This window comes from Salvia hispanica, chromosome 2 (assembly GCF_029641045.1).
Source record: "Salvia hispanica isolate PSC_SH4W2 chromosome 2, Shi_PSC_v1, whole genome shotgun sequence".
NCBI classification, from domain to species: domain Eukaryota; kingdom Viridiplantae; phylum Streptophyta; class Magnoliopsida; order Lamiales; family Lamiaceae; genus Salvia; species Salvia hispanica.
Window position 1 is genome coordinate 17,042,071 of NC_142693.1, and position 276,476 is coordinate 17,318,546.

At 35.9% G+C, this 276,476-nt stretch overlaps 24 protein-coding genes, 2 long non-coding RNA genes, 6 other non-coding genes and 8 pseudogenes across 43 annotated transcripts; 15 read left to right on the forward strand and 25 right to left on the reverse strand.

Annotated features, from left to right (window-relative positions):
* Positions 1-279: 279 nt before the first annotated feature.
* On the reverse strand, positions 280-386 carry LOC125202955 (small nucleolar RNA R71). The gene has a single exon (XR_007173280.2). It is a non-coding gene; the product is annotated as a small nucleolar RNA R71 (small nucleolar RNA).
* An 11,802-nt stretch (positions 387-12,188) lies between these two features.
* On the forward strand, positions 12,189-15,171 carry LOC125187886 (E3 ubiquitin-protein ligase UPL5 pseudogene; annotated as a pseudogene).
* A 2,749-nt stretch (positions 15,172-17,920) lies between these two features.
* On the forward strand, positions 17,921-19,258 carry LOC125203874 (putative long-chain-alcohol O-fatty-acyltransferase 5 pseudogene; annotated as a pseudogene).
* Positions 19,259-23,339: 4,081 nt separating this feature from the next.
* On the reverse strand, positions 23,340-24,776 carry LOC125203864 (long-chain-alcohol O-fatty-acyltransferase pseudogene; annotated as a pseudogene).
* A 6,387-nt stretch (positions 24,777-31,163) lies between these two features.
* Positions 31,164-32,728, reverse strand: LOC148931668 (uncharacterized). The gene is made up of 2 exons (XM_089064856.1): positions 31,708-32,728; positions 31,164-31,201 (listed from the first exon to the last, which is right to left on the reverse strand). Exons 1-2 carry the CDS (start codon positions 32,726-32,728, stop codon positions 31,164-31,166), a joined length of 1,059 nt encoding a protein of 352 aa, XP_088920982.1.
* A 1,452-nt stretch (positions 32,729-34,180) lies between these two features.
* Positions 34,181-37,885, forward strand: LOC125203889 (uncharacterized). Of its 2 annotated transcripts, none has more exons than XR_007173458.2 (4): positions 34,181-34,339; positions 36,840-36,992; positions 37,098-37,243; positions 37,313-37,885. It is a non-coding gene; the product is annotated as an uncharacterized LOC125203889 (long non-coding RNA). The 2 variants fall into 2 exon arrangements; XR_007173454.2 differs by lacking the exon at positions 34,181-34,339 and adding an exon at positions 35,952-36,256.
* LOC148931669 (long-chain-alcohol O-fatty-acyltransferase-like) lies at positions 37,609-38,810 on the reverse strand (annotated as a pseudogene).
* An 828-nt stretch (positions 38,811-39,638) lies between these two features.
* Positions 39,639-44,678, reverse strand: LOC148931670 (uncharacterized). Of its 2 annotated transcripts, XM_048102330.2 has the most exons (8): positions 44,032-44,678; positions 43,378-43,449; positions 43,060-43,203; positions 42,776-42,919; positions 42,177-42,323; positions 41,472-41,543; positions 41,219-41,362; positions 39,639-41,124 (listed from the first exon to the last, which is right to left on the reverse strand). In XM_048102330.2, the coding sequence occupies exons 1-8, from the start codon at positions 44,663-44,665 to the stop codon at positions 39,860-39,862; spliced, it is 2,622 nt and encodes an 873-aa protein (XP_047958287.1). In that variant the 5' UTR covers positions 44,666-44,678; the 3' UTR covers positions 39,639-39,859. The 2 variants fall into 2 exon arrangements, with proteins under 2 accessions (XP_047958287.1, XP_047958294.1); XM_048102337.2 differs by lacking the exon at positions 43,060-43,203.
* Positions 44,679-50,211: 5,533 nt separating this feature from the next.
* On the forward strand, positions 50,212-53,604 carry LOC125203856 (uncharacterized). The gene is made up of 10 exons (XM_048102359.2): positions 50,212-50,411; positions 50,512-50,697; positions 51,263-51,392; positions 51,476-51,556; positions 51,680-51,879; positions 52,090-52,185; positions 52,330-52,423; positions 52,596-52,712; positions 53,051-53,180; positions 53,398-53,604. Exons 1-9 carry the CDS (start codon positions 50,283-50,285, stop codon positions 53,152-53,154), a joined length of 1,137 nt encoding a protein of 378 aa, XP_047958316.1. The 5' UTR covers positions 50,212-50,282; the 3' UTR covers positions 53,155-53,180; positions 53,398-53,604.
* A 1,059-nt stretch (positions 53,605-54,663) lies between these two features.
* Positions 54,664-56,751, forward strand: LOC125203884 (uncharacterized). The gene is made up of 3 exons (XR_016135650.1): positions 54,664-55,153; positions 55,265-55,397; positions 56,512-56,751. It is a non-coding gene; the product is annotated as an uncharacterized LOC125203884 (long non-coding RNA).
* Positions 56,752-56,874: 123 nt separating this feature from the next.
* On the reverse strand, positions 56,875-57,978 carry LOC148931671 (long-chain-alcohol O-fatty-acyltransferase pseudogene; annotated as a pseudogene).
* A 388-nt stretch (positions 57,979-58,366) lies between these two features.
* On the reverse strand, positions 58,367-65,635 carry LOC125203832 (uncharacterized). Its single transcript, XM_048102312.2, has 10 exons — positions 64,993-65,635; positions 64,111-64,182; positions 62,813-62,884; positions 62,184-62,327; positions 61,496-61,711; positions 61,259-61,402; positions 60,747-60,893; positions 60,222-60,293; positions 59,969-60,112; positions 58,367-59,884 (listed from the first exon to the last, which is right to left on the reverse strand). The coding sequence occupies exons 1-10, from the start codon at positions 65,612-65,614 to the stop codon at positions 58,614-58,616; spliced, it is 2,904 nt and encodes a 967-aa protein (XP_047958269.2). The 5' UTR covers positions 65,615-65,635; the 3' UTR covers positions 58,367-58,613.
* A 14,593-nt stretch (positions 65,636-80,228) lies between these two features.
* LOC148931672 (uncharacterized) lies at positions 80,229-83,623 on the forward strand. Its single transcript, XM_089064029.1, has 10 exons — positions 80,229-80,430; positions 80,531-80,716; positions 81,282-81,411; positions 81,495-81,575; positions 81,699-81,898; positions 82,109-82,204; positions 82,349-82,442; positions 82,615-82,731; positions 83,070-83,199; positions 83,417-83,623. Exons 1-9 carry the CDS (start codon positions 80,302-80,304, stop codon positions 83,171-83,173), a joined length of 1,137 nt encoding a protein of 378 aa, XP_088920155.1. The 5' UTR covers positions 80,229-80,301; the 3' UTR covers positions 83,174-83,199; positions 83,417-83,623.
* A 962-nt stretch (positions 83,624-84,585) lies between these two features.
* On the reverse strand, positions 84,586-85,954 carry LOC148931673 (early nodulin-like protein 19). Its single transcript, XM_089064292.1, has 2 exons — positions 85,620-85,954; positions 84,586-85,195 (listed from the first exon to the last, which is right to left on the reverse strand). The coding sequence occupies exons 1-2, from the start codon at positions 85,783-85,785 to the stop codon at positions 84,765-84,767; spliced, it is 597 nt and encodes a 198-aa protein (XP_088920418.1). The 5' UTR covers positions 85,786-85,954; the 3' UTR covers positions 84,586-84,764.
* Positions 85,955-104,555: 18,601 nt separating this feature from the next.
* Positions 104,556-108,220, reverse strand: LOC148931674 (disease resistance protein RPP13-like). The gene is made up of 2 exons (XM_089064545.1): positions 107,896-108,220; positions 104,556-107,784 (listed from the first exon to the last, which is right to left on the reverse strand). The coding sequence occupies exons 1-2, from the start codon at positions 108,203-108,205 to the stop codon at positions 107,324-107,326; spliced, it is 771 nt and encodes a 256-aa protein (XP_088920671.1). The 5' UTR covers positions 108,206-108,220; the 3' UTR covers positions 104,556-107,323.
* On the reverse strand, positions 105,379-107,322 carry LOC148931675 (putative late blight resistance protein homolog R1A-3). The gene is made up of 4 exons (XM_089064857.1): positions 107,033-107,322; positions 106,656-106,879; positions 105,486-106,222; positions 105,379-105,396 (listed from the first exon to the last, which is right to left on the reverse strand). The coding sequence occupies exons 1-4, from the start codon at positions 107,320-107,322 to the stop codon at positions 105,379-105,381; spliced, it is 1,269 nt and encodes a 422-aa protein (XP_088920983.1).
* Positions 108,221-112,888: 4,668 nt separating the features above from the next.
* LOC148931676 (uncharacterized) lies at positions 112,889-114,473 on the forward strand (annotated as a pseudogene). Its single transcript, XR_016136014.1, has 2 exons — positions 112,889-113,450; positions 113,786-114,473. The product of XR_016136014.1 is annotated as an uncharacterized LOC148931676 (transcript).
* Positions 114,474-115,284: 811 nt separating this feature from the next.
* LOC148931677 (U1 spliceosomal RNA) lies at positions 115,285-115,445 on the reverse strand. Its single transcript, XR_016136135.1, has one exon. It is a non-coding gene; the product is annotated as a U1 spliceosomal RNA (small nuclear RNA).
* A 1,269-nt stretch (positions 115,446-116,714) lies between these two features.
* Positions 116,715-116,862, reverse strand: LOC125202871 (U1 spliceosomal RNA; annotated as a pseudogene).
* A 4,315-nt stretch (positions 116,863-121,177) lies between these two features.
* On the reverse strand, positions 121,178-121,262 carry LOC148931678 (small nucleolar RNA snoR109). Its single transcript, XR_016136126.1, has one exon. It is a non-coding gene; the product is annotated as a small nucleolar RNA snoR109 (small nucleolar RNA).
* Positions 121,263-124,923: 3,661 nt separating this feature from the next.
* On the reverse strand, positions 124,924-127,021 carry LOC148931679 (mitochondrial pyruvate carrier 4-like). The gene is made up of 5 exons (XM_089066016.1): positions 126,865-127,021; positions 126,318-126,416; positions 126,126-126,178; positions 125,223-125,296; positions 124,924-125,124 (listed from the first exon to the last, which is right to left on the reverse strand). Exons 1-5 carry the CDS (start codon positions 126,914-126,916, stop codon positions 125,079-125,081), a joined length of 324 nt encoding a protein of 107 aa, XP_088922142.1. The 5' UTR covers positions 126,917-127,021; the 3' UTR covers positions 124,924-125,078.
* LOC148931680 (mediator of RNA polymerase II transcription subunit 11) lies at positions 127,010-127,924 on the forward strand. Of its 3 annotated transcripts, none has more exons than XM_089066015.1 (3): positions 127,010-127,211; positions 127,284-127,400; positions 127,526-127,924. In XM_089066015.1, the coding sequence occupies exons 1-3, from the start codon at positions 127,158-127,160 to the stop codon at positions 127,694-127,696; spliced, it is 342 nt and encodes a 113-aa protein (XP_088922141.1). In that variant the 5' UTR covers positions 127,010-127,157; the 3' UTR covers positions 127,697-127,924. The 3 variants fall into 3 exon arrangements, with proteins under 3 accessions (XP_088922141.1, XP_088922139.1, XP_088922140.1); XM_089066014.1 differs by having other exon boundaries at positions 127,052-127,211; positions 127,517-127,924; XM_089066013.1 differs by having other exon boundaries at positions 127,043-127,400; positions 127,517-127,924.
* An 871-nt stretch (positions 127,925-128,795) lies between these two features.
* On the reverse strand, positions 128,796-129,098 carry LOC148931681 (signal recognition particle RNA). The gene has a single exon (XR_016136136.1).
* Positions 129,099-129,909: 811 nt separating this feature from the next.
* Positions 129,910-132,972, forward strand: LOC148931682 (putative carboxylesterase SOBER1-like). Its single transcript, XM_089064142.1, has 6 exons — positions 129,910-130,248; positions 131,101-131,153; positions 131,551-131,674; positions 131,755-131,876; positions 132,395-132,502; positions 132,668-132,972. The coding sequence occupies exons 1-6, from the start codon at positions 129,990-129,992 to the stop codon at positions 132,755-132,757; spliced, it is 756 nt and encodes a 251-aa protein (XP_088920268.1). The 5' UTR covers positions 129,910-129,989; the 3' UTR covers positions 132,758-132,972.
* Positions 132,973-133,925: 953 nt separating this feature from the next.
* LOC148931683 (uncharacterized) lies at positions 133,926-134,684 on the forward strand. The gene has a single exon (XM_089064440.1). The coding sequence runs from the start codon at positions 134,013-134,015 to the stop codon at positions 134,559-134,561; it is 549 nt and encodes a 182-aa protein (XP_088920566.1). The 5' UTR covers positions 133,926-134,012; the 3' UTR covers positions 134,562-134,684.
* A 22,016-nt stretch (positions 134,685-156,700) lies between these two features.
* LOC148931684 (protein SHOU4-like) lies at positions 156,701-159,862 on the forward strand. Its single transcript, XM_089066136.1, has 4 exons — positions 156,701-157,490; positions 158,473-158,628; positions 158,921-159,132; positions 159,233-159,862. The coding sequence occupies exons 1-4, from the start codon at positions 156,765-156,767 to the stop codon at positions 159,423-159,425; spliced, it is 1,287 nt and encodes a 428-aa protein (XP_088922262.1). The 5' UTR covers positions 156,701-156,764; the 3' UTR covers positions 159,426-159,862.
* Positions 159,863-160,787: 925 nt separating this feature from the next.
* Positions 160,788-164,815, reverse strand: LOC148931685 (glycosyltransferase BC10-like). Of its 2 annotated transcripts, none has more exons than XM_089063860.1 (11): positions 164,738-164,815; positions 164,183-164,510; positions 163,924-164,040; positions 163,565-163,665; positions 162,632-162,703; positions 162,410-162,491; positions 161,945-162,025; positions 161,823-161,864; positions 161,577-161,636; positions 161,332-161,478; positions 160,788-161,252 (listed from the first exon to the last, which is right to left on the reverse strand). In XM_089063860.1, exons 2-11 carry the CDS (start codon positions 164,447-164,449, stop codon positions 161,073-161,075), a joined length of 1,149 nt encoding a protein of 382 aa, XP_088919986.1. In that variant the 5' UTR covers positions 164,450-164,510; positions 164,738-164,815; the 3' UTR covers positions 160,788-161,072. The 2 variants fall into 2 exon arrangements, with proteins under 2 accessions (XP_088919986.1, XP_088919985.1); XM_089063859.1 differs by having other exon boundaries at positions 164,609-164,745.
* Positions 164,816-166,768: 1,953 nt separating this feature from the next.
* On the reverse strand, positions 166,769-173,324 carry EMB2369 (tRNA synthetase class I (I, L, M and V) family protein). The gene is made up of 20 exons (XM_089065914.1): positions 172,926-173,324; positions 172,505-172,649; positions 172,352-172,408; positions 172,040-172,159; positions 171,853-171,957; positions 171,499-171,722; positions 171,346-171,412; positions 171,115-171,269; positions 170,686-170,950; positions 170,359-170,553; positions 170,082-170,161; positions 169,799-169,861; positions 169,612-169,693; positions 169,070-169,147; positions 168,895-168,996; positions 168,548-168,720; positions 168,234-168,411; positions 167,834-167,911; positions 167,410-167,541; positions 166,769-167,208 (listed from the first exon to the last, which is right to left on the reverse strand). Exons 1-20 carry the CDS (start codon positions 173,279-173,281, stop codon positions 166,966-166,968), a joined length of 2,898 nt encoding a protein of 965 aa, XP_088922040.1. The 5' UTR covers positions 173,282-173,324; the 3' UTR covers positions 166,769-166,965.
* Positions 173,325-177,296: 3,972 nt separating this feature from the next.
* LOC148931687 (lysine-specific demethylase JMJ26-like) lies at positions 177,297-182,720 on the reverse strand. 2 transcript variants are annotated; one of them, XM_089065731.1, is made up of 13 exons: positions 182,500-182,719; positions 180,715-181,777; positions 180,505-180,620; positions 180,320-180,419; positions 180,114-180,246; positions 179,971-180,034; positions 179,183-179,879; positions 178,666-178,995; positions 178,098-178,424; positions 177,943-178,015; positions 177,773-177,858; positions 177,576-177,695; positions 177,297-177,500 (listed from the first exon to the last, which is right to left on the reverse strand). In XM_089065731.1, the coding sequence occupies exons 2-13, from the start codon at positions 181,771-181,773 to the stop codon at positions 177,417-177,419; spliced, it is 3,189 nt and encodes a 1,062-aa protein (XP_088921857.1). In that variant the 5' UTR covers positions 181,774-181,777; positions 182,500-182,719; the 3' UTR covers positions 177,297-177,416. The 2 variants fall into 2 exon arrangements, 1 of the variants encoding a protein (XP_088921857.1); XR_016135809.1 differs by lacking the exons at positions 177,297-177,500; positions 177,943-178,015 and having other exon boundaries at positions 177,643-177,695; positions 182,500-182,720.
* A 2,286-nt stretch (positions 182,721-185,006) lies between these two features.
* LOC148931688 (hyperosmolality-gated Ca2+ permeable channel 1.2-like) lies at positions 185,007-191,925 on the reverse strand. Of its 2 annotated transcripts, XM_089065801.1 has the most exons (13): positions 191,545-191,925; positions 191,158-191,233; positions 190,643-190,985; positions 190,245-190,406; positions 189,485-189,620; positions 189,078-189,179; positions 188,443-188,562; positions 188,239-188,319; positions 187,640-187,980; positions 186,700-186,945; positions 186,071-186,395; positions 185,752-185,985; positions 185,007-185,674 (listed from the first exon to the last, which is right to left on the reverse strand). In XM_089065801.1, the coding sequence occupies exons 3-13, from the start codon at positions 190,954-190,956 to the stop codon at positions 185,339-185,341; spliced, it is 2,397 nt and encodes a 798-aa protein (XP_088921927.1). In that variant the 5' UTR covers positions 190,957-190,985; positions 191,158-191,233; positions 191,545-191,925; the 3' UTR covers positions 185,007-185,338. The 2 variants fall into 2 exon arrangements, with proteins under 2 accessions (XP_088921927.1, XP_088921926.1); XM_089065800.1 differs by lacking the exon at positions 191,158-191,233.
* A 10,148-nt stretch (positions 191,926-202,073) lies between these two features.
* ALE1 (PA-domain containing subtilase family protein) lies at positions 202,074-206,771 on the reverse strand. Its single transcript, XM_048084561.2, has 9 exons — positions 206,608-206,771; positions 205,353-205,892; positions 205,056-205,151; positions 204,456-204,525; positions 204,075-204,357; positions 203,587-203,927; positions 203,256-203,523; positions 202,841-203,113; positions 202,074-202,649 (listed from the first exon to the last, which is right to left on the reverse strand). The coding sequence occupies exons 1-9, from the start codon at positions 206,769-206,771 to the stop codon at positions 202,240-202,242; spliced, it is 2,445 nt and encodes an 814-aa protein (XP_047940518.2). The 3' UTR covers positions 202,074-202,239.
* A 715-nt stretch (positions 206,772-207,486) lies between these two features.
* Positions 207,487-209,311, reverse strand: LOC125217264 (chromatin remodeling protein EBS-like; annotated as a pseudogene). Its single transcript, XR_016136053.1, has 5 exons — positions 209,107-209,311; positions 208,495-208,837; positions 208,207-208,275; positions 208,003-208,117; positions 207,487-207,681 (listed from the first exon to the last, which is right to left on the reverse strand). The product of XR_016136053.1 is annotated as a chromatin remodeling protein EBS-like (transcript).
* Positions 209,312-211,498: 2,187 nt separating this feature from the next.
* LOC125202579 (plant UBX domain-containing protein 4-like) lies at positions 211,499-213,835 on the reverse strand. Its single transcript, XM_048101000.2, has 4 exons — positions 213,580-213,835; positions 212,565-212,853; positions 212,155-212,250; positions 211,499-212,065 (listed from the first exon to the last, which is right to left on the reverse strand). The coding sequence occupies exons 1-4, from the start codon at positions 213,726-213,728 to the stop codon at positions 211,682-211,684; spliced, it is 918 nt and encodes a 305-aa protein (XP_047956957.1). The 5' UTR covers positions 213,729-213,835; the 3' UTR covers positions 211,499-211,681.
* Positions 213,836-215,553: 1,718 nt separating this feature from the next.
* Positions 215,554-221,359, reverse strand: LOC125201124 (P-loop containing nucleoside triphosphate hydrolases superfamily protein). Its single transcript, XM_048099062.2, has 14 exons — positions 221,098-221,359; positions 220,392-220,528; positions 219,562-219,777; positions 219,242-219,372; positions 218,934-219,087; positions 218,525-218,784; positions 217,789-217,913; positions 217,233-217,276; positions 216,931-217,062; positions 216,787-216,864; positions 216,352-216,434; positions 216,139-216,261; positions 215,965-216,025; positions 215,554-215,879 (listed from the first exon to the last, which is right to left on the reverse strand). The coding sequence occupies exons 1-14, from the start codon at positions 221,222-221,224 to the stop codon at positions 215,715-215,717; spliced, it is 1,836 nt and encodes a 611-aa protein (XP_047955019.2). The 5' UTR covers positions 221,225-221,359; the 3' UTR covers positions 215,554-215,714.
* A 1,150-nt stretch (positions 221,360-222,509) lies between these two features.
* LOC148931689 (U1 spliceosomal RNA) lies at positions 222,510-222,669 on the forward strand. Its single transcript, XR_016136064.1, has one exon. It is a non-coding gene; the product is annotated as a U1 spliceosomal RNA (small nuclear RNA).
* Positions 222,670-223,529: 860 nt separating this feature from the next.
* LOC148931690 (U1 spliceosomal RNA) lies at positions 223,530-223,690 on the forward strand. The gene has a single exon (XR_016136069.1). It is a non-coding gene; the product is annotated as a U1 spliceosomal RNA (small nuclear RNA).
* A 6,177-nt stretch (positions 223,691-229,867) lies between these two features.
* Positions 229,868-231,003, reverse strand: LOC125187897 (serine/arginine repetitive matrix-like protein). Its single transcript, XM_048084927.2, has one exon. It carries the CDS (start codon positions 230,914-230,916, stop codon positions 230,026-230,028), a length of 891 nt encoding a protein of 296 aa, XP_047940884.1. The 5' UTR covers positions 230,917-231,003; the 3' UTR covers positions 229,868-230,025.
* Positions 231,004-241,431: 10,428 nt separating this feature from the next.
* LOC125201532 (pyrophosphate--fructose 6-phosphate 1-phosphotransferase subunit beta) lies at positions 241,432-246,723 on the reverse strand. The gene is made up of 16 exons (XM_048099688.2): positions 246,434-246,723; positions 245,739-245,900; positions 245,535-245,656; positions 245,182-245,235; positions 244,981-245,087; positions 244,752-244,857; positions 244,231-244,294; positions 243,583-243,671; positions 243,020-243,151; positions 242,710-242,880; positions 242,504-242,619; positions 242,271-242,382; positions 242,100-242,184; positions 241,985-242,029; positions 241,809-241,877; positions 241,432-241,683 (listed from the first exon to the last, which is right to left on the reverse strand). The coding sequence occupies exons 1-16, from the start codon at positions 246,621-246,623 to the stop codon at positions 241,607-241,609; spliced, it is 1,701 nt and encodes a 566-aa protein (XP_047955645.1). The 5' UTR covers positions 246,624-246,723; the 3' UTR covers positions 241,432-241,606.
* Positions 246,724-251,211: 4,488 nt separating this feature from the next.
* Positions 251,212-252,267, forward strand: LOC125201951 (uncharacterized). 3 transcript variants are annotated; one of them, XM_048100250.2, is made up of 2 exons: positions 251,212-251,525; positions 251,634-252,267. In XM_048100250.2, exon 2 carries the CDS (start codon positions 251,667-251,669, stop codon positions 252,186-252,188), a length of 522 nt encoding a protein of 173 aa, XP_047956207.1. In that variant the 5' UTR covers positions 251,212-251,525; positions 251,634-251,666; the 3' UTR covers positions 252,189-252,267. The 3 variants fall into 3 exon arrangements, with proteins under 3 accessions (XP_047956207.1, XP_047956206.1, XP_088920565.1); XM_048100249.2 differs by having other exon boundaries at positions 251,218-251,521; XM_089064439.1 differs by lacking the exon at positions 251,212-251,525 and having other exon boundaries at positions 251,610-252,267.
* A 14,436-nt stretch (positions 252,268-266,703) lies between these two features.
* Positions 266,704-268,141, forward strand: LOC125201891 (1-aminocyclopropane-1-carboxylate oxidase-like). Its single transcript, XM_048100182.2, has 2 exons — positions 266,704-266,872; positions 267,097-268,141. Exons 1-2 carry the CDS (start codon positions 266,768-266,770, stop codon positions 267,943-267,945), a joined length of 954 nt encoding a protein of 317 aa, XP_047956139.1. The 5' UTR covers positions 266,704-266,767; the 3' UTR covers positions 267,946-268,141.
* Positions 268,142-276,476: the final 8,335 nt, after the last annotated feature.

A 276,476-nucleotide genomic window follows, 5' to 3' on the forward strand; every position in this document is an offset into this window, starting at 1 on the left:
GAGTTACGCATGCCCCTTATCCAAAGGGTCGAGCAAACTCCTTTCGCAGGTAGGGCGACTGAAGATGCTAACCGCCATCTCTCCAAATTCGTGGAAATCGCAAACACTCTGAAATTAAATGGTGTCGACGACGATGCCATACGGGTAAGACTTTTTCCATTCTCCTTGATTGATTCTGCTAAAGAGTGGTTTGAGTGTATGCCACCAGAAAAGGTCTCCACATGGAAGGACATCGTAGCCACCTTCCTCGACAAATACTACCCGCCAGGCACTATTTTGAATCTCAAAAGTGAGATCTTTCAGTTCACACAAGGCCATGACGAGCCCCTCTATGAGGCATTTGCTCGTTTCAAAGCTCTTCTTCGAAAATGCCCAAACCATGGTTTTTCCATAGACCATCAGGTAGGAATCCTCTATAATGGATTTAACGAGAAAATATGTGCTATGCTTGATTCAGGGGCAAATGGAGAATTTCTAAGAAAGACAGGAGAGGATGCCATGGCGGTGATCGAGGAGTTCGCCACCAACAGTCGGGGGTGGTCTAAGGAAAGGCATGCCACGAGAAGAGTAGCAGCCATAGAAGAGGCCGAAGAAAGTTCTTTTGCTAAGGAGTTAGCAGAACTTAGAGTCAGGATTGATCAAATGGACATCTCGAGGAAGGAAGATCCAATTCCGGCAACTTCCATAGTAGCGGTCAATGCACCCGAAACTGCCATATCAACTGTGGAAGAAATCAACTACGTGCAAGGAGGCGGTCCCAGAAACTACAATAACAATTATCGCCCTAATCAGGGGGGCGGTAATTTCAATAATTATAATGGGAACCGTCCGCACCCAAATCTTTCTTATTCTAACAATAATTACTTGCAACCCCCTGCAGGATTTAATGTTAGCAAAGGAGGAGTGGTTGAGCCGATGAAGAAGGAAGACAAGTATGAACAAGGAATCACAAAGATTTTGGAGGTAATTACGCAAGATAGGAAGATTAATGACACCAAGATTGGAGTGGTCGAAGCAAGGATAAACAACCTCGAGCAAGGAATGAACACAATCTCGGCAGCTGTAACCAATATTACCACTCAAATGGAGCAAATTCAGAAGAAGTTAGATGAGGATAGAGCAAGGGCAGCAGCAAGAGTGGATGATATTAACAAGAAGTGGGTGGCAAAGCAGAAATTTGGGGACTGCCCAGTCGCCGGCGGACCGCCGCAGACCCCGCAGCGGCCCGCCACTGAGACGGCAGAGACACCAACCAGGCAGGACTGCCCAGTCGCCGGCGGACCGCCGCACACCCCGCAGCGGCCCGCCACTGTGACGGCAGAATCGTCCACTAAGCAGGAGCTTGTGCGGCACATCGGGATTGTACTCCCTTTTCAGCCAAAGAGGAAGTTCAAGATTGAAGAGCAGTTCAAGCAATTCCTTAACATGTTTTGCAAAGTCCATACTAACATTCCACTTGTTGAATCGTTGCAGGAGATACCAAAGTATGCAAAGCTACTAAGGGAGGCGGTAATGAGGAAGAAAAAGCCGACTAAAGCCGACCTTAAGCTACCGCATCATTGCAGCGAGATCATCCAAAAGGAACGGGCAGTGAAGCAAAGAGATCCGGGCCAGTTCATCATTAGGTGCCGAATTGGAGAAGGGAAGGTTGACAAAGCACTGCGCGACTTAGGATCGTCCATCAATCTCATGCCACTGAAGTACTACGAAAAGCTCAACATCGGGCCACTCAAATCTTCAGATGTAACACTCAGATTGGCCGATAACTCGTCCATCAAGACTGTAGGTATGATTGAGGATGTCTTAGTTAAAGTCGATGATTTTATTTTTCCTGCCGACTTTATTGTGCTCGACATGAAAGTAGACAAGAACGTCCCTCTAATCTTAGGGAGAGATTTTCTTGCCACTTGCAAAGCTTTGATTGATGTAGGTCGTGGCGAGATCACAATCAGTGATAATCATGGTCAATCCACCTATAAGATCGAGAGCGAAATGCTAAAGTTTGAGGAGGCAAAGCGGGCAAAAATGGAACAACAGTGCAGAGCAGTCATGGCTACCGACTTGACCAAGCCCAAAGATCCCTTTGAAGCGGAGGATCCTTCTACCTCCACTATCTACATTATCAAAGAGGTAAGACACTCTTCTAAAAAGGGTGATGCTAATTCTTCTACATCTGCTCCACAGAAGAAGAAACAGAAGAGAAAGAAAACACCCAAAGAGGACCCCGAGATATACGTCATCAAAACGAAAGAGGGGAAGTACAAGTGGTGGAAGAAGCTAGGGACCAAATTGCTCCCTATGCCAATTTTCAACACTAGAGTTATTGATCCGCCCAACTAGTGGGCCACTTCAAGTCGAGCTAACGACTTTAACAAAAGCGCTTATTGGGAGGCAACCCAATTTTCTTTTATTTTATTTATTTATTTTCTCATTTTTTTTTTATGAAAAAAAAAAAAAAAAATTTGGTGGCGGTCGCCGCACTTAAAGCACGGCGGTCGCCACACGTGTGTTAACATGTGCAGGAAGGATCGGGCTTAGGGCGGGCCAGAGTAACCGCTGCACGGGCCGCGGCGGCCCGCCAGGATTGCTGTTTACGAAGGCCCGTGTGGCGGCCCGCCACGAGAGACGCGGCGGTCGCCACACGCAGTCCAGAGACGGGATTTCCACCATAAAAGGTATGTTTTCCATTCCTTTTCACATTCCTTCTCAAATTCCTTCCTTGCACACAACCCCCACCTATATAAATCACCAAATTCACACACCCACACTATCATTCTCTCAATTCTCTCAAAGTCTAGAGCTCTTCTTCTACAAATTCTCTCCACAAAAAGGTATGAATCCTAACTCAATTTCTGGGTTTTTCTTTACTTCTTCCATGGATTGTGCTTTATTTTGGTGAATTGTTCGGTAGAATCTCTTAATTCATGATGGGGGATGATTATGTGTATGAATTTTGAATTCTATGGTTTAAAATTTGCTTGATTGGTGATTATTAAGTTGTGAATGATGATTCTCTCTTGGTTTATAGTGTTTAAAAGTTGCAATCATGTTCATAGCATTGTGAGGCTATTATTACTTCCATGAATTGCAATATTTGTGATTTTGTAGAGATTGTTGGTTTTTATGGATATTTGGTTGATACGTCTCTGCATGGGGGATGAATTCACGTTGGGGGATGATTTGTTGTGTCCTAATTTTGTTGATTTTGCTTAACATGTTATTATGCTAAAAATTAGGATGCTATTGTACCCAAGCTTGCATATAAGTTCTTTTCTCTTCATTTTTACTTGGTTGAATGCAAGTTTGAGGGAACTTTTGATCTCCCACTTGTTGATGCTCTTTTAAGAGTGTAATTTCTTTTGTAGGATAATGGGATCAAAAGGAAACCGGAGAATGCGAAGAACTATGGCATTAGCCTTGCCACGGAAGAGCAAAAGGCTATGTGGAAGAAAGTGTCGGCCCGAGAAACGGCACCTTCTAGATATCCCCACGATTTCCCTCTCCAAACTTTGGGGATCATAGAGGATTTTTGGAAGTTGTGCGACGTGGGTGATGGGAATGGCCTCGTCTACATGTTCCAAAGGAAGTGGCCATCGTTTCGAAAGTATACTCTCGAGTTCCTAAGCTCGCTAAGGGTTACTAAGGATCGCCGCCAAAATTTTCCACTTAGCATCGATTTCCGCCTAGGGAACCGTTGGCACTCGCTCACCATGGAAGAGCTTAGTGGGATCTTCCATTGCTTCGACCCCAACCCCGAAGAGGACAATGAATATGAATTTTCAGAGGTTTGGGGGGCGATGACAAATGAGCAAGAGCATGCAGCGGGCTATGCCAAGTCTTCATCAATTCGCAACCCCGTCTTGAGGTACCTCCATCGTGCTATGACTCAGCTTATGTTTGCTCGTATCGATGGGGGAAGTGTCTCCCAAACGGAGCTCAACGTGATGTGGTGCCTACTCAACAAGAAGGGAATCGATTATGGGACCCTCTTTACTTACTATGTGGATAGGATCACGAAGAAAGACGGGGGCGTCATTTGTTGTGGGGGATTGATTACGGCAATTGGCGAACATTTAGGGGTCTCTTTTGCCGGTATGACGGAGGATGGTGGAGAAAGGTTTATCACTTATGAGGTGCTATTTTCGGTGGGGCTTTTGAAGACCGATCAGTGGGGTCAAGGGTATTTTATGCAAGTAGCGGGGGATCACTTTCCCGTTCCACTCCCGCAATTGACCAAGGTCGATGTTTGGGCAAACCAAGCCAATTGGAAGCTCGACACACCCGCCCACCGGAGAGCTATCGAGGCTAACCCCGTCAATGGGGAATTTAGAAAGAGGAACATTCCCTCTCGCATTCCTCAATTTGAGCCCGATGAGGATTCCGCATTTGATGCCATTGATAACTATGAAGAAGGCGCGGAGCATTCACAAGCTCAAAGGAGTGAAGCACCGCCACCACCGCAATCCCAACCACAACGAGAAGAAGAAGAAGAAGAAGAGGAAGTGGAAGGACATCGCCGCCGGACACGAGCGAACCGCCGCCGCGGGAGGCCAAATCCGGAAGAGGAGTTTCAAGTCAACACCTCCGCCCAATTAGGAGAAATTTTCTCCTATATGCAAAACATGTCCAACGCTTGGGACAATCGATGGGCGGAGCAACAAGCGGAGAATGCCTACAACCGCCAAGGGTGGACGGCTCAAGGCGATTGGCGCACGGCGGAACAAGAATTTTGGGAGCAACAACGTTTGGAAGACGCTCATCGGCGTCAACAATATGAAGAGCTCCGAAGGATGGCCGCCGAAGCTAGAGAGGAACGAGAGACAATGAGGAGTGATATCACGTACCTCGTTGGAGCTTTCGAGGATCTTAGCACCCGTTTCCCTCCACCTCCTCAAGATTGAAGAAGTCAAGCTCGATGACTTTAAATGAGCATTTGTACCATGTTTTTGGATGTTTTTAAGACGATTTATTTCCTTGATTCAACAATTTTTGCTTTAATTTTAAGTATTTTTGGTTTTGGTTTAATTTTGTGCTTTGCAAAAATTTTCGCAGGTTCTGACCTCTCCGTGGCGACCGCCGCAAGCTCTGCGGCGGTCCGCCACCTGAACGCTGGAAAGCATCTTTGACGTGCGGCGACCGCCGAACAGCTGCGGCGGACCGCCACCTGGGCAAAATTTTCCAGCGCGATTTTTTGAAATTCTTCGAATTTTCGCCCTGCTCAACCTCTACGCGAAATTTTTCAGGGTACGTTTTTTTCAGTAGTATACTCACGTCCCTACCGACTCTACAAACTTATTTTACACTTTGTTGTAAATAAGTTTGGGGGGATGAAGTGGTGGACCGTGAGTTTAGGGTTTTCTTTTTATTTGTTTTTGCTTTAATTTTCCAAAATCCCGTAGGAGATTTTTGTGTTCTAAAAATGTTTTCTTGAATCCATGTCATGAACATAACATGAAGAACTTAGAAACACGCATGCTTAGGGACACATTAGACCGAGTTGCCAATGATATTATATTCCATCCATGTTTAAGTGTGGTTTAACGTTTTGATATGATGGTTGGGTGAAAAGGTGCATAATTAGTGAATTGCTTGTTCGCCTTGAATCGTGCTTCTACCTTGTGAGATTTGAGCCTTAAATTCTTTCTTGTGTGATTTATCTGTATGCATGTATATGTTTCTAGAACTTGCTCCTAGTCTGCCTAAGTTTACATAGTGTTTAAGTTGATTTAGGAGGATGTTAGGCCGTCTTTTCTTAGCTACTTTTATATCCAAAATTTTCGACCCTCTCAATTTTTTTCCTTTGGAGCCAATTTTGAGCCTTTAAGCCGGAAGCCAAAATAAATGGGGGAACAATTCCTTGGGTTAGTATAGTTTTTGTTATCTTCTTTTGTAAAGGAATTGGAGAGATAAGGAGGAAAGTATAAAAAGTAGTGTGCTTAATATTAAGAAAGTACAAGTTGTGAAATTGAGAAAAATTCCAAATATGTGCTTGATCTAAGAAAAAAAAAGAGAAAGGATGTAAAAAAAAAAAAAATGTGTGAAAGGTTGTGAAAAGAAAATAAAATCAAAGGATTGAAAGTAAATTGAAGGAGAAAAATAAAGTGTTAGAAGTGCCTTAAGTTTTAGAAAAGTGGAGTCATCTTAACTCTACTTGGGATATTTTTATATTTGAGTCACTTTTTAGCCAAATATTCCTCATCTACCAAAGAGCCTACGTTACAACCGAAAAGAAAGACCTTTCGGACTTTTGATGCTTAATCACATTGAGTAGAGGAGGGATTAGACTTTGAGCAAGCCTATGGTAAACTTTGCATGATGCATGATTTTAGTGATTTACACTTTACCTTTATACACTTTAAGAGTGAGAGAAAGAACACTTCCCATCTTTGGAAGTTTGCCACATGTGAGTGCTTGAATTCAAGGTATTCCACGAGTTAGTAATGAAAGTGCACTATTAAGCCTTGCTTGATTTGATTGTGTTAATCCATGCTTAATCTATTCTTTCATCTTTTGAGGCAATTATGACGTCTAGTCCTTATGCATTCCGTGCGTCTATTCTTGTGTCTTTAGTGTTTTGTTCGAGGACAAACAAAAATGTAAGTTTGGGGGAGTTGATACGCCCGGATTTTGCACTGTTTCAAGGCCATTATTTGGTCCGTTTTTGTTATCAAAATCACTCTACATGTCCATTATTTGCATATTCTATACATTTTGGTATTTTGACGTGTTTTGTGAGAAATGTGCATATTTGAGCCGAAAGGGGAGTAAAAACGCATAGTCTGGAAATCTGGAGTCAGACGGCGACCAGCGACCGCCGCGAAGATGTACGGCGACCGCCGGCGCCCGGCGGGCAGAGCTATGTGGCGGCCCGCCTCAGAAATTTACGCTAGGAGAAGAGTCTCGCCCGGCGACCGCCGGAGGACATGTGGCGGTCCGCCACCGAAGGGTCAGAATCTCTGGACTCCAACACGGCGACCGCCGGCCAAGGTGCGGCGGCCCGCCGGAGAAAGGCGGCGAATCCGACCAGCCCTAGATTTGCTCCAAGATTTACCAAATTTTGAAGATCTTTTCCTTCTATGATGAGGAATAATCTTCCCCTATAAATAGGACCTCAAGCTTCATCAAAAGGGTTTTTTTGGTTTTTTTTTTTGGACACACAACAAGAACACATTCATAGAGATCAAAAGCTAGAGTACTTCAATTGTGCAAGGAGTTGAAGAAGGATTTCAAGAACATCAAGAACGACAAGGATTCAACCTACGGGTTTTATTTGTTTTAGTTTTATGTTCAAATTGCTTTCCCTTCAATCTATGTTTTTAGTTTATTCAGTCATGTGTAACTAAACTCATAGGATTCTAGGGATGTGTTAGTAGCAACTTTGGTTATACAATTCCGTTTTCTATTTAATATCCGTTTTGTTTTTACTTTGTTTCTTCCCTAAGTTAATCATGATGCTTCATAATTGAGTGACACAATTATGTATGATTCAATACAATTTGCTTCATAACTGTGACAGAGTTCTAGCGAGTTAGATCCACTTAGTAGACACTACAGTTAGCTTCCTTTAAAACGGCACTGTTAATTGAGAGTGAGGACTTTTCAAGGGTCTTAGGAGCTTTTTGGAGTTACGTGTTAGGATTGACAACCCTAATGTTAGTAATCAACGTTTGTATCGCATGAGCATAAGCTAGGTGACTCGTCCTTTCAAAGTATTAACTGTGCTAGGGTATTGTAGTTTGGAATTTGTATAACCATAAAAGCGAAAGCACATCCCTGGAATTCCCCTTATCTCTATACTTTTCTCTCCGTGATTTGCTTGCATTTAATTGTTTACTGTTTTTAATATTTACTGTTTTCAAAAAGTTTCCAACAATTCTTGTTTCTCCAGATAGTAATTGAGTTCTAGTAGAAGATAGACACTTTGTGTACATCTTCCCCGTGTTCGATACCCGGTACTAACCTTTTGCTATACTATACCTACTCTGTATACTTGCAGGTATTTATAGTGCAAACAAAAAGTGCATCAGTTGACAATGGAGGTGAAGCAAGAGTTGCATAAGGAGAAGATGTCCTATACCAATTTTATTGCAAGTTTGCTATTTAAGACTATGTTGATTTCTGCTTTCAAAAGCAGTAATCATCCTTCACTGAAGTGGCTGTCCATTTGGGTTACTAAACTTATGGGAAGGATGAAGCTCATTACTGTTTTCTTTGTAAGTTGTTTGGTCTTTAAGGGATGGGGCATGACTAGAGCTACTCATATGCAGGAAAATGTTTTGGAAGTGCTTAGGGCTAAGAAGGCCTGCAGAGGGAATGGGGGTAGTGAGGAAATAAGCTCTGCCAAAAGTGAGGAGGGTGAATATACTTACTCTTTCTATTCAGATTCACTTGATGGAAATTTGGAAGGGAAACTTAATGAAGCAAATGAGGACTGGATTTATGAGGTTATATCAGAGGAGTTTAAGGATGAAGCTTCAGAAAATGTCATGGGAAATTCTTCTCCTTTGATGTTTACACAGCTGATCGACAACACTTGGAAGGCAAAGAGGGAAGAATTAGTTACGAAATTTGAGGAGTTGTGCAGGGTGATCAGAAATGTACTTGTCAGCAATGTTGAGAAGGTTGCTGTCTTCGACCTTGTTGTGGACTATTCTTGTTGTTTGGTTACTAGAAAATGTGGATGGACTATCAAGAAGATAGTGGAGATCAGCTCTAGTAAACCCAAGGAGGAGCTCAGGAAGAGGAAGAAGAGGGTCGACTATATGACCAAATTGAGAGAATTGTGGACTAACTGTAGGAAGTTTGCAGGCTTAATGACAGAGGAAAAAGAGGATTCCGGTGAAATTTCAGTGAGAGTTATCAATGAGAGTCACGGGATCAATCGAAAGTATGTTCATATGGGTGAGAAGCCTGCTACATCCGTGCTTACGGAGTTGGTTATGGTGCCACTAGCTGGTAATATGAAGTTAGGAAAGATGAGACACAAGAAGCTTGGTTCCATGATTCCTTGCGGACAAGGAATCTTAGGGGGAAGGGATTGTTGCAATCACAAATTCATCGTCGTCATACAAGTTGAGGTGGAGAGGAATAAGCCACGTCAACATGAGAGTTATAATGAAATCAGCAAAGCCAAACAGAAAAGAAGAGAAGGAGTCCTTGTGTGCTTGAGAGATGCAGCCATGATAAAGAAGAAGGTCAATAGGCTTGTCTCCATGATTCCTTGAGGACAAGGAATCTTAAGGGGGATGGATTGTTACGATCACAAAACTTATGTGCCAGCTGGAGTGCCACGTCAGCTGCTAAAACAGAAATGAGATAAGGCAAAAATGAGGGAGGCCATCTTCTTCAATTGCAGTCATGAAAATAGTGTGTTAGCTTGCAAGCTAGGGTCATCGTGAGAATCCGGTGATTCTCCGTTGAGCTCGGGCTGAGGATCGTGGATCCGAAGCACTTCTATCTTAGTTTAGTTCGCATTTCATTATCGTTCAATTCCTTTGTTCTTATTTGATCATCTGAATCTATCAAATCATCCGTATTACATTATGCAATTGGTGTTATTAGTTGATTACTTGAGTTGGTGTTGATCTTGTTGATTTGGCATTGATTGGTGGTGTTGTGGTGTGGATTGTGGAGTTGTTGTGTCGATTACGCTGTGGATCGTGCGTAGGTGTGATTGAGCTTGCGATTTCAGTTCTTCCATAACTAAAATCGCAACATCGACTAGAACCCTAAATCGATTTCCATAAAAGTAGAATCAATGCAATTCGAAATAAACCCTAACTCGAACCTGGCTTTCAAGAAATCTAACCTCGTTTTTGTCGAAATTGTCTGGATTAGGATGGATTAGGATGTGAAATCGATTTAGTTCGAATGGTGATGTTCTCCAACCAGTTATTTTCTCCAATCGATTTCCTCCAAGTGGGATGCAACGATTTTTTTTTCTTCCTCCAGCGAGCGGGATGCAGCGAATTTTGATGAAATCTGATTTTAGATGAAATCTAGTTTTACACAAAAGCGTATTAGGACTATTTTTGATGAAAATCTGATATTTTTTTAATTTTTTACTTTTTTTTGCAAAACACAAAACGACATAGTTTTGTGTTCCGGCTGCCTAGTCACGCTTCCGGCTGCCATATAAGATAAGTTTACGCCGGAAAACTACAGGGTCGGGTCGTTCGGGAAATTTGCACAACCCAGCAAAGTTCATGATTTTTCACGCAACTTTTAAAGTTCACGGGAAATTCCAGCCTTTTGTGAAAGTTGACGATTTTAGAAACAGTTTACCCTATTATAAACGCTACACAATAATATTATAAACGTTACAAAACAATCTATAGCGTGTCGGATATTGCTGGCCAAGAAAAATTGATGTATAGTGTACTGTACACCATATTGTTGGCCGTCTTTTTCAGAATTTTAATTTATTTTTTTTTGCAACGTGACAACTTATTATTCATCGACGTGTATAAATGATTGGCTAAGAATGGTGATATAATGTTATTTTAAGAGGCGGTGACACCCTAAGACTCCAAAACCTATATACATTATACTCCTATGTAAACAAACATCGATTTAATTTCTGCCTTTTTTTATTCGATTCCAGTCATATTTTATACTCATATAATACATCAATTTATTTCTTTTACAATTTTGTGACAATAGACAAAAACGTCCGACAACTTATAATTTCTAAAATTATTTCTATTCATTTCAATTACAATTCTTAATTCTCACATTTCTAGTCTTATAAAATATAGTAATTGTTATTATTATTTTCAATATCAAATTATTCACCGATATTTAATTCTCTGCTTTTGAATTCGGAATAGCATTTCTGTCTAGGCCCATTTTTGGGGTGTTACATTAAAACTCGTGTCCAACCAAAAGTGCATATTCTTGTGGAACGATGAAGTATAAAATAAAATAAAATATTATATATAAATATATTTTTCTTTGGTTTTTTGATTTTTTAAAATTTTCATAAAATTTTGGTTTTTCGGTTTAGTTTGGTTTTTTATTTTTCGGATTCGATTCAGTTTGAATTTTGAACTAAATTCGATTTTTCAGATTTAATTCGGCTTGGGAAAAAATTGAACCGAAACTGAAATGCTCACTCTAAACTTCATTATAAAATGTTTTACTTCATTTTTTCTAGAACGAAATGAAACAATCTTAAAGCATCTCCGGTGGCGTCTTTCCCACTAGGACTTCCCACTAGGACTTTCCATCCCACTGCACAATGTAAGACTTCCACTAGGACTTCCGGCAATAAAATAAAATCACAATTATTCAATTTATACGTTTCAAATTTACGAAATTTAACGAGCCATATATATAGAGCCGTATTTATAGAGTTTTTTTTTTAAATTAAATTTTAACTCGAACGTCCGACCGGGACGTCCGACCCCCGCAGGTAGGACGTCGCGAGGATATCCGAGGACATCCGACGGGCTAATGGGACGGGCGTGTCCGACCTTTCGCTCCACAATGGCGGACGTCGGGTAGGACTTCGGCGACGTCCTACCGCGACGTCCGCCGTTGGAGATGCTTTTAAAATGAAGTAAAATGAAGTATTATGATTCAATAATGAACTATATTTATTAGTGTCACCTTCCTTGTAATTGCTTTAATTATGAGTTAGTGTCATTTCTAGACATACGACCATCCAATTTGGATACCGGATATATCACATGTATCCATGCTTTGGATTTATTGACAAAATTAGTAAACTTATTATTTTCCTATATTATATACATAAAAATTTTATTATGCACGTCCATGCATATTTTAATTTAATGTTTTAATTTAAATTCTAAATTTATTTCCAGAAACGTATATAGATGCACATAATATGATCAAACTTATTAGATTTGTAAGTTAATTTTTCTGTACTAAAATTTTGTTATACACGTAATTATTAGCATCTGTATAATGAATAAATTTTGTTCACATAATTATTATTTGTATAACAAAATTATTTTGTAAATTAAATTGAGTCATTGAGATCCAATTTAATCAGCGGACTTTCACATATAAAAATTATTTGAATAATAAAATGATTTTATCAAATTAAGGTTCAAAACTTCATGCACTCATAATCGATATAGTTCTTCATTTATTCAAAATCCTAGCTAGTAACCTCAAGCCATAATTCGGTGATCATGACATCGATGAAACGCCCTGTGGAAATGTGGTCATTTCTCTCCAAGCGGCGGAGAAAGGTCGACGACTTTTATATTCTCCCCATAAATCCTATCAGAATGGAAAAGGAGCACTCCGTCTCCGCCGTGCCTCCCTCCTCCCGCCTCTGTATCCACGTCAGCATAAGTGACGTATTTTGGGACCACCGCCTAGACTTGTACGCCGCCCCCTCCGACACTATCAAATCCATCCACCACAAGATCCACCTCATCACTGGAATTCCAGTTACCGAGCGGAGGCTTTTCTACCGCGGGGTACAGCTGCATTGGGAGCAGACTTTAGATGAATTTGGAGTGCACGACTACGTATTCTTCTATCTCATTGGCCGTATGCGCAGCACCAAATACCCGAGGTCCTGTGAGCTCATCAACGAGGCCGTTTCGTTTATTTTCATTATGTGCAAGGAAAATCCTCCGATCAAAGTTCACACTACACCCAAGTTAATGCTCCAGGAGTTCTTGTCGATGATTCCACGGGCGGACATTGAACAAGCGTGTGGGCATTTGAAGATGTTCAGTGCTTCCTCGGCCCCAACAGCCCTAGTCATGCTCTACATGTCGCCTTTTAGAACGGATAAGAGTGCGGCTGATGAGGCCATAAGATATTTCCTCACCTCGATTAAGAGCATCCTGCCTAAGCATATGCATCATGAGTGTGTGCCTATAATTTTTGAATTCTGCAAATTGTTGAAGGAGGCAGCTGGAGTTGATGATCCATTGTATCGTTTATGCCGAAGTAGTTTAGGGTTAATGATGGAGTATACTGAGGTTGGAAAGAAGGCTAAAATTGAGATTCCAGATATATTTCCATTTGTTGAGGAGTTAGCAGCTAAACTCTCTCATGATTTGGTCGTAAGCATGGAGTCGGCACATTTTCGTGGGATTACATTGATTGATATAAGTGATTTCTCTTCATTTGTGGCACCACTGGTGAAGGAGATTAAGGGATGTGATCCTATTGTTGTTCCCTTGACTGAGGACCTTCGTGGCGTATCTCATGTTTACAGAGATGAGCTTAGAATTTTGTATGGGATTTTCCATGATTTATTAAGTATATTAGAGTCGTGTTTGGGGAAACTTGAGGACCGTATTGGCGGTGATTTGGAACAGGATAAGGATAACCTTTGTATTGGATTTTCTTACTACCTTGAATTTATGAAGGAACTTAATAGTATCTCAAAGATTTACAATGGTTGTGAAGCTTTATTTTGGGAAGCCATGAAGAAAAGAAAAGGAGCTTTCTGTAAACTTGTTGTCAAGTGTGCAAAGAGGGGTGAGGACCATAGTTGGATTTTTGACTGTAAGGAAGTGACCAACTTTGAGGCAAGGGCACATTTAGCAATGATGATGTTTCTCAGGGTGAAGGATGAAAATGACATTTTTGATCAAGTTGACCGTGACGATGAGGAACAACATGAGATGCTTATTGACCGCTCACATTTGTTGACTGAATCATCAGAGTATATGAAGCATGCAGATATTGCTTCCTTACGTGCTGGTTTATTTATTCAGTTTAAGAATGAGGAAGCCACTGGCCCTGGTGTTTTAAGGGAGTGGCTTTTCTTAGTATGCCAAGAAATCTTCAACCCTCAAAGTGCCCTCTTTGTAGCTTCCTCTAATGATCGCAGAAGGTTCTATCCAAATCCGGCATCTAAAGTGGATCCAATGCACCTCGAGTATTTTGGCTTCACTGGAAAGGTGATTGCCTTGGCCTTGATGCATAATATACAAGTTGGTGTTTTATTTGATCGTCTATTCTTTATGCAATTGGCTGGGCGTAGAATTGCCTTAGAAGATATAAGAGATGCAGATCCCTTGTTATATAACAGTTGCAAGCAAATCTTAGAGATGGGCCCTGAGGCTATTGATCAAGATGTCTTAGGTCTAACATTTGTTCATGAAGTTGTGGAGTTGGGAACAAGGAAGACCGTTGATCTTTGCACTAATGGAAAAAGTATTGCTGTAAATAGTGAAAATAGGAGGAAATATGTTGATTCTCTTATACAACATCGGTTTGTAGTATCTATTGCTGAACAGGTAGAGCGTTTTGCTAAAGGTTTTGTTGACATTATGGGTTGTCGTCTACAAAAATCATTCTTCAAATGCTTGGAACCAGAAGATCTGGACTGGATGCTTCATGGCAGTGAAAGTGCAATCTCTGTAGATGATTGGAAATCACACACAAAGTATGATGGCTTTAATGAAACAGATGATCAGATATCTTGGTTTTGGAAGGTATGTTAATGAAAATTTTATTTTATTTATTCTTAATTTGCCTTGTAAACAGATGATATGATAAAACTCATGTATAAACATTATAGTACTATATAGTAGCTAGTTGTTTAATTGAGAACTTGAGAAGTTTTTAGTTATCAATACAAAATAGATTAGTTGGCGGTATAAAACATATCAGCTTGTCCAACTGATATGGTTAGTGCTATCAAATGATATCAATTGGAAAATGATATAATTTGTTAATATGTTTTGTGCTTCCAATTGATAAATTATATTATCATTTTAAGATGGTTATCAATTCAACAACTCTCTTATGATATATCTATATTTATATTCATTATGGCAAGTATTTAGAGAGAGATGTGGCATGTGATACTGCAAATATGTACTGTGCAAGCTTATTTTCATTGACTATCCATGTTTAATGTCTTCTTGACACATCCATCTTTTGGTGTTTTGTCGGAGCCCATAGATTGTTGGAGATATGACCGCGGAGCAAAAAAAGATTTTACTCTTCTTTTGGACCTCGATTAAATACTTACCAATTGAAGGTTTCAGTGGTTTAGCTTCTCAGCTATGCATCTCCAAGTCTTCTGAATCCTGTGCAAGGCTTCCTTCGTCTCACACATGCTTTTACCGGTTGAGTTTCCCAGCGTACTCTACCATTGATTTGTTGCACGATTATCTTAGCATTATCACTCAGGAGCATGTAGGGTGTAGCTTTGGGATAGGGTGAAAATATGTGGATTTTAGGTGGTTGTGAAGAAAATAGAATTTTTCATAGTTTGTACTCTCTACGTTCACTAATAGATTTCCTATTTTTGATCGAGTTTTAATTGTTTGACTTTGTAATACAAGAAAGTGGTAGAGAATTTAGTAAAATATGGGTCATACTTTTATATATTAATTTTGTAATAAAATATAAGTGAAGTAAGTTAATGGAATGTGATGTCCATCTGTCAAAAATAGTACAAGAAAAATGAGACACTTATTGACGGAAAAATGAAAAAAGAAAATAAAACATTTAATGGGAATGGAGAGAGCTGAGAGTACATAGATGAAAATGAGGAATTGCTACATGTCATGAGTAACTTATTAAGGGCCCGTTTAGAGCTCTCCCCTCCTCGGCCCTTTACTGTGTCCGCCCATGGTTGTTCCTAGTCTTCATTGCTCGTATTGTTCTTCAAACATACCTACGCATAACTAAAGTAAAAAATTGTAGTGTTACAATTACAGAAGCCTACCTCAACTGCAAACAACTACTCCTCTATCCTTCAAAATTTGTCACCATTTGATCAGACACGGGTTTTAAAAAATATAATAGACAGTGGATAGAAAAAGTTAGTGAAATGTGAGTCCTATTTTTATATATTAGTTTTAAAATAAAATGTGACTGAGTGGAATATGAGTTCCACTACAAAAAATGGTAAAAATGAAAGGTGACAAATTTTTAGGGATGGACGAAAAAGAAAATAATTGACAAATTTTTAGGAACGACGGAGGGGTAACATGTAACATTAATTGTAATCCCACCAACCAGAAACTAATATTGACTGTTATTTCTTCCCCCAAAAAATATATGCATTGATATTTGAGTTAATACATAAAACTATTCATTTTCGTACAAAAAAATCCTAGCCATAAGATGGAAAACATATTCTATATTTTCTAAAAATAGAAATTCTTCTTTTTTTTTTTGTCAGTTTCTTAAAGTTATAAACTTTTCATTTTATAAAATGAATTTCATAATCCATTAACTCTAATTCTACGTATTTTTTCCTCCTTTTCTCTCTTACTTTAACTATATTTTTTTTTCGTCTCTTTTTTTTTATACTAATTTCGCATTAAAAGCACTGTGTCTAAAGTTTTAAAGGGATTATAAAAAAGTAGCTAAACAACGTTGTACTAGTATAAAATTACTTGACTTTTTTCATTTTTTGGTCAATTATTTTTACTTCTCCTCCGCCCCTCACATTAAATTAGGGCTGACAATTTTTGACACGACACGATAACACGACACGAACCATCACGAAATTAATGGGTTTGGGTCAGAACTTATTGGGTTCGTGTCTTTATCGGGTCGACCCATTAAGGACACGAAAATTTCGTGTCGTGTTCGTGTCGTGTTCGTATTATCCGTTAACAATGCGTGTCCGTGTCGTGTTCGTGTCGTGTTCGTGTTATCCGTTAACAAATAATATTTTAATATTATTAATTCTTATTATTTTCCTTTTTCAATACTTATTAAATGACTCTTACAATCTCATTTTTCAATACGTGTTGTTATCGTGTCGTGTTGACCCGAAGTGGTTCATGTCGTTAATGGGTTCGTGTCGTGTTCGTGTTTGAGGGTAGCGGGTCGTGTTCGTGTTTGAGATTTTCTTAACGGATCGTGTTCGTGTTTGTTGTTATCGTGTTCGTGTCGTTATCGTGTCGACAGGATAACGACCCGACACGCACGATTTGCCAGCCCTACATTAAATGCACAACCAATTTTAAATTCGCCATCAAATCACAAGGTGTAGGTAGTGAATTTAAGTGAAAATCACCCAATCAAAACCAAGCTAGTGTTTTAGATGTGAATTATGACAAATATAAAGTCAATTTCAAAACCCAGGCATAACTTACTTAGTTCTAGTTAGTAATCCTTATTTTTCACAATTCACAGTCAAAATCATTCATCGCTGTAGATTATAACTGTAACCAAATTTAAACTAAGAACTACTCCAAAAAGACATGGAATTGTGATTGTGCACAAATTTAGGAATTCATAACTGAAAGTTGGCATTCACTGTTGTTAATTAGTTTTAGCAAATAATCAATAATTCTCGGCTAGTTAATGTGTTTAGAATTGTAAAACATGGGAATTACAAATTTGCAACAACTTCTTGTTTTTTCATTTTGTTCTTTCTACTCATTAGTCTCCACATATTTATGGTATAATTAGTTTTTCATTATAATGAGATAGTCTCATTTTCTACCTTGTCTATTACTAATACTTCAACTATTTTCTTTTACCTCAATCCCTCTTACTTTAACAATTTTAATTAAAACTCCAAACTTAAAGGATATCAATTTTTTGTTCATACACGGAAATGACTATTCGATTCATTTTTACTATAAATGGTATTACTACAAAAAAAAAAACAATTATACTGACGGAAACTTTTGTCGGTAATTCTTATTTTTTTGTCGGTAATTTTATTTAGCTACAGGCGTCAATAATCCATCAAATACATCGGTATCACCGTTTTCCGTCGGTAATTACCGAGAGATTGGCCATCGTCGGTAATTCGGTCGGTAATCCAACTTTCTTTCTTTGCATAATATAGTCCCGCATTTCACTCATATTTCCTAACATTTCTTAAAATTAGTGGCAGAAAAAAAATCAGACTCCTAAAGGCAAACATGGCAAACATGGCGAGTATAATAGTTGGCCGATGAAATTAAGTAGATGCATGTTAGTCATGGACTTGAACTTTAATACACAGTCCCTTTCGATACTTTATAACTAGTTAGTCACCGTACCATACACAATCAAACCACATAAATACAATAACAACCACCACACCAACACACACACAAACAATGGAAGGAGAAATCAAGAACTTCATTCTGGTATGGACCACAGTAGTCGCATCCCTCTGCTACTGCCACACCGTATCCAAACACCTCCCCAAAACCGCCACCGCCCTCCGCCGCCTCGCCATCCTCCCGATCGCCCCCCTCTTCTGGCTCCTCCCCCTCAACCTCACCTCCATCCACCTCGGCGCCGTCACCTCCTTCTTCATCGCCTGGCTCGCCAGCTTCAAGCTCATCCTCTTCGCCTCCGCCTCCGGCCCCCTCCACTCCACCCCTCCCCTCCCCCTCTCCCTCTTCCTCCCCTTAGCCTGCTTCCCAATCAAACCCCAACACCCCAACACCAAACCCTCCCCACAACAACCATCCCACATCAACCTCCCCACCAAAATTACCATTTTAGCCCTCCTAATCCAAGTCTACACCTACAAAAACCACCTCCACCCCAAGCTCATCTGGTGCTGCTATTGCATTCATATTTACTTCATGCTCGAGATCCTCCTCTCTTTAGCCGGTGCCGTCGCCAGAGCCTTCACTAGAATCGAACTGGAGCCACAGTTCAACGAGCCTTACCTGGCCACGTCGCTGCAGGATTTCTGGGGGAGGCGGTGGAACCTCATGGTCCCCAAGATCTTGCACCCGACGGTGTACCTGCCAGTGAGGCGGGCCGCGGCCCGCCTCACTGGCAGCGGAAGGTGGGCTGCCGTCCCCGCGGTCCTGGCCACCTTCCTGGTCTCGGGCGTCATGCACGAGCTGGTGGTGTACAACTTCGGGAGGGTGGGGCCCACGGGGGAGATGCTGGGGTTCTTCGTGCTGCACGGGGTGTCGCTGTCGGCGGAGATCGCGGTGAAGAGGGCGGTGCCGGAGAGGTTTTGGGTGGGGCGGGCGGTGTCCGGGCCGGCGACGGTGGCGTATGTGGTGTGGAGCAGTTTTTGGCTGTTTTTTCCGCCGTTTCTTCGGGCAGGGGCGGATGTCAAGGGCTGCACCGAGTCGTTGGCGTTTGTGGAGTTTCTGAAGACTCGGCGGCTGGTCAGCCCGGCCGAGCTTACGTGTCCGTTTCTTTAATTTCAGGTCTTTAATTTGTAACTAATTTGTAGCTCAACTCACGGCTGTAATTAATCGGCTAGCGTTAGCGACGTCCGTGTATAATTCATCGGCTGCCATATTATTACGCATAATTTCTCCCATTTTCTTTGGCATGTAGTAATAATTGCGAACAATTCCAATCTTTACGTTTTTTCTAATTAATTTTCGAAATTACTAAAGGGATCTTAATTTACGCGTATTTCATAGTTTTATTCGACAATTTCTCCAAGAAACATTTCTTTTAAGCACGAAAATTAAGTACTAATTTTTTTAAAATGAAGGAAAATAAAATAAGAAAATAAAAGAGAATAAATACGAAACTAAATAAAATAAAAACAATTGAATGTTTGTTTGCCAAATGACTTAAATTAATTGTGATATCCTGAAAACTAAACCGTTGAAACAGAAGGAGTATAAATTATGAGTGTTGTGGTCTTGACCTCATAATAATGTAATGTCGGCTAATAGTATCATGTGAATAGTAAGAGCATCTCCAATAGTATCATGTGAAACGGCCAGCCGCGAATCGGCGAAGAAATCGGCCAGCCCATTCCGATTTGAGGGCGCTGGCCGATGCGACGGCCGCCATTGTGGCGTGCCGATCGGCCAGCGCCCAATTTTCGTTGTTTTTTTTTTTAAATTTTGAAAACCTATATATACGCGATTTTAGTTTCATTTTCATTTGCACCACTTGTTTTAACGAGTTTTCTCTCTCTCTAAATTTCTGTACAAGAGCAATATCGAGCGATGGACAACAACAACGAGTCCAGTCCGGCGACGAGCGGATCTCAGACTCCCACGGTACCCGTGGGATCTGGATGGGGCCAGATGGGCGGGCAGATGGGCCCAGGGTCTAACGTCCCTTGTCAACAGTTGATGGGGATGATGGCGGGAGCGCAGGGGGGGTGCCGGGAGGGGGGCAGGCCAGCGGCGGGCAGGCAACGCCGGGGTGGGGAGCTATGCCCCAGATGCAGCAGCAGATGATGGAGATGATGCCGGTATGGCAGGGAGGGATGCAGGGGTCACGGGGGAGGGGGGGCACGGTCTATCGTCCCTCTCTTGATTTTTTGACGGCTTCGTCTCACACGTTGACCCAAGTGAAGACGCAGTTCACTGGCGATGACCTTTTGTCATTGCATGAGATGGGGATCGATCTCGGGGAGCCGGACACTCCCGTTCCAGCGGGTCGGGGCGCGCCGAAGAAGAAGAAGAAGAAGACCAAGGGGAAGGGCAAGGTGGTCGGCGAGTCGTCGCAGCCCGCTGTTCACGAAACCCCCACGCGGAGGAAGTGGACGGAGGATGAGTACGTCGGCGTGGCCAAGGCGTGGTTGTCGATTTGCGACAATCCGCTGGTTGCGAACAACCAGCGGATCGTCAACATGTGGGCTAAGATTAGAGCTGCCTACAGGAGGAACTGCCCGTACGGAAAGGACTATAGCGGGGAGGAGTGCCGGAAGGGGTGGGAACGCGTCAGGGCCGCGGTCGGCCGATTTCCGGAGTTGTACACCAACGCCCTCCGCATGCTGACTAGTGGGCAGCCAAAGGAGGACGCCCGGAGGATAGCGGAGAGTCAGTTCCCCTTGCCGGGGACTTATAAGGAGTTCACCTTCCGGGAATGCTATCTGGTGCTGAAGGACTCCGTGAAGTTCCGGGCGGGGTGCGACGTTAGGTGGCCGAAGAAGCAGAGACTGAACTATTCCGGCGATTATAGCGGCAGCAGCGGCGGATCTCACGACCTCCCCCCGGATGCTGAGGATTTTCCGTCCCCTCCATCCTTTGCTCGTCGCCCTCGCCCGGTTGGCCAAAAGCGGGCGCAACAGGTAGCGAGGGGATCCTCCCCCCATCGCCCTAGGAGGTCATCTCGGCACCCCCCCCCCCCCCCCGCACGTACACCTTATTCTCGCGTGCAAAAACGGAGGAACGGATGTACAAGGTCTTCCAAGAGTGGAATGCCGCAACTGACCCCACGGAGAAGAGGTTTCTCCATTCGATGCTCGAGAACATGCAGGTGGATTTGGATGCCATGAGGGCACTGGTGGGGGGCTCAGACGCGGGCTCAGATACCCCGGGTGGCGGCGGAGAGGACGGCGAGGACGGCGGCGGCGACGACGAGGAGTAGAGAGCGACGGGGCTCGTGTGTGGAAGCCCGTTTTTTTTAAAAAAAAATCATGTATTTTTTTTATCTATGTACCTTTTTTTTAATGAAATGAATGAATTTTCCCGTATATGTCTCGTAAATTTAATTCCGTAATTTAATCGTAAATTTTATTCCGTAAATGTAGTTGTTTTTGAATTATTTTTATTGCGGCTAGCCTAAGGCTAGACTATTTGCTTAAAATGATGATGTGACAGATGAATTTTTAGTGCTGCTTACGTAGTAGAGAGAGAGTGGCTAGCCTATTGCTATTGGAGATGCATCCATGCTAGTCTTCTTACTTTTGTAGTTATATAATAGAGTTCTCCATTCTCTTTGATATTATGGCTCTATGAGAAAAAAATTCAAAGACGATGTGCCATCGCATAAAGACATAGACTTTTTCGTTTTACTTTTTTGAGTTATTTATTTTTGTGTAATGTTCTATCTAAAATAGGGTTGGTTAAGGAATGGTTGATCGATCAGTTCGATTTGAGGTCTTTATAATCGATCAGCCCGGCTGAGCTCACGTGTCCGTTTCTTTAATTTGAGGTGTCTTTAATTTGTAAGTAGCTAATTTGTAGCTCAACTCACGGCTGTAATTCGTTTGGTTTAAAGATTGTTTTATAATTAATTGACGAAAAAATTGAGAATAAAATTTATTCCCTCCGTACATCACTAGGAGTCTCATTTCTTAGCAGCACGAATTTTAAAAAATGTTAAGAAAAATTGATAGAAAAAAGTTAGTGAAATATAGGTCCCACTTGTATATATTAGTTTTAAATGAAATGTGAGCAGAATGAGTTAGTAGAATGTGAGACTCTATTAACATTTATAGTAAAAGTGAGCTGAGACTCATTCGCGGACCGACTAAAATGAAAAAATGAAACTCCTATTCGCAGATAGAGGAAGTACTATTTTAGTCAAATTTTGATTTGTGTTGCAGTTTTAAAATCAGTCAAAAAAACTACGAAGCTTGGCTTTTTTTCTTAATTATTTCACGATGAAAGAATTAGGTCACTTACATGTAACACATTATTGATGTTTGTTAACAGAAAAAAAAATGTTATTTTCTTTGTGAATGAATGATATTGTTTACTCATGATCTGTGAGTCCATGTCCATGTAGGATTCATCGGCTGCTATATCAATCCTAATTTCACCAATTTTCTTAGGCATGGTATAATTATGAACACATTCAAACTATATGAATTTTCAGACAGCTTTTTTACCAAATCACTAAAAGGTATAGCTTTTTTCAGACAGTATTCTATTAGTTGTCACTAGTTGGCCTGATTCAAAATACAAAAATATAGATAGAAAGAATTAATGAAATGTGAATTTACAGGAGAATTATGTAGGAGTCTTGGTCTAATAATAATGTCGGCTAAGAGTAACGTGTGAAGTAATGGTTTATAGATTTGTTAGTTGTATAATTGAGGTCTCGATTCTTTTTTATACTATGGCCTAACGTGCAGCCAATCATGTTATTAGTCTATGAAAAAAATCATCGAGGTCCCGTCCCATAAAGAGGGAGACTTTTCTTTTTTACTATTATTTAGTTATTTATTTTTGTGTGGTGTTTAATCTGAAATATAGGTTCTACTCAAAGTCTTTTTTTTATGGTGCTACTCAAAGTCGAACAATAGTTCGATGCTTACAATGCTAAATGTGCTTCAGAAAAAAATACGTGCAAAATGATCCGGGCTAAATTCAAATTAGATTAATCTAATCTATAATAATTTTTGCGATTTAATTATCATCAAAATCAGAACCAATACCGGGTTATGTTTCGGTGAATAAAAATGGTTTTGTAAAATGAACCCGAATAAATAGACTTATAAGTTTCATTTTACATTTGCCTCAATCAAAATTGAAAATTTTCTAGAGAGTATAAAATTCATTTTACACCCCATGTATGATTAAATGAATAACTAAATAATCGGTTGAATGGATATTCTAGTGATATGATTTTATTTTTGTTAGAAAGATCTAAATTATCTAATTATATACTCCATATATTATTATTACATTTTTTTAATAGATTGTGAAGATTTTGTAGACTATATGTAACGTAGAATCTGAATGCTGGACAAGAAAAGTAGAAAGAAGAAGACCTTTCTTTATTAATTATCCACATTCGTTTCTACAACATTTCTCTGACTATATTTATTGCTATTTATTCACATTAATTTCTGCAACAATTTTCATTGACTATTTTTGACCACTGATTTTGTTTTATTTATTTAATATTTTGAATTTGCACTCTGAGAATTATCTTCCACATAATAACATGTGTGGGCATGTCTATTTACATAAGGTCGGCCCATTCCAAGCCCAGTAGGCCCAAGTCCTTATATACTCTGCCAAAGCTACATATTCCCCAAGAACTCTATCATCAACTCTATGCTCCAACAACTCTGGCAGGATCAACCACATAAATGAAATAACATTAAATACAAATATTAAAGGCCCAATTACTCTTTGGGGCAATCTCCATTTAGCTTTTATTTTCTTCTTGATTGTGCTCTCTATCACAACACAAATTCCTTGGAAAATGAAGAGAGTTGGCAAGCCCCATCCAAACCTCACACGGTCCATATAGTAAAAAATGATCTCATGCATGACGTCCGACACAACAAATGTCACCACCAAGGCTACAACTGCGGCCCACTTTCGGCCCAATATCCGGCTTGCACGGTCTAGAATGGGATAAAATATGGTTGATTTTAAACAACTCGAGGCCACACGGTTCCACCTACGGCCCCAAAAGTCTTGGAATGACGTCGAGAGGTAAGGATGATCGAAAGGGTGGTCGGTGTCGATCCCTAGTAAGATTCGAGCGATGACCGCGAACACCACTAGTGATATTTCTAGTGCTAGATAACAATAGATGCATATCAAGAATGACTTTAGCATTTGGGGAACAATGTGCTTGAAATACCCCAATATTGTTAAGAACAAGAAAATAAATCCTTTTATAGCATAGTGTTTGAGGAAAGGTATGTTAATGGTGAGGGTGTGATTGGGCCCATTGGGCTTTTTTGGGCTGGTGGGCTTTTGGTGGATCTTGATGGGAAAACAAGAAATGATGACAAAGTGTAGGAAAGAAAGAGATGGGTCGGAAAGTGGGCCAGTGTCAAAGACCAATTGTAGAAGCTTGAATGGGGTTAGCCATATTACAAAAAAAGCAATTGGAACATTAAAAATCAGAGCTTTTAAATAGAGAGGAAGATTGTAGAGAAGGTATAGCACAGGAAAAAACAACAAGAATCTGATTATACCTTTTCTAACCAATTTAGTTGTGACATAGCAGTAGCATGATGATATAACAATTGTGAAACATACCATGATGAAATTGTTTACCTCTTCCTTCATATCTATCTCCATCTCTCTTTGATATATCTATGTTTTTAAGAAGCAAAATGAAGTAAAAATGAGCTATTTGTGATCTAAAATAGAGTTAATGTAAAACAAGTCATGCAATGTTTTTGAGTCCTTATTTTCTGTAGGTTGATTTGTATGCTACCTAATTAGTACTTACAATTGCGTGAATTGCACCCCAAATATTATATAAAAATATTTTCGATTTCAATCATGTTTTGTATTTAAACCAAAAAGTAGGAAAAGTTAGGGAGTTATAATCAACCAAACAAAACGTGACACTATAATATCATTTTCCCATGGAGAGATGCAAAGTGTGTGGTGAGATAATGTAGCAGATTGTAGTTGGTAGATAGTAGTTGGCAAGACGTTTTTTTTTTTACTAATAGATTAGGAGTTTGAATCATCACGGAGTAGATTGAAAATAATTATTGATTTTTTTTTTAAATGCAAAGAATATGGTGACCGAGAATGTTCAAGATATTAGATTATTAGAAGAGTTCTTAGATCTGTTTTAACTCACCCAAGGATTAAAATACATATACTGTAAAACATATTTTTTGTTGTTTCATACTCCTTCCGTTCCATAGAAATAAGCCATATTTCTTTTTTAGTCCGTCTTATACAAATTTCTTCTTCTTCTCTTTTACTTTATCATTTATGGTCCCACCACCCACTACACACTTTCAACTACTTTTTCTCTTTCTCTTTTACTTTACCAATTACGTATTAAAACTCGTGTCAATCCTAAATGGCCTATTTCTATGGAACAAAAGGAGTAAGTATTTTATAATTTTAAATTTTCAAATTAATAAAAATAAATTATTTTATTATAAAATTTGACTTAGGCATTTCCAATCATTTATATCAAACTCAAACCCATTTTTTAAGTATATGTCACACAAAAAAGGAATTTTACATCAACCATTTACACTAAACTCAAAATTTACACCATTTTTAAGTATATGTCACACAAAATTTTTGCAATTGACCCATATTTTGGTATTGTACCGTAGCAAAATGCAAAAATGAGTTTGGATTTGCAGTATATGGTTGGAGATGACCTTATAAAATTTTTGTTTCATTTCATATAAATAATAATCCTTCCTTCCCTAAAAAGTAGACAACATTTGAAACGGCACATGTTTTAATACACAATTGATAAAGTAAGAGGAGAGATAGAAAGAAAATGTGATTGTAGTATTGTTAGTGGAGAAAAAAAATTCTTAAATAAAATTGGGCTATTTTTAAGGGATATCCCAAAATGATGTGGTCTATTATTAAGGGGACTGATAAGGCTAATTTGATGCATTGGTTATGGGATAAAATTCTGTGATTTCATGGGTCTAACAAGGTTTTATAAGCCAGGTGTGTAGAGAAATCGTTAGCCTCGGGAAGAAGATGAAGATTGTCGGGGAGAAGAAGCTAGCGGGAAAATTAAGCAGAAAAAGAAGAGCCAATAGACTGAGGAGCATCAAATCAGAGGGCAAAATGGAGATTATAGGAACAGTCTAGAAGCTCTGTCCACTATAAATAAGAGCATGCAGCTTAACATGAGGATCATCACTTTTCGGCTCTTAGCTTAGTTTTCACTTCTCTACACACACTTTCACAGGGAATTGGTGCGGGGGTTCACGTTTCAGCTGCTTTGTGTCGCAACACCGTCTCTACGTAGGCGAAGAAACAATCATCTTTTGCTTTCCTGTTTACTTTCGTATTTTCCGAGTCCTCGCTGTTCGGGGCTCGGCTCTGTTTTGTTATTATCGTTGGATACTTACTTTGCAATGGATATCGCTACTTTTGTTTTCGTTTATCTTATCGTGGTGCTTTTGGTTTGATTGCTGATTATTGTTGGTTGATGTGAGTTTGGAGTTGGATTGTAAGAAATTTGTTGTTGATCGGTTGAATCTACGTAAACTTGTGAGGATCGGAGATGGAAATGATGCTTGATTGTTGTGGATGGCTTGGATCCGGAGTGGATTAAGCGTCCCGTGGATGGATCTGCTTGTTTTTGCTTGATTTTGTTGTTTAAATTCTGCATTCTTGTTTGCCTCGTCTGGTAGTCGTAGATCTACTTTAGTTTTATCTGTTCTTCGTTTCTATCGGTTTAATTTCGTTCACTTGCTTCGATCTTCGTTTTGCTCTATTTTAACTGGTTGTTCTGAGATAAAAGTTGGAGAAGATGATGCCGTTGTTAGTTAGTCCTTTAGTTAGTTATTTTGCAGCTTTTCAGTCGTACTATGTTGTTTTGGTGAATGGTCCCCACGTTTAGTTTTTCCCAGATCTATGTTAGTTTAGGAAACTGTTCGCTCGGTCTAGTAATTGTCTTGCCTTATTCTGGTTTATGCATGCCTTAAAGATCCCGTCTAGATCTAGCTGATAGGATAAGTTCTTTAAATTCCCAAGTCTAGGAAGTAAATCTCAACCCCAAAAATTGCGTGGTAGCAGCCAAAAATAGTTTCCGCATCTTTGAACATGTTTACTTACGCATTCATCTCTGTGATTCGATCCCTACTTCCCTGTACTAGTTTTCTTAACTAAAGTGGGTTGAGGGTTTTGAAGGGGGAGTTAAGGTAGTGATTGTGTGTCCAACGACAGGTAGCTCAAGGTTCTCTGAGTTCCTAGACCCAGTGTCTAGAGGATTTTCTGGACCGAGGGTTTTCTTTATTAATTTTTGAACACTCTTTTGCTGGCCATTAACTTTTCAGAGCACTTCAGGGACGGATGGAGTATATAAATTGCACAAATAATTTCTTTTTCTACATTATAACTTAATTGATAGACTCATTTTTACATAAATCTTTCGACCGATACATTATAGAAGAGAGTCAATATTTACAACATAGATTGATCTAGATATTGTATCGTGAATGGTTGTTGTATTGAATCTGAATTCACTTTCTATCGAGGATGGCTAATGATGTCGGCAACAATTGATTTTAATTTATTGATTACTAAAAATTGTTTCATGTCCACACAAAACACATTAAAATACAAAATCATTTTTGTCAAAAAAAAGCTTTTGAATCAAGAGATTGATTAGAAAATATAAAAGTGAAAAGTCAAGTTGCTGATACATTCACAATGACACATGACAAATCTAAACTTCGAATTATTATTGGTGTTGTTGGCCTCAAGTCTTCATTGAGGGGGATTGATGTCGGATGAGCTTCAAAATGTGGAAACTTGATGTTAATGCAACTAAGTATTCTTAAAGATGGTAATCGAGAGAGGTAGAGCAAGAAGGGCTAAACATTGTATGTAGAGAAGAAGATTGCTATTTTTCTCTTATTTCAGTATATAAATTTGTGTACAAGTATTCTTCTTTTATAGAGGAAGAATACGGCTAAGTGAGGAATAAATCAATCTATTCTAAATTACATATTATCATATCAATCACCATATCAATTAGGTGATATTCCCTGATTTCCTTCCTTGATTTCTTGACATGATTTCTTCCCTTGTATATTTTGACACTCCCCCTCAAGTTGAACGATGGTATGTCCGATGTTTAACTTGCCAAGCACTTCCTTGAGCACCTTGGGATTCACCGCCTTAGTGAGTATGTCTGCAAGTTGTTCTTCTGATCTGACAAATGGAAATTCAATCACTCCTGCTTCAAGCTTCTCTTTGATGAAGTGTCGATCCACTTCCACATGTTTGGTCCTGTCGTGTTGGACCGGATTTTCAGAGATGCTAATCGTTGCTTTGTTATCGCAAAATAGTCGACCCTCCCGCATGGGAGGAAAGCCTATTTCGGTTAGAAGTCTCCTTAGCCACATGATTTCCATTAACCCACTTTTCATCCCACGAAACTCGGCTTCTGCACTTGATAAGGCAACCACATTTTGTTTCTTACTCCTCCGGGTGACTAAGTTACCTCCTACAAAGGTGAAGTACCCTCCAGTAGATCGTCTGTCGACTGGGTTACTTGCCCAATCAGCATCAGTAAACCCATCGACCTCAAGGTCTTCTTTCCTTTCTATAAATACTCCATGGCATGTGGTTCCTTTCAAATACCTCACAATTCTCAAAGCGGCTTCCATATGATCTTCTTGAGGTTGGTGCATAAATTGGCTAACTACCCCAACAGCATATGTAATATCAGGCCTTGTATGAGAAAGGTAGATTAGCTTGCCTACTAACCTCTGATATTGCTCTCTGTCTGATGCTCTTGCTCCTTCTACTACCCTTAGTCCATGATTGACTACCATCGGGGTTTCCGCGGGCTTGCAATCTAGTAGGCCTGTTTCTGCTAACAAGTCTAGCACATATTTCTTTTGCCTTAGGAAAATTCCTCGGTCTGATCTCAGCACTTCGATTCCCAAAAAATACTTCAGCACTCCTAGATCCTTCATTTCGAATTCTTTAAAAAGATTCAGCTTTAGCTCTTCAATCTCTTCCACATCATCTCCTGTAATGATCATATCATCAACGTAGATAATCAGACACGTCATCTTGCCTTCTCTTCTTTTCAGGAATAGTGTGTGGTCAGAATGACTTTGCTTAAAGCCATATTTAACCATCGCCTGGCAGAACCTTCCAAACCATACTCTTGGAGATTGTTTTAGTCCATACAAGGTCTTTCTGAGTCGACATACTTCTCCATTTCCAAATTCTCCCGCATATCCTGGTGGAACCTCCATATACACTTCCTTATTCTTTTCAAGCTCTCCATGAAGAAATGCGTTTGTAACATCGAATTGGTAGAGCGGCCAATCTTTACTCGCTGCTACCGATAGTAGAGTTCTGACTGTGTTCAATTTTGCTATTGGAGAGAAGGTCTCTGCATAATCAACCCCATACACTTGAGTGTATCCTTTAGCCACCAATCTTGCCTTATATCTCTCGATTGAACCATCTACTCGCCTTTTGATAGTGAATACCCAACGATACCCCACGGGTTTCTTCCCTTCTGGTAACAAATATTTCTCCCATGTTTGATTCTTCATGAGTGCATCCATCTCCTTCCTCATGGCTGCTCTCCAATGTTTGTGACGCATTGCCTCCTGGACTGATTGAGGTATGTCCTCCTCTTCATAGAGTGCAGTCTCGAATGCTCGAGCCATCTCTGACAGTTGCTCTTAGGCCATGTTAACAACTGAGTATCTGGTTTTTCTTCCCTTCCAATCTGGGAAGTATCTTTTTGGAGGAATCCCTCGTGAACTCCTTGAGGGCAGTAAGTACTGTCCGGTATCTCCGTCATTTCCTCTTTCTTCACTGTTTCGGATAATCTCCTATTCCTGCCTCATATTAGTTACAATAATCATACTATCTTGAGGAATACTATCAGAACCTGTTACCTCAGGATCCAAGAGCGGGTCTGGCAGATGTTGAATGTCACTGAGCGCCTCGTTCTGTATAGTAGGAATTGGTGTCTCGTTGTTATCATCATTCTGTTCAGGAGTATCGACTTCAATGGTCTGGCTTGGGCTTGGACTAGGCAGTTGATTTTCCTCACAAGAGTCCCGACAGGCTTCTCCCCCTGAGTTGATTTCCCTTAGGCTCGAAGTGTGGTTTGGTGTATAGGAAGGCAACCAATCAAGCGAGTCATCTGTTGGTTTGTCTAATTGGATTTCCCCCTGACTCTCGGATTGGTTGTAAAAATATTCTCCTTCAACGAAATCACAATTCATGGTAGTGTATAAGGTTCTGGTTTTTGGGTCATAGCACCTATACCCTTTCTGACTTTTCCTATATCCCAAGAAGACGCACTTAATGGCGCATGGTGAAAACTTGGATCGTTCTTGTTTTGGAATATGAACAAAAGCTGTACATCCAAACACTTTGGGTTCCAAGATAAGAGATGATGGTATTGATGTTTGTGTAGCTAGGATTTCGAGAGGAGTTTTGAAGTTGAGGATTTTGGTTGGAAGACGATTAATGAGGTAGACAGAGGTGGCAATGGCTTCGGGCCAGAAGGATATAGGGATTTTTGATTCGATGAGAAAAGCTCGTGTTATTTCTAGGATATATCTATTTTTCCTCTCAGCTACCCTATTCTGTTCAGGTATATGTGGACAAGTGGTCTGATGGACTAACCCTTTTTCCCGAAAGAAGTTCTGCATTGCAGAGTTAACAAACTCCCCCCCATTATCAGATCTAAGGATTTGGATGGTTTTTTTATATTGAGTTTGTATAAGTGTATAAAATTGAATAAATTTTTCAAAAACCTCTGATTTTGTTTTTAAAAAATAAACCCAAGTCATACGTGAATAATCATCTACAAACAACAAGAAATAACGAATACCCAAACCCCCGGTAACGGGTGCAGGACCCCAAACATCATAATGAAATAAAGAAAAAGGAGTGTCCACTCGAGTATTATTTGAAGGAAATGGATGTCTGTGGCTCTTGGCCAAAAAACAAGTCTCACAGTTCATAGCAAAAGATGAATTAATCTTAGGAAAAATCATACGCATATATCCTATAGATGGGTGCCCTAACCGGCGATGCCAAAGCCAGGCTTGTCTTTCAGTCAGCCCATGAGATAACAATGCAGTACTTTGTTGAGTCACCTCATCTACATAATACAGCCCGCGCCGCTCAGTGCCACGCCCAACTGTCATCCCCGTCCGGGTATCCTGTAATAAACAAAAGTGAGGTTGCATCAGTAATTTACAATTGAGTTCCCGAGTTGCATGGCTCACTGATAGCAATTTATGAGATAATGACGGGACATAGAGGCAATTGGACAAGCGAAGTGTAGAAGAGATATTAATGGTGCCGGACCCTTGGACCGACGCTAATTCCCCATTGGCTGTTTGAACAAAGGATTTTCTGGATTCTGTGATATTTAAAAAATCAGATCGGTCGAAAGACATAGTATCTGTCGCCCCACGGTCAAAAATCCAATCATGATCTCGTTCCCCAATCTCGGAGGTTGATGAATTAGCTAAGGCCTTGAAGGAATTGTGACAGGGTATGGATGAGTTGAGAATGTGAGGTTCTTCTAAGCATATAACAGAACTCGAGGGACCAAAAGGCAATAAATAATCATGTTTGGGTGATGGATTGGAATTATTAATAAAATGGGGTAAAATATTGGAATCCAGAATATTAGAGGGATTCAAATTGAATCCCCCTTTACCTTTCGCCCAAACTCTAGTCATTTCATTTTGGGCCGCCGCCTTCTCTGAGCTCTCAGCCCTAGCCGCCTCGCCTCCTGTCGCCTCCGTTCCGGAGCTCCACACCCTAGCCACTGTTGCCACTGCCTTGTCCTCATCTCGGACGATATTTGGGTTTGGAGCACCATTGCTGCCCGTCGTGAAATCGACGTGGATAGCTCGGTCTCCGACTACAGTGGCTATCGCCGCCCGTCCTCCGCCGCGACTCCGTTGCTGGCGTGCCTTCTTCATCTCCTCCCACCACTCCGGATATCCGTGAATCAAGAAGCATGTCTCTCGGGTATGCTTCTTTCCGCCACAGTGACTACAAGAAAGTTTGCTCTTGTCGTCGTCTCCTTTTCGGTTGGCCGGAAGGCGATGCGGTGGGTTGGTTGCTGGACGATTACGGTCAAAAGCTCCGAGACCAATTCCGACTCCGGACTCCTTCGGCTCACTGGTCTTCATGACCTTCTCGTTCGCCGATTCTCTTCTGATAATCCCGTAAGCCTCCCTTACAGTTGGTAAGGGATCTTTATTCAATAGTTCTCTCTTCACTGTATCATAATTTTCATCCAATGCCCATAAAAATTGGTATAGTCTATGCCTTTGTGTGTTTCTATTGTATTTCTCAATTGTACTAGGAGTATCCATAGGATTTGGATCCTTTGCATCAATTGAGATCCAGAGGTCCTGGAATTTGGTCCAGAGAGCCTTTAATGACATATTTCCTTGCTTCATTCCATATGCCTGTTTGTGTAGGTCACTGACTTGGAAGGGATCGGCGCCACTCCCGTATGTGATAGCTAGTCCCTCCCATAGGTCTCGGGCTGTCGCATACTGAGATACCTCGCTCATCAAGTTGGCTCCGATGTTGTTGATGATCCAGTTGAAGCAGCAGTGATCCCTTTGCTGCCATCTTGGATAATTTGGGTCATCGGTTGTGGGAGGGCTTGAAACTCCAGAGATGTGAGAAGTTAGGCCCTTCCCTCCAATCGCCCTTTCCATTAAATTTGCCCAGAAGGAGTAATTATCTCCATCCAATTTAGCCGAGAGGTGGATTTCCCCAAATGATTCCGGCTGGGCAGTGGATTGGGTTGATGTTTGGGTTGGTTGTGGAGTTGGTATTGATGGTGTTTTTGGTGGTTGGCTGAAGCCTAGCCTTAAGAGTTCTATAAGTTGTGCAGCAATCTCTGCAGGAAAAGTTGTGTTTGATATTTGGGTGGTTTCTGTGGATTCATTTTTGGGCTCGTCGGAATCTGACATATTTGTTGGTTTTTGTAGGTTAACAAAGGTCGGGAAAGGTATGCCCGGGACGGTGATGAATTTTTTTCTGAGTCCCACACCTGCTCTGATACCATCTTAACGATGGTAATCGAGAGAGGTAGAGCAAGAAGGGCTAAACATTGTATGCAGAGAAGAAGATTGCTATTTTTCTCTTATTTCAGTATATAAATTTGTGTACAAGTATTCTTCTTTTATAGAGGAAGAATACGGCTAAGTGAGGAATAAATCAATCTATTCTAAATTACATATTATCATATTAATCACCATATCAATTAGGTGATATTCCCTGATTTCTTCCCTTGATTTCTTGACATGATTTCTTCCCTTGTATATTTTGACAAGTATAGCACTCACTTGATGATATGCTTAAGTTGTGGAAAATTGAAGCACTCACATCTCCAAGTTAATTAAGGTTCTTGGTGATTAGTTTTTTACTTAAATTTGACATAGTAAGATATGTTAAATAAGATACTTGAATAAAGGTTCTCGGTGATTAGTTTTTTACTGAAATTTGACATCATAAGATATGTTAACTAAGATACTTGAATAAAAAAAAAATATAGGAAGTGATAATTTTAATGAAAGAAGAAAGTGGGCAATTGACTATATCCTATACATATTAATTGGATATTATTAAGTAGAAAAATTATTTGATTAAAAGAGAAGAGGTGTATTTGAAGACAAATCATGAAAATGAGAAAAATATTATATTTTTCATTCTTAATTATAATAAAAAAAATATTATATTTTTCATTCTTAATTATAATAAAAAAACTGTACACATATTTATAATATATAGGGATACAACATGAGAGGTGTGATCAAATACAAACCCCTATCTATAATACAAACTACAAACTTTAATCCTACACACTCCTTGTAAGTAATCAACGGTAAGTAATGGGCTTCATATGTCGATGTCAACGTCTAATACAATTTCTGTCACTGGGGATGTATATGGAATTCGTTTCTTGCTTTAGTTAATTCATCCCTCGTTTCACTCCAACCTTGCCATAGTATTAATAACAAAATTATGTAACTGCTTATTGACGTGAATGGTCAAAGATGAGTCCCTAATTTATCTCCAATCTACCAAACTACCAATATTTTCATTATTGGAAATAGATTTCATTCAGCCGGAAGCATCTATCTCTTATTCAAACATATAATATAAGCAGTTTATGAGGAATCAACATTTCAATATCGACGTCGTTTTCCCGTGGAAATTGATCTCATAAATCTTCTCTGGCGTTCTTCTACGGAGTATATTTGTCCGGCGTAAGCTCAACGTCCACATTTGTTTTGAAATGGAGATGTTTGACAAAGCTCGAGGTATTTTTCATGCTAATTTGAACTGGAGGTGTATCAATATGTTTGATCGTTCTCAATTTCTGCTTATTACAATGGTGGATTCATTTATGTGGCAGAGATCGATGTGTAAACGAATGATTAAGTTTCATTTTTGGAAAAATGGTAGATGAAATGAATGAAAAGGAAATACGGGAAATACTGAAACTTGATTATGCTATGTTATTATCTGCTACTCCCTCCGTTCCACTTTAGGAGTCCCAATTGAGTTTGACACAGGTTTTAAGAAATGTAAAGGAAAATTGGTGAAAAAAAATAGTGGAATGTGGGTCCTACTTTTTATATTAGTTTTATAATAAAATGTGGGCGGAAAAAGGTTAATAAATGTGGGGCCTAATACCATTTATGGAATATTACAACCGAGACTCCTAAAATGGGACACCCAGAAATGGTAAACCAGGACTCCTAAAGTGGGACGGATGTAGTATGTGATAACATGACATCACATTTGTTATCATTTACAATTAGGGGATGACAACACCACTAGCTCATCAGCATTAGGCAGCTTGAGACTGCACCGTAGGTGATCAAAGTGCTCTAAAAGCCAATAGGCTAACGTTGTAGGAATAGACGCTACGTCGTAGCTGAGAAGTCCACCAAAGCCGAGCTGCCTGACAGCAGCTTTCTGTCTTTCAGTTAGAGACTTCAGCATGCGCAAGAAAAATCGAGTAGTTCTCTTGATCCTAAGATAAGGTCTCTTGGCTTGTCGAGGGACGACCACCAAAGTCACAGCTGTTGTACTTCGCTTCACACTCCTTTTGCCGTCAACAACAACTTTTCCGTTTCGTTGACGTTTTGCTGATCAAATATAAACAAATCAATAAGTAATGTCCGTGAGAACAGAAACAACACATCCCCCTCCTATGTCAACATACCAACAAAACACAAAACCAAATTTCACACCACATTAGACATTCACAACAATGTCAACACCAACTTTCAGGCTATCCATATAAATAACACATTCCAATCCTACGTCAACTTACCAACAAAACACATCAGCAAACTGACATTTTTTTTTATCACAATATCCAAAACACCAGCTCAGACATATATAACTATGTCAGCAACAAATATCATCAACCAAAGACATAATGATATCTCTTACATGCTTATAACCAGATAAAACCTATGACATCATACATATCAAACCAAGCAATGTCAATAGGATCAACAACAAAATCAAAGCAGAGGAACAGTCTAACATGTTAGTTCCACATCCCAAAGGTACACCAGATCATACATTTATAACAATGTCAACACCAAATATCATCAGCAACACACCATCAATAAATTCAGAATGTCAGCAACTCACCATCAACAATATCAACAACACCTCAAATATCATACATTTATAACAATGTCAACACCAAATATCCATGATTGAAGACGGAGGTTGGGAACACAACCAAAGTTCCAATGAACTTCAAATTTAGTCCCTAAAAATACACTATTCTCATTTTAAGTGCTTGAAATAAGAAAAATATCAGCACAAGTCTCTAAGCTTAAAAAGACATTTTTGATGGAGGGAGGATTGATTAATTATAAGTAATTTAATTATGAATAAATAAATTCCCCGATTAAGGTGAGGCAGTTATCATGTTGGGAAGAAACTGCCTACACTCTACTCCCAAAGCAAGCATCATCCTTCGAGTTTCAATTACTCATTCATGACTTTGGAATTCAGTACTGTAAATTCGCAAGGGGAAAATGATGTCCATAGATTTGATTTTGAAGCCGTCGTGCGGTGCCTGTGGATCGCCGACGGAGCTCTACGGCAGCACCTGCAAGCACCTCCCTCTGCCTTAGCTGCGGTAAATCTATGGCCGAGAAACGTTCCAAGTGCCACGGTGCGGCACCCCTATCACACGCCTCATTAGGGTTCGTCAATTGCAAAAACTCCACTTCAATTTTGCATCAATTTATGTATCCCTACATTAATTCGAGTATGAATATGCGAGACAACTAGTTGGATGTCAGTTTGATTGCAGACTCTTCAAAGTTATTATATCAATTGAATATCTATTGATTTAATGACTAGAAATTTCTCTTACTCAGCCATAGAAGGTTTTCTAGCAATGACCTTCAAACCAACAAAGTGTAAGAGAATGAATATTTGTGATACGAATGCATTCAATATTTGAACTAAACTCTCCAGTTCGTTGGTGTGCTTAAGCAGCTGGGGTCGTAGGATGTTTTTCTGTTAGCTTCTAATCTATAGGTTGCCTGGTTCGAGTTGACAAGAGCATGTTGTATAACCAAAACTGGAACTACTTTTTATGATTTTAAAGTTAAACCATTTTTGGAGATATTTTAAAGATGGTATAACTTCCATTCCTGTTAAGATTTGGCCTAGAGAAGGTGAATATTTGTGATACGAATGCATTCAATATTTTGTGATCGCTCGCATCAGTGAACATTTTCCTTGACATGTTATAAAATGGTTGCTATCTGCTGAATGTAGGAATATATTGTACATGCCAGTGCTAGCAACGACAAAAATTTCTTTATTGCGAGATTTGCCTCGGGATTACCAAATATTAAAAGGAAGAATGAGAATAAATGGTTGTTGCAGAAAGAAGGTTTGCAGGGGCGCCAACTGACTGATAGTTTGAGGGTACTTCTTGGACTCGTGTTTGCTTAGAATAGGATTACTGGCAGCATTAAATGTTTTTCGTCATTCTATAACTGATTTCAATCATCATTCAATTTTGCTTTGTAGGAGAAGTTTAAGAATAAACCTTGGCTACTGGAAGATGAAACTGGCCAGTTTCAGTTCCATGGTCACCTTGAGGGCACACAGACAGCCACATATTATCTTCTAATGCTTCAAGGAAAGGAATTTGTTGCTATTCCTACTGGTTCCTGGTAAGAAATATCGCTTTTCACCAATACTATTACTCGTTTGAATATTCACTTCATACTTCTTTATTATAGGTACAATTTTAACAAAAAGTGGCACAATAAAAGCAACTCACTTTGGAGGAAGCTGACGAAAAGATGAACAATAGAAGGAAAACAGCTGATGGCTACCAGAGATGGATGATGAAAGCAGCAAACAATGGAGCTGCAGCCTTTGGTGAAGTCGAGAAGTTTGACAATTGGGAAGGTGCAGCTGGTGGTGGGAGGGGGCGCAAAAAAACTACAGGGGATAACGATGATGCCAATGCTTCAAATAGAGGAGAAGAAGATGAAGATGAAGCTACAAAATGTCGGCCCATTTCAAGCCCAATCTAGGCCCGAATTCTAAAAAACTTAGTTAAAGCTACATATTCCCCAAGAACTCTATCATCAACTCTGTGCTCCAACAACTCTGGCACGACCAACAACATAAATGTAATCACATTAAATACAAATACCAAAGGCCCAACTACTCTTTGAGGCAGTCTCAATGCAGTACTCCCTTCGTCCCACAGAAGATGTCACACTTTCCTTTTTAGTTTGTTCCACAAAAGATGTCACATTTTTATTTTTGGAAAAAGTTATCTCTCACATGAATATAAAAATTATATTTTCTCTTTCGATTTAACACACAAAACAAAACCTCCTAAAATCTCGTGCCGTCCCACAAGTGTGACATCTTTTGTGGGACGGAGGGAGTAGCTTTTATTTTCTTCTTTATTGTGCTCTCTATCACCACAAATTCCTTGAAAAATGAAGAAAGTTGGCAAGCCCCATCCGAACCTCACACGGTCCATATAGTAAAAGACGATCTCATGTATGACGTCCGACACAATAAACGTGACCACCGAGGCTGAGATTGCAGCCCATTTTCAGCCTAGTATCCGGCTCGTGCCGTTCAGGAAGGGAAAAAATATAGTGGATTTTAAACAACTCGAGGCAACACGGTTCCACCTTCGGCCCCAAAAGTCTTGCAGTGATGTCGAGAGGTAAGTATGATGTCGATCCCTATTAAAGATCGAGCGATGACCGCGAATGCCCCTAGTGTTACTTCTAATGCTAGATAAGAATGAATTTAACATCTGAGGAATCATGTGCTTGGAATACTCCACTTTTGTTAAGAGCAAGAAAAGAAACACCTTTATAGCATAGTGTGTGAGGTCATTGGGCCGATTGGGCTTTGTTGGGCCGGTGGGCTTTTGGTGGAGCTTAATGGGAAAACAAAAAATGGTTACAAAATGGAGGAGAGAGAGGGATGCATTGGATAGTGGGGCAGTGTCAAAGACCAATTGTAGAAGCTTGAATGGGGTTAGCAATGTTACAAAAAATGCAAATGGAATATTAAAAATGAGAGCCTTTAAATAGAGTGGGAGAATGTAGAGAAGGTATAGCACAGGTAAGAACAACAAGAATCTTATTATACCTTTTCTGACCAATATAGTTATGACATAGCAGCAGCATGATGAAATTAAGAAAAATTGTGAACAATACCATGATTAAAACTGGTAATCTCTTCCTTCATATCTATCTCCATCTTTGTTTGTGTGATAGGATCTATGTTTTTAAGAAGGGAGAATGAAGTAAACATGAGCTATTTGGGATCTAAAATATAAGTACAAGTCATGCAATGTTTGAGAGCCCTAATTTTATGTATGTTGATTGGTATGCTACCTAACCATTGGGTAAATACCAAACTAAATATTTCTATATGAATATTTTATATTTCAGTCGTGCTTTATTATAATATTATACCCCCTCTGTTCCGCGGTAGTTGAGTCATTTCATTTTCTGCACCCATTTTGAAAAAATGATACTCCCTCCATCCTGCAAAGATTGTCCCATTTTTTCATTTCGGTCCGTCCCATAAAATTTGTCCCATTTTACTTTTTACCATTTTTGATAGTGGACCTCATATTCCACTAACTCATCTCTATTCACATTTTATTATAAAACTAATATATAAAAATAGGACTCACATTCCATTAACTTTTTCAACTCACTTTTCATTACATTTCTTAAAATTCGTGCTCGGTCAAAGTGAGACAATCTTTGTGGGACGGAGGGAGTAATAAATATAGTTGAAGTGGAGATCAATAAAGTAAGAGAGAATAATATAGATAAGACTCTTATCTACCTTATTTTGTCACTTACTTTACTCTATTTCCATTTTAATTATTTATTATCATTTTTCCAAAATGAGTGCAGAAAATGAAATGGCTCAACTACTGCGGAACGGAAGGAGTACAGTATTAGTAGTTTGTATCAAATTTCTGTAGTTTATACTAGACGAATAAGTAGGAAAAGTTGGGGAGATACAAAGTGTGTGAATTCTTCATTTTTTCAACTTACCCTTCTATAGAGAATAAAAACAATTGTGAAGTTGCGATTCACATGATATGTGTCCCTTAACAGAGACACGTTATTGATGTAAATGCAGTCTCTATAAAGACTGTATTTAAAATGAACCCAACATAGAAATAACACTTTGCAAATTTTCAAAATGCATTATTTACAAAACATCATACATTAATTGCTCCTAACATGCCAAATCTAGCTCAAGAAAACCACAATGCTTATCTTCAATCACCTTCTCCTTGGTGTTGTTTTTCTCTTTCTTCTCTTCATCTCATTATTATATCCAACACCAAGGAAAAATTCCACTAACCATTTTGGCCTTCCATATCTTATAATTATGTAACCAATTCCAATTCCAACTACAAATCCACATCCATACCCCATCATCACACTCCGCCAACCAAATCCATCAATAAATCCATCCTCATCACCATCTTCTTCTTGAGGAAACAAAGGTTTTTCGTCGCTCCCCTCACATGTTTTCGTCAATGGAAATCCACATAATCCTACATTTCCCACATATGACTCATTACCAAATGTGGAAAGTTGAGTAGAATGTGGTATTTGTCCTTCAAGATTATTCATTGAAAGGTTTAACTTCGCAAGAAATGTCAATCTTGCCAATTGACTCGGAATTTCTCCGTTCAGTTTGTTTGAAGACAAGTCCAATGACTCGAGTAAACTCATACCTCCAAGAGATGGCGGTATGTGTCCTGTGAGAGTATTGTGAGACAAATTCAAGTATCTAAGAGAGTTTAGATTCCATAGAGAAGGTGGGATACTACCAGAGAATCTGTTGGAGGACAAATCGATAGTTGTAAACGTTGTCAACAGTCGCTCCAACAATTGATCTAATCCTTTCACCGTGAGCTTCAACTCGATAAATCTTACAAACCAATATTCTTCATCATCGGTCCGATTTTCCTTAGCATCTATCATACCTCGAAAATTCTTGAAATATCTATCAGGCAGAGAACCAACAAACGCATTTTGTGATACATCCAAGACTTGCAACTTTGGAAATGACTGCTCAGTGTTTGAAGCCACCAACATCGTACCATTGAACTTATTTGACGTCAAGATGAGGGTGCGAAGTTGAGGGAGTGTTTCCATCCAAAAGGGAAATGCACCTCGTATTTCATTACCACCAATGTCGATGCCCCGCAGACCGGTGCAATTGCCTAGGGTTTGGGGTAGTGTTCCTTCCAATTTGTTTCCATTCAAATTGAATGACTCTAGACTGCAACCCTTTGTGAATGTTGATGGAATGATGCCAGTAAGTTTATTTGCATTTAAATGGAGGAGTAATAGAGATGTGCTCAAGTTCCCCACACATTTTGGAATTGGTCCTTCAAGATGATTGTTTCCTATATGCAGAGCTACAAGCGATCTCAGGTTGCAAATGGATAATGGGATCTCTTGGGTTAATTTGTTTTGAGAGAGTATTAAATAACTCAGCTTCGACAAATTTCCAATGGTAAAAGGTAATGGACCTAAAAATTGATTATGAATAGGGATCAAAAATAACATATACTGGTAATAGAGGAGTAGATACGAGACACAAAGAAAGTGAGAATATGATAGTACCATTTAACTTGTTGTCAAAAAGCCATATTTCAGTAAGGGCTGTCAGGTTTCCAATTTCCGTGGGCAATGGTCCACTGATATTGTTGGTTGCAATATTGAGAACCTCCAAGTTACTGAGACTGCCAATTTCTTTTGGAATATTACCTATAAAATCGTGACATGCCAATTTTAAAAAGGGAAACACATAAAATCAAATAAGTTAATTAATTTAATTTTGTAATCCAATAATATAGAAAGAGACATGAAATTTTACCGCTGAAATTATTGTTGTTGAGCCATATATGGCGAAGGAGGGGCAAGTTTCCAATCTCTTTTGGAATAGGACCTGCATGAATATGAAATTTGATAATCTAATTGAAATAGTGATACTACTCTAATTGAAATAATTCTTAACAAGCAGCATAAAAAAATTAAACTGAAATAAAGTACTTAATATTTTCTAACATCGACTAATTTACACAGAAATGATCAATGTGTGTTACTAAATATTACTCCCCCTCCCTCTGTCCGCTATTAAATATCACAATTTTTCATTTTCGTCCACCCGTTAATAAATATATCATTGCATTTTTACTTTTTTTTGCTAAGTGGACTCCACATTCCATTAACACAATTTACTCACATTTTATTATAAAATCAATATACAAAAGTAGGACTAACTTTTATCTCCACTTTCTTTCATAAAGGTTAACAACTTCTTAAAACCTGCACCGCTCAAAATTGAGATATTATTGGCGGACAGAGGGACTAATACTCTACCAAATTTCATTAAATCTCATTCACATGTGACAATTATCTGTATATGCAGTAAAACATGTTACATGCATTATGCTCACGGAAAAATTTATGTCGGGTATCAGGTACGCGCTACCTGCTAAGTATCGGGTTAGACCCGCTACCTGTTCTGATACCCCTAGCAGTTCTATTTTGCATGTAGCGATGAAAGATAACATCATACCGCTTAATTCATTGTTGTAAAGCAATAAGTAGGAAAGAGATGTCATGTTCCCAATTTCTTTTGGTATAGGGCCAGTAATTAGAAAGTTTTGTTTCAACTGGAGCTCCCATAAATTAACAAGACGACCCAACTCTATTGGTATAGAACCTGCAAGAAATAAAATTCAAATGTTGAAAGTTCAATTTAGTCATCAAGTAACGATGACATGTGATCTAGAAGAAGAAACTTGTTCGTAAAATTAAAGTATTTTCATAGAGTTCATGAACAATAATTATGTAAAGAAAAATGTGAAACATTCATGTCGACACAAAATTAAAGTTAAATTTGACCCACATCGGCGACCCGCTCTGATACCATGATAGATTTCTATGGGTTTCATCCTAAAACCAATTGGTTATAGGAGGAGGGCCCATGAGACTTGTATACTAGTTTCAGTTTTCTTTTGACACCGATGTGGGATAGTTATATATTATTTTTCTAGTTTCAATTGTCAACAGAGAAGCATTCGTGTTGGCACAAAATTAAACGACCTCGCAACTTCTAGTAGCAATAAACGCAACAAAGTGGGACGATCAACGAAGAAAGGTCTGGATCCTTACCACTTAAAGCGTTATTGCCAAGGTATATACCAATCATATTTGTCAAGTTCCCAAGTTCTCTTGGCACAAAACCAGTAATGTTATTGCAACACATGCTCAATCGCTCGAAAACAGGAAGATCACCTATCTCTTTTGGAATTTTACCTGCAGGGTAACGATGAAGCAAAATTTAATTAATCACCAATAAGGATATTTATATAAGTAGAGTATACACACCGTTTGATGGTTTCATTACATATATCTAGACTACATTTGTTAAAAGAATAAGTTGGAATAACTCATACCGGTTAGACTATTTCCTTCAAGGCCAAATCTTTGAAGGGATGTCATGTTTCTAATATCTCGTGATAATGATCCAGTCAATTTATTCCACCCAAAGTCAAAATACAACAATGAAGTCATGCTGTACAAGGTTTCGGGTATAGGGCCTGAGAAGTCGTTCCTTAATTAATATGGAGGGTGATCAAGGAAATTGAAATTTTTTAATTAAGGACATTATAAAAATGACAAAATTATCCCAACTATATATATACAACATGAAATCAAAGTACTACTACTCATTTAAGCAAACTATTGAAACTGATATAGCCGTAAAATCTCACCACTAAAGTTGTTAACACCAAGGTCCAATATTTGAAGCATTGTTAAGTTCCCAATCTCTTTAGGAATATTACCTGCTTGTAAAATTGAATAAAATCAAATTCCAATTTATACTCTAAATTGTGATAGAATAGGTTAAACTCCTTATTCTAAATTCTGATACAAGTTAAAGTGAAAAGTAAATGTAAGATGGCCAACTAAAGTAGAGTTGGGCTGTATAAGTGAAAGACATAATTTCAAATTCGTATGCATGATCAATATAGGGAGAGAAAGTTCGTATATTTAGGCATAATTACCTCAATACAAATAAACGTATGACAATACAATGAACAAAAGTACTCAGTGAGTGACTCCATTAGGAAAAAAAAAATGTCTCATTTGATATGTCTGCAATTTAAAATTTCATTTACATTTTTTTAATTTTGGAGTGGACCTCACATTCAACTAAATTATTACGCTTGAAGTCTATTATAGAACCAATATATAGAAGTAATGCTCACATTCTACTAACTTTTTTCCTAATTTTATTCACAAAGTTAACAATTTCTAAAATCCATACCAAGTCAAACGGAATTATAAGTGACAAACGGTGGAGTACTAATTATATAAAGAAACAAGTTGAAACTAATCTAGATCAATATGTAAAAAGATTTTACCACTGAAATTGTTGTCACCAAAGCTTAGAAACTGAAGTAGTGTAATATTCCCAATTTGTGTTGGCACGTGCCCACTAAAATTGTTTCCATACAAGGAAAGATACTCAAGTTTCGAACATTGCCCCAAACTCAACGGTAGCTCTCCATACAACTTATTATAAGAAATACGAAGCCTTTTGAGTTTGTGAAGACTCTGTTTACATATATTATTTGGGAGACTACTTGATAGACTATTATTTCGTAATACCAAGACTTGCAAGGGTGAGATATCGAAGATGGAGGGAGGGATAGGGCCATGAAAGGAATTCTCGCTTATATCTAAAGAAACGAGAAAAGAAAGGTTTCCAATTTCTGGTGGAATGGTGCCCACAAGTCCCATGGACGATATATTCAACCGGGTCACCTTGTTATAACGAGAATCACAAGTAACTCCGACCCAAGTGCATACATTGGCTTCAGAGGTCCAATTTTTCATGAGTATATTATGAGGGTTTGGGGTTATGTGGGATTTCAAGGCAAGAAGAGAAGAAAGATCTGTGTTGATATTGGTATTTGTTGTGATAGAAGCTAAAGAGTTTTGCAGAGAAAGAAGTAGTAGGAGTGGAAGAAGGGTATATTGGGTAGATTTCTCCATTAGGCTTGATTAATTGATTTCTATAGAGTGCTAATTTGAAGTTCTGAACTACCACAGATATATAGTACTCCCTCGGTCCCCTAATATTTGTCCTGAATGGTCATTACTTCCTCCGTCCATAATTAATTGAGCCCGTTAAACTCCCTTCGGCCTATTAAAAATAAAATATTTATTTTTCGGCAAAAGATTTTATATAGTGTTCCTTTGTTAGTTAACAAAAAGAGAATAAAATAAGAGGGATGAAAAAAATAGAGATAATATTGTTTCCATAAAATGGGACAGATGGAGTATAATGGAAAGTGTGTTGAAAAAATGAGTATAATATGTGTTCTACTTTTATTTACTATAGTAGTTTTATAATAAAATGTGAGTGATAAGCCAGTGGAATGTGGATCTATTACCAAAAGTAGTAAAAAATTAAGGATGTCAATTAGTTGTGGATGGACAAAAAAGGAAATTGGTGTCAATCAATCGTGGATGGAGAGGGTATAAAAGAAAGTATGTTGAAAAACTTAGTAGAATGTGAATTTTGTATATCCACTAATACAAAGCCAAATTTGACCAGACACAAGTTTTAAGAAATATAGTTGAAAGTGTTTGAAAAGGGTTAGTGGAAGGTGAATCTTACTTTTATATTCTATAATAAAATATGAGTGAAATAAAGTTAATGGAATGTGAGATCAATTACTAAAAGTAATAAGAACAAATAGGACATTTTTCGGTGGATGGTGGAAATGGAAAAATGAGATATTTATTGGTTGAGATATGAAATATTAGTTTTATAATAAAATGTGAGTGAGAATGAGTTAGAGGAACATGAAATCCATTTATAAATATAACCTAAATAAAGTAGGATAATTATTAAGAGAAAAATCAAAATAAAAAGAACAAATATTATAAATATTATGGGGGACAGTGGGAATGTAAGTTTATCATTGTGGGAAACATGCCTAATTTCTCTTTCGAAGTGGGACAGCGGGTATATAAGTTTCAGGATTTGGAATCAAATTATTATGGAAAACAAGCTTATATAATTTCTCTTTCGAAAAGTATATGTGGGATACTTAATAATTACAAATAAAATTGACGATAAAGTTTTCTTGAAATTAAATCGCCATGCAAGCGGCACCTATAGGCGTAGAAGATTTGGTCTTTTTTAAAAAGTATTTTTAAAAAAATTCAAAGAATTTATGAAACTTTCAAGTTCCAAAATCAGTTTACAGATATAATTCCATTATATTTCCTCTTTGATGGTCGAATATTAAAGCCTAACGCGCACTCAATTACTCCAATTACACTTATAAATTAAGGTAAAAGAAATTATTAACTTGCTTTTTATCGTTAGCCGTTAAACTCAAGCCAAAGAAATTAACGTATGGAATGCGGATTATATTCCCATACCACGAAATTGAGACACCAAATTATATTTGTAAAAATATTCTAAAACGAATTTATTATTATTACATTTCCTCAAGACTTCGTAAGTCAAGTGGTGATTGACAAAAAATACCATTAAATTCTACTTGAGCAAAGTCGTGGTTGTGGAATAATTACTTGTTGACAATGTGTGATCGCCATGATTACAAGCGTGGATCGGCACAGGGTCATTTATGTTTTTTTAAAATATAGTGAAGACTTGCTCTTTATTTATCTCTCTGATTTTCTACAATCAGTTTACACTTTACACAAACAAATCCATTAGGCATTAGCAATCAGTCCTTTTTTTATCCCCTTAATCCATACACAAACAAATCCATTATATTTTGTTATTCTTAATAAATACGAGTAGTATATTTTGATTCACAACTCTATCTCTTCAATATTGATTCCAGTCTCTTGAATTCACAAATTTTGTACTCCTATTTTTTATTTATAAACTCAATTATCTAAATATGTCAGTAATATGGAGTATAAGTTATTGGGACATTTTTTTAACATTAGGTCAATAAACATAATATGTCCTGCCTCCTGAGATTAGCCTGATTTGAATTCTAATTCAATTTCGAATTCTTTGGTTTGGGTTACATAATAAAATATTCAATTAATTTCTTCTAGGAAACGAAGAAAAACTCAAGAGCTTCGAGTCAATAAAGATTAAGAAGGTTAACTCAAGAATAAGTTGAATTATAAGCTCCATTGTAAAATTTTGACCTAACCATTCAGCACGAAGTGGTGGAAATGAATGAACATGTGAATACAAAAATATTTATTTAAATAAACGAATCTTAATTGATTCACTACTTAGGATGGTGATATAAACCGGGAATTCAATCCATCTATTTTGAAAAATGACGAACTCGTGCTAGGACGGAAATTTACCAAACATGGAATTTGGAATTATAATACAATTTCATACCAATTCTTTAAATTAACCAAACAAAGGATTCGGAATTGAATTAGAATCCTTTTAATTTGGTTTCATAGGATTCCAATTCCAATTCCAATTCAATTCTAATTCTGTTATACTGAACGGACCCTTAGTTTCAGTCCCAGACCATTTATTCTATGGTATATCAGCATTTTCTATTTTGTCCCAACGCTTGCGATAAGGAGTATCTTATTTTCAGCCACAACTTATTTCATCGATTTTTTTTTATTATTTTTTAAACTGTATTATAATATTAAATTGTATAGATTAATTTACCAATATGATACTGCAAAACACTATAATTTGGGTGCAGTGCCCCGTGATGCGGGGCGTCTTGGGTTACTCCGGAGTTAGATTCAGCTTCATCATCATATTCATCTTCAGACCAATTAGTTGCTACTTCATCGTTTATCCTCAATTTCATACTCCATCCGTCCCATAAAAATATAGACAATGCGTATGACACGAGAATTAAGACAAAATTGATAAAGTAAGAGATATGAGGTTAATAGTATGGTAAAGTAAGAGCGATGATGAGAATAGTAGTTAAAGTAGTGTTGGTGGATAGTGAGACCTACATTATTAAATTGATATAACTTTTCAAAAATTGGAATGCACATATTTTTTTGGGACGGACAAAAATAGAAAGTGCACATATTTTTATGGAACAGGTGGAGTATTATGCATGAGGATACATGCATACATGAAATCAATAATAAAATGTCATCCTCGATTTCATATTATGCATGAGGATACAAATCAACAATAAAATAGAAATGGTAAATAGTGAGAATGAATGATACTAGTAATTATAAATAAAATAATAATAGAATTAAATCAAATATAATTAAAAAAAATTGAAAAAAACCAGTGTGGCCATATGCGGCCCTATTGCATATGCTCTTAGGATTATATCATCAACAAATGGTAAATGATGAGAATGAATGATAATAATAATAATTATAAATAAAATAATAACAAAATTAAATCAAATATAATTTTAAAAATTTGAAAAAAAAATCAATGTGACATTAGGCCGACATTGGGCCTCTAATATATGGAGTAATATAATTAAATCAAATATAATATAGTCTTCTCGATCTTCAAAGTGTACCGTGCAGGCTGACATTGGGCCTCTAATATACTCTTGAACTCGTCTGTAATTCTCATTTCAAAAGCAATCAAATAATACTCCCTCTATACTAATAATTTGTAGTCGATTGATCCGATACTAATTTTAAAAAATATATATAATAGAATGTAGGTTAAAAAGGTTAGTGGTATAATAAAATGTGGGTAATGAATGAGTTAATGAAATGTGAAATCCAATATCAAAAATATAAAAGGAAAATGTGAGATCCAATACCAACAATGGAAATGGAAATGGAAATAAGTGGATAAGTGGTAAATTTTAAGGATGGATTGAGCAACAGAAAAATTTTAATCATGTACATAAAATATTATATGAAAATGCAAAAGAGTATTCATTTATGTAAATAGAATTTCTTTTTGCTGTACTATGAAAACACATGGAATCTCTTCAAATGTTTTAAAAACCGGACTAGTGAATGAACCTGCGAAAAATGAATAATTGGAATTTAATCTTTAATTCAACACTAAAAATTAATTCAATGCACACTAAAATAGTCTAATTAATTCAATTAGGGTGTTTCCATCGCAATAATATTCACACGTTCTAATTAAAAGGATTGATTCGAAACAAACCTATAGTAGCAAGTAGGGAAGCATAAAACTCAAAATGCAAGATAGTACATGAGTCCGAAAACACAGCAACACAAAAACCCCACCGTCCTACTAATTAATACTCCCTCCGTCCCGCTTTAGGAGTCCCGGTTGAGTCGGACACATGTTTTAAGAAAAAAGTGTTTAGTATGTAATAAATAAATGTTTTAGTGGATGTTGGGACCCACTTTTAGTTGAGTGTCCAATAAATAAATGTTTTAGTGGATGTTAGGACCCACTTTTAACACTTTTTTATTAGTTGTAGTGGATGTTGGGACCCACTTTTAACACTTTGTAGGCATTTTTTTATTAATTTATCTCAACCGGGACTCCTAAAGCAGGACGCCCAAAATTGATCAACCGGGACTCCTAAATCGGGACGGAGGGAGTATGACGATAATATCATCAATTATCCCACTAATTTAGCAAATAACAATAACAGCTAACAACAGTTATACTCAGTGGCGGCCAGAAGTTTTACAATGAGACCGAAATTACTGTTAATATTTTATAGGATTTTTTTGTTGTTCGTGAATCGTGACGTTGGAAATTTGAAAAAATCGATATTTTCAATTTTAATGTAAATATTGTATAATGGATGAAAACGAATTTTTTATAATGTTTAAATGTCACGATAGAAAACATCTACAAAAATATAAATGATGGAAGATTGCAATTACAATTTGACAAAGAATTAAAATTAGCATAACTAATTGTGTAAAAGAGAATAAATAGAAATTATGTTCCAAAAATAGAAAGTAAAGAGAAACAAAAATATTACTCAAATAATAAAAGTTGCATAAATAGGAAGAACTTCTTCCTATTAGAAATAGGTAAAACGTGAAAGAAGAATAAAAAAGGTTGCATGAAATAGAAAAAAGAGAAAAAAAATAGGTAAAACGTGAAAGAAGAATACATTTTTATTAGTTTGATAATTCTTTATTTTGAGATCTATTGGTGTTTTTTTTTTCTTCATATATTTGCTATTAAACCTATATGTATATGGAAATAAATTGAAATTATAAATATATAAAGAATTACTATGTTTATTTATATCAATCAGTATAAAAGACCTAAATTTTATGTACAATTTTTGGGTTAAATAAGTTAAAGAGATTAAAACAAAACTATTACTACTACTGTAATAGGAGACCCGATTATAGCTTCAGATCGAGTATCTATCATGTTACGAATTTCAGGATTAGGTATCTACATGTAGTACCTGATTTGAGAATCCTTAAATAGTAGTTGTCGAAAACTTAAACTATTTTATATACCGATAAAAATTATTTAAAATGATGAAAATAATGTGTTTCTTATTGTTTTTTTTTCTTATCACTTTATGAAAATCAAATCAAATACTCTCCATATTCTATATGTATAAGTATTCTCCCCATATTCCATATTCTAAATTTGAAAATTCGAAATAAACATTTTAAATCAAAATCAATATTCTCTGCAAAACCCTGAACCCCTAAACATAAGCGTCTCCTTCCTTCCCTCAATATGGTTTCTGGGAAAAAATCACAGAAAATTCCTGTGTGGGATTTGCCTGATGTTCCCAAAGGAGAGCTGCCGCCGCACATTCAATTGCAGAGGACCCGCGTCTCTTGCACTTTCGATGCCCCAACTCATGTATTCACCTACTCACCTGTTTCTTCCCTAATTTTCATATTAAATTTCTTTTCAATAGTTAATTTGATTCATGTAATTTTTTTTTGTTTTGGCGTCAAAGACCGAGAATATACAATACTCGGGTGCTTATGGGGCGATGGGAGTGGATAACAGTTTGAGACTGCCGGAGTTTCGCAACAATTTTAAGGTTGAAGTGATTAGTCTCTCGGAGGATGACATGGAGTTCGATATCATTGGTTTTGATGCTTCTATTGCGAATGCTTTTCGTAGAATCCTCATAGCTGAGGTGCGAGTTGATTATACTCTTTTCGTGATTGAGCCATTGTTTTCTTTTAATTGAACAAATTATTTGTTGCTCATTGTTTTGGCTTGTTGATATGTAGTGTAAATAATGTGTGAAAAGAGGAGTTTCTGTGATCTTTGCTTTAAAAAATCATAAGTTTTATCATTAAAAATAGTTGAATTGGTTACTGGGATTTATGCAACGTTCACCGTCCGATTTTTTGCTAGTTATCTTGTTCCTGCAGAGAAAAATACTGAATTTGAAGGTGTAATATGAGCTTACTTATCCAAGACTCGGTTTTTAAATTAAGAGTGTGAAATATGGATGGCGGTAAATTTTGTGAATATTGTTAAAATTAATTACGTTTAAAGTGCTAGATATAATTGTCTGGTTCCAAATATTTTATACGTTTTGGGTGTAAAGCTGAACGGTACTAGTTTTCTTACAACTCTTGTGATAATGCATGCTTCTGGATCATTGTTTCTTATATAAACTTCGTCCAATGGGATAAATATATACTTTTAAAAGTTTTGATTGTGCTAATGGCTGATCTCTCTCTCTGGTCTAGCTCCCAACCATGGCTATTGAAAAAGTTTTTATTGCAAACAACACCTCAGTGATTCAAGATGAGGTGCTCTCCCACAGACTGGGTCTTGTCCCACTTAAAGTTGATCCAAGACACTTCAATTATATGTCAGGTTAAAATTTCTTCTTATTCTTTAGTTGATTTCATTTGTCAGTTGGTCAGGCATGATGTCTGATGCTTTTAGGTCTTCTCCAGAAAAGGATGAACCCAATGAGAAAAATACCATTGTATTTAAACTCCATGCACGCGGTGAGAAAGGGGGGGCACGTATTAATGGTACTACTCAATGCCCAATCACTGAAAAATATTTCTCATCTTAGGTTAAACGTTTTTTCTATCTAAAATCATTTACGAGAATGCAATCTTAATGTCTTTCTTCTTGTGTACTAAAAAATACAGTGAAGTCCAATGAACTAAAGTGGTTGCCCAATGGCAGTGAGTTCAAACTAAGTACAGAGAAATCAAATCAAGATTCAACATCAAAGCCAAAAACTTACACTTCTTTCGGTTGTAGTCAGGATTCCATGCCAGAATTTGCAAACAACCCAATTGCCACCAAGCATGGGGATATAATTCTTGCTAAACTTGGACCCAAACAGGTATTGTAGTGTTGATATTTATGATCTTTTGTATTAAGCAAAGATTAAGGTGACTCTCATATTGACCCCTATGTTTGAGTAGTTGGTTAAATAGTCTAATTAGTACTACTGTAAAATCATGACAAATAACTTATCTTAGTTATTATCTGAAATAGCAACACTAAGCAGCCCACATACTCCAGTTTCTAAGAATAATATCCACATGTGCAGGAAATTGAGCTGGAAGCACATGCTGTGAAAGGAATGGGCAAGACACATGCTAAGTGGTCGCCTGTAGCCACTGCTTGGTACAGGATGCTGCCTGAGGTGTATAAGAATTTTCTATATCCCACTAGAGATACTACTTCTAAAATAATTTTAAAAAATTTAATCTCTACCATTTCTTCAAAATATCTTACTTAACAAATAAGAGTAAGAGTATAACACTTCACAAAATTTGTAAATGTGCAGATTGTTTTGTTAGAAGAAATTGTGGATGAAAAGGCTGAAGAACTTGTCAAGAAATGTCCAGTAAAAGTGTTTGACATTGAAGATATTGGTAAAGGTAATGTGACTTCTAACTTGTGAGCTGATGTTCATTATCGTTCATATTTAAATTGTTAGTGAACCGTGTTGGAACTTCTTTGCACTACTAGATTGTTCCAGATGTATGGGTCTTATCCATCAGGTAGAGTTTGTGTAAGTAGTTACTTATTGGCTTATTGTTGACTGATTAGGTCGTAAAAGAGCAACAGTGGCACGCCCTAGATCTTGTACCCTCTGCCGCGAATGCATCAGGGGAGATGATTGGGAAAAGCTTGTGGCAGTTCGGCGAGTAAAAGATCATTTCATTTGTAAGTATAAATTTGAAAATGTTAAAATCCCTCTCATATAGTGGCTGAAGTAGGAGTTTGTAAGATTGGGTTATGCACAATCTCTAATTGCATCAGATAACATCAATCTCTTACTGTAAATACAGTTATACTCTAAGGCCATGTTTGGTAGGGGTGATAACTCATCTAGGGATGGAAATTCATGAACAAAAATGACATTTTTGTTCATGAATTTCCATCCCTAGATGAGTTATCACCCCTACCAAACATACTCTAAGTGTATAAAGCTTGGATAATTTATGTGTTTAGTGTTTTTGTCTGTAGAACCTTATGATTCTTTTTATTTCCTACTTCCGCAGTTACAATTGAATCTACGGGAGCATTGCCCCCTGAAGTATTGTTCACTGAAGCTGTGAAGATTCTGGAAGACAAGTGTGAGCGAGTGATAAGTGAGCTCTCGTGAGGCAACTTGGATGGTCAAAGTATATTGTAAGCATACTCTGATCACTTTAAAGACCAAGTATGAATGGGTTTTCAATTTGAGTTATATTTTGCTATTTTGCTGGCGGATTTGAAAAACCGAGAATTCTCATACATCTATTTAGAAAGGTTTATTTCTGTTATGTAGTAATTTAAAATGTCAAACTTGGAGCAGTCTTCACTAAGAGCCAAATGTCTAACCTCTAATTTGTTTGTTATGTGACAGCCAGGAAAAGGAGTACAGTATGAACTTTAGGGGCTTGTGAATTAAAGAATGTTAAATCCTCAGAAATCACACGTGAAGATATATCCATGTAAATTGCATGAATTTGTTTGGCATTTTACCTTTTTCTCATTTCAGACTCTCTTAGCGGGTTTTGAACAGTTATGTAAATTTAAACGAAATTTGGTACTATTGATTATTCTACATGAACCCCCCTCTCTACATGCAATCCACAACACAGAAAATAGAATTGAAAAAATAATTCCTTTTTTCTGTCCCTTTAATTTCAATAATCAAAATTAGCTGTCTTCTTTTGCAGTCTCAATTCAAAGTATCATAGATTTACATTCCGTACCGATGAATGTGCCTCATCTTGGTCATATTTTTTTTGTATTTACAATAATCTATGCCCCCAAATTCTTTTTCTTGGGATGTTTGTCTAAGAATTAATTAAATAAGAAATAAATACTAGAGGACCTTGACAAATTAAGAAAATAAATACTAGAGGATCTTGACAAATTGAATGTTAAGGTCCTATCAAACTCCAAAATCATGGTGCATCTATACTAATTAAATCCTAATTTACAATTACGAGTTAATAAGCCATTCTTTGACATCCTAAAGACCTATTATTTGAGTTTTAATAAAGCACTATAGTTAATTGCGGTTTTTGCTATCAAATTACAAATGTCGATCGATCAAGTGCACGACTTTAGATTTTTGAGTGAAGATTGATATCAGGTTTGTGTTGTTGTTGATGTTTCTTTAGCTATTTGAGTATTTAGCATTTAGCCCGTTGGCTGTCTATTGGTGTTTGACTGAAATGTTGTTGTATTCATTTGTTTTCAGTTTTGGAAGCTTAACATTTGATCGCTTGTCTTGAACCTTTACTCGCTGCTTGCCGGCTCGAGCCTTTTTCAATTTATAAAATAAAACACACTACAAAAATCTGATTAAGTTCGCGCAAATGGTGGTTGAAATTAATCCTCGTGATAATTATGTAGTACTAGTACATCATTAATAGACACGTATATTTTGAACCTACACTAACGTGTCATATGCTCGGACGCTATTTTATATCTATACACGTAAATATTTGTTCACCTCGGTGCATGAAATTCGCAATTACTAATTCTAGTTACTTTATAGTGGACCCCATTTCACTTTTACCATTTTTGAGAGTGGACCTCATATTCCACTAACTCATTCCTACTCACATTTTATTATAAAACTAATATATAAAAGTAGGACCCACAATCCACTAACTTTTTCTACTCACTTTCCATTACATTTCTTAAAACCCGTGCCCGGTCAAACCGGGACGAATTTTCGTGGACGGAGGTAGTAATCATTACTACCACCTTTTCATGTGGCCTATCGTGCTTTTAGCATGGGAAATTGTCATTACTGTATTGTGGTATTTCTTAAATTTAAATTCCTAATCAGACTTGCAAGTTATAGGAGTCTGAACAAAGAGGTGTTGGACATAAGCCGAGCCATATAGTTACAGATATTTAACGCTTCTTTCGTAGAAGCGTCAGAAACGTCGCTCTTATTGCCTCATTTCTGTACTACTGATGTGATGCAGCCTTGGCTATGATCACCCTATGATTTTCAGCATTTGTTTGAAAATATTAATTCTGGCCAAGTTTGTATGGGTGCAGGAAAAGGATGCGTTTTCAGGTATGATAAAAAGGATATCAAAGATCCAAAAGACCAATGGTGCAACAAAATACGTAGTTCTAAGAGATAATTTGGCGTAAGTCTTAACTAGAGATTCATTTCCAGTTTCTGAACACGAATTTTCCAGGTTCTGTACATGAATTCTAATTCTTGGTTCCTCTGCCAAAAACTTGTCCCATTTCCATAGTATATTCACAAGTAGATCACCAGCGACTGGACCAGTTACTGAAGATGAAATTAGGGCTGTTCTACTACCTAAGACGCTAGTGACCACTAGGGATCTTCTGGCTAAATTCAGATCCAGACTAAAGACGAAAGAGGTCAGTCATCTCGTTTTATGTTTGTTTTTGCAGTTCCTACTTTCTTTCATCACTTTGAAAAGATAAATTGTTGGAAATCGTTGGTTTATTAAATGTTATGCAAGAATCTGCCATTTCCTAGATTTCCAGCTTATCATCAATTCAAATAAAACTCATGTGTATCTTGGTTCTGTTCATGCTTCTCCATGCATAACCAGAACAAATTACCATTCAAAAGTAACAAAGTTGTACGAAAAGTATTAAATACTACTACTTGGTACAACTGTACAAATAGGTTGATGGGAAAAAAAGAAAGTGGAAGATAAAATTTGAATTGAGTATCTTTTGCTTTCTTTGTTAAAAAAACTTTTTTTGAATTCGGTCAAAGTAAACAGAAGAGTTCCATTTCCTATTGATTAATTCACTGGGAAATGGAACCGAACCGGGGTATTATATTTTGAAATGCAAGGGTTTGTTGTTTTGAGAGAAACGAAGCTGCTTTCCTTTCTCTCATGGCCTACCACCTATGAATATATAAGGTCGCAGTTCCCTAATTGAATATAGGCCCTTAATCCCTTGTGAATAGAGAATTCATTCTTCAGTTCAAACTTCGTAATGGATCAATATATAGATAGAAAGCCCTACGACGGCAAACTCCAGATTTTTCTGCTTAGACAGTGAGAGGCCTTGTTAACTACATATTCAAAATTAGCATTAAATAATGTCCTACCTTAGATGATATGCCTCTCTGAGCTCTCTCATGGGCTGTGAATTCATTGGTTCTATGTATTTGCTTCCGTCTCGCCCTTATGTTATAGTCATTGCTACTACCTTTTCATGTGGTCTATCGTGTTTTTAGCATGGGAAATTACTGTATTGTGGTATTCATTAAATTTAAATTCCTGATCAGACTTGCAAGTTATAGGGTGTCTGAACTCTGAACAAAGAGGTGATGGACTTAAGCCGAGCCATATAGTTACAGATATTTAAGCTTCTTTCATAGAAGTGTCAGAAACGTAGCTCTTATCGCCTCATGTCTGTACTACTGATGTGATGCAGCCTTGGCTATGATCACCCTATGTTTTTCAGCATTTGTTTGAAAATATTAATTCTGGCCAAGTTTGTATGGGTGCAGGAAAAGGATGCGTTTTCAAGTATAATAAAAAGGATATCAAAGATCCAAAAGACCAACGGTGCAACAAATTACGTAGTTCTAAGAGAGAATTTGGCGTAACGCCCTAACTAGAGATTCGTTTCCAGTTTCTGAACACGATTTTTCCAGGTTCTGTACATGAATTCTAATTCTTGGTTCACTGTCAAAAACTGGTGTCCCATTTCCATGCTGTTTCTTTATTTCTTGGTTCCGATGCATTTTCCTGATGTTTTGTTGAACCTAATTCTGATAAATATTTCAAATCTATGAATTGAAAATAAATCTTCAAACTTCTTAAGTTAAGCTATAGGTGTATGATTCCAACAAACAGTACATTGATATTGTTTTATTTATTTAATATTTTGAACACAGAATGTGTGCATGTAATTTGTACACAGAATGTCGGCCCATTTGAAGCCCAATCTAGGCCCGAATCCTTAAAAACTTAGCTAAAGCTACATATTCCCCAAGAACTCTATCATCAACTCTGTGCTCCATCATCTCTGGCACGACCAACAACATAAATGTAATCACATTAAATACAAATACTAAAGGCCCAACTACTCTTTGAGGCAGTCTCAATGTAGCTTTTATTTTCTTCTCTTTTGTGCTCTCTATCACGACACAAATTCCTTGAAAAATGAAGAAAGTTGGCAAGCCCCATCCGAACCTCACACGGTCCATATAGTAAAAGACGACCTCATGCATGACGTCCGACACAATAAATGTGACCACCGAGGCTGAGATTGCAGCCCATTTTCGGCCTAATATCCGGCTCGTGCCATTCAGGAAGGGAAAAAATATAGTGGATTTTAAACAACTCGAGGCAACACGGTTCCACCTACGGCCCCAAAAGTCTTGCAGTGATGTAGATTGGTAAGGATGATCGAACGGGTGGTCGGTGTCGATCCCTATTAAAGATCGAGCAATGACCGCGAATGCCCCTAGTGTTATTTCTAATGCTAGATAAGAATAGATGCATATTAAGAATGAATTTAACATCTGAGGAATCATGTGCTTGGAATACTCCACTTTTGTTAAGAGCAAGAAAAGAAACACCTTTATAGCATAGTGTGTGAGGTCATTGGGCCGGTTGGGTTTTGTTGGGCCGGTGGGCTTTTGGTGGAGCTTAATGGGAAAACAAAAAATGGTTACAAAATGGAGGAGAGAGAGGGATGGATTGGAGAGTGGGCCAGTGTCAAAGACCAATTGTAGAAGCTTGAATGGGGTTAGCCATGTCACAAAAAATGCAATTGGAATATTGAAAATGAGAGCCTTTAAATAGAGTGGAAGAATGTAGATAAGGTATAGCACAGGTAAGAACAACAAGAATCTTACTATACCTTTTCTGACCAATTTAGTTATGACATAGCAGTAGCATGATGAAAGAACAATTGTGAACAATACCATGATTAAATTGTTTATCTCTTCCATCATATTTATCTCCATGTGTGTGTGTGTGATGGGATGTAGTATGTTTTTAAGAAGCAGAATGAAAGTAAACATGAGCTATTTGGGATCTAAAATATAAGCACATGTAAAAGAAGTCTTGCAATGTTTGAGAGCCCTAATTTTATGTATGTTGATTGGTATGCTACCTAACCATTGGGTAAATGACAAAATTAAATATTTCTATACGAATATTTTCTATTTCAGTTCTGCTTTAATATAATATTCTATTAGTTTGTGTCAAATTTATGTAGGAAAAGTTGGGGAGATGCAAAGTGTGTGATGAATGGGAATCTTCAAGAATTTAGGGGAATTCTTCGTTTTCAACTTACCCTAATCATTTCAATGTTGTGAAATAGAATATATTAATATAGAAATATTTAGAGAATAAAAACAATTGCAAACTTGCGATTCACATGATACGAGTCCCTTCATAGACACGTTATTTATGTAAATACAGTCCCAATAAAGATCAGATCGAATGTAATGATACAAATATTATCACCCAATAGTAACAGCCAAATAAAACTAGCATGTGCAATGAGCCCAACATAGAAGTAAGACTTTGCAAATTTTCAAAATGCATTATTTACAAAACATCATACATTAATTGCTCCTAACATGCCAAACCAAGCTCAAGAATTTCTCCATGATGCAGTTGTTCTATTTCTTCTCTTCATCTCATTAGTATTATATCCAACACCAAGAAAAAATTCCACTAACCATTTTGGCCTTCCATATCTTATTATTATGTAACCAATTCCAATTCCAACAACAAATCCACACCCATACCCCATCACCACACTTCTCCAACCAAATCCATCAACAAATCCATCCTCATCACCATCTTCTTCTTGAGGAAACAATGGTTTTCCGTCGCTCCCCTCACATGTTTTCGTCAATGGAAATCCACATAATCCTACATTTCCCACATATGACTCATTATCAAATGTGGAAAGTTGAGTAGAATGTGGTATTTGTCCTTCAAGATTATTCATCGAAAGGTTTAACTTCGCAATAAATGTCAATCTTGCCAATTGACTCGGAATTTCTCCATTCAGTTTGTTTGAAGACAAGTCCAATGACTCGAGCAAACTCATACCTCCAAGAGATGGCGGTATATGTCCTGTGAGGGTATTGTGGGACAAATTCAAGTATCTAAGCGAGTTTAGATTCCCAAGAGATGGTGGGATGCTCCCAGAGAATCTGTTGGAGGACAAATCGATAGTTGTAAACGTTGTCAACAATCGCTCCAATAGTTGCTCCAAGCCTTTCACTGTGAGCTTCAATTCTATAAATCTTAGAAGCCAATACGCTTCATCATCGGTCCGATTTTCCTTAGCATCTATCATACCTCGAAAATTCTTGATATATCTATCAGGCAAAGAACCAACGAATGCGTTTTGTGATAAATCCAAGACTTGCAACTTTGGAAATGATTGCCCTGTGTTTGAATCCGCCAACATCGTACCATTGAACTTATTTGACGTCAAGATGAGGGTGCGAAGTTGAGGGAGTGTTTCCATCCAAAAGGGAAATGCACCTCGTATTTCATTACCACCAATGTCGATGCCCCGCAGACCCATGCAATTGCCTAGGGTTTGGGGGAGTGTTCCTTCCAATTTGTTTCCATTCAAATTGATGGACTCTAGACTGCAACCCTTTGTGAATGTTGATGGAATGAGGCCAGTAAGTTTATTTGCATTTAAATGGAGGACTAATAGAGATGTGCTCAAGTTCCCCACACATTTTGGAATTGGCCCTTCAAAATGATTGTTTCCTAATTGTAGAACTAAAAGCGATCTCAGGTTGCAAATGGATGAAGGGATCGCTTCAGTTAATTTGTTTCGAGAGAGTACTAAATAACTCAGCTTCGACAAATTTCCAATGGTAAAAGGTAATGGACCTAAAAATTGATTTTGAACAGGGGTCAAGAATAACATATAGTAGTAGTAGATATTGAGACACAAAGAAAGTGAGAATATGATACCATTTAAATTGTTGTCGAAAAGCCACATTTGATTAAGGGCTGTCAGGTTTCCAATTTCCATGGGCAATGGTCCACTAATATCGTTGGTTGCAATATTGAGTATATCCAAGTTACTGAGACGGCCAATTTCTTTTGGAATATTACCTATAAAATTGTAACATGCCAATTTTAAAAAGGGAAACACATAAGATCAAATAAGGTAATTAATTTAACTTTGTAATGCAATAATATAGAAAGAGACGTGAAATTATACCGCTGAAATTATTGTTGTTGATCCATATATGGCGAAGGAGGGGTAAGTTTCCAATCTCTTTTGGAATAGGACCTGCATGAATATGAAATTTTGATAATCTAATTGGAATAGTGATAACACTCTAATTGAAATAATTCTTAACAAGTATTATAACGCATTTCACTCACATTTTATTATAAAATCAATATACAAAAGTAGGACCACCTTCTACTAACTTTTTTCTCCACTTTCTTTTATAAAGACGAACAATTTCTTAAAACTTGCAATGGTCAAATTGAGACATTTTTTGGCGGACGCAAAGAGTAATACTCTACTAAATTTAATAAATCTCATTCACATGTGACAATTATCTGTATATGCAGTAAAACATGTTACATGCATGCTCACGGAAAATTTTATGTCGGGTATCGGTACCCGCTACCTACGGAGATTCGGGTCAAGTAAGAAACTATCTGATACCCGTTACCTGTTTTGATACCCCTAACAGTTCTATTTTGCATGTAACAATGAAAGAGAATATCATACCGCTTAGTTCATTATTGTAAAGCAATAAGTAGGAAAGAGATGTCATGTTTCCAATTTCCTTTGGTATCGATCCAGTAATTAGAAAGTTTTCTTTCAACTGGAGCTCCCATAAATTAACAAGACGACCCAGCTCTAATGGTATAGTACCTGCAGGAAATTCAAATATTGAAAGTTCAATTTAGTTATCAACCTCTTCCAAATTCACAAGATTGAAGTATTATGCTTTTATTATATTAGTATTAGTATTAGTATTAGTATTAGTATTAGTATAGTATGTTTCCTAGATTTCATGCATGCGAAGGAAAATGTGAAACATTCATGTTGACACAAAATTAAAGTATATATTATGCATGCTTCTACTATTACTATTTATTTACTAGATTCATCCACTGATTATGTAAAGGAAAAAGAGAAGCATTCATTTTGACACAAAATTAAACGACCTAACGAGATCTAGTAGCAATAAACGCAACAAAGTGGGACGATCAACGAAGAAAGGGCTGGATCCGTACCACTTAAAGCGTTATTGCCAAGGTATATACCAATCATATTTGTCAAGTTCCCAAGTTCTCTTGGCACTAAACCTGTAATGTTGTTGCAACACATGCTCAATCGCTCGAAATCAGGAAGATCACCTATCTCTTTTGGAATTTTACCTGCAAGGAAAGGATGAAATCATAAACTTAGCTCAAGTATACATACCGTTTAATAGTTTCATATATCTAGACTATAATTGTTATAACTCATACCGGTTAGACTATTTTCTTCAAGGCCGAATCTTCGAAGGGATGTCATGTTTCTAATATCTCGTGATAACGATCCAGTCAAATTATTCCACCCGAAGTCAAAATACAACAATGAAGTCATGCTGTACAAGGTTCCGGGTATAGGGCCTGAGAACTCGTTCACTCTCAAGCTCAAACCTAGTAATTTAGTAAGATAACCGATTTCTTTTGGAATATTACCTGCAATTTGTAAAGTTGCATTAAATCAAAATGCAATCACACATATTTATTCGACTACGATTAGAAATTGAAAACTCTATTACATGAATATTAAGCATTTATCTACATTTTATTCGGTTCATATCCATTATAGACCTTATGAAAAGAGTTTCAAACATTTCTTACAATATCAACTAAAAGCCTTTAGAGAGTAATGCATAATTAGAAATCCTAAATGCAAAGAATTACTATGTATTAAACTACATTACATTAATACCACCAAAAAAATTAATGTAATGATGTTTTAGCGAGCATTAGCGGCCCTTTTTGGTGTTTAGCGAGCGCCAAAAGTGCTCTCTAAATGCTATTTTTTTGTAACGATAAATATAAATCCTAAATGCAAAGTAAGGAAATAAGAATACCTCTTAAAAATTAATGAAACGATATATAAAAAAACGTACATTTCAACAACAATTAAGCCAAAATAGCTTACCCTCTAACTCGTTGTCACCAAGGTGCAACACTTCAAGCATTGTCAAATTTCCAATTTCTCTCGGCACATGGCCATTAAAGTTGTTGAAACTCATGTTCAAATCTAGTAAATTAGTAAGAGCACCCATCTCTCTTGGAATATTACCTGTCAATTAGTAAAATTGCTTGAAATCAAAAGGCAATCATAAACTTTAATGTTACTAAAAAAAGAATTAGTGAATTGACATCAGGATAGTTTTATAACAAGCCAAAAATTCGTATAAATATGGGCGTACTAAGGATCCAATCAAATTAATTAAGATTTATTATTTAAAATAAGAGTAATTTTATTTCCAAATGTAAAGCATAGAAATGCTCTCAGAATGATCAATTATAGTAGACCAATCAAAGCTCAAAATGAAGTAGGGAAATTAGGAGTAGCGGTTAACAAAATATGAAAATTTAGAATAATTGAAAGGTCGTATATTTGGAGACGTAATTTTAAATTCATGTAAAAAACCATGGTGTAGTGAAAGTGTATAGATTTAGGCACAGTTTTGTCGGCACTAAATACATGTATGACATTGCAATCAAAGTACTAATACTCATTTAAGTAAACAAGTTGAAACTGATATAGTTGTAAACTCTCACCATTTAAGTTATTGGCACTAAGATCCAATGTTTGAAGCATTGTCATGTTCCAAATCTCTTTAGGAATATTACCTGTTTGTAAAATCAAAATTCAATTATAGTGGGTTTTGATCCATCCAAAACTCTTTTTTTAATAAAAAAACGCATAACCAAGCATATAGAAGTTATTTTTAGGTCATTATTAGTGTGTTTTTCAGTCATTAATGTAAGGCTGATCTAAAATGATCTTATCATAACCTCAATCCCGAATTTTACAATAATGACCTAAAATTTGACCCTTCGTAACCTTTTGATGCATTATTGACCATTAGATTGTCAAATCTCATGGTCTGGATTTTGTATTTAGATGCATTTTTGTATATCATTTTCCTTTTAATTATATGTATAAATATATTCAGCTATAAATTTTATACTTTAAATTGTGATTAAATAGGTTAAACTCCTTATTCTAAATTATGGTCTAAGTTAAAGGAAAAAGTTAATGTTATATTAAATGGCTAGACTAACGTAGTATGTTTGGCATAAAATTATTTTAGAAATTACTTTTAGGATATTATTTAATAACTATATCCTTAGTATGTAGTTTTAAATATTTTTCTATACTGCGATTCTAGGAAAATTATTGATAGAAATTATGATTGGTACTATTAATTAACACACTACATGATTAAAATATTGTATTTAATTGTAAAATAATTTTATAACTTAGTAATTAATATAGCTATAATTTTAAAGTAAATTTATATTTAATCAATTTAAAGTTTAATATATCTAGATTTTTTTTGTTTTTTTTATTCTCCCATAATTTCTTATTTTTTGCGATTAAATTTTTTAAAACAAATTATCATGAGGTATATATCACCAATGCAATAGCAATTTTGTCTAAATATATAAAAAAAAATTAAGCATTTTCCTTATTAAAATGTGAATTACATTACTAAAATAATACTATAGCAATAAATAATCAAACATTTATCTTTTGTGTTATTTGTCCGCAACTTCTTTCCTTTTCCATTAAATATCTATACAAATTAAATTTGTGAATATTTTTTGTTTTAATGTATATTTAGAGATGAGTATTTTTTATAATAAGAAAATATTAATCATTATATCTTCCTTAATTAACATGCATGGAGGGTGATTAAGTAAATTGTAAATTTTAATTAAATAAATAATTCCATTAAGGAAATCATAAAAATGACAAAATTGACCCAATTATATATATACAACATGCATGCAACCAAAATACTACTCATTTAAGCAAACAAGTAGAAACTGATCTAGCTGTAAAATCTCACCACTAAAGTTGTTGCCGCCAAGGTCCAATGTTTGAAGCATTGTTAAGTTCCCAATCTCCTTAGGAATATTACCTGCTTGTAATATTGAACAAAATCAAAATCCAATTATATGCATAAATATATCCTGTTATAATTGTTATACTCTCAATTGTGATAGAGAATGGGTTAAACTCCTTATTCTAAATTCTGATCCAAGTTAAAGCGAAAAGTTAATGTCATGTGACTAGCTACAGTAGTGTTTGGCTTAAACATCTTAGGTATCAATCATATGCTTGATCAATATAGGAAGATCATAAAGTTTGTAATTTAGGCACAATCGCCTCAGTACCAAACAAACTTATGCTACTGCAGCAAAAAGTTATTTCATTATATGTGAAATAAAATATTTTATTTTTATCATTTCAGTACATCCATAGTTAAAAGTCTTATTTACATTTTTTTCATTTTGGATAGGTTACCTCACATTCGACTAGTAAATAATTATACCCACATTCAAAAATAAAATCAATATATAAAAGGCGGGACCATATATAACAACTACTCCCTCCGTCCCACTTAAAATGCAACATTTGTGAATCGGCACAGGATTTTATTTAGTGTTGTTTTGTGAGTTGATGAAGAGAGAGTAAAGTAAGAGAGATGAAAAAGTAGAGATAGAGTTGTTTCCATTTTAGGAAACGTTTCATTTTTAATGGGACAACCAAAAAAGGAAAACGTTTCATTTTTAATGGGACAGAGGGAGTATTTTTTTTCACATAGTCAAACAATTTCTAAAATTCATGCCGAGTCTAAACGGAATTATAAATGGCATTCGAAGTAAGTACTCATTATCTAAAGAATCAAATTAAAACTAATCTAGATCAAGATGTAAAAAGATCTTACCACTGAACTTGTTGTCACCAAAGCTTAGAAACTGGAGTAGTGAAATATTCCCAATTTGTGCTGGCACGTGCCCACCAAAATTGTTGCCATACAAGGAAAGATACTCAAGTTTCGAACATTGCCCCAAACTCAACGGTATCTCTCCATACAACTTGTTGTAAGAGATCCGAAGCCTTTTGAGCTCCTGAAGACTCTGTTTGCATATATCATTTGGGAGACTACTTGATAAACTATTATTTCGTAATACTAAAACTTGCAAGGCTGAGATATCAAAGATGGAGGGAGGGATAGGACCATGAAATGAATTCTCGCTTATGTCTAAAGAAACAAGAAAAGAAAGATTTCCAATTTCTGGTGGGATGGTGCCCACAAGTCCCATGGACGATATATTCAACCGTGTCACCCTGTTATAATGAGAATCACAAGTAATTCCAACCCAAGTGCATACATTGGCTTCAGAGGTCCAATTTTTCATGAGTATATTTTGGGGGTTTGGGGTTATATGGGATTTCAAAGCAAGAAGAGAAGAACGGTCTGTGTTGATATTGGTATCTGCTTTGATGGAGGCTAGAGAAAGAAGTAGGAGGAGTGGAAGAAGGGTATATTGGGAAGGTTTATCCATTAGGCTTAATTGTTGTGTAAGTTCTGAACTACTAGTATATTGTAATACTTATACTCCTTATATAGTAGAACTCCCTTCATCCCATACTCCTCGTACTTTTCTTTGTAGGCATTTTCTTTGTAGGCAGTAAATTAAGGATTGAGTAATTAGTGTAATTAAATTAATAATATTTAAATATAAAAAAGGAACATTTAATTAACTTTAATATCTTAATTTTATATCTTAATTCTTACTCAATTCCACAAATAGTTTGACACGAATCTAAATAGAAAAGTGCGAGTAGCATTAGAAGAAGGTAGTAAGTACTATAAGTCTATAAGTTTCAGCTAACTCATTATACAAAACAAGCCTAATTTTCTGGCGAAAAGTAATTGTGGAATATAAATAGTTATAGTAAAATATATGCGGTTCAAATAAAATTGAAGATAAAGTTTTCTTGAAATTAAATCGCCATGGATTGCGAGTGGGGCACGACACCTATAGGCGTAGAAGATTTGGTCTTCTTGAAAAGTAGTACTCTCTTCCGTCCCGCTTTAGCAGTCTCATTGACTTTTCTGTCATCTTTTTGTAAAAATGATAAAAAATAGTTAAAGTGAAGAAATGGTAAAGTAAGAGAGACAATAATGTAGATAAGACTCTTTTCTATATTATTCTTTCTTAATTTACCATTTCTCTTTTTTAACTATTTTTTATTATTTTTACAAAAAGAGAGCAAAAAAGTCAATGGGACTGCTAAAGTGGGACGGAGGGAGTATTTGAAATAATAAATAAAAATTCAAATAATATAATGAGTTTCCTTTCAAGTTCCGAAATCGGTATACAAAAATAATTCAATTATATTTTCTCTTTGATTGGTCGAATATTCAAGCCTAACGCGCACTTAACTGTTACATATAAATTCAGGTAAAAGAAATTATTAACTTACTGTTATTATTAGTCGTCAAACTCTAGCAAAAGAAATTAACACATGGATTATATTCCTATACCACGAAATTGAGACGCCAAATTAAATTTGTAAAAATATTCTAAACACGAATTTATTATTATTACATATCCTCCATTTTTGTACGAAGACTTCGCAAGTCAAGTGGTGATTGATGTAGCATTAATTTCAAGTCGTTGTGCAGTTGATAGTTGTGGAATCATTAATTTGATCGCATGAATACAAGTGTGCATCGGCCCAGGATCATTTATGTCTTTTTAAATAAAAGAAGACTTGGTCTTTTATTTAGCTTCTGAGTTTCTACAACAAACAATTCCATTATATTTTGTTACTCCGTGGGTCCTTCGCACGGTAGATGTTACACTTCCTTTTTAGTTTGTTCCACAAAATATGTCATATTCTTTTAAAAAAATTTCTCTCACATCAGTTATAAAATTATATTTTCTCTCACAACTTAACACACAAAACAACATCTCCTAAAATCTTGTGCCATCTCCCAAGTGTGTCATCTTCTTTGGGACGGATTAATAAATAGGAGTACTATACGTTTCACGTCGTTCTAATTCAGAACTCTATCTCTTCAATTTCGATTCCAGTCTCTTGAATTCACAAATTTTGTAATCCTATTCTTTATTTATGAACTCAATTATCTAAATATGTCAGTACTATGGAGTATAAGTTATTGGGACATTTTTTATAAACATCCGTTGTATTTATGCTTTAAGTTGCTTTCGTCATTAAACATAATATGCCCTGAAAATTAGCCTTAGTTTTAGTCCCAGTCCATTTTATACTTTATTATTTTCTTTTAAATGTTAAATTATAAAATAAATTACATAGATTAATTTACCAATACAATATAAAACACTATAATTTGGGTGGTGCGCTGGGTGTCTTGGGTTAATTTGGAGTTAGATCCGGCTTCATTTTCATCTTCATCTTCAGCCAAATAGTTACTAGTTCATCGTCATCCTCGATTTCATATTATGCATGATGATACAGACATATATGAAATCAACAATAAAATAGAGATTGTAAATGACGAGAATGAATGATACTAATATTTATACATCAAATAATATAATAAAATTAAATCAAATCAAATATAATTATAAAAATTAAAATCAATGTGGCCTGTAATAGGGCCGCATTTATGCGGCCGATTGGCTATGCTCGGATTATGTCTTCTCGGTCTTCAAAGTGCACCGTGCAGGCTTACATTGGACCTCTAATATATTGAACTCGATTTGTTTTGCTCATTTCAAATGTAATCAAATAACAGAAAAATTATAATCATGTACGTAAAATATTATTATCAAAAATTGAAAAGAGTATTCATTTGTGTATTTTTATGTATAACAGTGTATAATTTTCAAAACGATGTACCATTAGTAACTCAAAAAATAAATGGTAAATATTGAGTCATCACACCATGAATAATTTGTTGGAATCAAATTAATGATTCACATAATTCATCACATAAATCACACATGTCGAATACGATTGATAAACATAAAGCGAAAGCGTACATGGATTCAGTTTCATGGTGTTGATGTTCTTGATGATACCGAAGTATGGAAATTAGTCTTCCAAGTGACAACGCTCTCTCACAAATTCTCTGTAATCTGTAGAATCTTGATACGTCTGATCAATAGGAATGTGAATCTATTGACCTATTTATAGGGTTGCACTTGGGGACCATAACCATGTATTTAGAGAATAAGTCCCTAACTTTATTATAACTTTAATTTCACCCATAACAAAATTAAAGTTATCCAAAGTAATATATGCACAATAGTCCTCATACTTTTATAGATAATCGTTTGATCCTATAAATTATACTCCATCCGTCCACGAATAGAAGTCTCGTTCACTTTTTTGCACTTGTTTTATAAAAATGATACTCCCTCCGTCCCGGCTAAGATGACACATTGCTTAGCCGACACGAGATTTTAGGAGTTATTGGTTAAAATGTTTAATTGGAGAGAGAGAAGGTGGGTGTAAGTATTAAAGTAGAGAGATAAATAAAGATAAATATTTTAATAGGAGTGAGAAAAAGTGGTTGAGTGTATTAATTAGAGAGAGAAAGTTACCATAAAAGGAAATGTGTCATCTTAGTTGGGACAAACTAAAAAGGAAAACGTGTCATCTTAAGCGGGACGGAGGGAGTAATAAATAGTTAAAGTGGAGAAATGATAAAGTAAGATAGAGAATAATGTAGACAAGACTCTTATCTACATTATTTTCTATCTTACTTTATCGTTTCTCCACTTTAACTATTTATTACTATCATTTTTACAAAATAAGTGCAAAAAAGTGGACGGGACTCCTATTCGTGGATGGAGGGAGTATAACCTTAGTAGATCATTGTAACATCCCGGAATTTAGAACCCTAATTTTAGAGCCCTAGAATTAATTGTTGATGACGTGGAATCGAGAATGCAGTTATTTCACGAGGTGATATGGTCGAATTAAGTTTAGGGTTTGTGTGAAAGTTTGAAAAGTCAAACTATTTGATTTATTGATGTGGCATGTGATTTATTTAATTGTGTGATTTATGTGATAAATTATTTGTTTAAGGGTGAGTGAGAATATTAGAGAAAAATTTCCATAAATACTTGTCACCCTAATTCTTGTAATTTTCGAACCCTAGACCCCTTTGAAGAGAAATTCTATTTCTTCCGGAATTTATTTAATCCTTGGGATAATTATCCAAATTAATTCCAAGAGCCAATTATTTCCTTGTTTAGAGATGGAAAAATCGAGCCCCCTTACTTTTCTAGTGATTTTCGAAAATCACTATATTTGGGAAGGAAAGAATTATTTTATTTTATTTGACTCCTTACTTGATTTCCTTCCATACCTAGAATTTAATTATTCTACCAAATCTTTCCATACCTCAAAAGATCTTGCCTTACCTTATTCTAGGCAATATTTGAAAATCCATGCCTTATTTAATTAGGCATAGGAGACGCCTATTTCTACTCCAAATTGAGAGAATTCTTATTTTTATTTTGCTCCGTGATATTTTATTCTACTCCGTAAAATATACCAAAAATCAAATCATGGCTATTTAAAAGCCATAGTTTTCGAAAATCTCATGATTGTGCCTTAGGGCTTATTTTGGTAATTCTTCTTCCCTACTTCACAATATTATTTTATTTTATTTAATTGGGAGAATGAGATCTTACCAAATATTCTATTCTAATTACCTAAAGATCTTGTTGAGCACTATAAATAAGAGAAACATCAACCCTAGCCCCCATAATTTTCGGCCCCCTCCATCCCATACACTCTCTCAAATTTTCTTCTTCTACTCTCCAATATTTTGCTATCTTTTGGAGAAGAATTGAAGTTTAATCCAAGAACTTTGAAGAATCAAGGCTAATACTTGTTTTCTACCGATCGTTTTTCTCAAAAAAAGGTATTTTTGTTTAAGAGTTATGCTTATTCTTCTTCTACCTCTTCTTTTTCCTCTTCTAACCGATTAATCGGTCTTCTTGAACCCTCATGCATCTTGGTTGAGTGAAAGAGGGATAAAAAGGGATGTGGGAACATGTGTATGTGTGTGTGGCATGTGTGTGTGTATGCGACGTGTGTGTGTGTGTGTGTAGTGTTTGAATGGTGTGTGTGTGATGGTTAAATAATCTTGTGTGATAAATATGGTCCTGATTAATTGGTAATGATAAGATAAATCGTTGGGAAGAGGGAAAAGTAATGAGACATGCATGAGTAAGACTAGTATTGAACCTAATATGTGATATGTGCCTATGTGATTAAAAGGTGAAACTTTGGTTGCGAAGTCGGATAACGGAAAAGCGAAACTACTTGAAAACTAAGCAATCGAGGTGGACTTTATTCTTAAACTCTTTTACTTCTTGCAAGAATATTGATTGGTGTTATAAGGGTGGTTTAACTGTTATGCCATGCCTATGTCTGTTTTATTTTGATGTTGTGTGCCTGATGCCTAGTTTGTGAGTTCGCTCCATTGGGCTATATGGCTATGGATATGTTTATACAAATTCGGGTCTGAGTATGGGCCGCAAACCCTACCAGGCTGTGTACACGAGGGGATCGGGAGCCGTCCTTGCTAGTCGGCCGGCCTCGTGGGCGAAAAGTGTGGCCACACTTTCGTCGCACCATGGAAAGATTGTGATTGTGGAATTTGATGAGAAAAGTGGGGAGTTATTTGACTGTACAGTCTATGGAAAATATATTTTGTGATACTCGTGATATTCTTTTATAACTGCTTAAAACTCGAGTTCACTTGGTAAGGGTTGTTGGGACTACCGCAGCGGAAGACACGGAAACCAAACAGGTCCTAGAACGGATCTATTTAGTTGATTATGCATTCGACTCCAATTTCATGCAATAAACATAGATCTATAGATATAACATCAAATAAACACATAATCATGCAATTTGATATAGATTCGATTGTTACCTCATAATCCATCATTGGATTTACGTTGGTAGCTGCACCACCCGGAGATCCTTGGTTTATCGACCACGAATCTTCCGTACTATTCCCTCGTCCTTGATTCTCCATCCGTGTGGGCGGATCTTAGAAAACCAATTAAATAACTTTGAATGGATCTAGGGAAACCCAATACCAACACCAAATTGTCCAGATCTAATCCTATGAATTAGGATAGATCAAGAACAATAATCAAAACCCTAATTCTCCCATGTGCTAGGCACGAAAATCGAGACCAAGTGAGAGAGAGAGAAGGCGCCGATTTTGGCGGCTAGGGTTAGGGTTTAGTGTGTCTAGGATTGTGTGCTAGGGTTTCCCTTTCATTCATTATTTATAGTGGACCTTATTGGGCTAGTAAGGGGATCCATGGAATGACTTAAGTGTTGGGCTCACCCATTAGATAAATTACTAATTAAATCAAATGACCCATGATTTAATATATTATCAATGGAATATTATTTTATTCCACTAAAGAATAATATTGCACTCCCACTTAAATCACCAAATTACAAATAACTTGGGTCCATTTTATTTTATAATATTTCCCGCGTTTAAGATTATCTTGATCCATCAATTTAATTCTCTTGTCTGCTATGTGACTAGAATTAAATAATTCTCCAAAGAGTTTTTCTAGTTTGAAACTTTATTTATTATTCGTGGAATAAATTCCAATTGCGCAGTTTTCTGAATAATAAATTCCTCTTTCAAACACCTCATTGGGGATCACCCTTTTAGGGATTTAATCATACCACACTGGGCACGCGAATTCTATGAAATAATATTCCAATACCTTCATGTTATTCAATTACTACCACCCAAGATATCATGAACTTGAGTTACGTACAAACTCTCACATATTGATAAGTCAAAGTGGCGTTTGATTGAATAAACAATATTGATATTAATATCATAGACTAGAAAATACTAAACTTTCTTGAAATATATTCTTTCAGTAGATAGCAATAAAGAATACATTTCGGATTAGATCCTTTCAGTGCTTTACCACACCGGTGTTACTAATCTCATCTTAGGTAAGAGAGAATTATCACAAACACCGCAACCGTTCCAATAGGTAGCCAAAGCCTATCTAGGTTGTGAATACGTTTTTCTTCTTACTAGATCTGGCCAAGTCCCCTACTGGAAAACTCATGAGGAGATTCATCGAATTTCCCTACTTAACCTTCTTAGTAAAAAGCCTTAGACTTGTTTATCATATTTCAATAATAAACCATTTATATTATATTATTTATTCTCATAAAAAGGTAAACAAGTGGATGTGGCGTTTCTCGTATACATGCACAAGCTGACTGTACAAAGGCATGTACGCTCGAAGCATCTTTTAGTATACAAACCCCAACAAGGGTGGCATAACCTACTCAATGTTTTGGCAATGAGCTCACTGAGTATTTCAAAATACTCAGCCCTGCATATGTTTTCCTTATGTGCAGGTTGAATGATGACGGTCGGTGGCGGATGTTGAGCAGCTTAATTAATAAATATGGATGTGTTGAACTCTAAGTGTAGTTGTGTCACCATACATAGCTATGCTTCTCTCTTGGTCGTTTTCCGCTGAATTTGTGATACTCTTTGGAATTTCTTTTGGGATATTTGCATCTTACTTTTGGTTGTGGCCTTAGCCCTTTTCTTGTGATTTTGTCTTGGATACTATGTCGTACTATTAAGGTTTTGATCCTCATTTATGATATCTATCTTCTTTTGAACATCTAGGTTAAGTTGTTGCATTAAATACTCTGATATTCCCTCCTATTCTTTCGGTCAGTACTCTTTAAATGAAACCCTAGCCTATGTTTACTTCTTTCGAGTCGAGTTTTGGGTAGCAACCGCCGCATTTATTGTACCCTAGGAGGGCGGGTTGTTACAATCATATAATCGGGTCAATCAATAAATAGCCATAGATATACAATCTTTAGACTATTATATTGGACCATATTTTTATTAAAATGTTCCAACATAATTGTCACTCATATTGTGTGCTTTGATCCACTAATATTGTTGGTTGCAATATTGAGTACATCCAAGTTAGTAGTACTAATTAAGACGGCAATTTTTTTTTAATATTACCTATAAAATAGTGACAATGCCAATTTTAAAAAGGGACACACATAAGATCACATAAGTTAATTAATGTAACTTCGTAATCCAATAATATAGAAAGAGACATGAAATTAATTATACCGCTGAAATTATTGTTGTTGAGCCATATATGGCGAAGGAGGGGCAAGTTTCCAATCTCTTTTGGAATAGGACCTGCATGAATATGAAATTTAGATAATCTAATTGGAATACTGATAGTACTGATCTAATTGAAATACTAATTCTTAACAAGTAGTATTATAAAAAATAAATAAACTGAAATAAAGTAATATTGTGTAACATCGACTATTTTACACACAGATGATCAATGTGTGTTACTAAATAATATTACTCCTCCGTTCGCTATTAAATCTCTCATTTTTTTTTTTCCGTCAATAAATATATCATTTCGTTTTTACTCTCTTTGCTAAGTGAACCTCATATTCCACTAACACATTTAATTAACATTTTATTATAAAATAAATATACAAAAGTAGGATCACCTTCTATTAACTTTTTTTCTCCACTTTCTTTGATAAAGGAACAATTTCTTATAACTCGTATTGGTCAAAATTGAGACATTTATTGGTGGACGCATGTAGTAAATACTCTACTTAATTTTATAAATCTCATATATTTACATGTGCAATTATCTGTATATGCAGTAAAACATGTTACACGCATGCTCACGGGAAAATTTATGTCGGGTATCGGGTACCCGCTACCTGCGAGTATCGGGTCTAGTCAGAAATTATCTGATACCCGCTACTTGTTCTGATACACCAAAAGTTCTATTTTGCATGTAATAATGTCATACCGCTTAGTTCATTATTGTAAAGCAATAAGTAGTAAAGAGATGTCATGTTTCCAAATTCCTTTGGTATCGATCCAGTAATTAGAAAGTTTTCTTTTAACTGGAGCTCCCATAAATTAACAAGACGACCCAGCTCTATTCGTATAGTACCTGCAAGAAATTCAAATATTGAAAGTTCAATTTAGTTATCAACCTCCAAATTCACGAAATTGAAGTATTCTGCTTTTATTATATTAGTATTAGTACTAGTAATATGTTTCCTAGATTTCATGCATGCGAAGGAAAATGTGAAACATTAATGTTGACACAAAATTAAAGTACTATATTATGCATGCTTCTACTATTGCTACGTTTTCCTAGATTTAATCCATTGATTATGTAAAGGAAAAAGTGAAGCATTCATGTTGACACAAAATTAAACGAACTAAGAGCATTTCCAACCATTCCACTAAACTCAAACCTATTTTAGTATAAATCTCACACTAAATATTAATTTTGCTCCAACCATTTACACTCAAACCCAAAAGAATATTCTTCACCCACTAACTTTTTATACTTTTCAATCATACCTATATATTTTATCTAAATTACACACTTGCCCCATGGCACTTTGTCAATATCTTAAATTAAATTAAATAATATAACATAAGATTTATTAATTAATATAACTAAGTATTAAATCTAGTATTCATTAAATAATAAATTACAAAATTTAGAAATTTTAAATACAATAAAAATACTATAAAAAAATTACAACGTACACATAAAATAACTAAAACTCAAATTAAAATTCATTTAAAAATACCACAAGTACATAAAACATACCACGATAAAATAACTAAAACTCAATGTTCGAAATTTGCATATTGTTCCCACAAATGGTCAACTAGTGCATTTCGAAGTTCAAGATGAATACTTTTATTTTATGTATTGTTTTAATTACTAATGTTTAACTATTTTTGTTATATTTGATAGCATATTTTATTTGAATATATTAATGTCCGTATAGTATGAAAATAACCCTATAGTATTTAATAACTATAAAATAATCATTTTCATACTATATGTACTATATAATAAAAATGGGTTCTGTAGAAAAAAGGGACGGCTCTTAATATAAATAATAGATTATTTTTTTCCAATATATTGAATAATATAATATTAATATGGGCCAGCCCATTTATTAACTAAATCAAATATTAATAAGATTAGATTAGGTCAATTCACAGATTCATCTTCTCCATGCCGCTTTCTACTATCTGTAAGTTTTTCTTTCTTCTGTATTTTAATTTCTCTTCCTTCTCTTCTTCTATTTCAATAAATATAAATTGATAGGTATTTTGGTATACTTTTAGTGCAAACCTAAAGATAGGTATTTTTCTTCAAAAACCTACAATGGAATTGGTTTTGCAGTACTTTTGGAGAGATTATCCTACTACATTTTAGGTTTTGCAGTACTGTTGGTGTAACGACCCGCCCTCCTAGGGTATAATAAATTCGGCGATCGTTACCTAGACGGACTTAAATGCAACAAGAACAAGGCTAGAGTTTCATTTAAAAAGGATTTAACCAAAGTAATCAATGCATAATCAAGGTATTAAAGCAACGGCTTAGCAAAGGAGATAGTATAGAAGTAAATACCACAATTTGTTCTTCAAAGAAAAATAGCAAAGGTTTGACAAAAATCCGAGATGTCTCATGTATCAAAATTCTAGTTCAACAGGGATAAGTTTCAAATCAATCAAAAATTTATGAAGTTTAAGAATTCTGCAGAAGCATCCAAGAGAAAAGTGAAGTCATGTATGAGGACACAACGACACTCAAGTTCCAAAAATCCATGTTATTATCCAATTATTATTATTGCTCAACACCTGCCAACGCTCGTCGCCGTTCAACCTGCACATAAGGAAAACACATGCAGGGCTGAGTATTTTGAAACACTCAGTGGACTCGTGCCAAAACATTTTTATAAGTTATGCCACCCTTACCATAGTGAACTCGAGTTTTTAGCAGTTATAAAAGAATATCACGAGTATCACAAAAATAATTTCTTAGACTGGCCAGTCAAACAACTTCCCCGCTTTTCTCATCAATAATCACAATCACAAAATTTCCATAGTGCGACGAAAGTGTGGCCACACTTTTCGCCCACGAGACCGGCCGACTAGCAAGGACGGCTCCCGATCCCACCATGTACACAGCCTGGTAGGGTTTTCGGACCTTACTCAGACCCGAATTTGTTTATTCATAGCCACTGTAGCCTAATGGAGCGTACTCACAAACTAGGTATCAGGCACATCATATCCCCAAAACAATCACAGGCATGGCATAACGTTTCAAACCACCCTTATAGCACCAATCAATATTTTGACAAAATAAAAGAGTTTAGTGAATAAAGCCCACCTCGACTGCCTAGATTTCAAATATGTTCTTCCCTTTTGTTATCCTGCTTTGCAACCGAGGTTTCACCTTTTTACCACATATGCACATATCATATATCAGTCTCAACATAAATTCCTAAATCATGCATGTCTCACGCTTCCCTTTTCCCATAGATTTATCTTAATATCACCAATCAAAATCAAGTCATGTTCATCATGTCAATTTCATTCGCATCTTAACTCTAGATCTATCATCAACATATGTCACACAATAGTATTTTGCCAACACACACACACACACGGCGCACACACGATTTCACACACACACATGCATCCCAATCATCAATTAATTGTTCTCCACATACGTATTCTCTTTCTATTGATAATTTAGTAATTAAATAATATTATAATTAGATGAATATGTAATTTGCTAATACGATAATTAGATGAATACGTAACTAATTAATACTATTATAAATAGATGTAAAGTTATTAACTATTACTTTTGCATCGTTCAAGTATAATGTTGCATTTGATGTTGTTGTGATTTTTGTTTTCTATGTTTTGCCGAATTTATCTCCTAATTTGCATATTGTTTTATAATTTTTCGCAATAATTTTTGAGGGTTTGTTGGAAAGATTCGTTTATCAATTAACATAGAAAAAATTGTAGTTTTTGTTTGCAAATTATATAATAATATGATTTTGTATTTTTAATACTATAACTGGTAGTATTAATATGAAGTACAGTATGTATAAATATAAATTATTGTACAAAATCATATTAATATCGCGTGTTTTTCTATTGACATTGTTGGTATGATTTATTTTTGGTATTTCTGTATATATTTTGTTTTAGAGTACTGAAGATTGTGAATAATTTAAGGTTTATATTTAATTTTCTTAGAAATAAATATTTGTCATTATTATAAAGATTGAATGTTGTATTTGTAGAGGGATTTTGTTGTTCTTATTGATTTATAAGAAAATATCTATTCATAAATATTGTATTCTCAAAAATTGTACTCTCTTTGTTTTGAATAATTTAGTACTCCCAAATTATGAATACATATTTGGACGTTATATACAAAAGATTTGGCACGGAATATTGTCAGCAGCGCAACGCGCTGGGGATTCACTAGTTTTGACAAAATAAAAGAGTTTAGTGAATAAAGCCCACCTCGACTGCTTAGATTTCAAATATGTTCTTCCCTTTTGTTATCCTGCTTTGCAACCGAGGTTTCACCTTTTTACCACATATGCACATATCATGTATCAGTCTCAACATAAATTCCTAAATCATGCATGTCTCACGCTTCCCTTTTCCCATCGATTTATCTTAATATCACCAATCAAAATCAAGTCATGTTCATCATATCAATTTCATTCGCATCTTAACTCTAGATCTATCATCAACATATGTCAGACAAGAGTATTTTGCCAACACACACACACACAACACACATACACGGCGCACACACACACGACGCGCACACACACACACACGATTTCACACACACATGCATCCCAATCATCAATTAATTTCCCTTTTCACTCGATCTATATGCATGAGGGTTCAAGAGCATCGATTAATCGGTTAGATGGAGAAGATTAATATGAGAATATCTTTTTGAGAAAAACGAACGGTAGAAACAAAGTAGAGACTTGCTTTCTTTAAAATTTCTTGAGACTCAAACTCTAATTCTTCTCAAATGATGAAGGATTATTGGAGAAAAGTAGAAGAAAATTGAGAGAGTGTGGGGAGAGAGAGAGACCGTGAGTTATGGGGTGGGGGGCGATTTTCGTGAATGCTAGGGTTAGGTTTTTGGCTTCTTATTTATAGAGTTAAATAAAATCTTTAGGTAATTAAATAGAATATTTGGGAAGATTTGATTCTACACAATTAAAAAAAATAAATATTGTGAAGTAGAGAGGAAGAATGAAAATGGCGTGAACTAGGGTTGGAGAATATGAAATTTTCAAAAATCTTGGCTATTTATTTAGCCAAGATTTTGTTTTGGTATATTTTTTTTTTCGGAGTAGAATAAAATATCACGGAGCAAAATAAAAATAAAAATCCTCCCATTAAAATAGGAAAATAGGCGTGTAGAATGGCTATTCAATAAGGAATGGATTTTGAATATTAACTAAAATAAGATATGGCAAGATCTCCTTGAGGTATGGTAAGATTTGCTAGAATATTTAATTTTAGGTATGGAAGGAAATCAATAAGGGTTCAATTAAACAAATAAAATAATTCTCCTTCCCAACATATGTGATTTTCGAAAATCACATGGAGTAGGGGGGGGGTGTCGATTTTTTTTTGAAATAAGGAATAATTGGGTTTTGGATTTAATTTGGATAAATATCCCAAGAATTAAATTAAATCCGGAAAAATATGATTTTCTCCAATAAAATGAGGGGGTTCGAAAACTTCAAAAATGAATAAAATGGTTATAGTATTTATGGAAATTTCCTAATATTCTCACTCACCCTTAAACAAATAATTCACCACATAATTCACCTTTAATTCAAATATTCATATGCCACGTCACATACTCAACGAGTTGACTATTCGACCTATTTCAACTCCAAATCGAAATTAGGTCATAAGGAACCATGCATTAAACACTCACAATTAATTCCGCATTTTCCTAGCATTTAAGGCAAAAATTTTAGGTCGCAAAAATTAGGGTTCGAAAAAGTGGGGTGTTACAGTTGGAGGTGCTCTAACAAGATCTAGTAGCAATAAACGCAAAAAAGGGGGACGATCATCGAAGAAAGGGCTGGATCTGTACCACTTAAAGCATTATTGCCAAGGTATATACCAATCATATTTGTCAAGTTCCTAAGTTCTCTTGGCACTAAACCAGTAATGTTATTGCACACATGCTCAATTGCTCGAAATTAGGAAGATCATCTATCTCTTTTGGAATTTTACCGATAGGCCAATCATAAACTTATTCACCAACAAGGATATTTATATTCTATAAGTATTTAAGTACAGTATACACACCGTTTTATGGTTTCATATATCTAGACTATAATTGTTAAAAGAATAAGTTGGGTTAACTCATACCGTTTACAAGAAGAGTACTTAAATATATAAACAATTACAATGTTTATTTACATCAATCAGTATAAAATACCTAAATTTTATGTACAATTTTTGGGTTAAATATGCTAAAGTGATCAAAACAAAACTATTACTAATTCTGTAATAGGATACTCGATTATAGCTTCGGACCATGTATTATGTTGTGAATTTCAGAATCAGGTATCTGCATGTAGTACCTAATTTGACAACCCTTAACTAGTACCCCTTTCGTTCCGCGATAGTTGAGTCATTTCATTTTCTGCATTTATTTTTAAAAAATGATAATAAATAGTTATAGTGTGAAGAAAAAATAAAGTAAGAAAGATAATGACTCTTATCTAAGGGAGTAGTACTTTTCAAGGACTTAAACTATTTTATATACAGATAAAAATTATTTAAAGCGATGAAAATAATGTGTTTCTTATTGTTTCTTTTTTCAGAATTACAATTTATATTTGACTAATATATGACTTTATGAAAATCAAATCAAATACTCTCCCTATTCTATGGGGGTGTTCGGTTTGTAAGATTGTATCCGAGATTAAATTTGTAGTGTGTTTGGTTCATGAGATTCAACCCTACAACTCAATCATAGATTAATAATCATGGGATAATTAGTCATAGCTAACCACCTATGACTAAAATAATCTCACAACTCAATCCTAGATTGTATCATGTATTATTTTATCTTGGAAACCGAACACCATCTATATGTATAAATATTCTCTCCGTACCATATTCCATATTCTAAGCTTGAAAATTCGAAATAAATATTCATATATATTTATTTGCATCTCCTTCCTTCCCTAAAACATTTTAAATCAAAATCAATATTTTCTGCAAAACCCTGAACTAACCTTCGCGCCTCCTTCCTTCCTCAATATGGTTTCTGGGGAAAAATCACAGAAAATTCCTGTGTGGGATTTGCCTGATGTTCCCAAAGGAGAGCTGCCGCCGCACATTCAATTGCAGAGGACCCGCGTCTCTTGCACTTTCGATGCCCCAACTCATGTATTCACCTACTCACCTGTTTCTTCCCTAATTTTCATATTAAATTTCTTTTCAATAGTTAATTTGATTCATGTAATTTTTTTTTGTTTTGGCGTCAAAGACCGAGAATATACAATACTCGGGTGCTTATGGGGCGATGGGAGTGGATAACAGTTTGAGACTGCCGGAGTTTCGCAACAATTTTAAGGTTGAAGTGATTAGTCTCTCGGAGGATGACATGGAGTTCGATATCATTGGTTTTGATGCTTCTATTGCGAATGCTTTTCGTAGAATCCTCATAGCTGAGGTGCGAGTTGATTATACTCTTTTCGTGATTGAGCCATTGTTTTCTTTTAATTGAACAAATTATTTGTTGCTCATTGTTTTGGCTTGTTGATATGTAGTGTAAATAATGTGTGAAAAGAGGAGTTTCTGTGATCTTTGCTTTAAAAAATCATAAGTTTTATCATTAAAAATAGTTGAATTGGTTACTGGGATTTATGCAACGTTCACCGTCCGATTTTTTGCTAGTTATCTTGTTCCTGCAGAGAAAAATACTGAATTTGAAGGTGTAATATGAGCTTACTTATCCAAGACTCGGTTTTTAAATTAAGAGTGTGAAATATGGATGGCGGTAAATTTTGTGAATATTGTTAAAATTAATTACGTTTAAAGTGCTAGATATAATTGTCTGGTTCCAAATATTTTATACGTTTTGGGTGTAAAGCTGAACGGTACTAGTTTTCTTACAACTCTTGTGATAATGCATGCTTCTGGATCATTGTTTCTTATATAAACTTCGTCCAATGGGATAAATATATACTTTTAAAAGTTTTGATTGTGCTAATGGCTGATCTCTCTCTCTGGTCTAGCTCCCAACCATGGCTATTGAAAAAGTTTTTATTGCAAACAACACCTCAGTGATTCAAGATGAGGTGCTCTCCCACAGACTGGGTCTTGTCCCACTTAAAGTTGATCCAAGACACTTCAATTATATGTCAGGTTAAAATTTCTTCTTATTCTTTAGTTGATTTCATTTGTCAGTTGGTCAGGCATGATGTCTGATGCTTTTAGGTCTTCTCCAGAAAAGGATGAACCCAATGAGAAAAATACCATTGTATTTAAACTCCATGCACGCGGTGAGAAAGGGGGGGCACGTATTAATGGTACTACTCAATGCCCAATCACTGAAAAATATTTCTCATCTTAGGTTAAACGTTTTTTCTATCTAAAATCATTTACGAGAATGCAATCTTAATGTCTTTCTTCTTGTGTACTAAAAAATACAGTGAAGTCCAATGAACTAAAGTGGTTGCCCAATGGCAGTGAGTTCAAACTAAGTACAGAGAAATCAAATCAAGATTCAACATCAAAGCCAAAAACTTACACTTCTTTCGGTTGTAGTCAGGATTCCATGCCAGAATTTGCAAACAACCCAATTGCCACCAAGCATGGGGATATAATTCTTGCTAAACTTGGACCCAAACAGGTATTGTAGTGTTGATATTTATGATCTTTTGTATTAAGCAAAGATTAAGGTGACTCTCATATTGACCCCTATGTTTGAGTAGTTGGTTAAATAGTCTAATTAGTACTACTGTAAAATCATGACAAATAACTTATCTTAGTTATTATCTGAAATAGCAACACTAAGCAGCCCACATACTCCAGTTTCTAAGAATAATATCCACATGTGCAGGAAATTGAGCTGGAAGCACATGCTGTGAAAGGAATGGGCAAGACACATGCTAAGTGGTCGCCTGTAGCCACTGCTTGGTACAGGATGCTGCCTGAGGTGTATAAGAATTTTCTATATCCCACTAGAGATACTACTTCTAAAATAATTTTAAAAAATTTAATCTCTACCATTTCTTCAAAATATCTTACTTAACAAATAAGAGTAAGAGTATAACACTTCACAAAATTTGTAAATGTGCAGATTGTTTTGTTAGAAGAAATTGTGGATGAAAAGGCTGAAGAACTTGTCAAGAAATGTCCAGTAAAAGTGTTTGACATTGAAGATATTGGTAAAGGTAATGTGACTTCTAACTTGTGAGCTGATGTTCATTATCGTTCATATTTAAATTGTTAGTGAACCGTGTTGGAACTTCTTTGCACTACTAGATTGTTCCAGATGTATGGGTCTTATCCATCAGGTAGAGTTTGTGTAAGTAGTTACTTATTGGCTTATTGTTGACTGATTAGGTCGTAAAAGAGCAACAGTGGCACGCCCTAGATCTTGTACCCTCTGCCGCGAATGCATCAGGGGAGATGATTGGGAAAAGCTTGTGGCAGTTCGGCGAGTAAAAGATCATTTCATTTGTAAGTATAAATTTGAAAATGTTAAAATCCCTCTCATATAGTGGCTGAAGTAGGAGTTTGTAAGATTGGGTTATGCACAATCTCTAATTGCATCAGATAACATCAATCTCTTACTGTAAATACAGTTATACTCTAAGGCCATGTTTGGTAGGGGTGATAACTCATCTAGGGATGGAAATTCATGAACAAAAATGACATTTTTGTTCATGAATTTCCATCCCTAGATGAGTTATCACCCCTACCAAACATACTCTAAGTGTATAAAGCTTGGATAATTTATGTGTTTAGTGTTTTTGTCTGTAGAACCTTATGATTCTTTTTATTTCCTACTTCCGCAGTTACAATTGAATCTACGGGAGCATTGCCCCCTGAAGTATTGTTCACTGAAGCTGTGAAGATTCTGGAAGACAAGTGTGAGCGAGTGATAAGTGAGCTCTCGTGAGGCAACTTGGATGGTCAAAGTATATTGTAAGCATACTCTGATCACTTTAAAGACCAAGTATGAATGGGTTTTCAATTTGAGTTATATTTTGCTATTTTGCTGGCGGATTTGAAAAACCGAGAATTCTCATACATCTATTTAGAAAGGTTTATTTCTGTTATGTAGTAATTTAAAATGTCAAACTTGGAGCAGTCTTCACTAAGAGCCAAATGTCTAACCTCTAATTTGTTTGTTATGTGACAGCCAGGAAAAGGAGTACAGTATGAACTTTAGGGGCTTGTGAATTAAAGAATGTTAAATCCTCAGAAATCACACGTGAAGATATATCCATGTAAATTGCATGAATTTGTTTGGCATTTTACCTTTTTCTCATTTCAGACTCTCTTAGCGGGTTTTGAACAGTTATGTAAATTTAAACGAAATTTGGTACTATTGATTATTCTACATGAACCCCCCTCTCTACATGCAATCCACAACACAGAAAATAGAATTGAAAAAATAATTCCTTTTTTCTGTCCCTTTAATTTCAATAATCAAAATTAGCTGTCTTCTTTTGCAGTCTCAATTCAAAGTATCATAGATTTACATTCCGTACCGATGAATGTGCCTCATCTTGGTCATATTTTTTTTGTATTTACAATAATCTATGCCCCCAAATTCTTTTTCTTGGGATGTTTGTCTAAGAATTAATTAAATAAGAAATAAATACTAGAGGACCTTGACAAATTAAGAAAATAAATACTAGAGGATCTTGACAAATTGAATGTTAAGGTCCTATCAAACTCCAAAATCATGGTGCATCTATACTAATTAAATCCTAATTTACAATTACGAGTTAATAAGCCATTCTTTGACATCCTAAAGACCTATTATTTGAGTTTTAATAAAGCACTATAGTTAATTGCGGTTTTTGCTATCAAATTACAAATGTCGATCGATCAAGTGCACGACTTTAGATTTTTGAGTGAAGATTGATATCAGGTTTGTGTTGTTGTTGATGTTTCTTTAGCTATTTGAGTATTTAGCATTTAGCCCGTTGGCTGTCTATTGGTGTTTGACTGAAATGTTGTTGTATTCATTTGTTTTCAGTTTTGGAAGCTTAACATTTGATCGCTTGTCTTGAACCTTTATTCGCTGCTTGCCGGCTCGAGCCTTTTTCAATTTATAAAATAAAACACACTACAAAAATCTGATTAAGTTCGCGGTTGAAATTAATCCTCGTGATAATTATGTAGTACTAGTACATCATTAATAGACACGTATATTTTGAACCTACACTAACGTGTCATATGCTCGGACGCTATTTTATATCTATACACGTAAATATTTGTTCACCTCGGTGCATGAAATTCGCAATTACTAATTCTAGTTACTTTATAGTGCATGTATCCATCGCAATAGAAATTCACCTATTCCAATAAAAAAAAAATTGATTCAACTACGAAATTGAAACACCCGAAGTAGGTAGTAGCGAAACATAGAATTCTAAATGCAAACGGGGTTAAGAAAGATAGCACATGATAACATTATCTGACGATAATATCATCGATTATCCCACTAATTTAGCTAATAATAAGCAGTTTATACTCCTCTAGATAGAAATCCAGAAGGCAGCAGCCAAGGCCAAACCGAAGCCGGCGTCGAGAAGGGCGGCGGCAGGCGAGGGAGGAGGCTTGTACGGCTCGTAGGGAGGCGGCGGGACCTTGTGCGGAGGAGACGGCACATCAGGCTCCCACGGCTCGTAGGGAGGGGACGGCACATCATGCTCCGATGGCTCATCGGGCTTCCACGGGTCAAAGTCGTGGTCGTGGTCGTGGGCGCGGTTGATGGTGACAGGAAGCTTGAGGCCCTTGCGGCAGCTCTCGGGGTCTCCGCTGGTGAAGTAGCGGACGCCTTCCTCCTCGAGTGCCACGTGGCTCACGGGATCCGTCAGCATTCGGATCGGGTTCGACAGGTTGCATGTCGCGAAGTCCGCGCCATCCACCTCCACCATCTTCTCGTCGCCTCCGCCGTGCTCGAACCCTGCTCCGAAACCAGTAACCACCAAATTTCTTGAGGCCAATTGTCGAAAATTATCAAGTTTGGTCAAATTTTAAAATTAGTTGACAAATTATGAAATTACAATTTGTTCTTAATTATCTAACGGCAAAAAAAAATTACAAATTTGATGAAACTTTTCATTTTTTTATGGATGAATCAAAGAGGAAACTATATTTTGTTCAACCAAATATTAGTAGTAGTACAATTTATTTTATTTATTAACATTAGTTAAATTACTGACGATAATGCCCATATATAATTTTTTCTTGCTATACATCAGATAGCATTTCATATAAATATTCCATTATAAAATAATTAAGAACAAAATCAAAACAAATACTGTGCAATTTGAGTAAATAAACAAAAAATGAATAAAGAAATGAAGAAGCATGCAAGGGGCACGTACGTAATTTGTCACCAACGGTGAAGAAGCGGCCGAGCAACCAAGCGGTGGCGTTGAAATCAGGTCCCCAGCCGCCGACGATGTGGTGCGTCTCGGCGGAGACACCGAGAGCGAGGGCAGCCAGAATCGCCAGCAAAGCCAAAGCAGCAGCCATGCGTAGTTTAGTCATGGAAGAAAAGAAACGCTAAAACAGAAGGGCTTTGCGGTTGAAAGTTGAAACTTAGGTGGTGGATTTTCTCTCGTCTCATAAATAAGGCGAGCTATCCGTATCCTCTATTTTTTTTTTCTGTTTATTTCTTTTTTAATTTTACTGATGCTAAAATGCGTGATCGTTTTTTTGACTTCACCAACATGTACCCTAGAGATATGTGAAATTTAATTTTGGTAGAAATAAGGGTGGAGATGCTTCCACCTCTCGCTCTAACGCCAAGACACGTGCCTATTTCCCACCAACTACTACGCCAATATTTATTACTGCCTTCGTTTCATGCTTAGTCCCTAGTCCCTTCCCAGTTCCCATGCTCCCAACTCTCAACTAATTTGTTACTCCCTCCTACCTCTGTAGCATAGACATTTTTTTCGATACAGATTTAAGAAATTAGGTTAAAAGTAAGTTAAGTGAAGAAAGAATAAAGTAGCAAATGAAAAAAGTAGAGAGAATAAGATAAGAGAGCGTAAAGTAAAAGAGAAGAAAAGTTGATGTTTTTTATCAAAATAGGAAATGACTCAATTACAATGGGACGACCAAAAAATAAATACGGCTCAGCTCAGAGGGAGTGCAAATTTTTTGACACGATCAAAAAATTGTATTGCATAAATTAAATAAAAGTATTAAAAAATAGAAAATAATTTTTTTTAAAAAAGTAAAGTATGTGATGAAATAAAGTAAAAGTGACGTGATGTTTTTTTTTAAATATGACTCAACTTAGTTGAAACGTCCCACAAAAAAATTACGATTCAATTCAATTGGGATGGAATGAGAGTTAATAAAGTACCGAAAAGAATAAATTATGAAAGTGAAAATATACTCCCTCTGTCCCCCAGTAATTAGTCTCATTTTGGTTCCGATATGGGTTTTAAAAAAGATATTGAAAAGTTATTAGAATATGAGTCTCATTTTTCTATATTAGTTTTACAATAAAATATGAGTGGAAACAACTAGTGGAATATAGGCATATTTATCATTTATGGTAAAAAAAAGTGAAAGTAGACAATTAATGAAGGACAGATGAAAATATCAAAAGTAGACAATTAATGAAAAACGGAGGGAGTAATAATTTTTGCCCAAAGTAAAAACATCTCAAAATACCATGAAATGTCCCAAGATGAAAATATCAAAAGTAGATAATTAATGAAAAACGAAGGAAATAATAATTTTTGCCCAAAGTAAAAACATCTCAAAATACCATGAAATGTCACAAAATGAAAATGACTCTGTTAATGCGGAATGAATGAGATTATTGTAGCGTTGTTGTCACTAGTGCGCCTAAAAACTATCCATTCTGATTGTAAAAAAAGTCGAACCGAAGGAAATCAGCAAATTTCAGTTTTACACTAAAATTGGCATCTGGTTAAAATTTTGGAAAAAAATTTGACACTTTTTTCCCGTTTTAATTTTTCGAATTTTATGATGATAGGTGACGATTTAACCAAAATTTAATGGAATGGTTTATTCTAAATGGAATAACTCTTCATCACTAAATATTATAGTGAAATTGGATCGTCTATATATGGTTCCATTCAACGTGGCAGTTCCTCATTCAACCGCCCTTGTTAGTTTACCTTTTGCCTCGTTACTCATTACCCTCCACAAAAAGAATTAGGTTCAGAACTCAAATTTATTTCGATCTCTCCCTATGACCAATTCATATATAACCAACTTTTACATCCATGAATACAATACAATAATCAGCTTCAAATATTGATGGCTCTGTAATTACATGTACTTTCCTCTCTCTCCGGCCATACTTTTTTATAATGCTAAGTTGCTAACCTCATCAACCGCTAACCCTAATTTAATCTTGTGCTATATGATAAAAAACAGTTAAGGATATTTTTTAATACAAATAAAGATACAATGCTTAAAAAATATCCCAATTCTTAGTGCGAGACATAAACAAAATCATTCTAACAAAATAAAAATTTAAGATAATCTGTTATCAACTTAGAAACATTTTCGTTTGCATTTTAAATTATAATTAATTTTTAAAAAATTTCAACACAAACAGTTGCATCTCTCTTTTTGTGTTCTTAAAAGATTAATTTTTGTATTCTACCAGTTTTATATATGTGATTATTGTATTAATATATGTTATTTTAGTATTTTCATTAAAAAATACATGTAAAATTCCACATACACTGAGACAAAAAAATATTATAATGTTGTATTTATCAACTATGATAAAATGAATATCGATGACACGTGCATGAGTGCTTAATTGCATGTTGATATTTCGTAGGTGTAAGCATCACTCTCTCTAGATACGTGTTGAGAATTTCCCAACGATAGAAGCGACACTTCTGCTTGTCTCATGGAGTACTAAAAAACATGAAATAATAATCACATACTGTATATGTTTTTCTCTTTTCTTTGATTGGGTATAGTACTACTTTAATGCAGTATTTACACACATCAACAGATATTAAGGTAAATAAATTATCTGAAAAGGAGTAATTAAGATGCAAATGAAGCAGATACATTTAGGGTTGCATTTTTTTCTCTCATTAATCTTTAATTAACTAGACTAAAATTCAACTACTCTATATATTATTCATGACTGGTCAATTAATAGCAGGCCAGAGTACATTGTACGATTGAGGGTTAAATTGAAGGATGAGTTTGTAAAGTATAAATCCATCATTAACTAACACAAAAAGAAAGGAAAAGCAACTCAAAACCATTCCTCTTTAAGTAGGATGGTTGCCTAGCAGTTAATCAGTTGTTTCAGAGAGAAGATTCAGATCAGAATCTTGAGTGGAGACGGCTCTTGATAAAAATTTTATAGTTTCCGACCATTAGTTTTCTATCCCAATATCAATCTAGAGTAAAATAAGAATATAATTATGACACTGCAACCAAATAAATTCTAGTGATTTATTTCCAAAAGTAAAGGCTTTATTTCAATTTCACACAATATTCAAGTTTTTGCTATAATGTGATGGTCACGGAGTTTTACCCTTACTCAGCTGGTTTGGTAAAGGCTTTATTTCAATTTCACACAATATTCATGAAGTTTTTGCAATAATGTGTTGCTCACGGAGTTTTACCCTTACTCAGCTGGTTTGTAAGGAAAAAATTTTGTTGATGAATATTGTTGTTATTTGTTAAGAAAAATTCTCAGTACCAAATTATTAAATGTGCTAGGAAATAGGAGTAGTAGAAAATTGTTAAAATATTGAATGTATACCATGATTATTTATATTTAATTAAATAATAATAATAATAATAATAATAATAATAATAATAATAATAATAATGATTATAAATGAAATACAACAACATAAAGTTCTATCAATAATTTTAAAAATTACATTAAGATCTGCTTGATAATTATAATTATAATAATTAAATATTTAAATATGTAAAAAAATCTTAAAACTTGACAATAAAATATCAAGAAAAACTAGAAACTAAAGATACTGAAAATTTGTACTACTACTTTCTTTATTATTATTATTATTATTATTATTATTATTATTATTATTATTGGATAAAAACTCAAACAAACAAGAAATAAAAAAATCTGATCATTTTCACACTTCAGAATCAAGCCGAACAAGTCAGCTCTTTTATTACTGTAATCAGAAAATGACGATAGAGGTGTTAAATGGGCCTATTGGGCTGGACTTTGACCATCAGCCCAGTGCGAGGAGTAGTAAAAAATTGTGATTTGTGATGCAGACTTGTAGTGGATGATTTATGTTACTACTATAAAGTTTTGTTTGGTTTATGATTTTCAACGTTTCTGGGTAAGGCAGTGTTTGGCCAGTCTTCTACTATTGACGAGATTATTAATTTACAATAATTTATCGTGCCACGAGACAGCCTAATCTGTATAAGATAGTGATAAAACGCAAACTCATATATCGTACAAACTCCAAACTTTTCAAAACACAGTATCAACACAATGTCAACACAGTGTAAAATTTCAAGATTTTGATGTCAACATAATTTCAACACGGCATCAACCATTGAAATTTTTTGTTGCTATTATTTTATCATTTGTTGATATTTACTAAAGATCCAAATCATAGTTTGGAATTCTTACAATATTTAGAGTTTGCACTTACTTGATCACATTCCAAGAAACTCAAACTTCATATATTCCATATTGTACAACGTCAAACTTCATATATTCCATATTGTAACAGCAGAGGAATGATGGAATATTCTACGAGTACTGACTGGTGAACATAACTAATTAATGAGTAACAATCTAGTGATTCTGATATTTCTGCGATTGTAATTGATTGGACATACCATGTGGCTTGTGCAGTATATCTGGACCACTAAATTTTTATTCGTGATTACTGGTTAGTAATCAAGATTCATTAATGCAATCAAAGGTGGGAGAATAGAATAAGATCATATCATCTTCCTCCGGCAACCTAAAAGTAACCTTCTTCTTACCCTTCCCACAACGCTGCGCCTCATCATCGGCCTTCGTAGACGACGAAAAACTCATCCTGGGCGTGTGAAACGAATCGGGCGACAACAAAGACGGGTAAACCCTCTTTCTCGGCTGCACCCGCGGATTCACCGCCGGTGAATTCTTGAGACACTCCTCAAGCGTCTTCTTCGTAGATTCATCCATCTTCAACAACTTTCTCTTATCCTCTCTCCGATTCTTCGACACATTTTGTTGTTTTGTTTTGGAGGGCCTAAAGCAACACAACGATTGTCCCATCTTCTAAAACAAGAGATCAATGTTGGCACAAACAAGCTTGGAATTGTTGGTGGTTATAAAGCAAAAAAATTGGACGATGGAATCCATGGAAAAACATAATACGAGTGTCATCATTTGTCTTAGTATATTCGGCTTAATAAACTAATTAATGTTGCTGTCTGCCTTGAATCTTTTATCTTTAAGCAAGACATGATTCTTTGTAACTTTCAAGTGATTAATTGTGTTTAAATTATTTAATAATAGGGTCAAGATGATGTTATGTTGTTTTCTTCTTATCATGTAGCCAATCAATAACGAAAATGAGTTGTATAAACTCAGATTTGAATCAGACAACATGAGGCGATTTTATCTGAGCGAATCATGTTGTTACCTATTTATGAGCTTTAACAATGCTGTAAGAATTGATTCAAGATTCAAGATTCTTGTTAGGTAGCTTCAAAAGAATAAAAGACATCGCTGGTTCATTCGGGTTCAAATAATGATACGTCCTTGGGCTCGGAATGTTAGGCCCAATAACAAGTTTTGGGCTTATTCGTGCCAAACTCACTACTGCTCGAGATTTAATGGGTTTGTAAATAAATAGGTCAATATGGCCCACTACACAATCACAGTTAATATTGAGAAGTACCTCCATCTCATTATGGTTAAAATATTTCTTTTAATCACAAAAATTAAGAAAAGAAGTGGGAATAAAGCAAGAGAAGAAATTATAAATAAATAAAGAGAATAAAATAAATAATTGAATATGTAATAAAGTATTCCATGAGAGATAGATTAAGTGCTATAAAAGGAAATAGCTCAACTAAAAATTGTACAAACTCTAAACTATAATTTGGACCGTTAAAAAATATCAACAAATGACAAAATAATAGCAACAGAAAATATAAACACAACATCAACACGTTGACACTGTGTTGACATTGTGTTGTAACTATGTTGATACTATGTTGAGGAGTTTGAAGTTTGTAAAATATATAGAGATTGCATTTTATCACTATCCTATATACATATACACAGCCACATACACTGATACAAACACACACAACACATACACACACAACAACATACATGCACACACAGATCACATATATACACACAATGATAATATTTAAATAGTATTTGAAATTTAAATAATAATACTTCATTAAATGCTATCCGATTCCCGATTCTTAACTGGTCCATTCCCGGTTAAGACCGGAACCGATACTTTTCAAAAAATAGGAACCGGTATCATAACCGGTTTTCCGGTTCCTAATTCCTCAATTAAGCAACCGATTCTGGTTAACTAAGAGCTGGAGAACCGGTTAAGCACCCCTACCTATACGGTTCGACTTAAACCTAATACGATCGGGAAAGAACCGTCAAGAAAAACGCAAAAGGAGATTAACAACTAGACCAAAAATATTAATCCATACATATATAAAAATCGAGTTTTGGCCTTATTTTAAAATATTTATGAGTTTTATCCTTATTTTAAAATATTTATAAGTTATGCGATCAAATAAAATATTTATGGAATAACTAATTCCTTCCAACAGCCATTAAATATAGAAGCGTATAGTTATCACTTAATATCTACGTTACAATCTTCACGTTAATCACTACGTACGGCTCTTCACAAGTATAAAACCAATAAAAATGCATGTAATCATGCAAATGTAATTTGCTCTAACAATCTAACGTAAACTTAAATACTATTAAGAAGCATTCTTATAAAACATAATCATTCTTGCAAAGTAACGTTTCTTATTCTAACGATGATTGATAATATTGTATTTCAAATCCTAACTTAAAGTTTCAAATCATCGGTTATTTTGGCAATTATTTTGTAAGATTATTAGTCTCACTCAATTTTTGGAGTAACTTTGTTGACTCACAATATTCAAATTAGTTGTTGGTATAATATTTTTCCTATCCAAATATTCAAATTAGTATTTGGTCGAAACATAATTGTTCCTTATTAATTTGTAACCGCTACCTTTATGATTCCTTTTAAATACTTTTCATCTATAACTATGTACTTTCTCCGTTTTTTCATAGTTGAGTCATTTTACCAATTTGGGAAGTTTCTTCATAGTTGAGTCGTTTCCTTATATGGTAACTTTTTCCTCTTTCTTACTTTACCCTCTCTTACTTTATTCTCTCCACTTTACTCACTTTATACTTTATTCACTCTACCTTTTCCTCTCTCTTACTTTTTTATCTATTTATTTAACACACCCAACATTCATTTCTAAAACTTCGTGCCGAAAAGTTCCGCTTCAACTATGAAGAAACGGAGGGAGTATCATTTTCAAGATTCTATTTCACTTCTTCATTGTCTTCGCTCGCTCCATTACAAATTTTTGCAAAAATAAAATTTTGTTCATATCATGGAACTCACATTTCTTAATGATATACAGCCTAGCAGTACTTTGTCAGTGTGTGGTGCGTGCGTGTTTATGAATTCATTAAATATGGATAACCCAATGTAATCTCCCTGGAATGAGTGTTCCACGATCAAATGTGCGTTCCACGATCAGAGTACTATTTTTTAGTTATTTATCTAAGACTAAAATCATTCATTGTTTATTTTTCCATGCAGGGAATAAGGATTCAAGACACGATTCCAAGGAATTTTCAGAATACTTTCAAATTTTTGCCTATATATATGTATCATTTCCTAGCTTATAATTTATCTCTCATTGTTTTGTTCCATTGCATAACGAATTCTCTGCAAAAAGAAGAATTTTTCTTGGTAGGGTTATTACTTTTTACCTATAGTAGCACATTTATGTGAGATTATTTTATTTTAGTGATGTTAGTTCATATTTAAATTTTTTGTTGATGTTAGTTTGTTAGTATTGTTTTAGTTTTTCAATCTAATCTATAATAATTCTTTTGTTTTTACAAATATAGAAATTACCTAAGCCTTTTGACTAGTGATCTATAATCACTACTAGAAAATTGGCATATCTTGATGCTTGAAATTGTAAGCAGGAAATAGTTTATATGGCATTTTCTCTATAATGACGCTTAAACCAAGTGTGAGGTTGAAAAATGTGATTAGAGATTATACAGTATCACATTTGTTTTCATGCAAAGAAAACACCTAAAGCAAGAAAATGACGAAATGAAGCAAAGAAGATAGAATATCATAAAATATCACATTAATTTTCGCGCGTATACATAAATCATTAATTTGGAGATTAAGAAGGAAAATAAGGCCGAAGAAAAAGTCAGCGGGATATTGGAGTCAATGGGGTCCATGTCCTAAAGTAGAACGATTCCAAAAGTTTTTATTTTTAAGGAACGATCCAAAATAGAAATAGTTGTTAATTATATAAAACGGATGGAGTAAGTTTTTTCATTTCTTAAAAACTACTACCTCCGTCACGTAAAAATAGAAACTAATTTTATTTTGGGTCATCCCTTAAAAGTAGAAACTTTCTAATGTTTATTTGTGTGTGTGTGTTTTTATTTGTTTTGTACATCATTTTATCTTTTATGGTGATATCATAGTTCTCGTTATGCTTTTAAGTTGTATATTATTGTTGATAGTATTTTAGTATTGAAGTATGTGTTGTAATGATGATATTTTTATTCGTAGATGTCACACCTCAACTCTTATTACTTATGCACTTAATATAAATAAATTCAAAATTTTCAAAAGCACACATATTATATAATTTCAAAAATCAACATTTATCAAGTACATATTTCAAAACATTCTGAAAAACAGTGGGGCCCTCTCACCACTCTATGTACTACACATTTATCTACATGCAAAAATGATGAGGAGGAGAAGGTTGCCAAAATGCGTCAGCCGCCGACCCTTATAATAACTGTAACTCACATCAACCCACGCATCATTGATATCTTATTCCTGAAAATTATTAGTGGTTTATATGAGCCACAACTCAATGTATATAAACCTTACCTTTAATTTCACACAGAAATATCAAACACATTCTTTCACCAACATATATCACCAGAAGTAATAAATATCATAAACAATTTTATATTCATATGCATATGCCTCTCCGTTCGTTTTATTATTCTGTGACAGATCAAGCCTGGTATCTGCCCGGGATTTCCATTGTATACGACCCGAAGGTCCCTTTTTTATCATTTGACCTTTCCACGAAGGTCCCTCTTTGCATATTTTCTTTGACTCGTAGGTCCATTATCATTGTATATGACCCGTAGGTCTATTGCCATTGATATCAGATCCAGGGCAATACTGTCACATATCCCTTTAATCACATGATTTAAATGATTCAAATATGATACATCAAACATATCCATTGCACCAATTATATATCCATATATTTCATCAATTAACTCCAATACTATAGATCAATATATCTATTGTACAAATCACATATTCACATCATTTACAACATCAATATCAATTACACATAATCATTTTAATCTCGCATCATATAATTCAAATATTCATTCCAATTTAACACATAGCAATCAATCAAATAAAATATGTAAAATTAAAAGTGTGATTTAAACACACCTGATTATAACAGATAATCTAGTGGAACACTTATTCTTGCTTCACGGTCTATGATTCTTGATGCTCTCTCCTAATCCAAGAAATTCGGAGTAATTTATTGGACTACTATTTTGCTTTTTCATTACTGTTTTAGTCCACCGTACTTGTATTTATACTTCATATTATAGAAAATGAGCACTTATTTATCTTAGCCGCCTTAATTTTCTACTACAAAACTAATGGTGAAAAGTGGCGTACTAATATCACTACACGCATACACATATATAGGAAAATATAATACGTGGCATAAAATGAGAATGTATAATTGTTGATAAATATTGTTGTTAGCTCAGCAAGACTCACACACTTAGATTATCTCACACACTCTCAGTATGAACAATCTCTGACACACACACAGAGAATACACACTAGAATCTTGATGAAATGTAGAGAGGGTTTCTTGGAGAAAAGGGATTCTCTTATTGACTGAATTCTGACTTCTACAAGATACAATAATCGAGCTATTTAAAGCTGGCATGAGAGTGGTAACTGCCACTAACTAACTGACAGAAGAAAACAAGAAACTAAGTCTCCAACGGCTATTTCCTAACAAACTAACTAACTCCAACGGCTAGTCTCTGGAACCTGTTTCTTCTCTGTTTTGCATTACCTTTTCTAAGTCTGAGACTAAGTGTGCACTCATTCTTACAATTCTCCACCTGAGTACACACTTCAGTCTTTACAGCAGATCTTGATCAAAGCCTTGCAATGATCAAACTTGTCTCTCCCTAGAGACTTTGTTAGCATATCAGCTGGATTGTGTAAAGTGTCAATCTTGACCACCTTCACTCTTCCCTTCTCTGTTTCATCTCTAATAAAATGTAGTCTCACATCTATGTGTTTGCTCCTCTCATGAAAATACTGATGTTTAGCCAAACACATAGCTGAGCTACTGTCACAATGAACAATCATGGTTCTCTGATTAAAACCAAATTCTGAGATCACACCCTGAATCAAGAAGCTTTCTTGTACTGCTGCAGTTAATGCCATATACTCTGCCTCTGTTGTTGATAGAGCAACAACACTTTGTAACCTTGACTTCCAACTGACCACAGTTCCAAACATAGTGAACAAATAGCCAGTTTGAGACTTCCTATTATCCATATTAGTAGCATAATCTGCATCATAGTAACCCACCACTACTTCCTCAACCACCTTATCACAACCATTAAACACAATAGCACAGCTACTAGTGCTTTTCAAGTACCTCAGAATCCACTTGAGGGCATTCCAGTGCTCCTTTCCTGGATCAGCCATGTATCTTCTAGTAACTGAGATAGCATGAGCCAAGTCTGGCCTAGTACAGATCATGGTGTACATAATACTTCCAACCACACTATCATAAGGAATAGACTCCATCTCCTCTGCCTCTTGCATAGATTTAGGGGCCTGCTCCTTAGATAGCTTGAAACTCTGTGACAAAGGTGTTGAAGCAGCTTTGGCATTCTCCATGTTGAATCTCTTCAGTACCTTCTCAATATAATCTGACTGAAAGAGCCATAACTTCTTACTGCTTCTGTCTCTCTGGATGTTAATACCAAGGATCTTCTTAGCCTCTCGTAGATCCTTCATCTCAAAACTAGACTTCAAATCATCTTTGACCTTTTGTATCTCAGCCAAAAAGGTCCAGCAAGGAGCATATCATCTACATATAACAACAAATAGGCTACTGGAGTGTTGCCTTTCTTCTTAATGTAGATACAGTCATCAAACTTGGATCTTAGAAACCCAATCTTCACCATCTGCTCATCAAACTTTCTATTCCACTGCCTTGGACTTTGCTTTAGTCCATACAAGCTCCTTTTAAGCAAGCAGACCTTACTCTCATTTCCAGGCTTCAGATAGCCCTCAGGCTGATCCACGAAGATTGTTTCCTCAAGATCACCATTGAGAAAAGCAGTCTTAACATCAAGCTGCTGCAATTCCCAATCTAATTGGTTCACCACAGCCAGCAAAATTCTAATAGAGGTGTGCTTCACTACAGGAGCAAACACCTCATTGAAGTCCACACCTTCTTGCTGTGTAAATCCTCTAGCCACCAAACGAGCTTTGAACTTAACTCTATCTTTATCAGTAGTTTCAATCTTTTCTTGAACACCCATTTGCAGCTTACTAACCTCCTTTCCTTCCCATTAGATTTTAGCTGAGACTTATCCACCAAAATCCAGGTTTTGTTTGGAGTAAGGACTCAATTTCTTCATTCATGGCTTCTACCCATTTATCTCTGTCCTTACTTCTCATAGCCTCCTTATAAGTGAGAGGATCTGTGAGCTCAATGTTTTCAGCAGCACACAAAGCATAGTAAACTTCATCAGAAAACTTCTGAGGAGGTCTCACATTTCTCTTGCCTTTATCTTTAGCAATCTGGTACCCTCTAGTAGTCTCTGAGGTACCTCCACCTTGACTAGAAACACCTACATCTTCAGCCTTTGTCTCACTCTCAGAATCACTAACTCCACCTACATCTTGGCCACCTGACTGCACCTTAAAGAAGTCACTATCAGACTCATCAGGAATTGAATCATTCTTCAAGTAGGGCATGTGAGTTTCAGTGAACACCACATCTCTACTGATGATCACCTTTTGCTTACCAGGCTCAATACACCAGAGCCATTAGCCTTTAACCCCCTTCTGATAGCCAAGCATAATACACTTCAGAGCCCTAGCTTCAAGCTTACTTTGTTTAGTATGTGCAAAAGCTGCACATCCAAACACCTTGTACTTTGAGTAATCACTATGAGCTTCATACTACATGTAATCTGGAGTTTCTCATTTTAGAGCTGAAGTGGGGCACTTGTTGATTAGATAGGCAGCAGTATATACTGCCTCTCCCCAGAATTTGCTGCTCAAACCAGAGCTTAGAAGTAGGCACCTCACTCTTTCCAAAATGGTCCTATTCATCCTCTCTGCAACCCCATTTTGTTGTGGGTTGCAGGGGACTGTCCTATGCCTTTTCATACCCTTCTCTTTCCACCACATGTCAAACTCAGTAGAGAGGTATTCTAAACCATTATCTGTCCTAAGGCACTTCACGCTCCTACCTTTCTCTAACTCCACCTCTTTGCACCATATTTTAAATTTCTCAAAAGTTTCTGATTTTTCTCTCAGAATATAAACCCACAGCTTCCTAGTGTAATCATCAATAATAGACAGGTAGTATCTTCCTCTATCAACAGAATTAACATGAGAAGGACCCCATAGGTCACTGTGTATGTAGTCTAGAGGAGCTTTAGATGAGTGTATACCTGTAGGATAAGGGGCTTTCTTTGCTTTCCCCAAAATGCAGTGCTCACAGGGATCCAACTTGATGTTGCTTTCTCCAGGGATTAGACCCTTTTTCACCAACTCTTTCATGCTACCCTCAGCTGGATGGCCTAATCTCATGTGCCATAGCTTCATATTCTCAGTAGATATTGAATGGCTTTCTCCATCAACAGCCTCAGCAGTTAGATAGTAAAGTGTATACTCTCTTTCAGCCACCATAACATCTTGCTTCCCTGATTGCACTAGAATCTTTCCCTGACTCATTAAGATGCTGAAACCTTTCTTCTCGAGAACTCCCAAAGAGATTAGATTCCTTTTGACTTTAGGAATAAACCTTACATCTGTCAAGATCTTGATGGAGCCATCTTGAAGCCTCAGCTTCACATTCCCAACCCCTCTGATCTTACAAATGTGATTATTTCCAAGTAAAACTGTTCCATCTGCCTCCTTGAGATCATGAAACCAGCTCTTGTTGGGGCACATGTGAAAACTGCACCCAGAATCCATAATCCACCTCTGATTCACCCCTTTATCTACTACATTCAGGAGTTGGGCAGGAGGATCTATACCCTCTACACAGTCAGAGGTGTTCTGACCCTTGCCCTCAGATGCCTGCTTCCTCTTCCAAGCAAAGCAATCTTTCTTTAAATGCCCAGGTTTCTTGCACCAGTGGCATGACCTAGTTTCTTTCTGAGTATCAGAGGTGGATCCCTTGGAATTTTCCTCATACTTCTTCTTGAACTTTGGCTTCTTGAATTTCTTGACATTGAGAGCCTCTGGAGCTTCCACATCAGTGACTTTGCTGCTAGTTTTCTGGAGTTCCTTAGCCATGAGAGCTGAATAGACCTCTGTGTAAGTGATAGGCTTATCTCTGCCATAGATAATGGCATCACTCAGTTGATCATAGGAGCTAGGAAGAGCATTGAGTGTCAAGATAGCCTTATCTTCATCTGAAATCTTCACATCCACAGAGCCAAGATCATCAATAATCTTGTTGAACTCTTCTTTAGGTAAAGTCTATTTGCTAGGGACTTAGCCAAATAGACTTCATCTAATTTTTCCAGAATCCCCACTGCAGTCTTGCATTCTTGAACATCTCTGAGCACTTTGTCTCCCAGACACAAGATTACTGCACTGTGGGCCTTAAGTTGCATCTCCTCCATCTTGGCCTGGGATTTGTCATCAAGAACTGGAGCCTTCCCTTTCTCTGCAGGTGCAAGAACCGCAGCCAACCCTTGCTGAATCAGCACAGCCTTCATTTTCATCTTCCATAGGCCATAATCATTTTTGCCCGTGAATTTCTCTGCATCTAGCCTCGCTGCCATCTTGAAAATCGCCTGGATCTTAGCTTCAAGAATTCCCACCGGACAGCGCCACTTGTTAGCTTAGCAAGACTCACACACTTAGATTATCTCACACACTCTCAGTATGAACAATCTCTGACACACACAGAGAGAACACACACTAGAATCTTGATGAAATGTAGAGAGAGTTTCTTGGAGAAAAGGGATTCTCTTATTGACTGAATTCTGACTTCTACAAGATACAATAACCGAGCTATTTAAAGCTGGCATGAGAGTGGTAACTGCCACTAACTAACTGACACAAGAAAACAAGAAACTAAGCCTCCAACGGCTATTTCCTAACAAACTAACTCACTCCAACGGCTAGTCTCTGGAAGCTGTTTCTTCTCTGTTTTGCATTACCTTTTCTAAGTCTGAGACTAAGTGTGCACTCATTCTTACAATTGTCACTTGGAACATATAAACTATATAAAAAAAATAGTTATACACTTTAATTCATTACCATTTGTATACAAATACATATAGATACTAAATATGTTTATCTAACATTACCGTGCATATATATACACATATTAACATATTCACGTGTAATATTATATTTTCATACACATATTCACATTATTACACATACACGCGTACTTATAACTTTTCAATTTTTATATATACAAATATCATATATGTCAATATGTAAAATGATGTATGTTTTAGGTTAGGGATGTTACAATTCTTTCCCTCTTTAAAAATTTTATCCGCAAAATTTATTCCTCTCTATGTTAGCATACTCAAAGAAATTGTTAACCCGTAAATAGATGTGGATAGTTCTTTCTCATCTTTTCCTCTGTTTCCCAAGTCGCTTCTTCGACTCCATGATTTTGCCAAATAACTTTTACTATTGGAAAATCTTTTCTTCGCAATTGTTTCAGTAGGCGGTCCACTATATTGACTAGTTCTTCTATATAACTCAAATTATCATAAATCCGTAGATCAAGATCTTTCAAGACATGTGAACGATCAGATCGATAAAGCCGAATCCTACTGACATAGAAAATATTATGAATCTGTGTCAACTCTGGAGGTAATGTTAACCTATACACCAATGGTCGAACTCTTTCAACAATATCTCACGGTTCAATATAATGAGGACTCAACTTACCTTTTTGCTCGAATCGCATGACTCGTTTCTGAGGTAAAACTCGCAAAAAGACTTATCAAGACTGAGATAGTAAATCGCGGATCTCTGTCAAGATATAAGATAATAGAATACCATATAAGCGTTCCTGCAAATAATGATGCCGAATCTTCAAAGCAAAATAATGTCGCTAATAACAGATTTTGAACAGAATAAGAAACTTCGTGTACTTGCGAGTGTTACGACGCATAAGCAATAAACTTGCCATTAAGTCAAAAGATAACCAAATCCATATTTCAACGCATCACTATAAATAACATAATATCTTGTCCCTGCGGAGATAACCAAAATAGATGGCATATTCAACCGATGCTTCCACTCATTAAAACTCTTTTGATATGCTTCACTCCATATAAAATAAGAATTCTGTCGTACTAACTTCATTATCAATTGAATAATAATCGAGAAACATTTCCAGTTGAAAACCAGTTCAATCTTTTGTAGATCCACTTCTATTCCAAAACCTGACACCACGTGTCCCAACAATACCATATGATCTAGCTAGACTCACGCTTACTCAATCTTGCAATAATCTGTATATCTCGCAAAACTTGTAATGATTAACAAGTCTTCGATTCTCGGTAATGAATATTTATTCTTCACTGTCACTTGATTCGACATTTAATAGTGTATATAAAGTCGCAATGTGCAGTCTTTCTTCTTCAAATATGATATTGGTGCACTCCAAGATTAAACACTGGGTCATATAAATTTCCTACCAGACAACTCTTGTAAGTGATTCTTAAATTCTTGAAACTCTAACGAAGACAGCTGATAAGTAGAAATAAAAATAAGTATAGTGCTCAATAGAGAAATATGTCTCCTGATAAGGTGATAATCCAGATAAATCTGCACTTCCAATACATCAAAAATCCGATCTAGATAATATAAGAAAACCTAGAACAATATATTGATTACCGTAAAATATCACTCGATCTCATCTCCATGAATATATTACCATTTCTTTTACTTGACAAGCTACCTTGGTTCGATGAAGTGAAAACCAATCTATACTCATAATAATATCAAATTTGTATATGAACAAGATAATCAATATCCGCTGGAAGTTCTACTAAATTAACTCGCACCATGCAGTCTAGATAAACCGAGATACTGAAATAATGTCAGCTCATAATCAACAAACATAGTTCCTTGATTAAAGACAAAACCTTCTCTGTTTCTTATCACAATACACTTCTTTGCATATATTTAGCATTGAGTTCTCTAGAAAAATCGTCTGAACTGAATACCGGAGGTTGTATCATAGCTTGTGGGACTGTTTCCCACCAAGAGTAAGTATTGCTTCAAAGAAGAGATACCCTATAATCAAAACCTTCTTCTGACATGCAACTCATCTGATTGAACACCGTTTCTATCACTTTTAACTATATCTCAGCCTCAGACAGATTAGTCCCATAAAATCAACAACTTCTACTTTTCCGAGCTCTTTAAATTTTCTACCTCTTTACCTCATCATTGGTCGATGTACCAAAAATCTCAATATGATGCAGCGTGTATATGAGATGTTTCTACAACTAGTTGATGATGCAGGGCGGCTGACCCTTCTCTCCTCGGTGACACATGTTCATAATAATACAAATGCAAATGAAACTTATGAACAAAATGTATCATACGATATGCATGAATGCTATGTCCCAGCGGGATTCTCCCCGCTCTGATACCACCTAAACTGTCACACCTCAACTCTTATTACTTATGCACTTACTATAAATAAATTCAAAATTTTCAAAAGCACACATATTATATAATTTCAAAAATCAACATTTATCAAGTACATATTTCAAAACATTCTGAAAAACAGTGGGGCCCTCTCACCACTCTATGTACTACACATTTATCTACATGCAAAAATGATGAGAAGGAGAAGGTTGCCAAAATGCGTCAGCCGCCGACCCTTATAATAAATGTAACTCACATCAACCCACACATCATTGATATCTTATTCCTGAAAAATATTAGTGGTTTATATGAGCCACAACTCAATGTATATAAACCTTACCTTTAATTTCACACAGAAATATCAAACACATTCTTTCACCAACATATATCACCAGAAGTAATAAATATCATAAACAATTTAATATTCATATGCATATGCCTCTCCGTTCTTTTTATTATTCTGTGACAGATCAAGCCTGGTATCTGCCCGGGATTTCCATTGTATACGACCCGAAGGTCCCTTTTTTTTATCATTTGTCCTTTCCACGAAGGTCCCTCTTTTATTTGACCATTCCACGAAGGCCCCTTTTTGCATTTTTGACCTTTCCACGAAGGCCCCTCTTTGCGTTTTTGACCTTTCCACGAAGGCCCCTCTTTGATTTGACCTTTCCACGAAGGTCCCTCTTTGCATATTTTCTTTGACCCGTAGGCCCATTATCATTGTATATGACCCGTAGGTCTATTGCCCTTAATATCAGATTCAGGGCAAGACTGTCACATATCCTCTTTAATCACATGATTCAAATGATTCCAATATGATATATCAAACATATCCATTGCACAAATTACATATCCATATATTTCATCAATTAACTCCAATACTATAGATAAACATATCTATTGCACAAATCACATATCCACATCGTTTACAACATCAATGTCAATTACACATAATCATTTTAATCTCGCATCATATAATTCAAATATTCATTCCAATTTAACACATAACAATCAATCACATAAAATATGTAAAATTAAAAGTGTGATTTATACACACCTTATTATAACAGATAATCTAGTGGAGCACTTATTCTTGCTTCACGGTCTATGATTCGATTCTTGATGCTCTCTCCTAATCCAAGAAGTTCGGAGTAATTTATTTGGACTACTATTTTGCTTTCTCATTACTATTTTAGTACACCGTAATTGTATTTATACTTCATATTGTAGAAAATGAGCACTTATTTATCTTAGCCGCCTTAATTTTCTGCTACAAAACCAATGGTGAAAAGTGGCGTACTGATATCACTACACGCATACACATATATAGGAAAATATAATACGTGGCATGATAATGAGAATGTATAATTGATGATAAATATTGTCACTTGGAACGTATAAACTATATAAAAAAATAGTTATACACTTTAATTCATTACCATTTGTATACAAATACATATAGATACTAAATATGTTTATCAAACATTATCGTGCATATATACACATATTAACATATTCACGTGTAATATTATATTTTCATACACATATTCACGTTATTACACATACACACGTACTTAAACCTTTTCAATATTTATATATACAAATATCATATATATAGTATTTATAATACAACTAATAATAGAAATATTCAAAGATAAATAAAAATATGTCAATATGCAAAATGATGCATCTTTTAGGTTAGGGATGTTATAGTAGAGACCTATAAGAGCATCTCCAATGACTTTAGGGCCAAAAACTCCTCCTGCCACATCATCAGCACAAGATATAGGCTAGTCATAGGCCAGCCAAATTATAAAAAATAAATAAATTATAATCACGCAAATTACGGAATTAAATTTACGACACAAATATGGAAAAATGCGATAATTTTATTTAAACTAAAAAAAAAAGTAGTAAAAGAAAATTACATAATTAATTAAAATACAAAAAGAAAATTACATAATTAATTAAAAATACAAAAAAATTACATAATTAATTAAAGTACTTAAAAAATTACATAATTAATCAAAATACCTAAAAAATATATAAAAAATGCTAGCCGGTCGCTAGCCGATTTGGAGGCTACAATGGAGGCTAGCCGGTCGTGTGAATCGGCGTGAGCTAGCCCATCGGCTAGCCAAAATCACGCTAGCTGGTCCCAATGGAAGTTAGCGGATAGGCTAGTCGATCGCGAATCGACTAGTCGATCCGCTAGCCGCCATTGGAGATGCTCTAAGTGTCGTAATGAACAAATATTTTCATTTTAGTTTAATTTAAAATTTATTTAATTATGTATTTATAATTATATAATACATATTATTAATATATAGTATTATACTTTTTTAGCCTTTAATCTTATGTAATGATGTTATTTTTTATTTTATTTAAATTATTCAAAATGTATAATTAAGAGTAAAGGCCAAATGTGGTCCCTAACATATAACCGTTTTATCAATTTGGTCCTTAACATTATCATTTTGATTATTTGGTCCCTCACAAATAAACTCGGATCCGAATCGATCCTCACTTAATAGAACCGTCAAAAAATTAGACGGTGATTGCAATTTGACTATATTAAATTACTAATGGTAATTAATTATACCTAATTATAATTCTTAATTCTTATTAAATTACAAAACATGTAGGAATTAAGAAGCCAAAAAACCCTTTACAAAGCATTCTTAATAAAACCCTTTATTATAATTCTTAATTCCTATTAAATTACAAAGCCAAAAAACCTTTGAGAATATTAAAACTAATGCATATACTTATTTTATTTATAATTTAGTTATTAATATAGTAAAATCATCATTTAAGTATCTTATCGGTTTTTAAACATGGCCGAAGAAATAGATAATAGTCGCACCTATGGTCAATCTATTGAGCCAACCTATCAGATTCACTAATCCAGGTCAGTCAGTCTACTCAAACTAATAAATTAGCCACTAAGAAAAAGAAGGTTGGGTTGTTGATTGTTACCTCAAGAGTTGTAAACCATCTATCGACGATCTTTATTAGAAGGCCTTCATTGCAGAGGTCCTCTTGCTCCTCCTTTATTGTTCTAGCTGAATCGTTCACATAATCACTACAACCTCTCACGTTAATTGACTGAAGTGTTGGTATATCTCCAATGCCTAAAGGAATCTCTCTCAACTTTTCTAGACATTCAAGATTAAGGTGTTCGAGGCGTGGAAAGTGGGTGTTGTCTGTGTTCCAACACTCGATATCACAACAATGAATCAGTAAGAAGTTGAGATTCAAGAATTGGTCTTCAGATGTTTCCCACTCAGATCCACTAAAGGAATTATTTTCCAGCTTGAGAACTTGAAGAAGCGGCAATGAACCTATTTTTGTACTCATATCCTCCCAAGGTAGCTTCGTGTTTACTAATGTCAACTTCTTGAGATAATACGGAAAGCTCACTTCTCGCACAAGATGGCTATTCTTGGCATTGTACTCAAGTCGAAGCGTTTCAAGTTTGTGGAGGCGACAAAGATTGTTGAGGTAGTAATTATCTTTTTCTCCTGACCCGTCTTCTTCTTCTGAGGATTCTTCATAACCGTAGTGTAAATATTCTAACTTCAACTTCTTGATGTTAGCAATTTTTTTAAGCACGCCTTCGCCAAACTTGAGATTGCTAATTTTTGAAAGTGTATGTAGGTTTTCCAACACCATATCATGATCTTTGCTGAGAAAATATGCACCATCAAGTGTCCCTGGAGAGGTTTTGACATGCCTTAAGTAGAGGCATCTTCCAAATCTCGAAATCAAAATCATTATAGGCCATTCCTAAAATCAATGTCTGCAAATTCCAGAGATAAGAGACCGAAGAAGGAATTCTCAAAAATGACTTATCTTCATAAACAACAAGAAGCCGCAAGTTAACTAGCCCAAGAAAATCCTCATAATTTTCATCAATATCTCTTTCGAAAGAGGATTCGTCAAACCTATATGTCCTCAACAATCTAAAATTATACGATAAATTATTTGGACAGCCCCCAAAGAAAGACCGGACAAGTGATGCAGATGCCAACGATTGAATGAGTTGAGTTGGATATTTCGACAAGGTGCTTAGAATACGGCGTTGAGAATTTATGTCTTGAGGAATGCCCTTCTCTCCCAACACACCAAAAAACCTCAATTTTTTACCTTCTCTCAAGCATAAATCCCTCAGCAGATCATGCATTTTGAGTGATTTTAGTTTCCCAAAACTGTTGTGTTTTTCAACTATAAGTAGATTTCGATCAACAAGTTCTTCTAAGTACTCTATCGCCACCTCTTCCAAGGTTTTCCCCTTAATTGGTTTTAGAAATCCCTCGGCAACCAAATATGGCATGATCATAGAGATTTTAATCTCATAATCTTCACCATACCTTCCCATATAGAGAAAACATGGTTTCAAATGAACCGGCAAATTACTATAACTCATGTATAATATTTGTAAGCAACTCTCGCTATCATCTGAATTCACAATTGAACTTAAATTTTTTTCAATAAAGCTCCAATTTTCTTTTGTTCTTTCAGACCTTGCTAAGAGTCCCCCTATCACGGCAACTGGCAATGGAAGTCCTTTACAACCTTTCACAATTTTTCTCCCGATGTCCTCCAATTCAAGAGGGCATGATTCTTCCCCGAACACAATTTTGGAGAATAGACTCCAACTCGCATACCCATCCAAAAAATTCATATCAAGACCATTCGAGTAGTTAAAGTGAGATGCCAAGTTTGATAGCCTTGTAGTCACTATTAATCTACTCCCATTTATATTATCTGGGATGAATCTCCTAATTCGATCCCATGCCTCAATATTCCACATGTCATCCATTACAATAAAATACTTCCTTTCCTATCAAATATTTGTATAAATGTTCTCCTAATTCATCTTCTCTCAGATCACCCATGCCCCCTTGGCCTACTTGGTCAAGAACTTGTCCAAGAATTTGCCATGCATTATACTCTTGAGAAATTGTTAACCACACACAAACATCAAAACTTTCCTGGACAAGTGGACTTACATAGATATTTCGAGCAAGAGTGGTCTTGCCTATCCCACCCATTCCAACGATCGGGATAATTTCGCGACCAAGTCCACCTCCAGTGATCTTGTCCAGCATTTGATAGAAGATCTCATCAAAACCAATCATGATAACATTTTGAGCAGTGGTAGTTGATCTAGCGGTGCTCAGAGGCTTCATGATGTGCAGTTGATCTTGGACTACCATTTTCTCTTTAATCTTAGTCTTGATCAAATTCATGTTTTCTAACACCTTCTCCACACCTGTTAAAAATAAAATGATCACCACAACTTGATTAGAAATTTTTGGGGAAATATCCATAAAAGTTGAAAACCAACAAACAGTTTTATTCTTTGTTGTAAAATAAGCAAGACCTTGATGGAATTGATCAGAGCTGATGTTTTCTTCATAATTTCTTGATCGAACAAGAATTTGATCGACAATATAGGACTCGATCACATCTTCAGCATGATAAGCCGCTTCTGCAATCCGACTCTCCCAATAGTCTTCTTCTTCAGTGCAGCCAACATGGGAAGAATAGCCTTCAAGAAAGTCTTGAAGGAAAGTAACTAGTTCAATTAGAGATTCAACTTGTTTTTGATGGAGGGAAATAGGAGGGTGTGGATGACTTCGAATTTGATCTATAATAAACTTAACAGAAACTAGAGCTCCATAGGCAGCCATTTTCAAACTTAATTTTCTCACTTAATCTCTATAGGTTTCCGAGAGAATATGTTTGAAAACAAAGAATCAAAAACACACTTTCACATGAATAGTACTTATTAAGTTAATATTTTTTTGTCTAACAACCCATTGACAGATTAAATAATCCCATAATTGGGGTGGCATGAAAACTTTTTCAATGGAGCCAACTAAAGCACATTTATTACTAGCCAAAGTATATAGTATTAAAGAAAAATGTGATGCCTTGTTCAAATTATAATAGGAGTATAATTTTAAGCTATAATTATTGTAGACTTGTTATCGACGCTACTTTCTTGAATGACGTTGATGCTAGCTGTAAAGTTGGTCACTAAAGTTTCCAATAACTGAAGCAAGTTGAGATTAAAATAATCTTTCACACTAAGAGTATAATTAATTAAACTTCTTCAACTGTTGTGACATCTTTCATTTTAGGTGGATGATGTGTCATTTTTGACAGATACTGATAATGAAAGCTATATGACGGGAACGAGACTCGTCTCGTTAGAGAAGAATTTTCAAAATTGACCATATTCTTGTGGAACGGATTAAAAGAGAAAAGAGCGCATATTTTTGTAGGACGAATGAAGTATATAAAAGTAGAATCCATGTAATAATCAAGATTCGTTAATGCAATCAAAGGTGGGAGAGTAGATTAAGATGAAATCATCTTCTTCCGGCAACCTAAAAGTAACCTTCTTCTTGCCCTTCCCGCATTCATCGACCTTTGATGACGACGAAAAACTCATCGTGGGCGTGTGAAACGAATCGGGCGACAACAAAGACGGGTAAACCCTCTTTCTTGGCTGCGCTCGTGGATTCACCGCCGGCGAATTCTTGAGACACTTCTCAAGCGTCTTCGTAGATTCATCCACCTTCAACAACTTTCTCTTATCCTCTCTTCGATTATTCGACACATTCTGTTGCTTTGTTTTGGAGGGCCTCAAGCAACACAGCGATTGTCCCATCTTTTAAAACAGGAAATCAGTGTTGGCACAACAAGCTTAGAGTTGTTGTTGGTTATAAAGCAAAAAATTGGACGTTGGATCCAAGACATGATTCTTAGTAGCTTTCAAGTGATTAATTATGTTTAAATTATTTAATAATAGGGTCAAGATGAAGTCAATTATGTTAGTATCTTGTTTTCTTTTATCGATTGATAACAAAAATGAGTTGCATAAACTCAGATTTGAATCAGACAACATTAGGCGATTTTATCTGAGCTCTAACTATTTTTATTTTAGGTTGTGCAATGTTGTAAAAATTGATTGAGGATTCAAGATTCAAGATTCAAGATTCTTGTTGGGTGGCATCAAAAGATAAAAGATATCGTTGATTCCTTTTGGATTAAACAATGACTCATTTGTTATGTAGTCGTCCTTGGGCTCGGGATTGGGCTTTCATTAGCCCACTAACAATTTTAGGGCTTGTTGGTGTCAAACTCACTACTGTTCGAGAGATAATGGGTTTGGAAATAAATAGTCCAATATGGCCAACTAAACAAATCACAGTTAATATTGACAAGTGCTTTCTCTTCATTCCACTATGAGGCCTTTCTTTTGAGTATAGAAATTAAGGAAAGAGCAATTAATGTGTTAACAAGAGAAAGAATAAAGTATAAAAGACCATATAAATAAATGAGGATAAGATAAAGCAGGAGAGAGAATAAAATAATTTATTGAATAAGGAGTAAAGGTGAAAGAAAAAAAAAAGGTAGAAAGATTAAGTGTGTGGTGAATTTTTGTCATAAAAGAAACAACTCAACTATAGGAAGACAATTCAAAATAAAATATGATTCAACTACAGTTGGAACTTGGAACTTGGAAGAAAGACCGGAGTAGTAATTTGCAATTTTTTTATATATTTAATGATGATGCATGTATCTTGTAAGTGATGAGATTTATGCAAGAAACGCATAAGAATGTGAATCAACTACGTGAAATAGGTTGAGTGCAAGCTAATTGGATGTATAAATAATGATTGAGATTTGTGATTGGACGATGAAAATTCAGAGCATTTTAGTCTACTTATTTTAATTTTAAATGAATATGAAATCTTAGAGCTCAAAGAAGCAAAAGTCAGTAGAAATCTATTATGGAGTAGTACATATTTTATACTCCCTCCGTCCTATAGAAATAGTGCATATTTTCTTTTTCGTCCGTCTCATACAAATAGTTACATATTCATTTATGACAATTTTTTTCTCCTTCTTTTTTACTTTTTCATTTATGGGTCCATCATCCACTACACATTTTCAACTACTTTTTCTCATTCTCTCTTACTTTATCAATTACATATTAAAACCCGTGTCAACCCCAAATGATCTATTTCTATGGACGAAGGGAGTATTTATCCTTTCAAGTTACTAGGCAATTTATCGTTTTAAGTTTAACTAATTTGGCAATGAGCTGACTAATTTTAACTCACGTCACAGAATTTTGAAAGTTAATCTATAAATAAAGAAGAATGAAAAAAATATGTATATTAACTCGGACACTAAATCTTCTATTTTGTCTTTCTCACAGTTTGGCGGCTACTACTAGAGCCATATATAGTATGGACGATTGTATGCAGACGAGAACCCGTCCACGTTCATATCCTTGCATTTACTTCTATTTCTAGATAAGAACTATTATTGCTTATGTATTACTACTAATTAACATTATAATGTATCTACCCGTAAATGGGGACTAATGCGAAACCAACCCCTATTTCTATTACTCTCGTGATCTTTTCTGGACACTTTACAAAATCATTTTCGTGATCATTTTCAGCTACTTTTCAAATCATAAAAATGACGAATAAATCATTTTCAGGTACTTTTTAAAATCAACGGACTAAAGCTTTTAATCTCTATGATCTAATAACAAAGACAAGACAAATATATCTACTATCCACAAAAATAGTTTTGATCATGGACGACACAAATTTTAATACGAAATTGGTAAAATAAGAGTGATATGGAGTATAAAATACGCGGGATTGAATTATTTTTAATAAAAAATGAGACTTATCTCATAACTTAGATAACTTTATCATAAATATATAGAGTAATTTTAATGGATAACCTTAGATAAAAAAAATATATGTATAACTGTTTGTTATGAATAAATTTACTATAGCAATATCTAAGATATCAATTAAACAATAAGTCAACTTATGATCTTGTTTATCAATCTAAGCACTTTTTTTAGGATATCTAACCATCTAAAGTAATACTACTACTACTAGTATTATTAAGTGGACATATAATTTTATTATGAATGTGATAGTTTTAAAACTTTTATGGATTAAAGTCATCCGACTCAATATATTTTGCAATACGTTGTTTGAAATTCTTAATGGTATGATTTGGGCTCATGATTGGACTATTTATTCGGCATGCAACTAAAAAGGAAAAAATTGAATAGTGGTAGACTTGTTTTTAGTGATTACTCACCACAAAAAATATACTCCATTATATTGGTACATGATGGCAAACGCTCACTGTGTTTATACTTGGGTTTTTATTACTATTTTAGTCCAATAAAAATAGACATAGTTATATATGACACAGATTTTAATTTGCAATTACTAAAATAGGAAAAATGTAAGAGATAAATAGTGTTAATAGATTGTAGGATCTATATTATTAGTACTATAGTATTTTTCTGGACTCTAGTTTGAAATTTCTATGTAGTCAAGAATCGAGGTGAAGTTTAATTTAGGACAAAAATTTGGAGCAAGAAATATGAGTTTTTGATAGGCAACGAGCTCCACGCGGCCTTGTCCAATGACCTCCACTAGGGTGGGAGAATTGATCACATTTGCAGTTGCATGAAAAGTTGAAAACCAACTTTTATGTTTTCATCATCTCTTGGTGCAATTTATATTATGTTTTGCTAGTTTTTACCATAGGGATTGAATGATGAATTTGTGTTTATGAACTAAGGATTTCTTTGGCTTCAATTATCATCTTTGATGTGTGATTCTATTTCTTATAACTGAGACGTCTTTTATATATTGTATAATTAATTCTAATTTCTAATGTATTTTTAACTTGTACTACTACTACTACTTTGGATAGAAGTTTTAGATAAGGACTTCAGAATTCTTGCTTGTGATTTGACAGCTTTGATAATAGAACTAGTTATATTGTTGCAGTAATTGTAATATTAAAAAAAAATGAAATAATCAAGAAAAATTATGAAAGTTTAAATATGACATAGGATATGATCTCATATGGCTGGCTGGGTGAGAGTTTATCGAGCCGAACCTGGTCTGATTTACGGTTGCTATTATCATAAGATCACATATGAATCTGGTCATGTTTCCCACTGCAATACATTTGCTTTTAGTCATAACCTCAATAAATGACATTCCCATTAAGATATGCATATAATCTAATCACTAAATTCAATAATTATCCTATTACTCTCCAAAGTTGCACTAGTAATTAATTAATCATTATTTAATCTATATTAGTACAAAATTTCAAGAATATTCGAGTTATTATTTATTTTATGTATTTAACTCGATTTTCTATTTTGGTTTATATTTTCGTCATATTTCCCACTCCCAATTAATCCAAATTAAATTCCTATTTTGTGGGTGTGACTCTATATTCTTATAAATTGGGTAGGTGTTAACATTATCGTAACATAATCACGACATCTTCACAATTCGCTTTAACTCCATATTTACACCTTTCTCTCTCTATAAAAGCTTCAACACTCTTCTTCTATTCCATCACTCTCTCTCTCTCTCAAAATTTCTACTAGAATCAGTAAAAAAAATTAGAGATAGAAACAATTTTGAATTCAGCGGGAAATCGGAATCGCGGAAATGGTGAATATTCCGGCGAGGTTCGGAAGGATGGCGGCGGCCTTCGACGAGATGTCGAGAGATAGGTCGTTCGAGAGCAGCGGCAGCGAGCACTCCGCCGATTTGTCCGATCTCGTCAATTCCTTCTTTGAGAGAGAAATTAGGGAGCAGAGAATCGGTGGAGATGGCGATCGAAACGGAAATAATCAAGTTGAGATCGACGACGATGAATTTGAGAGCAATTCGCAGGATTCCGGATTTCATGATTGTTTGAGTAAATTGTTCGATCGCGACGACAGTGTAGGGAGAAGCATTTCTACTGCGGTGGAGAAGGCGTTGGAATTCGTCGGCGGCGGCCAGGATTCGTCGCCGGAATTCAATCGGCGGCTAATGGCGCGATTGCGAAGTGGTGGCTTTGATGCTGGTGAGTTTTTTCATTAATCTTACTTCAAAGTTCAATCTATAAAAACTGAAAAACAATATACTAAATTTCAATTTTTCTCAATTTTTGAGTACCGCTAAACAAAATTATTCTATATAAAAAAGTGATAAAACAATATGATTCGAATTAATTTTTCAAATTAGAGTCTGAATTTCAAATTTTCTCAACAGACTTGTTTTTAATAAAATAATATAGTTTTGAGCATTACTAAAGCAATCGTTGTGTGCAAGACAATACAATTGCAAAAAGAAATCGTACTAGTAAAATGGAGTATTGTTCGTTTAAAAATTTTGTGGAACTGACGAAGATTTATGCAGGCATTTGCAAATCAAAGTGGGAGAGGAGCGGTGGGCAGCCGTCGGGGAGTTATGAATACATCGACGTGAACGCAGGCGGCGGCCGCTACATAGTCGAAGTTTCCTTGGCCGGAAAGTTCACAATCGCGCGTCCGACCGCCGCCTACGCGGCGTTGCTAAATGAATTTCCGGCAATCTTCGTGGGCAGACCGGAGGAGATGAAGGGAGTGGTGAAGCAAATATGTAAGGCGATTTGGAAGTCGATGAAGAGCGTCGGCCTAAACGTGCCGCCGTGGCGGCGCGTGAGCTACATGCAGGCCAAGTGGTTTAGCTCCTATAAACGGACGACTAATGAAATTCCGAGAGCGGAGGCGTTTACTGGTTTGGGAGGGAATAAATCAGTTGGTTTTGCAGCGGCGGCTGCAGAGAGGATTTTGCGGCCAGACACGGCGTTAGAGTTGGTAATTTGGCGGCGGCTTTCAAATGCTGATCTAGTTAGATTTGAGTCAAGAACAGTATAGCCTCCCGATTTTTGGTCCTTGCATTATGATGGAAAATATCAGATTGTATTTTTTTATTATTAAACAGATAGATAATGATTCTTCATTTTATTGTATAAGTCAAACTTTCGATTTTGATCGGACGAAAAACGTATAACCAATCAAGTTGCAGTAAATGTAAAAAAGTCAGTGGAGTACCAAATTAAAGGAATCACCCTTATTCTCGGTTTTTCATTTTTTCCTCAAAATGTGATTCGATGTATGGCCTCTTTTTCGATTTGAATTCTCCATTATGGTGCCACATTGAAACAGAGTAATATCATGACTAAAACGATTGTTTAATAGAGGAATTCTTTCAAACCGGCTTCTATAAGATTATGAAATTTGAGATAATAGTTTCTTTTGGCAAATGAAAAATAAATAAATATAACAATATTTGATATCAATTGGTATAAAAAAATTAGCTGAAATCACTATATTAACTTAATAAGTTTCTAAGTCCCTTAAACCAATTGGATTGAAGTAGATTTCTATGAAATTCTCAATTAGAACTTTCCAGTATGGTCATGAATACAGAAATGAGAACATATATTATACGAGCTCTGTGGGAAAAGGGGCCACAGCCTAAACTATAGAGAGACATTCAATGGGCCAAGCCCACATCAAAGTGGATAAAGAGTTAAACTAAACATGGGCAGATGTTGGGATATTTATGATTTTAATTTTAGGCTCTTGAAGTTTTATCCTTTCAATATATGATACACTTAACACTTTTTGACAGAGTATGAATTTTGAATACTCCTATTATGACACATTGAATTATTACCACATTTGATGACGTGATCGTCTTCGACAATATTTGAACTCAATAAAGCCAAATGCTAGGCACAACAACAAAAAGCCTAGTACTAGTATATTACTGGATTATGCGAGGAAAACGGGCTAAAGAATACATGGTTGGAATATGATATAATATAAACAATGGGCTTATTCAAAACGGAAAAAATTGAAGTAACATGGGAAGGGGCCGCGCGAACGCAGGCCCCCTCTGGCACAAATTATGACGTAGGCTCGACCACTTGGGCCGACCTTAGGCGGGCGCCCCTCCGCAGTGCAATGGAGGTCGCCAACCTAGGCCATGGGCCTTATGGATCACCCATCGACCCCGTCCAGGTAAGTATGTTTACCAGTCCCAATCCCCTCTGTTTTATATCCCCTCTTTCTCTCCTTTCTTCTTCTCTCTCCCCGATGTGGGATATTCAACATCACAATTTCCTTTTGCAAGTCACACTCTGCAGCCTACATTTAATATGATACTAACATGTAAAGATTTGATCATGAAAGATGGATATTGACAGACCACACAAACATCATCATCCTTCACATTAAGAAGATAGAACAATTTACCTGAATTTCAATGCTACAAGAGTTAGTTAGCAAACGTATATTTAAGACTCTTTACGTGGATTCAATAAGTTTCTACTGCCATCACATACCAAACCTCAAACAAAATGATCTTTCCACTGCATCTGATGGAGTATTGATCTGGATCATCTTAAATTTCATGGACCTCGTTCGAGATATGGTTCACGCATGGCCTTAATTTCTCAATGGAGATAACATGGTTTTAAAATCAAGTCTAGGTGAGAACAACATGAGCCACTTCATCTACATGTGGCACTCTTGCCAAGAACCATGTGCGGTTGGTGGGAGCAAGTTCAGGTCGACGATTGAGCTTCACGCATAGCCACATATTTCCCGGCCATCTTGTCTCGATATGGCTAGCACTCTTTTATTAAGGGATCATCTGTGAAGTTGTTCATCCGTGCTGATAACATAACAGTGGGAATTTCTCAGCTTCCGCCAATTTCAGGTCCAATTTATCCTCTTTCTGATCAAGGTGGCCATCCCACTCCAGCACAAGATCAAGGTACCGTCTCCCATCTCGTCTTGAAGGGAACACACCACCGCAGTGATGGTCTCGAAAGCAACACACCACTTACTCAAATTCTTCAAGGGTTATACACATGCTTGAGTATTTTTATCAAATCTTCAAATTCTGCTACATGTGCCAATTTCCATTCATTCTCATTTACCTTGATGATTGATTACATTGGGTAGATTTTTAACCATTCATTCTCAGTCACCTTGATGATTGATCACATTTGGTAGATTTTTAACCATTTCAACTTGTCAGTTGTGAGTAGTGAAAGAAAAATGTTCATGATCGCATCCTAAATTAGATGAAAAAGGAAGTCCCATCCCCAACCGCCCCACTCGTTACATGTCCCATTCGCATGTAGACTCTCTCCGACAACCCAAATCGAGCAACAGCAGCCGGCCCAAACTCCTCATCAACAAGATAGGATTTAGCCATGTATATAAAGTGTTACTAAAACAGTACTAAGAGAGGAACTAGACAAGAAGAAGAAGAGGATTGGACTAAATGGGTAGGGACCGCGCGAACGCAGGCCCCCTCTAACACAAATTATGACGTAGGCTCGACCTTAGGCAGGCGCCCGTTCGAAGTGCAATGAAGGACGCCGACCAAGGCCATGGATCTTATGGATCGCCCATCGACCCCGTCCAGGTAAGTATGTTTATCAGTCCCAATCGCCTCTCTTTTATATCCCAACTTTCTCTCCCTTCTCTCTCACCGATGTGGGATACTACTCAACGTCACAAATTTCTTGTGCTAATTAAATTCTGCAGCCTACAGCTTAATCTGCTACTCTTATTAAAACAAGATACATGCGAAACAAGTAAAGATTTTTATCTTGAAAAATGGATATAGACAAGACCACATAACATATGATCAGCCTTCAATCTCATTTAATAAGTTTCTACTCCCATTGCATCTGAATCTGGATTCCGGACTATCATATTCTGCTTGGACTATGTTCGAGAGAAACTGGTAAATAATATTATTAGATTGAAAAACTTGAAATCTGTTTTCATAGAGGCATGTGGCCTTACTTTCTCAACAATCTTCTCTTCCTCTATAAAAACTTATTCATCCAAGGAAGGGTCTGTTTTACTTCCTTTGACACTATGAGTATCCATTTTTCTGAATGTTAAAAATGGAGAAGCATATTGATGTAGAAGCCAAAAGAGGAAACCGTCGACTAAAGAGATGGAGAGAGGAAGTTCCTTTGATGACTACATTGTGAAAGTGTTAATTGCATATTACAAAGAAATGCCTTATACATAGGCACAAAATACAACTCGTAATAAAGTGCTAAAACATAAAAACAACTACAACTAAGTACATATTCCGTATTTATTTTCAATTTTAACACTGAATCTGTAAGGAATCCATGGAGATAACATAGCAAATGAACCCATTTGCATGTGTCAGTACTTCCATCAACGCCAGCAATGAGGAGGAAAACATATTTCAAGAATCAAACCAAGCCTTAAACATGAGGTCTACATGTAGCTCTCCTTACAAGTTCACGAATTGCCACATTTCCAGAAAACCATCTTTGCCTCAAGGTTCCTGACACTCTTTTATTACCAGATCATTTTCAGGACTTCTGCAAAATATCAAACTATACTTATTAGATTTAGAATTTGTGAATTATGGAAAATGTTTAGTTATTTCATTGTTTTGTTATTGGACTAGAAATATTATGCTTATTGCTTTCAACTGGTGGTTAATTTAATTGAATTGTCTTTTAATGTAACTTTGAACAATATAGGTTTTTTGGCTAGGGGTATTGTTTAAAGTTGGATATTATGTATATTAAAGAATTATTGACATTTCACAGCTATTATTGAACATTTAGGATATTTTGGTTATTGACATCTAGAGACGGCTCTTCCTAAGAGGCACGAGAAGTGTAGTGTATTGTGATTTGCAAATCTGAAGATCCTATCATATTGTATATGCAGGGCGAGCATATCTCGTGGTTAGTATAGGTGGGAAGAATTAAGAGTCATCCAAATATTCATTGTCTCGTGGTTAGTATAGGTGGGAAAAATTTAGAATCTGAAGATCCTATCAAATTGTAAATCCAGGGCGAGCATAAGTGGACAATTATGAAGTGTAGTTCAATCAGTAAGATATTTCTCCTTAATTCATAGGTCAAACAAGGGTAAATAGGAACCACTACGCACCAGCATGTCGTGAATACTAGAGTCTTTCTTTATTGGTTGTTTTTAGATGTTGTCAAACTTGTCAATCTTTAGAGGAGGTAAAGGTATTAATATGACATCTTAAAGTTGAGACAATTACTTCTATTATCCATCTCATCTCGACAACCGTCCACTTTTAAAATTTGATGTAATGTGGTTATCATTACTACTATTAATAAAATTAAAATTTGATGTAATAAGGTTATCATTACTACTATTAAATTGATAGAGAAGTTTAAAACGTTACTGAGTCGTGATAATACAATTTGATTACAAATTGTTTATTTGCTGCTTTTAATGAAATTGCAGATAGAGTTTGTTGATTTTTGTTAGTTATACATTAGTAGACATTGTGATTTCTATTCAGGTATTTCATAAACTTTGGTCATTTTTCCGCCGTTACAAACAGGTACTCAATTTTAATGCTTAACAGTCATGTTAAGCGATACTCTCACCTCCGTTACTTCTCACAACATTTTAATTTTGAACTATTTCTAATATAAGAATTAATAAAGTATTCTATAATTAGGTGACAACATATGATGACAGAATGATATAGAACTTCATCTTTGGTTAAGTCCTTAGGGTGTCTCCTACGGCGCCCTTCCCGTTCGCCCGTCGGGGACGGGCGACCCGACGGGCGCCATAGTGGGCGGGAAGGGCGCCCACGCCCGTCCCGAGTGCCCCTGCGATGGGCTCGCCCCTCCCGTTGACGGGCGAGTGGGACGGGCGCTACTGTGGCGAAGGTCGCCCGTCCCACTCGGACGTCCGACATTTTATTATTATTATTATTATTATTTTTTTAAACTCTATAAATAGGACTCCTCCAACGTCATTTCATTCACACCACTTGTGTTGACAAGTTTCTCTCTCTAAACCTCTTTTTTCAATTATCTGTAATGGCGAGTAGTCGTGCGGGTGGTAGTGGCGGAGGCGCTAGTGATAGTGATGGCTTTAGCGATGATGAATTGGATCTCGCTGTGCAAGCGGCGATTGATCGACGGATCCGGCAGAGGCAGCAGCAGGCGGCGGCGGCCGTGCCTCGGCCAATCCATCGCCGACGGCATGTACCCCGGGACCATATTGCTGCACATCAACGGTTGTATGAGGACTACTTTGCTCCAGAGCCGCGTTTTGGGGATGACTTATTCCGCCGGCGTTTTAGGATGCACCGTCCTCTGTTTATGCATATCGTTGGTGCGTTAGAGAGAAGGTATGAGTTTTTCAGAATCAGGGAGGATGCGGCTGGCAAACCCGGACACACACCAATACAGAAGTGTACGGCCGCAATCAGGCAACTGGCGTACGGAGGCCCGGCCGACATGTTCGACGAGTACTTCCACATTGGGGAGTCTTCAGCCATCCAGTGTCTGTTGGAGTTTTGCGCGGGCGTTAGAGCGATATTCGGGGATCAGTATCTTCGGCGTCCGAGCCCCGGAGACTGCCAGCGGCTGATTAATATGCACGGGTCAGTGCACGGGTTCCCTGGGATGTTGGGCAGCATCGATTGTATGCATTGGGAGTGGAGGAACTGCCCCGCCGCCTAGAAGGGGATACACACTTCCGGCTTCAAAGCCAAGCATCCCACGTTGATCCTTGAAGCTGTAGCTGACTACCGGCTATGGATATGGCATGCTTATTTTGGAGTGGTCGGGTCGAACAACGACATCAACGTCCTCCAGTCGTCGCCCCTGTTCAACAATCAGTGCAATGGCATTGGTCCCGCCATCAGTTTCGTCGCCAAAGACAACCAGCACAACATGGGGTACTATTTGGCGGATGGGATATACCCAAACTGGCCCGTTTTTGTGAAGACGATCAAGCATGCGGTCGAGCCGAAGAAGTCCTACTTTGCGACCCGGCAGGAGGCAGCGCGCAAGGATGTTGAGCGCGCATTTGGTGCGCTCCAGAGTCGATGGGCGATGGTGAGGGGTCCGGCACGGCAGTGGTATATTCCCAACATCGGCGACATCATGTACGCATGTATCATTTTGCACAACATGATTGTCGAGAGTGAAGGGGACGAACTGACTCAGTGGACCAGCGAAGATGACACGGGTGCCGGTCCAAGCCACGGCGTGGCCACCGCGAATGTGAACATGGGGGTACCTCATGGAGAGGTTGAGCGGTTGCGCGCATTTGCCGACATGCGACAAAAAAATGCCCATATTCGACTTCAGGAGGATATCATCGAAGAGGTTTGGACGCAGAGGGGTGGACATTGATGTAGTTATTTTTTTTTCTATCTACTATGTAATTTTTTTTTTTTCGAATGATGTATGTTTTTTTTTTATTGAAATATTCGTATTTTCCGTTCGTATTTGTGTCGAATTTTAATTCCGTGAATTAAAATTGTGAATTAATTTAATTGTGGGAAAGACTAGTGATGTGAATTAATTTAATTGTGGGAAAGACTAGTGATGTGGCAGTGGAATGGGAGGGGTTAGTGCTGACGTGGCATGGGAAGGATGAGTGGGAGGGGCGACGCCGGAGACACCCTCAGTCCATACAAGGAGAAAGCATCAAGCAAATAATCGAATACTTAGTGCTTTCACAAGTAGTTTGATTTACATGACTCGTAAATGTAATTTGCACATTTACCGTAATAACCAAATGCGCCAAGCTAATCAATCTTAATAAAAATAATAGTAATAAATAATAAAAATGGGGCAAATCATATCCCTAAGATAGGATGTTGCTGTATAACAAAAGCGAATTGTTAAAAAAAAAACTGAAAATTTAAGTAGTAGTAAATAAATTGGAGAGAAAAGAGAGAAAATGTGAGAAATTCGGTAAGCAGATATGTCGACAAAGAACAACAACCGGCCAGATAACTTCTCCGATTAATATAGCTACAGCCGAATCCGGCAAATCAAGATTTAAGGATATTGTTTCACCCTTACTTGGAGTACATGTAGCTTTCTCTCAAATTCGTTTAAAAGAAAATAATCAATAAAAAGGGGATATCAATTTACAAAACTGAAGATATAATTTGAGTAGCAGAGCGGAAGAAGAGAGGTTTTGGTTTGGATTGATGAAATGAGAAAGAGCTCCCTTCCGGTTTATATAGAACAGAAGCGGAAACCCTAGCAATTAATTAAGGCCCACCAAAGGATATTGGGTTGGGCCGGTCTGTTGCACATTGCCTTAATTTTCTTTCTGTATTCTGATTCAATTTTATGGTGTATAATCATAATTATTACTCTATTATTTATAACGTTTTAAAATAATATTCAAGTCTATTACAAGTAAATGTAACAATATAAATTTTAAGAATATTATTATAAAAATTGTAATCATAAATGTACACTATATTCTATTGAAATTGAGGTGTCCTTCGCAAGAATCGGCACTGCCCTTTGAGCAAGGATACCACCGGTGTCAAACAGGACCATAATACCTATATAGACACAAGTTGAACAGGGAAAAATCAGTTACACTTACTTGTTAAAACATAACTTACACCATTTCCATATTGGACTTGAAAAGGATAAGGTTAGACGGTTAATTCCATATTGAACTTGATAAATAATTATACTTTTAGTAATATCGCATATATAGCTACTATATCGGATGTGTATGTGTAGTCGGCGATCTTATCAAGTAGTTATATCAGTTATATCACTATATGATACTTATGTAGGGAGTATTGCATATGTAGCAACTATATCGGATATGTATGTACAATCGGCGATTTTATCAAGTAGTTATATAACCATATGATACTTATGTAAGGGGTATTCATGTATAGCAAATATATCGGATGTGTATGTGGAGTCGGCCAGTGGCGGATCCAGACCCCGGAAATGGCGGGAGCGAAATTTAATATTTTAAATATTAATAAATTTAATATTTAATATTTAAATATTAAATTTAATATTATTTTTAATAATAAAATAAATAATATTATATTAATATTTAAGTAGCACTAGCTTTGTTAATAAAATATAAACATGCCTTAGCTTGCAAATTATTATTCATTTTAAAATATAAAATTATTGTAATTATATATACATTCAAAACCATTGTAAATATTACTCGGTCCGTCCCCGAATACTTGACACAGTTCACTTTTTCTACTTTTGGTAGTGAACACCATATTCCACTAACTCATTCCTACTCACATTTATTATAAAACTAATACTTTAAAAGTAAGACTAATAAGAAAATCAATTATAAAAGTTAGAGGCATGGGTAAGGCGATCGTTGATAGATACAACGTCAAAAAAAAAAAAACAACTTTGTTGAAAAAGAGAGTTTTTTTAAAATAAATTTATTGAAGAAAAGAAAGACTTAAAGTAAATCATTAATATTAACAATGTAAAACTAAAATAAAAAATGACATAAATAAGAACACATAAAAATAAAATAGAAAAATTAATATAAGATGAAAAAAAATACAGTAATTGCTCTTACAGTGAGAATCGAACTCTCAAATGTAAATAAGGAAAATAAGCAAATTTATATGTAAGAGGAAAATAAGCGCATTTATGTGTAAGAAAAAGTAAAAAGAGAGTGATAACTCTAAATCATGATCGAACTCTCAAATGTAAATAAGGAAAATAAGCACATTTATATGTAAGAGGAAAATAAGCGCATTTATGTGTAAGAAAAAGTAAAAAGAGAGTGATAACTCTTAGAGCACTTCCAATGCACTCGGCGTTAAATCCGGCGTTTTATCGTCGATTATCGCCGAAAATTCGCCGGCAATGGGGAGGATTCGGCGATAATCCGACGTTAATTCGGTAGAATTAACGCCGAATCCCGAAAATTCGCCGACCACTGTGGACGATAATCCGGCGATAAAAATAGTTTTTTTTTTTTTTAATTTCCCTCCCTATAAATTTAAAATTTAATAATTAATTTAAAATAATTTCCCCCCTATTTTTTTTTTTAATTTTCGTCGTTGTAATTTTTTACTCGTGTTTAATACAACGAACTTTATTACTATTATTTGTCTTGTCTTATAAATTAGCTAGCTTTATTATATACAAAAATAAAACAATTAAATTAGTAATGATGTAAAAATGAAATGTTGAGTTAGGGAGAAATAATGGAGAAACCATTGGAGCAGTTGGCTAAAAGTTGGGGATAAATTTTGGTACTGATGTGGCCGGAGTTAGGGAGAAATAAAGGAGTTTTTAGGGAGAGCATTGGGAGTGCTCTTAATCATGATTAAATGTGGAGCAAAATATAGCTACAGCTGGGAGTCGAACTCTCACCAATCCCAGCGCTGAAGGCAAAGAAGGTAACCAACTGCACTACTAAGAGTATTTGTTATAAGCATTAATATATATATATAATAATTACTGAAAATTCTGGGGGTTCCATGGATCTCCCATGGCTCTTAGTAGGTCCGCCACTGGATATAAGTAGAGTAATAAATATTTAGATTTCAAAAATATTTAAAATGTTTATTTTGCTACATAGAGAGTAAGATACATGGTTCACAAATTATAAATACTTTAGGACAAAAAACACAAAATAAAAAAGGATTTTAACTAAAGAATAAATATAACAACATATTATAAGCAAATTAGTAAAAGTTTCGATTTCATAAAGTATTTAAAGGTATAATTTTGATAATAAGAAGAAATATGAATTGGTAAAATAAAAAAAGTAAAGAATGGAAAACATATGTTCCAGTTGAGAATTGAAACATAGACCTCTTAGTTAAAAACCCAAAAACCAAACCATTGGGCTACACTCCACGGAGGGGGCGGATATGCTATTTTCGGCTCGATTTTAGGGAAACTTTAGGCTCTCCGAGCGGCCAAGAGTGCGCGGTTGCCTCCCCCCTATATCCGCCATTGCAGTCGGCGATCTTATCAAGTAGTTATATCAATATATATAGCTAATCATGATGTAGATTCGATTTGATAAATTGCTATATAGATTATGGCGATTGTGCGTCATTTTTCGACACAAAACTATCTCAATTCTCAAACCAACTAAGAAATGATGTTTCTTCTCTTGTTTTTGTCTCTCCCAATAATCATCATTATCTACTTCCATGCACAAAAATTTAAGCATGCCACGAAACTCCATCAGCCAGGGCCGCTAGGGATGCTGTTTCATCGGAATTCTGCAACACTTCAACGGATGATCTCCGCACACGTACCTCCGCCGCCTCTCCAACAAGTACGGCCCCATCATGTCCATCAAGCTCGGACTCCGGCCAGTCATTGTGATTTCCTTAGTAGATGTTGTGAAAGAGATCATGAAATCACATGACGCCGTTTTCTCCAGCCACCCACTTCTTGTTTCCCTGCAGAGGCTCACGTACATGAATTTACTAATACTTGCGATTATTTTCTTGTAATACTTGTGCTCAAGTATTAGTAAATAATTATATTTACTTGTACTTGTAATTATTTTATTGTTAAAAAATTAAAATCCACTTCGTTCTTCACATTTTTGGGAGCTTCTAATCTTTTGTGTTCAAGATGATCATATTGTTACCAATGCCCATCTCAGGGGAAACACAGTCACTATTCCCAATTAAAATGACAAATGACAATGTTGACATTCTAAGCATCATATATTCAGAATAAATTTCGAAATATTCTTGTAAACATATGTTAGTATCTGGAACATATTATAATACAAGATAGGATCAGAGTCCGGAATTATTATGAAACGTAAAACGGAGGGGGTGAATTTGGCCCCAGTTGTGCTCATTCTTTGGCCGCAGCAGCTTGGTCGTCATTGAAATAATCGTGCCTGTTAGATGAAATAGCTAAGGTGGTCAATATTGGCATGTCTTGTAGTGTATGTATGCTTCAGAAACATAACAACAACATGTGTACAGACTAACTTACCGAATTTTTCGCGTTAGCTGGTAAATGCCTGTACCTGCCATTACAATGTTCACACTAAAAAGATTCCAGTTCTTCTGCAGTTGGTTCATAGGAAAAACCAATTGTTGTTAGACAATTTATCATCATGAAAGCAAGGAGCTAGACAGGTGAAAGGTCATACAAACATTAGGAGTCAGATTGTTTAGACAGATTTCTATTTACATGCCCAATCTCCACACTCATGCTATCAACCATGTGGAACTCTTGTTTTTCCCCTACATCTCTTAATACCCTTGCTTTTTCGTCTAATATCCGTAACACATTTGACATTTGGGCCAATTCAAGCAATTTTGCTTCTTAACACAGGAAATACAAAAAGATGGGCATATTGCAATTACGAACTAGTTTCACTCTTTTCTCTACCACTCATAATGATATACCTATGGAACTTTCAGCAAACAAAAATGAGAAATGATGATTGAGGTGAAAGGAAGGCAGTTACATCATCACTAAACAAAGCCAATACAAGAAAATACATAAAGATGTAATCTTCTTTAAATCTGAACTTAAGCAGCATTGCAGTCACTTGCGTTATTAGATTGGACATGGTATCATATTTGAGGTGAATTCTTGTCCAACAATGTTACTCTAGGTTTGAAGACAAACACATTTCATATAGCCATGAATTAGAAAAGAGGCAATACATCAGGGGGAACTTATTTCTAATGTTAGATTATCTACAACTATATAAGAGTAAGAAGTCGGGATAAGCCTTGCAGATAAAATTTGGCATCAAACACAAGTTATCCGAAATTAATGAACATAGTATCAACTACAATCATATTGGATTATTCAAAACATGAAGGAAAAAAGATACTCTTTTACCGACCACTACAATCATATTGGATCGACGTATCAACTTACAGGAGTGATGACAGTGCTGTAACGCGACCAAATAACTCCAGTCGCTGTGACAGCTGCAAAACAAATTTATTATGAGCAAACAACACGAAGCTCGAAGGAGAAGAGTCTATGCTGCATCACTTAAACAGAACAAACAAATCACCAGATCATCCAAAGTAACTAGGAGTTCAAAAATCACCAATCATCACTAACCAATTTGCTGGGGATACGAAACTTTCTCCGGGGGCTTACTAGAGTCGGCAAGATTGGCTATGCTAATCCCCCATTTGAAGGTCGGAGCCCAGAAATGAACTGCAGCGTAAAACATATGCAACACAAGTCTATTTATACATAGTAACATACATCAAATTCAATCTCAAGAGTCCAAATACATAGAAGGGCTTGTGAATCAAAGAACTAGGATTATCAAACATAAACATATTCGAAAATTTACAATTACAATACGAGAATTGAACGGCAGATGAGTGATGCATTGGCAGCAAACAAGATTAAAATCCCAATTTTCACAAATACACCAAACTTAATTGCAATCGCGCTCCAATTACCGAAACACGACTCACACGAAATAAAATCAATAATCCCCAAAAAAGGAAAAAAAAATTCTTTGCGAATTTCACAGCCGATTAAACGCGAAACCAGTGCTTGATTGAAGAAAGAAAGAAGAATGTAACATAAACATTCATGCGAAACGATGTGGAAAGACACAAAAAAAAGGAGATGGCAATGAGATTGGACTTACTGGTTTTAGGACCAGCTGGATGATTCCATAGGGCTTGAAATTTCGACGCCATTGGAGCGCTCTCTCTCTCTCTCTCTGCGCCGATTGGCTGGAGAAATGGAATGGGCTGTTTTGGTTCAACAAATACGGCCTTTCAATGTTTCTATATAAGGTGGGATTATTGGCCCACCATTTACGATATTATTCTCTTCGCTTTCCCTTTTATATTCAAATTATTATTATTATTTTAATAAAATCAACGTAACCACTGCAACTCCTCCTCCCCCAAATCGCGAGCCCTAATCTTTGCCACCATGGATCCACAGAGCCAGACTACTTCACTGCAGCGACTACAAAACGTCGAAAAGGTATATTCTTCCAATCTCAGTGGTAATAAATGCAAACACTTGATTTGGATAAATCGATTTTTTTGTGTGCAGAGAATAGTCAGGGTGCTAGAGCTAGCAGGCGGAATAATGGACGAAATGGCAAACCCTAGCGGTCCTAGGAAGGAGCTCGTGAACAGCCATTGCAGCGAATTCATGCAATCAGTCAAGGTATTGCCCTAATTTGGTTTAATTTGAAGTGATAGTGTCTACTTTTTAGGAATTTTTAGTTTTTGGAGGGGCTAAGAAGGATTGTTGTTGGGGTTTGTGTTTGATTGGGTTGGTAGGATATTCAGATGACGCTGCGAGAGGAAATCAAGAGCGCGTGTGAGTATCGGCCTTTTGAGAAGTGTGATTATGTTCCGAGAATATCGAACGAGATCTGTTGCAAGAAATTGGAATATCTGATTGCACAGGTAGATGAGATGAGGGAAACAATTGAGGAATTTAATGAAGCTAGAGATTGAGAACCTGGTCATTTTTTAACCTGCTTTGAAGATGGTGACTGCTGTATTGTATAGAGTTGGCTTGGCTGCTGGCTGCATTGATTTGTAAAACTATGGTGTTATCCATTTTGAGGCGTAGAGGCTTTAAGCTTACTATGTATGCATTGTCTGGAAATGTGTCAAGAATTGCTTCTAATTGTGTTGGATGATAAGTTGCTCTTAAATTTGATTTTGTCTCGTCCTCTTTCACTCTTTGAATCTCGTTTGCATTAATGAAGATACACATATGATTCAATTCCTCTTGTTAGGTTGTAAAATGAGGGAAGCTATTAAATATTATCAATGTAAATTCACCTTTGTGATGTCTTTTGTAGTTTCTTTTTTTCAACTCTGCTCTGCTGAGGATTTTTAACTGACTTTCAAGATGGTGATTGTTGTATAGAGTTGGCTGCATTGATTTCTAAAACTATTAGTTTTATGATTTTATCATTTTTGAGAGGCTTAAAGCTTACATACAGAGCTTGAATGCATTGCCTAAGGAAAATGTATCAAGAATTGTTTCTAATTATATTAGGTGATAAGTTGCTCTTAAATTTGATTTTCTCAAAGCTGTCTCCCCATCTTCCACTCTTTCAATCGCAGTTGCATTTATGGAGAATCGGAGATATGATTATGATTCATTTCCCTTGGTGGGTCGGTGTTTCAGCCTGCTGTGTAAATTCACCTTAGGTCTTTATGTTGCTGTTGCTCTCTTCCTTTGTGATGCCTTTTGTAGTTTGCAGTATTATGCTGATGATTTTTTTTTTCTGGTTTTTGTCTCTCCTATAATCCTATTCACCTTAGAAGTGTCTCTCTTATTCACCACCTTAGAAGGATGAGTCAGAGTTAAAAGGAAGTCTTTCATTCTTTTGTAGTAGGGAAATGAGCTGATTGTTGATTATAGTTGGTGAAGAATGAAATGAAAATCTTGTTCTTTAATTAAATCGTGGATACGTTTTTCTCGTTTAAACACAGATTACTTAAAATTAGTTGATTCTAGTTTAAACCCAGATTACTTAAAATTAGTTGATTCTAGTTTAAACCCAGATTTTCTCTTTTTCCTCTTTCTTCTCTTTTCTTTTGATATCTTAGTGTTAATGAGAGGCATTTAGCTTTGATGCGCCAGGGCTACAGAGGCATGCTATCCTTCCACTCTAGAGAGCGGGAAGTTAACGTTGCTCTGTGAAACCAGCCTGACGCAGTGCCCTCCTCTCTAAAGGTCGCATAGCCCATTCATTCAAATAAGCTACACAGCCCAACTCCTCTGCTTGGAACGGGCGGACCATATATAGCAGCCCATGACCCAGCCAAACAATCTCGGCCCAACCTTCAATTCCCTCATTGCCCGCCACTTGGGTCACAAGCGCACGTTACAAGGCTCGGCTTTTGATATCTTAATTCTTAAGTGTTCATTCCACAAACTATGCAGTCTTTAGTTATAAACGTAATCTTACAGTATACACTGTAAAGTCAATTAATAGTAGTACAACTGACAGAGTGCATTGAAAAATTGTAACTAAATTTACTGACAAACAAATAACCACCAATTATCAAAAGATTTCGTTGATATAGTTATAGCCCCTTAATTACGTTAATAATGTTTGATGATTTATTATAAAAACAACTAAGGGAATCAAACAAGCGACGATGTAAAAAAATTAGAGCATGTAGTGTTTGCTAACTCCGATGGACAAATTTTGAATTGTCCCATTTTATCAAAATCAAAAAAACATACTCCGTATCACGAAAGATAAAAAAATTCTCAATTTTCACACACGCTTCATTTTTAGTGAAATATGCAATGATGTGGTGTTCCGTTGGTTTTAAACTCGTGGTAGTGTTATAATTTATGACTATTTTAACTCACTTCTTTAGGGTAACACATGTTTATATGGCGAGTGTCGTGTTAAAACCAGTTGCTACATCATTGCATATGTCGCCGTAAATGAGGCTGGTCGATAAACGTGAAATTTTCATCTTTCATGAATAAATTTTCAGATTTTAAAAAGTACGAGAAAAAAACAGAATTTGACCATCTTTTATGATTTATTGCCAACTTGAACTAGCACGGAGAGTTCCATTTTTTTTTACAAATATTTACATGATTTATTTTTGATAATAATGTAATTCTTCCTTAAAACAGAAAATAAAGAAGGAAGAATTTTCAATCGAAACCTTTTTTGTTAATTTTCATTTTCTGGTAGGAGAAAACGTAGATTAGCTGCAACGTTTTTACCTGAACGCAGAAAACGGGCGCAGGCATGAGCGAGCAGAGATGAAGCCAACACTGGCCAAGTCATTTGCGCTCTTCACACTCACTTTCGGAATCACCCTTTCCTTCCTTCTTCTCAATCACCAAACCCCGCTTCCGATCAAGCCCGACCCCATGGCCCGTACCTTCATATTGTGGCTGCACGGCCTCGGCGATTCGGGCCCCGCCAACGAACCTATCAAGAACCTCTTCACTTCTCCCGTCTTCGCCAACGCCAAGTGGTCCTTCCCTTCCGCCCCAAACAATCCCGTCACCTGTAATTGTAAGTCTTATCTCATTTTGCATCGCTTTGCTGATCCGTGAATCCGGATTTTGCTCCGACATTGTGAATTTGTGTTACCTATTGATTCTTAATTTTGGGGTTTCCGAAAATTAGGGTTTTTACTGTCTTTTGGTTAGAGTGTATAATGAATTGGCTTTCATGTTGTATTATCTTCATAATCGATTAGTCTTGTGGTTATCTTTACTGAATATTCTCTTCCAACTCACTCAATTGTTTCCTTAAGATTGCTTACATAGGAGTAGCTTTCGGTAAAATATTTGCTGAATAGTAATTGCAAAGGTTTAATTTTTCAATGTTCATTGGGAAACTGGGCAGATCAATGTCTGTGATTTGAATTATATGCTTCTTGCTAGTATTATATATCTAGTTGATCTTTCAAAATTATGGGTCTTCGCCTGGTTGATTCTGAGTAAATAGGCAACTGGGAAGGGATAAAGAATTAGCTCTTTCGTTACATTTAGTTCGGGAGTGAAAACAGCATTTTTTTGCGACTCCGGATTGGGTCTTCAAGTTAATTTGGATAGCTAGCAAATCTCATACCTTCTGGCATACATTTGAGCATTTTTCTTAATCTTGTTGTCTTCAAGTTGCCGGAGGTACTATCCACTTAGGATCTTTACGTTCTAATTCGTTTCTCTAACTCTTTTAAATTTCTACTATACTAATTTTGAGGGGTGAAGTTGATTGAGAAGTATTTGTGGAAGCGAATATTGTTTAAGTGCAGATCGCTTGATTTCTGTTGTCTTATATTTCCAGAATCCAGATGCAATTGAATTACTAGTTCCTTTGATCCATATTTTACCATGTGTTAACTTAACCTTTTTCTTGTAGATGGTTCAGTGATGCCTTCATGGTTTGACATTCACGAATTACCGATGACAGCTGTGAGTTCTGCCTGCCTCTAATTATTCTGATTAATTTCAAGTTTACATATTTTTCTTCTCATTGTATATTCCATTTGTATTGTAACTGAGCTTAACGAGATGTTCTTTACACACAACAATGCAACTTTATTCAACTCTTGACCAATATAATTCCGTTTCTGTGCAACTAATGTGTAGAACTGTCTACATGAAACATTACAGTATTTCCATTGATCTGTGAGAACCTTGTTCTTATCTCAACATGGGAGTAATTGTTTCTTCTGTATACTAATGGTCGCCATTTAGTGAACTCGGCCATTGCTCTGAAATAAGATTTACACAGTACTTGTTTATAAGAGATCAGTTACCACTATTCTATATTTTACTTGATCTGATATGAGTTAGGATCGCCCAACAGGATTCTCCACAAGATGAAGCCGGCGTGCTCAAAGCAGTTCAAAATGTCCATGCAATGATAGACAGAGAGATAGCAGCAGGCACCAATCCTAGCAATGTCTTTATATGCGGGTTCAGTCAAGGAGGTGTGCCTGTCTTCTCTCTTAAAGTCGTGCATCTAATTTGTGTTTAAAGCTTGGGTAATTAAACAAATACAATCTTCTAGGTGCTTTAACGTTGGCAAGCGTTCTGCTTTACCCGAAAACTCTGGGTGGAGGTGCTGTGTTTAGTGGTTGGGTTCCATTTAACTCTTCAATTTTACAAAGGGTTGCAGAAGATGCAAAAAAGGTATGTCCACCTCTCCTCACTGTCATTTCTTTTCTCATTTGTTGAACCTCTCCGATCTGAATGCTAATGCTTTTGCTAATTCATGTTTTATGATCATTGAATACCTTGAATTCCTTTACTAATCTGAATCTTTGAAGGGATGCCAAAAGGTTGGACTTTAGAAGGTCTAAAAGTTGTTATTTTTGGTGTCTAAATGAAACTTTTGATATGTTATATGGATTGTGAAGGCTGTATTTGATTTTCAGAAGGCTTAAAACACTAGAAATTTCAGACTAACATTAACTCTACTAAACGTTAACGAAGATGTAACTCGGCATCATGCCTTGATCGATTTTTTCATGCTGAATTACGTGATCACACACACAGAGAGTTTCTTGTTACCTGCCATTTCATTTATACCTGGTATAATGTTTTTTCCATTTATTTTAAACATAGACTATATTAGAGGCCCCTTACCTAGATTGAAGTTATTTTGATATAAAGAATCATCGTCTTAAATAATGTGAAAATGCAAACAGACACCTATCCTGTGGTCCCATGGCATAGCTGATAGAACTGTACTCTTCGAAGCTGGACAAGCTGGTCCTCCATTTCTCGAAAAAGCTGGCGTAAGCTGTGAATTCAAGGTATTACCATTCTCCATTCCATATATAGTATGCTACCCAGTTGCATTATCATGATTCTTCTTGTTTTAGCATTCTGTCCTTGCTCTCTCAATCATTACTCGCATTAATTGGATAATACTATGTACTATCGCAAACGTTTGCGTGCGTAATTGGTGTTTGCTTCAGGCCTACCCCGGTCTCGGCCACTCCTTAAACAACGAGGAGTTTCGTAATCTTGAATCGTGGATCAAATCTCGTGTCCAAAGTTCGTCATGAAGTCGCTACTTTTGCCATTTAAAAGTTCCGTCACACGCCTCGTTCAACTGGTTTGCGCATGCATACTTAGATATGTCAAGATTGCAGGTGAATTTATGTGTTTATGAAGAAACAAGATTGAATCATATTGAAAAGCAATGAATGAAAGGAAACGCCAGCCTTGTGAATAAAAAAATTGGTACATTTATTGACATTTCGTAATGTACCATTGAACATAGAGTGGTCTCTTAAAAACTATACCAAAGTGGATTATGATTGCAAAATTGCGTCTGTCAAATCATAGTTTTCAAGAATCATATTTGGAATTAACTAACATTAATTTTACTACTAGTAGTTGTTATCATGGCGCAAAAGATAAAGCTTCATCAAGGGATGATGATCAATTATAACCCATGATTGCTTGACCTTATTTGAAGGAAATCTCACATGAGTTGATCATTGTATAATTTCATCACATTGCCCTTGCTTTATACTCCTAATACAATCCTAACAAAGTACTCTTTCTTCGTTCACGATTAAATGACATAACTTTAATTTTTTGTTCGTCATTTACATATTTATTAATAAATTCTATCTTCTATAACTCGCTTCACTCATATTTTATTATAAAACTAAATAAAAATATGACTCACATTCTATAAAAAATTTTCACTCACTTTCCACTATATTTCTTATAATCTAAGCGAGTGCCAATTAATCATTGACCGAAAGAGCACAAATTGGAAACCTTTAAAAGGCTCATTTGTCCTGTCAATTTATTATGTAAGAACATCAAATAAACAAACTAGTGATTAATTGATAATATACGTTAGTGAGAATGGTTACGCTTGATATTTTCACATATTTGATAAATATTAGTAGCTCTAGTTAGTTTCTAATTATATGCATTAAACAGACTTAAAGAAAGGCCGATATTGGTTTGGGTTGGGCCCAATGAGGCCCAAAATCCGAGGAGCTCCTAGAAATTTGCACAAATGTTGCGCTGAAACAGACATAGATTGATAATATGTGAATAAAGTAGACGTGACCAACAGATTCGCTGCGGGACCCCCTATCATATTTTCCCTACGACGCCACTCTAACCAATAAATCCTCACCCCTCACACCCTCCCAAACTCCCGCGCCGCACAGGATCCCTCCCCACCCCTAATAATACGTCACCAAATTCAAAGCTCAAACAACAAGACTCCATCAAATACCCCTCTCTCTCTGTAAATTGCTTACCATAATCACTCTCTCTCTCTCTCAAATCTCAATGAAGAAGCTCTACAAAAAGAGTACGGTGCATCCGACGCCGTCGGCCGTGTCAGAGCACCTCCTCTCATTTCTACCGGCGGCGATTTTAGCTCTCACCGCCGCTCTATCTCCGGCGGACAAGGAAGTCCTCGCCTACCTCATCTCCTGCTCCTCCGGCAGCCAGCGCAGGGCCACCGCCGCGCCGGCGAAAGGCGATTGCCACAATCCGTGCTTCAACTGCAGCTGCTTCCGCTGCTACACGAGCTACTGGGCAAAATGGGATGCGTCGCCCAACCGCCAGCTCATACACGAGGTCATCGACGCCTTCGAAGAAAAAGAGAGCGCGAAAGAGAAGAGCAAAAAGGAACGGCGGAAGGGCAAAATCGTCAAATCCGGTGCTTCAGTTGAGCCGAAAATTGCCGAGCCGAGTTTGACTGCCGTTGAATTTGAGTCCAACGCGGCGGCGGATGGCCGCGAGGAGGCGGAGGAGGAGGTTGTTGCCGCGGCGGAGGAATTTGGCAAGGGCTCCTCGGTGAGGAGGTTTGTGAGTTGGATATGGGGCGTTTGATGTTGAAAATTTTAATTCCAAAAAAGTAATTTAATTTTTGTAGCAATCAATTCTGTTTTAATTAATCTGCAATGTAAATTATATCCAGTAATTTACTATATGATCAATCAGCTTTATCTTAAATACTGCAAGTTATGCCTCTTTAATCAATGTTCAGATTAAGGAAATGAATTTTACGCTATTCATTGCTGAGGTGTGAATGGTTGGGTTGGAATTATGGTGGTCTGTATATTTTTTGGGGGTTGATAAAAAAAAGGGTTGGAATTATTTTCAAGTTGAGTGACATATTCTAAGTTTGTTTCTTGCTATCATCTTGTTTTCTCCCCTTCATTATTTGTTCCTTTTCAGTCACCTCTGAATATCCATTTTCTTGGTTTTTTCTCTAATCTTTTTGTTCTCCAAAATAGCCTAAAAATATTGCTTCTGCTGATAAGATTGAGTTTTTGAAAAAAAAAATGAAATAACGGACAATATGAAGAGAAATAACACAACTAGATTGAATAGTATTGTAGCTGAATTTGGGGAAAAGGGATCCTTGTTTTGTGGCAGGGTTGTCAAAATGGAAAATGCTGACAAAAATGTGCATAACTTTTACAAGAGTAATTGAATCAAAAACAGAGGGGAAAGATTAGGAAATCCACTTTGTACCATTTGTACAGGATTTGATCATGATCTCGATTATACTAATAAAAGGGTGAATTTGGTGGTGGGAAATGGGATATTTTGCTTTGTTTGTTTCGATGAAAGCAACGACAAGACATGCTTTCAACCTATTGCTAGGGCTACGCAGTAAAGCAAAAGGTTGTCTTTTCTTTTGTGTTACTAATATTTAAGATTATTTAGATAATCTATGTGATTATATTAGTGGAGTATAAAAAATTACGTGTAAACTTTCTCAAGTTATCAATTTTGACATGGGAGTAATAAGTATTCGAAAATATTTTTTGAAATTCATCATTAATGTAATCAGTAATATTGTTTGCACTATATTTTCATTGTTTTGAGTTTTTTTATGGGTAAAAATATCCTCGAGCTATGAAAGACATTTCAATTTGTTTACTTTCTCTTCTTCGTCAAAATATTTGATTTATATCTCCAATTCTTTTTTCCCTTTTCATTCTTATTTTTTCTCTCTTCTTTTCCATTTTTTCATTCTCCATTCTTCTTATCCATTATATTTTCTCCTTCCATCTTCATCTGAAGTAGAAGCAAATGAATGTGTAACTAATTTTAAACGGCTTTCTAAGATGCCTGAAATCCCTTCATGTGCTTGAGAGTATTTTCGTTCAAAAAAAATTTAAAACGGCAAAAAAGTATTTTACGTGATATTAGATCAAAATTAATGAATTTCAGAAGATATTTTCAAATGTTACGGAATAAAATTGATACCTTGACAAAGTCTATGGACTGAAAAAATGTTCCCTTTACATTATAACTAGTATAACTCCTGTGCTATGCACGGAGATTAATTACTTACTAATTTGAACTAAAAAAAGAAATAATATAAATAAATATGTATACAACAATTTAATCTTGTAAACAATAATATAATAACAAGTAAATTTGCAAATGATATATTATCAATTATTGAAAGTTTAGAATTATTATAAAAAATTTATACATATGTAAAAGTGACTTTATAAATATAACGAGAAAAAATTCTTAAATCATTAAAAGACGGTACTTTAATAACAATTAGTGGAACGAAATTACAATAAAAATAATAAATTAAACTGTTGACTTGAGGAACGTATTGTCCACATAAATAAAACTACTTTCTCATAGCATATAGAAGCATATCAAACCCGCTAGACATCAATGAAGTTGATGGAGCTCCGAGAATCAAGCATATAACTCTCCTAAAACACACTCTAAAATATAGAGAGCTTGAGTGAAAATTGAAAATGCTTTTATTGTTGTGCAATTTAATTACAGTTTCTTGCATTTTATAACAACAAAAATGAGAATGTGGGAGGTTCCCAGCTTCCCATGATCTCCTTCCACAACTCACGCCAAGCCATTATTCTCACGCCAATAGATTAAAGTAATAATTAATTAAATTTAACACCATATTCATGGATTAATTATAGGGAAACAAAATAAATTAGTTAAATTCTAACCCTATAATTATAGAATTCAAATTTGTGTTAAATTATGATTATTTAAAAATGATTACAATTATGATTCTTTAAAATAATCACAGTTTAGTTATAGGAGTATTAAAATCATATTCATGGATTAATTGTAAAGGGAAACAAAAAATGATTATTTAAAATGATTACAATTACGATTCTTTAAAAATGATTACAACTGAATTATAAATTATTTAACTACCACTTGCATTTTGGAATAGATTATAATAATTAATTAAATTTAACATCATATTCATGGATTAATTATAGAAAAACAAAATAAATTAGTTATTATAGGAAAACAAAATAAATTAGTTAATTCTATCCCTACAATTATGGAATTATTTAAAAATGATTATCATTACAATTCTTTAAAAATGATTACACTTACACATGAATTATAAATTATTTACCTAAATACCCCTAAAATTTTCCATATTTTCCTAAATACTCCCAAAACTCCCCTTTTATATATTGTATAGATACCCCTCTAATCCACCTCTGCATTTATTTCCATCACAAAGATTAAGTATATTGTTTAGAAATTAAGAAAAAAAAAAGTAAAATAAGAGGAAAAATGAAATCTTTGCTAAAGAATTAACTCAATTAATTTGGATCGGTCTAAAAAGAAATAGTATGATTATAGGTTTCATCTATCAAATTATGTAGTACTACTACATAAATCCTATTGAAGGCATAATATTCTTTAGTGCATTACTAGTATTTTTTTTAGTTTCATGTATCAAATTTTGTAGTTCTATCTAAATCCTTTTGGAAGTAATATATTTTGTAGTGCATTACTACTATATAGGAGTAATTTTTTTTATTTTGTTATGCTTACTAATTGAGATGGTACTAAAATGTCAATATACTCTCCTCTCCAAAAGATTATGGTTATTTGACTTAGATCTAATTATTATTTTCTTGATCAGAAAGTTAAGCAGTTGATTCTTTATCATCTTTTCATTGTTTTGTTTTTCATAAAGAAAGGAAACATAATCTGGTATACAATCAATCTGTTAATATACAGTATAACTAGACTCAAGTTCGAACAATTCAATTGAAGTTGCCTTCGTGTATATACTAGTTATATGCATTGCCTAATGTCAATTTTTTTAATGTTTTAAGTTTTCAAAATTAAAAAGAAGCTTTAATTTGGAGTTGATGGTTATCTAATAAGTAAATCTGAAGAGGTGCAAGTATATCTCAAATTTGAATGTTATTCGGAAATAATGTATTCTTTTTTTATTAGCGAATGCGGTTTTCAATCATATATGTTTTTCCATTTTGCACTATCTATTAAAATTAGCCTTTATTTTATGTATCTATAGTATGTTTGTTCTTTATGGGTCTCATTTCCAATAACAATATTTCAACTATTTTTTCTCTCTTTATTTTTCTTATTTTACTAATTTTTTACATTAAATTTTATGTTAATCACAGCTAATATAAGTTTGAACTTCTACAATATCTCATTGGGTCAACAACGTATAGTATTATTTAAAAAAGAACATATAGTAGTAATATTTTTCTATGATTTAGTTATTTTATGTGATTTGTAGATTATCAATTTATCATCGCTATTAAAATTTAGAATGAGACATTTACAAAAAGTTAAAATTTGATAATTTAATATTCTATTTCTAAATATTAATTACTCCATAAGACTTATTATTCCCATTATAAAACAAGAAAAAAGTTTACGCAATGCGCAACCAATCCTGAAAAAAAATGATATTTATTTCGACATTTCAAAGTAATACTTCGATTGTTTACCTAAAGAAGTACACTGTCCAAATTCGATTTGTGCTTGTTGAGTCAAATAACATTCGTCATGAAATGAATTTTTTAAAAAAATACTACTATAATAAAATACTACTAGTACTATTTCTAATTGAATTGAACTGATCAAAATGGAGTAAGGGATATAAAGTTATTATGCCACATTGCATTAAATGATTTTCATTTGAGGGATACATTAAATGATTGAAATATGCAATATCTAAATTAATGCATCGCACTTCTTTTAGTAGGTCGTATCAAGTATGTCTAGTAAAATTAGTGATTTGGCATCGATTGATAAATTTCCAAATGCTTGACTATCGAATTATTGAATTGTTTAGACTAAGTTTGCGATCATGTGAATAGTTGATCGATACTTTACTATGAAGAAAAATAGAATCTATAGAAAATAGAAATTCGCGATCCAACTAAGAGCAGGAGAAAGAATCTTGAAATAATAAAGACGTCACAAACATTTGTGTAAAAATGCTTGATAAGTTGATGAACTACTATAAACGTAAGTCAAATTTTGATAGAAAACAAAAGTGATTTAAAATTTTAAACTCAATCATCAATTTATCCAGCCTACCAGCCATTTATAAACAAATAGTAAATCATACATAAGCAAATATGTAACAATTATGGACTAACATTGCTGATTAGATGCTTAAACCAAAAGGAACAAAAAAAAAGTGTGAACATCCAGTCAAACTTCAAATTTTGTATATCTTGGTCAGAAAGTAACTATCGTGAAAAATAAAGCAACAAGACTAAAAAGTATTGGGATTAAAAGACTATGTAGTCAAAAATTCAAAGCAAAAGGTTGACTGGAAATGAAAATTTTGTCATTTGATTAATAAATATGGACCTTTTGTACTAATTCATTTTATTTTATATTGAATATATCATGTTGATTTAATGACATGTCACATGTATATATATTTGGTTGCAATTTGCAAAAGGCATGTCCATTGCTGGCAATTTAAATCATATACACAAACTTAGCAAAATCGAATAAAATGATAACTTGTGAATTGTGTGAAGCATACATTTGAAAATGGTGGAATATTTATCTCTTGTATAAAATAATTAACTATTTAGGAGTACTTGATGGGCACTTGACCTTACAAACCTAGGTGAAATGTTTAATTAACATTATAATTTTCGATGCATTTCCTTTTGGATTTTATATGTCGAGAGAATTTAGAGAAACTCGTCAAACACCCCTGAATATTCGTAAATCCGTGGGTATATACTTTCACACATATTTTTATTTACATATTTATATATTGAGGCACACATGCTTTTACTTCAAATTTGACTTCAAAACAATATTTTGTACACTAATTCATGAATAAAATTTCAATAATGGACATATTGCTATGTTATACGTCTAAATAGCGAAAATATTTTTTTTCTTAATTGTGATTGATGAAACACACTCCATGATGTTGTATCTGGATTACTAGATTTTTGCTCCTAATTCAATTTCACAAAGCTGTGCATGCCCAAATCTCACATAACCAGACTATGCGATCACTTGAGCTATCAAATTGCATCACTTTTACTTGTTTCACTCAAAATTAATGATACTCAATTAATTGACATTGCACTAAAGATTATTAATTGGGCTATTGAAAGTTAGAGGTAGGGGTGGCAAATTGTGCGTGTTGTGTCGTTATCGTGTTGACACGATAACGACACAACACGATAACGACAAACACGAACACGACCCGTTAAGAAAACTCCAAACACGAATGTAACATCTCGATTTCCCGAACCCTAATTTTAGAGCCCTAGAATTTATTTTGATGACTTGGAGACGTGAAATACTTATGAATGCATTTATTGCATGAGATGCTAAGGCCGAGTCGAGTCTAGGGTTTGCATTGGAAGTTTGAAAAGTCAAACTTGTTGATTATATGATGTGGCATGTGATTTATTAATTTATGAGATGAATTATTTGTTTAAGGGTGAGTGAGGATATTAGAGAAAATTTCCATAAATACTTGCCACCCAATTCTTGTGATTTTCGACCCCCTTGGCCTTTTGAATGAGGAATTATAATTTTTCCGGATTTAATTTAATTCTTGGGATATTTATCCAAATTAAATCCAAAACCCAATTATTCCTTATTTTTATGGAGAAAAATCGAGCCCCCTTGTGTCTTGGTGATTTTCGAAAATCACCTATTGTGGGAAGGAAAGAATTATTTTATTTTAGTTAATCCCTTATTTGATTTCCTTCCATACCTAGGATTTAAATATTCTACCAAATCTTTTCATACCTCAAGAGATTTTGCCTTATCTTATTTTAGTTAATATTCAAAATATATTCCTTATGGGAGAACCCCAAAATACACGCCTACTATACTTGGAGGATTTTATTTTATTTTGCTCCGTGATACTTTATTCTACTCCGTAAAATATTCAAAACGAAATCTTGGTTAATTAAGAGCCTAATTTTTGAAAAACATGGGATTTTGCCCTAGAGTCTATTTTGTTAATTCTTCTCCCCTACTTCACAATATTTATTTATTTAATTGTGGAGAATAAGATCTTACCAAATATTCTATTTATTTACCTAAAGATTTTATTGAACTCTATAAATAAGGAGCCAAAAACCTAACCCTAGCCATCACATAATTTTCGCCCCTACCCAAATTTTCGCCCCCCTCTCATCTCTCCACTCTCTCCCAATTTTCTTCTACTTTACTCCATTAATCCTTCATCCTTTGTGAAGAATTGAAGTTTGATCCAAGAATCTTGAAGAACCGAGTCTAATACTTAATTTCTATCGTTCGTTTTTCTCTTAAGGTATTTTTATATCCATCTTCTTCGTTTCTACTCGATTCCTCTTCTTTCTAACCGATTAATCGGTATTCTTGAACCCTCATGCATCTTGTTTGAGTGAAAGTGGGATAAAAGGGATATGTAAATATGTATGCATGTGGTGTGTGTGTGTGGCGTGTGCGTGGTGTGTGTGCGTGAGTGTGTGCGTGTCGTGTTTGAGTGGTGTGTGTATGATGGCAAAATACTCGTGTGTGACATATGTTGATGTTAGATCTAGATTTGAGATGCGAATGGAACTTATGCGATGAACGTGACCTTGATTGATTAATGATGCTAAAATAGATCGGTGGGAAAAGGGAAAAATGTTGAGACATGTATGAGTTAAGAGTTTGTATTGAATCTGATTTGTGATATGTGCCTATGTGAATAAAAAGGTGAAACCTCAGTTGCGAAGCCGGATAACAAGGGAAAGGTGAAACCTCAGTTGCGAAGCCGGATAACAAGGGAAAGAACTTACTTGAAATCTAAGCAGTCGAGGTGGGCTTTACTCTTAAACTCTTTTATGTGCAAATATATGAATGTGGAGAAATAAGGGTGGTTTAACTATTATGTCATGCCTATGTCTGTTTTGTTGTGATATTGTGCGCCTGATGCCCAGTTTGAGAGTTTGCTCCATTGGGCTATAGGGCTACGGATATGTTTAACAAATTTGGGTCTGAGTATGGGCCGCAAACCCTACCAGGTTGTGTACATGAGGGGATCGGGAGCCGTCCTTGCTAGTCGGCCGGTCTCGTGGGCGAAAAGTGTGGCCACACTTTCGTCGCACCATGGAATGATTGTGATTATTGAATTGTTGAGGAAAAATGGGGAGTTATTTTGACTGGCCAGTCTATGGAAAATATATTTTGTGATACTCGTGATATTCTCTTATAATTGCTTAAAACTCGAGTTCACTTGGTAAGCGTGGCATAACTTATAAAATATTTTGGCAATGAGCTCACTGAGTATTTCAAAATACTCAGCCCTGCATGTGTTTTCCTTATGTGCAGGTTGAACGATGACGAGCGGCGGGTGTTGAGCATGATAATTAATTAAGATGGTTGTTTTGAACTTCAAGCGTAATTGTGTCTTCATACATAGCTATTCTTTCTCTTGGTCGCTTTCCGCTGAGTTTTTGATACACTTATGTTTATTTTGAATATTTTGCACTCTCCTTTCGGTTTAGAGGCCTTAGACTATCTTGTGGTTTTTATCTTGGAAACTATGTCATACTCTTGAGATTCTTGAACGTCATTTATTATACTTTCCTTTTTCTTATTCAAGTTTCTAGGTGAAGTTGTTGTTTTAAATACTCTGATAGTTCTTTCTAATCTTTTGGTCAACACTCTTTAAATGAAACCCTAGCCTTTGTTCATTTCTTCGAGTCCGTTTGGTAGCAGTTGCCGCATTTATTGTACCCTAGGAGGACGGGCTGTTACAACGAACATGAACACGACTTGCTAGCCTCAGACACAAACATGACACAAAATAATAAATGAATGATTCAACTGCATATATATATATATATATATATATAGGAGTGATCAAGGTCTAACTAATTTTAAGTGTATAACTAGAGAATAAATCTCAGCCACACATTTTGTTACTCTAATTTAATCTTAAAGGTTAAACAAATTTTCAGATTTTTGTTAAAAATAATAGCCAAAGGGCATTTTTGGAAATGGTATATCAACATCTCAAACTCAAGCACCGATTTCTCCCAAATTCAAAGTGCAATATCTTCCAAAATTCAAGTGTAGATTCCTCCAGAATTAAAACGCCGATTTCTTCCAATCTTAACCAAATTTGTTCGCAAACTTAACGTGAATTGTGTTGCGTGATTTCTAAACCAAATTCAGCTTCCTGTCCAAATTCGTTCATGTTTGATCGCGACGTCGCTTCTCTGTCGAATCGCGACGTCTGGAGTCGGGACTAACGGCGGGCATCATCCAATGGCCGAAGCAAGAAGGACAGGATGGCGTACCAGCGACTGGCTCAAATGCCACAGGCAAGCTTCGTCTCTGATTCGCAATGAGGCAGGAGACCAACACCGTGCGCTGCCGCTCACCGACGACGGTGACGGTGTCGACTAGGCCTGCGGTGAGGTCGAGAGGGAAATAGTGACAGAGTGAGAGAGAGGGCAGTCGGGGAAAGAGGAGGGAGACGCCCGCACCGCCACACGTCGGTGACGGCGGTGGTCCTCCGTGACCAGGCGAAAGAGAAAAGAGGAGTTGCAGCGGCTGTTGTGAGAGAGAGAGATAAAAGTTTGGGCGCATTGTTCAGGGTTTAGGAATATACTTCACTATATGAGAATATACTTCACTGAAATGAAAAAAACGGTACATTATAAGGCATGTAAAATATACTTCACTATAATCATAATATACATCACTATATACACAATATACTTCACTGAAATGAAAAAAGGGTACATTATAAGGAATGCAAAATATACTTCACTATAAGCACAATATACATCAATATACTTCGCTGAAATGAAAAAATTGTACATTGTAAACTATATTCTTCGCTGAAATATCAAACATCAAATTTTTAGTTCACTTCTTACTTATTTTTAGTTCAATGTGTACATATTTTAGTCCACTAAACGTGAGTTTTATTTCATTGTCAGCTTATTTTTAATTCACTTTTTACTGGTTTTTAGTTCAATGCGTACATGTTATGTACGTGAGTTTTATTTTGTTGCAAACTTGTTTTTTGTTCACTTCTTACATATGTATAGTTCACCGCGTACTTGTTTTAGTTCACTACTATAGTTGTTCACTTCGTACCAAAACTTATCAGATTACAATTTAAGTTGTGAACTATATTTTGTTAAATAATTAACAAGTATTCATACGTGAACTAAATAGATTGGACATAAAGTGAAGTATATTGTGCATATACTGAAGTAAATTGAACATGCCTTATAGTTTACTATTTTTTCACTATAGTGAAGTATATTGTGCATATAGTGAACTATTATATGCTTATAGTGAAGTATAATAACTTTACAGTGAATTACAGTGAAGTAAATATGTTCTATAGTGAAGCAAATATGCTCTACAAGAAGTAAATAGTCTAACATAATATTGAATTTAATTGAAAATGATGAGCTTTATATTTAACTAAATGACACATATTATGAACTATATCAGTTTCATACAAATGGTCATGAACGCTTGAAATTTACAATTATTTTTTCCACATCTATCCCCATGTTGTTGCTACATTCTCGATAATGTTTTGATGTTGTCGTCAAGATATTCAATGACTCATGGTATGTTTCCAACAACATTAATGCACTGCAATTCTTTGCTCTTAGCCTTTGGAGTATTTCCTTGCTGCTTCTTTTAGGCAATACATTCCCAATCTTGTTCCCGCTCACCATAGTAACAATCATCATATACTTCACTCTAAGGTCTATTCACTTCACTGAAATAAGAACACACAAAACACTGTAAGACATACATCGTATACTTCACTCTAAGCATAAACTGAATCACTGCAAAGGTAAAACACTCCACTCTTAACATTTATTAGTTCACTTTAAGCTCTATACACTCTAATAATGAAATACTTCACTCTATGCACGTTTTACTTCACTGAGATGAAAAAATAGTGCACTATTAGCAAGGATCACAAACACTTCACTCTAAGCATGAAATACTTCATTTTATGCATGTTTCACTTCACTGAGATTAAAAAATAGTGCACAATAAGCATGGATCACAAACACTTCACTCTAACCATGGAATACTTCACTCTATGCACGTTTTACTTCACTGAGATGAAAAAATAGTGCACTATAAGCAAAGATCACAAACACTTCACTCTAACCATGAAATACTTCACTCTATGCACGTTTTACTTCACTGAGATGAAAAAATAGTTCACTATAAGCAAGGATCACAAACACTTCACTCTAACCATGAAATACTTCACTCTATGCACGTTTTACTTCACTGAGATGAAAAAATAGTGCATTATTAGCATGGATCACAAACACTTTACTCTAACACTAGAATACTTCACTCTAAGCAAGTTTTACTTCACTGAAATGGAAAAACAAAGCACTATAAGCATGGATCACAAACACTTTACTCTAACACTAGAATACTTCACTCTAAGCAAGTTTTACTTCACTAAAATGGAAAAACAAAGCACTATAAGCATGGATCACAAACACTTCACTCTAACACTAGAATACTTCACTTTAATCATGTTTTACTTCACTAAAATGGAAAAATAAAGCACTATAAGCATGGATGAAAACATTTCACTCTAACACTAGAATACTTCACTCTAAGCAAGTTTTACTTCACTGAAATGGAAAAACAAAGCACTATAACAGTAGAATACTTCACTCTAAGCAAGTTTTACTTCATTGAAATGGAAAAAAAAGCACTATAAGCATGGATCACAAACACTTCACTCTAACACTAGAATACTTCACTTTAATCATGTTTTCCTTCACTGAAATGGAAAAACAAAGCACTATAAGCATGGATGACAAACATTTCACTCTAACACTAGATACTTCACTCTAAGCATGTTTTCCTTCACTGAAATGGAAAAACAAAGCACTATAAACATGGATGACAAACACTTCATTCTAACACTAGATTACTTCACTCTAAGCATGTTTCACTGCACCGAAATGGAAAAACAAAGTACTATAAGCATGGATGACAAACACTTCACTCTAACATTAGAATACTTCACTCTAAGCATGTTTCACTTCACTGAATTGGAAAAACAAAGCACTATAAGCATGGATGACAGACAGTTCACTCTAACATTAGAATACTTCACTTTAAGCATGTTCCGATCAGAAACCCTAGATTCAACGATTCCTCATCCGATTTGCCGGTAAATAATTAAACTTAAGAATCAGAAGATGCAGTTCGATTGACGCAGACAGAAAAACCAGATGGAAAAAAGGAGAAATAGAATCAATGAAACAATAGTCGTTTAATTTAACGAAAAGCTTCGAAACTCAAAAATATCAGTGAATGCTTGTTAATCAGAGTTTTACTGTATTAAAGAAATGGATTGAAATCGGAATGAGAAATATAAATCAGTTGAAGAAACCAGTTAAACAACTCATATTTTGAAAAATAATTCTGATTTGAATCCACCTGTTTGACGACAGATTGCAGCGACGGGAAGACGACAACGATTGTAGCGACAAATTTTCGAGAATGGAGGAGAAGACGGGAAGAGGAGTGATGGTAGGAGATGAATTCTGCAAATGAGAAATTAATTCAAATGTTAACCCTATTTTTATTTGTGAAATGTCCATTATACCCCCGCCTTCTTATAGTGAAGTAAATCTGTGATAGAGTGAAGTGATTTCTCCTTCAAATTCAAAAATCACATGAGTTAATACCAGCCCTTAATTTTTTTGATCTTGTAGCTTTGATTTGTGCTCTAGTTATGTATTTAATGGGCACTTGCCCTATATCACTACTCTATATATATATATATATATATATATATATAAAAGTAAAAACTGGGATCTCATGTGTCATGCGATAGGTATCATTGTTATATTCATTAAGTGTTGAATGATTCAATTGCATATATATCAGCATGGGGTTTGACTTTAGCTTCATTACATAAGTCAAAAATTGAACCAATAACATGAAATGCAGCTAACATTTTTGGGGGTTTCAGTGGATCAGACAGTGACAAGTATGATGATAACAACCAGTGCTTATTTGACTCATTCTATTCTTAAATTTCCACATTTATCAATTATTCACTTGTTTTTCTAAAAAAACACTGAAACGTTACATTGATATATATAACAAGGCTAGAATTGGTCAAATTTAGCAATGTTTAACTTTAGACTTAAGTCATGTTATTAAATTTTGTTGGCATATTAGTAGAAAGTTGTGATAATTACTTAGGAGTTTGGTTAGGCCTCACTATGATATTTAATGATAAATAATGAGACTTTAATGTGCTTTTTTACTTTTCATAGTGTAATATATTTTGATCTTGGGAGAGATACATTTCTGAAATCAATAAGTTGTGATATAAATAGTAGTCAAACATTATATAACACATTTGGTGTATGATGATATACTCCAGAGAAATATTGTGAGTTGCAATTAACAACAATAGATGAAAATTAACATGATCTTAAAAAAAAAATAATAACATCCAATAAATTTGAGAAGGCTAAAAATATCGATCTAAGGTCATCTCCAACCATTTACGTCAAACTCAAACTCATTTTTGAGTATACGTCACACCAAAAAGTAGGTTTACTCCAACCATTTACACCATCATTAAGTTTACACCATTTTTTATTATTTGTCTAACAAAATTTTGGAGTAAACACCATATTTGGTGTTATTCCATAGAAAACCCCAAATATGGGTTTGAGTTTGGTGTACGATTGGAGAAATTATCTACACCAAAAATGAGTTTTGGTATACGATTGGAGATGGTCTAATACATCCAAAATCAATTAAGAAGCACTATTGTTAGATGAAAGTTGACTGTGATTGACTAATATTTTTTTTTTATCAATGTTTATAGCTTTATTTAAGGATATCCAAACATATTGCTTAATTAATTTAAAATTAGTAACTAGTTGAATAAGTTGATGTGTCAACAGTTGAACGAAATTCAAATGTTAGGTCGCCATTACTATGACTTGGTTTGATTTGGAAAAAAAAATTCTTAACTCATGTGAAATGTATTACTAAAACATTAGTACATTTTATAAAATAAATTCTCTGGGTGAGTGATTTTGATTATGTTTTATAGATATATAAATGGAAAATTTGTAAATTTGGGCCATAGTGCTCTTCATGCGTGGCCTCAATTAGGCCCATTAATCACCAATTGTATCTCAAATTTCAAATTTGGACTTATATTAATTCTTTTTATAATCGCAAATAAACAATTTCGAGTTGAAATTTAAAATTATTGCCAAGGTGGCAGTAAGTGGATTTGTTTGGGCTCATAAATGTTCAAAATAATAAATTCACAATGAATCGGTAAGAATATCTATAGGCTAAATTATGTTAAATGGGCTCAACCGATACCCATTGGACTCAATATATTGAGTAGAAAAAAAAACACCCCACCCCAGTTTCAAAAGAAATTGAGAAACAATAAATACCCTGAATTATGTTTTATAGTAATTGAGTAGTATGATAGCATACTTAATGTTAATGATATTATCTCACAAAAATATTACTACTAGTAATTTGCTAGTTTGATTTTTTTCTTTCGAAAATTAGACTGACATGGCTTTAGCTTTTACTAAATACTCTATTTATTACCACTATATCTTTAGGATAATGATTCCCTTACATATAAAATAATTTAAAATGGACTAAAATGTAGTTGATGTTCTTATTTTTTTGTATGAGTAGGAGTATCACTATTCAAGATAATTGAAATTCCCAAAATATTAATTAGAGAGAAAACATCTTATCAACTAATTGCATCGTTTTCAATATATGCGGAATTCTAGTTGGTTAATTTCCCACTATCGAGAGACTTGACCAACTAACTATAGTTTGATTAAATAAGGGTAAAACTGTCAAACATTTGTTTTGTATCTTAATTTTGTTGACTATAGAAAGATATGCGTCACTATCTACTGTTCTTTCTCTTGTCCATTTTGGATACGTTAGTTTGTCAAACATTTTATGCTATTGCATCATTTAGTACTATAAGGGTTCGTTTGGTAGGGATTGCGGCTTTTTCTCACGTCATTAGATTAATATTAATCTTATAGATTTACATAATTAATCCTCATTAGTAGTCAGTTTGGTACATCTAGGTTATTAGTTTTTACACCAAGTGGTAGGCGTATTAGACTATACTACTTCGTTGGATAAAGTGTTGTGCAGACACTCTTGCCCTTGCTTTTGAAAATGAAAAGACAATAGACCCCTCCGTCTTCGTTCCTCTTCTGCGCTTTGGCGCGCAAAGAGTATGGAGTTCGCGCCCTCTCCGTTTCTGCTCATCTATATAAGTAGACGACCCATCTGAGTATTGCATCATCTCCCACCTGTTAGGAACTCCCTACCCGGTGTATCATTTCGGATGGCTACGAAGGGGCATCGTAAGCTCAGTGACGACGGAAGACCCTCTGGTATAGCTGTATCTGTTTCATCAATCCTCGTTGATGGTCTTACACTGTGGTTTTATTGAACTGGTTAATATTGCAGGTGGTGGGAGTGGTGGACACGGTGACAAGGGGTAGGCTTCACCAGTAGCACGTTGTGGAGATGGATAACCGCACGCATGACCGCGTGCACGTAGTGGCTGACGGTATAGCCCGACCTAATGAACTCGAACCCAACAATTCTGTTCTTTTTGTGATGGACAAGTGTACTCAAGAACATGGCGACCTGTTCCTCAACGGTCACATATCGTTTGTCAGCCAGCCCCGACCTGTCTATGAGGATGCGACGGAGCTTACCAAAGGTGTTTCGATCCATCCTCAGGTTACTTATGAAGTCGGTGTCGGACACACCGAACCATCTGTCCATGCGCTTCATTTGGGCAGGGAGTCGTTGAGGCTGTATCCGATTGCAGCCCGACCACCCCATCCCCTATTTTTGGACGAAATCATGAGCCGGACCATGTTCAATAACGCAACCAAAGCCTGTTGCTGATTACGGACCGTCTCCTCAACCGTTATTACTACAGCCTCGCACTCCTTTCTTTTACGCTGCTTGTCGTTCACCATCTTAAAACAACAAACTTTGAGCAAATTCTAAAGACTGGAGGTAACTTATTGACCGACGCATCCAAATGATACCCTCCTAAAAAGTACACACACATCTCAGTATGAAACACGTACGAAGCAACCGTAAAATGTTTTATTGGAATCCAGCCAAAAACGAGCAGAATAGACAAAGGGTGTTCAAGAATACAGAGGCTTTAGCCGGGTGGGTGTGAATAAGCAGGAGAGTGACAAATACTAAAAAGCGACACCATTAACATGTAAACTACTCGGCAATGGCTACAGCTCAGGAAAACCCTATTACAACAACCACAAATTCTCCAATACTGAAACAAAATCTGCACTAAATATTGAAAAAAAATCGGAAAATTATTCCAGAAAAAACTGAAAATCAGTCAACGAATTCGTGGAGTTATTCCGCACAAAATTGAATACATAATTCTGAAATGGACACATAGAGCGCAGGTTGCTATTTCGTACCTGGGGAATCGGAAATGCTGCAAATTGGGTTATCGATCTACCGACCTTGATGAAGTTCCTGCGCAAATCGATTTGCCAAAGTATGGTGGTCTTCCTCAACTGCCGCTGTGTAGATGCCAAAGAAAAGTGAGAGGGCAAATTGGGTATGTAGAGGCAAAGAACGAAGACGGAGATTTTGAGAAAATATAATACCTCAAGTTCTGTGAGATAGTGCAATGCTACGATCCGCAAATCTTGTATGAAATTCCACGAGATCCGGAAAATTAGTGCCGGGTCGGCCGATTAAATCACCTTCTACCAAACTGTGGACAGTCGGAGATAACCACAGACTAAATCCCCTTTTCGAGGCTGTAAGGGTTTATACGCCCTACCAAACGAGCCCTAATTTTATATATCAGGAATATATTTTTCAAATAATTTGTGTGATCGCTTATGCTATTTCCAATTGCGTTCTCACTTTCATTCAATTCCTTATATTCAATTCTAAAAATACTCTGTTTAGATCATCTCTAAAAATTATTTTATTTAAACCATTTATCAAATCAATAGATATTAACCACAATAGAAAATCATGTGTTGCAAACTCCTTCCCTTTCTCAAAATTAAATAATGTATCCAACTAAAATACGAATACTTATGTTTGTATTTCAGTAGTTTCGTAAAGTTCCCATGTAAATTACAATTTACAAATACTAACTTGACTTTCTTAAAATAAAATAGACACGAGCCTATTTCCGAATTATTTATCTATTTATTAAATTTCAACGGGACAAATTAATCATGTCGGTATAAATTTTATGACCCCATATCCGAATCTATCATATACTATTCAAATACTAGTAAGTTTAAATACTACTACTACTACTAGCTAGTTATCTAGTATCGTTTGTTCCTCATTATAGTATTAGTATTAGTATGGGCAACCTACCCCCTTCATCATTAATTGCTAATCTTAAAATACATACTCTAGCTAGGTTTAATTTAAAAATTGGAGACAATGATTGATAAAATATTGACGTAAGCAATCTTATAAGAAGTGACTTTGTGTAACGTACCATGATTGAGTTGCCATGCATTAAGACAAAATTATGATTATTTATGAGATTAGCTTAAGAAAGCAAAAGGCCACCTACCCAAGTCACTGACTTTTTTAAAACATAATATTCCTACTATTAATTAACGGAGTAGTAATTAATTCATCTTCTTTTTTCACGAATAGAAGTATAGAACATATATACACAACATCATATAAATATATCGCGCGAACTCAATTCTTTTCCGTAATTAAGGATTCTATTTTGATGTAAGTTGTGGATATTGATGATAGAATTAATAAATTGTACCCGAGATAACAATATGTTTGATCAATAAATGCCGATTAACACATTTTCATTTTTTTATGTCAAACTTAAATCGACAAATTTTAAGAAAGAAAAAATTATTATTTTTATTTTATTCTATTTTATTTTTTTCACTCTAAAATAAATATTCTATTTAAAATGAGACAAAAGGAAGTAATATCTCTTAAAATGGATTGAGATCAAGTATTGATTTTTGGTGGTAGGGTGCAAGCAAACCTTCTTTTTGAAAACTCACTTCAAAACCTCTTAAACTCAAGTTAATGATTCTCATGCAATACAAGCCAAATATGAATGACAATGAAAGCGGAAATGTACGTTATCATGTCGTGGATTACTTGAGGAAGGTTGTCCGTCTATTGATAATATTGTTATTATCGGTCGATTGATAATATTGATACTTTCTTTCATTTGCTTGATATTCCCTTCGTTTTCTCCTCGTCACTATTTCATCCCATGAAGCGTGAATGACTTTATTATTATTACAACATGATGCTCTTAAGAGTATCTTTTTTTTAATACCATAGTATCATTTTTGTTCGTATTTAGGCAATTTATTATTTCTGACAATTTATGCTCTATCAAAACCCTACCTGCTATTATTCCCCAAACAATAAAATAGATAAAATATAACCATGGAATCAACCTATATATTACTCCTGCTATTATATATAGAGTCATTAGGTTGGACAAGTTAAATAGGTCCCTCCATAATCCCAGAAATGGAGATGGGTAGTCTATTCATGCATCTTCCAAATTAAGATAATAAATTTCAGTTATTTTCTTGGTCACAAAATCTGATGTTTCAATCAGCCAATGGAATTTCATTTTCTTGTAGGACCCACTCACACACCAATGTTTAGTGCTACCGACACTTATCAAGAAATTCATTCGCATATTAAAGTTTATTTATTCAATTATAATTCTATGCATTCTAAATAATCCAAAAATCAAGCATTCTTATTTCCTTTTTGGATAGTCAAAAAATCGATTAACAAGTCCAATCCAACACATCACAGCTTTTACTATTTTTCATTAATATCAATTCCAAATTTATATTTTATTTATAAAATATCTTCAATTTAATTAATATCAGTGTTCACTTGGTGGAGTATTAACAAAAATATCAGTAATTTGTTTCTACGTATACAAATTATGTAAATGTTTATCTTGATATGAATATCATTTATCAAGATCTCGGAGTTGTAACTATTAGATTATATTAATATTATTGCATTTAGGTGAAATTTATCGTTCAATATAGTTTCTGGCCATTTAAAAATCATGGAAATTGTTGAAATCTTTTAGCACAAACATGTTTGATATCTTATGTTCATTTATTCCTTCGAAAATCGAATGGACTGAATATATAATACACACTATATAAGCTTAATTGTGCAATTGACATAATTTGATGAATTAATATGAACACAATAAGAATGAAATTTTTAAAAATAACAAAACTTAATAAATAAACATGATAAATTTTTTTTCGCCCAAGTGGTTTATTACAGAGGCTTCAGTCATTTCCTCCTCCAACTTTTCATTTTAAAAAGTGTTAGCATTTTAAATGCAGAATTAATCGCGACGCAACTACTCTTCCATTTAATAAAGAGTTGCCGTTTTTAATATACGGAGTAGTGTAGAATAAAACACCAAATCCATAATTAGAAACTCCACAAGACAATTAACAAGTAGGAGTATTTTTTTATAGTGCTATGTCCATTGGCCATTTATCATACTACCAATTTTTCATTTTCGTCCATCTAAATTCTAAATATTTGACCTGTTTGTTTTTTAATACTCTTATAAATAATCTTATATTCCACCCCTTTATCTTATTCACATTTTAAATATCACAAATTTTAATAAATATTTGGTAAAATAAGATAAATATATATATATAAAAAAGTGATTGAAGGTTATTAATAAAGAAAGAGTCCACCACATTAAAGATAAAAAAGTTTTCAAAAAATATTTTTTAAGGATAATAAAAAATGACAAAAGTGAAGTGTATTTTTATGGGACATAATAAGTATTCTCTTGTTCTATAAAAAATGTCACATTTGTGGATGACACGTGATTCAATGAGGTTTTTGTTTTGTGTGTTAAATAAAGATGACACATTAATTTGAGAGAATTTTTTTTCTAAAAATAAAAATGTGACATCTTTAGTGAGACAGACTTAAAAGAAGATTAAGACACATTTTATGCGACGGAGAAAGTAGTACATAAAAATATGACCCATCTTCACTATCATTTAATACTTATTTTTCATTACATTTCTTAAAATATGAGACAGAATCAAACCAAGTCAATTAATTACTCCATCCGTCCGCGAATAGGAGTCCCAGTTGAGTTGGGTGCGGGTTTTAAGAAAAGTTTGAGTGTAATAATTTAAGTGTGTGATAGTGGAATGTGGGACCCATTTATATTATTTTTTGCAATCAAAGTGGATTAAAATTAATTACAGCTTCTAAATTAAGGGAAAAGTGGGGTCATTTTTTATACTCCCAAGATAAAATGTCTAACCGGGACTCCTAATGGCGGACGGATGAAAATGGCCAACCGGGACTCCTATTCGCGGACGGAGGGAGTACGAGTAAAGGCAAAAATGGTTTTTGCTCATATACTTTATCTTTTGAATTTTTGCATCCTGAACATTTCAACTCGGATCACAATTGGTCCTACACTAACAATTCCGTCAATTTTTAAACGGTTTTAACCCGATTTTGACCGATTTTTAATTGGCTTAAACCCGAATGGGACTGTTAAAACCATCAAAATCGGGTTAAAACCGTGTAAAATTTGACGGAATTGTTAGTGTAGGACCAATTGTGATCCGCGTTGAAATGTCCATAATGAAAAAATTCAAAAGATAAAGTATATGACCAAAATCGTAAAATGAGCATATGTACATGAACAATTTTGACTTTTACTCATTAATGACTAACAGATGAAGTATTGATAAACATTAATACCACACCGTCCCCAAAAATAGATATTGTTGGGACTGATATGAATTTTATTGTGCAATTGATAACTTAAGTGGACACGTAGAAAGAGAAAGTTTGAATCCATGTGGTAGAATGCACAATAGAGAATGTTGCTAGAGCATTAGGAATGGAGGGCCTTCCTCATCGGCCTTCATCGCCCCACCATATTGGAAAAGGGGCCGCCGTGCGCCCCCTCCCTCTCTCCCCCATATGGCCGATATATCGGCCCTAGCCGATGAGAAGGGCCCTCCATTGTGGAGGAAGGGCCGCCGGTCGGCCCTCTCGCCTAATTTTTTTTTATTTTGTTTTTTGTTCCATTTCTTCCATTATAAATATAACTTATCATTCTTCACTTTTCCATACCAACCTATAAATGTAGGCACTGATGCTTTATTTTTATTTTTAGTTTTATGTAAAATTTGCTTCTCGTTGTATTCTATTTTCCAATTTTGTAATACAACCAAGATTTGCGTATTAATATTTTTGGTTCTTATTTATTTAATTTGATAACATATTAAATATAGAAGTGTTAAAAAATTAAAATAAAATGGTGATGATGTGGAAATGAAATGGAATGGGAGGAACCTATGGGAGGGCCCTTCCATTGCAGGAAGATAGACTATTTGGACAAATGCTGATGTGGAATTGGAGGACTCTGTGGGAGGGCCCAACCTTTGCTAAGAGCATCCGCAGCGGTGCCCCGTCCGTCCGTGCCAGCGGCGGGGACACCGCTAGTCCGCCAATGCAGCTTGTCCGTCCTTGCCAGCGGCAGGGCGGTGCTCTTAGCTAAGAGCATGTCCGTGCCGCTGAGCAGGTCGACGTGGCGGGCTGTGATTGGCCTACGCCTTAGCCATTGAAAATTCTTTTTTTTTTAAATAGAAAATTTGAATTTAATTTAACAAATCGTTTTTAAATTAAAAAAAAAATATTTTCCCACTTCCCAATAAATTATATCCGTTTTCTACACACTTTTAACTTTTTTTTCAATTTTTTTTTCCAAAATTCACATTTTCATCTATAAATACTCCCATTTCAACATTAAAAATTGTGTAATTTTTAATTTGTAGGATTTTATTTATGTATTTTTTTATTTTCTAGTATTTTAATTATGTAATTTTTATTTTTTAGGATTTTAATTATATAATTTTTATTTTTTGATGTATTTTTATATTATAGAAATGTCTTTAGTAATTGAAATATTTAAATTGAATAATAGAATGGTGGGATCCTTGAGCTTGTCCTTGCGGAAGAGCATAGATGTGGGTGTTGTGATCTTGCCCAAGGACAATGAGTAAAAGTGGGTTCGGGTCCACCTCCATGCTCTTATTTAAGAGCACGGATGGAGATGCTCTAATGCTCTTAGTCTCTTGCATGGAGTACATAACAATATTTAATTTTTGTAATACTTATTTAATGGAGTATACAATTTATAAATAAATTATTAGGATTTACATGTAAATTCAACCACAATAGATATTCAAATTCAGAAAGAAAAACCAGTAAAATTGTTAGTACAAAATCAAACTCATTATATTAGAGATAAGATAAGTTTTTTATAGTATAATACTATATAAATTGTTATTTTAACTGATTTGATCAGAATAAAAAAAATATTTTAATGGGAAGGATGGTATAATATGTGGAAAATAAGAAATTGGAGAATCCAACACAAGTACACAAACACAGAGCATGACAGCAAATCACCAGAGCGAACTGTTCCTAAGACAGAGACAAAGGGCAAACCAGTCATTCCACGTCCACAACATACCCCTTTTGGTAATTGCACCACTGGCCTTCTCCACTACCATCTCATCACACACTCTCTCTCTCACTCCTTCCACACCTACAAAACCTTTTCCCTATCTCTCTCTCTCTCTCTCTCAACAAACCAAGGAGAAAAAAATGAGCGTCCGAAGCGGGTCGCACCAGCTCAGCAACGGCCTCATGGTCTCGGGCCGGCCCGAGCAGCAGCTCAAGGAGCGCCAGCCCACAATGGGCTCCCGCGCCGTCCCCTACACCGGCGGCGACGTCAAAAAATCCGGCGAGCTCGGCAGAATGTACGGCGTCGACCTCTCCAGCGCCGACCACCACCAGCCCGCCCCCCCGAAGCTCCCCTCGCGCCACAACAGCGGATCCGCTAGATCCGGCCCTAATTCCGGGAAGAATTCGGGCCCAATCAGCAAAAAATCATCGTCCTCTTCCTTCTCCGGCCCGATTACGCCGATTCAGCCCACTGGACTCATCACCTCGGGCCCAATGGGCTCGAATCGGAGGTCGGGGCAGCTTGATTCCGCTTCCGCGGCGGCGAGCTCGTTCAAAAAGGCTTCGTACGGCTCCGCGGTGACGAGCTTGGGCGAGGGGGTGAAATTAGGGTTTAGGGTTTCGAGGGTGGCAATGTGGATGTTTTTGGTGGTGGTGGTGATGGGGCTGGTGGTGGGGGTGTTTCTCATGGCGTCGGTGAAGAAGCCGGTGATTCTGGTGGCGGTGGTGGCCGTGGTGGTGCTGATTGTCGTGATTTTCGTGTGGAATTACGCCTATCGGAATCGCGGCGTTTTGGGGTTTTTGAAGAAGTTTCCCGATGCGGAGCTCAGGGGCGCCGTCGATGGGCAGTTCGTCAAGGTCACCGGGGTAATTACGATTTTGTTTTTATGTATGAATAATGCCAAATTGTTTGGGGAATTTTGCAGTATTTTTAAAATATTTAATTACGCCAAATCATAACCCTTTTCTTCCAAACTTCATCATCAGTTATTGCACTCGGCGGAATTCTCTCTCTATATAAATATGTAGTATAGATTATTTTAATACTATATATCTTGGGACCAGTTTGACTACTGGAGGATTGGATGTGAAACCAGCAATTAGGATTATAATAGTGGTTGAATTTGACCTGATAAAATCTTTTTAGGGTTGTAATAACTGATAAGTATGTAGAATAATAGTGATGTGGGCATGGAAGTGGAGGTTTGAGTTCTTTGGAGTCGATGGGAATGGGTATTTTTACTTGAGAGTGTAGAATAATTTGACGAGTGGACGATGAGGCAATGCTCCTCTGCACAATTTATTTGTTCAGATGTTGCAAGCAGCAATGTTACCTATATCGTAATTGAGGCGAATTTATATCACTCTCAGCTTTACAGTGATATATGTAACTATGAAGCATGTTTGGGAACAAATTCTATTGTGATCTTGCACAGGACTGCGCTACATCTTTCTATGTGCTTTTGGAGCTCAACCTCTCTCCACTTCGAGAGTGTTTTAAGGATGGAAAACTAGAGGGTTGGTGTAGATGATGAAGCCTGTTTTTTTAGTTGGTAGAGGAGTTCCCCTCCTACCAATAGATTGGGGGTTGGAGTCACCACGGGTAAATAAAGTACCATTATTGATCTTTTATAAAGAAAAAGAGGAGAATAGAGGGTTGGTGTGAATCATTCTGCTTTTTGGAAGTTTAGGATTTTAGGGATGCTAAAATGAGCATTTTTGCGCATAGTATTCCTGATTCCGGGTACGGGAAACATAGCTGAAAAGAATTGTAGAAGCCACAAGTGCCTAAGTAATCATCCACTTTCAAAATACCTGTACTTATCGCATGTTGATTGGTTTTTGGCAGGTCGTCACTTGTGGCAGCATACCCCTTGAAACTTCTTTTCAGAAGGTACAAAGATGTGTATATGCATCCTCGGAACTATATGAGTACAGAGGTTGTGGTGTAAAACCAGCTAATGCCAAACAAAGATGGTTCTCTTGGGGATGCACATACTCAGAGGTTAGTACTAACTGCTTCACTAACTCAAAAAAATCACAAGGTTCATCTTTGTTAATGAGTCACTTTGTATTCAACCCTCTTCACATGTTCAAGTTTTTGCTATGCTTGATGTCTTATCTTCTTTATTCATTCGTTATGTGAAGATTTTGACCTTTCATTGTCATCCAGTTGTTGCATAATGCATGCAATCGAGATTTATCAGTCTCTTTATGGCTTACATTGCTGTGTTTATATTGACTATACAGTTTTCCCATTTAAGTAATTTAGTGTCTTTTGCTTCTTGTGTTAACAGAGGCATGTTGCGGATTTTTATATATCGGATTTTCAGTCTGGTTTAAGAGCTCTTGTGAAAGCAGGCTATGGTGCTAAAGTTGCCCCTTTTGTTAAATCAAAAACAGTAGTTGATGTCACCAAGGACTCCAGCAAACTGTCTCCAAACTTTCTACGTTGGCTTTCTGAACGAGGCCAGTCAAGTGATGACCGTCTAATGCGGCTCAAAGAAGGGTGAGTGAGATACCTCGTTGCGTTATAATACTTCCCACGAAAATTGTATTTTGCTTTTGAAAACATGTGGAAACAAGTTCGCGTACATTTGATTCTGCAGATATATAAAAGAAGGAAGTACCGTGAGTGTTATGGGCGTGGTTCAACGACTAGACAACGTGCTCATGATCGTCCCACCTTCTGAGCCCATATCAACCGGGTGTCGCTGGCCATGCTGTCTTCTCCCCACATACATAGAAGGCCTTACTTTGACTTGTGACGAAAGTCAAAGTGCAGACGTGATCCCTGTGTAAACGAAGCATCTTTTTTGTGGTTGGGTTTTGGAACAAACGCGTTGACAGTGGAATGTGTGAGATGTAATGAAGATCCGGCAGAGACCTGTGAGTGTATAGTTTTGGTGGACGAAGAAGACAAAGACGAAGGTGTGAAATTGATAAGAAGCTCGGTAGATATACATACATTTTACACATGGTGGAGATGGGAAAAGTTCCCTCCGAGCAAGTGGGGCTTCATCGACTGTATAGAATCATCAATCAATCTGGGTTGATCTTTGCCAGCTGCATATATTCTTCATTTCTTATTTCACTCCTATTAATATCAAATGTTAATTTTGTTTGTTATCATTCTGAATTAGTAGTATTTTTTAATAAGTAGTACTAGTATTATGTTAATATCAGATTGTTGAATTCAGTCTCCTTTTCTTTTCTTCCAAATTTATGTTGCAGAACAATCATATCTTGTCATAGTCCATAGATGTTTTTCAAATTCTGGGGTTCACAATGCCAGACATTCTCTGGTAGTGGGAAATAATAAAATATACAGTAATAAAATAAAATGGTGGAAAACAAAGGAGGCAAACACATTCACACACTAGATAAAATATTATACAAATGACAACTAGTAACTAATATTCCGTGTCAACTTTGTTGCATTAATAAGAGGTGATGGGTATATGACTAAAATAGGTGAATAAATAAATTTTGATGCATTAAAGAGAAGTTATGGCCTATGGGTGTATAAGAAAAGGAAGAATAAAAAATTGGCTAGTTGGTAATTTAAATTTTGATTTTTTTCAATGCACTATGATTTTTTTCATAAAATATAATAGCTATAATCATTTTTAGAATCTCGCCTAATTCAAAATTTGCTCAAATCTAATTTCGCATCACTTTAAACACTCGGTTGCGAACATAGAATTATCTATATAGTCAAAATGATGCAATAATATGATGCTCATATAATCTCTAACCACACACTAAAACTCATATTTGGCGTAGAAAACTTCTCCAAGTATATATCAAACCCAAACTCAAACTCAAACTCAAACTCATTTGAATTTTTCTATGGTACAAAATCAAATAAGATACTACTGTATATTTTGGAGACGTATACTAAAAAATGGTAGTACTATAAAATTTGAATTTGATATAAATGGTTGGAGCAAAACTCCTTATATGACATATACTCAAAAATGAGTTTAAATTTAGTGTATATAGTTAAAGATGACCTCATAAGTCACTTGCACATTGCACATTTACTTAGCAAAAACTTTATTCTCTCTTCTACTTTATTATCTTTCATACTTTATTCTTACCCAACTTTACATTTAAACATCAGTTCTTGAATTCTCGTGCCTAAAAAAATGGTGCAAGTAGTTTGGGACGGAAGGAGTATTATACTAAAACTGAATCGAGGACTGCACATCATACATTACTTGTTTCTTCTACACTGAAAGAGGTATCAATCTCTAACAAGTAGCCTATTCTAACTGGTTTTACTGCTCTAGGATATCTCTCTGCCTCTCTTTCTCTCTCTATATAACATATCTATATATAAATGTAGCATAGTATTGTGCCTCCAACTGAATGTAAAGTAAGCAAAACTGTTTGAGACATTTTATCACCCTATGTGAAAGTTAGTTATCATATCCAGGCCAAAAATCAGGGTGTTGCATCCAGTAATGCAGACACATCAAAGTTACCGACTACTCCTTGACTCAAAAGGCGCATTGCAGCTCCTTGAGAAAATTTCCTTGCGAATAAAAAACAGGGAACAGATGTGGAATTGTTACTGCACCACTCTGTCCTGTATTCTGTTTCATAGTATACGTGGTCGATATCCTGAAAACACGCATGCCACAAAACATAAATACAGAAGAACGCCTTGTATAGGGAACACCCTGAGATGAAACAAACAAACCTTTATTTTTTTTATTTGTTCTGATCCTGCATTTGCGTAGCTAAAGGTGAAAGGATGCCAACCGCCATTATCTGTGTTTGTTGTGGATTGGTTCCATACAGTGTAGGTAACTGTTCTTCTTTCGAGTTCAGTTTCAAGATCTTTCATCTACAAACCAAAAATGGAAAGATGAGAGTATACTTTGAAGATTTGACCAGATGTGGGTGTGGTGGTGGTATATGCATTATAAAAGTTCTTTTGCATACTGCGAGTAATGTCTGCACGTAGTGTTCATCTGGTATACAGTTGTGCTGTTTCTGAAGCTTCTGCATCCAAATCAATATTAAATGGTCAACCAATATGACGCCAATGATAAAAATTGAAGATGCAGCACATACTGAAGAACAAAGTTCAAGACTACAGGCAATAATAATCCTCTATCAGAAAACAAATTTGGTATTTTCAGGGTTTATGAGTATATTCACATCGGATTGGCCAGAAAAGTAACTTACAAGATTCTTCCTGCCCTTACTTGCATCAACTGGCGGACGCCTCTGCAACAAGATGCACTTTTTAAAGTTTATCAATTTTTTAATCATCAAAGCAAACAAATATACATGCAAAATAGAAGTACCTTACAGAACTTCTTGAAGATGGGAAAAACGATTTCATCATCAACAACTTCTTCAGCATGTCTTCGGATTAACGTGACCCACTAAAGTAGATACCAATTAGATTCATATAGAGCAATATATATTGATAATTTTTTAATAAGTTTACCACCCCTTTCATAACAAAAAGCCCAATTACCAAGTAGTAGATGGATTTTGTGGATATTTTTAGGTTGGCAAAGCAATGCGTAATCATATTGCATGACACAACTGGTCCGCTATGATTCCAAAGAAGCTCACGTTGACTTACACAAGCAAGTTGGTATTAAGATCTTTAAAATTTTATTTTCTTCTATGTATGAGTGTGACATCAAAGGCATGAGGGCACCAAACGTGTCAAGGATACTTTATGATCTGATTAAGTTAAGAGCAGTCGGTTTATCTGACAATGAGAAAAGAGCAATACTACCATGAAACAAGATATTAACCTGTGATCCTTTCCGCCATTTCTGCTTTGGTATTGCTGGTGACATCTTTGGATTGTAGCGAACATCGTTTTTGTCAAGAAAGCTGTCAAAGGAAACTCAAAGTTAGCTACCCTATATATTTAATGTCTTTTAATAGCCCACTATATATATGGAGTATATTCTTAAGCAAGTAGTCAAGACAGTATGAAATTCAATGAACCCTGTTTCAACTTTATTAACCACCTGTCCACAAAACTTCTTGGAGAACCCATGAGATAGTGGTAGATATAGCTGAAGTTGTACAGAGGGACACAGCTGTTCAAATTGATACATCTAAAGTCAGAAAACTATCAATTTATAAGTAGCATCTATGCAGAAAATATTAATGGATACATATATGCATTATTCAATATGAAGAATAAATTTTGGCACAGACTGCATACAGTAATTCTGAAAATTAGGTGTTGATATCCATTTAATGACATCCAAAATTCAATATGCATGATAGGCAAAATGCAATTCTAACCCTGTTTACTGCAACCTTTTCTGAATTTTGTTGCCTATACTTTGATATGTAAAGTTCAGCCCCATGCACTTACTCTATTTCCTTTAGTCCTTGACATCTCCACTTTTATAGCCGTGGGGTGTGAGGGGGTTGATAAACAAAAGTATATTGGGATACTTAAAACAATATTTACAAAGTAAATATAGTGAAAGGACACAGAGAAATCATGCCTTTTTCTTATAGGAATTAAGGAGCTTAAGGCCCACCAAGATGCTAAACTAAAAGAAATTGATCCTAATTTTGGTTACAAATTATAAACACCAATCTTACCAAAACCTTGAGTGTAAGCAATCATATCCCATAAATGAGTTAAAGAGTTAATTCCCCTCTGTCCAATGCTGTATCATAGCATTCCTACTTGTTCTATGTTTTAGTAACCCACAAAGCTATGGATCAAATCTGATTATACTGTAAGGGCACAAATACCTCAATATAACACTCATATTCAGAACTTCAATCACACATTGGTATTTTTACCAGCTTATCCAATTAAGATTTGTTTCAACCAGGGGATATTACTGCACCATATTACGTCTAACCAAAAGAATATGCATAAAGTGAAAAAACTCTATTTGACATGAACCCTGTTCTAGGACTGTAATGAAGATGACCTGTCGGATAGAAGTATAAATCTTTGATTTGCAGGATCCTGAAGGGCTTCTTCAAAAAGTATCCTCTCAGCTTGAATCATACTTGCTTCTCCCCAGGCTACCTACACCATCACCCTTAATATCAATCTAATGTGTCTAGGAAAAAAACCATTTCAATCAGCAGCTGTAGGTTATGTTATGTCTCCTCCAGGTCACACATTCTAGAGTCATCAAGGATACTCAGACAAACTTCGAAACACAACAGACTAATTCTGCACGAAATCTATAGGATTTGAATAGTTCATAAACTTTCAATCTATATTTTAATCTTATTTCCACATACATCTCCATATCCAAACAACATAAAATGCTGATATTACCTTAATGTTTTTTCTCAGTTGCCGGCCGAAAAAGATGGCCGATCTTGTTGTAGATTCATCAAACACAAAATTTGGCTCAGAATGTATATATATTGAAAAATTTGCCCTATCAACATTCTGCAGAAAACCTCAAATCAGATGCAAATATAATCATATCTGAGAAAAATATCAGGCCACATCGACATGTTATAACGAGCAAGACCAAATCTCCTCCTAAAATCCTACTTAGATAACCGAATGAATTGAAAATTGCACCAACCTCAAAAAAGCTCTCCCAGAGGAAATCAAGGGGCAAGTTCCTCCGAACGAGAAACAGGAACGCGATCTTAGGATTGGCGCTGAAATCGAAGGCGAGAGAGCGAGATTTCCGCGGCAGAGCAGCCGTGGACTGCGAATACTGCTGGATTCTGAGATAAGCGAAGACGCAAAGCGCGACGGAGACTAGAATCACCAGCTTCCACCCGAAACACAGCACGTGGCGCATCGACAGCCCCGGCTTCATCGACGCCTGTGCCTTCTTCGTCATCGCTCACATACACAAACAAATTGCTTAATCCCAACCCTACCGCTTCCACTTCTTTCTCTTCCTGTTGTTTAAAATAGAAAAATCAGCAGCTAAATCAACAAATTAGCAGTGAATTGAATTCACGGAAGGTGAGCTGCGGAGAGGGAGAGAGAGAAGTACATGTGCATTGTAACTGGAGAGCGCGATCGATGGAGTTGAGAAAATAAATCAATTGAAGGGATTGAAAAGGAAAGAGTTTGGTTTGAAAGGGAAGGGTGATTCAGTTAGTTGGGAATGGGAGATGCTTACTTTTGTTCTTCTTTGCTAAGCGGAGGGGACAGGTCGAACGACGTCGTGCCGCCTGCGCATTTTAGCCCACTGTTAACACCTCAATTGATTTGATGTTAAAATAGAATACTGTTAATCCGATGTTGACTTTTTGGTCTGCTTGCTCAAAATATATTTTTGGTGATATACATTTATCTTTTTTGTCCATATTTATTTAATGGTTGAATATAAATTAACGGCAAATCATGTTTTAAAGTATAAAATTAGTGCATTATTATGTTTGCTCCATATATAGATCATCAATCCAGTCAAAACTCAAAACATGGTTAACTGTTACTCCCTCCGTCCACGAATAAGAGTCCCGTTTTTCCATTTTTGTCCGTCCACGAATAAGAGTCCCGGTTCATAATTATCATAAATGGTAAAGAGACCCCACATTCCACTAACTCATTCCACTCACATATCATTTAAAATTAATATATACAAGTGGGGTCCCTATTCCACTAACTTTCTTCCACCCACTTTTCTTAACATTTCTTAAAACCCGTGTCATTTAGAAATGAGACTTTTAATCGTGGACGGAGGGAGTATTTTTTAAGAAACCGTTAAATATAGACATGGTTAACTGTAGGATAAAATATGAGTTTTTTTGGAGATGTACGAGACCACTTTTTATGTTATGTAGTAAAATTTATTCAGAAGATATTATCTATTTTATGGCTAAATGGTGGATGTTGTTTCATTAGCGTTTACTCAAAAATGTCTTACAATTTAGGTAATTTTCCATTTGGTGCTCACCATTTCGATTTTTAGAAAAAATTATAGATGTGGCAACCTAAAATTATAACTAGGACATTTATTCGATTTTGTCCGTCATTCAAGAAATGTATTCAATATTAGCTTAAAACATGTTTAATTTTACACATGTGATGTAAGTTGTGAAATATGCGAACTCAATCTTATTGCAGAACACAAAACCACACTACGAAGGTCGTTTTTAGACAATACGGAGGTTACTTTTAGTCTGTTTTTAGGTCATGATAGTAAGCATGACTTAAAGTAATCTAAAATGACATCCGTATTTTTCAAATTAGGATTTTATAAAATGACCTAAAGCTAACTAACAATGATGGGTTCGACAGTTCGAAACTAGAAATTAGTTCGGCATTGACTATAACCCTATTTGATGTTGATTTAAATTATCATCAAATCAAGATATATTTGATGTTGATTTACATTATAGTGTTTCGAATTCACAAACCACTGTTTTGCAACACAAAAGGTTTCGCTGAAATTTGAATTCATAATCTATAGGCCACGAGTCCCCAACTTTGGCTAAAAGTCAATATTAATATTAGTACATGTTTGACCAAAATATTGTGTTTGAAATAGTTGATGAAAGTTGGTCAAAATCAAGGAGCTCCATGCATGTTCCAAACCTAATCTTTCTCTAACAATATATAGCCTATGGCTGGGGAAAAATACCCAAAAAATGATATATCGCTCGTATCGTATTGAAAAATATAGAAAAATTATCGAATTTTCGATATATCGTAATTTTCGATACTCGTAAGTTTTCGATAAGATATCGTAGCGTAAGTTTTCGATACGATAACAATATGAATTTCCTTATATCGCGATATATCGTTTTATATGAAAAATTTTCGATATATCGATATTTTCGCTATATATCGATATTTTATTTTCGATATATATCGAAATTTTCGATATATATCGATATTTAACGATATATCGAATTTCGTTACGATATATCGAAATATCGATACGATAACGATATGAAATTTTTTTATATCGAAATTCGATATATCGAAACTTTCGATATGATAGCGATATGAAATTCTTTCATATCGATATTTTCGATACGATACACAATACAACGTTTTCGATACGATATATCGTATCGACCCACCCCTTACAGCCACATGTTATCTCAAATCTCTATACAATAACAACACCCATTGATTCAATGACAGATAATGTCAAAAAATGGCATCAAAAGAAACAAAATTTAAAAACGAAAAGCCTTGAAAATAAGAAAACACAATAGCAAATAGCATCTGTATTATCTGAATGAATTTTGTCTGTACAGAATAATCAGCTAACCATTCAATATAAAGTCTACAAAATCATCAACTAAGAAGCCAAATTTGAAGAGGCCACCAATGCCCACTTCATTGATTTCACCATATTATTTATACACACAGACTCGAATCTGCTTGCCAAAGGAGCTATCTTTGAGCCACTTTGGCGCTCTGCGTGTCTACAATAATATTCAAAATCTTACCAGGAACAAAAATTCTCTTCTTGATTGTTTTCCCATCCAGAAACTTAGAAAGTTTGGGATCCGATGAAGCTAGTCCAAAAGCATCTTCCTCGGTGCATTGTTTCTCGACCTGAACGGTGCCCCTTGTCTTCCCATTGATTTGGACGGGTAAGACCACCGTTGACTCTTTCAAGTATTCAGGGTTCACCTGCAATAGCTAGACATCACCAACCGCCTCCACACACGCAATGTGGCTACTACTTATATAGTTGTTCAAAACCTTCGCTTTGTTTGATTAATGGATATAAAGGAATCTAAGCAATCAGCATTTTTTGCAAGTTTAATACATCTATTAATTTTCTGGGATCACAACATGACAATAAGATTTAATTAGGTTGGAAACTCATACCGTGGGGTAAGGCTCATAAGCCAGTGAAGTGGAGTGTCCAAGGCGAGACCATAGCTCCTCAGACATGTGAGGCGCATAAGGCGATAGCAATAAAACAAATTGTTCGATGACTGGTCTCGGAAGTTTGTCCCACTATAAAAACAAAGCAAAAACATAAATGAGCACTCTATTAATACATCAGCATCAGTTCTAGTTGAATAATGATGAATGATAAACCATTTATCTCCGTGAAAACATCCTATCATCATCCCATGTTCAGTCCAAAAAACACAATGTATTTAAGAAGGCATCTAACAAGTGTAGAATAGGAAGATGTGTGAGTGCTCAAACCACAAGCAAAAATAGAAGTCTTGTATGCATGCATGTGTGTGTGTGTGTGGAGAGAGAGAGATGGGAGGTTCAGTGCAGATAGGGATATGACTACCTTATATGCTGCATTAATGAATTCCATCATTGCAGAAATTCCAGTGTTAAATCTTGTTCCTTCAACTTCTTCTGTCACCTGTCATAATAAACAGTAGCTTATTACGGTGAGCTAATTGTGATGCCGGACATGTTTCATATACACGGAGAAGAGATAAGAACTACCATTTCAAGAGTTTCAAGAGTATACTCTAAAATGCAGTTGTCTTTGTAAACCAAAGATTTCAACTATTCTAACAAACTATTGTAAAAACTTCATAACCGAAAAAGAACTTAAGAGAAGAGCTACTGTGATATCACTGAAATGTACACAATTTCACCCATTATATTGCATGATTGTTGGACAAAAGGATCAAAAAGTGGCTAAGATAAACAACGTTTACAACCTAAATAGTAATTACCTTACTAATGCATCTATGAAGACAACGAAGCTGTTCGAGAGAAGGCTCTCCATCGAGATCCACTGTTCCCACATTGTATTTACCATCAAGTGATGGTGAACCAACAACCAATCTCCAAACTCTTGCTAGAAAGCGATGAACACCATCAATACCACTTGTACTCCATGTTTTTGAATCTCTATGAGTGCAATATGGAAGTAAATAAATACTAAAATAATGAAACAGATACAAGTGATATATTCTTACTGCTGAATAAATGATGACTGAAATATGATTATAACAGAGATTATAAAAATAGGAAAAGGGGAAAGAACCTGAATGGACCCATGAACATTTCATATAAACGAAGAGAATCTGCACCATATTGTGAGACGACATCATCTGGGTTAACAACATTTCCCCTACTCTTACTCATCTTGTGAGCACGGCCAATCAAGCGAATATCAGGATTGTCTTTCAGCACGAAATAATCACCAGATTTTGTTACCTATTTCAGTACATATATGACATATCATAAAATTATGGCTTTGCAAACATTTAATTTGGAAAAATATTAAAAAAATAGTAGTATAAATTACTGATATATACTAGTAGTATGTTGTAATTTGTATAATTCCAGCAGAAGTAAAGAGAGAGGTTTAAGCACACAGGTGTGACATGCCTTCCCCTCAGGTACAAGTTCTTGACTGATGTCCCCCATTTCTTCAACAGAATCAGCAGAAACTAGGTTTCCATCTGAATCCCTGAAAGCTATGTATTGAACCTGCCACACAAGCAATTATATATTGGCACAACTGTAATATTATTAAACAAGGATTAAGCAAATATATGCTTACTTCTCCAAGAATAATTCCCTGGTTTATGACACATTGAAAAGGTTCTTTCGTTGAGACGACTCCAACATCATAAAGAACCTGAACAAAGTAAAATGTCATTATTACATAAAAACCATCAATTAAAGAACTACAGAATTACTAGCTTCCAACTATTATGACTGACATTACATCTAACGAATAACGCAACTAGCAAGCAGACCATCTCATATTTTGGGTGACATAATTGTGTTAAAGCTGAAGAAGAAGGAGCATAAAACTTATTATTCCCAACTATTTCAGATTTCCGATGTTTGCTAGACTTAATCCACAAAGTTGACTCACTGACTGAAAATAAGCCCTTTTCAACCACAAGGTGATGGTACAGAATATTCCAAGTTAAGGCATTCTAAGCTTTGAAGTTACAGGCCTTAGCCTGGATACAGACAACTATAAATTCTTAGTATGGAGAACAACATTATTCACATACTATAATAGTAAGAAACCAGAGGGGAAATGATTGTTCTCGCATAAAAAAGGCAGACGCTGCAGTAGAACAAGTGTACCTTGTGCCAGAATCTAGCATACAGTAAGTGAAGAACTGCGTGTTCAGCACCGCCAACATACACATCAACAGGGCTCCAATACCTGCAAAGAAGAATAAATGTTAAGAGGGACGGAAAATATCCAAGCATGAAGTATAAAATGAACACAATTCATATTGGACTACCAATATGTGCAAGCTAAACTTACTTTTCTTTTTCCTTGTCAACCAATGCATTTGGATTTCTAGGGTCCATGAACCTCAGGTAGTACCTGGATTTTGATAAGATAACTAAATATTAATGAGCCCTTTATGAAGCATGAAAACTAATTTGGATATCATTCATTATGCTCACTTTTTTGGAAATTGCAAATGCAGTAAAAATGAGTTATGGATTGCACCAAAATGATTCATATAATGTTAATTCATGCTTCCTTCCCAAACCAGATTTAGAAAATATTTATACAAGTTAACTATAAAAATAAGTCGCACCAGCAAGAACCAGCCCACTGAGGCATAGTGTTTGTTTCCCGCTGGGCTGACTTCCCAGAGATAGGGTCAACTGTTTGCACCTGAGAAACACCATCCATCAGTATGTTTCATGAAGAAATATTACAGAAAGAAAAAGATACCAAGTTGGGGTAATGGATCCTAATGATGTGGAAATCTGACAAATTGCTATAATGCAACTCATCTAGCTATATCACATCAGAGGGACATCTCTCCATAACTTTGACCCGCTTGAACTCTTGGAAGAAAATAAACATACCCAGGAAAGGGCCTTAGCCAATGGTGGCTCTCCAGTCCCAGTTGGAGTAAAATCATCCAGCTCGGGAAGGGTAAGAGGAAGCTCAGATTCAGAAACTGGAACACATTCACCTGTACCATCTAGAAATATTACAGGGATAGGCTCTCCCCAATAACGCTGCCGAGCAAATAGCCAGTCCCTTAATTTATAGTTCACCTATAGGAAATATAAAGTTGCACAATTTGTAAACCTGTCCATTGTGAAACTCAAGTGCAAACAAAACAAAGTCCCTGACATCAAGCAATGTAGTTAAAGAGAACGTCCACATCCAGAATGCAGGAAAAGTACCTTTTTCATTCCACATCCAGTTTTCTCAACCCACTCAATGACCTTAGAAGCAGCATCTTTGTTAGGTAGATCATTAATGTCAAGTCCTGATGTTGGACTTGATGAATTTATCATCGTTCCATCCCCGGTGTAAGCCTTCTCAAGGTAACTGAAACTTCCATTTTCCGGAGTCACAACCCCACAGACTGGAATATTGTACTTCAAAGCAAACTCATGGTCTCGTGTGTCATGCGCAGGTACAGCCATGATTGCTCCTGTTCCATAGCTGTCATATGGAGTAGAATTCAAACAATCACAAAATCAACAGAAGTTCTTGTTGAACAATTGTTTTTCTTCATAGATACACCTCCTTCATAGTCAAAGGGCACTAAAGTTGTGAACTAAAAATTCTTTTCAAGGGAAATCAGAGAACAAGGAACAATCAGTTACCTTCCCAAAACATAGTCAGCTACCCAAATTGGAATAGCTAATCCATTAGCTGGATTTCTTGCATAGCTACCACTAAAGACTCCAGTTTTTTCCTTTTGGAGTTCAGTCCTCTCCAGATCACTCTTTCTGGAGGCAAGTTCCGTGTACTCTTCGACCTGCAATAAAAATTATTTCTTTCATAATGACTACTGACCTCAGATTTCATAAGTACATGACATAATGGAGACGTACAATTTCTCTTTGGGAATCAGATACAATGGCTGGCAATAGCACATGTTCAGGAGCCAGGACTAAGTAACTAACAAGTCAGAGAAAAGTAGTCAGCAACCGTAGTTGTTGCAAAAGATAACAGGAAATGAGGCATTATAAAAATAGAAGATGTACGTTGCACCAAATATCGTATCAGGCCTCGTGGTGTAAACAGTAATTTTAATGTCACTTTCCAAATCATCACTATCCATGGCACTGAATTGCAGCTCTGCCCCTTCTGATCTCCCTATCCAGTTCCTTTGCATTTCCTTAACACTTTCAGGCCAGTCGAGGCCATCTAAATCTTCAAGTAGACGGTCAGCATATGCAGTAATCTTCAGCATCCATTGCCGCATAGGCTGCTCGGTAATAAACAATGAACTGTAAAATCATAAAACCATCCAACTAATGAAAACAAGGAATGTAGCCAAAAAGTTGTGCACGAAAAATATTGCAGAAAACAATAAATTATTAGATTCTACAACGTACTTTTCGAACAACTGGATGTCCCCCACGCTCGCTAACTCCATCCACAACTTCTTCATTTGCCAAAACTGTTCCCAGAGCAGGGCACCAGTTCACAGGAACTTCAGCCTGCGTTACAAATTGCTTAGAACATCACCGTACATGCTGATGTAATGAAGTGATTGAGATTATTTTCAAGAGAACTCCATACCTGATACGCCAATCCTCTCTTTAGGAGCTGCAGAAATATCCACTGCGTCCATTTGTAATAATCGGGCTCAGTCGTAGAAATTTCACGATCCCAGTCATATGAGAAGCCCAATAATTTAAGCTGCATGCAGATACTGATGTCAGTATAACAAGAACTGAACCAACTGAATAGATCAGATCGGTAATCAACTAAATGAAGTGATTTTCACGCTAACATGTTTCAAAATCTTGATAGATTTTTTAGTCTTGAAAAAGGATTACTATATTCATAATTCATCAATCAACATTCATCTGAGAAGGATAGGTTGTTGACCTGAGAGCGGAATCGATCAATGTTTCTGAACGTTGTAATATTTGGGTGCGTCCCTGTCTGTCAACAAGAAGCTGTGAAATTGAGAGGAGAACAGGAGAGACCGCCAAGGAGGTTACTTGAAAAAAAAAATCATATCGGGAAAGGAGAAAGTACCTCGATTGCGTACTGCTCTGCAGGTAAACCAAACGCATCCCAACCCATTGGATGCAACACATTGAAACCTTGCATCCGTTTAAGTCTAGCAAGGATATCCGTAGCAGTATAACCAAGAGGATGCCCCACATGTAAACCAGCCCCGCTGAAACAACGAAATTACAAATCTACTGATTGATTTTCAAGCCAAATAAATGACTTCAAACCACAAGTGCTCAATTGCAGATTCAGCTAACACCATTGAAACTATTTCAGCATTCAAATGATCAGTTATTTTCTCAGCACGGTAGAAATGTTGCTTTGCTGTTTTGTGGTTAATTAGGCATTAGACAATGAGAAAGACAACTGAGCTGGGATCATATAACACGTCAAAAACTTAAATTCAGCCTCAACACGCAGCTGAGATGAGAGAGAAAGGGACCTGGGATAAGGAAACATGTCGAGAACGTAGAATTTGGGCTTGGAAGTATCAATTTCATCGGGCGTCCGAAAAGTCTTCTCCTCCTCCCAGTAAAGCTGCCACTTAGGCTCGATTTCGTGAAACGGATAAGCTCTCCTCACTCCATCGTCTCCACTGAGGCTGTGATTCTCACTTATTTCGCTAGAACTAGGGTTTCCGCTTTCATTTGCGAGCTTTGAGCAATTGAGAATTCGGAGGCGGGAAAAGGAAAAGCGAGGACCACGGCGATGGAGAAGGGGCTGGCGACGGGGTAGAGAATAACTCGCCGGAAACGGAGGTATTGCTGAGTGAATCCGTGGTTGAATTTGGGTGAACATCGGCGTCGCCGGAGTTTGTTACCGTTGGTGAGTGAGGATAGAGAGTGTGGTGAAGAAGAGGAGTTGGGTAGATAAAGTTTAGTTGGGCTTGGCGGCAAAGATAAGTATTGGGCTATTTTCTGTTAAGGCCCAGCCCATTACTTTTTACAGAAATTCAAAGGTGGAGCAGTTGGCCCAAACATCCAATTGTGTAGATAAAGTTTAGTTGGGCTTCAGAGTTTTAATTATTATGAATTTAATCAGATATTATTATTATTACTTCTTAAAATTTACCTAAACATTTGAAATGGATTCATACCAAAGTTAATGATAGATTCACTGACCTTTGATTAAAGATTTGCCAGTCAACGACTTAGAAGTGTATTATTTTTATTTCTTAATTTTCAAAGCGTTTCCATAATTGTTTTTATTTACCTTAGTTATCATACGATTTATTTCTGGTGAGATTCTTCCTAATAAAAAATACTAGACGTTTCATTTCAAGATCAAATTAAAAGATGTAAATCTGTAATATGTTTTAATGACATGGGGCTATGGGAGTGGGCCAAAAATTGAAGATAATGCAAACTGATTCGTGAAAATCATGTGCCCTAAAAATGTGATGGTGAATAATGATAAAAGTTAGGGTTTATGTGTATTTTAGTAGTAGTAGTAGTAATTATCTTTTCTTAATAGTTGATTTGATATCCAATATATCTCCTAATATAAAGGATAAATAGATGGTAAAGATTTGACCTGATTTTGTTTCCATGCTTTAAGCTTTTTTTTTATACTTGTATATATTTTCTAAATTTAAATTTTCCTTTGTCTATACAAAGGTCTCATCATTATGAATGAAATTGAAGATTAATTATCAATAAAAATAGTGCTTGGAGTGTTTGTTTGTATCATCCATCCTATCAAGTTTTAGTGGTGGCGTTATTGGTAGTGGTGGCAGATCCAGATCCTAAAACAGTTGAGGCGAAATAAAATTTATCGGAAGCCAACGGAGAATGGAGGGGCGACGTCGGAAGCTATTGGTAGTGGTTGCAGATCCAGATCCTAAAATGGAAGGAGCGAAATAAAATTTATCGGAAGCCAACGGAGGATGGAGGGGCGACGTCGGAAGCTATTGGGGGGCGACAGTAGAAAAATCACGTCCGGATTCATGGCAGCGGATCGCCGAGGAGGGGCGGTTACCCCCTCCTGCCCCCTGGATCCGCCACTGGTTATTGGATTGCGCATCCCATCGTCGTACTCTATCGGAGAGGATCAAATCACTGCCTCCGTCCACCAAAAAATAGTATGCCGTTCTCTTCCATCATTTTTTCTTTCTTTATATCTGGTATTTTATCAATTTTGCATCAAAACTCTTGCTATCTACAACTAAGATTATTTAGATTCATTCCACATGAGTTCTTAGTATCTATTTCTCCTGCTTTTGATGGAATACTTTGTGTTAAACTCGGATCCTCCATGAACATGAGTAGCTAAACACTTTTTTGTAGAATTCTTGGTGATGATGCACTAATTTCATAGTTTTTATTCAATCAATTTCGTTCTTACCTTACTCTTGTAGTTATTTGATTATTCTTGGGTTTATTCCTTTCAATTGCGTGATCACCACTTGATTTTGTAGGATTAATTAGATTAATCGAGAGATGAAATAATTAATCTGAAAATAAGAATAATTCACACCTTAACAATAGAACTCGGGAGAGTTGAGGTTTTGAGTGAGGTCTTTGATCTCATCGTTCTTTTGGAAGTTAGGGGTTTTAGGATTACTGGGGACTTCAATTCTAGCACCTACTCTACAAGTTTCTCACTCGGGACGAGGTTTAATCTATAATTGTGATCGACTTAATAACTCTAGGGATACAAAAAGTAACGCAAATGGATTGGATAAGAGCTTGTAATTGTGCATCGGATCCTTGAGTTCTACATTTTCTCCATATCATATTTTCACAATTTGTTCACTTGTTCTTATTTGTTTTCTTGTTATTATATGTTTTTATTAGGGTTAGAACAACCCAAACATTCCCCGTTTGTCTAGATAACAGTTAACATTTGTTCGTGGTAGTTAAGTTGGTACAAATTTGTCTTTGTGAGATACGATACTCTTGCTTGCTAATTGCTACACTAGCCCTGTACACTTGTGGATATTACTTGTGTTAAAATAAGTTGAGTCAGGATTTGATATAGTATAAAATGATAGGGTAGTGTTAAAAAAAATTACCAAATTTTAATGTACAACGAAATAACCGAACACGAAGGTCAGTACCAATTAAGTTATTTTTAGACTGATTTAGTTCATAGCACGAAGGATATTTTTGGATCATTTTAGTTTATACGATTTTGTACCCCTTGTATGAATTAAAACGATCTTAAAATAACCTAATTGGTATCTAAAATTGACATCCGTGATATTAGTTTTATCCTTCAGTTTTTTATATAATGGTTCTGGTTATAAATTACTAGTAGTTATTCATCTATCCGCCATTAACTGTCCCAATTTGCCATTTTTTTCCGATCATGAATAATTGTCTCATTTACTTTTTCTATTTTTGGTAATGTACCATATATTCCACTAACTTTATCTCACTCATATTTCATTATAAAATTAATATTCCCTCTAGCCCTCTGCAGTAGATATATTTCTTTTCGGTAAGATATTTAAAAAATTGTCTTAAAAATGAGTTAAATGAAAGGTGAATAAAGTAGAAAAGCAAAAAAGGTACAAAGAATAAATTAACATAGAATAAGATATGGTAAGTAAGAGAGAATAAATCAATTATTTTTTGCAAAAAAAAAATAATAATTCAGCTATAGTAAAACAATCCGTATAACTCAAATTGTAAAAGGGATGGATGGTGTATATTAAAGTAATTATATTTCTTAATACTCAATCCAAATTAAACTGAGACTATTATTAACATAGATGAGGAGAGAATATTTTTATCACTATCCCATTCTCCAACAAAATTGATGTCTACACTAAATTTAAATCTCACATTAATTTTTTATGAGATTTTACCAATTAAAGTTCCAACTAAAATGATGCAACTTGCATCGCAATTTGACTTCCTCACTCATTTCATATTCATGAATTTAGATAGGACCGCAAATTTAGTTATCGGGTTTCGGGTATAATTGATATCCAACATGTTTTGGGTACTTGAAACCTAAAAATATGGGTTCGAGTATGGTTTGGGTAATTGGTGTAAGGATATTTTTAAGGTTTCAAGTACCTGGACGTATACTCAGATACTCGAATAGTACCCGATAATGGATTCGTGCATTTGTGCTTATAGTTATAAAATTGTATCTAACTTCTTCATATTGAATTTAAGTATTCCCTCCATTCTGTGGTAGTGGATGAGTTTCTTTTCTTCACGCTATTTAAAAAAAATTGTGTTGACTTTTACTAAAAAGTGATTTAAATAAAGCAAGAATAAAATAGGAAATGAAAAAAATAGATAGATGAAAAAGTAAATGACTCAACTACTATGGAACGAACCAAAATGACTCCATTACCATGGAACATAGGGTGTAGTGTTTGTTGTCTATTATATGTATTAGCGTATTTAATTTTAATTACCCATATACTCATCACGATATAATTTATATAAATAGAATAAATCTGAAACATAATAATTTCGGGTTTGCGAGTATCCAATTAATCGTTTTCTGTTACCCATATCAGGTATTAGGGTTTTCGAATTCGCGTGCAGGTATTTTAGAAATTTCGGGCAGCCTAGTTACCCGAATTTGCAGGCCTAAATTTAGGCGTTAGTATATGATTAATTCCAACTGTAATTCTTTTGCATGTATTAGATTGATTTATTAATATCGGGATCATGAATTTTAGTGATCGTCACCTTTTCTTCAATCAAGTTGCCTTTTCCGTGAGAAAATGAGATAGTACATCTGAATATCTGATGCATGTATTGATCTATATTTTCTTTTAATCCTTTTTGTATCAGCTTCATAAGGAAAAAATATCTATGCAGCTGATTTGTATCTGTTTGCACAAACCTTCAAGCAATCTATACTACGATTCAGGAGGAATATATATATAGAATTCCAGTTATTTATTTCTATGATACCCAAAAAATGTTTCAACAACAAAATATAAAGGAGGAAAATTCTGCTATTGCTAAAAGCTCTCATCTTGTGCAGCCATCAGTTTCTCAAGCTCATCAACGGCATTGCTGACTGCATGAAGGATCATCTTCTTCACCTGCCCAATACAAAAATTGTTAGCCGATCGATAGCTTGTTCATCTATAAGGTACGAGGATATATCGATAGCCAACCTCTAATTTGTCTTCTTTGGCTCTGTGATCCCTTGGAAGCTTCCTGAATTCCTCAGTCAGCTTAAGGCACTCGTGCAAATTTTCTGGAGAAACGAAGTCAGCAGCGACCTTGGTACATGACTGTAAATGCATAAACAGGTCACAAATTAAAGTCATCCTTCCATCACCGTGTATGTTGAATCACGTTAGACTATTACCTTCAGATTCCTGACTTGGTGTGGGCAGCCTGCAGGGATGAAGACAGCTTCGCCGATCTTCTGTTCAAACGTCCAAGGTTCTATGCCTGAAATGCCGAGATCAGAAGCTTGCTTCAGTAAGATGATAGAACCGTGCAATGCTTACGAATACTATACTACTATGTGCATACCAAACTCTTCCTTCAGTTTGGCTTTGTGTGCTTTAGTCAAATAGAAGGTTTGATCGTGAATTGGGTGAATGACCTAGATAAAGAAAAGCAGATAAGAGACAGTCTAGCACAGAGTGAATGTAGCAAACTTCAAGCTTTTTACCATTATAAATTACCTGCTCAACTGGACAGCAGTAAGTGTGTCTAAATTCATTTGAATGCTCAGCAAGATACGCTTTCAATTTCGGAACATCTTCCCTTCTGAAAATATCCCACAGAGCGCCACCACCGTCGTCTGATTGATGAAGGTTAGGTGAAAAGCAAGTGCCTTTGTCACTGTCGGAGCAGCCAGAGCAGTCACTTGTGGTGCATGCAGTTGCATTTTTTCTTCTGGCCTTGCATTCTTCTTCATCCTGCGCTCGATGCCTTTCTTTCAACAATTCAATTGCATCGTACTGCTCCTCACTTATAGCCACATCTGCTGTGTGAGTCAAAATATTCACCTGCACCCATGAGGCTCTATTAGTGAGGCATAGTACAATGCAGATGAAATGTTAAGTAGAGGTGACATCTTGAACAATTCAAATATGGAGTGCCCGACTTCACATTTAGCATAATTTTGACATAGGAAATGACCACTAAAGAGTTTTGGAGCAAAGACTGAACCAGATTTGTTTGAATCGGATAGTTAAAAGAGTATTGTCAGGCAAAGCACAAATGATATTGTGACAACTTGTGTCATACCGCATCTGACATATCACAGTGAAGCTTAGTCACAGAATCGCCTCTTCCAAGTTCCTCAACAGTCCCGTATGCAATATATGTCTTTGGACCCATATCAGGTTTCAAGACAGTCGAAGGCAACTTTGCAGCAACATTAAGAACTCCAGCAGTTGGATCAGTGTATTCTTGGAATGGCAAGGCTCGAACGAACTCTTCGCAATGGCGTGGTAATAAATCCTCAAATTTGTCTGATGGTGGCCAGTCCTTGAGCTTAAGCATCTCCGGCCAGAAGTTTGCATATCGTCTCCCTTCCGTGTAGCCTTTGAAGAATCTGCGAGTATTGATCTCCACCTGGGAAGTAATTAAACGAAATGTCAATAGTGGCAGATGCAATTGATAACTACTGGCACCTATGGCAGACAAATTCATCCGTGCATGAATAAGCAAAAACCAATAACATGGTTGTATTCGATTTTGCAGTGAGATATTATTGAGCTGATAATGTCAATGCAATATTTTAAAGTATACTGGAACTAACCTCACAGCCAGCTAGACAATCAATAGCTCTGACTTCAGATATTTTTGAACTGATGCTGTCATCTGTATGCTCAGACAATGCACGCCACATGACCATAGGCTCCCAACTTAACCCACTTGTTTGCTCAAGTACATTTCTGACTATGACTGGTTCTCCCCTGGCCCAGTGCTGGCGGAAGTGAAGAACCCCTTCCTCATTCAGGATATCCCTCGAATCGGGGCAATACAAGTTGTTACCTTTAGAGCCTTCTCTGGAAGCTGCATTGCATGGGTCTTCAGGCTCACCTTCGAAGAATGTGGGCTGAAAAACGGTTTTCTTACATTCACTCATGACCTTCTCAGCTCTTCTTTTCAAATTTAATATCCATTTTTCTGGAAGAAGACATTTGAGTTGTAACTTGGAACCACCACACCCACCCATCTCTTTTGGGGGACAAACAATGCCCCCATCTCTGATGTCAGCCCACTCAACAGGTGTTCCAGATTCTATACCCAATGAATCTCCATGACAAGATTCTGTGAATATTCCATCACCATGCATGTAACTGGTGCCTCTGTCCACATACTGAAAGACAGTTTTGCTAATATTTCCTGGCAGCTGACCAGCACGGATCTCCTGAAAGCACCTAATACACAACTCATAAGAGCAATTTGGGCAGCTCCGGTGAAGGTCGACAATTGAAGTTGAACAGTGGTTGCTGTTCCAAAAAAAAGACCAAAAAAAAAAAAAGTTATGCATATGAGAATTATAACTGTTGAATACAAAAGTCTAGCGGATGAATAAGTTACCAATATACACGCTCATCATTATAGAAAATTGCACGTTTTACTTCAACAAAAGAAGATGGTATCCCTGCCAAATGCAAAATATCTATGATTAAAACTAGAATGGCCTCAAACATACATACCACTTCGAGTTAAAGGAAGCATACCTTTAATTGTTGACTCTACCTCAATTTCTTTGATTTGTTCTTGATGAATATGTTCAAGGTACGGATAAATTTCAGTGATTAGGTAGTGTAGATGCCGAATCTTCTCATCGTTGTTCATATCTCTTTTTGATGTCTAATGTCATTTTAACAAGATTTTAGAAGATGAAAAGCAACAAAATCATATTTTGTTTGGAAAAAAAATATACCTTCAATGTGGAAGGTGAATGCAAGCACAAGTTGCAGTTGCAAATCAATCGGCAGTATGGGCAAGCCTCTGAAACTTCCTTTTCAGATAATGATGGATACCTGGATAAAAGTTAGGAAAGTTATCATTATTATTCCACCTTATTTATAAAAGACAAGATTTATATGGATAGAGCAGAATTAGAACCATTGTTTGATACATTGGACACAATAAAAGATTCCTTCACATTTGGTGCATGGAACAACAATCCGTCGCTCTTCTCTGCCACATTGATGACACTTAATGGACTTCTTTCCATTTACCTGCTTATGATAAAGGAAAGCATCATATCAAAAAGAAATCAAATAGGCACTATGAACTACTAAAATTTGGAAAAGAAAGAATAACTTTATCTACCTTCGTATGTTCAACTGGTGACCTTTTTACTTTTTCTATATCAGTTTTCAAACTTGACAAACTAGCCGATGAGGAGGAAGAGGAGGAAGTGGAGGAGGGGGGTGATGATGATAAGCTAGATAAACATTGATTCGCAGAATCATCACATTTCTTTTTCGCACACAAACTTATTTCAGACTTTGGGCTATCATCACTACTTCGGACAGCATCAACATCACTACCTCCCATCATTGTATCTATGATTGAAGCCACATTTTCTTCTTCTTCTTCTTCTTCATCATCCACCCAATCACAAACAATGAAATCTTCTAAATACTTGTTTGAAGAAACACAACTCCTTCTCAATGTTCGATGCTTTGCTGTTTGTGTTTTTTGGCTACCAGATAGAACCACGGGTACCCTTTTTTTCGTCTTATGCTCTTCCCACTCTTCTTCACTATCACTTTCAACTTTTTTCCTCTTGAGTTTATTCCCACATATCTTTCTCTCATTTGACACCTTGCAAACTTTTCCTGAGGGTTCTTTCTCAAGAAAGCCTTTTGTTTCAGTAATAGACATTATGTGTTTCACAGTATGCTCTTTTTTTGATAACTTTCTGAGGGATCTAAAACGAACTTCATCTTCCTCGTCCAGGCTATCATACTTCAGTTCACCAAAAGAAAGAGGCTGGCACGTCTTCTTTGAACAGAGAAGTTTGTCTAAGGATGAGGTCCATGTGTCTGCATCCACAACTCTCTGAGTTCCCATTCCTTTCCTTCTGGTGCCACTTCTCTTTGCCTTTGGTACTCCTTCTATGATCGGAACCATCTGATGTGGTGTTGTTGATATCACAGAGCAAGAGGTTTTATTGCTGCTTCCAAACAATCTTTTCCTCTGATTTGACAAATCTCCGGTAGGCAATAATTCTAAGTTTCCTTCAAATTCTTCCTCATCCTCTGTATCAATGATAAATTTCCTCTTCCTTGTAGGCGAATGTCTCAGGCTTCTTGGCCTCAATTGCATATCATTGTTTGTGCACTGACTGAGCTGTTCTTGCTTTGTGAGCAATACTGCCATCATCAAACTGCCGATGAACACGATAATCAGCAGGATAAAAAAAGCAAGAGTGAAAAAAATATCATGAAGAAACTAATTAGCAGGCGCACAAACAATAGGTAGTGTTAGGAAACAGTATATATCAGGTGCACAATGTTGCTCAGCATCTGCCTGTCTTTTCTACTGCAATGTTGTTAAAGTTGCAAAATTCCACAACTCCGATAGTTAAAAGAAAACAGTTTAACAAAACCAACATAACATGACATCATTCTCACAAAAAAATTGCCTAAACCAGCTAGAGAGTGTGCATCTCATGCGCCTTAACCAAAGGTAGAAAACATCTTCTAGAAAACAGGTTTTTTTTTTGTTTCCTATCTTAAACAAATTACTACTAAATTCACTTCATCGCCGAAGGTACATTTTAAATAAACATCTCTAAATGATAAATTGATGGACTATTTGCTAACAAACATGAATCGGTATATATCAGCAATTGAAATTTGAGTTGATACCGAGTCAATGATTACCGAGTGGATGCACCTAACCTGCATCACTATTCACAAAGATGCGATATCACCTAAACTCACCACACAACTGATTCTCGCAAACGAAAATCCACGGATCAATCCAATTACATTCATCGCCTCTTCAAACAGCAACATCAAAAATAATAACTCATACAAACTCAAAAAGTAAAGCAATTCACGATCCAATTCACCTAAGAATGCAGAAAAACAAACAATCACTTACCCATTGATGAGCAATTCTGGTCAAGAAACAGAACTTTCCCTCCGCAATCCAATTAATTTAGCCGATCAACACGAAATCGAATTGCGTGAGAAAAGCTAAGTGCAACAGCGATGGGAGAATCTACGAAGATTTATTAATTTTATTTTGCCGAATTTGCATTGATATATATGAATCGCATTCAAGAGAGAAAAAGACACGTAGAGTTGAGATGGAAATAAACGGAAACGCAGAAGCTGCTTTATATTGTTATTAAATTATTATATCGAAAATCTGGGTGTGGGAATATTCAAATAAATATCATAAAATTTTTGGTAGATTTGTGTTGTCTGCTTTGGAAAGGGTAAAGTAGTCAGTTCCAGCTAGGCGAGATAAAGGTGAAGTTGTTAAGAGTAATTCTTTTTTAGTTAATTTGTCATACTAATTCTAAAAGATATGCTATAATTACGTACGGAAATTAGTGATTGCATATATTCGTATTGTTTTAGATGATGGATTTGGGAATCTTTTTGTTATCAATATGGCATGTTTTACCCTAATAATTTTAGGGATAATATTTGACTAATTTTGTGGATATCTTTTTGGTGAGGATGCGTGTAAATTAATTTACAGTTTTGGACGAAATGTGATGTGTGTGATTTTGGGGGAAGTTGAATAACATAAATATTACTCGTACCTACTTGAATTACATGATATTCATCATGTAATGGGCGAGAATGCCTATTTTGTGGACTATCAACTTTTAAATTTTATGTGACTGTTCATTAAATATTTTTTTCAATGACTATTCTGTTTGGTGCAACATATATATATATAAATGACCTTAGAATATTGCTAACTCTGTCTCATGATAAAAATCACATTTCGGTATTTCGGTTCTTCTCATGTTTCACTAACTCACTCTACCCATATTTTATTATAAAATCAATATAAAAAATGATAGTACTAATTTTTCAAACCTATGTCCACACCAAATGTACTCCTATTGTGAGATGAATGCAGTAATTTGTAATCCTTAACTAATCATGTGCTATGTGCCTACACACTTAAAAATCCTATCTCCATTTTTTAGTAGAGATATTTTTAATACTTTATTAACCATGCACTTTACACACAATGTGTCAAGTCTCAAGTGTCAACAGTCAACACTCAACAAGAAGTCAGCAGTATAAATTAGTAATAGTATGACACACGTCTCAAAGAAAGAGATGAACATGACACATAAATACAAAATGACTTGGAAAAAATATACTGATGGTATGTTGACCAATTACCATACCAAATTTACCCCTACTTCTGAATTTAAGGTTTGGAGTTGGTTAAAGTTGAACAATAAGTTGAAAGTTGAAAGTTGAAAGTTGAAACTAGTTCTTGAGCAAATGATAACAGTTGAATTTTTAATACTCTGCACACCTGAGATCACACTTATTGGGTTGGGATATTTTTTTGTATAATTAAAGTTTTCAGATACAGTACCATCGTACATACTGCACAAAAATTATTGTAGTACTTGGTAAACTAAAATTCTGACTCAATTTAGTTATTTGATCTTTTTCCTAATAATTATTGAACTAATTTATAATACAATATACTAAGTATAATTTTGAAATGTCAAATAATTACAATTTATTCATTTGACTTTAATTTTTATGTATGAGATAAATTTTAACATTTTATATAACCTTTGATATAAAATGCATGTTGCCAATTTTACGGCTAACAAAATTTTATTAAAATAAGAGAATCTAAATAAAATAAAATTTAAAAGAAAAGTACATCGTCATTAATATAATTTAAAAAGCTGTGCTTTGTGTGAAACGGTAAAGTTCATTAAATTTAAATAACGCTTTATGTGTGAAGTGGTAAAGTTCATTCAATTTGAACACTTATTTTTTTATATATGTAAAAAATGTCCGTTTTTTTTTTAATTACCAAGGGTAAATATCAAATCAATAGAAGAGAAAAATATCAAATTCAACTAATGTTAATTAATAATTTTTCATCTACTTATTTTATTTAAAAGCAAATAAATATCAAACTAACTTTAAGAATTTAGAAAAGTCTAATTGCGTAAACGTTCAACAAAATATTTTAACATAAAATTTTCTACTAGTTGAAACTATAATTGTGATATGTTAAATTCTACGCATTAGTATTAGTAAAAGATAGCAAATACTAAACCCTTAGAAGTTGCAACATATAAATGTTGCCTTAAAATTATACTACTACTACTATTAGGAATTTGATCAAATGCAAACTCTAAATATTGTACAAACTCCAAATTATAATCTGGACCGTTAAAAAATATCAACAGATGATAAAATCATAGCAACAAAAAATGTCAATACGTTGTCAATGGTTGATGTTGTGTTGACATTGTGTTGACATCAAAATCTTGAAATTTTATACTATGTTGACATTGTGTTAAAGTTGTGTTGATATTGTGTTGAAAAGTTTAGAGTTTATACAATATATGAGTTTGTATTTTATCACTACCCACTGCTACTATATATCAAACACCAAAACGAGTTCAAATTAAACACCATGATAAAATTTACAAGAGAGTATGCACATAATCAGGAAATAGGAATACGATCAAACAGGAAAGCGTCCATCTCTTTCCCACAAAATATTATAACCAATACAAGCATGCAAATTGCAAACTAAGTCTCCATGAAGATACCATTGTTTACCTCATTGCTACTGCAATCTTCTGCTGCTGATGTTAAACTCGAACAACGTGGGACGTATTTTGTTAGTTCTTATACACCCTCGCTTCGCGGAACTATAACTTCTCCTCTCATTAACAGGATCTTTATACCAAGCTCGCAGTTGGTGCTATTTAAGACAAAGAGCCTTCGTGATCGCGTTCAGGCGGCGCTGGTGAGGATCCGCGGCTAAATCTGCTGGGCAGCGCTGGGGAGGATCCACCGCTAAATTTGCCGGTCTGCGCTGGTGAGGATCCACCGCTAAATCTGCTGGGGACTGGTGTAGTTTTTCGTGACTGCTGTCTTTTTGTGGGCACTGCCGCACTGTCATCAAGTTTCATGTTGAAGCCTTCATCTTCTTCGTCCTCTTCGTCTTTGAAAATGGGGTGCATATAGGCCTGCTGGAGGTAGCCTTTCAAGTTCAGGTTAGGTTCCTTTGTTCGTTCGAGTGTGTCTTTCATCATCGCTTCCTGCAACAATGATTGTAAACTGAAATAAGAATATCTGATTTCAGAGACACTTCCATAGAGTCGAACATGCTACAAACCTGTAGAGGATATCGAACGAAAGCTGGTTGATAACGGCCTTTGCAGTAGAGATGAAAACAGATTGTCAACACCGGAAGCACAATAAGGACTGGTGGGGCCTCATATATCCCTTTCGTTCCCATTAATCCCATCAGCATTATCTGTGAGAATATCAGAGCATAGATGATACGTGCATGTACGTCTGGCCAGAATGCTGCAGCACTTTCGTATTCTTGGTTGTATACATTTATGATCTGCGCCAAGAAAAGGGAATACAGTGTAATATGTATCTGTATTGAAAAATCGTTGAAACAAGAGAGATGAGGGGAATTATTCTACCTGGTGGCGAAATACCACGTATGCCAGAGCAAAGAAGACCAGTATAAAAGGAAGGAAAACTGGAGTCACCACAGCATAGACAAGACCTAGAAGGAAATATAATTGTATTTGAGGTTCACCGGTGTTAAAACCAATGCTTCCCGGATCCATCGCCTCCACTCGGTCCTTTTCAGTCTTCACTAGGAAGAAGTTTTTCAAATGGAAGAATATAAGTGGTTTCAGTCTTAAGATCTCCCCAGCAATACCAGCCCATCCATCAACCATTACATAAGTAATAAAGAAAGTTGCCTTCATAGGAATTGCAACACCAATTGTTTCTGGGATTCTGCATTGCACAATCATGTAAGATAAATAGATGCAATACCGCTTACTGACAGAACAATAACTCAGAAAAATATAAACTTCATAAAAACACCACACAAGATGACCAAATCCAATTGACAAGTAGAGAAGACTATGAAATGGCTCTTAATTTTGTACCAAAAACCACCAAATAAAATGACCAAATTCAGTTGACACACTGATAAATTGACTACATGTGTAACAGAAAATGAATCACATTATTTCTGTTTTCACTCCAAAGTTATAAGAGAAAAAAAGTCAAGATGGTTTATGTTCCGGTAACGTACTCTTTTGGTGACTGCTTAAGAAAAGTATCAAGTTGCGAAAGTGCACTCCCTGCTATTATGCTCACAAGGAAAACATTAACAAAGTTGAATAGGTAATATCTGAAGGCAGCTCTCCTCTCCAGAGCTGATATTGATAGAAAACCCTCGAATTTGGCCATCATCATCAATATTGTCGGTAGCACTATTAGAAAAATCTTCAAAGCAAGCCCCGGTAGAACACCTTGGATGAAAGCCTTAATGAAAGGCCTGCGCCACGAATAACACATTAATATTAATGTGAAAATCAACATGTTTAGCCAAATTGATTGCTCTACATAAGCTGAAGAATAGTACTGAAAAAAAGATATGTATTGCCAAATTGATTTGTGGATAAAGAAAACAAGACTATATTATTCACATAGAACCACAGGAAGCTAAGGCTCAAAGCACAAGGATCATCGCAAATATTCAAATAGTATACTACTACTTCGTATCACGATACTGTTACAGTGTGTTGAAGCTATCCATGCTCATTTTTCATCCTCTAGTACTGAGGCTAAAGTTAGAAGAGCAAGCATAACTTTCTCTTAAACTCCTAGTCTCCTTATAATACTAACTATTTTTAGTCTCTTTTTTGTGAGCCCATACTAGAATGTCAAGTACTGAAATGGAGAGAGGTAGGAAAATCAGAAGTGCACTAAGTAACTCTAATTCCTCTGAAGTCTCACTATTCTAAGTGATTTATTTAAACCTAGTCTTCTGAACATCAATCCCTGCTTCCTACCTTTGATTAGCCTGTTCAAAGACATATGTGACGTTCAAGCATTATATAAATCACAGAAAAGAATGACGAGATTGCAGTACACTTCATCACAGTCAAATGAACCCAACAGACTTGAACTTCTTACCACAAAAAATAAGAATTTATGATTACGTAAATAACTTTAGAAGAATTACTCACTGTTCAACAACTGACGTGAGAAAAGGTAACTGCTTCTCAATACTCTCAATATTTGCAAGAGATTGCACAGCAGAAACAGGGATCATGAAGAAGAATGTAAGGAAGAAGAAAGCAACTGCAGCAATAAGCTTCCTAATAGTTATTGAAACATAAGGAATTGCAAGGTTAGCCCAGTATACATCACGTGGTTCTGCAGCCCATTCAGTCAACCACACAGTTGGGTTTCTTGACTGCTGAGTTTGTGCGCACACAGCAGCCCCCCACCTAGTTTTGAATGAGACAAAAGCTGCTGGCATGATACACTTCGGATCAGTTTTTACCCTTTTCCGCTCTTCAGCAATCTACATGTGAATAAGCAAGGCCAAGCAAGATCAATTATATAGTCAGCAGCAGAACATTCAGTAAATCCACGAAGTTACAGAAACCAGTTCTTAAATCGTTCGAAATAGGTTATACTACTATATAAAGGTTAGACATGCAATAATTACTTTCTTTGACTTAATTAAAATAATGTTGCATTTCATATGCACTAGTCATAAACTCATATAGCAAGGAAGACATATTTCTAGTTAATTTTAAGTGAAACTCTATGTACTCACTTCTTTGGTGAGTCTCTCTATTTCAGCTGTCTGATAATTAATTCCATCCACTTTATCTCCGCAAAGGCCAAGAAAACCAGTCTGCAAGTTTAAAGAAGTAAATAGCAATCCTTAACTCATGACAGAATCTTATAACAAAATGAAGATAAAGTTCTTAAGAATTGATACAAAAATGAGATGACTCAACGAACAAAGAAACAGTACCTTAGCCATAGGTCTTTTCCCTCGATTCCTTGAGTATTTTAATTGGTAATAATCAAGCCAGTTTTGCTTTTTCTTCTTCTCCTCAACCAGTTGTGCAAGTTTATTGGCATTGATTACAACCTGTAAGTAAAACAGCTTCAGGATTTAAGAAGCATGCGTGATCACATAAAGAAATGTAGAGGTTATTTGCTTTGCCTCCTGTAACCCGAGCTATGTCAACGTAAAAATGAGTCTATTTCCTACATTTATACAAAAAAATTAACTAGGTCTTATTGAAGCAATCATAGAAGAACCTCCCAGTAACTTACATTACAGGTATTCATAAATGAAAGTGACGATAGCTTAAAAGCATATATTAGAATTTACAGTAGAAGACAGAGAGGGAGTCTATAGATAATAAACTCTTTTCGAATGGACGGAAAATCATTTTCTGGCAGGCATAAACTGTTGTAAGAAAACAACTGAATCCAACAGATTCAATGGAGAGAGAACCGCAGTGGCAATGAATTTTATGGTACATGTCTGATTAAACAAGACAGTAGACAACAAAAAATTCCCCACAGATATTCTAACTATTCAGAAAATATTTATACACCTGAAAACAAAATTTGCAGTTAATCTTAGCAGAAACAAACCTGATGAGTTAGATAGTGATTTGGATGATTGACCAAAAAGAAGTGCTCGACACACTCAGTCACGGATTCATCGGGATCTGGAGGCACATTTCTGACAAGAACCTGCATGATAGTTTCACCATTCTTGAGGTTTGGAATAGAAGGGAAAAAAGCTAGCTTCAAAGAAGCTTGTAGGGAAAATAAACCAACAATGGGAACATTTGACTTCATCTATCTTCAACAAGGCCTTATTTATCCTCCATACATCTAAAATATGCTAGTTGTTGACTTCAATACTAATTTGAAAGAATCTAGGAGCTTATAAGCTCTAGAATCTACTTTTCTTTGTACAATCTTCAACCTTGTTTAAAGTTAGTTTGGCAGAATGCCTTTGGAGTTTGGACAGTAAACAAGATATTGCTTCTTACCGTGAATTGATCAGGACGGCGCTTTTCTGAAGCAAGAAAGTGTAAGCGCATTACAGCAATTTTTTCATACTCCTTCTTCAACGCATAGCACGTCCAAAGAGTAAAGACATAGGCCATTACTACATGAGTCCAAAACCTGTGATTAGACGTATAAAAAGTGTCATTCCTATTTTAACAGATGCTTTTTAAGTAAAGCAAAAATTACCCATTAACTACTGGACATGACAAAAAATAAATAAGACATTTTGGTCATGAACATTATCATGGGTGCATCCAAGAAGACTGAAAACTGGAGATGTGTATGTCCATGAAGAAATCTCATGCATGTGTAAAGGATCTCAACTGCGGTGGAATTAGTTAGATTTAGAGGGATTCAAATTTCAACTTGGAGACAATGACCTGAAAATCATCTGACATTAGCTGGAAATAAATAATGTTTTCCAGTCACAGAGTAAAAAAACTTCTCACAACAAAAATGCTCTGAGGAAAGGTAGCATACACTAGATTTGAGCCTTCTGCATCTCAATAGAAAGGTAGCATACACTAGAACAAACATGCCGAGATATAAAAAAGCAGCCTATATACAACAAATAATAAGTTGGAACAGAACATACTGCTCCTAAAATCTAAATTCACCTATATTTGTAATTTTTGTAAATAGGTCATCCTCCACAAGTTCATCCCATTGAGAATGAATTTGATGTCAGGAAGTCTGGAATAGCAAGTAACAAATTGATGATAGTTAGAACAAACTCCTAACCTGGGTGATCCGAATGGAACATTTGAAATAGAGAGCTTGTCAATTGAACTATATGTTAGCCCAGCCTCTCCTTTAGATAATTGTGCCAAGGTTTTATTTGTCCAGTTGACAGGCACTATGATGGCCCAAGCAAGCAATGTCATTGGAACAAAAATCTTAAGTCTGCATATACAAAAATCCAGAATCAGTACCCAACGATGAACTTCAAATTAAGCATATTTTATGACTCTTAATAACATACAGATGCATTCAGTACCAATAAAACAATATCTGCCATATTTAATATGATACATGGAATCATTTTTCAGTGTACAGTCCCCTTATTTTTGCAACTTTTTAGCAGATGATACAGTAAAGCATACAACACCAAGTCAAGAAAATTTAATATGCAATCATACCCAAGCAAGTATATCCGCAGATAGACAGCTGAATCCAGGCCTGCATGATCAATAAGCTCCGGCTCAGGCATCTTCAGTGCATCTGGTATCCAATTCAGAAATCTAATGTATGATCTCCAGTCTAAATTGACAAATTTATTAACAAATGAGCCCGAGTGACTGGGACTGCTTCTCAACCCCTTGAGGTACCATTTCGGAAAATACACTCTATCGTTAAATGGCTGAAGCCTTAGGAAGGCAAATGCTATCAGAAATATCAAGGAACCGAGAATATTAAATGCTGCTGCAACCCCTATATCTCCAAATGTCGCCATGTCTCACCTCTAGAGAAATACCTAACCTCCTGTTTCCACAACAGAACATGTAAATTTCAAGTAAACCATCTATATCATTGCCACACCAATGCAGTCTATTCTACAAGACAAACACATTCACACTTAGAAAATTGGAGAAAAAAATTGACAAAAATCAATTCAAAACACACTGCTACCAAAACTAATGCAAGGAAATGCTACCTAAAATGCCATATGTTGCAAATTCATCGGTACCACTTCAACACCAATATAGCCTATAGCTTCCAACAGCAATTTCCTGAATCCTCGAGATCATAACTCAGTTTTCACATCCACCAAAAAGAAAAATGCAAACAGTAGCCAAAATTCACATAATACCTAAACCTCACCACTATACCAAATCCAAAAAAACACAACATCTTCAGCCGAAATCATAACTATGTTTGGACTTCCACTGAAATGGAAAAAAAAAAACAAACAGTAGCCGCAATCATCACTATACCGAATCCAATAAACACAACATCTTCAGCCGAAATCGTCAAATCAAAATGCATCAGAAACACTATAAACAAACGAGAAAAAGCTGTTTAAACGTGAAGAAAAACATACCGTCGCGGTAATTTATAACGTCGCTGCGGCAGAGCGAAAAACAAATCACAGCTCAGAAGGTTGAGAGTTGCGGATCGGAGAGTGAATAGAATTGCTTCGGAGCGGAACAAAAGGCACACAACATTCCGCAAAAATCTCCCCCGCGAAGATATTTCAGTTAACAACAAGACAACCACCTATACATACAATACACGATACAGAATTGCAGAGAGAGAGTGAAAGATGTATACAATGTGCGTTCGAAACAGCACAGAAACGAATAGTGTCAGCGACAACGAGATGGTTCAGATTTGGAGTGGAATTTGTTTGCTGGTGCGACGTTTCTCTGTCGATCGAATTGTTGTTTTGCGTTGCTGATTGATGGTTCCGTTTTCGGTTTCCCTAAATGTGCAATTAATGAGTGAATCGTTACTTAAAACAAGTTTTAAAAGTTAAGTAAAAATCGCTGTATTTTCGCACATGCATTTTCTGTTTTAGAGTGAAATTTGGCGCGGTTTGAATTGATGACGTGGCATACAGGTATGTTGCTGAAGATTGGTGTCGGCACGCGCGGGATATTATTCAATGTAGACTTGTAGTATTAGTTGACCTAAGAAATTAGATGTAGATCTTTTGGGGTGTTTTATGTGTTAGATATGTAAATGTCATCATTTTTAGATTATAGTATATCCAAAATGTCATTGTATTGTACTCCTATTAAATAATGAAATTACTTTAATGAAAACGAAGGGACTATTATATCCTTGGAAATTGATAATTTGATTGGTATATATAAGTTGGTAATATTTGATAGGTTAGCAGCTATTCCATGGATTCAGTGGTTGTACCCACAACAAAAAAAAATGATTTTTATTATATTTAAAGACTATCCAATCGTAACATGTGCAGCTTAAATGTGCAACTTCAAAAAATAATGTCGCAATTGAATGGAACATAGTATAACTTCCTAATAACTATATATCCAATCGGACAAGGTGCTGCTCAGTTTTTAAGATAAATTAATAACAAGATGCAATCTAGGATTGAGTAGTGAAATTATTTTAGTCATAGAGGATTGTGACTAAGGGCATCCGCATCGCGTCTCGATGCGGTCCCTATCTCGTCTCGACGAGACGAGACATCATCGAGACGGCGATGCGGCATGCATCTCGTCCCGAAGCGACGAGCCGTCTCGTCGCGTGACGCGTCCCGAAGAGGCTGGCCTCGAGCTGGCGAGACACGCGCCTTGGCGACGTGGCGTGCTCCGGCTCGTGCGTGACGCCCACTCGCCGGCCCGCGAGTGGGCATCGTTTATATCCGTTTAAAATATTTTTTTTGTTTTTTTTTTAAATCAGGAAAATTCGAAAATAAAATAAATTAAAATGTTGTAATTTTTAATTTTTGTATTTTTCAATATTGTAATAAAAATTGAAAATTAAAAAATTAAAATTAAAAATACTCCATAGGATTTCAATTATGTATTTTTCGTATTTTCAGATGTTGTAATTTTTATGGTTTTTAATGATTTAATGAATTATTAGTATTAATTTAATATTTCAATGAAATATTAATTGAATTTGTTGGAAATAAAAATAAAAAAATGAAATTTAATGAATAGTTAAGGGATGAGATGATTAAGAGATGGATGGATGTAGGTGTTGTCTCTTAGTTAAGAGATGAGGTAAAAAGTACAGTGGGGCCCATGAATAGTGAAGAGATGAGACGATTAAGAGATGGATAAGAGACATGAATGCGGATGACCTAATTATCTTATGATTATTCATCTATGATTTAGTTGTGAAGTTGAATCTCATGAACCAAACACACTACACATTTAATCTCGGATACAATCTTGCAAACTGAACACCTCCCGTATAACTAAGTACTCACGTGACTTTTAAGTCAATGTTGGAGGACCAAATGAGCTTAATCAAGTTACTAGCTATCAATGTTTTTTTATTGTATATGATGCTTAAATTGAATGAAAATATAAATTTTATTGTAAATATGTAAAAATAAATTAAAGTAACAATATATAACCAAGTTTCTAGCTATCCAAAGGTTTTTGCCGTATGCATTTATTTCCAAAAGAAATTAATTGGATCAATAATTCAATTCTCAAATTAAATAAAAAAATCGAAATGAAACAAGTGTAGAAATGTAAAAATGTACGTGTAAGAGTGAGCATTTGTTGCATGAAGCTATGGACCAAGACACTTAACTTTTCTAATCTGCTTTATTTTCATTGAATTGTTTCACAGGTTTTTCTTAAAATATTCCAAATCCTCCAATCATGATTTATCCACAATTACGGAATGTTTCAAATTTTTGGGAGTATAAAATATAAAAATTTATGCACGCGTACGAAATATCAAGAATTTTTTATAGTCAAATGAATTATTAAAAGGGGTAACTGCTTTTAAAGTCACTAACTTTCCATGAATTCCTGTTTTTCCCACGAATTTTTAAAAATTTGTGTTATGTCACAAACTTTATTCTCGGTTGTCATTTTTCCATGTCAGGTTTTCCGGTCTGATTCAAACTGTTCGTTGCTTATTAAGACAATGTCCAAATTCTTTTATCTTACTATCGTTATCTTCATATTTGAAATAGTTTCGCGTGGGTACCTTGTACGCCTCAATCGGAACTCTGATGAAGAAGTTATGGTCATTTGATGAAGGTTGCAACCTTCTACTATCATAATGGCCATAACTTCTTCATCCGAGTTCCGATTGAGGCGTACAAGGTACTCACGCGAAGCTATTTCAAAGACGAAGATAATGATAGTAAGATAAAAGAATTTGGACATTGTCTTAATAGGAAACGAACAGTTTAAATCAGACCGGAAAACCTGACATGGGAAAATGGCAACCGACAATAAAATTTGTGATATTACACAAACTTTTTAAAGTTTGTGGGAAAAACCGGAATTTATAGAAAATTGGTGACTTTAAAAGCAGTTACCCCTATTATGAAATAGCTTGCATCATTCCAAGCTTCTAACAATTTATAAGGAGTAATATAATTAGATCAAGTATTCAATGCACATTCACATAAAGACCAATAGGCAATAGGGATGATCATCGTTTAACATGTCACATACATTTTGTACGAAATTTTATTTCTCAAATTGATTTCAAATTTAAATTTGCATGAGTGACTTCTTTTTAGATGAATGTCTAAATATCTATTTTGTTGAATAGTAGTAGTAGTACATTTCATCTGCATCGATGGTGGACACAAAATCGAGATTTGAAATTTTTAGTTGACACAAACTAAAAATAAAAAGTTAATATTCAATAAGATGGAGAGAGTACATTGAAATCAAATGGGAATTTATGAACTTGGGTGTGTCTTATTTTACATGAGATAATTATTAAGTTTCAATCACTCGTGACAGAGCATTTCAGCTATTCATCCCTTGAAGTGGAAAATTATACTCCTATCTAGATTCTATAGTTTATGTCAAGGCTACTTTATTCCCATTATTTAATAGGAGTACCTATTTTTGGCTGCCCATATAAATGCCATTATGCCACTATGCTATTTTTTTGTCAAGCATGCTTCTTTTGATTTTCCAGGGTATACAAATTTTCAACGAAAGAAAAATTAGTGCCTGATTGGTAGCTCTTATTAAGGCATAAAAATTCCAAAACCTTTAAAATTGCATCCCTTTTACAAACGTATCTCCTGTTTGGTAGCTCTAGGAATTGTCGGCAAATCCGGAAGAAAAACTTCAGATCTTCCACAGATTCGTACTGATTTCGGCGATTTCGCCAATTCCTTTTCTTCGAAAATCTGTGGTATTAATTTTTGCTGAATCTCCACAAAGTCAATTTTCTCTTCTTACCGATTTTGCCCTCCAACGACTCGGCGACGCAGACGTTGGTACCCAGAAAGAAGAAGCCAAGAAGGCCCAGATTCGTTGCTCTATAACCGCAAATTCCAGCCCCCGCAGGTATGTCAATGTTGATAGGTGTAATATGATATAGCCATTGTTGTCGGAGCTTGGGCTACGGACACTTTTTGTGTCACTATCACCAAGAAGGACATCTGTGGTGTCTTCACAGTTGAGGGCTTCTTCGATTTGATCTTCTGTGAAGAAATCTTCAACTGTGTACGCAGTCATATTTGGGTCGGACTCGTCGGCCACAGATGCAGCCTTATTATTCAGAATGTTATCTGCCTGAGGGCTTCTATAACCATTTCTTCTGTATGTCGAGGAAGAAGAAGGGTTGAAGGGGAGATGTCTAACACAAAGCAGGGGCCTTTTAGTGACACATGAATGTGTACTTTGCTTAGCTGGAACATGTGGGGGTACCATCCCATAGTAATAATCAATAAAAAAGAGTGAACCAAACTGCATACAAGCCAATAATTGTTTTATCAAATTTTGATAAAAACTTTATCTGTAATTTTAAGAAAATATTTTTCAAGCTACCAATCATGCCCTTAAAATACAAAATCTTCATGGATAATCATAAAACAATTGGAACATACTAGTTGACTAATTTAGCCTATTTTTATTTAAAATTAGTTATTACCAACATGTGTAATTACTATAGCTTATACTACTATCACATAAGGAGTCATTTGGTTATCAAGATGAGTTTATAATACATTCGGGCATCATCTGAGTTTATAATGAGCAGCTATCATGATTCATAATAATCTGGCTGTTTGGTTGGATATTTCAGTTAATCACATTATTCTCATCCCTTCGTTTGGTTGATTGTATTGGTATCGGTAGTTAAGTTATTAAGACTTTTTTGCCCCTAGGGTTTTCCACTTATTTCTGGATTGTAGCATATTAAAACCGCGCCTCCCTCTTGGATTTTCATCAATTGCGCGCTGAACTTTCTTGGGAGCAACTTTCTGTCCGACGGCGGCGACGGCATAAGCTCATTCACGGTTAAGAACCACCTCTCACACAGGTTAGATACTCCGAATTTGTTGTATGAGTTGTGTTCACTTTCAAAATGGCAGCACGGCGAAGGGCAATTGGGACAAAAAATGCGTTAATCGGGCACGCCGTTCAATGCCAGCAAATAATCGCAGCAATTTTGGCCGATAATTATCAGCTGAAAAGTAAATGAACAGTGTGGGCTTTGCTTTTAAAACCGGGCCAAAAGATAACATACCTACGTAACCAAAAACTAGGTACCGTGCAGATAATAATTCTAATCTGGCTGAAACTCATTAACCAAACGTCTCCTAATATGAGTCTTGTCACGAAGTATATACATTTTCCTTGGGTTCAGATGGTAGACGCACAATACAAGAAGAAAAGTTAGCAAACAAGAGTAATATGTTAAAATTGTGTCCCATAATTAATAACAGCATTATTTTATATTCACGTTCGTCTCCTTCAAGATGATTCTCTTTCATTTTTAGTTTATTTCAGTTAATACGATTAATTGCGTAAGATTGCATCAGATGAACCTAAAAATTGAAAATAAAAGGAGCTTTTAGACTCATTTTTTACCCATGAGTACATTTATATTTTAAATTAACAATAGAAGGGGAAGGAGCATTAAAAATACCCAGGCAAATATTGGATGATAAAGTTCAACTTACCAAGATATTTTTTGGGGATATGAGATTTTAGCATTAGATATTTCTCATAATAAAATCAAAAAAGAAAACATGACAAAAAAAGCTACTCCCTATTGATTGATAAATAAAAATGAACTAAAAATCAAACGAATCATTTTAAATTGATTTTTTCTCATTTTCCACACTATTTAAGTATGAGGTCAAGAAAAAGGAACTGCTTGCCGTGTCTAATCAGTAGAATTTGGCTTTGAGCGTGATTTAAATAAAATATTTTTTTTTCATACTTATAATAAAAGACAAATAGTGTTGAACAAAAATGTATGGTGATAATTAATTAATTATGTTATCTCTTAGATGTGGCAAGCATTGTTGGGCCGGGTGATATCTACAACTATTCCCCCAACTTTTGTAATTAGATTAAAGAAATGGTCTTACTTACCTACTGAAATTCCATCGAGAATGACTTTTATTGTGAATTTATATAATTATTTTATAGCAATATTTTTATGAATAATAGCATTCAAAATAATAAATTATTTTTATGAAAACAAAAATATTATTTTATGCATCTCTTCGTATTGATGGATACTAGTATCAAATTATGGGGTAAATGGGCTATTGTAGGGCTTACTTATTGCTAATGTTGGGCTTACCGAAAATCAAGTCCAAGTCCTACAGTAAGAGAGAATGTATATTTAATTCATCATTAACAAAATAAAATACTACTCCCTCCGTTTCACTATAGATGAGTCATTTTATCAATCCGGAAAATTTCTTCATAGTTGAGTCATTTCTTATATGGTACTCCCTCGTCCCATTGAAGATGACTCACTTTCCTCTTTAGTTTGTTCCAACTAAGATGACCCATTACTTAAAATGGAAACACATTTATCTCTACTTTAACTCTCTCCTCTCAACACACAAAATAAATTTGCATAAAATCCCGTGCCGCCCAAGAAAGGGGTCATCTTTCTTGGGACGGAGGGAGTAACTTTTTTTTTCTCTTTCTTACTTTACTCTCTTTTACTTTATTCTCTCTACTTTATTCACTTTATACTTTATTCTCTCTACCTTTTCATCTCTCTTACTTTTTTATCTATTTATTTAACACACGCAATATTCATTTCTAAAACTCCGTGATGAAAAGTTTCGCCTCAACTATGGTGAAACGGAGGGAGAATAACTAATACTAATCGAATACTAATATTGTCACGACCGTGCTTTGCTAAGGATAGCATTGCTCGGTAAATCATGACCAGGGGAGGGAATTAAGAAGGGGGGATAGAAAGGGGACGAAAGAATTTACAATAAGACATGCAAGTACTTCTTCATAAGATAAAAGAGGTTCACAAGACAACGAAAGATCATGAGGATTTAAAAGAGTGTTTAACATAGGTCACTCGTTACTGATCATTGTTCCTATGACCCATTAGTACAAAATACTACAACATAAGCACAGCGGAAGGAGTTGTAACCATATGGTCATGTGTATGAAGACACATGCCACGAAAATCCTACAAAAGAGATGAGACGACCACCAACTCCACTCAGCCACCAGTTCATCACTTGCTCAACCTGCACATTTAGAAATACATGCAGGGCTGAGTACGGGGTACTCAGTGAACACATTGCCGAAAGATACACATATAAGAAAAAGTTATTATCATGCCATCACAGTAACACGCGGGGGTTTTTCTTAAAGGCCCGAGCTTACTAAGTTCATTTTCATAAAGTTCGCTTGATCAAGCTAAGTTCATTCCAACAATCTGCCATATCTGATGGTTCATTGTGTGTCGGGAAGGTGGCCACCTTCCACGATCACATTGACCGGCCAACCCTTACGATGACTCACGGTCCATTCCTTTGTGTACACTAACTCGAATAGGATCTTAGTCCTATCGGAGCCGAATTCGATTCATTCATTCATTCATTTGGCATCGCCAAACAGATAGGCATCATAAATCAAACAATTTATGGCACGATAACCTTTTTAAAAAAATAAGTGCGATTTTATCAAACAAAAGTCATTTTATATATTTGATAATTTTATCCACACTTAATGTGTTGGATATAAAGCCCACCTCAAAGCTTCCAAATGAAAAGCTACAAAAGTTTGGCCTTGGAAATCAAACTCCGCGAACACGCCCTTCTTGAAATAGTATAATGATTTAAATTAGTTTTAAGAACATACATAAGGTGCATGACATGAAATGATCCTACATGGAGTATGCGTCCTATGTTCGGGGGTCGACCAAGATAACTTCATTCCATTTTTAAAAAATGGATCTCTATTTTATAAGAAACCTTAAAATAATTAAATAATTATTTGGGAGAGAGTTCATTAAGTTCATACATTCTTAACTTCAAGAAATTTAATTAATTACGAAAGATAATATTATAAGATTTATTATTTAAAAACTTCCAACAAATCAAGCAATATTAACCCAAAAATTTTAAGAGGAAATGGTTCATTTTCTCACTTAGAAGTTTCACCTTTTCTCTAACTCTTTGGCCCATACTAGAAAATTAAGAGACCATACTACTTACTAAATTATTTGGCCCAAAGAGAGGCCCAACCTCTAATTTAAAAGTGGAGCTCTATCAAAACACTCAAAATCAGATTTTTGAACAAAAGGGGGCGCCTGCTTCTTCCCCCCCACGTCTCACACCTCTCTTGTTGGCCACGGCGTCGCCGGCGAGCGACGCCGGCCGCCGTCATTCCCTCTCGGCATCACTCATTTCTAAAACTCGGTCTCACGCTCTCTCTCTCTCTCTTGGTCTCTGCCTCAACTGCTAGCGTTCAGTCGTCGTCTCTCGGCTTCCTTGGCGTCGCCGGCCAGCGACGCCGGTCGTGCTCTACCCCACGTCCTTTCTCTCTATCTATCTGGGCTTCTCTCTTTTCATCACCCCCATACACGCACACACTCTTACACACATAGGAACACACTCACATTTCTTTCTGTGGTTCAATTTCAGTCACCGAGCTCACTGAGCGAGTGGAGGAGAGTGCAGCGAGTTGTCCGGGCAGAGGGGGCAGTGTTGGGCTGCTCGGGACAACGCAGCGGTGCCCGGTCAGCGACCGCGAGGTCACGGGAGCATCGTGGACAGCAGCTGCGTGGGCAAAGGGGTGGGGTGTGCGTTGGTGTGTGTGTGTGTGTGGCTGCCGCGAGTGGCAGCAGCGGTAGCTGCCCGGCAGCCACGGTATTGGCACCGTTCGGGCAGCCCGGTGTTCTTCTAAGTTCACTAAAAGCTAAGTTTTAAATATCTCGAGCTCAACGTTATTTTCCATGTTTATCAAAATTCATAGTTCTTGATTGCTTAGGTAAAGAGAAATATATCCATGATTCTTGACTCTTTGCTCAAGGAAGTTTGTTCAAGAAATTTGTTCACAAGCATGAATATTTTTCCTACGTTCACGCCATACAAGAAGGTGGTATTTAGCATGTAAAATTCTAAGTGCACATGCTTGAATGTGGTATGAAAATGGCCATGGAAAACAAGAATTTATAAGGAGAAAAGGAAGAATACCTTAAGGAAGAGAAATGAAAAAGTGACGGTGGTGATAAGACTTTGCTTCCTTGCTTAAAAGATTTTACATTCTCATTAGAAGGAGAACTTTGATGGTAAATGTTTTGTGTGGTGAAAACAAAGGAATTATTAATGGAGTGATGGTAGTATTTATAGAGGAATTGAGAGCAAGATAATCCATGGTTAAAAAGCTTGATTCATGGGTGGAGGGGTATTGTCCAAGAGTTATGGACTTTTTGCCATAAGAGGCAAGTTGGCTAATCAATCTTTCAAATTACTATAATTGGTAAGAATATTACATCTTGTCGCTTAAAAAGACGCGAGCCGTCATTTGGAAAACGTGAGCCGCCGTTTGATTTGCGTGTTTGATGTGATTTGATTTCGTCGATCGTCTCGTCTTGATTTAACACGCTTCTTATCCATTCGTGTAGGTATCGGGATTCAAGGCGTGACTATTGCGCAAGATCCGAAGGGCATGGAGAATAGTTTATTTTTAATTAATCTTTACTTAAACATTGAACTCGTGTACGGACTTTTATTTGAAACTCGGTCTTCACAAACGGACTTTTATTAGAGCAAACTTTATATTGAAATATTACTATTTTTGTTTACTACTCAAAATATACTTCACAACGATTAATCATAACGAGAAGTAAAAGAAAATTAGACGCGAAACTTATTTATATATAGATCGATTTTTTTTTTCTTAGTCTTAGGGTAAAAAAAGTCGGGGTGTTACAAATATAATAGAAAATACTAATATAATAGAAAAGAACTGTCCTTTCTGCATACTTTCCCCGGTTCTGTTGCTATCGCGGGCTTTACGTAATCGATCGGATTAGATAGATATCCCTTCAACACAACATAGGTCATCGAAAGGATCTCGGAGACCCACCAAAGTACGAAAGCCAGGATCTTTCAGAAAACGGATTCCTATTCGAAGAGTGCATAACTGCATGGATAAACTTACACTAACCCGTCAATTTGGGATCCATCCAATTCGATATTTTATTTTCCTTGGGAGGTATCGGGAAGGAATTGGAATGGAATAAGATCGATTCATACAGAAGAAAAGGTTCTCTCTTGATTCTGTACCTATGGGATAGGGATACAGGAAGAGGAAAAACCGAAGATTTCACATAGTACTTTTGATCGAAAAATCAATCAGATTTATTTCATACCCTTCGTTCAATGGTCAAATTCTACAGGATCAAACCTACTACTTGAGATTTAACTCAACATCACAATTTTAGGTGTTCTAATTAAACTTCTAATGTGGGAATTTTAGGTGTTCTAATTAAACTTCTAATGTGGGTGACAGAATTAATTTGAAATGCATTTTGTTATCTCACAATTATTTCACGTGCATAAATTTGAAGACATTAATGAAAATGTTGCAGAAGCAATGCCCAGTATGTTATTGTTTAACTTTTAATTTTACAAAATAAAATTCATAAAAAGCAAAGTGTTCGTTTCTGTAAGATTTTATTTATTCTAAGAAACAATTATAATTGTTGATGATACTGCATATTCCATGTATAATTCCATATTTGAATTCAGTTGTGAATTTTTCCACTGTTTAATTACCTGGCTCCATAGTATGATGGAGAAGCGCGTTTCGGTCTAACTGTCTTAGACCGAAACGGGCAAGATCGACAATGGCATCCGTACAATGTGATTCAAGCTCCCCGTCATAACAATTTCGCCAAAGGCGAAATCATCGAGAGCCTGCGTCACCGCAAGTCTGATTTCCAACACTTGTGTTGCCTCAGGAGCTATGTTGAACCACGGTGGGTCCACACTCACCGTCACTCCCTTCGGTGGCACCACCGCACACACGTACGTCTCTGGCTTGCTCGCCGCATTCTTCACTATCCTGCGCGTTACTCGCGCCCCAGAAAGCGCGGTTATAGTCAACGAAGGCTGGTTTAGGTCGGACGGGTTGCTGAGAGAGCCGGGACACGTCCCTCCAGTCGCAATTCTGACTTTCTCCGGATCAGCATCCGGAAGAGAGCACAGAAAAGTGAGGTAGTCTTCAAATCCTGTTTCAAGATATATAGTCAGAATGTGGAAGCAGAGAAACAATGGCGTGGTGTAAAAAAGTGTTACAGCCAACAGAAGAACTCATCCCAAAAGACTAGCCTATTAGAAGAGATAGCCCATTTAGTCTATCTACCCAACACCAGTTGTTCTGACAACCGATGTAGGAATTGAGTCCGTAACAGAAAGATACCGGCAGCAAACACAAGTCCAGGGTCTAGGGCGCGAGGGGGGTCAACGAGGCCGGACCCGAATCCAAATGGTGCAGCAGGGTACACCGTGTTGGCAGCAAAGCCTTCCGCCATTATGGGATCACCGCGGTTGTCATGCTTGGTAGCCGTGGTGGACATGGCTGAGGCGATCATCGATGGAGTCCACGAAGGGTGGTTCTGCTTGATTAGTGCTGCTATGCCTGCTATGTGTGGCGTTGCCATGCTCGTTCCAGATATCAGCGCGAAATTGTCACCTGAAAACAATATATAAATGTTGTCCAACTCCAATTAGTTTGAGGTGTGACTGACCCGAAAATAAATCTGTGCGAGTTTGACCCAAAGCAGACAATATCGACAGTTCAAAAAAACTGATAAAAAGAACACAACAATAACTACCAGATAGGATGGGGTTCATAATACTCATGGGGCTCCAGGCAGCCCAAATTTGGTGGCCCGGGGCTAAAATATCGGGCTTAAGCACATCAGCCGGACTCCTCTTCTGGTCAGTGTAATCGGGTCCCCTGGAAGAGAAACGGCTTACAACGGGCGCCCTCTCTGTGTAAGAAGCATTTCTACCCTCGCTTATACTTGCCCTGCCATTGTATCTTATTGCCTTCCCTTGTCCATCTCTCGTCGTTTGTTGTTCGTAATATTGAGATACGATCTACGACACACAAAGAAACATCATTTCGATTCGTGTTTTTATGTTAGTATACACTGCACATACCTGTGCATCACTAGCTTTAGGGATCATGATCCCAGGAACAGAGAAGGGGATAGGCTCTGCTATAAAGTCTCCATAGCTCGGGTTGGCAACCAACACGAATCCCATGAACCCGAGAGACCTTGCAGTTGCTATAACGGCCGTGAGGTTAGACGTTCCGTTGTAGAAACCAGATGAAAATGTGCAGATAACCACACTCCCTAAGACCATAATAGGATCCAATGCTTCCGGGTATTGACACTCTTCCGTATACTGTGGAGTCATAGGAAATGCGCCGTTAGCCCTTACCGCGTCTTTAGCCAGCACCAGCCTATATTGAAGCAATCCATATCCAAAGCTAGCACCTGATCACATAGCATATTTTTATCTTAATAATTGAAGGTCAGTCTGGTAAGATAGATAACTCATCTGTTTTGGAGTTATATGACAAAAAAATAATCTAAAATGTGGTTTTGTTTATTGTGTATTGTTTATTTATCTTTCCTACGTACCTGACAATCCGATGCCACTGATTTTTTTACCGTTTCCGAGGATGAGAGTGCCGGGGTAAGTTCTGTCTGTGTTGGAGGCGGCCACACCAAAGGACCAAGGGCTGTAGGAGACGACGGAGTAAGGAGCAGGGCCTTGGTTGCCGACAGCCTGAGCCACAAAAACCCCGGCCTTGCGTGCTGATAGCATGAATATGTCAAATGCGCCTAGGAACGTAACTCTGTCGTCTGGTGGCCCGTCGGGTCCGATTGAGAGTGATAGGACATCTACTCCATCCAACACTGCCTGCACCTCATTTCAACTTGACCATTTCAGAAAAGAAAAAAAGTTCAATTTTTGAAGGAAAATGTATTTGTAGATGATAAAAAAAATAGTATTGTCACCTGGTCAATAGCAGCAAGTACATCTGCTAATGTTCCCACTGTAGGATAAATGGCCTTATACATGGCTATCCTGTGTGTTGGACACAAGAAATAAGCAGCAGCCATTGCACTTGCACTATTATAAATTTATTAGCAGCCATTACACACTATTACTTTAAATTTATAATCGGTGATTAATTGAAGTACATAGTAACATAACTACTTCAATTCTTAAATAATTTGATCAATTGAAGTTAAAACAGTGATTATTAATGAAATCATAATCAACCTAATATTTTTAATATTGCTAGACATCTTCGGGTAAGTGATACTCCATGCCTACGTTCAGCAAAAATAGTCTTGGTTGTGAACGACACGAGTTTTAATGCAAAATAAGAAGAAAGAGATTGAAAAAAAATGTGACCGAATGGTTGTTAGTTGAAAATGAGACTCGCCTCAATTGAGAGAAAAAACTTATAGTACTACTATAGATAGAAACTAATTTTGGTGGACGAACAAAATATAAAAACAATGACTATTTTTCATGAACGGAGATAGTATATTTTATCAATATATCATATCATCTAAAGCAAACGTTTACGAAATGGAATTTCGTCGAACCTGGCACGCGGTGCCATTCCAGAGGCCCGACCGTAGAAGAAGCCATCCACTACCACTGGAACTCCATGATTCCCCGCAGCCGTCGACGCCACATGACTGCACACAATGACACAAACCTTCATCATTTCCTTCCTCCTCCAACCTCATTACGCACACTGTTAGTATGTATTGAATCTGTATAGTTTGTCGCTAGCTGAACTGGGTTCTCGCTGAGCCCGTAGTCTGTGCCTCTTTACGTTTCTGTTTGTCTCGATTACACAATTGCTCTTTTCTGTCACAACACACACACACACATACCTGCCATGGCCAACCGCATCATAAGGCGACATAAGATCAACGGCAGGATTCAGCGTGGCAGCAGCCCGAGCCCCCGACGCGAAGAACCTCGCAGAAACGATCTTCCCGTTGCAAGAACTCATCGGAAACAGAGGCCCTCCGTCACACGATCCAGAAAACCTAGTGGCATTGCTGCTCCATGGATTCAAGGGATCATAGGCAAAGCTAGGGTGGATAGGGTTTATGCCGGAGTCCACAAAGCCTATCACAATCCCATCTCCTGCGTTTCCCTCTCCTCCTTGCTGGCTCCAAACCGTGTCTAACCCTAGAAAATCAGGGGTGTAGGTTGTCATGAGCTTGGCTCCCTTGTCCTTCTCCACCAGCCTCACTCCGTGGGCGCCTTTGAACTTCTCGGCTTGCGAAGGGGTCGTGTGGAGGGCAAAGCCGTTGACGATGTGTTTGTAGCTGTAGAGCTTGCTGTAGCTTCCTGCTTCCAGTTTGCTCTGCAGGAATTGGTCGTGGGACTCTACCAACAATTTTGCATGGCCCTTCGATGCTTTACTGTCAAAATTGAAACGTGACAAAATTAGTTTCATTCATTATTTGGAAGTTGTTCTCTTATAATTAGAGTGCTCATTCTCTACTAATAATACTCTCATGAATTTTTTTATCTCTCTTCTACTTTATCAATTTCGCACTAAAAATGACAAGAATTAGTCAATTTTTGTCATTTTTATGCGCCCCCAAAACAGTATTGTTTCATTTTTTTTGTTATTTTGCTCTATCTTACACTTTCTATTTATGAAAATATTTTCACTACACATTGCATTAATAATGATGTGGATCTCACTTCTAATAACACTACTTTTCCATTTTTCTCTCCTACTTTACAAATTTTACATTAAGCATGTACCGTCCCCAAATGTCTATATTTTTAGGGGACGGATAGAGTATGTATAAGTTCAATTAGAATTTCTAACTTTATGTGATTGAATTATGTACCAAAAATTGTTCATTCATCAGATTGACATACATATGGATACTAGTAACAAATAATACGAATGAACAACCATAGATTTTCTAACATTATGTGATTGAAGAAAATTGTGGATACTAGAAGTGGATTCACCTTTGTGATTCAATCAAATGCTAAGAACAAATAACACAACGAGTAAGTTTTCTAACACACAGTAATACAGTATCAATTAATGAATCTAGCTTGCTATTTACGCTTCATATCATTAGATGATAACAAGAATGATTAGTAAGTAGTTACCTGTTGAGGCGAGGCTTCTTTGCTTGTTTATGATGTGTTTTTTCATGGAAGGCAACGGGCTCGCCTTCGAGTAAAACTAGATATATGTCTCGATCTTCAGCAATGGAAGAAACGATGCAAACAGCAAAGAGAATCAAAATCGGAACTAATTTATAATTCACCATCTTGTTTAATGACTTAACATGAATTTTGAGGGTATGTTATATTGATGTTGTTTTTATGTAATTTGGTGATGAGCAAATGCTGACAGTAACGAATTTAAACGGTTTAAACACACATCATCAACGTGAGTAAAGATTGGTTGCGAGGGAAAAAGCCAAAATTTAATGGAGCAAATGTTTACTTTGTAGAATTTTGAAAATTAAGGGTGTGTTTGGTCACGCTATACAAACGAGTTAGTATAACAAAATCCATGCTTCATAGTGTAGAAATTGGTGGAATTCTCGAATCACAGCTCATTTTTTGGACAAGTGTCACCATATTCCCTTTTCTTATGCGATTTAAATGCTTTTGGTGAAAAATGAATTCTTCAATGGAACCATATCTTATTGCAAAACGCAAAACTCTCATTTTTAGATAACACGGATGTCATTTTTAATTCTTTTGTAGTTTATTTTGAAAAATTAAATTTTAAAAATTTTGAGGTCATTTTTAGGTGGCTTTAGATTATCCTTTCTAAAATGAACTAAATATTAACTAAACATGACATCCGTGTAATTTAAAATGACCTATGTGTTTGTTTTGATTTTATGTTCTGCATTAAGATTGAGTTATTCATAGATTACAATCCGATTTGTATATTCTCAAAGATAATTCGGAGAATGTATATACATCTGCTCCCCTATACTAATTGCTTCAATACAATCAGAATGTAATCCAGAAACTAGCTTCAATAGTAATAGTATAAAATTTGGAAAAGATAAAGAAAATAAAAGAAGAAAAAAAGTGGCCTCTCCTACATTACAAGAAGCCAGTATTGTCACCATGACGTGCGACCTTTAAATTTCTGTTCATTTATCAATAAAAAAAGAGGAAATATTGCACGATTTACTTTTTCTGCCGTTTGGGCCTTGCCTGCACCATAGAAAATGATTTAGATGTTGAATGCTGAAAGAAAAGAAACAACCAAGATCAATGTAATAACTAAGATAGGCTTTTGCACATAAGAAACTAATTCAACAAAAGCCAACCATGTCTCACTTATGATATTTCCAATTTAGGAAAAATAATAAGCTAGACATTGTCACCAATAATCACTAATCCCCAATGTGATTAGTCCAAACCCTAGACAAGTAGCTAAATTACACATTTTCAATTTTCACTATTCTCTTAAGCTCATAAGAAAATAAGGCAGCAGAATATGTTGCAGCAAATCAAACAAAGTAATGATCAGACCTCGCGGTTCGCCACTGCAGTGTCGAGAGGCTTCTTCAGCGTGTGTTCGGAGCAGACAAAGCGATCCAACTGCTTCACCTGCTCTATCGTCCGATTAATGCATGCCGGGTGAAACCTGCACCCTTATCCCATCCATTAGCCACTAATCTCTACCATAACTAGACTTAATCATCATAATCATATAGTACATGGAAATCCACTTACCAATCCTCACACTCCTCACATTGTATCATCAAAGCATCTGGATTATATGGCATCTAACATTTGCAATACCTTTCAATTGAACACATAACAAAATTCAGGATAAGAGAGTTATTTGACATAAAATGTGCCTTCTTATCATATTCTGTCTTATCTCATCTTCCCTATCAAACGACCATTAAACTAATAAATGAATGAGAAAGTAATTTGATGTAAAATGTGCGTTCTTATCATATTCTGTCTTATCTCATCTTCCCTATCAAATGCTAGTAAATAGTAAAGAATACTCACAATGCGACTGTATTTTGCAAGACAAGTCCGGAGGCGGCTCTGTATTGGAATCGACAATAGTAATCCTCCGCGGTAGCATCCTCGAGCTTGGTGTAATCCTCAAAGGTATGGACCGTGCATTTGGCTTCGATGGTGTTAGCACTCTGAGTGTCATAGTGATCCGACAAGAACAGCTCGTTGGCACCATGAAACTCGAGCCTCCCTCCAACAGATTCCTCCGGCCTGTAATACCAACGAACCCTAACGATCAAATTGTTGCTGCCGTCCGCCTCCATCTTCACCACGCGCGCCACATAAGGCGGCGTGTTGCTCTCGGCCGCCCGCATCAACACGCAATCCCCGGCTTCGAAATCCAATCAAAAGGCACAATAATTCTTTTCATAACTTGAATGAAAAAAAAGGTTTCAATATTATACTACAAAACATTGATCATTCTCATTACAATTCCAATGAAATTATTTAAATTGCAATTATGATCCGAATTAAACACCATCCATCAGCAAACAACATGCATATTTACATAAATTAGGAACATATATGATATATCTATCAGTTAACAATACATAAACATACACAACTATAGAATAGAAACATATGCATATAGATACATACCTTGAACCATTTTGTCTGTGCCTCTGATGTTGTAAAAATGAACATCTCTATTACCATGTTTTGTTCTCCCCATCGATCATAAAGAAGGTTATATTGCAATAAATTTCTTTCTATTTCTCTAAATATTATTAACAAGCCGTTACCTAATTGTCATTCGGTTTGTATGGAAAAGAAGTTTTACAAAACCCTGGATTTTTTGGGGTGTAATTTGCGATAAAAGAACCCTAGAATTGGAATACATTTTAGACCAGGCTTTCGATCGGTTGGAAATAAAATTATTGAAATTTAATTATTTTGTGAAATCCATTAATTGATTTAAGATTTCGACAATTTATTGCCATATATTTCTCTCGGATTAATACGTCCAAATCCAATTATTTATTGGACTAACTATAATCTATAATACTATTAGTCCAATATATAATTGGATTAGGACACCTACCATGCTATGTGTGGTGATTGTGAATTGTGATTTGAGACTCATTCACTGAAAAAAATGGTTAATGATAATCTAATTATTTAATTTATTGGACTAACCTAGATATACTATAATCTATAATATTATTAGTCCAATATATTATTGGATTAGTATATGTGCATGGTGATTGTGACTTGAGACTAGGGAGGTCAATTCAACCCATTAGTATATGTGCATGGTGATTGTGACTTGAGACTAGGGATGTCAATTCAACCCGAAATCTGTGGACCGGCCCGAACAACCCGGTAATATTAGTGGGTTAGGGTTGTAATTTTATTACCCGAATACAAAACGGGCTAAACGGGTTGGCCCGAATGGGTTGGCGGGTTAAATGGGTTAGCTCGAAGGGGTTGCGGGTCGGCCCGATGGGTTGTGAGTTTTAATTATAAAATTTAAGTTTTAGGAGTTTTTTATATTTTTGAATCCTCAAACTTCACTCTACACAATCATTAGTCTTATTCAATCTTCATTCTACACTTTTCCACTCGATCCCACAATATCAGCTTTCAAGTTCCATCTCAACTCATTATTGCACTGTCCCATCTTGCCACTATGTCTTACCACCACCAAAGCCAATCAAGACAAAATTAAAAACTAACCCATCAAAATCTTAATATATTTATCATTTTAATAATGATTCATGTAAGATATGATTTTTAATTTTCATAAAGAATTAGTTACGAAAAATGCCATAATAATGACACGAACACAAGCTTTAATTGATATTATAGTTGATCGAGATGAAAGGCTTCTTTTCAAGTATTATTGAAGAAAACTATGAAAATTTGAAGATGTTATATGATTCTAAACTAAAAAGAAAAAAGTATCTAAAATTTAAAATCATTTTAATAATTTTGATACAAGAGATTATTTTCGAAGGTTTTTAGGCTTGAATAGCCCGATGGGTTAGCCCAAAACCCAACGAGTTAGGGTTAGGGTTGAAAATTTATGACCCGAAAAATTCATAACCTGAATGGCCCGCACCCAAATAGCCCGGCGACCCGAGTGGGTTGGCCCGAACCCGAACGGGTTAGCGCAATTGACATCCCTAAGTGAGATCCATTCACTAGAAGAAACGGTTAATAATATTTTTTTATGTAATTAAGGACGTATAAATAAATATACCAACAACTTTTCAAAAAGCATTATAATTGTCAATTCCTCTTTCAACACCAATAAATGTACACTATCTTACATTGCTGAAGCTGGATTTTGAATCGCCAAGAGCCCAAGATGATATAGATGCAAGGCATGTTTCTTTTCTCATTTTTAAAGAGTATAGATAATAGTTCATTATCTACTTCTATAGTGCCATGAACCCTCAGCTTATTTGATGGGTGAAAAGTGTTTTATCAATTAGGTTGTGTTTTATCGTCACATAATTAGCAACATCATACCTCCAATTAACTTAATAAGCATTAATCAGATCGTTGCACTTGTTTGATTAGTATGACTGATCCTATTGATAGTGTAAGAAGTGAGTCCACATTCAACTCTTAAACATGAATAATTAAAGGATAAAGATGGAATCTGAATCTAGTGTATGGGCTATCAATGCTCTAGTTGGCTAGCTCCAAATCTGTTGGGAGCGGTTACTACTTGTATGAGCTGCATATATAGCTCATTTTGCTTGTATCTAGTTAGTTAGTGAGTCAATCAATAAACAAAATTCCTTTTCTCCAAGAAACTACTCTCTCTTCTTCAAGATTAGTGTGTGTTTTATGTGAATTACAGAGAGAACACCAAAAAGTGTGTGAGCCTTGTGTGCTGAGTTAACATATAGTTATGTTAATTAACCAATGGAGTACTAGCTAATATAGTAAGGCCTTAATCCTATATATATTTATTTCATATCTATACATGGACACCCAATTAAAAACATAAAGTTAATGCATAGTGATGAACAAGAGTGGCTTCATAATAATGGGAATGACGTATATATAATGATTCCACAAAAAAACCTTGAAAGACAAATGCAGTGATCAAATAGATTACAGAAAATCCTTCAATTGCTTCATAAGCCAACCTTACTTCAAACTTTAGACTTTCTTCTTTTATAGAAACAATTTTATAAGCTCGATGATACCTACGGGGCGCTCAGAGTTTCTGAACAACGACCGAGTTCAACAACCCGGCTTGTTCAATTGTCTGGGTGAGGTCAGTGAGAACCTTGGGAGGAAATCCGACTGTCTGCAGCTGATACGATCGTGTACCCCCAGGCCGAGATGCATCAATGAAAGAGCGAATATCAGCTATCGTGTGGTGGTGATTGAAGTGTGCAACCATTCGGGTTCCATCAGCAAGCCTGAGTTGAATCGAAGTTGATGGCAGTGATTTATCTACTACGAGGCCTTCTGAAGGGGTCGGGGCACTAAGGAGGGGAGCAGCAGCGGTTGTTGTCTCAGGAGCAGAGACGGTTGCAGAGCTGCTTCCTAGAGTCCTGCCAATTCCCTGAAACGGAACGCTGCGCACTTCTGGTTCCTGTCACAAGATACACGTTGGAAAAGTGTGGAAGAGACGAATATGTCTCCGTTTTAACATATCTGAGTTCGAGATTCATGTGCACTTACAGGGCGGTTTTCATCCCTCCTTATGAGATTGACATGAACAGAGGATCTCCTGTCGGCCGGCTCCAGCTCTTTCGGGCACTCGGATTTTCTGATGCTCTGCAATGAAAATCATTACCGCAAAGCACATATGGTAAGCTCATTCACACATCATGAAATCCCAAAACTCAATCTCACAATTCTACTTTGAAAATATGGAAATCAGTTCCAAAGTGGATTCATGTTGTGCATTCAATCTGAGACAGCCATTTTCAGTGAATACGAGAAACGTGCAATAACAAAAGGAGTGACACGCAATCATGAGGGCATCCTAATGACGAGTTCCAAGAGTAGCTTCGGCATATCGACTACCTAATAATAGTTAAGCCCTAACATTCAGCCCTTTCTAATGTTAGTATCAGTTTCCCACTTACCTCAAGAAAAGAAGCATTTTCAGGATCATCCAATCTCCTCAAAGGGCCATCGTTAATGGTGAAACCATTTCTCCAGAAGACAATGTTGTGCACCACCGACTCGGGCTGCTGTGGAGCAGTTGGTACAGTTTCACCAGAAAGCAGCCTTCCTGTCCCTGTGAAGCTTCTAGAGCTCGAAGATGGCTGAAGATTCTCCAAGGGGCCTTGTGTAGCCCCCAGCTGTCGAGCTTGGTCAAAAATTGCATCAACATCATTACCACCCTTGGACGGATCTTGGACAAGCATACCACTGAACATAACATAGTTAGCGAGATAAAGAGTGACCAACTATACCTAACCGAAAGGTGAAATCTTTGTTGCCAAATATTTGAATCGAAGTAGTAAAACTTGAACTTGATCACAAGCTATAAAACCAGATCATTTAACCCGCAAACTCACATAATTATATGCACTCCCACATCACATACATATCAATGTTAAAATCACATAATTAGTAAGATAAAGAGTCCCAACTATACCTAACCGAAAGGTAAAATCTTCGTTTTCGAAATCGAACAAGGCATACACCGAAGAGATACATTAGAGTCGAAGCAGTACAAACTTGAACAAGATCATTCAACCTAGAAACTCACATAATTATATGCACTCCCAACACATTCAATTGCTTCGGCTTCGCACAGGAATCAAACAACGGATCACTCAATCGAATCAATCAATTGATACCATCAAAAGCAGCATAAAATTCCAAACCACAATACCAGATCCCACCACTACCACTACCAAACATCACAAACAAGAGGGAGAGTGAAACATCCCTCAAAAAAATACGTTCTTGAAGTGTAAACACACGAATTCAAAGGAATTAAAGGCTTGAATAAAGCGCTTCAAATCCAAAATTGAATAATTGGTGATGAGAAAGCAAGCGTAAATTCAAAGCCAAGGCTAATTCACAGCTCAATTAGGAGCATTTAAAATTAGGGTAAAAATTGAAATGATGGGAATCACGAGAAGGAACCTTTTCTCCCCGCCGGTGTAGTATTCCTGGGGGCCATCGGAGTCACTGTCGGAGTCGTGAGCCGACGGGCGATTGAGGTCGGAGAGAGTCCGGATGCCGCCGGGCCGGCTGGTGGAGGGTTTTGAGGGTTTCTTGTCGCGCGAAGCCATGGCTCTAGCTTTCGATTAGTTTTTCGTTTAACGGTATTGGAATTGAATTTGATTGAGCGAGAGAGATGACAGCGAAACAAGACGAAGAGAAAAGAAGGAACTAGAATAATTTCTTTTTTATTTTATTTTTTTCTCTTAAAAAAAAATAGGTTGGCATGAAGCAGAAGAAATTATGGCCTAAGAAACCCCTAATCCATCATGCATGAACCAAATATTTATATTCTAAAAATAATCTCTTCTCTGAAATATATGTTCTCTATGCATATGTTGAACTATCATTGACACAAAATCTTGATCTGATTGTTATATTAGTTATCTTGAAACAATTCATAATCACTGCAATCCCAAAAACATTATCACTTTCTACTATCAACTTATGGACACCCTCTTTTTCTCATTCCTATTTGTAAGTAAGTGGTGATAAGATTTAATATGTCAACTCATATTTTATTGTTGTGCGGCCCCAAGCTAATCAAGACATTTATTATTTTGTATATTCTAAACAAATACGAATTGATTATCTTAGACCGGATGAAGTATCGGATATGTAACAACATCATACTCAATTTAAAAAATGGATGCAAGAAATGATCACTCGAAAGGTTGAAATTGTAGATAAAAGTTGTAATATCACATCAATAGGATTATAGAGCAAGCCATATACTCCCTCTTCGTTACATGTTAATTGAGTCATTTTTCTATTTTAGAAAGTTATCAATTATGGCAAAAAGTAATTTATCTTACTTACTTTATTATCTATTCATCTCTATTACTTTGTTCTCCATCCACTTAACATATTATTCTTAAACTCTGCGCTGATAAGAAATGATTCTATTAACGAGTAACAGAGGGAGTATTGTATACACATTTGGCCTAAGCCGAGCACGACTTTGGTGTACCAAACTTCCACCTAAAAATAACGAGTGCAACACAACTAGAAATTGTATTATTCCATTGTGTTAATTATAGAGGCTATAGCTACAGTTTTATTTCAACTATATAACGTTTATTTTATTATTTAGCCATAGTAGTTGTCGAAAAATACCAAAGGTGCCAACTCATTTCCAATGGTGTAGGCATTTGTGTTATTACCTAGCTTTGCCAACTCTCCTAAACAAAAACCAGCATGGTCCATTTAAAGCACTATTTCAACGCCTTATTTGTGCATTAAACACTGTTGAATACTTGGACAAGATTACAAGCTAAAACTCATTATTAATGGTCAATTGATCGAAATTTAAAATAATCAAATAATTTCAGTCCCATTCAGTTAAATTGGAATATTGGATTGTAGTTGGCACTATGCATTCTGAAAAGTGAAACTTTTTCTCTAATGGGTGGGCCAAAGCACTTTCCCTTTTAAAGTAGTGCCTCCAAAAATAAGCAAAATACACTTTCACCATCTCCACAATGGACTATACTTTTCAAGCAACCAAAACCAGAAATCCCCTCCGATATACTTTCGACGGCCACTTCTCACCGGATACTCCACGGGATGACTCGTCATCAGAATCCCGATGCTCAAACTCGAGCTTCCAAGTGATAGCCGACAGCATGGTCCGAATGGAGACTGCCCGGCTCGAGATGATGAAGAAGAGGGAGATGGCGAGGCTGGACGCTCAGAAGCAGCAGGCTGAGTTGGAAGTCGAGATGACTCGGATGATGTTGCAGACGCAAGTGCATATTGCTTCGACCGTTTGCCACACCAGGAAGAGGAAGAATAGCAGTGATGGAGGTCTACTTCTCACTCTGCTCCTCTCTAATATGCTTTGATGCCCTTCGACTTTTTCGGCTTAAAGCTACTGCTACTATGAAGAAATTCCACTGGAAAATGCAGATGCTTTCACTGCCTACTGTTATTATCACAATATATATGTATACAGATTCCCAAAAGGAGTAGGAGATGACTGATGCTCTATTTGCATGTATAGGGACAAATTTAATAAATATGGAAAATTGTCATCTGTGCTACATAGCCTAAGAGCTTCACATAAAGTCGAACTGAGGCTTTTTGGAAAGAGGGCTAGGATTTCCAATTTGATTAGTGACAGAGCGAATAGCAGTTCGTCGTTTTTCAGCACTTTCAATATATTCTCTAATAGGAGGAAGTGAGCTTTGTTCTTCGTTTTTCTGTACTTGTCCCCGGATAATCTATAATCAAACAAACTCATTACTTGTTGTGGAGAGAGAGAGAGAGAAGAAGAAGAAGAAGAAGTTTATCAGTTTCATGGTATACCTTGGATGCCCATTGCCTCTCAGCTTGTTGGCATACATCTCTTATGTCACGACCAGACATTCTGCATACACATACCAATCAATTAAGGACAATACTACAAAAGCACTAAAAATGAGAAACAAATTTACACAAATAATGTCATCATTAGTAGAATTATGGTTCTGTCATGCTTACTCTTCGGTAGCTCTGGCAAGTTCAGCAATTTCAGAGTGTGTCAAGTGCTTAGCATACTGAGTCACAATAGCTTCACGAGTCTGCTGATCCGGTATGGCAAAAGTGATCATGGAATCAAATCGACTGAAAGTGATCATAGGAGTGAATATAAGTCCCTGAATAATCAAAAAGTAGCTGCTGCCCCACGTTGAAATGAACAAGCAATTCTTTTACCTGAGCAAAGCCGGATCAAGGTCTTGTTTTCTATTGGTTGCGGCAATAACCACAACTTTCTTTTCCTGCTCAAATCCATCAATCTGCAAATGTATTTCATAGTGTCTTGAAAAACTGTCCATTTGCTTTTAATATTCAACCCATAAAAATTCTATCCCCCCACCAAAAAGACAAATAGAATAAAAGATACAAAAAAGAAAATAACACTGAAAATAAGTTATTTATATGCAGAGAAGAACCAACAGCAACAGCCAGAAAGACACAAATTTGTATTTGCAGTTCCTATGGCACCCAGTCATCCATCGCTCCCTGGGCTTAAGTTTATGCATTAATTAGCCAAAACTGGTTTCTGAGAAATCAAATATCAAACACTATTCTGGAAGTTAACACTTTTAAACTTCTTTCCTGACTGAGACATCAGATAAACCAGCTTACCTGTCGCAACAATACGGACAACAGCCTACGTGTGGCCTCGTGTATGTCACTATCACGGGTAGTAGCAAGTGAATCAACCTGCAATAGAGTTCCATCAAATCAATGATTGATTTGCCATCTAAAACAAGGCACAACCTTCATTACCTCATCAAGGAAAATGATAGCGCCTTCTTGGAGTTCATTAGCCAGTGAAAACACTTTCCCCAACAATCGCTCACTTTCACCATAATATTTAGACATTACAATTTCCAATGGGACGTATAACAATGGAACTTTCTGCCAAGGTAGAAAAAGCACTTAAAAATACAAAATATCACACAAGTGTAGCAAATAGAATTAGAAATATTACCTAATGAAACAAAAGTAAAAATAACATAATAATTCAAAATGAACTACGAAAAGCTAGTATGTTGACAGTAAGCTTCAAGATGCAGAAAATAATATACCGCTTGATTAGCAATTACACGAGCGCAAGATGTTTTCCCTGTACCTGTAATCAAGGAAAATCAGTAAGCATTGACTAGAATTTCTGGTGATTCGTCAAACTAATTTAATCACAGCCATACTAATTTTTCTACTCAAACGACAAAATACCTAAAGTTAGGGGTAAACCATAACAACAAAGAGTGATGAAAATTTCTTGAACATATGTTTGGCTCAAACGATATTGATAAGTGAAAAAGAAAACTTACTCCTACTCCCAACTGAAGAGTGTTACAATTTACAAACTTAATAATTAATATAAGAAGAAAATCAAGTTAGCTAGATGCACTGAATATTTGAATATCCCAGCGAGATTCAATCTAGATATTCAACTGGCTTACGAGTTCATTTAGTTTGATGCTATGCTCAAATTCATTCTCCGTTTTTCACGAGAAGTATCTTAAATAAGATGTGTTCTCAGGAAATAATGATGTGATGCATTGAGTACGTAAGAAAAACAGTTTTCGCTGTAATTCCTACTATATACAGTACATATATACTATATATATCATTCTTGACCTGGTGGGCCTTCAAAAAGCACTGCACGTGGTCTGTTGGTCTCGAACTTAGACCGAGTACCACGGGCAATGTCATCATACACTTCTGGACTCTTTAGAGCCAGTAATATAGTATCTTCTATTTCCCTGCCAGATTGAAAAAAAAAAGTTTAAACAAAAAAAGACCTTTATGTCATATCACCAAGAAAATCAAATAAGATATAAATGAGAGACTCCCATGAACGAATGCATTCTGATGATAATAGAGTCTGGAGAAGATATGGATCGTCTTCTTTGTGAGTGCAAAATCAGTAAAATATTAATTATTTTTTCATGCAAATTGGTGAAAGAAAGAAGTAAAATTTCATGCAAATTGGTGAAAGAAAGAAGAGAAGTAAAAAAGACCATAATGTCTTTTCATAAAAGGACTTTAGGATATAAAGAATTCAAGTACAAGCATGCATCTTCCAGGATGTCCAAATTACATTTTTACTCTCTTCCTTTCATTAAAGAATTTTCCTTTGCTGAAGTAACTGACGCAATAAGATGTGCAAACATCTTAAACATGTTAAAGGAAAACCTTCTCTAAAAGAAATGTACACACCAAAACCAACTCCAAAAGAATTACGCAAACAAAAAATTTAACTGGAAAAGTTTTATTTTCAAGTGACTAGAAATCTGTTAGAGTTTAGAAATCCAACTTTATCAAGAAATCAATTAAAGCACCAAAATGAATATTGCTATGGTCCATTCAATACCTTTTTTGATTATCATAGCCAGCAATGTTATCCCAAGATATATCTGCATTTGGGTCTTCCAGGTTGGGAGATTTAAGTCCATAAATTTTGACTCCCATTCCCTCTAGATTAGAGATTGTTTTGTCTACTGCTGGAACCTGTGCAGCACCTCCCTTTGGCCCTAATCCGAAGCTTCTTGGCTGTCCTGCTAGCTGTAGGACGGATGCCAAAGCATCAAGTTCCTCAGAAGTAAAACTACCCTGTTTCATGAGCTCAATTTCCTGCACATAGGCAACCACTCCGTTACCAAAACCTCAGTGCCAACAGACGTGTGACACATAACATAATTGGAAGAAAAACATTGAGGCCACACAACAGATTGACAGCTTCAAATGGATAACGAGTTTGTAGTACAGTTATAAGAACTGACAGCTTTATCAGAGCTAATGAGTGGACGAAATATGACAATGCATAAATCTTCATTGTCCGTAGACTCTACACTTTTTCCATTTGCATCACCTCGATCTCCACTTGCTCCTTTTGGAGCTGTTGGACGACTGAGCGCTAGTTGCCAGGCAACACCACTGATCAAAGGGTTCAAAATATTATCAGCATATACTAAAGTCATAGGAATTGAAAAAACAGTTTCAACAATAAATAGAACCGTTTGATTCAGGTGTTTAGTTTCAGATAGGAAAGAAGGTTGAAGTGAAATTAGAAGCCGTGCAACACACTAACCTGTCCCAAGCACGCAGTATCATATCTGATCCAACAGAATTATCCTCGGCCTTGACCCCAAGACGTGAAACAAAGTTTGCAATGAGGAAAGGGATTTCAGCTGACGGGGGAACTTGGAACTTGATTGACACCTGCCAATAAACATGATATTAGGGCAGGGAATTAATTCACAGTTCAAAGAAAGAAATCAACATCATTCAGGAAAAGGTGGACGACCACAGAGAAACAAACATTTATTGATATTCCACCACAATATACACAGCAGAAGACAAGAGCAGAATGGACACAGGGAATCTCCGATATTTTAAAAAACCACCAACCTTTGGTCCCTTAACAGAAACAGTAAAATTAGGACAAGAACCAGCTCGTCCTCCTTTGTTCTTGAGTAATTCTACAAGTCGAGCTTTGTCTTTCTTTGCAATTTCATCCAGGTTTTGCTGCCTTGCAGCAGGAGAAGATTCCAGTGATGGGGGAACTTTAGCATATTCAGGCAAAGGTGAGCTACTTTTAGGCAATGGCGAACTTTTAGCATCTTCCTGCAGTTGCCATATGATTGACAGAATCAATGAAAGTATACGGTATCACTGAACAAAGAGAAACCTTAAGAGTATGTATCATTGGTTTTCAGCGACTTTTCTTTGTTTTCTATGTGTGGGGGAGGGGGGTAAATGAGTCAAACTAAGCTTAAAGAGACAGCTAAAATAAGGCTCACCAACTAAAGTGAGAGGTTGGTAAGATGAAGAAAGAAGGGGATTGGAACCCAACTCAACTAAATGATTCGATGATTTTGAGCCTATACAGCATGGAATAAATTGATAATGGGGGGATATGCAAATAACAAAAAATTAGGGGGAAAATTCTCATGGCTAGTTGTGGAAAGATAGGGACATCCAAAAATCCCAATGAATACAAGGATATTATCATTAAGGACTAATAATGATTTTAAATTACTGCTATCAATGGCAAAGGAGACCGCAGGAAGAGGGAAATGCCTTAGTTTGACGTCATGATATCATGGAGCCAACTTCAACTGAACAGATGGGTCTCAATAAGAAGGACAACTTAAATGTAATCTCTTTGCACTTCCTATTTAGTGTAGAAGTAGATGTAACCACGAGCTTTTTTTTTGTTTGATCAAAAACATACTAACCTCATCACCATCTGCTAAGGCTACATCCAACATTCCAAATCCAAGTAATCCAGCTAAAGCACTGTGAACAAAAAAATTTGGCAGCCTTTCTGGTTTCCAACCATCTGGTCCATATGATTTTTGCTGCTCAAAACTCCCTAATTGTACAAAAAATGTAAAAACAGCTCAATTTCACATTGAGTGTAGAAAGAAAGCGATATGATGAAAACACATCAAAAGTAAATCCAGCAGTAAAATCATCATCAAATTACATGACAAATAAACTAACACCTTCCACAGAAGAAGAATGCATACAAATAAAAATGGATTGAGCAATTGAACTGCAAAATTGATGCAATGTCGGTGTAATGCTTCAACTAAAATGATGTTGTGAATCTCATATGAAGAATTAATCTGCTATACAATAATACAAACAAGTGTTTACTACTCGGAGCAGAACCTAACATGAATGTACAGAAAACTCAACTTGATATCAATTCAAAACAAACAACCATTGCGGCGATTGATTCACGTCGTTTACATAGCAAAACAAACACACACAAAAGAAACAGTAATTCTCCACTCAACCGAATCTTCAACCATTGATCAATAAAATTTCAGAGGAATTTCTCGTAGTTAATGGTGCCAATTAAGAAACGAACAAAAAGAGAAAATAAGCACAGAGATGATAACAGGAAAAAGTAAATGGAAAGAGTGGAGAGCGTACGATTGCAGAGAGGTGAGAGTGGGAGAGGAGGAATTGACGAGAGGGAAGGGCGAGGGTTTAGGGTTTTAGCAGAGGCGATGGAGCGGCGTGAGGTGAGTGCCCGAGCGAGACGCCAAACTGTGGCCATGGCGGTGGATCCGCCGCTCCTTAGCTGGTGGAGGACGGCGGGGTTTCGTGGCGCGCAAGAATCAGCGGAGGCAGCGTTGTATAAACTACTACACTTTAAATCGTTACCCAATTCCAAATTCGATTCTCACGAATTTAAGTTTGATTTTGCAGAAATTGCCAGCGTTTTCTATTTTCGTACTAGTCACATTATAGCTTGCATTTCCACTTTTTTTAGTGATAATAGCAAACCATTAATTTAGATGAAATCTGATATTTTCACATAAACTATAATTTTCGATGAAATATAATATTTTCACATAAATATTACAAACTTTAGAATATGTGCAATATTTCCTTGTAGTATGTTTATGCCAATCAAAAATATTTCATCTTAACATCTAAATGCCACGTCACCCGCCATTATTTCTCCTCCACCTTATCACCTCTTCTCCTCCACCTTATTACATTATACGCGGGAGCAGTGGCGGATCCAGAAATTTATATTCGGGGGTACGAGTAGTCGAATAGGAGTATTTGAATAGGAATAGGGGTACATTTTATTATAAAATTAAAATTTTCTATATATATACTCCCTCCGTCGGCGAATAGGAGTCCCGTTTTTCCATTTTAGTCCGTCCGCGAATAAGAGTCTCGGTTCACTAATACCATAAATGGTAATAGGGTCCCAACTTCCACTAACTCGTTCCACTCACATATCATTTAAAACTAACATATACAAGTGGGACCCCTATTCCACTAATTTTCTTCCATCCACTTTTCTTAACCTTTCTTAAAATCCGCGTCATTTAAAAATGAAACTCTTAATCGTGGACGGAGACAGTACATAATAGAGTTAAATAAAAAAAAATTGGGGGGTCATTCGAACCCCCTGGTTACCACCTCCCTCTGGCAGTGCACAGGAGAATATTCTATTGTCGTGATATACCAAGGTAATCCAATTTGGTATGTTATATCAGTACATTTTTGACATAATTATGGAAACATATTTAATTTTTTAAAAATTTATTGATAATCACGTATACACACAATGTTTATAAAAAACATTTGTCTTTTGCAAAGAGAAAAAGATGAGAATGCTTCTATCTTCTAAATACTCTAAACTCATAGATATGGAGGAGAAATATGTTTCAAGAGTTGTAGAGGAGAAAATGAGTCCTAGTGTGCAGAATACCTAAATTAACAAAAGAAATTTGTGACGTTGAGTAGTATCCCACATCGGGGAGAGAGAAGAAGAAAGGAGAGAAAGAGGGGATATAAAACAGAGGGGACTGGGACTGGTGAACATACTTACCTGGACGGGGTCGATGGGAGATCCATAAGGCCCATGGCCTAGGTTGGCGACCTCCATTGCACTACGGAGGGGCGCCCGCCTAAGGTCGGCCCAAGTGGTCGAGCCTACGTCATAATTTGTGCTAGAGGGGGCCTGCGTTCGCGCGGCCCCTATCCATTTAGTTCAATCTTCTTATTCTTATTCCTCTTGAGGTCTCTTCCTACGATGGAAATCAGTCCATATTATTTTTTTACTGACTATTTAGGATGCAGGCATGAACATTTATTCTTAACACTACTCACAATTGACAAGTTGAAATGGTTAAAAATCTAGCAATTGCAATCAATCATCAAGGTAACTGATGGCTGAAGCAATTATGAGTAAGTGGTGTTGGTGTGCAATCTTTACAGATCACTGATCTTGTGTTTGGGTGGATGGCCAACTTGATCATGGAAGAGCTATAATTTGTGAATGCTCAGAAGGTCCCACTATCAAAAACTCCTCGGATTATCCCCGCCACCTCAAGACAAGATGGTTGGGAAATATGTTTCGTAAAGCTCAATGAACTTGCTCCTGTAAAACTGTAATCTTGCATGCTTGGAAAGAGATCTACCTACATGTATAGATGAAGTGGCTCATCTTGTTGTCATTTAGTTTCAAATTGGATTATTTTTTAGAATCATGTTTCGTTGTTGCTGGTGCTGATACAAATGAGTCACAATTTGATTTTTTAGAAGATTCAGAAAGACAAAAAACAGACCCTTGGAAGGCTGGATGAATAAGTTGTGTGATGGCTCAGAAACAGATTCAAAGATCAAATCTTTAGTTGTTTCTCATCACTCTTCTCTATTTAGAGTCGTACATATGGAGGAAAATGAGAAACAGGTTTCAAGAGCTGTAGGGAGGAGAGATTGGGTGCAAGTGTAGGCTACAGAATTTAATTTGCGAAAGGAAGTTGCCCCACATCGGTGAGAGGGAAGAAGAAAGAAGAGAAAGTGAGGATATAAAATAGAGGCGATTAGGACTGAGAAACATACTTACCTGGACGGGGTGGATGGGTGATCCACAAGGCCCATGGCCTAGGTTGGCGACCTTCATTGCACTTGGAAGGGGCGCCCGCCTAAGGTCGGCCCAAGCGGTCGAGCCTACGTCATAATTTGTGCCAGAGGGGGCCTGCGTTCGCGCGGCCCCTGCCCACCAAAGTTCAACCTTTTCGTTTGGAAAAGGGCTAGAAAGCCCATTTGTTACTGACATTCCAACTATCTAGTCTTTAGCCCATTTTCCTCCTAGGCCTATATTTTTGTGTTGCATTAGGCTGCATTCAGTGTAAACATTGTCGAAGACGATCACTTATAATTCAATGTGTTATTTATAAGAATATTCAAAATTCATACCTCAAAAAAAGTGGTCAAGTGTTTCATATATTATCCATTCGTAAAAGGACAAAACCCCACGAGCCTAAAATTAAAATCATTTTCTGTGAAATAGTAAAATCTCAAAATCTGTTCAAGCGGACGATTGGTTTTTTAGGTTCAAACAAATTTGTTCTGAGTTGAACCAGTAAATGGATTCGATTTTTAAACACCAATTGTGAGAATGTCAGATCCTAAAATGCCAAACCTGGTTTAATTGGGCTTACAGGAATTTAAATATTTTTTTAAAAAATGGACGATAAAGTGCAATGTTAGTTAGTAATATATTTTTCTCTTTGTTGTATCGCACTCCCTCTGTCCCAAGATAAGTGACTTGTATTCCTTTTTGGGGTGTCCCACTATAAGTGCCTATTTTCATTTTTAGCAAAAAGTCATCTCTCTTACCTTATTCTTCACCTACTTTATTCTCTCTTCTCACCTCTACTTTTCCCTCTCTCCACTTTAACTTATTTAAATACCATTTCTTAAATCCCGTGTCCAAAAAAAGTAGGTCACTTATCTTGGACTCAACCCATTTCCTCGTTTGTCAAAAATTAACTCATTTATATCCTCTCTTATCTCTTCAATCTTATTCTTTTTCCTTTTTTATTCTTTCTCATCTCTTTCACTTTATTCCTTCTTTGTTTTATTATCTTCAGATGTAATTCACAATACTTTTTCCTTATTTTTGTGTCAAGTGAAACATGTCTCTTATTATCTTCAGATGTAATTCACAATACTTTTTCCTTATTTTTGTGTCAAGTGAAACAAGTCTCTTATGATGGAACAAAAATATTTTAAAACAATAATGTCAATATTTATTAGAGTAGAGAGAGACAGCCAAGCAATGAAATTAATCGAGCCCTCGACCCCGTCTAGACGGTCTCTTGTGGCAGCCACGCAGTAGTGAGTCCGCTTGCGCGTGTATCGCAAATGAGGTAGTCGAGCCCTCGACCCCGTCTAGACGGTTTCTTGTGGCAGCCACGCAGTAGTGAGTCCGCTTACGCGTGTATCGCAAATGAGGGCCTTAATTTGCTTGTTCATTCAACATTTGCAAAAATCTACCCCTTTAAATGACATTCAAAGTTAATTCATATTCACTTGCAAGATCTTGCTTGTGTGTATCTTGATATAAACAAAACATTTTAAGAGCATCCGCAGCGGTGGGCTGTTTGTCCGTGCCGCTGAGCACGAGCTCGTCCGTGCCTCTGCGAGCTGTCCGTCTGTGCCAGCGGCACGACGCTGCTCTTAGCTAAGAGCACGTCCGTGCCGCTGAGCAGCCCTACGTGGCGTCTTCTTATTGGCCAATGGCATAGCTGTTGGCTGATTCGAATTTTCTTTTCTTTTTTTTTTTTCAAAATTCATAAATAATTCAAAATAATACCAAAAAATTAAAAAAATATATATTTTTGGGTTCCCAAAAAATAGAGCCGTTTGTGGACGTTTTTTTTTGGATTTTTGTGATTTTTTTTATTTTTTTTTATCTCAAAATCATCTATAAATATACACATTCATCATCCACTTTTCATATCAAATTATCTCTTATTCATACTTTTTCATACTAAATCATCTACATCTTCCTCTCACCCAAACTCTCTCTAAAAAATTCAAAAATGGATTTCACCAATCTCATTGCGGAAGCGGAGCGCGAAGAACAAGAATATTATGAACAATATCGTGCCGCCTATGAAGCCTATGTCGCCGCCAATACCCCTGCCCCTCGTCCTCAACCAACTAGAGCAAAACGTCACTACATCCCTCGTGATCGAGAGGGAGCCCATGAAAGGCTCGTTGCCGACTATTTTTCCGACCAGTCGCGTTATCCAGAAGATTACTTTCGGCGCCGTTTTCGCATGTCAAAACGGTTGTTTATGCGTATTGTCAACACATTGTCCACTCGCGTTGAATACTTTCAAGAAGGTGCAGACGCAACCGGTCGGCAAAGTCTCACGGCGTTGCAAAAGTGTACTTGTGCCATCCGACAACTTGCTACTGGGCAAACGGCTGACCTCTTCGACGAGTATTTGCATGTCGGTGAGTCAACTGGAATCCTATGCCTCAAGAGTTTTTGCGACGGCGTTCGTGCTGCTTTCGGCGAGGAATTCCTTCGGGCACCCACCACCGACGATTGCCAATGGTTGCTTCATCTTTACGAAACAATCCACGGTTTTCCCGGTATGCTAGGCAGCATTGACTATATGCATTGGAAGTGGATGATTTCCCTGACTGCTTGGAAGGGGCAACACTTAAGCGGCCACAAAGGTGGCGGTCCAACGCTTATCCTTGAAGCGGTCGCCGACTACCGCCTATGGATTTGGCATGCATATTTCGGTTTTGTCGGATCCAACAACGACTTGAACGTGTTATATTCTTCACCACTCTTCGATGATGTTTTGAATGGTGTAGCACCGGCGATCGACTTCACCGTCAACGGAAATACATACCACATGGGTTACTATCTTGCCGATGGTATCTACCCAAAGTGGTCGACTTTCGTGAAGTCGTTCAACAATCCACAAGAGCAAAGACGGATTCTTTTTGCGCAGCGTCAAGAGTCTGCTCGGAAAGACGTCGAAAGAGCTTTTGGTGTCCTTCAAGGCCGATTCAACATTGTGAAGTCCCCTTCTCGGCTTTGGTACGTTAAGAATATCGCCGACATTATGTACACGTGTATTATCTTGCACAACATGATTATAGCTGACGAAGGACCGATGACGGCTAACTTTTACAACGAGGATGAAGCCGGAAGCTCAACCGCGAGGTCTCCCCCACGCCGAGGTGTGCATACGACGGTGAACTAGAGGATCGAAAGAAGACACACAATGTACGATACAAGAGCCCACACTGAGCTACAAAAATATCTAATCAATAACATTTGGGCGAAATTCGGCAACGAGTAGTGCGTCTTTTTAATTTTATTGATTTTAATTGTGTAATTTTTAATTTTTAGGATTTTAATTGTGTAATTTTTAATTTTTAGAATTTTAATTATGTAATTTTTAATTATTTTGTAATTTGTAATAGTATTTCGGGTATTTTTAATGCATTTTAATATTGTGGAAATGTTTTTATTTAAATTGAATAATAGAATGGTGGGACCCTTGAGCTTGTCCTTAGCTAAGAGCACGGATGTGGATTTTGTGCTCTTAGCTAAGGACAAGGAGTAAAAATGGGTCCGGGCCCACTTCCGTGCTCTTAGCTAAGAGCATGGATGGGGATGCTCTAAATGTGTATCTTGAGCATTCACAATGGGGAGGGGAGAGAGAGCACACTCCAATACTCCATTGCAACAGGGGGTGCGGCAAAGATGTGTTTGGAATAACCCAAAATCTGAACATATAGAGTCAAGATTGTAAATTTCTAACCAGATTATTGCACGTCCGATAAACTTGAATCAAATGGACTAGTATAATTGACGTCCTTAATTAAAATCACCAAACGACCCTTTTAATAGATACCACATTAAAGAATATAATAGCTTCAAATTAACTTTTTTTTAAAGAATAGTTAAGTACATAGAAAACTTAGAGCATCCGCAATGGTTAATAGGCCAGCCATAGGCCAGCCATTCTCTCCTCTGCCACGTCAGCAACACTAAAAAAACCACCTGTCACGTCAGATTTAGGCTAGCCATAGGCCAACCATAGGACAGCCGCAATAAAAACAATTCAAAATATACTACATTTACGGAATTAAAATTGCGATATACAGAATTAAATTTACGACACATATACGGGAAAAATAATCCATTCCATTAAAAAAAAAGTACAAAGATTTAAAAAAAAAAGTACATGATTTTTTTTTAAAAAAAAAAAGGGCTTCAACACCCGAGCCCCGCCACTCTCTACTCCTCATCGCCGTCGCCGTCGCCCTCCTCGTGGCCGTCGCCGCCGCCGCTGCCGCCACCCGTGGTATCTGAGCCCACGTCGGAACCCCCCAGCCTCCTCGTCGCGATATCTAAATCAGCACGCATGCTTTCGAGCATCTCGAAAAGAATCCTCTTCTCCGTGGGGTCAGTGGCGTTCTTCCACTCTCGGAAGACCTGTAACATCTGAGCCCGCGTTTGGTTACGCGAATGGAGAGTGTACGCGAGTGGGGCGGCTGGGAGGGCGGAGGACTGGACCTCGCGGGGCGGTAGGGGGGATCTGCCCCTCGCAGCCCGCTGCGCCCGCTTCTGTCCAACCGGGCGGGGGCGACCAGTAAATGAAGGAGGGGATGGAAACTCCTCAGCATCCGGGGGGAGGTCGTGGGATCCGCCGCTGCTGCCGCTGTAGTCGCCGCTATAGTTAAGTCGCTGCTTCTTCGGCCACCCAGCGTCGCACCCCGCCCGGAACTTCTCCGAGTCCTTCAGCAACAAGAAGCACTCCCAGAAGGTGAACTCCTTATACTTCCCCTCCAAGGGGAACTGACTCGCGGCTATCCTCCGGGCGTCGTCCTCAGTCTGCCCACTTTTGAGCTGACGGAGGGCGTTGGCGTACAAATTCGCAAAACGGCCCACTGAGGCCCTGGTGCGTTCCCACCCCTTCCGGACCTCCTCGTTGCTGAAGTCCTTCCCGTGCGGGCAGTGCCTCTTATAGGCAGCACTGATCTTCGCCCACATGTTGACGACCCGCTGGTTGTTCGCAACCAGTGGATCGTCGCACACCTCCAACCACCCCTTGGCCACCGCGGCGTACTCATCCTCCGTCCACTTCCTCCGGCCGGTGGCAGTGGGCTGCGATGACTCGCCGACCGCCTTGCCCTTCCCCTTCCCCCTCGTCTTCTTCCTCGGCGCGGCCGGCGTCGCTCGAACGGGAGTATCATCGTCCCCGAGATCGATCCCCATATCATGCAATGACAGAAGGTCATCGCCAGAGAACTGCGTCTCTACCGGGGTCGACGTGTGAGACGAAGCCGTCAAAAAATCAAGCGAGGGCCAATATACCGCGTCCCCTCCCGGTGACCCCTGCAAACCCCCCCCCCCCCGGCATCCCGGGATACATGCCGTGCAGCATCCCCCCCGGCATCCCCCCCTGCCACATCATCCCCATCATCTGCTGCAACATCATCTGCTGCTGCATCTGGGGCATACCCCCCCACCCGGGCGCTGACTGCCCGCCGCTCCCCTGCCCGCCGCCCGGCATCCCCCACGGCATACCCACCGGCATACCCCCCTGTTTCCCCCCCATCGCCCCCCCCGGCGCACCAGCCATCATCCCCATCATCTGATTCTAAGGGATGTTAAATCCCGGGCCCATCTGCCCCCATCCAGATCCCACGGGTACTGTGGGAGTCTGAGAGCCGCTCGTCGCCGGACTGGACTCGTTGTTGTGATCCATCACTCGATGATGCTCTTGAACAGAAAGTTAGAGAGAGAGAAAACTCGTTAAAACAAGTGGTGCAAATGAAAATGAAACGAAAATCGCGTTTATATATGATTTAAAAAAAAAAAAAAAACGAAAATCGGCGCTGGCCGATCGGGCCTCTGCAATGGCGGCTAGCCGATCGGCCAGCGGATCGGCTAGCGACGAGCGATCGGCCAGCCCACGCCGATGCGCTCGCCGATTTCGCGCTGGCCGATTGCAATGGTTCGGCTAGCGCGACGAATCGGCTAGCCGGTCACTAGCCGACCATTGCGGATGCTCTTAATCGCTTCAATTGTATTTTTGATAAACAATATAGGAAGTTTAGAAGTCTCTACACGACTTAGCTCACCTCATCAAAAGTGTGGACCATTTACTCCTAAAAAAGCCTTCTCTGAACCATAAGATCCTAAAGAGATTCTTTTGATTTTTGTAATTCCAATATCATTAATTTACCAAAAAGAAAATCTCCAACAACCAAATTGTGAATTTTGAAGATCAAATGTAGAATATTTCATTTAATTTTCACGAGTTCAGTTTTGCCGGAATGGTAGAATTAAAGACCCTTTTTTTCCAAGAACAGATGATTCAAACATTCAAGAAAAAGGAAATAAAACTGAGGAAATCACGCAATTTCTATATAATTAATTAATTTACAATAAATATTTATAACTGAGAGTGGAGAAAATTTTCCTAGTGCAGAAAGGGCAAAAGATTCCCACTAAGATTCAAAAACAGCAAAGCTAAATAGCTATCTGCAGTAGTTTTGAAGCATTCAATACACTTTCTTGGTAAAAATGCTTCTAATATTAAACAAATTACTTCCACTGCCACGTGTCCCTTCACCGCCGGCGACTGCACCACCGCCTCCGCCGACGGTTATCTCATCACTTTTACAGCTGAAATGCTGCCGGTAGCCCATACACACGGGGACGTTCAAACTCAGAACCCTAGCTTTCGCGCCGCCGGCGATCGGAACTCTCCGCCGATTTTCAATTCCCTCCGATCTCTTCTTCTCGCCGCCGCGGCGGACCTGCCAGACAGGGCTGCTCCTTCCTAGATGGACTCCGCCTCTCCCGGGGCTGGTAGGAGGCTTCCTCGACTTCGATTCGCCTCTCGAGTTGCTCCGGGAGCACGGCGCGCTGCTCACCTTCCGAATCGCCGCCGCGCGGGGGCGATTGCCGCCGTTGCCGGCAGATCTGCTCCTGGAGAACGGCCATATGTTGATGTTGAGCTCCGCCGCGCTCGCGCCGCCGCCTCCATTCTTCTTCTCTCTCCTCCGATTCTCCTTCTCCTTCACGCTCTGCGCCTCTTCGCCGCTCTTCTTCTCGCTCTTCCTGAAAATATCTCTCCACCGCTTTGACGAAGTCAACGCGGAGGAATTCGCCGTCAATTCAGCCGCGGAGGATTCGGATTCCGGTTCCGGCTCCGGATCTCGATCCGCGTCGGCCTCGCGCGGCGGAGCGAGGTTGAGATTGTGGAGGGGGAGGAGGACGCCGCCGGAGAAGAGCTCGTCGGCCGAGAGGAGATTCGGAGGCGGGAGAGAGGGGTTTCTGACCATCCAAAACTCGAATTCAGGCGATGAATTGGCATCGCCGCAGCTTCTTCTTCCGCTTCCGCTGCGGGAAGGCGGTAGGATTCGAGGCGGAGGGTGAGGATCCTCCATTTCTTCAAGGTGTGCCTGTGTGTGTGTGGGTTGGCTTTGTGTTTGTGAAAAGGACTAAAAAGGAATAAATAAAGGTGAGGATGGAATTATCGATTTATAGGAAAGGCGACTATTTATTGAAGAGCGTTGATGGCAGTAATTTTGGTGCAATTCTGTATTATCTGTCGCCCATTAATTTCGCCATTAAACCATATCTTTCTCTCTTTATTATACAAGCTAGTATTATTTGAAAATCATCTAATATAGTATTCAAATAGGCATTAAAAAGGTTTAAAGTTAGGTACCTTTTCCATTTTATTAATTTAATGGTCGTTTGATATTATACTCTTTCCTTGTTGTTCCTAAAAATTGTTTAAAATTTTGGAAATGTCATGAATTTTTATTATAAATATATAGATTAATTTTGTGAAAAGAATGAAAACGACAAAAGAGACAAATTTTTTAGAGACGGGAGGTGTATTATTTTCGTCCAAACGAATAGTTATGTTTTTCTGTTCAGATCATTCAAAAAAAACTAGTCATTGCACATATAGTATATTTTTGGTAACTTTTTTTTTGTTTGAGGTACTCTAAATCACTTTTTCCGACTATCTCGTATTTTGATGCTTAATTATTTCAAGTAAATTATAAAAATATCAATTTTTGAAAAAAAAAGTTAACAATGTTGATTTGAGCTAAGGCTCGGTGGCACTCCATAACGCAACGACGTCCAGAGCCAACTGCAAATAGTCCCGATGTCATATCTGTGGAGGGGCATGTGGCCCGGTGCCCCTTCCCCTCCCTCGTAAAACACATGACCGCAAATCAGTTCCACCCAAATTTGAAGCCCGATGCTCTAAAGTTATTAGTTGTGGACGAATGGAATATTACAATTCAATTCCAAATTTTCAATGATTTGCAGTTAACTCAAAATTTATTTACCTTCCAAATACAGAGAATAAAAAAAAATCAAATGGTGTTAATGTTGGCTTGTCTGTGACGGTTGGAGAGGGAACCTTTTTACTCGGACTTTTTAATTTTACCTCTTTGAATAAAGAATGTCAGCATCTCAAATAAATTGTGTGTGATCTCATGATAAAAGTCAATTTGCAGCTACCCTTAAATTAATTATCATAGAATCTCTATGAGGTCATGATATTGTCGAAGTCAACTATATAAGATAATTATTTCTCTTGAAATTGGTGATGGAGGAGTCGATGATTATTTGGTTGAAAAATTTAAGCAAATGATACATTTTCAATAATGAAATTATTAGTAGCCAAATTCCTTGTATTAAGGAATAGTACTGTAATGTCATGATTCATGAGAAGAATTCTTAAAATAATTTGATGAATGGAATTATGTAGTTGAGAAAATATGTGAGTGATGTCAATTCATTAATTTGATGGTGTAAATATGTAATGCATCGGAAAATATATTGAACAAAATGATAGTGGTGTCTATTTTTTGAATTGTAGGTCAAATAGAAAAAAATATTATCTTGAATAAAGGACATGTTGCATGTGGTATGCTCGAAGTGTATTTATTAGCTTATTTAAAATATTTTATGGAGCATTTTTTATTATTTTTTAAATTTTTTATGAAGAGCTTTATATGTAGTACTAGTAATTTATAGAATTATTAGAAATAAGCAATAAATTAATAACTAAATTGAACATTATTTTGAAATCACAAAGGCCGAAGGGAGAATTAATATTTACAGATTCGGGCCAGTTGTTGTATTCCTATAATGCTAAAAATTGCTAAGTATAACATAATTGTAACAAATTAGCAGTGTAAAGATAATTAAGCTTAATTTGGTTTTGAGATACTAATCTGTTATGTTTTCACTATTACTCATAAATATGTGCCATATTTATTCCTATTTCTTGTTCTGTAATTAATTTCTTAAAAGTTTGGCTCGTGGCAATGTATGTGGGTTGTCTTTACAATGCTAAGCGTGCACTATTTATTATGATTATACAAATCATTCATACCCTAATAATTAATTTAAATTATAGATAAAATCTATTTTGGGGAGTACTATAACTTGTTGTCTAGTGAACTGTCAATCAATGACATAGTGGTGAATTTCATCAATATTCTAAATTATTAATTTTACATTTGAACTTATACTAGTAGGTTTATTTATAATATCACCTATTAAAATTAAAATTATTTTTAATATCACCTATTTATAATTAAAATTATTAATAGTTGATGGAGATAGAGTTTAACAAGACAACTAAAATAAATACCATGTACAAATATTTAATGCTGTGATTGTGACGGCCTTTTGTGATTATTTCGTAAATAAAATAAAATTGTTATATTCAATTCAAATATTTAGTTTTTAGAATATTGTTCTCTATCCGTACCGGGTCCATCTCTACCATGAAAGCAATATTTGTAGTATATTATTAATATCACTATATATATTAATTATCTGGATAGTGATAAAATGCAAACCGTAAATATCGTACAAACTCTAAAATATGATCTGGACTGTTAAAAAATGCCAACAGATGACAAAATAAAGCAACAAGAAGTGGTAACACAGTGTCAACACAACATTCCGTTGATACTGTGTTGACATTTTCTGTTGCTATTATTTTGTCATTTGTTGACATTTTACAACGGTTCAGATCATAATTTAGAGTTTATACAATATCAAATTTCAGAGTTTACATTTAATTATATCCTTATCACATGTTAATTCTATCTTTAGTTTTAAACATTAATCAGCCAATCACTAGCCTAAACACACGAACACCAATTGTTATGCTAACTTAAAATTAAACAGCTAATCACTAGCCTAAACACTCGAACACTAAATGGCATGCTTAATCTTATCTCTTGTCCAATTTTCTTTTTCTAAAGATCTCGGCTAGTGACAATATTTTTAACTCATCCCCATACCGCAAAGATTACATTGTATTGTATGATTAGCCATTTGAATTCATCTCTATTGCTAATTTAATTCTCAATAATTTTTTTTTATTGTATCTCACTATTATCGTATCATGACAAAATAACAAAATTACTTGGGTGCACTAGACTCAGTTTAATAAAATCAGTCGCAACTTAAAAAAATAAAATAAATGTAAAATTGGAAAGAATACGAGTGATTTATCCAAATCATGATGGAAATAGTTATTTATAGACTAGTGTAGAACCAAAGCCGCGACATTATAAGATGATGAGAACATAAGAGGATAAATGAGAATGTCCAAGAAGACAGCTTGTATAATATTATTAAGTCAATATAAATATTAATGAGGTGGCGACTTTTGAGAGCGATGTTTGTCTAGTGCTATTTGTTCGAACCTTAACTTTTTATAGCTGCATAACTCTGCACCTTATAAATAAGAACCAATTTTTTCTTTGAGAGCAACTGCCACGTGCCATGTGACATGTACCTTTATTTTAGATATTATTTTAATTTTCTTTTTCATACCGAGGTGTATGATATTTTGATGATAATATGATTTTATTTCGTTCATATAAATTAAAATTGGTGATTTTATAGGGTACAAAGTCGGATAGTTTACGACAAATTTATTTTAGAGGTCATTCTGTATTTTTAAGTGTTAGTACTATATTTTTTAAGTCATATTAGGAAATTACTTTCATGATTTATATTTTTATATTCATATTATACGGAAAATTCTTTGTATATAATACTATTCTAGAATATTAATTGAATTAAACTATCGATATAGTTCAAATATATTAATCTTAATTACTTCATTAGTTTAACAGTTAATTTTGATTGGGATAATAAAAATACCCTTTTAGTAGAATTTATAGGAAAAAATGAAATAAGTCTCACAAAATTCCACGTGTATAATATGGGAGCAAGAATCTCTAATAATATATGGAAATGATTATTGTTCTGATGTTAAAATGATTTGGAAACTATGAAGATTTTGTATTCCTTTTTCTCCAAAAAAAACGTGAGCTTTAATTATGTGGTATCTATGTTATTTAGTAATTTATTTCATTTATTAATTTGTGCCTAGTTATAGTGGTCCTTATTTCCAATAATCAATTGATAGTCCGTTACAATGATTGTTCCATTATCATTTAATTAAAACCATAATAATTGAAGATGACCGCATATGGTTCATTTGGCTCTTACATTGGTCTCGTGAAATACTCCCTCCGTCCCAGTTTTATAGTCACATTTTGCCATAAAAGTCCGTCCCATATTTAAAGTCACATTTAGAATTTTCCATAGTTAGACATAAAATTTTACCCCATTATTCACTAAAATTACACTCAAATGCCATTATCTACATTAAAATAAACCAAAACAAAAATAAAAAAATCAAAAAGTCAAAAGGGACTCACCTTCAACCAACTCACTTCATTTATTACACACTCCACCATCTCACTTCACCATTTCACTTCATTTATTACACACTCCACCTCTCACTTCATTAATTACACACTCCACTAATTCCTTAAAGCCCGTGACATAACTAAATGTGACTATAAATATGGGACGGAGGGAGTACTCCTCTATTAAAGCTCCAATTTTTTTAATTTATGTTAATCCGCAGATAAGAGTCTCAATTTCTTTTTGCTGATCAATGCATTCAACTTACTTATTTCACGGACACATTATGGTATTCACATTTTATTATTTTTTCAACTCACATTTCTTAAATACTGTGTCAAATTCAATTGACACTTTTTCAATGCATAAAGATGGGGATTCAACATTGACAAATTTATAAACCTATATATATATATATATATGACGTGTAATTGTGTTTAAATTAAATGGTTGAAGAAGAGTCACAATCAGATTAACAAAAGGTGGTGGCTGGTTGAGAGTTGTGTGGAAGCCAAGAACCAGGACCACGTACAATATACTATATACATACAAACAAATTTAGTAATAGGTTGGTCCCAATTTCTTGAGCCTTCAACTGTCAAAATTTAATTTAATTTAATTTAATGGTTCCACCACCTATTTATCACTACAGACTACAGAAGAGACACACACACATGCACACACACATCTACAATAGAAAGTGAAACTCATCCCAATGAAAAGGAAATGGCAAAGTTCTATCTCCATTCTCCAATGAAATTCTATACATATACAAACACAACATTTGACTTCCTTAATATTGACCCATTAGCTAAATATTGCTTAATTAATTATGTCTACACTAATTTCTTTTAGATTTGGATAGAAATTAAGAATGCAAGAAAATGAAATAGGGATGCAGCTTTATACGTCATATAGTATAGTGTCATATAGTATAGTAGTGGGTGTAAATTTATGCCACATGGAAAAAGTACAATTTCTCAACGTCATTACATAGCTAAATCATTGGTCGACCATAATAATGCAGACTACTTTTTTCATAAATCGTCAGTATATATACGTTAGTCAAACGCTAATAGATTGCATTTTGCTTTTCAAATTACTGCGGCTGCTATGTTTTTATTTCCAATACAACCAAAACAAGATTATATTAGTAATTTTGATATTTTAATTAAATACTAAAATAATAAATATAGTTAGTTAATAAATTAAAAACACTTTATTAGTTTTTGGCCTCATTTTCAATTTTTATTTTTATATTTGAATTATTTTTCTATTATTTTTCAAATTTAAATTAAAATATGCATTAATTATATTTTATAATTCAAAAAAATTTAAAAAATTATACACAAATACCATAATATTATGAACATTCCCTATACTATATATATATCTATACTTTTTAATTAAATGCATAAATAAATTATATTTTTTCTTAAATAAATCAATTTTTGGTTGTATAAAATTTGATTGCATAACTTTATTGGGAGGAAAATGACTAGCTTTAGGAAATTTTCCATCTTGACCCAAACAATTAGTACTACCACTGTCACTACTACCTCCGTACCATATACTTACTCCTTTCGTTCCTAAAAATTTGTCATATTTCACTTTTATCATTTTTAGTAGTGGACCTCATATTCCACTAACTTATTCTCCCTCACATTTTATTATAAAACTAATATATAAAAGTAGGGTCCACATACCACCAACTTTTTCAACCCACTTTCTATTACATTTTTTAAAACCCGTGTCGGATCAAATGATAACAAATTATGGGGGACGGAGGGAATAATTGGTACTCCCTCCGTCCCAAGGTATTAGACCAACTTTCTCTTTTGGGATGTCCCAACATATTAGACTCATTTCCTTTTTTAGCAAAAAGCATCTATCTTATTTTATTCTCCACCTACTTTTTTCTCTCTTCTCTCCCCTACTTTTTCCATCTCTCATACTTTACTCTCTCCACTTTAACTATTTAAATATCAATTCCTTAAATCATGTGCCCAAAAGAAGTGAGTCTAACACTCCGGGACGGAGGGAGTATCACTTTAATCGGGCACGAGTTTTAAGAAATATAATGAAAAGTGAGTTGAAAAAGTTAGTGAATGTGGATCCTACTTTTATATACTCCTCCATCCCATATAAATATGGACAATGCATATAGCACGGAAATTAAGACAAAATTAGTAAAGTAAGAGAGAGGAGGAGAACAGTATGATAAAGTAAGAGAGAGAGAAAGAAGAATGGTAGTTAAAGTAGTGTTAGTGGATAGTGAACCTACATTGGAATGCACATAAATGGAAAGTAGTACTCCCTCCGTCCCATTGAAGATGACCCACTTTCCTTTTTGGTTTATCCCAACCAAGATGACCCATTACTTAAAATGGAAACACCTTTATCTCTACTTTATTCTCTCTCTCTTACTTTACTCTCTCCTCTTAACACACAAAAATTAACTGCATAAAATCTCGTGCCATCCAAGGAAGGGGTCATCTTCCTTGGGACGGAGAGAATATTAGTTTTATAGGAGGGAGGTAGTATTAGTTTTATACTCCCTCCTTTCTCAAAGAATATGCACTTTGGGGTCGGCACAGATTTTAATGTAGAATTAATAAAGTAAGAGAGAGGTAGAAAAAAAATAATTAAAGTTTTGTTAGTGGAGATTGAGTCTCACCTCATTAGAGATAAAAGATTCTCCAAAATTTTAAAGTGTATAATCTTGTGGAACGAACTAAAAAGAAAATAGTGCATTTTTTTTGGGACGGATGAAGTAATAAAATGTGAGTAGGAATGAGTTAGTGGAATATAGGGTCTACTACCAAAAATGGTAAAAAAGTGGAATTGAACAAATTATGTGGAACGAACCAAAATGAAAAAATGGGACAAGCAATATGGAACGAAGGGAGTAGTATTTTTCTATATCATTTTTTAAAATATTATCGATCTCGTTTTGATAGTGCAATTTTTAATAAATCTAGCGTAATAGACGTGTGTCCATGCGGAAAAATGAATCCCAGATTTAGAGTTCATGGTTTATGGAAAATGAATCTCGTAGTATTAAGAAGTGGAGTATTTATAAAGCCGATTTTGAGTTGAACACAAAAATTAAAATAACATGTTGCCCCGTGCACTCAACACCTTCCTTTGTTATTTGAGCACGTTGAATCGTGCTTTTAGGGGCAACACCGGTTAGACTATTGAATCGAAATGGGAACAAGAAAAATAGAACTCGTTAAGCATATATATAATTCTATTTGAAATATGAACAAGAAAATTACAAAATAGGAGCACGTGAATGTCGGAATCCCTCATGTGATGTCAATTTATAAAGAATATCTCATGACTTGAAGGAGATAATGAAATGGCTCCAACTCTCTTTTGATTCATTCAGAAAAAAGTCTACTTGGACTTTTGTTTTGATACAATATTTCTTCTTTAGACGATTTGTTTTGATACTTTCACCGACGTTATACAATTATTTGAATTTAATTGGGATCCATACTCTTCCTTTCTCTCTTGTAGTTATAGAGAAAATATATCAGAATACTACTCCCTTCATTCCATAATAATAGAGTCATTCTGTCATTTTAGTACGTTCCATAGTAATAGAGTCATTTCCTTTTTTAGTATAAGTCAACACATTTTTCCACATCTACTTTACTCTCTCTTACTTTTTTCTCTCTTCATCTCTCTACCTTTTTTCATTTTTCACTTTATTATCCCTTTACTTAACTCACCTAACACAATTTTTCTTAATCTCCGTGTCGAAAAGTTTTGCCGTCGTTACTATGGAATGGAGGGAGTAATATACTTCACTTATCAAATTGAAAATGTTGAAAAATATTAAAATTCTTGTATGTCATGATTTCAGTACATTATCAGGACACCGTATCAAAATATTACAATACTGTAAGTCTGTAATGATGTTCATTTCACACATACTGTGCTATACAGCGATAAAAGCAAAATTTTGGTATATACCATATACTTTGGTACATGCCTTAAGAGTACGACATATACCAATTATTTTGGTATAACTAGGTAGAGATATATACCAATATTAAACTATATACCAGATTTTCATACCATACCAAATATACATAGATACGAAACGAGATTTTGGTCGATATGCCATACTAAAATTCGGTATACTATAAGGATTCGTTCGATAAAAAAGATGGGATATGAGAAGATATGTAAAATAAGATAAGAAATACGAGTTTCATGTCAAGGTATGCAAACATATGATTTTTTTTCATTGTTGTTTGATTGAAAAGAAATAATCTAAATTTGTATAGTAGGGGAGTGTTATATTGCTAACTCAATACCTAATTGCTAACTACAACTAAATAATAACCATTAGATATTCAAATTAGGTAGAGATACATAGATACATAGTAGAGATACCTAATTGCTAACTCAATACCTAATTGCTAACTACAACTAGGTAGAGATACATAGATACGAAACGAGATTTTGGTCGATATGCCATACTAAAATTCGGTATACTATAAGGATTCGTTCGATAAAAAAGACGGGATATGAGAAGATATGTAAAATAAGATAAGAAATACGAGTTTCATGTCAAGGTATGCAAACATATGATTTTTTTTCATTGTTGTTTGATTGAAAAGAAATAATCTAAATTTGTATAGTAGGGGAGTGTTATATTGCTAACTCAATACCTAATTGCTAACTACAACTAAATAATAACCATTAGATATTCAAATTAAGGGCCTAGATCATCAACCAATAAATATCAATACGATCAACAAAAAACGTCAATAAAGCCATATGATTAATTCCATAAAATATCAATAGGGGTATTAATGTCAATTAACTACATGTTTAGTTATAACTAACTTTTAAAAGAAATCCCAAAACTTTAAATTCATATAACATATATCAAATTAAAGATAATTTTATAAGGATTCCAACGATATCATATATGCATATGTTCCGACGTCAAAATTTGAAAAAAAAATCGAATATTTTTCAATTTTTTCGTAAAGCAGAAATGTCAACATACTATATAAAATATGTCAATATAATACATGTAGAATGTCAATATAAGCAATGGGTTAACATTCTTAAAGCATCGTGTTGACATTCTCCAAGCATTGTGTTGATATTTCCGAAACACTATATTGACATTTTCATCTAAAACCCTAATTTGGCGTCTTTTTAATCTTTTTTTATTTTATTAATAAAAACGAAAATTACACGTGGCAAATTGTAGACCACACGTTTTCTAAAATCCTATGGCCTTAAATTAGTTGTAGTTAGCAATTAAATGATGAGTTAGCAATTGATCACTCCCCTTGTATAGTATATTATATAACATGGCTTAACTTGATAAATTGGTGGATTACATAAACATGGTTAAAGTTATAATATTGGTAAGATTGGATAGGGCCCTTGTCTTATATTGGACTTTGAGTTAAACTTAACTATGATATCAAACAATTAGAAATGTCTATATATAATTCTCTATCATGGTATTACTAACTTATCAAACATGCCCTTAAGAGTACAATATAGTACTCCCTCCGTCCCCGAATACTTGACACAGTTTGTCATTTCAGTCCGTCCCCGAATACTTGACACAGTTCACTTTTTCCATTTTTGGTAGTGAACCCCATATTCCACTAACTCATTCATACTCACATTTATTATAAAACTAATACTTTAAAAGTATGACCCACATCCCACCAACTTTTTCAACACACTTTCCATTACATTTGTTAAAACTCGTACCGGGTCAAACCGTGTCAAGTATTCGGGGACGGAGGGAGTACAATATTAGGTTTCAGGTACAATAACAATACTAAAAATATTTTACCCAAAATACAGCATACCAAAAAAAAATCACAAAAGTAAAGGTATGACGGTTCCAATAAGATATATTGGCCCACCACTAGTTTTTACCATCTTCAGTAAACTCATTAAAAAAGGAATATTGGTACCTAAAATCATAACTTTTGACTAAAATTTGGTATTTCACATAAATTTTAGGTAAAGTTTATGATTTTAGGGATCAATATCCTTTAAAAAAACCATCTTTTTTAAAACTCATTAAAACAACTTGTAAACTCTTCATCTCTTAGAACTTTCGCCCCCCACACCTTCTCCACTCTCTATCCTCGGACATTTTACTTGTATAAATAAAATGCAGGGGCATGCATGCCAGATAACCATTGAACCACCAAAAATATTCATAAAATTCTTTTTTCGTGCCAACCATTCTAGGACATTAAATGTCGAAGATAAATTATTCATCTACCTGTCTAAAAAAACAGTGCCAATTATAACAAAATAACCCTCTGAGGAGAAGGAAATTCAGGGAGAGCAGCAGAGGTCACACATTTATATTTGGTAACCGAGTTCCAGCAATAAGGTGTGATTCACTTTATCAGCTGTTGGCCCCACAAATTGAATTGGACCTGTGTAATTAATGGTAACAAATTAATGAAAAATGAAGGGGATTAATCTATTACTACTATGTTATTTGTCTGATTTTGGTTTTCAAGAAACTGGTGATCAGAAAACTAATTCAGACAAAACTTACCAGGATTAACGTATAGGTTTTTAAGAGCCCACTCTTCCCGCACAGACACATATTTCTTGAATGGGGCACCTGAAACAATTATACATCCACTAAATTTCAGACATGCCCAACTCATCTAAAACATTCTAGAATTCCATATACAGAATAAAAAAAAGTGTTACAGAAAGAGTAATGACCTTCCAGCTCAACCATTGCCTTCTTTATCACTGGCTTGAACTTACCTGCAACAGGAATATAGTTTTAAGATAACTTGACTTACAACTATGGTTAAATAGAAAATAAAAGGCATACCGTGTCTCCTTTCGACATCCATTAGGGAGGTCAGCGCTGTTCCACCTACAGTCCATTCAGCCACAGGGGCAGCCAAGTTTCCGACCTGTAAAGAAACGAAGAGATCAGAAACGGAAACATTGGAATCCCAATTCGACAGATTCATTGACAAGTGCAAGTAGAAGTACATACCGAGGATATCAATCCAGTTTTCCCACTATGAAGCAATACACCAGCAGCATAACCCAAGGCATTGCAGTATGTGGCATCGAAATTAGATGGTAAACCACATCTTCCTTCATATCTGGGAGGTCGGAATCAAGAAAAGAGATATAAGTATAACTGGCTCGGATATCTCATGTAACAATCTAGCCTTTTAATTCGTCATCAATAGAGAAAGATAGAGTGAGAGAAACGAGAGGTACCCGAAAAAATGTGACTGCCCTTTGAATTGACCTTTGTAAGCAGAAGCTTGCTTCCTCACCTCCAACTCAGTTTCAACCATTTGAATAAGCATTTTCTCAGTTTCAATTTTGGCGACCTGGATATGTACAAACAAAGTATAACATTAACATACATTCCCAACTACTGCTGTAATATGGTACTTTAAAGCATTATGTAAGAACTGTACCTGGACGTTTCCGTGTGGATCTCTCTCAAGCATCAATTGCTCCTGGATAGCTTGGGGTAGAAAATCAAAGAGCTCAAGAGACTGAGGAGTGAGTTTCTTTTTCCAAATACCAGCTTCATCAACTACGTCGTGGGCCAAAATCTCATTCAGTTCTGCAATGAGCTGCTGAACCTGCAAATGAGATATGAATTAGTCAAATCTACAACAAGCGAAGAGAAAGTAGATCTGATAAAAAAACAGACCCAATAGTTTATTTGTGAGAGTACAACTGTAAGGAAGCTAACTTTGAACAAATTAAAAATAATTTTACCTCTGGAATAAAATCAATAAGTCCTTCAGGGATGAGTATAACACCATAGTTATAGCCAAGTTCGGCACGTTTGCAGACCACATCCGCAATGTAGTCAGTGACATTTTTAAGGGTTTGTTTTTTAGCAGCAACCTGAAGCAAGATAGAACTTGTAAAGTGGAACTCATTTGGGTGTAATGAAAGCAATGTGAACTGTAAGATGATGAGTTGTTATGAAATGCAGTACACTTGTATCAAGCTGCAAGGCAAGTATCTCTCACTCTCTTCTTGTGTGTGTGTGTGAAGGGAAGGGTGATCATTGACCTATAGTTGTGACCACACTAAACATATAATATAATTAACCAGCGAAAGAGCGGCAAACCAATTTCATGTACAAAGATATCAAGAATCGGATTTATATATAAGGAGGCCAAGTTATATATGCAATGAAAAATGCAATGCTTTCAATTTTCACTTTGGACAAAATTCATGTTTGTCAAGTCTCATTATACAAGATAACTTCTGGTATGAGTCATATAGCATAAGCAAGACATAGTCACAGACTCACAGTAAGCCTACATTACCTCTTCACCAATTAGAGTGACATTAGGATGAGTTTGCAAGGCACACTCCAAAGTAATGTGAGATGCAGCACGCCCCATAAGTCGAACAACTGCATAGAATGAGAAACATTACTTCACAGTTCAAGAATAAGAAAAAAGAGTACAACATTATTAATTTATTATAATGTCATCGATAAGAGAACAAGGCTTCAAATGCTATCTCTAGCATTACAATCAAAACTTGCAGCCTAAGCTCCAATGACCTAATTATTCCATTGGTGTAGATACTTTAAGTCTAGTGTAGTGCAGTTAATACCTATTATTCCCTACAGTGAATATTTTTGTTAGACAACCACAGATTATTTGCTCTAATATTTAAATAAATAGCATTTCTCCAGTTTTGTGGTCAAGAGCAACATGCGAGACTTAAAGTTCATGAATGATGTTGGTTAAACAATATCAAAATGTTCTTGAAAATAAAAGATAACAAAGAAATTCTTAAGAAAATAATATGACAATGATTCATTCTCTAGAATGGGATAAAGAAAACAGAATAAGGTATTCTACACTACCATATCCAAATAGATGCCAACCCAAATACCCAATTAGGTTGGAAAGAAACATACACACTAAATTAGCTTCTGACACATTACAGATTCAATTCCTTACAGTGATAGTATTTTCCAGTTGAACGAGCATCCACCATGACATTGCCAATCATCTCAGCATAAATCTGGAAAAAGTGTAGAATGTCAGAACATTTGGGATCATTTCTGCTAACACTAAAAAGTTGTCACGAAAAAAGTGCATTGCTATTCAGAAAATTCGCTACCACATGGAACATGCGGTAGATTTACAAGAGAACATTATACATATAACCATATATGGATAGACATTAATAGATGGATGGACATAATATTATCATTTTAGGTCTTGTACAAGGATCGTCATAGCTGGAAAGGAAGAAAAATATGGAGTAATTAGCAAGACAAAACTTGGTACTAGAAGTGTGAAATGATAATCCCAAAAACCTAGTCATACATGCGAGACAATTATTGAGCACAGCTATGACAACCCGAAAAGGCTTAATAAAAATACAATCACAAAAACAAGTTCCAGTACCTTCCTGCTAGTGTCTTTTATTGGAGAAAAATAAGAAAAATAAAATACAAAGTTCAAACATAAATTACCTTGCATGCAGTATCAAAACCGAAACTTGTAGGCACCTCTTTACTTTTTAGATCACCATCTATGGTCTTCGGACATCCAATAACTCTGGTTTTCAAGTTTTTGCTCCTGAAAATTTACAATATTATGGAAGGAGGAACTCACATCAAGTTATTACTAGTAGTTAGGACTTAGGAGGAAAAATCAGACACTAAATAACTCTGATATACAGGAGTCGGGGATGTAGTGTACCTGAAATTTTCAGCCAGAAGGCAGGCATTTGTGTTTGAATCATCTCCACCAATAACTACAAGACCATCTAGATCAAGCTTAACTGCTGTATCTGCAGCTTGTTTAAACTGAAACGGAAAGATTGAGCTTCCATCAGCTTCAGCCAAAAGGCTTTCAGTTTTACAGTATGAAATTATGCATATGCATTTAATCAAACGTTACCTGTTCCGGAGTCTCAATTTTGTCTCTCCCACTGCAAATCATATCAAATCCACCCTGAATGATACAATAAAAGACTTAGATCAAGGTCTAGTGCAATTGTTTAATGCTAACCACCATATTCATGAACCCATTTATTCGAGTTCCAAGGCGCTTCACCCTATTAGCATAAAGGTGGCGTTTGAATGAAAAAATTGGTCAGTCATGAAAGCAATCTCATTCAGACGGAAACAAATGATGGAAAAACACCATTCTCACTGGAAGATGGTGCGACAAGGCACGTATATGCTAACCAATTTCGACAAATCAAATGAAGTGTAAACACAAGATGGTGTCAGTCGAGATGCAGAAGGTACCTGGTTTCTGTAAGGATAGATATACTCAGGGGTCAGCACTACATACTTGCCCTTCATAATCCCAGCTGGCCCACCGCGGAATCCATACAATGTACTCCCTTTGCAACGATCCTGCAGGTAATCTACAATCCATATGCACATATAAATTATACCAATCGAGTACTCATCTTCATATTGTATTTATCAAACAACTCAGCCACTAACCAAAAATTCCAGAAATAACATTGTGCCCTCCGGGAGCTTGTCCTCCAGATAAAACCACACCAATCTTCAATGCTTTGGGCGCCAGTTCACCGGCGGAATCTCCTGGCACCAAATTTACTGACGGTTGTCCGAAAAGACAAGGAAACAATTTCGCAATCTCATCTGCATATCAATCCACCAGCAATTAGCACAACCTACATTACCAGATTCTCTAGCTCAATCCACATTCACTCGACTTCAACTCAATAGCCTCATCGTATAATGAGCTAAATCACACTCCAAAAATCATAAACATCAGATAAATCATAAATCTCTCGCCAATCACCTAATGATACTCCAAAATTTAATAAACAAATCATAAAATTTACTAGAAATTCGGCTAAAATAAAATTAAACACACACACATACAAAAACAATTTAAAACCCAATGCAAGTTGGAAAATCAGATCTAATCGATCCAGATCACACGGATCCAGTTTCCACAATGCAGCAGAATACAACAGCAACAATAATCTTCAGATCACGTCACTAAATTCCGCTCAAACATATCGAAACAACCAACAATTCCACAATAATATTCAAAACGTCACTCCAAGCAGTTCCAGCAACCAGATCAGAAAAAATCTTCACTCAATAAATAAGCAAATTCAACACTTACATCATACGCGCAAACATTCGTATACACGAGTGTTTACCTGGATTTCCGGCGGCGGAGCTAGGAGGACCGTCGACGACTTTCAAGGAGCTTTTGAGAACGGAAGGCAGGGGGAGGGAGTGATCGAGGCGGCTGTTCTGTACTTCGCTGTAACCAGCGGCGAAGCGGCCGGTGGACGGAGTTTGAACGGCGGCGTGATTGCCGTTGGAAACAACTGCAGCAGCGGCCATGGGAAAGAGAGTGAGTGGTTCGTCTACACACTTTTACTTGGGAGTGACCAAGCTTCGGATCTTTCGGAGTAGAGAGAGCTTTTCTCTGTGAATTCTTTGTCTTTATTTGATTTCTTGAGGGGTATATGCGTCCTCGAACAGTCCGCCGGGAACGGATGGTTGTTGGGTGGAGGGTGTTTTTGGTATTTGTCGTATGCACGTGATTACGATTTGAGGATATAGAGGGATGAGCATGAGTTAATAATTTTATTTTATTTTAGGTTGAATTAGGGTTTAGTGCTTTTAATTTTACTTGCCATTATACCCTACACATATCACTGCGTATAAATTTAAGATATTTTTTTTACTTCTCTTTTCGTGTTTATCAAGATAGCTCAATTTAATTTACAAAATTTATTCTCTTAATTCGAATTTACTTCTGATAGACTGCTATAGGATTATAACATTGAATAAAATGACCTACTACCTAAATAATACTCCAGGTAAAATGAAAAAAAGAAACTGATTACTTGCTTGGTTGATTTTTAATGATTTTTCATTCAGTGTGGGACCTTTGTTGTTGTTGCGGTAGGTGGATAATGTGATAGAAAGGGTCCAAGAATAAAGTATATTCGAGTATCATATTCTTTCTTTCGTTATGAGTGTGATTTATTAAGCCCAAACCCATGGGCCATTGCTTTCGGAAAGCCCATTACATCTTTTAAACGGTATGAATTCGTGGGCCAAGCCCAAGATGAAATGCTCGTAAACATTAATGGGAGATAAATAATTTTGAGTTCTACTTGAATATTCTTTTTTTGTTTATTTTTGGAAATTTGGATATTTATTATGCTGAAATGAAAATGATAGAATATACCCAATGTATCGTTGAATAAGTACACAAACCTACATCACAAGTAAAAATTAAAAACAAATTGGTTTTGTCATTGTAGTAATTCTGGTGTGCTACACTACGAACTTCTTTTAATGTGTATATATTTACACAAAATACTCCATATTAGTAGAAAGAATGACACCTGATATCTCAATTATATTTGTTGTATATAGTTGGTTAGAGCACGACGCCACGACGAGGTGAGATATATGGTGTTCAGAGAAGGCACGACGATGGGTGATGACATGCTGGAGACACTCACTGGCTATAATGACGATGTCGAATCAAAGTAAAGTTTTATTAATGGCATGTCAATGCCTCAATGGGTGGCAACATATTGTGAAAAGGCTATGAAAGCTTATGCAAAAATTGTGTTGTAGAGTAGAAGAGGGTTACCTATATTAAATATTTTAAAATTTTAAAATACCCGTGTTTTTTCAAATTTGCCGGAGGCCCCTCTACATAAGGAATAATTGCCCAATATGTAAACAATAAATTCATTCTTTGCACCAAGACTTGTAGACTAAGTTCATTGAGTCATGTCATAATATTTTGATCAAATGTCTCCCAATACTAGGACCTATGTAATAAGCCTCCACTCAACAATATTAGAATATTTTAAAGTTCATTCCTAATTATGATCAAGAAATATTTTAAAGCCCATCCCCCAATTATGAGCCTTGATTGGTTAATTAGGCCTAATCGTTAACGCAAAACATTCTAAAGATTCTCATTCTTTCCTCTTCTTTTTCCTTCTATAATCATGCTACCCTTTTTTTAACATCACATTAACATAATAAAACATGTGTTCCTTTAAACTCGAGCCACAATTGGAAAGGCAAAGCCACCTAATACCTTACCGTAAAAGAAACTAAAGCAAGATTTATGCAAATAAACAACACGATTTGATATGACTAATCTAAAGACACAATCATGATCACCAATATCCCAATGTCTAACAACACAGATCATATCTTATTTGAGGAGGAGTTGGCATTTCCACATCAAATTAACATGTGAGAATATGCAAAGAAGCAAACACAAGAAGCATAGAGAGAAGTTCCAAAGCAAGTGCTCCAAGGCCTTCTGCGCCACTTGCAGGCTAAGCGTCTCTTCTTCTTCGTCTTCTTCTTCTCCCGACGAAGATATTGAAGCTCAGACGGTTTCTAGCATAGCGCACGCGATGGTGCAAGTGAGGCTTGACCAGATGATCAGAGAGAGGAGGAGGCGGGTGGAGAGGAAGCTCGTGGTGGTGGTGGCGATGGAGAAGTCGTCGTACGATATAAGGGAGGATTTTAGAGAGTCCATGGAGCAGATGATTGTGGCGAACTGCATTCGCGAAACGAAGGATCTGCGTAGGCTGTTGAATTATTATGTTTCCATGAATGATGAGGAGTTTAGAGGGATTATACTTGAGGTATTTCATGATGTTTGCATCGATTTGTTTGTACATTTTTAAATGTCATTTATTTTTCATGAAATGAGTGTTATTTGTTTGTTAAATTTGTTGCAGTATGTAGATCAGACATTTCTATCGTGTACATGCAAATATGTCTACAATTTGCATTTATATAAAACGAACCTCAATAGTTTTTATGAAATGGAGGTAGTAGTATTAATAGTATAACAAAATTTATTTAATATGTATGTCTAAAATTAAAGTTTAAAAACTATACAACTTGAGTAATTGATAACTATAATCAATTATTAATTTTTAAATTAAATAATGGAGTAATATTTATATATCCAAATTGGGTGTAGTCAAGTGTCAACTGTAATTAACAATTGCAAAAGACACCAAGCCTTGTTAGTTATTGGTCTTATTTATCTTGTACAGATATTATGGCAAACTTAGATTGAATTTTGGGCCCGATAAACTTTCATTTGGGCTTTCAAAGTTTGAGGATTTTGCTTTGGGCCTGGGCTCAGTCAGCTGTCGTTTTATCTAGTTCAAATATTAATTTTTTAAAATCTCTATTAATGTTCTATTAGCATAACTATTTGGGATAGTCTCTCGACTAAAATAAAATAACGTTGCTAGCTATTTTTATTTAATTGTATATATTTTCTACATTATATTCATTTTGTGTATACACTATCATTAATCACACTCTTTGTTAATGGAGATGACGAATCAAGCAAAAACTGATAGTGCAGTACTTCTTTTTGTTAAGAAAGGTAGCGTGCCATATGGAACAACAACGTGTGTTGCAAAAATAAGAATTGTATTAATATAACACAATTGAGTTTTTTTTTTATATATATCCACTATATAATTTAAATATACATGTCAATGTTGAAAATGACACAAATACTCAAACACTTGCACAATGCATATGATGACATAATAGTGTGACATGCTTTGGCGAGGTGTAGATACGATTGATAATAACGGGCCCAATATATGGAACAAATGATTCAATTATAAAATTCAATTATGTGTTGAGCATTACTCTAGCAGATTATCTAAAATTTAAAGCAAAAAAGAAGCAGAATGCATGATTGGAGAATGGATTATCCGAGATTGGTTTGAATGATATGATTATAATAATATGTGATTGTAACTTGGCACCAAATGGCCTATTCTACTATTATTGTTTGATAATTTTAAGTATGTGATATTTTCATGAATAGCAAAATGTTCAAAGTCATAGATTGACTATCAAACTATCGATAGAACATGAGAGCAATAAAAACTTGTACTCCCTCCGTTCCATAGTAATAGAGGCATTTCATTTTTTACACTCGTTTCAGAAAAATGATATTAAATAGTTAAAGTGGAGAGAGAGTAAAGTAAGAAAGAGAATAATGTAGAGAAGAGTCTTATCTATAATATTTTATCTCTTACTTTACTTTTTCTCCACTCTAACTATTTATAATTATTTTTTCAAAATGAGTGCGCAAAATAAAATGTCTCTATTACTGTGGAATGGAGGGAGTACATCTTATAAGACCAACAAACGAATCGCAAAAAAATCCAAAAAGCAAACAACTACAAAACAACCTCAAATTAATGACACTAACAGAATAGATACCAAAACCGAAAAACACCCAAACCAAACAAGTTCAATAATAACAATAAAAAGACAACAAAGAACTACTTAAAAGCCCAACCAAATCCACTAACCTCGGATCAAGAAACAAAAGCTACACAGAGATTCATCTCTCAAGATCAAATTCTAACACTATAACACCAGTATAGTTTTCAGTAATTTATGTTAATATAAAGTAGAAATACAAACACCATCCTTTAATTAATCCACATATCAAAAAATTAAAAAATTACTTTAGCTTCTTTCTCATCTCCTTGTTAGGTTGATAATATTTAAGTATGTCATTAACTAAGCTCAAGAAGCTACATACGTCAAAATCGTAGATTGTTATCATAGTTAATTGCGTTTATGAGCTCATTTAAATTGATATCAACTATTATAAAAACAATAGAATAAACCAAAACCAAAACCAAAACCAAAACCAAAACCAAAACCAAAAACGGCTACTCTATTATTCCCTTCCCCACGCCTGAAAACATTTGGTCTCAGACATCCCCAACTAAACAGAATAATCAATCAAAATTTATCAGCTTTTCATCATAGAAAAATAACATAGAATTAATATTTACATCGCCTTGAATTGTGAGTGCCACATGGGAAAAGCTTACCCTCGACGTATGTGCCTGCTTTAATTTGACTTAGTTATGGCCGGCGACATTTTCAAGAACCATTTCTCATTAAATAATCACACCAATTTATTTATTCCCAAAGCCCCTCTCTATTATATACTAGTATGAACTAATCAATGAAATTATTATCAACACTATTCTTTATCTTAATTACCCAAATTAATTCTCTCTCTCCTCTCATCTTTCTATCATTCCACTTGTTCTATTTTGTCTTTACTTAAAAAAAAATTCCCTCTCTCGCTGGCAAAAACTCACCGGCGGCGGTTGTTGTATTAATATTGAATCACAGAGGCGGTGGTGGCGGCTTTGATGGCGGCCTAAGCATTCATGTGATTCACGAGAGTGAGTGCGTTCATACTCTTCTTCTGTTTGCATTAATTCGTTGCTTCTTGATTATAAATCTCTGATTTTGTTGATTTTTTTTTGTAAAATGGGGGAAATCATGGGGTTTCAGGTGAGGACGGTGTGGGACATCCTTGGGGAGAGAATGGACGGCGTGGATCGCGCGGCGAGGAGGCCCAGTTTGAAGGAACGGCTCGGATTGAAGGGGCTGGGCTGCTGTGGGCCGAGTTGGGGCCTTGGGCCCACTTCCATGAGCGTGATTGGTGATGATGACGTGGATGGTGAGGGTGTAGGTGGACGTGAATTATCACCTGATCCGGTGCCGGTTTTGGCGCCGTGCGTGCCGCAGTCGCCGGGGATGAACCTGGCGGCGGCGCTGGCGGCGGAGAGGCAGATCAGGGCGGCGCTGGATTTGGCGGGAACGCCATCGAGGGTGTCGTTGATGACGCTGCTGGAGGAAACGGACGGCTGCGATGGGGAGGTGAGGAGGAGGGAGGAGGGGGAGGGGGATTCGGTGTGCTGCGTGTGCATGGGAAGGAGGAAGGGAGCGGCGTTCATTCCATGTGGGCATACTTTTTGTAGGGTGTGTTCCAGGGAGCTGTGGTTGAACCGAGGCTCCTGTCCCCTCTGCAACCGCTTCATTCACGAGATTCTCGACATTTACTGATTCATAGGTCGGGGGTTCGACTCATTATTCATGTAAAAATACATTCATCAGCGATATATTTGATGTCATCGTCTACTCATATTGTGCCGTCTTAATAATGTTGTTTTATAGTTTTAATTTTAAATGAGATTATTTGTGAAACTAATATTGGTGACACTAAGAATACATGTTAGAATGGAAATTAAATGAAACTTTCCCCCCATTCTAAGTTTGAATATATTGAGAAATATGTACTATTACCTTTTTTCATTTTCAGCTTTTGTACCTTTTTGAATGAAAAAAGAATCTTGGGAGAGCTACAAAACCTTCATTGAATTGTGTTCTGGCTTTTCTCTGTATGGCAACTAAGAGAGATCCCCATTTTTTTTAAAACTTTTAGTCATTTTGTCAATTTATTCTCATTAAATACAAACAATTTTTCTATGGGTTGTAAATTTGATAGACTATCTCAACCGCTCAAAATATGGAGACACCACTTTGCTTAGATGTTACCCCATCTTCCACTTAAAAGTACTAAAACTATGGGTTGAAACTTGAAACTGTGTGTGTGTGTGTGTGTGTGTGTGTGTGTGTGTGTGTGTGTGTGTGTGTGTGTGTGTGTGTGTGAGTGAGAGAGAGAGAGAGAGAGAGAGAGAGAGAGAGAGAGAGAGAGAGATTTTGCTATTAGAAAAAATAGGCCCAATTTACACATTACTAAACAGACACAAAGAAGCCCATTAGTATCGAATTTTAAGTGGGCTGAGACATAATTTTCTAAGGAAATCAGCCCAATTATTTAGCTTGCATAAAAACTTACGTGAATTGGGCTCTTAAAATTATGCTAAAAATAGCCCAACCATTGTACCAATTTCCATTTGAAAACAGAACTTGTAAACTGCAACAGTTAAATTTATTATGTTTGCACGATGATGGAGAATTTCTCATTCAATTATTGAAATTGTATCAATCTTTAATCATGTTATTGGATGACATGACAAAACAGTCAGTATAATTATTCAATCATCCCTCTAATTCATGATGAATTGATCATTATTGTTAAGGTTATTATAATCATCCGGAAAAAAACAAGAAAAACAAATTTCCAGCTATTATTATGTATGTAGCGCACAAATTCCTATACAATCATCATTTTACTTTACTTTTTCTCTTTTGTTATGTATTTGGTGAATGAAGTATACTTTTACAAATTCATTGATACAAATACATGTGCTGTGTTTATAGAGACACTCCACATGCCATTGGACCACATTATACTTTGATATTTTACATAAATGTAACGGATTTAGCATCATAACAGTTTGGAAGTGGGAAATAGATTGGTCCACAAAAATCGAGTATTGTTCTTCTCGAAATAGAAATTAATTAAGGCATAAAATAGGAGAAGAACACTTCAAGATGAGAAAGTTTGTCATGTAATAATAGTGAGAGTAGTATAGTTTGGCCATGCTAAGTTTACAAATTCATGCATCTTAGAAATGTTTAAAGTTTAGATTATAAAACTTTATTTTGAAAAATAAGTTGTTGGTGTTATTTGATAATTGGCATTCCAATTCCCAAGATGTTTCGAGAAGATTGTAACTACAAAATTTAAAATATTGGAAATTTTGTAACATCAGAAATTCGGTCTTTGTATTTAGGTAAAGTTTCACTTGAAACTACATTTGTAACAATATTAGTAGTTGCATGTATATATGTTATGTCCAAATTTGACTTTAAATTAAAAAAATATAGTACGAAGTTTGTAAATTTGACTTTAATGAAAATTTCAAAGGGTGAGGTAGATCAACTGCATTATTTAATCTCTAGAAACTACTAAAGTACCTAAAAATTGGGGAGGGATAGGTGACATTATAACTAAAAATTAGTGTGGTTGACACTCTATTCACAATTATTTTGTTCTCATTTGTCTTCAATAATTGTCAACTAATTTTTAATCACATCTTATCTTAACCTTCCTCCACCAAGTTATGCATATTGTCAATCCACCAATCATTCATTTAAAACTAGACAAGATTATTGATAGAAATTGCTTAATAGATCTATGGACCCCTCTTTATACAACATACGACATAATTTACTATTTGAGATCATATATCCAATTTTAAGTGTCTCACGTTGTATCCCACTATCAATATTTTTGGTCTTTGTAATATTTCCTCTTCAATCTCTATCATTTACTAATATTCTTGATTAATTGTGAACTTCTTCTTCTTTTTTTTACATATTAAATTTATATACTACTCCACATATTTTGCATTTAAATCTTTTTGTCACTAGTACGATACAGTCAAACTGCGTTGACCAGACTTAGATTCCGACATGGGTGGGATCAACCCAACGTTTTAGTATTTACCACATTTTAATCTCACAATTCATTTTTCTTAAATGAAATGCCGACCACATTTATATTAACATACATGAATAATTTTAAAGAATTTTGCTTAGTATTTTGGGTGGGAAGGTGAAACTTATACCTCCATCAATCTCGGGCATCTCTTTCACTTTCATGGTGTGAGCCCCCACCACATGAGACACACTGTATCCAGACACTATTTATCTCCTACAACTCATCCCTTTTGGGGAAGAACAAGTTACCAACTTGCCAAGTGGATTACTTTGATTCGACTTCGAAAACAACTCTTCAATTGAACGACCCTCACTTTGCATGATAATTGATACCTAACTTGCTAGATATAAGTTGTAACAAAATATTTTTTATACTATATCAAATTAACATTTGTCATATGCATGATTACAACGTGTATTCACACATTTGGGGTGCAAACTCATCTCACATCGTTAACAATAAAAATTGTAAGCAAATATTATAATTATTTCCTCTAATTCCATTAGACTGAGATCTTTTAAGCAAGTGGCCCAGAACAAAACTATAAGCTTTTGACTAAAATATAGAGTTTGAGAATACGTCATCAAACCCTTGTATAAGTACTGATCAATATGAAGTTTGAGTGTGCATAGTCAAATCCGCAATACCATATTAATGTGGAGTTCGGGAGTGCATTGTCAAATCCTCACATATTTGATGAGAGAAATAGATGTGAAGTTTGAGTGTGCACGCCATAAATCCTCAATACTAACGTGGAGTTCGGATATGCATCATTTGACAAGAGGAATAGACGATGAAGCATGTATTTAGTTTAAGTTCTGATGTGCATCGTCAAATACTCACATGTTTGATGAGAGAAACAAACAATGACGCATGTACTTAATAGTTTGGATGTGCATCGCCAAACCCTCACATGTTTGATAGAGAAATAGTCAGACACATGTGTTTAATTCGAAGCTCCTAGAAAAAAGGTCATGACTCAAGACTCTACACTCATAGTGGAGTGTCGTATCACTCTCTTTAACTTTGCCTCACTTTTTTTGCCGTCCAATTTGATATATGAACAGAAAATTATAAAAAAAAAACATGGAATAATGCGAAATTAAAATTTTCTTACAACACCATCATGTTTTAGGACTTCAAATGTCATAATTTATTTGATCATTGGACAAATTCCACTTATAATGTCTGTTTTGAATCGCCAAATTCTAACCGACCTTGGAGCGATTCCAATGGATGTTGTCTGCCGCAAGCAATATATATTGCTTACAGTGTTGGTCAATACATAACTGAAAAGGGAATCTGAAATTCAATCACTATATGAATGTCCAATCTTCTCATTCAAATGTGTAGTGTTGAGATCAAGACCCTAAATTAGAAGTGTTTGGTACAAATTCATCCCACATCGAATAAGTAAAATTGGAATAACTATATTAGTGTTTCTCGATGTGCAAGACTTGTGATCTTAATTAGTTTGCGAAGAAGTTTATTGACTACAAACTCATTTCATATCGATGAACAAAGTAAACTGAAAACACTACACTAGTTGGGTGAACAAGTAAAATTAGTACTATGTATTTTTGAATGATCCAAAAATAAATCCGTGAACACTTGTGAATTGTGATACATGCCTAGCCGTATCCAACTCACTCGATGCCGGGCAGTGCAACCACGATCTAAGCCTGTGCATCCCCAATGTAAAAGGTCTAAGCCCACCAGGTTTGGAGACTACGTCTCTTGATAAGAAATAATCTTCAAGATAATCTTACCTTTTTTGCAAGATATCATTTCAAGATAAGGAAAGATCTTCAAGATAATCTTACCTTATTTGTAAGTTATCACGAGGAAATATCTTCAAGATAATCTTATGGAATGACATCTATCTAGTTCGTCTAGTGCCATTAAAGAACGTAGTTACGTAACTAATTATTTTCACTATAGCCAGCTCTTGATGTCATTAAATTCATGTCATGACAATTATTTTGTAGTAAACATATTAATATATGAGGAGTTAAGATTTATCGAGTGCACATGAAATATAGTAGTTGCATGATTCTTACAACATAAAAAAATCTACATGTTTGAAATACAACAATTAATATAAAGTTTTATTTATTTATTTTGATACAAAAAGTACTAGTCCGCAAAATATAAGACCTAATATAAATTTGAATTGGAATGGGACAGCGTGAGTGAATGGTGTTATCAACTTATCAGCATGTTGCATCAAATACAAGAGAATAAAAGAAAATTCACTTTAATTTCTTGATTGGTCTGATGCTTACATGAATGGAGCCTCTACAGTTATACTTTTCAATTAAAGGGGACATTTTTAGCAAAATAGGTTCTATACCGTACAAAAATACTACTACAATGTAGAGAAGTTCAAAGAACCTAAGATCAAATCCAAATCCGACATAGCAACATGCGATTTCTTTTTCAAAACCTAAATTTTTTTTGTATATATTCAATTCATCTATCATCTTTGCTTTCAAAAAGTAGATTCAATTGCAAAGAATTGCCTAGAGTCCAAAACTATCCATGAAGTCATGATGGCACTCCAAACATGTTGAAAATAAACCAGAAAAGAGTGTTAGTGTCAGAAATGTTTTCATGAGATTTTTGAATATATTCCCCTTTTATGTGATTTAGAACTATATATTACTGTGCTCATAAAAGGAAAAAGGAAAGATAAGTGCCCACATATTAGTCAAATCCTACAATCTTAAATCTATGGTTGGTACTTGGTAAGTTAATTTGTTTAACATAAAATGGAAAAAAAGACAAATATTTGGAGAACCCAATCTAGGGGTGAAATATCTGGCCAGGATCTAGTTGGTGTCAAATGTCAACTCAATAATCAGCCATAATACTGCATTGTTCCAATTCAGTCGAGTCGTATTCCCATTTCAACAAATAAATGCAGTTAGGTTGTTTTCTATAACAAAAATCAATGTATTTAATCCTTTTTATTTTATTAATTTTCCACGCACTTAGCTCGAAACGTTTATACTTTATGGCCAAAAGAAATGCTTCAACTACAATAGAATAATATTGTTTGATCGATGTTTTCCTCAAGAAATATGATATTGTTCGATTCATGTTTTATGAGATGCATTGGGTTCGTACTCCCTAGCTAATATGATACTCCAATTAGATACTTCCTTCGGTCCCCATTTAATTGTCTCATAGTTGACCGTTGCAGGTTTTAAGAAATTGTTTAATATTATCAAGAAAAGCAGGATAAAAAAATTGATAGAATGTGAATCCTACCTTTATATATCATTCTTATAATAATTGTGAGTAAAATGAGTTAGTAAAATATGAGGTCCACCTACTGAAAATAGTAAAAGTGAAATGAGATAATTAATTTGAAGGAGTAGAGGGAGTACATATTATAAGACTAGATTAAAAAACCTACTCGCAATTGTTAGTTGAAAATAAATTAGTACAATCCAAAAATCACGAAGGATATTAAGTACTACTAATATATTTTTCTTGTTTTATTCGGGTTACATTGCTTCTTCGTACGTTCTTATTGCTTTCTTTCATGGAACTTACCTAAAAATTTATGCTAAATTCGCTTGAAATTTTCTTTTCAATAGTTTTCTTTTGTCAACTATGATGCAATGCATACTTAATTTAAGGTACCAAAGATAATGCTTTGATGCTTACAAGATAATGTAAACGTATTTTGTGGAGAGGGACACTTCATAGTTGTATAAAAAGGTAGGGAAATCATTAATGGATATAGATACTTTTTAAAGAGGTGAGAATAAACTTTCAAATTAAAAACTTAACAATGGTTCCAAAATCCTAAACTTTTAATGGGACAGCTTAATTAACTAAAACCCCTTTTTCCTGATATTGCAAAATTATTAATTTATTATTGTCAATCGGCATCAAATAGTTCGACCCACTCATACTTATTTAACATGGCTTCATGACAATCATGCAATCATATTTAGCGAGGCACTTCAAATAATTAGAGAAACGCATTTCGATCCATCTTTTTTTTACGTATTTAATTATGTTAATCAAATTATAATTGAGCAAATTACGAAATATATCATCAAATTTAAACAAATTTTGGTCTATCCCATATACTTTTAGAAATTATTACAATTAATTATTTAAAAAATTGGAAAATTCGCAACTATCGATTTTTTTAAAAAAAAAATTGGGAGAAATTGACGCTATGATTTATTGACAATTTTTCAAACTTAGGATGAAACAATTGCAAATTTACTTGGTGATTTATTTTCTATTTTTAGTTAACTTCGTGATTTATTTGATAATTTACTCATTTTCAAAAGGTTGTGGAGGTTAGTATGGTCATTTTCAAATGTGTATGTGGTGTGGCTATTCAAGTTGTGATACCAGAATCGTTGCATTGTCAAATAAATGTATCGCAATTAAGCAAACATTTAGGTAAAAGGAGCTAGCTAATACATCGACTTATATGGCAGCTCAACTTTAGACCGTTAAAAATATGAATAGCTAGATGAAGCTACGTACTAGCCCATTGCCTACTATAAGTTGTTCAATAATTTAATTTCCAAAATAAATGAATCAAAACTAAAGTTTGGGGAGTCATATATTTAAACAAACTTGTGAGCATACATTTAGTCATCGTTATCATTATTTATAATAATACTCCATTCATCCAAAAAAAAATTGCAAGGCATCATTTTAAATGTTTGGTGAGAATTTTGCGTGGATAACATTAAAAGAATAAAACAACTTTTTTAATTTATGGAGGAACCGAAATTAAAATTATAGATAAGACCTTATATATTATTCTAGGGATCATCAAATTAAAATCATCAACTTGAAAGAGAAAAGAAAAAAAAAATGAAAAATGGATAATAGATTAAATTGGGGGCTCACATTATTTTTAATTTATAAATTGATTACATTAAATTTAGGCGTAATAAGTAAAAGAAAAAGTACTTAACATCTTAATGAAATTATTGTCTTTTACTTTCTTAATCAAATGACAAAAAGCTTGATTAGAACTGAATAAGTTTGATTATAGTATTTTTTTTCAAATATATATGTTACGATTGGTTAATAAAAGCTAAAATTCGGTGGCACAGTAAAAGTTAGGCCTATTGCATGATTTATATCACTAGATTCGTTAAGAACAAAAAGAGAACCAAAAAAAAATCAATTTGCCAATATCAAAGGTCATTTTAAAAGCATGCAACAACTTAACGTAAAGTGACCAAAAGGAATAATTATAGATTTATGTTAGTGACGAAAACTATAGTATTTCTTAAAACTAATAGTCAAGTCTAAGGAGAATTTATTTTCTCAAACAGCGGTTAAAATATCCTTAAAGTGTACACTAATACTCCATTTAGAAAGGGAAAAAAAGTGGGATTAAAGTAAATTAAATAAAGAAACTTTCCCAACCAAACCGACCTGATCTTGAACTCTTTTACAAGATTTTATCCTTTTAATTATTGAAGTCTTTTTAATGGCGTAAATTAGAGAAAGATCACACTAGATTATTATGCTTCATGATTATCACGAATTAAATATGATGACCCACTTGATCTAGCTTGTCATTTTCTCACTTATTGTTCTGTTTCCTTATTCCGAAATATTTTCTTATTTTTATCTACTTTTTATATGCCAGTACAATTTGTGTGGTGAAAAATTGAGTATATGGTTTGCACTCATAATTTCTATGATGTTTCAGTTTTACTAACTTAATTAATATTCAGAATTGGGAGATGGAGAGATTGAAATTCATATCAATCACATTTATCAAAGAAAAGGAATATTATTATATTAGCTGAGTTACTATTGCCATATTCTTTCATTCTTCATGATATATGTACTTTCGTATGTTCTTTTCACGATAGTTCTCTGACATTATACATTCTTGGGGCATTATATATAGTTGGTGAGTTTTTTTATTTTTTTTATTTGAAGGATGTGATGTTTTACATCTATATATAGTTGGTGAGTTAATACTTAACAACTTCAAAATTGAAATATTATATGTTCAAATTTAAAAAATCTTTGTATGTTCTTTCCAATTTAATCATGTACGCAAATGACTGTCTAGCTAATAATACATCAAGAAATATACATAATGAAACTGCATTTTACTTCGACTATTTATGTCTCCACTACTTCTTTTTCTTTCATCACTAATAATACCCACAATTTAGAACATCGAAACTATATATACTTCACTTAATACTGTGTCTCATCTATAATTAGTTGTTAAATATACAGTGGATGTTACTTTTTTTTGTGAGTATAGATTTGGATTCGGATTTCGGAAAGGACAATTTTTTATTTATCCTACCGTAGTTAATTTTCACCAACTATGCAATTATTTTATACGTCCAATGAAGTTTTTGTTGAAATACAAGATTAAACTCAATACTATCATTTAATCTATATATCATATATATATTAGAATTTTTTAGTAAAATTCTCTAGATATAGAGTTCTCTAGAAATATATAGTACTATGTATGAAAATTAAAATATATAGAATATAAAAGAATAGAGTTGAAAATTTTAGGATATACAAAAAATGTCTATATATATGGGTGTGTTATATCATTTGCACGAGTTAAGAAGTGAAGTATTCTAAGTTTTTTTAAACCACCAAATCTAATAATAATAATAAGAAGAAGGTTTATTGCTCTAAAAAATCATCAATATTGCTCATTTTCTAGTACTACATCATTTTGAAGGCTATTAACATAATTTGAACCCTAATTTTAAAATTTAATGTATTCAACTCCTTCTAGCTAAAATTCAAGATAAATTTTGTTGTCCTTTTTCTACCCTTATAATTGGGAGTACATTCTAATGGATAGGATCTTCTGCAGCGTGGTGGAACACAACATCCTGCTATGCTAATAAAACGATGCCACTTTACTCTTTCATGCTGTATTTTTTTGTTCCTTTTTACATTTCCTTTCTATACACCGTAATTTAATATACTAATAGTTATTCTTAATAACTAGAATTAATCAAATAATTAATCAAATGCGCTGCATTCTTTATTTTATGTGTTTTTTTCCTCTTTATATTTATGTTTATTGATAATTAAAGTTGTGATGTACTATTTGTTACAGGGAAATGAAAGCTTGTTTAATAATATGTGCATAATAATATCTTCTCTCGATTATACTCCATATGTTTATAATATTTAAGTTTAATCAACCATTTTACAACATTTGTTTATAATAGAGAAATGCATGCTTGCAAAATAGTTTTTTTTTAATATATTGAAATACTAACTAGAAATTTAAATTTAATAAATTAAAACTATATTAGAAAAAGAATTGGATCCCCTAATTCCATAATTGCTTTTTAGTTTTAAATCCAGATAAGTTTTTTGGTATATTAAAAAAAAAATACTTTTATCACCGACAGCGCGGAGCTGTGGAGACCTTAAGATCACCAGTTCAAACCCACCACCCGTTAGGAGACTTTCGGCCTACCCAGTCAAGTATAATTAGTCGGATTCCGCCAAAGGCGGGTACGATACACATGTGGTTAAACCTAAAAAAACTACTCCCTCCGATATCACACTTTCCTTTTAAGTTTGTCCTACAAAATATGTCATATTTCTATTTTTGGAAAAAGTTCACTCTCACATAAATATAAAAATTATATTTACTCTCTCTATTTAACACATAAAACAAAACCTCCTAAAATCTAATGTCGTTCCATAAGTGTGACATCTTTTATGAGACAGAGTGAGTAATATCGTAGGTATTGCTACTAAACTAACTTTTGTTTTTCTTATTACAAAATATATTAAAATAACTAATTAAAATATTAATTATCAAAGAATCACTAATTAACTACTAGCAGTATAATATACTAAACTAACTTTTATTAATTCAAGTGGCCAAGAATCGCTACTAAAGTATTGTACAATATATAAAAAAGAAAAGTAAAAAGGAACAAAAAAAACAACATGAAAGTGTAAAGCGACGTCGTTTTATTAGCCGGTGTGGTGTTTCCTCCGCACTGTAGAGGATCATAATAATTATTATAATAACAACAATAATAATAATAATAATAATTATTATTATTATTAAAATCCCCGGCGGAGTGCAATTGGCCGCCACTCCGCCGCGGCTGCGCCGTGTCGACCGCTGACCCCACCCCATCCACGCCGAGTACCTAGTTCCCTCCCTACCGCCGCGTCTCCCATCCGTCCAGCAATATTGTGGACACTCTTATAAATCTACCCTAATGGAGTAAAACGTAATCATCAATATTCATATCTAATTATATCTCTGCCATCATTATTGTTATAAATTAACATAAAGATCACATTTATTTTCAAATTTTGAGACACTTATATGTCTATGTTCATTTTAAGCCGCAAAGCGGGATTGATCAACAGCCTTTTTATACTAGAAAAACAAAATTATGTTCACTTAGATCACATGTGTTCGATTCTAGAAATTATTAATTATAGTATTATGTTGTTAGACCAAATTTGTTAAAGAAATTAAAATAGAATTTGTGGGTATGAACAAGACTGTGTTAGTGTTCTATATAGTTTATGGTTGGTTAAAGAAGGTTCTACTCTTCATATTTTTATTTGAATAATATTTGGACATTTTGTTATTATTAATGCTTTATGACCTGTCGTTGAAAGGTCTAACCTGTTTTAGTAACAAGTAAGAAGATTTTAATGTTCTAAGTTCTGACGAAAACTAATGTGGTCAAATTATGAATAAGACCAGCTCGAGTGAAGCACGTTCTCATTAAATTATTTGTTGAAATATTATTTTCTAGTAATTGGATAATAATTAATTCAGCAGGGAATAACGCAACATTTGAGCATGAATGGCTAATTATCTTGTTGAAATATTATTTTATAGTAATTGAATAATAATTAATTCAACAAAGAGTAACAAACATTTGGCTTTGTGTCTACTGCTTGACCAACTCACACACAGAATTAACATATTCTATCGTATATATATGTGGGTCCTATTTATGAGAAATTAGTTTAATACTACTTTCAAATTACCTAATTAGAGAGGTAAACAAAATTAAAAAAAATTCACTACGTATAGAACAGAACAAAAGGTTAGAATAGAAAGTTAGAAACTATTAATCTTATGTTTAACTAAATAATTCAAATGGGTGTGAATCTTTCATTATATATTTATATTAATATGTGGTGCTCCACCGACATTTATTCTTTATTATAAGCAAATCGGCTAATTAGCTAATAATGTTGACGGTCCTATTTAACAATAATTAATCCTAATGATGTACGACAGGTAAGCCTAGAATCGCAGCCTGCACGTGTAGCATTCAATTATTGGGTTGCAAACTTACAATACAATGGCAAAACATAATTTGTGGGCATCGATGGCATTAGAAGACCGAGGCGTTTCGATGAATATTAGTACTAAAAATGGATGATAGACGAATAATAGAAGTGAATCATAATCCCCAAAAATTGAAACATAGTTAATGCTATTTTAAAATCGATGACAACTCTAACGTCTAAAGTCGATGAAGTTTTTCTACCCAAAGTCAGCTCACCTAAATATGCAATTATTAAGCTATAAATCAAGTTGAATGGTAACATAGTACTCTAGTATATATGAATAGAAAAAGCTAGAGGAAAATATGATGAAAATTTTATGTGTTGTCCCGCCATTACAACCTTCCTTCTATTTTCCATCCATCTTTCAAATGGATTTCTTTTCTTTTGATAGGAAAACAATGAGTAGATTCAGATGATGACGATGATGATGATGATGATAATCACAAATGGATTTCTTTTCTTTTGATATGAAAACAATGACTAGATTTAGATGATAATGATACTAATAATAATCATGGTGTAATTGGTGCGTGTGGGTTGGCCGAATGGTAGAAAGATAATATCTGAGCTTAAAAGTCTTAAATTCGATTTTTTCGTGAGAGGATAGTTTAAAATATCACAATTTTAAGGACCCAAGTTGCAATATTCATCGCCAGAAATGCGACCAATTAATGTTCGAAATCTTTCCTTCCCTTTCCATGAAAATACATGTGGGGCAAGATAGAAATTTATAATCCCACTAGACTATTATGAGCAGAAACCAAATCAACTTCACAGCTTTGAACGTTTGTACTAAGATTTCTTTTGAAATCGTTATAATACACATCAAATTGAACTTATCAAAATTTAACAAATCACCGAAATTCATAGCTTCTTAACACTAATCATAAATAAAATAGAAATAGAAAAAACAACAAAAACAAAAACAAAAAAAAAAAACATATGAATCCCTATGTTTTGATCAATTATATTATCGTAAACAAATTAGTATCCCTCAATCCCAGCCTAAGCCAGACATTTTATTTTTGTAGTATATGTTTTGGAAAAATGATTTTATTCTCTTTTATTTTACTTTCTCTTTCATTTGAACTATTACTCCTATTTTCCAAAATATGTGCAAAAGTGAAACGTCTTGGATTGAAATGGAAGGAATATATTGAAAATGAATAATAAAACATGGAAAATTCAAATTAAGTATGTCGACAGCAGTAGTGAATGCTAATGTTTATTTATCATTATTATTGAAAGCTAATGTCACCTGCAAATTGAATAAAAAGGATAAAAAAAGAATTAGGCCATGAGTAGTAGTAGTAGGGCCCAATTCACACGACATATCCACAGTGAGAGAGTCGATCCAAAGTGGTAGGGGCCATAAGATGTGATTCACATACGTGCTCCACGAACCCTGTTCCCACTCTCATTCTAACTTATATTCTTTTCTTTTTCCCATATCATTGTCTCGTCCCTCAATAATATTATTAAGTACTAACATGCTTCAACTTTCAACAATTAATTAAATCCTCTATATGCATGGGAATAATTGATTGTGAAAAAATCTTTTACATTTGAAATAAGCTCAGCTTCATATGATATGTGTAATTTTACCGACTCTATTATCTCATACTGATTATGAAGGACACCTCATATAATTTATAAATTAAAAGCGCTGTATCACTTGACAAACTAGTATTTTGGGATGAATTGTCTCGTTTGATAGACGATTTTTTATACTTTAAATGAGCCCAACTTTGTATGATCAGTGTAATTTTACCTTCTCTATCTCACATCGATTATGAAGGACAACTCGTACAGCTAGGGTTTATATACCAAACACGCTTTATAACCCGACGAACTAGTATGTTGAGATGAATTGTCCTATTTGGTAGACGAAATCTTTGTATATTTGAAGCGAGTCCAACTTCGTGTGATTCATCTAATTTTACGAACTCTAATAACTCACATCGACTATGAAGAGCAACTAGTGTGTAGTTTAGTAGGACGACCGTAGTGGGGTGTATTGTTACCGACTCTAATGTCTCTATAATTTGTCTATGTCAGTCATGTTGGATGAATGAATAATAAATTTACCTTGACTAAGTCTATCCATAAACATCATTGAGAGTCTTTCACTCCAAATAAATCTAATCCATAACCATCATTGATATTCTTTCACTTCACTTCAAACAAATCTTTGTGTAAATCTCAATGATTACTAAAGTGGAAACTATATAATTACACGAATATTGGCATCTCTTTACTCTGTGGCACCGTATGAAAGGTGCATGAATAATGAGTTTAGTACTTTAGTTTAGCTAAACGTATCCACAAAATTAGCCATAAGTTCACAAAACAAAATCTATCATTTCTTCAAAAATAAAATAAAAGAGGAATCTTGATTTCCGACTAGAATAGAAAAACAGACCAATTACTTTTTTAGATACTCCATATAACTAGATGATGATCACTTTGTGCTATAATAGTTAGGTGACTGTACAATGACTACTAGACTATTACACCCACATATAATTGGTCCATTTCGGATATTTGATTCGTACTATATTTATATAAAATTTATATTCTAGTATTCCATTAAAAATGAAGAAATAAACTTTTTTAGGCAAACTGAATTTTCAAAGTAAAAATTGGAATTCGAACACGACATGGAAAAAGAAGGTGGCGCATGGACCATATTGACTCAACGCAAGTTCTGCGAAGGCCGTTGAATGGAAAAATCGTTAAATCTTAATTAATGTGATTAGCAAAAATAATTAAGAAAATGTCGTAATCCATCTCACTTCCACGCCTATAAATACTCTTTACCTGCACACAGACTAAATCAACTCATCAAATACGACAACAAAAGAAAGAGAAAAGAAAAACGTGAAATTAAACAATGGCAAATTTCCCAGTTATCAGCTTGGAGAAGATCAATGGCGAAGAAAGAGGTCAAGTGCTGGAACAGATCAAAGACGCTTGCGAAAACTGGGGCTTCTTCGAGGTAAATTGATTCAATTTCATCATACACCATAACTCGTTTATGTGTTTAATTTTGTGTTACTTGATTAAGCATTTGCAGTTGATTCAATTTCATCATACACCATAACTCGTTTATGTGTTTAATTTTGTGTTACTTGATTAAACATTTGCAGTTGATTCAATTTCATCATACACCATACCTCGTTTATGTGTTTAATTTTGTGTTACTTGATTAAACATTTGCAGCTAGTGAATCACGGGATCGCTCCGGAGTTCATGGATAAGGTCGAGCGTCTGACGAAGGAGCACTACCGGAAATGTATGGAGCAGCGCTTCAACGAGATGGTTGCCAGCAAGGGCCTCGAGGCGGTCCAGTCCGAGATCGACGATCTCGACTGGGAGAGCACCTTCTTCCTCCGCCACCGCCCTGTCTCCAACATCTCCGAGATCCCGGAGCTCGATGAGGAGTACAGGGCCGTGATGAAGGAGTTCGCGGCCAAGCTGGAGAAGCTGGCCGAGGAATTGCTAGATCTGCTGTGTGAAAATCTAGGCCTGGAGAAGGGCTACTTAAAGAGGGCCTTCCTCGGCTCGACCGGGCCCACTTTTGGGACCAAGGTCAGCAACTACCCGCCCTGCCCGAAGCCTGACCTGATCAAAGGGCTCCGGGCCCACACTGATGCCGGTGGCATCATCTTGTTGTTCCAGGACGACAAGGTGAGTGGGCTCCAGCTCCTCAAGGACGGCGCGTGGGTGGACGTGCCGCCCATGCGCCACTCCATCGTGATCAACATCGGGGACCAGCTCGAGGTGATCACGAACGGGAAGTACAAGAGTGTGATGCACAGGGTGATCGCGCAGACGGATGGGACGCGCATGTCGCTCGCGTCCTTCTACAATCCTGGCGCTGACGCAGTGATATATCCTGCGCCAGCGCTGGTGGGGGAGGAGGACTGCGGGGAGGTGTACCCGAAGTTCGTGTTTGAGGACTACATGAAGCTTTATGCAGGCGTTAAGTTCCAGGCGAAGGAGCCGAGATTCGAAGCTTTTAAGAACGTCGACACGGCTTCTAACGTCGGAGAGATTGCTACGGCTTGAGTGAATTTTTTTTTATGGTGTTTGTGTTGTTAATTAAAGATGTTTGTGTGTGTGATTAATTAGATGATATGAGTATGTGTGCTTGCTAGATTAGTGTGTGGGAATGGGATGATTCAACTTTGGGGAGGGGGTTTCTAGTCTACTTGTGAGGAACTTCTTCATCTAATAATTAATCATTGTTACTATTACTATTAAATTCTTGTGTTGATTGGTGATTGATTATTTGTGTGTAGTGATAGCATGATGTTAACTCTGTTTTACAGAAGGAATAAAATCATGTGTGTGGAGACAAACTCCAATTATTGAAATCCAACATCCCTCAACAGGAACAGATGATGGGATGGAAGTGTTGGTATTGGTATTTTAAGATATCTAAGCCAGATTATGTTACTCACAATTATTTGCTAATTTGCAGATCTAAGACAGAATCTAGTAAAGACGTTTGAAAATAATATAAAATGAAACAAGGTAATTAGGTAAATCAGAGTAAAACATAGTAAGCGCCGCAACATTAAGTAAAAAGGTTAATATAAAATAGTACTACTACTACTTTAGAAGCTAAAGCAAAAGTTAAGACAAAGTGATCTCACTCATGCTGCATTAGTGGGTTTTGTTTCCACTTTGCCTCATTATTTGGGAACAACAAAATCACAATTGAGCAATTTAGGGCACCTGCAACCGGGCGTCGCCAGCGTAGAGGTGCACGGGGAGGGGTCTGGGTCGGTGCGGGAGGGGTGAGAAGCCGCGTAGTGGTGCGTACCGCGTTGTGAAGAACCAGAGCCAAGCCCATTTTTTTAATTGAATATTGAATTTTGAATTATTTTATTGAACAATGTACGTGGATCTAGCCTGCAATTTGGTGTAGCTGTGGTATGCAAATTTCCAATATCAGACCAAAAAAAATATTACCAAAGATCTCTGGCCAAACACTTCCTTCTTTTTGGCCCCTTTTAGTTTTAGTAGATACTACTACTATTTTAGTTTTTTTTTGTTATATTCCTCTCTTATTCATTCTCATTATTTTTCACATTTCCTTCTTTTCTTAATGCAGTATTTAATTTCTTATTCTTCTCTCTATTCATTCTCAATTCAATTTAACAATAAATACGTTAATGTGGACGCATGGACCATATTGTCTCAACGGAAGATATCTAATCTAGATTTTGTTCCTTCCACTTATTTGCTAATTAATTTGCAGATCTAAGACCGAATCTATTAAAGTTATTTGAAAATAACACTGCTTCCCTCTCATAAAAATAAGTCATTTAGTATTGACACGAGTTTTAGTACATAATTAATAAAGTAAGAAAGAATGAGAAAAAAACAATAGTTGAAATTATGTCGTGAATAGTGGAATCTATAAATAATAAATAAAAGAAAAATAAAAAACATTTGTCATAAACGGATATAAACTATTTTTATGGGATAGGCGGAAAAATATTTCCAAACATATTTTTATGATATAAAATATAATTAAGGTGAAATCGTAGTGAAGCATAGTATTTGAAGCCACGAGGGATAAGAAGCCGCAACTTTAAAGTGGAAAAGGTTAATGTAAAATAGATTAGTATGTATATAAAGCACCGCGACATTAAGTGGAAAAGGTATATATAAAATAGATTAGTATGTATCTAAAGCAAAGGTTAAGACATTTTAATCTCACTCGTGCTGAATTAACAGTGGGTTTTGTTTCCACTTTGCTTCATTATTTGGGAACAACACAATCATAATTGTGCAATTTAGGGCATCGGAGGTGTCTGGGGTCATTGGAGGGTTGGGAGGCTGCGTAGAGGCGTTTACCGCATTGCTAAACTGTCGACCGCAAGCCCTTTTTATTTTTTTAGTCGAAGATTGTTCTTTAATTGTCCAGTATGATGTCTTTACCCGCGGATATAAGGGTACACATCTGGCAATTGTGCTCGAAGCAGTTGGTGACCAATATATGTGGATCTAGTCTGCACTTTGGAGTAGTTGAGTCGAACAATAACCTCAATGTCTTAAACTGATTGCATCATATTCAACATTTGATGCAACTATATTAATTTAATTTAATGTAATCTAGACTATAGTGTTTCTCTTTTTCTTTTTAAAATAATGCATTTTATAAACTGACTCTATTGGGTTTTCACACACAATTTTTTGAAAGAAAATTAAATTGGCCAGTAGAGCTCACTCAAATCTCATAAGCTATTTAACTGAATAAATAAAATCTCATAAAACGTTCATGATAAATCATAAAATCCATAAACTTTTTATAGTTAAGTAATTGGTAACAAGACTAATAGTTTACAAATAAATTGAAGTTTTCATCTTAAATAGTCCATGTTTCTGACCTAATTCTTTGATAACCATAAGAATATATCAAAAATAGAAAGATGTAATTTGGCTATCAAAGCTGTCTAATAGATTGGGCCTTATCGCCTAAGACATAAATCACAGTATGACAGTAGTATAAATGTTCTATTGAATAATTTACTGTATTCTATTGCCTCTTTTATAAAATATTAATCAAAGTATTTTCTTATCTTTTTAGAGCCTAACTTAAAATAGTAGGTCTATTGCCTCTTTTATAAAATATTAATCAAAGTATTTTCTTATCTTTTTAGAGCCTAACTTAAAATAGTAGGAGTAGTAGTACTTGCTGCTGCTGCTGATAATAATAATAATAATAATAATAATAATAATAATAATAATAATAATAATAATAATAATAATAATAATAATAATAATAATAATAATAATAATAATAATAATAATAATAATAATAATAATAATAATAATAATAATAATAATAATAATAATAATAAATAAATAAATAAATAAATAAATAAATAACTTTCTTTCAATAGTCCTAAAATATACATTGAATTAAAGCATCCAAAATTTGACGACTTATCGGACGTACGAAAGAACCACATAATTTCTTAACAATCTCGTTCTAAAATTTAAATATACATTTTCTTTGTATATAGACCCTATGGGATGTAATCAATTGCTAACTAATTACCAATCCCAAATTGAGACCAATTTTCAACCATTAGATTAGAAGATCTTGTGGTTAATATAATGTCAAGTGTAATATATTTTAAATTTAAAAAATTATTAATTAAATAAAAAGGGTATTAATGTCAAATCCTATATGTAGTAATTAGAGCATCCGCAATGGTACTTAGGCCAGCCATAGGCCAGCCATTCTCTCCCCTGCCACGTCAGCAACACTAAAAAATCCACCTGCCACATCAGATTTAGGCCAGCCGCAATAAAAATAATTCAAAATATACTACATTTACGGAATTAAAATTACGATTAAAATACGGAATTAAATTTACGAGACATATACGGGAAAATTCAATAATTTTATTTAAACAAAAAAAAGTACATTAACTAAAAATCATAAAAATAACATAATAAAAAAAATCCGGGCTTCCACACACGAGCCACCTTGAATCTGTTATAGTTTGCCGCTAGCCGAACGGGGGTCTCGCTGCCCGGTCAGCGAGTCAGGGGGGCGACGCCCCCTTGCCATGGGGGTCCGGGGGCGCTGAGAGGCCCCCGGCCCGACGGTATGACATGTTTATGTTTTAGGTCTTAATTTTGTATTGGGCTAGTTGTTGTTGTCCATCATGTTGCTCTTGTACAGAAATTTAGAGATAGAGAAAATCGCGTTTATATAGTTTTTCAAAAATTAAAAAAAAGAATTAAATTTTTTTTTTAAAAAAGAATTAAAAAAAATTAAAAAAAAAGAATTAAAAAAAAAAAACAAAATTCGGCGTTGGCCAATCGCTGGCCGATCGGGCCGCCACAATGGCGGCCAGCGCATCGGCCAGCCCACGCCGATCGGCTCGCCGATTTCGCGCTGGACGACTCCAATGGTTCGGCTAGCCGATCGGCCAGCGCGACGAATCGGCTAGCCGATCGCTAGCCGCCCATTGCGGATGCTCTTATAACTAACTATTTTCTCTCTCCTCAAAATCATCTCTAATCTTTAAATTTACGTAACTCTCAAAATTTAAATTATTTTTTCGCAAAAAATATATCAAATTAAAGATAATTTAATAAGGATTCCAACGAGATCTCAATTGCATATGTTCCGACGATGTTCGGGTGATGAAATTTGATAAATTATATTTCAATTTTCGTACATGTTGATAAGCAGCTTTTATCAACAAATGCAACAAAAAAATCTCAATATATTGTAGGCAAAATCTCAATATTATGCATGTCCAATCTCAATAAAAATGTGTTGATATTTTCTTGTCCTTGTATTGATATTCTAATGTCATATTGTTGATATTTGTAATACACAATGTTGATATAAAAAAACACCCACGAAAATTATCATATGATAACATAATGACGATATTACCCTTTTGTTGATATTTTGTCAACTATTTATTGAGATTTGTGAGCTTTAATCTCATCCATTCATTTTAAAATCCAATGGTGGAGATTTGGTCTTGATTTTGGATTAGGGTGCTATAAGCATTAGAATAGGACCCTAGACACCTATAATAAAAATGTTTTTGTAAAACTCCCACCCGATCGTCCGCCCGCCGAGTAGGTGATGTCACAATTCTAGTACCAAAGTATGGTAATTCAAAATTTTCATTTTTCTAAATTCAAAACCAAATATTTAAATCATTAGTCAATATTTATAATTACAGCGGAAGCAACTTAGTATAATATTTAGTGCTAACATGCCACGACTAACAATTCAAAACATCTATCACTGACAGAGCTTAGTAACCCGCCAAGGATGCAGCGCTAAGTCAGACATGAAGAAAGGTCAACATGTACACTCCAATGCCGACTAACCTATAGCACACCCAACACTTCAACCAAAAATTTTCTCCAAGCAGTAACCACGCAACTTAAAATTCTTACTATCATTTCATTTACCAATTATTACCACATCTATCATATTATTATCGTCTTATTAATTTCTAACATACATTGGGCGGCATCTCCCCTATAACCAAACGCATACCCAGAATCTAGCAATAGACAATATCAATCGCAGAACATATCAACACACATAGCACATATACAGTCCAACCACATTTTCACATATTCAAACATATAGAATATCCCATTAAGTGCTCAGTGAAAGACTAGGGTACCAGATCAGAAATAGTTGTAGATGGAGATGCAGATTTTGTCCTCGAGAGGACTCCGCATAGACCACCCATTTAGGGTGCAAACAGAGAATCAGATTTCCCCTGAGGGTGCAAACAGAGAATCAGATCACCCCTGAGGGTGCAGACAGAGAATCAGACAGATCAGATATCATACGATCTTCGCTTCGGTTATCCAGAAGACGAGTGATTATAGATAATGCAGAACTGTTGTCCTATGGCATGCCAATTGTACCGAATGTAATCGACCAAGCACGAGGCATCGTGTAGGTTCTCATGCTCACTCGTCATTCCATCTCATTTCCAATTCGTTCATAAATTAAATTCTTAATAATCTATATTGACATCCATATTCATTCTAAGTCATGTTTTCTTTTTTTTTTTTTGATATAGAAGTAAAATGCTCGAACTAGCTGGGATAGTGAGCAAAACTTCAGCACAACAAAAAAACAAAGCTCCGCAACAAAACAAACACAAGCATAGGAGCTAAAGCCAACACACCTCACAAACTCCTAAAAACTTCTGATGTCGAGGGCACCCCGACACACCAAAAGCACAAAGGGAGGGGAGGAACATAAACAACACACCCAAGCGGCAGCAGAGCCAAAAAAGTCAGCAACAAAGAAAACCCCTATTCTCGCACAACCTCATGAAGAGAAAAACATACCCGTGAGGATACGCTCGCTGATCTCTACCCCGACTAAGAGTATTCTGTATAAAAATTCGACACAGATTGAGGATCCAAATTCACTCTTCTTCTTCCTTTAAAGATCTTCGGGTCTTGCCATTCTCTAATATCTTTCAAATTTTCCACCATTTGTCCCGGTGAGAAGGGAAAGTTTGGGCTCCACCCACGTACCCAAGTGCCAAGACGCCACACCAACCTTTTTTCCTAGAACTCCCAATTTGGTTTGAATCCTTGGAATGTGATTTTATTCCTGATGTCCCAAATAGACCAAGATATCACATAGAACATGGATATCCACAACCTTTTGTCGAACTTTTCAAACGGTGCTCCTAGCCATGAGAGAAAGCAATCCATTGGTTGGGCTGGCAGATAAACAGACAAGCTCCATCGGGGGCAACAAGAGTACCAAAACTTTGACGAGACCTTACAGCTGAAGAACATATGTTCTATCGATTCTGGTTCCTCTCCACACAAAGTACATTTATCATCATGCACTCCTCCAAAGCCTAATCTGAAAAGTCTTTCTTTTGTATTAAGACGTCCTTGAAAGATAAACCACACTTGAAGTTGTGCTCGAGGCGGGGCAACTTTCTTCCAAAATTCTGTAGTCATTCTCCTTTTTCATCTGTTGGGTAACCTGCAAAACAAAATTAGAAACCAAAAAGGAGGAAGACTTATCCGAATGCCAAACCCTCACATCTCTCGTGTTTGCACTCAGAGCTACATGATCCACAGCTAGAATGAGATCCCCAAGTAATTCCTCTTCCCAAGCAAAGAGTTTCCTCCTCCACTGAAAATTCCATCTCCAAGACTCCAACCATTCTCGCCCCATTTCCCCATCTTTTGGATAACATCTTCCCTTTGCATCGACACCATGAAGAGTCTAGGGAATAAATCTTTAAGACATTTATCACTCATCCAAAAATCGAGCCAAAATCTTGTTCGGGCCCCATTTCCCACCTTCATACGGATGCCTTTCATTGCCACCTCTTGAATTTCTTTATTAAAACTGCTGAAATCTGTAATTTGCCCATAAGCTGGTGTCACTCTTTTTGTTGGCCTTATGAAACTGTGCAATATGTTTTCCACCATGGATGGAGCTGACAATTTCCTTCCATAAAGGCTTATCATCACTCGAGAATATCCACCACCATTTGAAGAGTAAAGAGGCGTTCTTGATGAAGGTATCGCCAAACCCCGAGCCCGCCTTGCTCAATTGATTTTTGGATTGTTTCCCATGAGATCAAATTTCCTCCCTTTGCCCCTTCTTTCTTGCTCCAAAAAAATTGTCGTTGTATTTGGATGATTTGGGCAGCCACCTTTTTGGGCATACGAAACAAGCTGAGATAGTACATCGGCAAATTATTAAGGACTACTTTGATTAGTACTAGCCTTCCCATCCTAGACAAATTTCTTGCTTTCCATAAGGTCAACCTTTTTAACTTTATCAATAATGGGATTCCAAGTTTTGCTCTTTTTTGGATTTGCTCCAAGGGGGATGCCTAGATACGTGATAGGCAGCTTAGAAACTCCACATCCCAATAATCTCCTAGCATCGTCAATCCAATCCTCATTGCAGTTCAGAGGAATAAGGACAGATTTGTCATAGTTGATTTTAAGGCCCGACATCAAAGAGAAGCACTGAAGAAATTTCTTATAGTTGTCGAGCACCTTGGCATCAGCAGGAGCGAAAATTACCATGTCATCTGCAAACTGAAGATGGGTGATGGTAATCTGATTTGTCCCCATTGCGACACCTCTGAACTCCCCCATCTCCTTTCCATTGATGATGAGCCTGTTGAAGGTTTCCGCAACCAAAAGAAAGAGAAAAGGCGAAAGGGGATCACCTTGCCTTAGTCCCCTTTGGAGATGAAATGGCGAGGTGGGTGATCCATTGACCGGGATGGACATTGACGCCGTCTTGACACATCCCATTATCCACTTGTTCCATTTATTCCCGAAGCCCATATTGACTAACGTCTCTTCAAGGAAATCCCAACGAATTGTGTCGTAAGCTTTGTGAAAATCAAGCTTCAGCAAGATGCCCTCTTGCTTGGTTTTCTTCATCCACCAAACTACCTCATTAGCTATCAAAGCCCCATCCAGAATTTGTCGCCCCTTAACAAAAGCTGACTGTGTTTCCCCGATCAGATTTGGCAAAACTGTTGCAAGTCTTCTTGCCAAAACCTTAGCGATTAGCTTATAGAGGCTTCCAATCATACTAATCGGTCTAAAATCTTTAATCTCAACAGCCCCTTCAATTTTTGAGATTAATGTCACCCAAGTGCGAATAACTTCCCTTGGCAGCATCCCACTATCAAAGAAGTCAAAGATGAAGTCGCATACCTCTTGTCTGATGTCCTGCCACATCTCTTTCACGAACTTGAGATTGAACCCGTCATATCCAGGTGCTTTGGAACCATCGCAATCCTGGAGGGCTGAGATGATTTCCTCTCTGGATGGTCTCCTCTCAAGCATTTGAGATTGAATCTGCGAAAGTTTGGGGAGTAATCCATTCCTGATGTGGATATTTGGCATCGGTTCCTGTCTGTAGAGCTCCTTGTAGAACTTTAGTATTTCCATCTTGATTGCCCGCGGCTTCTTTAACATTCTGTTCCCACTTTTAACTTGCTCGATTCGCTTGAATCTCCTTTTTCCAATTGCCACAGCATGAAAATACTTGGTGTTCTTATCTCCAGATTTGATCC

What these genes read in the sequence shown, in the direction of transcription:
- LOC148931687 (XM_089065731.1), bottom strand. Translation starts at nt 181,773, where the DNA reads ATGATGGCAGTATTGCTCACAAAGCAAGAACAGCTCAGTCAGTGCACA. An exon ending in CAAACTGAAGGAAGAGTTTG is followed by an intron (nt 177,859 to 177,942) that starts GTATGCACATAG and finishes TCGGCATTTCAG; the next exon opens with GCATAGAACCTTGGACGTTT. An exon ending in ACCAAGTCAGGAATCTGAAG is followed by an intron (nt 177,696 to 177,772) that starts GTAATAGTCTAA and finishes ATGCATTTACAG; the next exon opens with TCATGTACCAAGGTCGCTGC.
- LOC125202579 (XM_048101000.2), bottom strand. Translation starts at nt 213,728, where the DNA reads ATGGCTTCGCGCGACAAGAAACCCTCAAAACCCTCCACCAGCCGGCCC. An exon ending in TACACCGGCGGGGAGAAAAG is followed by an intron (nt 212,854 to 213,579) that starts GTTCCTTCTCGT and finishes TGTTATGTTCAG; the next exon opens with TGGTATGCTTGTCCAAGATC. An exon ending in GGAGGGATGAAAACCGCCCT is followed by an intron (nt 212,066 to 212,154) that starts GTAAGTGCACAT and finishes ATCTTGTGACAG; the next exon opens with GAACCAGAAGTGCGCAGCGT.
- LOC148931683 (XM_089064440.1), top strand. Translation starts at nt 134,013, where the DNA reads ATGAAGAAGCTCTACAAAAAGAGTACGGTGCATCCGACGCCGTCGGCC.
- LOC148931670 (XM_048102330.2), bottom strand. Translation starts at nt 44,665, where the DNA reads ATGGAGAAATCTACCCAATATACCCTTCTTCCACTCCTACTACTTCTT. An exon ending in TTACAACAATGAATTAAGCG is followed by an intron (nt 41,544 to 42,176) that starts GTATGATGTTAT and finishes ATATTCATGCAG; the next exon opens with GTCCTATTCCAAAAGAGATT. An exon ending in TTTTGACAACAAGTTAAATG is followed by an intron (nt 41,125 to 41,218) that starts GTACTATCATAT and finishes ATCAATTTTTAG; the next exon opens with GTCCATTACCTTTTACCATT.
- LOC148931679 (XM_089066016.1), bottom strand. Translation starts at nt 126,916, where the DNA reads ATGGCGTCGAAATTTCAAGCCCTATGGAATCATCCAGCTGGTCCTAAA. An exon ending in TTCGTATCCCCAGCAAATTG is followed by an intron (nt 126,179 to 126,317) that starts GTTAGTGATGAT and finishes TTTGTTTTGCAG; the next exon opens with CTGTCACAGCGACTGGAGTT. An exon ending in ACAGCACTGTCATCACTCCT is followed by an intron (nt 125,297 to 126,125) that starts GTAAGTTGATAC and finishes AACCAACTGCAG; the next exon opens with AAGAACTGGAATCTTTTTAG.
- LOC148931673 (XM_089064292.1), bottom strand. Translation starts at nt 85,785, where the DNA reads ATGACTAAACTACGCATGGCTGCTGCTTTGGCTTTGCTGGCGATTCTG. An exon ending in CACCGTTGGTGACAAATTAC is followed by an intron (nt 85,196 to 85,619) that starts GTACGTGCCCCT and finishes GTTTCGGAGCAG; the next exon opens with GGTTCGAGCACGGCGGAGGC.
- LOC125201124 (XM_048099062.2), bottom strand. Translation starts at nt 221,224, where the DNA reads ATGGCCACAGTTTGGCGTCTCGCTCGGGCACTCACCTCACGCCGCTCC. An exon ending in CCTTAGCAGATGGTGATGAG is followed by an intron (nt 219,778 to 220,391) that starts GTTAGTATGTTT and finishes TGGCAACTGCAG; the next exon opens with GAAGATGCTAAAAGTTCGCC. An exon ending in ATACTGCGTGCTTGGGACAG is followed by an intron (nt 219,088 to 219,241) that starts GTTAGTGTGTTG and finishes CCCTTTGATCAG; the next exon opens with TGGTGTTGCCTGGCAACTAG.
- LOC148931668 (XM_089064856.1), bottom strand. Translation starts at nt 32,728, where the DNA reads ATGGAAAGGGCGATTGGAGGGAAGGGCCTAACTTCTCACATCTCTGGA. An exon ending in GACTAGAGTTTGGGCGAAAG is followed by an intron (nt 31,202 to 31,707) that starts GTAAAGGGGGAT and finishes TGTTTATTACAG; the next exon opens with GATACCCGGACGGGGATGAC.
- ALE1 (XM_048084561.2), bottom strand. Translation starts at nt 206,771, where the DNA reads ATGGTGAATTATAAATTAGTTCCGATTTTGATTCTCTTTGCTGTTTGC. An exon ending in AAGAAGCCTCGCCTCAACAG is followed by an intron (nt 205,893 to 206,607) that starts GTAACTACTTAC and finishes CAATTTTGACAG; the next exon opens with TAAAGCATCGAAGGGCCATG. An exon ending in GGAATGGCACCGCGTGCCAG is followed by an intron (nt 204,526 to 205,055) that starts GTTCGACGAAAT and finishes TCCAACACACAG; the next exon opens with GATAGCCATGTATAAGGCCA.
- LOC148931682 (XM_089064142.1), top strand. Translation starts at nt 129,990, where the DNA reads ATGAAGCCAACACTGGCCAAGTCATTTGCGCTCTTCACACTCACTTTC. An exon ending in ATGCGGGTTCAGTCAAGGAG is followed by an intron (nt 131,675 to 131,754) that starts GTGTGCCTGTCT and finishes ACAATCTTCTAG; the next exon opens with GTGCTTTAACGTTGGCAAGC. An exon ending in TTGCAGAAGATGCAAAAAAG is followed by an intron (nt 131,877 to 132,394) that starts GTATGTCCACCT and finishes AAATGCAAACAG; the next exon opens with ACACCTATCCTGTGGTCCCA.
- LOC125201891 (XM_048100182.2), top strand. Translation starts at nt 266,768, where the DNA reads ATGGCAAATTTCCCAGTTATCAGCTTGGAGAAGATCAATGGCGAAGAA. An exon ending in AAAACTGGGGCTTCTTCGAG is followed by an intron (nt 266,873 to 267,096) that starts GTAAATTGATTC and finishes AAACATTTGCAG; the next exon opens with CTAGTGAATCACGGGATCGC.
- LOC125201532 (XM_048099688.2), bottom strand. Translation starts at nt 246,623, where the DNA reads ATGGCCGCTGCTGCAGTTGTTTCCAACGGCAATCACGCCGCCGTTCAA. An exon ending in GTTTTGATACTGCATGCAAG is followed by an intron (nt 244,295 to 244,751) that starts GTAATTTATGTT and finishes CACTTTTTCCAG; the next exon opens with ATTTATGCTGAGATGATTGG. An exon ending in GGCAATGGTTGAGCTGGAAG is followed by an intron (nt 241,878 to 241,984) that starts GTCATTACTCTT and finishes TAATTGTTTCAG; the next exon opens with GTGCCCCATTCAAGAAATAT.
- LOC148931685 (XM_089063860.1), bottom strand. Translation starts at nt 164,449, where the DNA reads ATGACGAAGAAGGCACAGGCGTCGATGAAGCCGGGGCTGTCGATGCGC. An exon ending in TCTGGGAGAGCTTTTTTGAG is followed by an intron (nt 164,041 to 164,182) that starts GTTGGTGCAATT and finishes GGTTTTCTGCAG; the next exon opens with AATGTTGATAGGGCAAATTT. An exon ending in AATGGCGGAAAGGATCACAG is followed by an intron (nt 162,026 to 162,409) that starts GTTAATATCTTG and finishes TATCTACTTTAG; the next exon opens with TGGGTCACGTTAATCCGAAG.
- LOC125203832 (XM_048102312.2), bottom strand. Translation starts at nt 65,614, where the DNA reads ATGGATAAACCTTCCCAATATACCCTTCTTCCACTCCTCCTACTTCTT. An exon ending in TGGTGACAACGAGTTAGAGG is followed by an intron (nt 61,712 to 62,183) that starts GTAAGCTATTTT and finishes TACAAATTGCAG; the next exon opens with GTAATATTCCAAAAGAAATC. An exon ending in TTTCGACAACAATTTAAATG is followed by an intron (nt 59,885 to 59,968) that starts GTATCATATTCT and finishes ATCAATTTTTAG; the next exon opens with GTCCATTACCTTTTACCATT.
- LOC148931674 (XM_089064545.1), bottom strand. Translation starts at nt 108,205, where the DNA reads ATGGCTGCCTATGGAGCTCTAGTTTCTGTTAAGTTTATTATAGATCAA. An exon ending in CTCTGATCAATTCCATCAAG is followed by an intron (nt 107,785 to 107,895) that starts GTCTTGCTTATT and finishes TATTTTTAACAG; the next exon opens with GTGTGGAGAAGGTGTTAGAA.
- LOC148931684 (XM_089066136.1), top strand. Translation starts at nt 156,765, where the DNA reads ATGAGCGTCCGAAGCGGGTCGCACCAGCTCAGCAACGGCCTCATGGTC. An exon ending in AGTTCGTCAAGGTCACCGGG is followed by an intron (nt 157,491 to 158,472) that starts GTAATTACGATT and finishes GGTTTTTGGCAG; the next exon opens with GTCGTCACTTGTGGCAGCAT. An exon ending in CTAATGCGGCTCAAAGAAGG is followed by an intron (nt 159,133 to 159,232) that starts GTGAGTGAGATA and finishes TTGATTCTGCAG; the next exon opens with ATATATAAAAGAAGGAAGTA.
- LOC125203856 (XM_048102359.2), top strand. Translation starts at nt 50,283, where the DNA reads ATGGTTTCTGGGAAAAAATCACAGAAAATTCCTGTGTGGGATTTGCCT. An exon ending in GGTACAGGATGCTGCCTGAG is followed by an intron (nt 52,186 to 52,329) that starts GTGTATAAGAAT and finishes GTAAATGTGCAG; the next exon opens with ATTGTTTTGTTAGAAGAAAT. An exon ending in CATTGAAGATATTGGTAAAG is followed by an intron (nt 52,424 to 52,595) that starts GTAATGTGACTT and finishes TTGACTGATTAG; the next exon opens with GTCGTAAAAGAGCAACAGTG.
- LOC125187897 (XM_048084927.2), bottom strand. Translation starts at nt 230,916, where the DNA reads ATGGAGGATCCTCACCCTCCGCCTCGAATCCTACCGCCTTCCCGCAGC.
- EMB2369 (XM_089065914.1), bottom strand. Translation starts at nt 173,281, where the DNA reads ATGTTCACCCAAATTCAACCACGGATTCACTCAGCAATACCTCCGTTT. An exon ending in ATGCTAGATTCTGGCACAAG is followed by an intron (nt 169,148 to 169,611) that starts GTACACTTGTTC and finishes TACTTTGTTCAG; the next exon opens with GTTCTTTATGATGTTGGAGT. An exon ending in ATGTTCATGGGTCCATTCAG is followed by an intron (nt 168,412 to 168,547) that starts GTTCTTTCCCCT and finishes TTGCACTCATAG; the next exon opens with AGATTCAAAAACATGGAGTA.
- LOC148931672 (XM_089064029.1), top strand. Translation starts at nt 80,302, where the DNA reads ATGGTTTCTGGGGAAAAATCACAGAAAATTCCTGTGTGGGATTTGCCT. An exon ending in CTAAACTTGGACCCAAACAG is followed by an intron (nt 81,899 to 82,108) that starts GTATTGTAGTGT and finishes CCACATGTGCAG; the next exon opens with GAAATTGAGCTGGAAGCACA. An exon ending in GGTACAGGATGCTGCCTGAG is followed by an intron (nt 82,205 to 82,348) that starts GTGTATAAGAAT and finishes GTAAATGTGCAG; the next exon opens with ATTGTTTTGTTAGAAGAAAT.
- LOC148931680 (XM_089066013.1), top strand. Translation starts at nt 127,158, where the DNA reads ATGGATCCACAGAGCCAGACTACTTCACTGCAGCGACTACAAAACGTC. An exon ending in AATTCATGCAATCAGTCAAG is followed by an intron (nt 127,401 to 127,516) that starts GTATTGCCCTAA and finishes TTGGGTTGGTAG; the next exon opens with GATATTCAGATGACGCTGCG.
- LOC125201951 (XM_089064439.1), top strand. Translation starts at nt 251,610, where the DNA reads ATGGGGGAAATCATGGGGTTTCAGGTGAGGACGGTGTGGGACATCCTT.
- LOC148931688 (XM_089065800.1), bottom strand. Translation starts at nt 190,956, where the DNA reads ATGGCGACATTTGGAGATATAGGGGTTGCAGCAGCATTTAATATTCTC. An exon ending in GCCGTCCTGATCAATTCACG is followed by an intron (nt 189,180 to 189,484) that starts GTAAGAAGCAAT and finishes ACTATCATGCAG; the next exon opens with GTTCTTGTCAGAAATGTGCC. An exon ending in ATCACTATCTAACTCATCAG is followed by an intron (nt 188,563 to 189,077) that starts GTTTGTTTCTGC and finishes TTTTACTTACAG; the next exon opens with GTTGTAATCAATGCCAATAA.
- LOC148931675 (XM_089064857.1), bottom strand. Translation starts at nt 107,322, where the DNA reads ATGTGGAATATTGAGGCATGGGATCGAATTAGGAGATTCATCCCAGAT. An exon ending in ATAGGGGGACTCTTAGCAAG is followed by an intron (nt 106,880 to 107,032) that starts GTCTGAAAGAAC and finishes CTATATGGGAAG; the next exon opens with GTATGGTGAAGATTATGAGA. An exon ending in GGATTTATGCTTGAGAGAAG is followed by an intron (nt 106,223 to 106,655) that starts GTAAAAAATTGA and finishes AAACCTCTCCAG; the next exon opens with GGACACTTGATGGTGCATAT.